This window comes from Python bivittatus, unplaced genomic scaffold (assembly GCF_059951505.1).
Source record: "Python bivittatus isolate LINGU-HERP-01145 unplaced genomic scaffold, Pbiv_v1 ctg000650_np1212, whole genome shotgun sequence".
Lineage (NCBI taxonomy): Eukaryota > Metazoa > Chordata > Lepidosauria > Squamata > Pythonidae > Python > Python bivittatus.
The window spans coordinates 196,825-463,413 of NW_028277093.1; the positions used below are offsets into that span (position 1 = coordinate 196,825).

The 266,589-nt window shown below is 56.8% G+C and overlaps 17 protein-coding genes, 1 long non-coding RNA gene and 1 pseudogene across 37 annotated transcripts in view; 10 read left to right on the top strand and 9 right to left on the bottom strand.

The window, feature by feature from the left end:
* Positions 1-8,035, top strand: part of LOC103053495 (tripartite motif-containing protein 10-like) — an 8,733-nt gene extending 698 nt beyond the window's left edge. The window contains exons 1-9 of one of the 3 annotated variants that reach the window (XM_025175945.2): position 1; positions 573-1,032; positions 1,475-1,570; positions 1,749-1,979; positions 2,094-2,116; positions 2,684-2,799; positions 3,174-3,227; positions 5,221-5,250; positions 6,519-8,035. The exon at position 1 is cut by the window's left edge and continues 690 nt beyond it. In XM_025175945.2, coding sequence (XP_025031713.2) covers positions 610-1,032; positions 1,475-1,570; positions 1,749-1,979; positions 2,094-2,116; positions 2,684-2,799; positions 3,174-3,227; positions 5,221-5,250; positions 6,519-7,087 — 1,542 coding nt within the window. In that variant the 5' untranslated portion in view covers position 1; positions 573-609 and the 3' untranslated portion in view covers positions 7,088-8,035. Of the gene's footprint in view, positions 2-572; positions 1,033-1,474; positions 1,571-1,748; positions 1,980-2,093; positions 2,117-2,683; positions 2,800-3,173; positions 3,228-5,217; positions 5,251-6,518 lie in introns of all 3 variants that reach the window. The other 2 variants (XM_015890756.3, XM_088151422.1) reach the window with 2 other exon arrangements.
* Positions 8,036-15,208: 7,173 nt separating this feature from the next.
* LOC103053728 (H-2 class II histocompatibility antigen, E-S beta chain-like) lies at positions 15,209-22,827 on the bottom strand (annotated as a pseudogene).
* Positions 22,828-37,483: 14,656 nt separating this feature from the next.
* Positions 37,484-48,921, bottom strand: BRD2 (bromodomain containing 2). 7 transcript variants are annotated; one of them, XM_088151295.1, is made up of 13 exons: positions 48,621-48,921; positions 46,648-47,700; positions 45,894-46,194; positions 44,846-44,983; positions 44,145-44,286; positions 43,688-43,905; positions 43,125-43,499; positions 41,983-42,111; positions 41,614-41,871; positions 41,255-41,463; positions 40,640-40,953; positions 38,504-38,626; positions 37,484-38,393 (listed from the first exon to the last, which is right to left on the bottom strand). In XM_088151295.1, exons 2-13 carry the CDS (start codon positions 46,674-46,676, stop codon positions 38,263-38,265), a joined length of 2,367 nt encoding a protein of 788 aa, XP_088007421.1. In that variant the 5' UTR covers positions 46,677-47,700; positions 48,621-48,921; the 3' UTR covers positions 37,484-38,262. The 7 variants fall into 7 exon arrangements, with proteins under 7 accessions (XP_088007421.1, XP_088007420.1, XP_088007422.1 ...); XM_088151294.1 differs by having other exon boundaries at positions 46,648-48,921; XM_088151296.1 differs by lacking the exon at positions 46,648-47,700 and having other exon boundaries at positions 48,621-48,920.
* Positions 48,922-58,006: 9,085 nt separating this feature from the next.
* On the top strand, positions 58,007-65,691 carry LOC103055493 (class II histocompatibility antigen, M alpha chain). The gene is made up of 6 exons (XM_025175949.2): positions 58,007-58,237; positions 58,605-58,743; positions 62,080-62,352; positions 63,877-64,158; positions 64,240-64,368; positions 64,817-65,691. Exons 1-6 carry the CDS (start codon positions 58,007-58,009, stop codon positions 64,819-64,821), a joined length of 1,059 nt encoding a protein of 352 aa, XP_025031717.1. The 3' UTR covers positions 64,822-65,691.
* Positions 65,692-67,492: 1,801 nt separating this feature from the next.
* On the top strand, positions 67,493-72,292 carry LOC103054455 (HLA class II histocompatibility antigen, DM beta chain). Its single transcript, XM_088151447.1, has 6 exons — positions 67,493-67,656; positions 68,676-68,960; positions 69,544-69,825; positions 70,736-70,852; positions 71,388-71,426; positions 71,968-72,292. Exons 1-6 carry the CDS (start codon positions 67,605-67,607, stop codon positions 71,973-71,975), a joined length of 783 nt encoding a protein of 260 aa, XP_088007573.1. The 5' UTR covers positions 67,493-67,604; the 3' UTR covers positions 71,976-72,292.
* A 1,329-nt stretch (positions 72,293-73,621) lies between these two features.
* Positions 73,622-78,249, bottom strand: RING1 (ring finger protein 1). 2 transcript variants are annotated; one of them, XM_088151445.1, is made up of 8 exons: positions 78,120-78,202; positions 77,509-77,701; positions 76,874-76,958; positions 75,895-76,055; positions 75,592-75,807; positions 74,808-75,104; positions 74,409-74,577; positions 73,622-74,066 (listed from the first exon to the last, which is right to left on the bottom strand). In XM_088151445.1, exons 3-8 carry the CDS (start codon positions 76,949-76,951, stop codon positions 73,965-73,967), a joined length of 1,023 nt encoding a protein of 340 aa, XP_088007571.1. In that variant the 5' UTR covers positions 76,952-76,958; positions 77,509-77,701; positions 78,120-78,202; the 3' UTR covers positions 73,622-73,964. The 2 variants fall into 2 exon arrangements, with proteins under 2 accessions (XP_088007571.1, XP_088007570.1); XM_088151444.1 differs by lacking the exon at positions 77,509-77,701 and having other exon boundaries at positions 78,120-78,249.
* An 11,368-nt stretch (positions 78,250-89,617) lies between these two features.
* HSD17B8 (hydroxysteroid 17-beta dehydrogenase 8) lies at positions 89,618-92,930 on the bottom strand. Of its 3 annotated transcripts, XM_088151468.1 has the most exons (9): positions 92,462-92,930; positions 92,140-92,330; positions 91,847-91,963; positions 91,657-91,752; positions 91,445-91,530; positions 90,914-90,998; positions 90,785-90,827; positions 90,082-90,156; positions 89,618-90,000 (listed from the first exon to the last, which is right to left on the bottom strand). In XM_088151468.1, exons 1-9 carry the CDS (start codon positions 92,505-92,507, stop codon positions 89,984-89,986), a joined length of 756 nt encoding a protein of 251 aa, XP_088007594.1. In that variant the 5' UTR covers positions 92,508-92,930; the 3' UTR covers positions 89,618-89,983. The 3 variants fall into 3 exon arrangements, with proteins under 3 accessions (XP_088007594.1, XP_088007596.1, XP_088007595.1); XM_088151470.1 differs by lacking the exon at positions 91,847-91,963; XM_088151469.1 differs by lacking the exon at positions 91,657-91,752.
* A 144-nt stretch (positions 92,931-93,074) lies between these two features.
* SLC39A7 (solute carrier family 39 member 7) lies at positions 93,075-97,465 on the bottom strand. The gene is made up of 8 exons (XM_088151434.1): positions 97,317-97,465; positions 96,623-97,046; positions 96,046-96,214; positions 95,823-95,903; positions 95,258-95,374; positions 94,840-94,944; positions 94,551-94,747; positions 93,075-94,336 (listed from the first exon to the last, which is right to left on the bottom strand). The coding sequence occupies exons 2-8, from the start codon at positions 97,034-97,036 to the stop codon at positions 94,085-94,087; spliced, it is 1,335 nt and encodes a 444-aa protein (XP_088007560.1). The 5' UTR covers positions 97,037-97,046; positions 97,317-97,465; the 3' UTR covers positions 93,075-94,084.
* Positions 97,466-97,712: 247 nt separating this feature from the next.
* Positions 97,713-105,430, top strand: RXRB (retinoid X receptor beta). Of its 4 annotated transcripts, none has more exons than XM_088151430.1 (10): positions 97,713-97,846; positions 100,979-101,211; positions 101,320-101,473; positions 101,642-101,821; positions 102,057-102,289; positions 102,443-102,572; positions 102,665-102,797; positions 102,990-103,081; positions 103,189-103,294; positions 103,852-105,430. In XM_088151430.1, exons 2-10 carry the CDS (start codon positions 101,080-101,082, stop codon positions 103,997-103,999), a joined length of 1,308 nt encoding a protein of 435 aa, XP_088007556.1. In that variant the 5' UTR covers positions 97,713-97,846; positions 100,979-101,079; the 3' UTR covers positions 104,000-105,430. The 4 variants fall into 4 exon arrangements, with proteins under 4 accessions (XP_088007556.1, XP_088007554.1, XP_088007555.1 ...); XM_088151428.1 differs by lacking the exon at positions 97,713-97,846 and adding an exon at positions 97,866-98,017; XM_088151429.1 differs by lacking the exon at positions 97,713-97,846 and adding an exon at positions 97,866-98,017 and having other exon boundaries at positions 102,057-102,223.
* Positions 105,431-111,215: 5,785 nt separating this feature from the next.
* On the top strand, positions 111,216-122,493 carry LOC148214452 (collagen alpha-1(XI) chain-like). The gene is made up of 6 exons (XM_088151185.1): positions 111,216-111,297; positions 117,233-117,400; positions 118,402-118,612; positions 120,016-120,178; positions 120,265-120,402; positions 122,365-122,493. Exons 1-6 carry the CDS (start codon positions 111,216-111,218, stop codon positions 122,491-122,493), a joined length of 891 nt encoding a protein of 296 aa, XP_088007311.1.
* An 897-nt stretch (positions 122,494-123,390) lies between these two features.
* Positions 123,391-160,681, top strand: LOC103050189 (uncharacterized). Its single transcript, XM_088151186.1, has 63 exons — positions 123,391-123,441; positions 124,432-124,743; positions 125,186-125,326; positions 125,628-125,774; positions 128,285-128,344; positions 129,527-129,568; positions 129,646-129,708; positions 130,379-130,453; positions 130,630-130,716; positions 131,353-131,409; positions 131,625-131,678; positions 131,921-131,974; positions 132,101-132,154; positions 132,795-132,848; positions 132,968-133,021; positions 133,279-133,323; positions 133,803-133,856; positions 133,950-133,994; positions 135,043-135,096; positions 135,756-135,800; positions 135,923-135,976; positions 136,297-136,341; positions 137,204-137,257; positions 137,693-137,737; positions 138,268-138,321; positions 138,401-138,508; positions 138,600-138,653; positions 139,081-139,134; positions 139,681-139,725; positions 139,920-139,973; positions 140,587-140,631; positions 141,062-141,115; positions 141,195-141,248; positions 142,813-142,866; positions 143,010-143,117; positions 143,402-143,491; positions 144,791-144,844; positions 147,825-147,932; positions 148,130-148,237; positions 148,339-148,392; positions 148,502-148,555; positions 149,346-149,453; positions 149,531-149,584; positions 149,707-149,760; positions 149,845-149,898; positions 150,383-150,436; positions 150,840-150,947; positions 151,282-151,335; positions 151,431-151,484; positions 151,682-151,735; positions 153,093-153,146; positions 153,778-153,885; positions 154,166-154,219; positions 154,315-154,368; positions 154,476-154,583; positions 154,672-154,725; positions 154,805-154,840; positions 154,940-154,993; positions 157,071-157,338; positions 157,487-157,599; positions 158,404-158,472; positions 159,229-159,468; positions 159,817-160,681. Exons 1-63 carry the CDS (start codon positions 123,391-123,393, stop codon positions 159,961-159,963), a joined length of 4,851 nt encoding a protein of 1,616 aa, XP_088007312.1. The 3' UTR covers positions 159,964-160,681.
* Positions 160,682-162,086: 1,405 nt separating this feature from the next.
* Positions 162,087-172,266, bottom strand: VPS52 (VPS52 subunit of GARP complex). The gene is made up of 20 exons (XM_007443756.4): positions 172,051-172,266; positions 170,722-170,803; positions 170,146-170,198; positions 169,966-170,041; positions 169,752-169,819; positions 167,670-167,845; positions 167,374-167,524; positions 166,737-166,837; positions 166,342-166,474; positions 166,161-166,218; positions 165,822-165,955; positions 165,021-165,176; positions 164,589-164,707; positions 164,336-164,459; positions 163,889-163,984; positions 163,344-163,451; positions 163,192-163,257; positions 162,586-162,697; positions 162,391-162,509; positions 162,087-162,301 (listed from the first exon to the last, which is right to left on the bottom strand). The coding sequence occupies exons 1-20, from the start codon at positions 172,234-172,236 to the stop codon at positions 162,155-162,157; spliced, it is 2,265 nt and encodes a 754-aa protein (XP_007443818.2). The 5' UTR covers positions 172,237-172,266; the 3' UTR covers positions 162,087-162,154.
* A 256-nt stretch (positions 172,267-172,522) lies between these two features.
* Positions 172,523-175,508, top strand: RPS18 (ribosomal protein S18). Its single transcript, XM_088151475.1, has 6 exons — positions 172,523-172,681; positions 173,137-173,235; positions 174,091-174,177; positions 174,811-174,912; positions 175,135-175,226; positions 175,401-175,508. Exons 1-6 carry the CDS (start codon positions 172,679-172,681, stop codon positions 175,474-175,476), a joined length of 459 nt encoding a protein of 152 aa, XP_088007601.1. The 5' UTR covers positions 172,523-172,678; the 3' UTR covers positions 175,477-175,508.
* An 874-nt stretch (positions 175,509-176,382) lies between these two features.
* Positions 176,383-188,278, top strand: RGL2 (ral guanine nucleotide dissociation stimulator like 2). 3 transcript variants are annotated; one of them, XM_088151305.1, is made up of 17 exons: positions 176,383-176,973; positions 177,558-177,653; positions 177,741-177,979; positions 178,245-178,304; positions 178,930-179,209; positions 179,672-179,887; positions 179,963-180,066; positions 180,687-180,771; positions 182,697-182,789; positions 182,866-182,940; positions 183,711-183,746; positions 183,839-183,960; positions 184,040-184,132; positions 184,204-184,324; positions 185,196-185,432; positions 186,009-186,123; positions 186,978-188,271. In XM_088151305.1, exons 1-17 carry the CDS (start codon positions 176,854-176,856, stop codon positions 187,181-187,183), a joined length of 2,298 nt encoding a protein of 765 aa, XP_088007431.1. In that variant the 5' UTR covers positions 176,383-176,853; the 3' UTR covers positions 187,184-188,271. The 3 variants fall into 3 exon arrangements, with proteins under 3 accessions (XP_088007431.1, XP_088007432.1, XP_088007430.1); XM_088151304.1 differs by lacking the exon at positions 176,383-176,973 and adding an exon at positions 176,997-177,485 and having other exon boundaries at positions 186,978-188,274; XM_088151306.1 differs by lacking the exons at positions 176,383-176,973; positions 185,196-185,432 and adding an exon at positions 176,995-177,485 and having other exon boundaries at positions 186,978-188,278.
* A 6,603-nt stretch (positions 188,279-194,881) lies between these two features.
* Positions 194,882-206,020, bottom strand: LOC103057021 (uncharacterized). Its single transcript, XM_088151228.1, has 5 exons — positions 204,415-206,020; positions 204,161-204,287; positions 203,931-203,983; positions 201,247-201,373; positions 194,882-199,918 (listed from the first exon to the last, which is right to left on the bottom strand). Exons 1-5 carry the CDS (start codon positions 205,918-205,920, stop codon positions 197,859-197,861), a joined length of 3,873 nt encoding a protein of 1,290 aa, XP_088007354.1. The 5' UTR covers positions 205,921-206,020; the 3' UTR covers positions 194,882-197,858.
* A 4,365-nt stretch (positions 206,021-210,385) lies between these two features.
* On the bottom strand, positions 210,386-219,583 carry LOC103057019 (uncharacterized). 2 transcript variants are annotated; one of them, XM_007444969.4, is made up of 4 exons: positions 218,731-219,583; positions 218,507-218,595; positions 217,611-217,737; positions 210,386-214,733 (listed from the first exon to the last, which is right to left on the bottom strand). In XM_007444969.4, exons 1-4 carry the CDS (start codon positions 218,825-218,827, stop codon positions 213,592-213,594), a joined length of 1,455 nt encoding a protein of 484 aa, XP_007445031.2. In that variant the 5' UTR covers positions 218,828-219,583; the 3' UTR covers positions 210,386-213,591. The 2 variants fall into 2 exon arrangements, with proteins under 2 accessions (XP_007445031.2, XP_025033156.2); XM_025177388.2 differs by having other exon boundaries at positions 218,507-219,583.
* Positions 219,584-237,508: 17,925 nt separating this feature from the next.
* On the top strand, positions 237,509-250,973 carry LOC148214453 (HLA class II histocompatibility antigen, DR beta 5 chain-like). 2 transcript variants are annotated; one of them, XM_088151466.1, is made up of 6 exons: positions 237,509-237,683; positions 239,196-239,468; positions 248,626-248,907; positions 249,121-249,234; positions 249,499-249,522; positions 250,344-250,973. In XM_088151466.1, the coding sequence occupies exons 1-6, from the start codon at positions 237,599-237,601 to the stop codon at positions 250,355-250,357; spliced, it is 792 nt and encodes a 263-aa protein (XP_088007592.1). In that variant the 5' UTR covers positions 237,509-237,598; the 3' UTR covers positions 250,358-250,973. The 2 variants fall into 2 exon arrangements, with proteins under 2 accessions (XP_088007592.1, XP_088007593.1); XM_088151467.1 differs by lacking the exon at positions 237,509-237,683 and adding an exon at positions 238,510-238,914.
* Positions 250,974-255,650: 4,677 nt separating this feature from the next.
* Positions 255,651-263,157, top strand: LOC103052496 (zinc finger protein 202-like). Its single transcript, XM_088151406.1, has 5 exons — positions 255,651-256,296; positions 256,607-256,724; positions 256,980-257,062; positions 257,843-257,969; positions 261,470-263,157. Exons 1-5 carry the CDS (start codon positions 255,946-255,948, stop codon positions 262,525-262,527), a joined length of 1,737 nt encoding a protein of 578 aa, XP_088007532.1. The 5' UTR covers positions 255,651-255,945; the 3' UTR covers positions 262,528-263,157.
* A 2,432-nt stretch (positions 263,158-265,589) lies between these two features.
* LOC112543075 (uncharacterized) overlaps positions 265,590-266,589 on the bottom strand; it is a 4,757-nt gene continuing 3,757 nt past the window's right edge. Inside the window, exon 3 of one of the 2 annotated variants that reach the window (XR_015798045.1) lies at positions 265,590-266,589. This exon is cut by the window's right edge and continues 1,025 nt beyond it. This is a non-coding gene — a long non-coding RNA (uncharacterized LOC112543075). The other variant, XR_015798044.1, reaches the window with a different exon arrangement.

The following is a 266,589-nucleotide window of genomic DNA, read 5'->3' on the forward strand; positions in this document are numbered from 1 at the left end:
GGTGAGGTCCACTTTCTCTCCCCCGCCCCAAGAAATGCCACCCTGCTTAGACTAGAGGGTGTGAAATCGACCATTGAATGGCACCCCAGCTGGTAAGGGGGGCACCCTCAAAGTGGGAGGATTCAAACCAGATTTTTCTCTTGCTGTCCCCCAATATGTTTGTGGGCTGGGGGGGTAGGTCTTGGCCCGGGAGGACTAGCAGGGAAGGGAGGGGCTCAGGACAACCACTGTGCTGGTGCCGAGTGAAGGCAGAGGGGTCCCCAGAAGCACCAGACTCCAAGGAGGCCTGCTTTTCTCTGTTCCCTGGCTACTGGGCAGCCCACCTAGCCACCCACCCCCGCCACTCCATAGGCGCGTGCAAGAGCCTCTCTGGGGAATTCCTGCAGAGGCTCTCCGTGCAGTGCAGAGGCAGAAGAGGCAAAGGGTTACTGCCTCCGGGTTTTAATTGGGGGAGGGGATTCAGAGCATGTCTCCTTCACCTGCAGGAGGGGAGAAGATGGGAAAAAAAGGGGACACTCCCCCCAAGAGCCCCCACCTGCCCTTGGGAGCTGACAAGCAACTTTTCTTTCCAGGCCCTGCAAGGAAAGGAAACCGAGCTGAAGAAGCTCCATGGCAACCCCGGAGGGTGGGGAGGAGGCGGCCCTGCGGGCCCTGGGGGAAGAGGCCACCTGCCCCCTCTGCCTGGACTACTTCAAGCATCCGATGGGCCTGGCCTGCGGGCACAACTTCTGCCGTGACTGCCTGGCCCAACTGGGCAGCGCTGCTTCCTGCCCCCAGTGCAGAGCAACAGTGGACCCTGGCAGCGCCCGGCCAAACCAGCCCCTGGCCAACGTGGTCTGCCTGGTGAAGAGGCTCCAGCTGTTGCAGGAGGGAACTGAGGAGGAGGAAGGCAGCCGCCAGCTGTGCCGGGAACACCAGCAGCCCCTGCAGTCCTTCTGTTCCACCGAGAAATGCCTCCTCTGCCCTGCCTGCCTGGGGGGGCACCAGAGCCACGCCCTCCTCTCTCTGCCCGAGGCTGCCCAGGTGTACAAGGTAGGGGGCAGGCACCGTGGGGGGTGAGAAGAACTAGCCTCCAGTGAGGCAGGCCTTCTAAAGGGGAGAGCTGGGCAGCCCCCCCCAACCTGCAGAAGGCACTCCATCAACCCTCCCACTCTCGGGGGGCAGGGCAGAGGGGGCCCAGAAGTCACTTTCTGGAAGGGTGGAAAGATCCCGGTGGCACCCAGGAGGCTCCCAAAGGCTGCTGGAAAGGCCAGGTTACGAATGGCGGAGGAGCAGTCCCTGTGTTTTCCGTCAGCGGGAGAGAAGACAGGAGGCCGCCTGCCTTCCGGCTGCTCTCCTGCCAGCAGCAGCCTTGCCAGGGTCCTCCCCCAGGCTGGGTCCTCCCCACACAAAGCCCCAGAGCCTAGCAGGGGGTTCTCCCCACTGGCGGCCAGTGTGGGGGCCGACAACTCCTCGCTGCTTCTCTCCTGCGCAGGGCTTCCTCGATGCCCTCCTGGGGCCGCTGAAGAAGGAGGGGGAGAAGCTGCTGGAGCAGCAGCAGGCAGAAGAGCAGAGCAGGCAGGAGTGCCAGGTGGGCCTGCGGGGGGGGGGGGGCGGGCAGCAGGCAGCCCCAGAGACGCCACCTCCGTGGCAGGCTGGCCCTTCCACTCCCCCGGAGATCGGTCTGCCCCCTGGTGGCGCGCAAGCTCCAAGCCACTTCCGCAGCCGGGAACCTCCTCCCTCTGAGTCCCACCTGTTCTGCCCCCCAGGAACAATTTGCCACCGAGAAGCAGAAGGTCGGCCTGGCCTTGGAGTCCCTCTTGGGGCTCCTCCAGGAGATGCAGCCGGTCTGGGTCGGGTGGCTGGAAGAGCAGGAGAAGAAGATGGAAGCGGAACGGGATGGCACCCTGGCCAAGCTCTCCGGGGAGGCCTCCCGCCTGCAGGAGCTGATTGACGGGACGGAGAGGAAATGCGGCCGGCCGGACTGGGAATTCCTGCAGGTGGGCTTGGCTGTTGCTGGCCTCAGGTCTCTCGGAGCAGAGCAGGCGGGGGACAGAGGGCTCCCCGCCATCTCAAGGACTGGGACCCATTTCTCTGTTCTTTTCCCCCTTCAGGACATCGGGAACACCCTTGGCAGGTAGGCAAGACCCCTTCCCCCTCGGCCTTTGTTCACGTGTTGGTTCATTTACTCTTCTTTTCAGAAACTCTTGTGTTGCCAGCCAATTTAGAACTCCACTGCGAGAGGACGCTAACTTTTTCTGCCGCCCTCACCCTTCGGATCCAGCCCCTGGTTAGGCCAGTTGGGGCTGAGGGAAGCCACTGAAACCCAGCTGTTCCAGGAAACCTGGTTTCTTTGTTTGGGATACATTAGTCCTCGGTGTAATGCGACGAGAGTCGCGTTAACGTTTGTGTTGCGTTTGCGTGTTTTCTCGCTTCTTGACTGAACTCTATACTGATTCAGTGTGCAGAGTCAGTTGCAATCAAAGCCTGCATAACCATTTGTGGCAGGGTTCACAACATCCTAAACCCAGGTTTACAGAGCCCAAGAGCTGTGTTCACACGGCGTGTTATACCCAAGATATGTTGGAAAGGGCCGGCTTGTTTCACAAAACCCAGTAGGCCGCCCAACCCTTCTCTCACCTGGCCGCTGTGTTGTGGGGACGCAGCCGGGTGGCTGTGTGAGCCTGACCTCCTTCTGTCGCAGGTGTGAGAGCTACGTTGTAGGGCACATAGAGAGGGTCTCTCCCAAGCTGCAAGACAGACTCAAGGCCATCTTGGAGAAAAATGGTGCTCTGAGGCAGATGGTGGAAAATTACAAAGGTGCGGGGCCCTTTGAGGAGGGGGTGGGTGGGTCCAGGGCTATCTTGGATCTTGGGAGGAGCCTCAAGAGTCCTGGAGTCGGGGAGGGGTCTGGACCCAACTTCTTTCCACCTTTCTCCTGGGGAAACTCCGGGGAGCCAGCCTGGAGTCCCATCCTGCTCAGGCAGGCCTCTGTTCCCTGGCTGGGTGATGGGGGGCTGCATCCTGCCCCCCACCTGTCACCCCCAGGACCACGGCGCTCGGAGTCACTGCCCGTCCTGGCAGGGACTGGGGCGCTGCTCCAAACGGGCCCTCTGGACAGGAGAAGAAACATCGCCCACAGGTGGCGGCTTCTCACCTCAGTCACGTCTTTCCTTTCCTCCTCCAAATTGCAGCGTCTCTGAGGACGACGCTGACCCCGGAGAACTTGGAGCATCTTCTGGCCACGGGTAACCACCTGGGGTGGGGAAGGGAGGGAGGGAGGGAGGCGGGGAGAGCTTGCAAACCGCCTGCAAGCCCGAGCACCAGGGGAGAACCCCTCTTGCCCACCTACCAGAGTGGATGGGTGCCAGCTGGGAATGACGGGGGCCGCAGTGTGCCACTTTGGACCGCATCAAAGCACTGTGCCTCAGGAGCTGCCTGGGCCAGCAAGAGGATGCCATCTATCAGCCACCTCCCCCACCCTCTGTGTCAGTTGCCCACATTCACGCAACTCAGCAGATCCTCACAAACTTTCCCCACCTTCGGGGGTGCCATGAAAGGGCCTGGGGTTGTCACTCCCTACAAGGTGGTGTTTTTCTACAAGGATCACGGAGAAAAATTTAGGAAGTCCATATGGAGTTGGTGCCACAGCAGGCAGAGGTGGGGGGTCCCCCTCGCCCCTTTTCTGTTCATTTCACCACCATGCTTGTGGGGTGAAAATGTGTGAGAGAGAGTGGGTTTATTGGAAAATCCCAGCTGCCCCACATGTGACCCAGACAGCCCCCTTCGCATTCAGGACTGATGAGGGCTTCTTTGAGACCACATTGTAGTCTCTTCGCAGCCCCCCAGCAGGGCTGACTTCCACTGGCTCCAGGGGTGGTTTTACATGGAGAAAAGCGCTACTTTAACTGGAGAAGATACTAAAAACGTGGTGACAGACAGAGATGAAGATTGCATGGGCTTTCAGTGGGGCAGGGTCCCCCTCTGCTCTGCTCCCTCCTCAAGCCAGAGATGGGCTGCCTGCCCGCCATCCATGCTCCCAGGGTCTTCCTGCCCACCCCAACGAGCTTCAAAGTTGGGGAGTTGCAGGCTGCCCCTGAAGGAGACCGTGACGCAGAGGGTCCGCTCCAGGCTTGGGGCCGCGTGTGGCTGCACTGGACAGCCTGGGACAGATAAGGGGGGACCCCTCCTCTCCCCCTGCACTCTCTCGGGGGTCTGTGTGCATCACTCAGCCAGCCAGCCAGCTGCTTGGGCGGGGGGCATTGCAGGGAAAGAGCTGCTGGGGGGGCTGCAGCCTCCAGGGTCCCCGCCAGCACAAAGAGGCCAGGGGTCCCGGCTCAAGGTCCGGATTGGGGGGGACCTCTGCCTTGTGACCAGGGCGAAGCATGGCTCCCTGGCTCCAGAGGGCAACCAGTGTCTCTCTGCAGGAGTAGAGAGCCCCGGCTGTGACGGCAGGGCCACCTTCATTTGCCTGGGTCACAGTGCCAGGTTTGGGGCCAAGCGCTCCGGCTTACCCGAACCAATGATCTAGACCTCTCCTGATTAGGAGATTAGACTTCTCGTGATCTCAGCACAGACACCCTTCGGTTCCCTGACACTCGGGATGGGCGCGAAGCTGTCTCCTTTGCCCTCCAGAACCTTTCAGTGGCTTCTGGAGGATGCTTTGTGGTAGCCGGCCGCCCCTTCCCGGTGGGCACAGTGTTGGTGCATTGCTGGGGCAGCCCCAACGAGTCCTGGAAGAGCAGGAGGGCCTCCCCCGGGGCTTCCCGGGGAACTTGTGCCCAGCTCCATATCTGGAGTGGGTTTCTTCCCTCGCGGGCTCATTGGCTCCCCGGGACCAGGCCCGCCCCATTTCCCCCAAAAGCGTCTCCAGGCTTGTCCTCTGAATGAGCGGGAGGAGCACGAGGATGCGGGAGACTGAACCGGCAGGTGACACCTCCTGGGGTTGGCTTTCTGTATGGGCTGAAAATCCAAGGGGGGGCCGAGAGTCTTGGGGACCCTAAAGGCAGCAGCTGGTGGGGGCACAGGAGCCCCTCCGCAGCAACAGGGAGCGTGCCCTTCCCTGCCACCCTTTCACCATTCCAGGAAGGAGACAGGCAGTGGCGGGCCGGGCAGGTCTTCCCCTGCATGGAGGCGGCACAGCAGCGGGCTCACTTTTGAGCTGTGCTCCGTGGGAAGTCGGGCGGGGGGGGCTTCTTCAGAAATGCCAGCCTGATTTTAAACTTGTTTCCTCCCCAGTAGAGCCTCCGCAAAAGCCAGCATTGACCAAAGGTAACGCTCTGTGGAAAAGCTCTTGGTGGCGGGATGGGGCCTTTCCACGGGGGGGGTCCGGCAGCAGCGCTCTGCAGTTGGGCTGGCGGCCGAGGTTAAGCGTTGCTTGCCCAGGAAGTGCCGCGCCTGAACCAGCCCTGAGACGGCGGGAAAGGAAGCGGGCTTGCCTTGCGCTGCCTGCAGACGTGAGGTCTTCTGTCAGCAAAGACGGCCGCCCATGTGGTGGGCGGGGCTTGCGGACAGGTGTCCAGGGTGAGGGTTTGGCCGGCTCCCGAGTTGCCTGACTGACGGGTCCCTAATGCAGACCTGCCCCGCCACTCGGGTTGTTCTCCTGGAGGAACACTAAACCCGTGACCAAAATAGCGGGAACACGAGAGAAGCAGAAGCACTATCTCCAGGTGCCCTGGGCAATAAAAACGTAAGGAGGGCCTCGCTGGGTCGGACCCCGGCCCATCTCATCCAGCTGTCTGTTCTCCCAGTGAGCTGCTAACCGCCCTAGGAAGCCGGGGTCCCCCAGGCAATGCCCTTCAGAGGCAGCCCCGCTGTCATCGAGGCTAAGAGCTGCCGATCCCCAGGGCGTTTGGGAGTTGGTCCAACCCTTCTTCGAAGCCAGCCATGCACGTCTCCTGATAGCAGATTCCAGAATTGAATTACGTGTTGTGTCAAACAGTATTTCCTTTGGTCTGTCCTGATTCTTCCAGGACTCAATTTCACTGGGAAACTTCCAGTTCTAGTATTTTGGGGAGGGGAAAAATAGGTCTCCTTGCCCGTGTTATCCACACCATGCATACACCTCAATCACGTCCCCTCTCATTCGCCTCCTCTCTAAACAAAAAGCCCCAAATATTACAACTTTTCCCCAATGCCTTTCCTGCTTCTCCGAGATATCAGCGGGGCTATGGGGACGCAGGCGGAGTCCTGAGAGACTGACAAGTTTGGGAAACGTCTTTGGGGCGGGCTAGTGGAGGGGCTCCTTCTGCCTCGGGGCACTCGGGTGGAGGGACCCTGGCGCTTCCTCACCCTTACCCCTCCTTCGCTCACGGCCCGGTTTCCTCCCTGAGGCGTCCTGCTGCCCCCGGGGCTTCCCAAGGGCGGGCTGCCACCCACTCGCTGAGCAGGCACAGCAGCCCCCGGCCCCTTCTCCAAGCCGGTGAAGCGTGCCGTGGGAACCCACCCAGGCCTTCTCCTTTGGCCTCCGCCTCCCCTCTTCTGGCCCCCCTCGGAGCTCCTGTTCACCTTCCTCCTCCTCCTCCTCCCCTCTCCCGCAGCCTACGTCTGTCTGGACAACAGGACGGCCCACCCCCGGTTCCAGAGCCTGCATTCGAGGGTGATTTGGGCCGACAGCTACCAGGACGTCCCGGATGGGCCAGAGAGGTTCAACCGGGAGTTCTGCGTTTTGGGCTGCGAAGGATTCGCCTCAGGGCAGCACTGGTGGGAAGTGTCCGTGCAGGGCCAGGAGAATGCTCGGGTGTGGGGCAAAGTGTCCTGGGCCGTCGGGGTGGCCAGGGAGTCTGTCCACAGGAAGGCAAGTTTCTGGCTGAGCCCCCGCGAGGGAATCTGGGCCGTGGGGGATAGGACCCAGGCAGAGGAGTTCGCTCTTTCGGCCCCGGCTTGGCAGAGGCTGCAGCTGAAGAAGAAGCTGGCGAAGGTCCGGGTGCAGCTGGATTATGAGGCAGGAAAGGTGGAATTCTTCGATGCGGATATTGACCATTCCATCTACACCTTCAGTCCTTGCTCCTTCCTTGGGGAGAAAATCCGGCCCTTTTTCTATCTGGGGAACGCGAAAATTGCCCTTCAACTAGAGGCGCTTCCCTCACGTTCCCCAAACTTTTGGTAAGGGGTGGAGTGCGGCCCTCCTCCACTGGGGTCCAGATGAAGGCATCTCCCCGATTCCTGCCCCTCTGCTCTTTTCCCTGGGGGGAAACTCTTGTTAAAAGAGCCAACACGACTATAGTCCAGTTCTTGAGGGCAGGGTAAGAGCAGCTTGAAGCAGAAGAGGAGGGGCTGTAGGGGAGACCTCCTGGTCAGCCCCGACTCCTGGTGCCTCCAAGGCTGTGCCTGGGTATTCTTGGCAAGATGGTTTCCAATTGCACTCTTGGGTGTTTTTTTCAACCCTCCCGTCTAGTTTACTGTAGTCTCCTTGTGGTCTCTCCTCCACGTGTTAACCAAGTCCAACCCTGTGTAGTTTCCTCAAGATCAGTCAAGGCTGGTTTGGAACGGCCAGGAGCTTCTTGGCTGCCCATGGCTGGAAGACTTTGATTGGCAGCTGGCGCTGGGCAGAAAAAGGGCCCTTGGTGGGAGGGTTGTGGTCCAACAGGTGGAAATAGCACGGAAGAGGAACTCGCATGTCCCGCTGTCCAGGGGGGCGGGGGGGTGCAGCAGCCCCTCCTGGCGCCCGTTCAAGAGCCGGCCCTTCCCTCAGGCGTGCGGCCCAAGGGACCCCTGGTCGGCCCTCTCCACCCTGGCCGGTTCCCTTGGTGCCGCCTAGTGCCAGCTGTGGGAGCCTTGTTACGCATCAGTAGCTTGCCGCTTAGGGGAGGGGCAGATGGATAAGGGGCTTTTTCATCGATAAAAGTTACCGCTGGACGTCTGCATGTTAGTATTCTAAGTTTCCTATTAAAAAAGGCAACGTTTCTGTTTTATTTGTGCCATTTGTCTACCGCTTCAGTCCTCACAGGCTGTAGGCTATTTACGGGTATTAAATAATGTTTTAAGATTACATTTTAAAGTTTCAGTAACAAAGTTATAAGTTAAAATCAAGTAATAAAAAAATGTAGATGCAAACCCCCAACGGCCCTCTGGAAAAGGTGTATTTTTGGCAGTCCTGGGAGACCCTGAGGTGGGGCCATCCTTCCCTTGGGGAAGTTGTCCTATGGGTGGGGGGAACCCCACAGAGAACCTAACTGCCGGGGCCCCTGAGGGAAGGCCGGGGCCCTTGGTGGGGGTGGACGGACAGAGGCTGTTTGGGAAAGGTGATCTTTTGGATGCCCAGGTGCTGAGCCACATGCGGCTTTAAAGATCGTGACCAGAGCTGCAAATTGCGCTCAGAAACACCGGCAGTGGTACAGCGTGGCGGCACCGAGTCTGGCCAGTGAGCACGAGCGGGGCGGGTTGGGTGCTGCGTTCTGGGCCAGCCAAAATTCTGGAGTGGTCTTCAAGGGCAGCAACCTGTAGAGTGAATTACAGTAGTCTAATCAGGAGATGACAAGGATGGGGGTGGCTGTCCTCAGCATCCTGCTCCAGGTGAGGTCACCACTGGAATGACATAACGGGCCACGAGTCCCCAAAGGCCTCCGGGCCGTGAATCTCTTCTCTCTGGGTGAGTGCAACCTTCTCATACGGCAGAGACCACACAATCCTGGAATAAAACATCTGAATTAAGGTCCACTCCATCCTGCTAGGGTTGAGTCTGAACCTGTTTCTCCCAATCCAGGCGCCTGGGGAGGACTTCCACCACATCTCCCGTGGGCCCAGGTGGAGATTCTCACTGCAGTGTTTCTCAGCCACTCTAAGATGTGTGGACTACAAGTTCACACATCTTAAAGCTGCTGAGGTTGAGAAGCACTGATCCGCCATATTACTGACTCTTCAACTGCTGTGTGGTGCGAACTTGAGGTCTGACACCCAGTGGACAACTGGACAAGTGCAACGTACTCCCCGCACACCCACATTCCCCAAGAGCCCCCGCTGGACGAGGAAGAGGCCAGTCTGAGGGGGGGCCAGGTGGAGGCCGTTTGAGTGCCCAGGGCCCGTCCCAGAGGCAGAGAGCGAGGATGCAGCCGCAGCCGGGCTCCCTCAGATGACCCTGCTTGCTAGAGCGTGTCAGCTCTCTAGGGGTGGGAGAAACCATGGGGGACAGGCGGTTCCTCAAATAACTGGGTCCTGTGTCATAAGGGGCTTTGTAGGCGGCACCCTGCCCCTTGAACTGCACCCAGAAGCCAACTGGCAACCTGCGCAGCTTGCGAGGCAGAGGGGTTGCATAGCCATAGTGTTGTGGGCCAGCAACTGCTCGTGCCGTGGCCCCCACTCCAGCTTCCGAGGGGTCTTAAGGAAAACTTCTTAATCCCCCAAGACATGGAAAGACTGGGCCAGAGTTTCAGTTGGGAAACTCTGAGCATCTTAGGCCGAGCCACATCCAAAAATACTACAGAGTTCCTGGAGGCTTGGCATTCAGACACATCAGCCATCAACAGACACATAGAAATAAACCACCTTTACACCCCATTCTGAAGAGAAAAGCTAGGAAGAAAACAGACCAGAACACATCCCCTCCAGCAGCCAGTATTCAGATAAGCAAGGATCACACCAGACAATCTGGCAGAAAACAATGATCAAGGAACCACAAGGAGGAGAACACACACACATCCACAAACTAGCAGGGCAAGCTACTGTATAAAAAGAGGGAGCAAACCCCACCCTCCCTCGCACTGATGATGTTGCCTAGTTGGGTAAGGAAACGTCTGCAAGCAAACCGCCAAGCTCAGAGAGCACCAAGGACTCCATGGTCCAGATTTAGTCCTGGGTGGGATGGCACAATTTGGCGTCTTCAGTTCCTGCTCAAAGCTGTAGCCAGGAAGATCTTTGCACTGATCCATCTTGCGCACCGGTTGGGCCTGTTCGTGAACCAGGAGGCTCTCCACTCAGGCCTTGCCCACCTTGCACGTAGACTTCTGCAGTGCACGCTTCACGGGGTGGCCCTTGAAGAACCCTAGGCGGCGGCAGCTGGTCCAGAATGCGATCTGACCGTGGGGAAGGGCTGGTGGCAACGTCCTCCACCTCCTGGGTGTGTTGCACCTCCCCAGGAAAAACTGGGGCAAGCGTGTGACTGTTTGTATGCACCGGGCCTGGAATAGTTCAGGTCAGAACTGTGGTAGCTCTGTTGGCCATGAATGCTTTTTTCTTAATATGTATAATTGTATTAAGAACTTTGCTTATAATAGTAAAATCTAATACAAACTAAACTTAAGAAAACAAAACAATAGAAAAAAGGGGTAAAATGTGCAAGGAAAAAGAAAAAGAGAGAGAGGAAAGAGAAAAGAAAGAATATAATAAAAATAAATATATAAAAAGGTGACTTCTAGCTGAACATGCTCTCAAGCACACTGGACACAAAATCCTATTTGAAAACACAGAGATACTGGACAACACCAACAGCCACTATACCAGGCTATACCGGGAAGCCATTGAGATTCACAAACACCAGCACAGCTTCAATAAAAAAGAGGAGAATCTAAAAATCAACAAAACCTGGCTACCAATCCTGAAAAATGCACCCTGCAAAAGGTCAACGAACTCAGCTCAACCACCAGGACATGTGAACAGTTCACACAATGAACATCCTAATCACCCCCAGCAGCCACTCATTAACAACTCAATAGAAGAAAAAACCCTGCCTGACCCCCAGGAAGATACACACAGATTCTGACACCAAAACAAGCAGCCACTCATTAACCCAAACCCCCCACCCCCCCAACCCCCCTAATCCCCCCCCCTTCAGATCTCTATAAATACCCACAAAAGAGTCTCATCACCCTGGGCACAGAGAGAACTGCTCCTGTCTGTGCTTCTGCCCTCTGAAGATGCCGGCCACACAGCCCGGAAGACCCACACCAGCCTAAGTGACTTCTAACCTTCATCACAACAATTATAAACAAATTTAGTGACTCTTCACCTCCTATAAGGTTACCAACATTTATCTCTTCATCCATCCCATATCCCATTTCTTATCTATAAGCAAATTCATAAAACATCATCTTTTCAGTCCTGGTATCAGCAGAAAGTCCATAAAAGGTTGCCAGACGTAACAACGTATCTTGTTTTAACCTTGATCAAATAAACCAACCTTATATTCCTTCATTTTACTTCTAACAGTCTTAATCTTTAGTTCATTCAAATACTGTCATACGATTTGATTTCTCTTAATTTCTTCTTTGTCCCATTGCACAGAGTTCTTCAACGCTTTAACAAGTCTCTTCTGCAAATCCAATAGGAAAAAAAAAATCCAGTCACTCTCTCAGTTTGTCATTTATATTTCCCTTTTAAATTTTAAAACCTCAGCCAGTTTCTTTTGTAGATCCAGCGAAACATCCTTTTCTAAGTCATTCTCTTGGCCTGTCAGTTGTAAATCCACTTTCAATACCACCTCTGCCTTGTCAGCTAAACTTTGTTCTACCTCTGCCATTCCTTCCATAACATCTTACCCACTGAGGCAGACATCAGTATCAGCTTCTCTGCTCAGAGGCCCCTCCTTGGTGCCTTCACGCCCTGGACCTCAGCAGCTGCTCAGGGTGCAGGTTGTGCAAAACATGCAGGGTGCGCGGCCAACGCACCAGAGGGCGCTTCCAGCCCTGCCATCAATCCAGTTTATGGGTTTGCCCCATAAAAGTCAGCAGAAGTAGGCATTTGTAGGGCTTAACAGCTAGAGAGAGAAGGCGGGCAGCCTGCATATAAAAGCCATGGGAAAATATGAAAAATGTGTGGGTGGGCCAGAAGGGAATAAAGAAGGGCAGATACACCCTTTTCCAGGGTAACCCAGTTGGATTCCCACTCTCCTAGGATGCCAAAAAAGACAGGCAAGGAAGGCTGTCTTGGGGGTGGGCCGTTCTGGGGTCTGTGCACACAACACTCTTCTTTCTCTTTAGGGTAGTTCCTTTGGACACTTGCACTGAAACAAAGCTGTCAGGGCAAGAACGGACAAAACAAGATCTTTGGTACTTTATTAAAATCAGCCATTTGTCCATGGTTAGCCTGCTCATTGTCCACAGTGCCTTTCGGTATATCGTAATGAAAAAATGAGCTCAAACGCAGGAGATAAAGAAGAAGGAAACAAATTGTGTAATAGTAATATCCATGTGGCTCAACCCTTTATCATGTTGTTAAATCTGGATCTGTAGAACAGTGTTTGTCATCCTCAGCGACTTTTAAGATGGGTGGACTTCAGCCAGCTGGCTGGCTGGGGAATTCTGGGAGTTGAAGTCCACCCATCTTAAAGTCGGTGAGGTTGAGAAACGCTGCTATGAAAACAACCTGCTTCCTCTTGCCTACCCCAAGTGGGAGCCGAAAAGACAGAGACCTCCCCAGTTGCTGGCTACAGATGGCGGAAGATGTGACCGAGCAGCAGGAGGAGAAAAGGAGATAAAGACTTTTCAAATACTCACTCTTTAACCTCTGGAGCCTCTTTTCTTGCCATCTGCGTAGGATGATTCTCCCCGAACCCCAGGCTGGAGGGAACCAGAGTTCAGATCAGAATGTCAACTTCCTTTGTAATTCAGCGGCTGTGTAATTTGTTGTAATTTGCACCTTTAACTACAATTGTCCCAGAAGGGCTCCGTTAACACATTTAGGGGTTTGAGACCAGAAAGGAGCCATAACGGAGCAGGACCAAATCACATGAGTCAGAAAACTCTCAACGCAAAAAGTGGGATATCCAAGCTTTTTAAAACATTCTTTGGGGAGCCCAACACAGAACAAGAATGTCTGATGAATCAACTCCATCCCTTAGTGATAAGAAGTGTATGTAACGTTTCTTTAACATTTTCCAAGATTAGATATTCCACCTCCTTATTCCACATATCATATAAATTACCAATATTGACTTTCATTGGATTGTACTTTTGTACAGAATTGTTGGTTTAACTTTCAATTCAGCTTTTCTTAAACATTCACATTTTTCAGGTGTCTGTGAAGCTGAGGTACCTGGCCCATATTATTTTAATAATTACTGTTTTAACTGTACATACTGTCATGTGGAATGATTCAGGTAAGTTATGTTCAACACGTAGCCTCTCAAACTTCTCAGGGTTCTTAGGAGGAGCTCCAGACCCCCTGTTCTCGTTTCCCACCATCTGGGAGCCCCTTCAGTCAGGTATCATTCGGCTAAGTCGGGGAAGGGCGGAGGGTCTCTCGCCCCGCAAAAGGGCCTTTTCGCTCTCCTGGCTCCGATATTTCCTACCCAAATGCAGGACTTGCGCTTTCTCTCTCCTCATCCAAGTCGAAACTCGCAGAAGGATCAAGGCCCCGAACAGAGCCCCCTGACCTTCCCCTCGCCACTCCCCCCCCCCCCGGTGGAGATGGAGACGCGGCGTCTATTCGCTGGGCAGACGCCTGGACCGGGAAGCCGAGCCCGGATTTCCAGCGCTGGCTGGAGGCCCAGCGGCCTTGAAGTTCAGTGGACCCGAAGGGGCTGCGATGGGCCCGGATCCTCCTCCTGGCCGGAATCGGCTTTCCTAGTTCGGGGACGGCACCCTCGGCGGACACGCGGAACAGCCGTGATTTCCTACCTCCAGAAAGACTGGGGAGTTGGCAAGGCATGACCGCCTTTGGGCTGACCCCCAGCCCTCAGCCTCCAGTCCCTGACCAAGCCCCCTTTTAGGACTTCAGGCCCAGGGAGGAAGAGGGTCAGATGAAGCTGAGGGGCTCCCCTGGGCAGGCCACAGCAACTCCCCCCAAGGGCTCCTTCTCCAAGGGGGCCGTTCAGTTGGGGGCCTGCAATGGCCTCCATCTGGTGCTTCTCTGACCTCCAGCAAAAAGGGGGCAACTCGGTGGCTCTCCGGCCACTGGATGAGGACTCAGCTCCAGCCTTCTGGGGGCTCCTTCTCAGCTGGCCAAGCAATGGGGGGAGCACTGACTGAAGGACCCCCCCACGGAGCCCCTCAGACTGCAACCCCCTGGCCAGGGAGGGTCCCTGGTGACCCTGCAATCCCTCAGAGTCTCCCCCGTGAGCTTGAGAGAAGCACCCCGATCTTGAGAGAGGAGCAGACGTCTCCCCTTCTGCCAAGAATCAGAAAGTCAGGGATGGAGGGAACTGATTAAATGGGGTCTGACCCGGAGAGAATTTGGAGCTGAGGCCAGACTATTCGGACAGCATCAACTCACATCACTCCAGGATTTTCCTGCAGTCTAAGTTCATTGTTTTATATCAAACAAAACCCAAGGGAAGTGACCCAGAGGAGAATAGCAACGTAGATGAAGCTCCTGTGCATTCAAAGCAGGGAGAGATGGAGAAACGAGGGGGGATCCAAGGAAGGGAAAAGAGGTTTGGGCTCTGCTGGGCAGAGACCAGTTGATCCCTGAGATCATTTCTCAGGAATGGGGGATCCCACGGTGGCTAGTACATGTGGAACATCTGGATCTCTCTGGATCTGGTGGCCTCCAGGTCTGGCTAAGCGCCTGATGGATTTCGGGTTAAGGTGGGTGGGTTGCAGCTGTTGCTCTGAACGGGGGTCTGTGCCGAGCAGGAGAGACTGGGGGGGTCTAGAGCGACCAGCAGGCCAAGAGTTCCTGGGGTCAGACTACATGGTCTCCACCCCCTCCGTGTTTCCCCCTCCCTCAAAAGAAACAGAGGCCGCGAAAGGAAGCTGGTGGGTTTCGGCAGGAGAAGGTCTTTGCTGCAATTCTCCTCTCGCCAGTCTACCACATTGAACCTCCATCCTTGAAGGGTTGCAAAATGGCAGAAATTCATCAGCTATTGAAAAAAATATCCTTTTGCATCAAATAACAGGAAGGGATAGCAGGATTAACTCATGAGTGCTGTGAAAAAAAAGAGATGGGGAAGAAAATTAGAATATATAGTAAAACCTTCAGTGTGAATAAGTTCTTTTTGGAGAGTCTGCAGGAAACACACAGGGTGGGCTTCCCCTCCCCCTCCCTTTCAGCCTCCCTAGACCCACACTGCAGGGGGGTGGTTGATGGGCAGGCCCTGGATGGAGGGAGAATCCACTCCTTTGAGGGAGGAAAAGGATGCAAAGGACCAGGGATTCCTCCCCCATCTTAGCTCCCAGGACTCAAAGGGGGTCCGAGTTCAGCCGAGGGGCTGCACAGGGAGGCTCCAGTGTGAGGTTTTAATGTTGTATGGTGTTTTATTACACTGCATTTTGGTATCCCTGTGAGGAAAAGCTGCCTAAAATCTTAGAAAAAAGACTTGGGGACTTCAGAAGAGAGAATTAGAAAAAACTACTAATTAATGGAGGGGAAATAGAAGAAACTCACCTGCGGGTTGCTGGATGGGAGTTGCTAAAAGGAGAAAAAGATCCAATCAGAACCTAGAATGGGTGGAGCACTTAGGGGGTCCCACTCCCCATCGATAGCCCATATGTTGCACGATATTCCCTTTTTGTTGTTCAGTTGTTAAGTCGTGTCCAATTCTCCGTGACCCCATGAACCATATTGCGCCAGGCCTTCCTGTCCTTCGCTGCCTCCCTGAGTTTGCTCAGTTTCATGCTCATTGCTTCAGTGATGCTATCTAACCATCTCATCCTCTGCCGTCCTCTTCTCCTTTGGCCTTCAATCTTTCCCAGCATCAGGGTCTTCTCCAAAGAGATCTCTCTTCGCATTAGGTGACCAAAGTATCTGAGCTTGAGCTTCATTATCGATCCTTCCAATGAGCAATCGGGGCTGATTTCCTTTAAGATTGACTGGTTTGACCTCCTAGCAGTCCAGGGGACTCTCAAGAGTCTTCTCCAGCACCACAGTTCAAAGGCATCAATTCTTCGGCGCTCGGCCTTCTTTATGGTCCAGCTCTCACAGCCATACATTACTACCGGAAAAACCATAGCTTTGACTATGCGGATCTTTGTCGGCAAGGTGACGTCTCTGCTTTTTAATATGCTATCTAGGCTTGCCATAGCTTTCCTCCCAAGGAGCAAGCGTCTTTTAATTTCATGGCTGCAGTCTCCGTCTGCGGTGATCTTGGAGCCCAAATAAATGAAGTCTGTTACTGCTTCCATTTCTACCCCTTCTATTTGCCAGGAATTGATGGGTCCAGATGCCATGATCTTAGTTTTTTTAATGTTGATTTTCAAGCCAGCTTTCGCACTCTCCTCTTTCACCCTCATCAAGAGGCTCTTTAGTTATTCTTTGCTTTCTGCCATTAGGGTGGTATTGTCTGCATATCTGAGGTTGTTGATAGTTCTCCCTGCCTGCCTCAAAGAACAAAAGTTCCCAAACAAATTTCTCAGGGGGACCATCAGCCTTGGGATTTGGGGGCCTAGGGGACTGTCTTTGCCATTGACTCGCCAAGCTTGATGAGATGCCTTCCCTGGAGGATCCCTCCCCGTATCTTTTTATCCAGCCCCCCCCCAGGAGTCACTTTTCTTGTTCTTCAGGTAGAGGGAGAGCCCCACGGCCAGGAAGACCACCCCCACCACAGCCCCCACAGCCCCCATCCAGAGCTTGCTCTTGGCAGCGTTGGAGGAACGTGGCTCTGGGGAAGGAGAAGGAGCCTCGCGTGAGCAGGAGGATCAGGGCCAGCTTACACCCAGAGAGGATCTTTCCAGCCCCCTCCCAGAGAAGACCCCTTCTCAGTGCAGGATGGTGTCCCCAGACCAGGAGGGAAGGGAAGGAAGGGGCTTACCCCACTGGACAATGATGGGGGCCTCCAGGGTGGCGTGCCCCACCTTGCAAGCGTAGATGTCCCCACGCTGGGGCTGGGTCTCCAGCATCACCTGGAGCTGGTAGATCCAGTCTCCATTCTGGAGCTCCTCCCCGAAGGCGATGCCCTCCTTCTCCGGCCGCCCGTTCTTCAGCCACTGGACGTCGATCTCCAGGGGGTAAAAGCCCGTCGCGGTGCAGAGGAGGACGGTGTTGGGGGAACCGGGGTCCATCTTGGTGGGGGAGATGGTGACGGTGGGCTTGGCTGGAGGGGAGGGAGAAGGAGGGACGTGAGAGACTCAACAGGGCCCAGAATGGAAGAGCAAGTCAGTTGGTTCAGGCCAAGGTCCGTCTTAGTCTCAAAAATGTTCTGTGTTTTAAGTCCCCTTTCCAAGAGTTTTATTTGGAGAGAGGGAGAAAAACGTAACTCTCTTCTTTTGCAGCCTTTCCTGTCCACTGTTGAGTCGGTTAAATTTGATTCTGGACGAGGTGAGAATTAAGCAGATTCGGACCTGGCTCAAAAAGGCCATCGGATGACTAAAAAGTCAGTGATACAAATTCTAGAAACTGAATAAAATCCCACATGATCTGGATGACACAGAGAAAGGAGCAGAAAACAAGCAAGATTTAAGGGGGAAAGAAGTACAAACTGCAATGTGGCTCAAACTGGCACAACTCTTGGATGGATTAATGGAGGGGTCCCCAAAGAGGGTCCTTAAGGGCTCCCTCCAGCTGGGGAGGGGTCTTGGATGGCATCCCGGGGTCTGTCCTGGGTCTTTGTGCCCTTCAACATTTGGATCAGGGAGTTGGGGGGAGATCGATGAAGCTTGTGGCCTTCCAGGAGGACGTCTGTGGGCCAAGACAAGGCTGATTCTCTCTCCCTCGTCAGCTGCAAAAATCAAAATGTTTCTGCATCTTCTGGTATTATGGCTCGTAACAGGGGTGTAGGGAGTAGAAATTACCTTTTAACAAAACTTCTTAGTAACAAGCTAAACTCCTTAGTAACAAACTTCCTAGTAACAAGGCTCTCTGAAACTAAATGGTTAAAGTCATCAGACTTGGAATTTGAATGTGTTTACAGAAAGGAAGCTGTCACACAAACCAAGGTGAGAAATGGGGATGAAAGCTAAGGAAACAAGTGTTGCCTTTTATTGGCAAGAAAGTGCGAATCAGGGAAGGGAGAGAAGATAACCACACACAGGGCAGTTATTTAGGAAAGACAGATGGTCCTGGGCCTTGACACTTATCTCAAGAAAATTATAAACTGTGAACAAGAAAAAAGGGGCTTGGGAATCATTGTATAATGTATTTGTTTTAGGCATCTCGGATAGGTTGTGAACTCAGCTTTACCCCCCCAGGGGTGAAAATGAGGCAGGACCAACGCGACGCACTGTGTGAGGGGATGCATAAAAACCTTGCTGAACTCTCTCATGAGTCAGCCTTTGCAAACGCTTGGAAATAAACTTTGCCTTTTCCAACCCAAGAAGGTTTCTCACAGGGGGCACCCGCCCTGCCTCCTCCCCACAAGAGACGTCTCGGCTGCGTCTTGGCTTCTGGGGGGGCGCAAGGTACGTTTGGATTTTATTTTTATTCGCTTTTTTTTCTTTTAAATAATTGGCTATTTAGTGTCTTGTGTAAGTAGTTTGTTTACAGTCTTTCTTAATGACAAAGTTTTTAAATTATAGTTATGGTGAAGTTTTTAAATTTTTAATTATATAATGTTTAAGTAGATTCAATTTTTAAATTTTGTGGCTTTTTCTTCATGATAAGCACATTTGTATCTTGGAACATTAAAGATCTTTGTGAAATAGCTAAACGAAGGCAGTTTTTGCAAATTGAAATTCATGACACTGCTTTTTTTTTTACTGGAAACTCAAATTCTCCTGAATGGGAAAACACTTTTAACAAGAAAATGGAAGGAGCAGATTTAAATAAGTGAAAATTCAAAATCTGAAATCTGGAAATTTTAGTGAAAACATCTTCAAAATGTATAGATTAATTTTCATAGTTAAATAAGAAGATCATCAGGTGGTATGAATAATTTTTATGGCCCCACCAAAGATGAACCTCATTATTTACAAAACTGCCTTGCGAACATTTTGGGGGAACAATTCCATCAGATGGGAGTTTCTGGGCAGGGACTTTAATTCAGTTTTGGATCCACAATTGGACTGGAACAAGATTTTTTTTTCTTTTTAAAGACCCCCCCAGAGAAACCACATCCTCCATCGATCCATCCAGGAATTTTATTTAATAGACATAAGGAAACCTCTTGATTTAAAACAGCAAGAATATACATTTAACCTCCCCACATCACACATGTTTAAGATTTATTATTTAATATCAAGACTGATGGTTAATATAGTAAAAAAAAAATGAAATGCTGGTTTAATTCTGATCAAGCACCCATAGAATTGGGGTGAAAGTATTGCAATTAGCAACAACAAACGTAAGACATAGACATAATTTTTCCCAAATAAATAAAGGCTCATTTAATTGGGGGATAGTTCAGGAAACATTCAGAGCATCTCTTTGAGGTCAGAGAGGAGCTTTGGCCTCTCGGGGGAAGGAGGTGCCTGAATCCCACAGAGAAAAGTCCACTCAGAAGGAAAAGAAAGAGGGACAGAATATTCCCCAAAACAGGCTCAGGAAACATCTTGTGATTTCAGATCTCCTAAACTGGAGCTGGACCAACGATCTGCTCTGAAAACGCAGAATATTTTTTAAAAAAGAAACAAAGGTATTGGGATTAAGAGAAAGAGGTGGAGAATTATTGGCCTCTCATGTGAAACATTTTCAGTGAAGTAAAAATAATACCTTTGATGAGAGATTCCTCAGGAACAAATTATACTAGTCAGAATTAAATTCATGGTCAGTGTTTTTGAATTTTGCAAAAAAGTATATTCTCTGCATCTGGATATACCGTAGCTAGTGAGCAGATGAAGGCTTTTTAAAAGGTGGCAAATCTTCCAGAAATTTTGGACGTGCTGTCAGGAGACGCGGCTGAGCCCCAAAAGCTACAAAAATCTGTAATTCTGTTGATCTGCTGGAATCCAGGGAGGCCCCTGAGCCAGACGGAGTCATTGCCAGGGATGGAATAAAACATTCAAGGAGAAAGTGCTTTTGGGGGAATTTGGGGCAGCTTGTAAGGCTCCCTTTCCCTGAATGAATGAATGAATGGATGAATTAATTAATTAATTAATTAATTAATAAACCTCTGAAGGAGGAGCCTTTGAGAGGGTGGCTGGAAGCCTGGAGACGCCTCATGAGACAAACTCATGAAACCGAAGCAATTTGCAGATGATCTTGGTGGGGGGGGCTATCAAAAATCATTAGACAAATTAGCAGAAGTGATGAAGTAAATATGGTAAATATTGTGAGAATGTGAATTAATATTATTTAATATTATGCAAGTTGACAAGAATGTTGTGTGGGCTGTAGGGAAAAAATTACATTTTAAATATTGTCCTGAAGTAACTAAATACTTGGGGATTAGTTTCTCCAGGAAAATATCCTCTTTGGTGGATGAGAACATTTCAAACAGCATCTCTCAAATTTAAGAGAATATGATTTTTTTCCCCTAAACTATTATATTACATTACATGGGAGATGAAAATCCTCCTAAGTTTGCAGGGAAGAATTTGTGAGTGAAAATTAGTTTTGCCTCCAGACTGTATTTGTGGAGAGAAATGTCTCTTTTGGGTCCCCTGAAATATTCGATTATTTACGGAAGGAGCAAATGCCCAGGATCTCCTTGTCCAAGGTCTTTCTCTCTTAGGACGGTGGCAGTTTTCCTCTTGTGGAAGAGACATCTTATTTAATTCTGTGGTGACACATTATTTTTGGAAAACTTGGGCTCAAAACTGGGATATCAACAACTCTTGAGGTTTTACCAAAGAAATAGAATTTCCCCGAAAAGGCCGAATGGCAACAGGTGCAGCTAAAACACTTGATTTGCACAATGTTTGGGCTCTGAAACTGATAGAAATAAATAAATGTATTATTATGGAAAGAATTCAAATTCCAAAAACAAATTTCGGTAATTTGCAAGAAACCTGGAACAGAGAATCAGGCCGTCCTACATTAAACCATCGACGGCTTCAGGGTTTAATGAACGTTGGATGAGTTTCTTATGACCTGAATCTCAATTTTCATGTTTTCTTTTTTTTAACTCTGTCCCCCAAACCTTCCCAGCTAGGAAGACGGAAGGGATTTGGCTAAAGGTGCGGCTGAGTCTGTTACGGAAAAGGCGGTTTCGAGGGAGGCTTTTCTCCCAGACTCCAAAAATTGCCCCAACAAAGTTTCTCAGCCTTTGAATCAGCTTTTCCACAAGGCAGCGGAAAAAGCAGATAAATGCCTTGTAGGTGTACACCTCATAGTTGTGCCGGCAGAAGGAATCCACTTCGGCCCTCTGTTGAGAGAGTCGGCCACAAAGTGCCCCAACGGGGTGAGGGCCACGTGTTTCCCAAGGTCGCTGTCGAAGTGGGCGATCTCCTGCCGGTTGTAGATGTCCCTGTCCAGGTAGCGCACCTGCTGCGTCCTGTTGAAAAAGTGGCACTCGAGCTTCGTCTGGTACATGAAATGGGCTGTGAGGAGGAGGAGGAGGAGCAGGAGGAGGAGGGCCGTCAGGAGGGAGTCGCTCCCAGCCGCCAGCAGAGGAGGGACCCACACAGGAAGGGGGAGGGGGAGACCTGCAGAGGGAGACCGATGGATGGCCTTTGGAGGACCCAGCTGCGAGGGGGACCCGGGTGGGCCTTTCTCAGCCTCCCTCCACTTCCTTGCTGGGGCTCCCTGGGGGAGAGGCAGGGGGCTGCTGAAAGACCCCCTGGTACAATCCACTCCATGTCCCACCACTGGGGGTGTGGGGAGGAAGGGCCCCAATTCGGCCCAAGTGGGAGAAGCTCCAACACCTTTTTTGGCAGCAGTGGCCAACCCCACAGGGCTGTCGCTCCCCCAATACGCCCCCTGGAGGAGGGAGGGGGAGGTTTGTCTGGCCCAGTGGGTCTCCCTGGGGGAGATGGAGAGTTGCCAGGGGTCTGGAGTGGGGAGGAAAGAGGGGACGGGGAGGAGCTTCATATTGGGCCCCCTCTATCCTCCCACCCTGAAGATAGCCAGACAGAAGTTCAACTGGTGCAGCAGACCGCTCTACTCTCTGCAGGGAACGTTGCCTCTTTGCCCCCTAAGGTGGCAGGAAATATGTGGGGTGGAGGGTGAAGAGACCACCAGAAACTCTCTGGGCTGGAGTGAAGGTAATATCCACACCTTGGTCTCCCTCTTCCTGGGGGGAGGAACATGGGGAGGGGGTACAATAAGGACATCTGGACTGATCTCCTGGGGTCTCCCAGCCTTTCCTTCCCCTCAACCCCCCACCTTCCCTGGTTACCCCAAACTTCTCTTCTCCCCCCAATATTCAGCCTTTGGATGATTGTAGGGGTTTCAGGCCTCTTTCCTGTCCCCATCCCAAATTAGGGCCCCCTGCAGCCCCCCCCACAAAAGACCACCTCAAAGGAGGGTCTCCAGCCTACTTCACAGAAGAGATAGTTTTGGGGAAGCCAATTTCAGAGGGGCACCTCAGAACCCCCACATCGCCCCCCATGTTTCCCCCCTTCCCCCCAGGCTCTGATTCAGCTAAGGGGAATGATGGGCGGGGGGCTGGGTCTCCTTTCCCAGTTCAGAGGATCCCCCAACAAGGGATCTAAATTCAACTCTTGCCTAACCTTAAAAGCCTCTAACTGGAGATTCATAAGAAAAATTGAAGTTTCTAACAATGCAAACAAGTTTTTTTTTTTCCAAAATGCATATTTTTTTATATGGTTTTTCATTGCATTTGTGGAATTAGGTCTGAAAATGCCGCAGTTTCTCTCTTTCCCTTTCCTTCTCCTTCCTCCTTCAATGCAACAGACTTTGGGGGCTCCGGATCTGGGTCTAATTTGGGGCCCAGAAGGTTGGATTCCGACCCAGCCACGGGTTCGCTGCCTCCCCTCCCCTCCCCCCTCGGCCTCCCCAATCCTGCAGGCTCCCGCCTCTCTTGCCCTTGACCCCCTTCCCCAAAGGCTCTCCTGGGGGTCCCAGCCACTTTATTCCCCCCCACCAGCATCAGGGGGTCCATCCCAGCCCCCCTTCTTACCAGGGCCCCCTCCCCCCTTTTCTTCCAGGGGTCCAGGACAGCGCGCCCACCAGCAGCAGCAGGGGGACCCCAGCAGAGCCCATGGATGCTGCCCCACAAGCAACCCCCAAGAGAGAGGAGAAAGACGCAGATGCTTCCAGCCCCAGAGGCGGAATCGGTGGGTCTGGACTGGGGGCAGGAAGCGCTTTTTCTCTCAAATCTCAGCGTTGGGAGTCCCCTGAAAAACAGAGGGGCCAATGGGAATTCTCCCTTCCGCCGCGTCATCGGTCTCCGGGCAGAGACTCTCTGGATTCCGCCGAGTGGAGGAGATAGTTCGGAGCAGAGAAAGAAGTGGAGAAAGTGGGAGGGGGGATCCTTTCCGTCTTGGGGGGCTGCAGCTCCAGGGGCTCCCCCGCCAGCTCCAGAGGGGCCAACCCCTTCCTTTGCTCTCCCCGGGATTCCCAGCTGGGCTCTCCTTTCCTCTGTGGGCCTGGAGGGGTGGACTAGATGCCCTCTGAGGCTCCCTTGAAGTCTCCCAGGGGGCCTCCAGGGTGGGGCTGCTGGGACTCCGAAGGGGCGCCTGGTCCCTCCCTGGCAAAGACTGAGCAAAGCCAGAGATTTGGGGCTCCTGCTGGGTTCCGGCTGTCAGAACCTCCAGCAACCAATCTCTCAGCTCCGTAGCTGTTTGCTTTGTTCCTGCCATTCTCCATAAGGGGGGCGGGGGGGGATGAGGAAAGGGAAACCATTAGCGCAGATGGGCTGTTATCTGGAGCCAGGAGCGTTGCACCAACGTGAGAACTGGCCAAGGAAGGGGGGCTGGAGAAGTGAGGGTAAAAGTAGACTGGGAATGCGGTTTCAGCAGTGCTGCAGTGAAGCTGTGTGTACATCTCAATAAATGAATTTCTTTTTGAACTTGATTCAAGTTTCAAGAGATTTTTCTTCACTGGGATTTGAACATCGTAGATCTGACATTTTGCTGAAACTCCTTCAATCGGATTTTTCCTGAGGACACGACTCACCGAGGAACATCCCATGAAGCACCATGCCCGAGGAGGAGAAGGAGATCCTGGAGATGGAGGGCGAGACTGAGATTGGGCAACGGGTGGCATTGCGAAAGAGCCGTCCCCTCCACTAGAGATTGAAAAGATCCTGATTCCTTCACAGCCGATTGCAGCTCAGGCGGTGGTGAAAAAGAAGGAGCATCCGCGTGGCCAATTATGGGACACTCGAAGGCCGTGGGAGTTTTGGGAGGCTGCCGAGGAACCACCACCAATGAAGCTGGACCAACCTGGATGGTCCACGGGAATCGGAGATGCAGTGGGGGCTGTGAAAGCTGCCACCGAGTCGCGGGGCCAAGAGCAGCGAGTCTAGGACCTGGAGGCAGAGGTGTACACTCTCCGGGGCGAGGGGCGAGCGATGAGGGAAGAGCTGAGGCCACTGACAGCCATGCTAGGAAGGCTCTTAACAGTGGAAGGGCAGGATCGTCCCCCCTCTCGGTCCAGACCCAGGACAATGACCGACGACCGGGAGTCAGCACGGTGACAGGAGAGCGGGACCCAGAATCCCAGACTGGCCGGGTTGGGGGGCAGGTGGTCGGCCATTGGCCCCAGCCCGCCCGGCTGAGGGGGAAGGTGACCCGCTGAAATGGTGGGGTCTCGAAAAGCCATATGGAGGGGACCCAAACGAGCTGGCCAGTTTCCTGAACCAAGTCAGGATTTGCATGGAGAGTTCTGGACATCTGTTCCCGAGCAATGCCTGGAGGGTCCCCTATGTGTCTCGCTATTTGGTGGGTCAGGCAGCCGAATGGGTGATTGACCTGCAAGAAGCTGATGCACCGGAGATGGAGGATTTCAACGGGTTCATGACGGCGTTGCAGGAGCGGCTTGAGGACCCCTGTGCGCACAAGCGGCTATCACGGAGCTCAAGCAAGGAATATGCCTTGGAGTTTAGGCACCTCGCGGCTAAACTACACGATTGGCCCGAATCCTTCAGAAGGGGCTGAATCCCAAGCTGTGGGAGATGGCACTGGTGAGAGGATGCCCCACAATGCTGCAGGGGTGGGCAGCCCACATCTCAGTGATGGAGTCTCAGTGCTTAGCAGCGCGTGGACCGGGTGCAGCAACCCACCCGAAGTCGACGACGGCTCCACGCCGAGCAACCCAGAAGGGAAGTGGAAAAGCTACAGGGACTGGACCGAGTGCCCGGCCAATGGGAAAGTTGTGCTTCAACTGCGGAGAGGAGGGGCACTTCGCATCCTTCTGCCTGAAAAGGTCAGCCCCGAAGCCTAAACAAACCAGCAAATCGTCAACGCTGGTGAAAACGGAGAAGAAGGGAACTGCCACTTCGGGAGAGGAGGAGCAGTTCCCTGTCCAGCTGATGATCGAAGGTGAACAGGAGGATGAGGAGCAGCCGGTGGAAAACTTCGGCCAACTGCTTTAAAGCATGCCCGAAAGCAGGTGGAGGACCCAAGGCGTGAGGAGCCAAAGACAGATGAAGAGGATGTTCAGGTGAGTCCCATGACGGTTGGGGTGAAAAGGGCTCTGAGGACTACTCGTAAAGCAGAGTTGACAGCTTCAACAGACTCTGGCTGCACTGGTGCTTGATTAGTCCCATCCTGGTAAACGGGCTGGGGCTGAGGGTGCAGAAACTAAAGACACCTGTTGTATTCAGACAATTGGATGGATCGACTGCAGGGGGAGGACCCATGGAATATTACACGGAGGCTTTTGAGTTAAGGATTGGCTCTCATTGAGAGACTTTAAAGTGCTTAGCTGCACGATTGCGGGTCACCCTTTGATCCTGGGGATGTCCTGGCTAGAGCTGTGGAGTCCTCAAGTGGGCTGGGACGCCAGGAGCTTGATTTTCCCGGATGGGGCATGCACTGTAGAAAGGAAGACTGCCGCTGAAACCTCCAGCCCGGTGGTGGCGGCTGCTGGTGCACAAGTCCCAGCCCAGGTGAGCTCGGATGGTGCCAAATCAATTCCTGATCAATACAGTCACTTGGCTAAAGTTTTTAGTGAAACTGAGTCGGATCAACTACTGCCTCATCACACAAGAGACCGTGCGATAGAACTGGAAGCAGGGGCAGATAAAATACCCCATGCCAAAAATGTACTCTATGACTCCGAAAGAAATGGTGGCCCTTAGAGAGTTCATTGACAAAAACTTCCAAAGAGGTTTTATAGAGCCTGCCAAATCCCCTCTAGCAGCGCCCGTGCTGTTCCGGGAAAAGGAGGATGGGGCGTTAAGGCTGCACACTGATTATCGGGGGTTGAATGCCGCTTGTAAGGAAAACAAATACACCCTCCCCCTAATGAAGGATCTATTAGCGAAAGGGAAGATTCTTACAAAGCTGGACTTGCGAGACACTTGCTTTAGGGTGAGGATCACGGAGGGGGCCGAATGGAAGACACGTTCTGCTGCCCTCTGGGTTGCTTTCAATATCGAGTGATGCCGTTCGGACTTTCGGGGGCTCCGGGGGTCTTTATGCAACTGATAAATGAAGTGTTACATGAATATTTGTACAAGGGTGTCTTGGTGTATTTGGATGGTATTCTGATATATACTGAAAATTGGGAGGTGCATGTAAAATTGGTGAGGGAAGTGCTTACGAAACTTTTGGATGAGCGACTGTATGCCAAACTTTCAAAATGTGAGTTTCACCAGGAACAAATTGATTACCTGGGATATCGAATCTCCAGTCGAGGGGTGGAGATGGACCCAAGCAAGGTCTGTGACGCAGAGGGCTGGGAAGCACCAAAAAAGAGGCACCAGTTGCAAAGTTTCTTGGGGTTTGCTAACTTTTACCGCCAGTTCATTCCTAATTTTGCTCAAGTGGCTCTGCCTCTTACTGAGTTGCTAAAAACTAAGGGGAAAGATAAAATCAAAGCCCAAAAGCCAGGGGCGCCCTTGGACTGGACGGAAGAATGCCAAGAGGCAGTTGAGCAGCCAAAACGACTGTTCACTGCGGAACCCATCCGAAAAGATCCGGACCCAGATAAACCGTTTGTAATCCAAGCAGATGCATCCGATGTGGCAATTGGGGCAGTGTAGTTATAAAAAGCTGACAATGGGGTGTTACATCCCTGTGCCTATATCTCCCAGAGGTTTACTGAAACAGAGAGGAGATGGTTAGTGTGGGAGAAGGAAGCCTTCGCTGTAAAATGGGTGCTAATGAACTGGAGGCACCTCTTGGAGGGAGCTGAGTCACCTTTTGAAGTTTGGACTGATCATAAAAACTTAGAGGCTTTGAAACCCCCACGGAAATTGTCTCCAAAACAGGTCCGGTGGGCTCAATTCTTCAGCCGGTTTAAATTCACCTCGAAATACATCCCGGGGGGGAAGAATGGGGTGGGGTCCCTCCAGGGGGAAAGACACCTTAGGGGGAGGCTAGTGAGGGGATTAAGAGGGAAAAGCCCCCTCTTCCGGAGAAGAAGTGCCCAGGAGGAGCACCTGAGTCAATTTGGACCTCTCGCCCCCTATCAACCCTATTATCTCATTATTTGAGTAGTCTGGATTGCTACAAACTTCAGTGTGATTTTAAAGGTCCCCAGTGCAGCCCTTGGGCTTCAGGGACCCAAAGTGAGCGGTGTGGGTGTTACAGGGAGTTTAGGCCTTATTATTAGTGTTTTAATAAAAGTGAGGTTAGCATTTTAGCATGGTAGTCTATGCCTCCTTTTGAAGTTTAGGAAGCCATGTTTTCTTCTTTAGCCAAACCATTTCCTTTGGTGTGCAAAAACTAGCCCTTTCAGGAGCAATCAGACAACAGGGCTGTATTCTGAACTCCTTGATTAAAGTCACAGATGTTAAGAAAGAAGCAAACCTGGGTGGGAAAGGAGGAGATGCAACATATCTTAAGGGTCTTTTCTCACATCTAACAAAACAAAGCCTTTATCGCTCATCAATGTCTTTTATTGTTTGTTGCTTTCTGACGCAATACATATATTGCATGTATGTAATCATTTATTTCTATACCCCATATAAAGACTTGGCCCCCTTAATAAACCTTTGTTGCTTTGCCTGAAGTGATTTGTATTGTCAGGGAGCAAAAAAGCCACTTTGCAAAAGTATTGGGTGTTTTCTCTCAAATTCAGGGACTAGGTTCCTCCCAGCTCCACGCCAGCTCCGGTGCCTGAATTTTGGGGCAACGATTTGGGGGCTTGTCCGGGATAGCAGCGTGGCACCCCTCAGGGCTCGGATCGGCCCACCTCGGTCACAGAGCACGCGGCAGCCAGCACAGGGTGAGTTTGCCCCCGTGTCTTTGGAGGAGGCGGACCCCCAAGGAGCCGGGAGGGGTAAGGCTAGTTGGTAGTCCATTGGGGAGAACACAGAGGTAAGGGTGTGAGACAGGGGGAGCACATCCCTGGGAGCCCGTTGGGGCTGAGGGTCCAGTTGTGGGACCAGGGCACCCTTTCTGTCAAGCCAATGGGGAGCGGTCATACTGTGCGCAGGGGAGTGGACAAGGTACACGGGACGCCTTTCACGAGAGGAGAGGTGGCTGCCGTGGGGCTCCTTTGACCGGAGACTGCTGGGGCAGTCCAAGCGCACGTTGAGCACAACCATCCCTGCCCAATGGACCTTTGGGTCCTGTGGGCCGATGCGGCTGAGCAGCGAGTCGCCCAGATGGTGGCTCAAAAGACCATGCCCTCCACCCCACCCTCGATCCACCACTCCTGTCCTACTTCCGGAGGGACGAGGGTGACCCGACTCCAGTCTTGCCTCCTCCCGGGAGGAGCCGTGGGGAGCAGAGGGGAGTGTGGGAGCGGGGATCATGCGGGCGCTCTCACCTGTACGTGGAGCAGATCAGGCATTAGGGGGGAGCATATGGGCACGGGGGGGAGCCTCAGGGGCCACCCGCTCTGGGAAAGAATCAGCTAGACTGAAAACTCTGGAATCACAGAGGCAACGTGAGAAGCTAAGACAGCGGAAGGCAGCCGACACCACCATGGGGGCAGCTGGGCCGTTCCCTCTCAGAGCCGTACAACAAGCTTATTTAGAAAAGTTCCTGCAGCCCTGGGAGGCTGGAAAGCTCCCAGTTCAAGTGAGAATGACTAAGAAACAAGCTGTTTTTTATTCTAAACAGAAACTGGCAGAGATCTTTGGATAGTTATGGTAAACAAAATTGGCTAGGATGGGGAACTTTTAATTGTTGTCAGCTGAAACTTTTGAAACTATTTTGGCGAGGAGGAGGAGAAAAAAAAAGGGCTACTGGTGTTGTCGGGCACAACTTTCAGATAAAATTTATCCCTGCCATCCAGAAGCCATATATAGACTAGGTCCTTTCCAGCTCCACGCCAACTCGGATGCTTGAGTTTTATGGGCAACAGTTGGGGCACCTGCTTGGGGATGGCAAGGCTTTGACCAAAAACTCTTCTCGGGGAGGGGCTGTAAATCAAGGGGCCATTCTGCCCACTTTGCTTTCTGGAAGTGAAAGTTGGGAAACTCATGAAAAAGAAGTTGATTGCAGGGGGAGCTAGCATTTCCAGTAAGTGTGTGTGTGTGAGAGAGAGAGAGAGAGAAGCAAGAAGGGGTCAGGAATCAGTGGAGGAGGAAAGAATGCGGATGGCATGCAAAAGTGAGTGGCAGACGGGCAGGAGAGAAGGAAAAGTGGTTTGTTCGTCCAGAGAGGATGGAGGAGGACGGAAGAGCCGAAGAAATGCAGGAAGGAGGGAGGCAAGATGGAGAGGATCACGGTTGGCTGGAGTTGGGGAGATCCTGGAGAAGAAGAGGAAGGGGAGGAGAAAGGAAAGGTCACAGAGAAAGGACATGGTGGAGGGATGGGTGGAAGCCAGAAGGGTTTGCAGCAGAGGAAGGTTTGGGGAGGAGTCAGTGGAAACCTCTTTAGCTGTGTTTTTTTCTGACTCCTCTTCTGCACTTGGCATAATACTGGTTATCCTAAAAGGGTGCAACGTGATAGGCATGTCTGTAGAGGTGCCAGGGGATCCTGCTTCTCCTTTGTCTTGTTTATGAAAATCCATTTTGCTGAAGCTCAAGGCAGACATTTAATGACATTGATGATCCTGTTCCCCCAATATCTCTCCTCCTCTCACTTCCTCAGGTGACTCTGAAGGTTCAAAAAGATCTTGATAGGCCTGAATGTTGCAGACCATCCAAGAAAATGCAATTCAATGGTGAGAAATACGGGTTCTGCACTTAAATTAAAAAAACAAACAAACAGATGCAGAGCTATAAGATAGGTGGTACCTGGGTCAGTGGTCATGCCGAGGAGATTTGTACTTTCAGACTTGCAAGATCGATGTTGGCCTTACCAGGTAGACCAGACAGGAAACACGACCAGATAATTCTACTTTATTGTAAAGCTACATTAACAGAATCTTGCAAGTCTGAAGGTACAGTTCAGCTGGGGAAAACATCTTTGGAAGTATTTTGCTAAGGTCACCTGCAGGGCTTTATATGTGGAAGGGAAGGGAGACCATTACTGAGAACATAAGAACGTGTAGGCCGTCTGCCCGTTCTCCCAGCAGCCCACTAACTGCCCAGGAAGCCCAGGGGTCTCCCAGCTGATGCCCTTCAGAGGCAGCCCCACAGCCCTCCAGGGTAAGAGCCACGGTAAGCCATGGTACCCCTCCAGGGTGAGAGCCAACACACCCGGGAATTGGCCCAACTTTTTTTTTAAGCCAGGCAGGCACCACATCTCATATTTTGTGGATGACACAACATTCAGAAGGATCTAGACAGACTTGAGCATGGCAACCTGTCCAAGAAAATGCTGTTCAGTGGCAAGAAACATAAGGGTCTCCGCACAGGTAGGAAAAAACAGATGCACGGGTCCAAATTAGGTGGTACCTGGCCTAGCAGTGGTACTTGTGAGGGCGTCTTGGAAAGACGCGGGTTAAGCCTGAGCCAGCCATGTACTGCAGCTGCCAAAAGAGCCCGTGCAGTTTTGGGCTGCATCCACAGAGGCACAGTGTCAGGATCACGGGAAGGGAGAGTCCGCTCTGTGCTGCGCTGGTCAGACCACGCCTGGAGTACCGTGTCCAGTTTTGGGCACTGCAATACAAAAAGGACACTGAGGAACTGGAAAGAGGGCAGAGCAACAAAGATGGTGAGCGGCTTGGAGGCTAAATCCTACAAAGGGCAGTGAGAGGAAGTTGGCCTCTTTCACCTACCAGAGAGGAGGAGGAGGAGGAGGGAAAACATGGCGGCCGTCTTCCGACACAGGCAGGGATGTCTCAGGGCGGGGGTTGGGTTTATTCTCCAGGGTAAGGCCAGAAGCAACAGGGTGAAGCTCTATGGAGAGAGATCCAGACTCGAACTACGGAGGAATTTCCTGACTGCAAGAAATTTTCTGGAGTCATGGGTACTCCATTGCTGGAGGTTTTAAATAAAAGATTGGGCAGCCATTTGTCTGGGATGGTATGTGGATCCCTGCTCTGGGCAGGGAGTTGGGCTAGGAGGCCTCCAAGGACCCTCTCAAGCCTATGATACTATGAGAACAGAACAGCCTCCTAGTCCTCATGAAGAACAATGGAGTGACAGCTTCCTGGAGGAATATGGTCTGTACCCCCTTTGGCCAAAGGGCTCACTTTCACTGGTGCACAAAATCTTGTTGCTCACACTTTGGAGGCAGGAAAAAAAAAACTTTGCTCTCTGGGAGAATTTTAACTTCTTTAACATATGTCTGGGCTCACTTACTCAAGCCACTCATGGTGCTTAGAGGCAGCTGGTGGCCCTACTCCTGCTGTGGTCCAGGATGATCTCCCCTGCATGGGTGGGTTGGGAGAATCAGAGACGTGTAAAGGAGAACAGTTGGAGGGTGCTTTAGGGTGATAGCCTGCCAGGGTCACGGCACCTGCGGTCTGGAAGACCCTTTCCCCCCCGGGGTTCGTCTGGCTTGCACCCTGGTCCTGTTTCAATCAGCCCTCCGAAGCTGGCTCCATCCTCAGGCCCAGGGCTGGAGGGGTGTGGTGGTCTCGTTCGTAAATCATGGCTGGCGTTTCCTGGAGTTTGGGTGAGTTTTTGGCATATTTTCCCTGCATTTTTCTCACAAGCCACGCAGACCGTACCTGACTGGGGCAGCCTGTATTTTGTGAGTGAATAAAGAAACAAATGAATAAAAGTCCCCCCCCCACTCCAGCCCCTGTGGAGGGACCCCCAGCCGCGGAGAATGTTCAGGGTCAGCCGAAATCTGCCTCCTCGTCCTTTGCAGCTTTGGTGCTTCTGCCGGAACAGTCAGACCCCTTCGGGAAGGGTCGACGTGGGGTGCGTCGGGTGGAGGAGGAGCAGCTCTTTTCCCCGTGTGCAGTTGGGGGGCTGCTGGGAGGGTGCTGGATGGGGCAGGGTGCCTCCCCGCAGGGCACAGTGTGATGGGCAGAGGGAACAGGAGGAAGAGCTGCCCCAAGACAACGGCCAGATAAAGGAAATGTGAGTCTGGCCGGAACCGTAACCTGAGAAGGCGACTCAGACATGACCCTTCCTTGTTCTCACGAAGACAAAGGGAGGGAGGGGGAAGCGCATTCAGACATGCAAGATTCTTTCCCTGTAACCTTATAATAAACATAGTATGGTATTAGCCTGCATGATTTTGTTTTCTAGTCTGGCCTACCTCGAAGGGCTGACTCACGGCTTCTGTTCCTAGGGTGGTCGTGTCTTTTCTCCTCTCAACATCTCCAGGCCCTCCTGCGGTTCCAGGTCTGTTTTTCTTCCCAGGCCCCTGTTCAGAGGGAGCGGCTGTGGGTTCAAAGACCTGCCAGTTCCAGCGACCTTCCACCATTAAATCTGAATGGGGTTGCACTGCTGCAGGTCAAGTGAGTTGCTTTGCAGTTTGGGGGTCCCCTTGGACTTAATGTGCCTTAGTCATTCCTCAACTGGACTACTGCAATGCGCTGTACCTGGGGCTGCCCTTGAAGAGCACTCATCCTCTACCATTCTGCAGAAAGGGCCTGAGACGATGCCTGCAAGCTCCTTCAAGGCTCCTGGATGTAGCTGGTCTGCTCCCAGGGGCTTCAACTCAATCATAGCAACCAGGGACTCCCCAACCATCCCTTGACTGACCCCCATTGTCCCTCCCTCAGGGGAGAAGGCAGGAGCTGAGGAGCCCTTCCCATCCCCAGCTGCCATCTTCTCCCACCCTTCCCTTTTCTTCATTTTCTGCTGGCAAAGCCCCCCAGAGCCCCTGTGGTTGCCAAAAGATTTCCTTGAAAACTCACCTTCCCTTCAGCCTTCCTGACTCCTCTCTGCAGGGATTCCCACTTGCCGGTCCATCTCCTTGGTGATTATGCCCTCCTTCCACCTTCTCTCCTTCAACCCTCAGCTCAGTGGGACACTGCCTTTTAGGGAAGGTTGTCGAGAAGGTGGTCAGGCAACAGCTTCAGAGGACCCTGAAGCAGATTATCTGGACCCCTTTCAGTCAAGTTTCAACTCAACCCTGGCAAAACTGAGTAGCTTTGGGCTTTGGGGGCGCCCGGATCTGGAAATTAGTTCTGGATGGGGTGGCACTGCCCCAAACAGACCTGGTGTGCAATCTGGGGGCCCTTCTGGACTCACAACTCCTGCTCAAAGAGCAGGCGGCAGTCATGGCTAGGAGGGCTTTTGTGCGACCAGTTGCACCCATTTCTGGACTGGGAGGCCCTGCGCTCAGTCACTCACATCCTGGTCACCTCCCGTATGGATTACTGTAATGTGGTCTGCATGGGACTGCCCTTGAAGACCATTCGGAAACTACAATGGTGCAAAGTGCGGTGGTGCAGGCAGTTACATGCGCACCCAGATCTGCACGTTACACCTCTGCTCCGTGACCTGCATTGGCTACCAGTTTGCTCCTGGATTCAATTCAAGGTGCTGGTGATGACCTATAAAGCTCTACCTTGCAGGGGGCCAGGATATTTGAGGGACCCCTCACCCCAATCACATCTAACCGTCCCATCAGATCCGGCAGAAAGGGCAATGTTGCGGGTCCCGTCTACGAAGGAGTGTCATCTGGTGGGACCCAGGAGGGGAGCCTCTTCTGCATGACCCTTGCCCTTTGGGACATCATCCCCCTTGCGATGAACCTGGTCCTGACCTTGATTTTTAACCTTGTAAGCTGCCTAGAGTCACGGCAGCGAGACGAGTGGCCCTACAAATTTTCATCATCATCATCATCATCATCATCATCATCATCAGTAGTAGTAGTATTGGGACTGGCAACTCAGTCATTGAGCGAAGCAGTCGCTAAGTCACTTCTTTAAGTATCTCTTTGTTTTCGTTTTCTTTCCCTTTGCTCTTTATTGCTTTCAACACCTTTTTCTTTATCGTCCTTATTTCTTTTTCTATATTGTTCTGTGTTTCTCTTTAAACTTTGCAGAAAAGTTTCTTCAGCTCCCAGCCAGGGGAGAGGAGCACCTCTTGTCTCCCCTCAGCCAGCCCCAGAGGCACCTGCTCGGCCGGGGAAGCCTCGGCGCAGACCCACGCGGCGTCGCCCCGGGCGCGTTCGCCAGCGTTTCCCTCCTCTCCGCATCAAAGGAAAGGGCACCTCCTGCGGGCAGAGGGGGAAGGCGCTTTCGTGGATGAGCTCCCACTGCAAGGCCACAACACACGGTTGCGGCCTTCGTCTCCTTGTGTTTCATTTCTCTTGGAGTCCCACGGATACAGCCTGTCCGGTCAGCTGGGATTATTGCAAATGCCCCACGTTCCTAGAATGCTTTTTCCTCCCCTTGTTCCCCAGTTGCCAGTTTAACACTTCAACCCTCCCCTCCAAAATCCAATATTGTCTCATGGGATTCATATTACATTACATGTTATGTTATGTTTTATGTTTTATTAGGATTCATATTATATCATAATAGTTGTTGATGCTCCTCTTCTGACTTTGTGGAAAGTTGAAATCTTCCTGCTGCCCTTGCTCCGTTGCACGAGGGCCTGAAAATGAAAATACTCTCTAGGAGGAGAGAGAGGGGCCATCGAGCCAGGCTTGACTCCTGGGCACTTTGCCCACCCGCTGCCTCCCGCAGGCCTCCTGGGGACCAACCCAGCCCCGCTCTGGCCCACCCGCCTTTGGTGTCTTCCTCGCCACCCCTCAGTCTTGCCAGCCACACTCCCTTCTCTAGTCCGCCCCTGCTAGTTCCTCTGGACCAAAACGTGCAAGGATGTGCTTGTGGATCATTCCCTCGAGGGAGCAGTCGCTCCCCTTCTGGTGGATTGCTCCTTTCTGTAACGCTGAGGTTGCTGTTGTTATTGATAATACACCTTTCCACCCAGACGGCATAAAAAACTGTAAACAACAATAAAAAAGAAAATATAAACAGTTACAGATACAACTAAATAGTTAATCTGCCTTCCCGCAACATCAGTCGGTGATCATGTCCAGGGCTCGGGAAGGAGAGAGAGGAGTGATCCGCTGTCTTCTATGGGAGGAACTTTCGGGGATTTGAAAAAGACCATCGTGTCCCCCTTCGGTCGGTCTTCCCTTCCTTCCTGACTTCTGTTAACACACTGAACCAAACATCAACTGAACAAACTGGTTTTCGTAAGAAGGGAACCCACAGGAATTAGCCCAGGCTTGACGCTGCTGGGTCTTCCCCTGCCCTGAGCAGGACTTGCTTTCCTCCAGGGGCTCAAGGGCACTTGGGCATCCCTTTGCAGCAGCACCCTGGACGGGCACGGCCGAGCCCCTTCAGCGTTTCCACCGGAGGCGTCGAAGGGGAATGACGGGGCGGTTCGGGCTGGGGCGGCCCCCTGTCCCCGTGGCCGGGCCGGGGGCTCCCGGAGGCTGGCAGCCCTGCCCCGTCCTGTTGAAGCCGTGGGAAGGGGCAGATCTGGGGAGGTCGGAAAAGGCCACTCATGGACGGAAGAATAATATACCTTCATTTGTGCATCTATACTGAAATACTGGATTGAATTGATTAAGTGAAATTACTAAAGCAATATTTGGACAATATCCTTCTTCACAATAATTAAAGACTCCTACTGGCTGCCCAAGAATCCCTGGATCATATCCACGGCTGGGAAAGGTTGGGGGGGGGGAAATCCTTCAGATTCTCTTATGCGCAGCATAAAGAGATTTTACAAAAGCTCCAAAAATGTTTTTTCAATCTGTTTCAGATAGAGTGTGCTGAACCTATTGTGTATCCTTTTGTGTCTGATTTTTTTTTTTTTTTTGGAGATCTGATAGAGACAAAAATATTAGAAGCAGATATTAGGGCAACAAATTTGGGAAACGAGGGAGGGAAGCTCGTATTGTTTCCAGGTCTCCCTTCTGGGGAGCCACAGAAGGGCAAATTCACCTCCAAATTAATTTCACAGCCAGAGAACGAGGGAAACAGCCGTCCTTTCCACACCCTGCAATATTTGCCTTACCCCCGGAAAGTGGTGAGAGGGCATCTTGTGACCCAGAAATAACAAGAGGAGGTTACTCGTCCAGGCAGCAAAGGAGAGTCTAAAGAGAGCCGTTCATTAGCCTGCAGGGTCAATGGGCTTATATGCTCCTTTTTATTCCTTTTTTTAAAAAAAAATTCCACCCTTTTTTTCTATCTGGCGCGCTGGAGAGAAAGAGAGGGAGGGAGGTCTCGGACTCTCTGGCTCATCCCTCCTGGAAGCCTTGACGTCCAGAGCTGGGTCTGGGGTCCTTTTCGGGGGGGGCATGTTTTGATCCCATTTGTAAGCTGGCGAGGACCCCCCCTTCGCGCCAGCTTTCACCCGCCAGCCCAGAGGCAGAGGCAGGACGGCTCTTCACCCGCAAGGCTTCGCCCTGAATGGCGGAGGTGGCGGCCTTGGCCTGTCGGCCCCTGGAGCCCAGAGACGGGGGCCCCTCTCCACGGCCCCCTCCTGCGGAGCCCCGAGGGGCGGGGCAAAGGGGCGGGAAGCCCTCGGAAGGGGGCGGGGCCCGGAAGGCGGGAAAGCGCGCCCGGGGAGCAGCGGCGGGTTAAGCTCCCCGCCGCCGCCCTCCAGCCGGGAGCCCCCGGAAGGCTGTCCCCGTGCAGCCGCCTGCTCCAGCGGCCGCGGAAGCGAAGCGGGGCGGCGCGCTGCCTCCGCGGCGGCCTGGCACAATCAGTCCGCTCAGCCCCGCGGGGGCTGCGCTGGGCCCCGCCGCCGGGAGCGCCGCGGGCAGTTCTGGCCTCCAGCCCTGCAAAACGGGTGTTTGCAGGGGGGCAGCAGGGCCGGCCCTGCTCAGTCCCAGGCGCGGAAATCGGCGGAGGAAACACCCGCCGGGGTCTCTCCTCCTCCCCCCCGCCCGAGTGCCAGGCCCGAGTCACCCGCTGAAACGAACGCGCGGAGCCAAACGGGGACTCCCCCGCCCGAGGAAGCGGCGGGGCGGCGTCAGTCCAGAGGCCCGGGGAGGTGGAAGCTGGAAGGCGGGCGCCGCCCTCCCGTCTCGGGCGGGAGCTCCGGGCCTCCCTCTGGGCGGCCCGTCGGGCCGGGCCGGGCCGGGCCAGGCCAGGGGGTCTCCTGCTGGGCCGCCCACCCGGAGGCCGAGCTCTGGAGACGACCTCTCGCGGCGACGGGCCCCCCAGCCACAGACCGGCCACCCCGAGGCGGGGCCGGGGCGCCACACCTGCCCTGCAGCCGCGGGCGGTCCGCGGACAGGGCCGTGGCTTCCTTCGCCGCTCCGCCCGCTGCAGGCCTCCCCCAGCAAGGGCCTGCTGGTGAATTTCCTCCGGGGGAGGATGGGGGATGGCAAATGAAAGGCGGGTCTCCCGGGGACCAATGGACCCCCGAGGAGGGATCCGGGAGGAGCGCACAAGTTGAGCAGGCACCCGGCAGAGACCTCTAGGAGCTCAGCCTATCCGCAGGTGTAACTTACACTCCACTGAAGTCCACCACGAGAGTTTGTAACTTTTTTTATTTACATGTTAAAGAACCAGAAGATTTAACATACAGTAAGATGAAACAGAGCCCTAGAAGATGAACAAGTGGGAATAAAAGAAACGGTAGAAAAAATATACAGTCAACGTAAAAAACTCAAGAGGGCTGCCTCCCCTCCTCTTTCAGCAGCCTCCCTCTATGAGGGGCAAAGAACATGCTGTCTCGATTGTGCCAAGGACATACACGGTTGCACTCACTCCGGATCCCAGGAAAGCCAACGATGGGGGAAGGGGGGAATAAATAAAAGAACCTCGAGTGCCAACGGGCAAGTGAGAGGAGGCAACGTCTCCCCCCCCAAGAGAAAAGTCTCGTCTCGGGAGGGGAGGAGGGGAGGGGGGCTCCAAGCTGGAGCGTCAGGGGCGTGTGCCACCCCAGGCAGTCTCTGTCCCTCCAGAGAAGGAGCGTCACGAAACTCTCAAACTTGCTAAATGCTTGATAAAAACTACAAGGCTTTTGGAGTCAACCCCAAGAGTTCAACACAGCCTCCCTTCTAGAGCAAACTGTACAATCAGCACCCCCTCCAACCGAGGCGCACACACAGCTGGGGACCAGCTCTTGCCCCTTCACGGTCCAATGGGGAGAAGAGGGGAGCCAGCTGCTGAGCCTCCCACGCGGCCCAGGGGGGAGCCGCCGCCACTCCTCTCGTCGCTCTTCCTGGTTCCGGTCCTGCAGAACCTTCTTCCGACCTCGCAGGGCCTCCCTCCCCGCCTGCCCGTCTCTCGGTCGCCCCAGTCTGCCTAGCTGGAGTCAGAGTCGCTTGTGTCCGAGGAGGAGGAGGAGGAGCTGGAGCTGCTGGAGTCAGAACTGGAGCTGCTAGCACTCAGGCGGGAGATGGGCACCTGCTGGGCAGACTCCGGCTTCTCACTGGCTGCAGCAGGACGAGAGAGACAGAGAGATCACAGCGAGCCTGAGACCAGAAGGCCCACAGAGGCCACTGCCAGAGAGAGCTGCTGCTGCTGCTGCTGGAGGCTGACTGACCTTTTTTGGGCGGCTTCTTGGCCGAGTTCAGCTGCCCACTGACGTCCTGCAAGCGCTTCTCCAGCTCACGCTTCTTCTCCAGGGTCAGCTCCTCCTTCGTCTTGCCCACCGGCTTCTTCAGGGCTGCAAAGAGGAATTTTGGTCAGGGGACTCCTGCGCAGTTCTTCACACGTGTGCAAACACTGCTTTAGTTTCCAATAGGGCACGCGCGCCAGCCGTCCAACAGCAGAGGAACCAGCTGGTCCTCCTACTAAACCTTACTTCTCTGTGCAAAAGGCGGAGCTCCATCCTCCCAGAGCCCCCTGGCGTCTCCCTTCCACCCCTCTTGCTCCGCAGCAGCCCTGCTTACAAGAGCCGGTCCAGCTGCTAAGCCAAAGCCAGGAGAAGACTAGCAAGGAGGCCCAATTCCCTTCCTTGGGAAGGGCCAGCAAAGGATCTGTCCACTCTCGGGGGCAAGACGAGAACAGCCCCTGTGCAAGGATCACCCCAATCCAGGCACCCTTTCCGGGAAATGCAAGGGTGGAGATGAAAGCAAATGACGAACGAATATGTAGTTCTTGTGACAAATTCCATCCAGCACTGGGAAAGGAGCCCTTTAATTACCAGCTTCAAAACACTCTTTTCTATCACATAACCACATTTCTAGCTCAGTGTGAAGTATGAACCCAGTCAACTCTGGCGTATACATTAAACCACGGTTAAACAAATCACAACAACATCACTGTGAAATGTGAGCCCAGCTCTGTGACATTTAGAATCAGGGTTTCCACACCTAAAAGGATGTTGTAGAAGCTGGACCTTGCGAAGAAACGGGCAACTGATGTAACATTATGTACTGTGGAAGAAGTGGTTTGGAAAGGAACACAACAAATCCCTTCCAAACACAACAAATCAGGACCATCTGAGGTAAGCCAGGTCGGAAGTTCAAGCCAGACAGAAATCCTTATATTTAAATTAAGGCTGTTTGTCTTGCTAGAGAGTATTCCGGCCTCCAGCCTGGATGGCTCCAGTAAAAACCTGGAGCATGAGGCTCTCTCAGTGGGCACCCCAGAAAATTAGGCCCTGCTTCACTAAGACCGTGGTTGGGGAGCCCGGGTGGGAAGGCTTCCCAGACAAATCGAGGCCAGAGCAGGAGCTGAATGACAGACCACGCAGGAGCTGAATGACAGACCACGCAGGAGCACAGGATGAGGTCAAAGGGCACAGGCCCCCTTCCCTTCCTTTCATATGGGCCCCACCTTCCCAGCAGTGCAGTGCAATGCAGTGCAGCGCAGCAGCCTCTGCTTCTTTGCCACTGGAAAGCAGACCCCAGGAACACCGTCCTTCCCACAAGCCAAGCAAAATTCAAGACTGTAAACGCAACCTCTGCAGGGTGAAAAACTGCTGCTTTTTAAAGAATTCTGCAAGAACCCAAGTGCACAGCAGAGGGTCAGTGAAAGGCTCCCCGGCTCACTGCAACTCCCCCCAAACCATGGAGAGAAGCAGACAGACAGGGAAGCCTCACAGCCACATAGCCTGATTTGCCAATCAGGCTGAATCATCATCTGCTGTAGCCATGATTTGCCCAGTCTGGATTTATACCACGCACGGAAAGCCCTAACTTGGAAAGCCGTAACTTGTGATTTCCAAGCCACAATGTCAGGTTCACTTATAAACAAGGCCAATAAAACACTCCACGGGATCAGTGATGAGTGTACCACCAGGGAGACACAATTTCTATGGGGGTGGGAGCTTAGGTGAGCACGGGCAGCCTGGATCTCGCACTGAAACCCTTTCAGAGGCCCCAAGCTCCAGTGTGAAAGGCTGGCCAAGGACTGATCACAGGAATGCGATTTCAGGATTTTTTTCAACATTAAAGATTCCAGAGGAGAAAAATGGGCACGATGAAAATTGGCCGTTTGACACTTGTGGACACCTTGTTCTTTCCCCATTTCGACTGCCGTTTGTAACAAAACATGGCAAGGCAGATTACCACCTAGTCTGGAAGAGCCTGTTTTGCCATGGAGTCTCCAGTCCCCTCTGCAACCTGGGGCCTCCTTGGTCCTTGGCAGAACAGACTTCACCCGGCTCCTCCCGGCTGGGTTCCTGGGAGACACAGCCACCTGTGCGTGAGGACACCCTGTTTCCCACACTCACTCTCACTGTATGGTTTGCGAGGTTTCTTGCGTAGGCAGGACAGGACGTAATGCTCCAGCTCCCGCAGCGTGGACGCCTTGAGCGTTTCAAAGTCAATCTCTATCTCCTCCGGGTTGGAGTCCCGCAGGGACGGCTCTCGCGACTGGATGATGTGAACAACCCGGCCCAGCTTCTCCCCCGGCAGCTTGTTGATGTCCAGGCTGAGCTGGCGCTTCTCGTCGTAGCTCATGGGCTTGCTCTCCTCTTCCTCCTCCGAATCAAACAGGACGGGGACTGGGGGAGCAGCAGCCTTGGAGCTGGACTTCTTTGTGTTCCTAGCAGGAAGGAAGGAAGGAAGGAAGGAAGGAAGGAAGGAAGGGAGGGAGGGAGGGAGGGAGGGAGGGAGGAAGGAAGGAAGGAAGGAAGGAAGGAAGGAAGGAAGGAAGGAAGGAAGGGACGGCAGTCAGATGACCTGCAGCCAACTGGCCCTTGCCCACGGGAGTCTGGCTGGGACCTGCAGCTGTCAGACTGTCTTGGCTTGGTCACACAAAGAATTCGCCATGGTCGATCCGCCGGGGAAAGAGAGTCATCACCCAGCTGTTACCCCTTGGCCCACCTCACACCAGCACCACTCACTTGCTGCCGCTGCCCCCGCCACTGCCCCCACCAGCTTTCTTCGACTTCTTCAGCTGGACTTGGGGAGCACGGCCCTCCTCATCTCCTGCTTTAACTTTGCGCTTCTCTGACTTTTTCTTCTTCTTTTTCTCCTTCTTGTCACGCTTCTTCTTGGGCTTAGAAACAGGTCCCTGGGAGAGGGCTGCAAGCTGCTCGTGCACTGCCCGCAGCTGGAGAAAAAAATGGGAGGTACGGAGATCGCCAATGGCCCCTCTGTCCCACCGCACAAAGGCTGGCGGTGGGGGTGGGCATGACACAGGACCTGCCTCATCCCCTCTTTCACCTCCAACCCGGTAGGGCAGAGTCAGTGGCCCCCTCACCTGTTCCTGCAGCTCAGCTAGCCGATTAGCTCGCTCCTCCTCAGAATCTGAACTCTCCTCCTCAGTGTCTGATGAGCTCTCGCTGCTGCTCTCATCTTCGTCCCCCTCTTCCTCTTCCTCCTCCTCTTCTTCCTCCTCACTAGAGGAGTCATCTGTGGAGGATTTCATCAGAAGCCCTGGCTGTGGGAGTGATGTGGAGGGGGGGTTGATGTCGAGGGGTTCATCAGGCATCTTGGCATAGCTGAACTCAAAGACATCCTGCAGGAGGGTCATGGAGACACTAGCCTTATTACTCTGACACCAGGATTGGGGTGGGGTGGGGTGGGGTGGGGGGGAGAGGAAGCTCCCACTCAAATTCTCTCTGCTCACCTGCAGCTTACGAGCCATAGCCACCACATCGTGGTCAGGAGGGTTGTACTTGTAGCAGTTGGAGAACATCAGCCGCACGTCAGAAGCAAACTCCTGCGCGTCATGATATTCCCGGTTCTCCATCTTGCGCTGAACCCACAGGACAAAGTTAAGGAAAACAAAATGAATAGAATGCCATAAAGGCACAAAATCCAGAGCTTGCAACACACAAAATAGGATAATACAATCTCCGGCAACAACCCCCCTCACGTGACTGATTTAATTCCCAATTTCAGTCTGAGAACATTGCAGAAGACCTCACTAGCCTCCAGCAAGTTACGTGGCAGGCGTGCAAGTACGCCTTCCGCTTCTCCCAGGGAGCCATGCCCTTTTCCCCATTGCCTCCACTTCACAGACACATCATGTCATGCTTACTCATATGTCAGCCTGACCTTTCTATTGCTCCTCCACTGCCCGCAGCTACAGAATCCATCACTTCCATGCCCTAGTGCACCACTGACTGAACTACTTGAAACCGGTGCTATCGACTCAAGTAGTTTTTTCTCAGACGTGGATACATATATATATTTCATATTTGTCAAGGGGCTAAGTACACAAAATCAAACAGAACCGCAGACTTTTCAGAAATGCTTTTTACTGTTGAAGCTGTAACAAGAGAACTTCAGCGGCCTGTTCATTTGTTTACCTCATCAAAACAAAACCATCGTCTGAGCTCCTTTCCTAGGCCTGAATAACCTTTTCCGAACCTCCTCTCTTCATTGTTTGTTTCTCCCTTTCCCATTCCCAGGGCCAGGTTTTACATTCTATCGCAGCGACACAGAAACAAATTAGAATTTTGCCTAAGTGTAGGCTGAAGACAAATGGAGTAAGTAAAAATAGGACGGTTTTATGGGCAGAAAAGCACAACTCCTTTAGAGAGTTTCCTCTCCACCCAACCCAGAGCAGCAAGGTAGAAACACGGAAAAGCCAGCCATCAGGATCTGTACCAGCCCCTCCGCAGATCTGTCACCGCACTCCCCCCCGAGGAGAGATCCACTGTTGCATCCGGAGCCATCGCTGCCTGCCCTGCTGTCGCCTGGGCTCCCCTGCTCTACCTGGTGCGTCAAAGCATTCAGCTTCCCATCCTCCCCACTCCGACCTACCTTAATGCTACTGAGATCCATGGGATGCTTAATGATCTCGTGGTAGTCATGGAGACCCAGCGCAGAGGCATCAACTGGCTTGTAGAAGGGCCAAGCATAGGCTGCGTGCTTCTTGGAGACGAGCTCCTTGAGGATGCCGTTACAGTACTTGAGCTGCTCGGAGAGCTTGCCCCTCTTGGACGTCTGGTGCTGCTGCGAGTCCGGCAGGTCTTTCCGGGGGGGCTTGATGGGGCGCCCGCTCTCCCGCCGGGCAGGAATCTTGGCTGCCTTAGTCTCCAAGATGGCAGCAGAGGGAGAAGACTCCCCCCCGCTGGTGGCAATGATGGCCGTAGGAGTAGGAGTAGTGGTATCTGCTTTCCGCTTTACGCCTTTCTTCTGCGGATGGCAGCAAACAGCTTGCGAGTTCCCAGTTAGCCAGAGCACGCTCCAACTGGAGATACTGGCAGGACCCCACACTGCTCTTCCTAAGGGGAGGGTGCGAAGACCACCCTCCCCTTAGCCACCACAGCCACCCATTGGACTTCCTACCCACCCCCAGCACCCACGTTGCACTCCAAGCTCACCTTGGTCACAGGCTGCGTGGGTGCAGGCACGGCCAGCACCGGCTGGGAGGCAGCAGTGGAGTGCAGCGGCTTCAGGAGAGGGGCGGAGATGACAGATGGGTGGGGGATGCTGATGATCGTAGTGGGTATGTCTGTGCCAGTGGAGAACAACCCAGTGTGGGACACCGAAGAGATGGCTGGAACCTGCTGGGCAGCGGCGCTGGCGGCTGCCAGGAGCGCTGGGGAACAAGATCACCGCAGACTAGCAGGAGCAACCTCAGAAGATTTAACATGGTGGGGGCTCATCACTACGGCCGCTTCCCAAACCAGGAGGGCTGCACCGACAGCAACCCTGCAAAGCCCCCCACCCCCCTGCAAGGCACACAAGGTCCACAATTCCCTTCGGCTGCTCCCCCTGCCGAGCCCAAGGCCTGCATTCTAAGGCACGCCTGGAGCCTGGAATTTTGTGCCGCGTTACCTGCTGCCCGAGATGCTCCCTTCTTGTGGCTATTCTTTGCCACAGTGATGACAATCTCCTGCTCCTCCTGAGGCATCTGGGCCACTTTCTGCAGAAAGATCTTCTCCAGCGTTTGGGCCATCAGCACAATGTCGTCTGTTGGCTACAATGAGCAAGAATCAGCAAAAAACCAGGTGAGACAGATGCCTGAAGCTCTGCAAGCAGATGCCGTTACCAACTCATTTCAATCTCGCTTTCCTACCTAGCCTGTTAAAAACTGAGTTCAAAACACAGAACTCAAGTTAAAAAGAAGTCAACGCTAAACACGCTAAAGCAACTGTACAACTGAACGAAGTCTCCAGGAACAGCAGTGCCGACAGAGGTTTCCTAAAACAGTTTCCCAACTGTGGCAACTCCCAAGTGGGTGGACTTCAAATCCCAGAACTCCACAGCCAGCACAGCCATTTCTGGCAGTCCACGCCCATGAAGCTGTCGTTCTTGTTCTAATGATGGCAGTGGAAGTAAACCCAATTCCCACATTGGTTGAACCAGATCTTTTCCATGTGATAGAAAAACAGACCTCCGTGAATCCATATTTGTAGTAGCTTCATTTGCTTGGATCGTTATCACCCCAGTCACTATTGACTGCTACCATCCTTGGCTTTGAAGGAACTTCAGGAACTCTCCATCCAGCCCAACAGGTGAACCGCATCCAATCTCACCTTGTTGTAGATGTAGCAATTGGTGAACATTGTGTTGAAGTCTTGCATGCATTCAGCAGAACTCCAGTAGTAGCTGTTCTCCAGCCGCCGCTTAATGGTGCCCATGTCCATTGGCTGCTTGATGATCTTGTGGTAGTCCTGGAGACAGAGAGGGGCAAGTAGAGCCAGGGCATCAGGGACACAGAAGCTCACACGGCAAGACACCCATCTCCTCGGGGGCCAGGCCACGCAAGCAGCAGCAGTCCACAGCGTCCAGCCCACTGCCTAAACAACCTTACAATTAAACAGCCCCGCCGCAAGACACAATGTGGATGGGCGCCCCGCCCGGGTCTTTTAAAGCTGATGAGAGTCCGGCAAAACGCAAGGAAAACACAACCATGGAGGAAGCCCGCTCTCCTTGATGACATCTAAGGCCTCTATCTGAAAAAGTTCCCCCAAGGACCACCCTGCTCGAAAGGCCTGTGCTGCCTCCAATACGTAAGCTCAGCGTCCCCGCTGCGCGTAAACAAGCTGACGAGCATAAACCTAGACAGATTTTACCTCTGGGCTTTAACTCCTTAGGTGCCGACCGTTAATTTGGGGGCCGCTTGATGTCTTCTACAAAGTCATGGATGGGAATCTGCAAAATGCATTCAGGTCACAAGAGATTAGATAGGGAATGGTGCAAAAGTAGCTGCATCGTCTCATCCATACCTTTGTAGGGACACAAGGAAGGACTGGCTGCCACCTCTAGGGCCCTTGTAGGGTTTTTAGCGGGGAGACACCACCAAGGCCCCAACGTGGACTGAGCAGAAACCAGCAAGGACCCTGACTAACTGCAGTTCCGCCACAGGCAATTAAATCCAGGCGGAACCCAAGACACAGCCTGAGAGAAAGAGCCCCTGCAGCGCAGCTGGGAAAGCCAGAGGACCACTCCTGCCACCCCCCCGCCTGCCTCAGCCAACAGCCACGAGGGAAGCGGAGCTCCTGGGACGGGACGGGCCAGAAGCCACTCAACAACCAGGACGCGCGCAGCGACGCCCCCCGCAAGGGAAAGAAGGCTGGTTACCGGAAGACCCAGCTTGACTGCGTCCACCGGCTGGCGGAAGGGCCAGGCGAACTGGTGTTTCCAGAGCGCTTTCATCACCACCTTGTGGAGGTACTGCAGCTGGTTGGTCACCCGGCCGGGCTTCTTGGGGTTAGAGACCTCAGGAGGGGGCGGGTTGGCGGGGGCCAGCTGGAGGGCCGGGACAGACGCCATGGTGGGGCTCTCAAACCCCTCGTAGAGCAGCGACGGCTTGCGGATCCGCTTCCCTGGCGTGGACTCCACAGCCAGGCCCACGAGACCGGCATTGCCCTCGCCAAGCAGCCTGCAAAACAGGGGCACAGGCCGCCTAAGACAGGCCCTTGCGGGGGAGGACCGCGGCCGGCGGCCGGGCAGGGGGGGACCGACCAGCAGCCAGGACTGCGGGGAACGCAGCGCCTCCCGGGCAGGCCTCCTCGCCCGACCTGCTGCCCGGCCGGCAGCCCGTCGCGGGCTCCGCATAAAAGAGCCGCGCGGCCCAGGCGCCCGGGGAGCCCCTGCACCAACCGAAGCGGGAGCTGCCTCATCGCGGCAGGCGATGCGCCCGAGGGGCCTCCGTCGGCGCCGGGGCCTGCAGGAGGAGCGCGCCCACGTTGCTAGGCAATCCGCCGCCCAGCCCGACCAAGCAGAGACGTCGGCCGCCCCCGCTCCTCCTCCTCCCTCCCTCCCTCCTTTCCTTCCTTCCTTCCTTCCTCCCTCGCTCGCTCGCTCCGCGCCAGGCCTCGCCGCGGGTACCTACTTGCCGTTGGGGTTCACGTTCTGCAACATGCCCGCCGCCACCGCCGCGCCGCCTCCGACCGGGGCCCCGGCTCTGTCTCGGGAGGGTCCCGCTGCTGCAGCCGCCGGCGCCTCCGTGGCCTCGGGGAAGCCCCCCACCTTGCTGGGCGCGCGGCTCACAGACGCATCGCGGGGGGGCCGGACGGAGGGGCGCGCTCGGCGCGGGGAGGGGCTACTGCATGGCGGGGGGCGGAAGCGCCGGGCCCTCCTCCTCCTCCTCGGTCGGCAAAGCGGCGCAAAGGCTCAGAAAATGGCGGCCTCCGCAGCTGCGCGGCGCTGTAGGCAGGATCCCGCTCTCAAGGCCTCGGGGGACCCCGGCCTGCAACGGGGCGCGAAATACAGGGCGTCGCGGAATCCCGGGAGCCGCCGCGTCCGGAAGCGCCGGGACCCGGGCTTGTCGTCGCGGGCGGAGCCACGGATGGCAGTGGATTGTACGGGAACTACTAGCCGCGCTCCGCCTCGGCTGGCTGGCTGTCCCTGGAGGGTGGGACGGACGGGGGCGGCCACCGCTACGGAAGCCGGGAGGAGGATCCGAACTGGTGGCTACAACGAAGGCTGGCGATTGGGGCCCGCCGGCGAGGATGTCTCCGGATAGAGTCCGCCCCCTCTTCCCCGGACTTGCGGTGGCTCCCTCGCTTGCTCCCTCGCAGCCAGGCCAGGATCCTTCCTCCGCTGTAACGAAATGGCGCCTATCGGCCTGCCCCCGACCGCCCTTATATAGACGCTCACTGCGTTCCGATTGGCCACCAGAGAGGCTGACATCACCATCCCGCCCAGCCACGCCCGTTCGCAGCCTCGACAGAGCACACGGGGCGGAACGCCAGACGACGACGCCCTGCGATTGGGCAATACCCATGTCAATCACTCTTTCACCTTCCGCCCCCTCTGGCGCCTCCGACTCCGCCAGCCGGCTCGCGCATTGGACCTCGCTGCCATTCGTTCGCTCCCGATTGGCCAGCGCATCGTGCGGGGGCGGGGCGGCAGTAGGAGAGCGGCCGTTGGCTGTTGTCATTCTCTGCTCACCGTGGGGGAAGGGAGGAGAGACGGGAGAGGCGCCATTTTGAGCAGCGGAGAATCAGGGCGGCAGGAGGGGAATAAGGCCCCCCCACCCGTCCTCGCCACCCACCCCGCCCGCCTTCCTCGCCTCGAAACCGTCCCTCCCCCGGGAAAGGAAGCGTGAGAATCCCAAGCTGGCGTAAACTCGCCTTAGGGGGCGCTTCCCGCCAAAACCCGAAACGCCCCTTAGCCGCACAAAAGACGCTCAGCTGCGGCCCCGCTGAGGGGCCCCGCCGCCCCGTTAGCACACGCTGGCGCCTGGTAGGAGGCCGCGAAACGAATCCCCAGGCCTGAGGGCTCGGCCGGACGCCTCCCTCACCTAGAGCGCCCACGGGGCCCTCCGGCCTCGGCCTTCGCAACGCAGGCCCGGCGCCCTCCGCGGAGCAGGCGGGGAGGGGTCGCCGGACGGCGCGCGGCTGAGTCATTTCCGGTCGGGAGGTATCCCCGGGGCTGAAGCGCGCGCGGGAGCTCAGCAACCCCCCCCCGCTCAGGCGCAATGACGCAGCGCTTTCACGGGCGCTCCCATCTTGAACGGCGAGGGAGGGAGGGTCCACGCCCTTCCACGGGCCTAGGCGGCGCGCGACGTTACCCCCCCCAGTCGGGGAACGCTCCTTTCGCCTGCCGACCCCCCGTTGGGGGCTCGCGACCCGCGTCACGTGATGGTCAGCGCCCCGGCTTTTGAGGCGGAGGCCGCGGGGGACACCACGTGACCGCGGAGCGCGTCCCCATTGGTCGCCCGCGCCGCCACGAGGAGGGGACGCGAGCCGAAAGGCCCCGATCCTGTATCCCGCGTCCCCCAATCGCCGAACGGCGTCGCTGGAGGGGAAAAGAACAAGACGAAAAAACTCCTTTATGTGGTTATTAAAAAAAAAATCCTACCAAGCGCTGCCGAAGCCGCCATGGGCGGGCGGGAGCCCTCACGTCACCGTACTCCGATTGGATCGCGCCGTCACGTGATGATCTCTCCACCGTCGTTCCGAAAAGCCCGGATGCTGCCGGGGGACCATTCGTTCCGCCTCCCCCACCGAACAGCCGCCCAGCAACTGAAACAAGCCCCGAGAAAGCGGCCGGGCGGGGCGGGCGTCTTCCGGCGGCCCCCTCCCCCGTCCAAGTCCCGCTTTGGGCGTAAAATCAGCATGGCTCCCGCGACGCCCGGAGAAGCCGACTGAGCATGCGTGCCCCCGCTTTACCCGCTCCATGTACGCCCGCGCGCGCGCGCACAAACGCGGTGCGGGAGCGGAGGGGCGCATGCGCAGTTGCGGTCCGCTGCAGCCCGCCGCCGGGGTTCCCGTCCGGGGGCCGCGAAGCGGGGGCGGCTGGAGCTTATCCGGGCGAGCCTGCGGGTGGCGGCGTGGCCGTCGTCGGCTCCCCGGAGGTGACCCGCAGAGCAGCCTTCCTCCCTGCCCGGGACGGGGGGCCGAAACTGCGGGGGGGCGGGGGCTTCCGGCAGCGGCTGGAGGGTCGTCGGGCGGGGGCCTTCGGCTCCCAGAGCTCCCAGCCAGGCTGAGAAGCCTCGGGCCAGGTGACCTCCGACGCCCGCAGGTGGCTTTGCCCGGGCGGCGCAGCGGGAGCCCTGGGGGACCGGAAGGGCAGGAGGACGCGCCTCCGCCCTCCCCAGCTGTCAGCGGGAAGGAGCCCCCCGCCCGCTCCTCCGCGGGCCGGTGGCTTCCTGGCCGGTGCAGCGCCGCTTCTGCGGGGGGAGCAGCCCCGTTGCCGCCGAGCCCCACAGGCGGCCGGCGACGGCTTGCGGCTCGTGCAGCCAGGCACAGCTTCTGCAGCAAGCCACAGCCGAGCGTGGTGTGTCTTCCTTTCTTCGGCTGCTGCCCTTTTTTTCCTGCTGCAAAGACAAGAATAACTGGCTGCTGCTGCTGCTGCTGCTGCTGCTGCTGCTGCTTGACCCCTCTAAGCCCCCATTTCTGCCCCGTCCCCCATTGGGGGCTTTCCCGTTGCCATTTCTTCCCAGAGACCCGGATAAAGGGTGCAGAGTAAATTGCCAAGCACTGCTGGGTCCTGGAGCGAGACCGGAGCTCCCCCTAATTTCTGACCCCGTGGACTGGCAGAAGCGTGGCTGGGGGGCATTTGAGGGTTACGTGTCTGTCAGGCAGCCCAAGCGAAAGTCCTGGAATCTACGTGAGGCTGGTCTTGCGGAAATTAAACCTCGTCTAGATCTTGTCTTAAGAGAGCCGGTTTGGTGTCGTGGTTAAGGCATCAGGCTAGAAACTGGGAGACCTAGGCACAAAGCCAGCTGGGCGACCTTGGGCCAGTCCCTTTCTCTCAGCCCTAGGAAGGAGGCAATGGCAAGGCACTTCTGAAAAACCTTGCCAAGAAAACTGCAGGGACTAGTCCAGGCAGTCTGAGAATCAGACACAGTTGAAAGGATTCTTTAAAAAAAACACGTTTTACTTAATGCGTTTTATGTGTTTTGATTGGCTGGTGTTGAGAATGGTGGGGACATTATTGGAACTGGAAACCACTAAGAGTCTCTGGAGGGGACAGTTTGCATGGTTTTGTACCAACGGAAGAAACTGATCAATTGGCCCTTGGGTGGGAACGTCCCTTCTTGTTACGCTGTGGGCAAGGACAGGGGAGTCCCCCCACTTCTCAGGCCTGTTACTGCTTGGGCTTCAATTTTTTTAAATGTACACTGACTCTTAAGTAAAATAATAAAGTTTATTATTAGCACATTTATATCTACCTTTTTGCTTATGCAAGCACTTGAAGCTACAGTAAAAACAAAACACAAAAGGCAGAACAATAAAATCAATAGAAATAAAACTAAAATGCCCTTAACGTTAATTAATAGTTGCAAACTTTGTGAAAGAGATGTGGCTTTGCCTTGTTTCTAAACACCTGCATGGGGGGGAAGAGAACCAAGCACACCTGCCTGGGGGCCACCCAGCAGAAGACAATGTCTCCCACAGGGCCACTGCAGGAGTGGGTTGTACTCCAGGGCGGACAGTCCTCATTATGTCCCACCGGTAGCCGCGACTCTGCCGAAGCGCTCCTTACCACCTGCAAGTCCAACAGCAGCTGGGGGTCACAGAGCAACCTGGAAAGCTGCAGGGGGAACGTCTCCTCCTCCTGGGAGGGATCACCAGCCCCATCGCAGGTCTCGTTTGCAGGGATTTAATCCCATCCGTCGCATGATTGTGACTGGGCGATATTCAGGGCTGGAGTTGGGAGATTCCAAGCAACAGAGCTGGGCATCGTCAGCACACAGGTGGCCCCCCTGCAGCGCACAGTGACCTCCCCCCCCCATGAAGCTGTTTTGAGTCAGTGTTAAAGGGACGAGCTCGAGCGTTGGGGCTCCTGAGGTCTCTGACCCAAGTGCCGGCAACCTTCCCAGCACGGCCTTCCCTAGCAGGAAAGGAAGGAGCCATCCCAAGCAACGCCCGGTGCCCAACCCCACCGGGTGTATCGAAAGCCCCACAAGGCCTGGCTGCTAGTCCTCTGCCATCCTCATGGGACCTGGCCAAGGCACCCGGGGCCTCACAGTGCCGTATCCTGGGCAAAACCCCGACTGAAAGGGCCAAGAGGTTCATCCTGCTGCAGCAGGAGCTGCGGGGCCACGCTTTCTCAGCCACCCTGGCCAAGGATGGAAGAAGAGACGGCTTTTCCTCTTCCCTGACGCCCCATCCAAACCTGGAGAAAAGGCCATTCAGGAGGGCCACTCTGGAACCTGGAACAAGGTGCCCCTGCGTCGTCCCAAGGGGAGCAAGTGGACCCAAGCAAGTCTGCTGCTTGGATGGCGGTGGCCTTCCCTCCAGCATCCTTCTTTTCATGACACATTGCTGCTTTTGAACACAAAGTGAAGAACCAACATCCACGCGGACCACGAAGGGAAAGTGAAAGTCTAACCCCATGGCAAGCACGTACGTGTATGCGCGCTCTCTCTCCCCCTCTCCATGCTCCTTAAGGTTAATTTCTGCAATAAGAGGTGCTTTCAGGCTTGGTTCCCCTCAACACCTCCTCCTTGCCTTTCTTGATGTGCAATAATTCATGGGCAAATTCACAGAGGAGCCTCCATGTTCAGAGGGAGTCTACAGTCAGGACCAGAAATATTGGAACAAGGGTAACTGTTTTGGCATTTGGCCTCCGTACACCACCACATTGAAGATGAAAGGAAACACACCCAGGTGGGAGCGAAGTCAGGACTTTCAGCTGTAATTCAAGGGGTCTGACAAAAGTGGGGCACTAACCATTCAGGAAGTACAGCCAGTGGCACACACACACACACACCCATCCTTAGTGGCTCATAAGTAATGGAACAAACCAACATCATTACAAACATAAGGATTGCCTTTAATACCTGGATGAAAATCCTTTGCAGTCCCTGACTGCTTGAAGTCTGGAACCCGTGGGCATGACCAAATGCTGAGTTTCCTCCCTCACGATGCTTTGCCAGGCCTTGTTTGTGGGTCTTTCCACCTTCAGTTTTGTCTTCAGTAAGTGAAAAGCATGCTCTATTGGCTTGAGATCAGGTGACTGACTTGGCCATTGAAGAACACCCCACTTCTTTGCCTTGAGAAACTCTTGGGTACCTTTTGCTGTATGTTTTGGGTCATTATCCATCTGCAATATGAAGTGGCGTCCTATTGGTTTGGCAGCATTTGGCTGAATCTGAGCAGAAATATAGCCTTATACACTTCAGAATTCATCCTGCTGCTTTTATCAGCAGTCAGGTCATCAATAAACACCAGTGACCCGGTTCCATTGGCAGCCATACGTGCCCATGCCATAACACTGCCTCCACGTTTGACAGATGATGTGGTATGCTTTGGATCATGAGCTGTTCCTTTCCTTCTCCGTACTTTTCTCTTCCCATCATTCTGGTGCAAGTTAATCTTGGTTTCCTCAGTCCAAAGGATCTTATTCCAGAACTGGGCAGGCTTTTTTAGGTGTTTGCTGGCAAAGTCTAATCTGGCCTTTCTGTTCTTGAGTGTTACCAGTGGTTTGCACCTTGTTGTGAAGCCTCTATATTTACGTTCATAAAGCTGTCTCTTGACTGTAGATGTTGACAAGGACATACCTACCTCCTCAAGAGCGTTCTTGACTTGGCTAGATGTTGTGAAAGGGCTCCTCTTCACCACAAGCCGAATTCTGTGGTCATCCACTGTAGTCGTCTTCTGTGGTCTTCCAGGCCTTTTGCTGTTGCTGAGCTTGCCAGTTAATTCCTTCTTTTTTAGGATGTTCCAAACTGTGGTATTGGCCACTCCCAATGTTTTTGCTATCTCTCTGATGGATTTGTTTTGTTTTCTCAGCCTAATGATGGCCTCCTTCACTCGCATGGACACCTCTTTGGACCTCATGTTGAGAGTCCCAGTGGACAGCTACCAAATACAGATGTAACACCCAGAACCACCTCCAGGCCTTTGATCTGCTTGATTGGTCATGGGATACCCAGGAAACCCCCTTCATGGATCACTGCCTTGTCATGGCGAAGGGGCTTGCGTAACTCAGTGAAGCCATGAGCTATACCGTGCAGGGCCACCCAAGACGGACAGGTCATGACAGAGAGTTCTGACAAAATGTGGTCCACTGGAGAAGGAAATGGCAACCCACTCCAGTATCCTTGCCAAGAAAACCCCATGGACAATGTTAAAAGGCTAAAAGATATGACGCCGGAAGATGAGCCCCTCAGGTCGGAAGGTGTCCAATATGCTACTGGGGAAGAGCGGAGGGCATTTCCAAGTAGCTCCAGAAAGAGTGAAGCGGCTGGGCCAAAGCCGAAAGGACGTTCAGCTGTGGATGTATCTGGAAGCGAAAAGAAGGTCCGATGCTGTAAAGAACAATATTGTATAGGTACCTGGAATGTAAGATCTATGAACCAAGGCAAGCTGGATGTGGTCAGACATGAGATGACAAGACTGAACGTCGACATCTTGGGAATCAGCGAACTGAAATGGACGGGAATGGGTGAATTTAATTCGGGTGACCATTATATCTGGCCACTACTGTGGCCAAGAAACCCTTAGAAGAAATGGAGTTGCACTCATAGTCAATGAGAGAGTGGGAAAGGCAGTAATGGGGTACAACCTCAAAAACGACAGAATGATCTCAGTGCGTATCCAAGGCAAACCATTCAACATCACAGTCATCCAAGTCTATGCCCCAACCACCGATGCCGAAGAAGCTGAAGTTGACCGCTTCTATGAAGACCTACAACACCTTCTAGAACTAGCACCAAAAAAAGATGTCCTTTTCATCATAGGGGATTGGAATGCTAAAGTAGGAAGTCAAGGAGTAATCGGAATAACAGGCAAGTTTGGCCTTGGAGCACAAAATGAAGCAGGGCAAAGGCTCATAGAGTTCTGTCAAGAGAACAAGCTAGTCATAGCAAACACTCTTTTCCAGCAACACAAGAGACGACTCTACACATGGACATCACCAGATGGTCAATACCGAAACCAGATTGATTATATACTTTGCAGCCAAAGATGGAGAAGCTCTATACAGACAGCAAAAACAAGACCAGGAGCTGACTGTGGCTCAGATCATGAGCTTCTTACTGCAAAATTTAGGCTTAAATTGAAGAATGTAGGGAAAACCACTAGACCACTCAGGTATGACTTAGATCATGTTCCTTGTGAGTACACAGTGAAGGTGATGAATAGATTTAGAGGATCAAATTTGGTAGACAGAGTGCCTGAAGAACTATGGACGGAGGTCCGTAACATTGTACAGGAGGCAGCAACTAAAACCATCCCAAGGAAAAAGAAATGCAAGAAAGCAAAATGGCTGTCTGATGAGGCTTTACAAATAGCTGTGGAAAGAAGGAATGTGAAAAGCAAGGGTGAAAGGGAAAGATATAAGCAACTGAATGCAGATTTCCAGAGAATAGCAAGGAGAGATAAGAAGGCCTTCTTAAATGAACAGGGCAAAGAAATTGAGGAAAACAATAGAATGGGGAAGACTAGAGATCTCTTCAAGAAAATTGGAGATATCAAAGGAACGTTTAGTGCAAAGATGGGCATGATAAAGGACAAAAAAGGCAGGGACCTAACAGAAGCAGAAGAGATTAAGAAGAGGTGGCAAGAATACACAGAAGAACTATACAAGAAAGATCTTAATGTCCCTGATGTCCATGCTGGTGTGGTCACTGACCTTGAGCCAGACATCCTAGAGAGTGAAGTCAAGTGGGCCTTAGGAAGCATTGCTAACAACAAAGCTAGTGGAGATGACAGTATTCCAGCTGAGTTATTTAAAATACTAAAAGACGATGGTGTTAAATTGCTGCACTCAATATGCCAGCAAGTTTGGAAAACGCAACAGTGGCCACGGGATTGGAAAAGGTCAGTTTACGTTCCAATTCCAAAGAAGGGCAATGCCAAAGAATGCTCAAACTATCGCACAATTGCACTCATTTCACATGCTAGCAAGGTTATGCTCAAAATCCTACAGGCTGGGCTTCAGCTCTACATGAACCGAGAGCTACCGGATGTACAAGCTGGGTTTCGAAGAGGCAGAGGAACTAGAGATCAAATCGCCAACATTCGCTGGATCATGGAGAAAGCACGAGAGTTCCAGAAAAACATCTACTTCTGCTTCATTGACTATGCAAAAGCCTTCGATTGTGTGGATCACAACAAACTCTGGCAAATTCTTAAAGAGATGGGGGTACCAGACCATCTTACCTTTCTCCTGAGAAATCTGTATGCGGGCCAAGAAGCAACAGTCAGAACCGGTCACGGAACAACCGATTGGTTCAAAATAGGGAAAGGTGTACGACAAGGCTGTATACTGTCACCCTGCTTATTTAACCTATATGCAGAGTACATCATGAGAAATGCCAGGCTGGAAGAATCACAAGCCGGAATTAAGATTGCAGGGAGAATCATCAACAACCTCAGATATGCGGACGATACCACCCTAATGGCAGAAAGTGAAGAAGAACTAAAGAGCCTCTTGATGAGGGTGAAAGAGGAGAGTGCGAAAGCTGGCTTGAAACTCAACATTAAAAAAACTAAGATCATGGCATTTGGACCCATCAATTCCTGGCAAATAGAAGGGGTAGAAATGGAAGCAGTAACAGACTTCATTTATTTGGGCTCCAAGATCACCGCAGACGGAGACTGCAGCCATGAAATTAAAAGACGCTTGCTCCTTGGGAGGAAAGCTATGGCAAGCCTAGATAGCATATTAAAAAGCAGAGACGTCACCTTGCCGACAAAGATCCGCATAGTCAAAGCTATGGTTTTTCCGGTAGTAATGTATGGCTGTGAGAGCTGGACCATAAAGAAGGCTGAGCGCCGAAGAATTGATGCCTTTGAACTGTGGTGCTGGAGAAGACTCTTGAGAGTCCCCTGGACTGCTAGGAGGTCAAACCAGTCAATCTTAAAGGAAATCAACCCTGATTGCTCATTGGAAGGACTGATAATGAAGCTCAAGCTCAGATACTTTGGTCACCTAATGCGAAGAGAGATCTCTTTGGAGAAGACCCTGATGCTGGGAAAGATTGAAGGCAAAAGGAGAAGAGGACGGCAGAGGATGAGATGGTTAGATAGGATCACTGAAGCAATGAGCATGAAACTGAGCAAACTCAGGGAGGCAGTGAAGGACAGGAAGGCCTGGCGCAATATGGTTCATGGGGTCACGAAGAGTTGGACACGACTTAAAGACTGAACAACAACAACCCAGGAAAGAGGCCGCACCTGGCCATGCAGCTGCTTGTCAGCCATTCCTTCCATTACTTATGAGCCACCAATGATGGGGGTGTGTGTACGCCACTGGCTGTACTTCCTGAATGGTTAGTGCCCCACTTTTGTCAGACCTCTTGAATTACAGCTGAAAGTCCTGACTTCGCTCCCATCTGGGTGTGTTTCCTTTCAACTTCAATGTGGTGGTGTACGGAGGCCAAATGCCAAAGCAGTTATCCTTGTTCTAATATTTCTGGTCCTGACTGTATCTGTGACCATCAGTTGCTGGGGAGACCATGAAGATGCTTCTGCCTTCTTCAGCTCACAAGCTTCCCATGTCCGCAGGTTAGCTTTAATTGCATGGATGCGACCACCATGTTGACTTTTTTGACTCCCCCCCTCCTGTAGACACTCCCACAGGCCCCTTATCTGTAACACAGCCAGGGTATAGCTGGGGGGGTCACCTAAGATGGATGTCTCTGGGGGGGGCAAAGTTAGAACACCACCCCTGCAGAGGAGGACATGGAGGTTGCAATGGGGGTCCCAGGGAAAGGTGCTGGTAAGGTCCAGGGGCAACAGCCAGAGGGCAAGATGTCAGCAGGATGCCAGTGGGCACAGACCCCTTTAGGCATCAGAAGGAGGCTGACAGACTAGGGAAAGGACCTCCATTTGAAAGGAAGTCTGAGAAGTCTGGCTGTGGGAGAGACCAGCTGACCCAGGGAGATAAACCCAGTCTACAAACTCCAAAGCCCCAAAAAAAACAGACCCCCCCCCTTGACCAGCCCTCAGCACCTCGGTCAGGAGAACCAAGAAAGGAGGCGGGAACAGTTCAAGGCGAAACAAAATGTCCAACCCGAAACAGGCACCCCAAACTACAATAAACCTGATTGGGGCCGGCGGGCCAAGCTGGCGCACACCAAAAGCTGGGACCCTCCCTCCCCCCCCATGCCCAAGGCCTAGAAGGGTCGGGGGCATTTGCAAGGAAACAACCCAGCTCCCAACAGACAACGCTCTGCCTTGTTCTGCTTCCTGGCAGACACCACATACTCCATCCTCGTTCTAGTGACTCAAAGGACTGAGCGAAATGGGAAGGGGCTCCGAGAAGCGAATGGGCAGGATCGGTGCCTGGGAAATCAGCCCCAAGGAGGTGCTGGGAGTCGGGACCTTCCCTGGGGCAGTGGAAGGGGGCTCGTATTTTAGCCTTTTCCACTTCCAAATGAATGCCACGTCCCATTAACCTGGGGTCTCGACTCTCCCAGACTATTCAGCCCTGCCTCCCTCCTGGCCTGTGTGCATGATGCAGGCTATGGGTTACGTAGTACTTTCCGGCTGTCATCACCCATCTTCCATCCTGGAAGAAGGAGAGGCCTTGAGCAGACTCCTCCTCCTTGCCACTGCCTCATGAAAGAGGTTCGACTCACCCGTAAACTGCCCATCTTGACAGTGGCGATGAGGATGGGGAGAGTAACAGTGGAAAAGGGAAACCGGCTCGGTTGCATTCCTGCTGGTCTGAGTGGCCTGAGGAGTGTGGCCAGAGACCAGCAGCCCGGGCCCCATTTGCACTGCTCCTGTGGTTTAAGAAATTAGCTTTATGCCAAGTCTGAAAACTTCCTTTGAGCTGGGTGCTGAATGACGGCCGGGCGGCTGAAGGGATTCCCACAGAGCATCTCAGACCTCCGTCTTCCTGGGGCACTTTGGCAGCGCAGATCCGCTGGGCCTGATCGGGGCTCCCGGGTCAGGATGGAGCTGCTGTGGACTCACCAGGCTTTACTTACGGCAAAAGGCAACGAACTTCGGATTTCAAAACAGAGGCAGATTCCCCGAGAGGTTTCCCAGGGGCCGGAACCAGAGAGAAAGCGAGTGAGTGAGCGAGCGAGCGAGCAAGCGAGCGTCCCCGAAGATGAGGCATCTGAACACAGACCCCGGCCTGGAGCTTCTCCTTCCCTTCCAAGGGCGCGGGGTGCCTGTGTGCGAGTGGGTGTCCCCCAGCCCTCCTCCAGCCTGACGGCCCCGCCCCCTCCCCGCCTCCCTTCGGCCAGAGCAGCTCCTCTTAGCTCCTGTTGAGTGATTGGCAGCTTCCCCAGCCTTCTGTTTCCTGATGCCCGTCTGAAACCGACTTCCTTTGGATCGAAGCCTGTTTCTGATTTATCTTCTGCCCCTCCTTCTGCGTGAAGCCCTGCAGACGCTGGGGTGGCGATCCTGCCTCCTGTCAGAATCCCTGCAATGAATTAGCCACTTCACTTGCAGCTGGCTGCCGTTAGAAGACACGGAGGGGGAGTACTGGAGGCACCTGGGAACGAATGGCCGTCAGAGGCAGAGGGACTCTTATCAGAGACTGAAGAAGAACGCTCAGGGTCTACCAGCGGGTGAGTGTGAGAAGTCTGGGAGTTGCGGGGGTGCACGGGGGAAGGGAAAAAAAGGTAAATGCAACTTTTGGCACATGCGGGCTCAGTCTTAGCAATGCTTTGGAACTGTACACTTGTTCTCAGTAAATGAACTTTCTTTTGAACCATTATTGGTTGCAAGGAGAGTTACTGAGGCTGCAGGTCGTTACACCTCCCCACAGTCTTCTCTTCTCTGGGCTAAGCACAGGCCATCGTTCCCCTGAGTTTTTCCTTCAAAGCTCTGCATCACATGGCCGCTCCCCGCTGGACGGGCTCCAGGTTGTCAATACCCTTCCTGAGATGTGGTGCCCAGAACTGGATGCAGCATTCTAGGTGTGGCCTGACAATGCTGAGTAGAGACGCACAATGACTTTTCTCCATCCAGCCAAGGATTGCATTGGCTTTTTTTGCAGCTGCATCACACTCCTGGCTCATGTTCATCAAGATTCTTTCCACATCTCCTGTTGCCCTGTACCTTCCCCTGCGCCCCAGCACCCTATAGCCATATTTTCGGTTTTGCCTATCAAAGTTTGTATTCGTACCTGTCAACATTTATCTTGCTGGTTTCTAGCCATGTTCCCACTCGTCAAGAGTCTCCTGAAAGTAGATGCTGCTGTCTAGGGTGTTTGCTACCCCCTCTAACTTTGTGACAACTCCTCTTGTGGTAACCGTGTGGAAGGATTAAGTCTGGGAGGGCACCTTGCTGCAGGCAGCTCTACGACCTCTTGCAGGCTGAGGTCAGCTGCTCCTGGGTGCAGATGCTCGGCCAGCTCTCATCCCTGGCATGCTGGCAGCACGTGCCTTCCTTTGCCCACCTTCCCCACCAGGACCCCCGCGGCCTTTGTCACAGACTCCGTCCCTGCATTGCCCTCCTCAGCCAAACTGGCCCCTCCATCAAAAGAGGAGATCCGGTTGCTCCGGCGTCCTTGACTCGAGGAAAAGCCGCGTGGGCCGTTGGGGGTCCTTAACCAAACTCCCGGTCTCCCTTCCCTGCGGCGGCCGTCAACTCCGCGCCCGCCTCGCCCACCTGCTCGCCGGCTTGCTCGTCCAGGGCCAGCGGCGCCCGGTCGCCGAGTTGTGCTATCTCCACTTCGGAGCCGAAACCCGCGGGCTTCCCCTTGGCAACAGGTGACCGTGGCGCGCAAGGGAAGCGGATTGGCTGGCCGCCCCAGGAGGCGGCCCCGGTGCGGGTGGATCCCCCCGGGGGCCGAGAAAGGCGCTGGGCGAGCGGGCAGGCAGGCAGGCAGGCAGGCAGGCGGGCAAGAAGATGGGTCCCGGGCGCTGCCGCTGGGCGCTGCCGGCCGTGGCTTTGATCTGGGCGGCGACGGCAACAGCAACAGCAACAGCAACAGCTACAGCTGAAGGTAGGGGAAAACGCGGGCTGCAGCGAAGCTGCGAACTGCCTGCCAGAGCGGGAGACGCGCCACCGTGCCGCGTTCACACGAAGGCTCGATGCGGACGGGCACCGAATTCGGCTATTTCTCGGGTTCCCGTCCTTGGCCTGGCACGAGACAGAAGAGGCCGCGTTCGCCCAGCAGGCGAAGCTCCCCGCCACCCTCCAAGGGGAGCTTGCCCGGACACGCTTCGCTGGTTGTGCGAACCCGGCCGCGGAGCGCCGGGCAGGCACCCTGTTGCGCGGAAGGGGGAGCAGCCGGGCAGGCGGCGCTGCGCCCCTCCCGTCGCTCGTGCGGGGCTGTTCTCCCCGGACCCTGGCCGGCAGCAGCCCTTCCGCCCCACCGTGCAACCTCGCCCCAGCTTCCGCGAGCGGCGCCCGGTTGGGCCCGGGCCAGGCTGCCCTTCGGCTCTCCTCCTGCTCCTGCCGCTTCGAGGTTTGCCTTGGAGAGGCCTTCGAGCACCTGGGCCGTGGGGGGAGCAGGACGCCCTCCCGCTGCTGACCTGCCTTCCCCCAGAAGCCCAGAGTCCCCCCTTACGTGCAGGGATCTCGGACGTCGCCTTCGCCCCCCGCTCGCCACTTCTCCTCGGCTGAATTGCGGAGCGACCGAGCTTTCGTTTTCGCTTTAAAGAAAGGAACGGGGAGTTTTCGTCAGGCAAGAAGGTCACGTCGGAAGGCGCTTCGCCATTTCTTTCTCCCGGGGTAGAAAGCCTTCCCCCGGCTTCAGCCATTCTGGGGGTCTCTGGCTGCATCTGGCCCCGGGGTTGGTGAAGACCCAGCAGGGGAAAACTCTGCCTGATGACCAGGGGAGCAACTTGTAGAGGGGCGGGAGGGGAGCAAGTGTAAGTTCCATGTGTTATGCAAAGCCAGAAGGTGGGTTAACTCAGAAAAGGATGCTGTGTAAATGCAGCCTTCCGAGGGAGGTTTTGTCCCACCCGCCAGGCCCTCAGTCGAGAGAGGAAAAATGCCATCGTGGGGGACAGGTGGGTGGAGGCCCAGCTAAATGACAGAAAATGGGGGGTGGATTCCAAGACAATTTACTTGGTCCCAGACAGGCCTTCCCAACCCCACGCCTTTCAGAGGCGTTGGGACTGCAACTGCCAGGAAGCCAAGCCTCCCCCAATCCATTTGGGGGCACCAAGATTGATGCATGCTGGAGCCCCAAATGCCACACCTTAGAAATATGTCTGTCTGTCTGTCTGTCTCCAGGGCCTGGCAGCCCATTGGGGCAGAGAGAATGTGGTGGGGGCTCTGGAGCCACAGAGCCGAATTTTAAGAAAATGTGTGATGAGATATAATAAAGAGACATAAAAATAGTGCTAGAAGATTGGTGCAATCAAACATTACAACTGATCAAGTCAACTAAGACTAAACACTGCTTTTATATTACAGTACTATTCTGTCAATCTCACCCCCCCCCCCGCCACTTTTCTCTTCTCTTGTACTGCATTTATTTGACTTGCATGGGGCTGATCTGCTGCTCCCAGCCGGCACGTCAGGCGGAATCAGTTCCCTCCTGCAGCTGCGACACCTTTTCCCGAACTGTCAGCCCGGTGAAGGTGCTCGCGCTGCACTGAGCCACGGTCCCTCGACCACAGCAGTGGTCAGGAAAGTCAAGATGGCAGCCAAAACGGGACGATCAAAGCCCTGCCTGTTTTTTACACACGCCGTGTCTGTGGCAGAGCTTCGACTGCACCATCGCGACGGCTTTGTCCGCACTCTGCGGGCAGCCCTGAACCACAGTTGGTTAAATGAGCCAGATACGTGGTCGTGCATGGTGACCTGGGCACGGGGGCTGGTTCTTGTAAGCCCCTTGGGCGCCAACCACATGATGGCTCTGGGCGCTGCCTCTGTGGCTGTGCAAATCAGCCAGGGCGAAGGTCCTCAGTCTGCATCTTCCTCTTCCTCCTCTCTGTCATCTCCAGAGCAGCCTTCGCACCTCTTCTCCGAGGTGTTTTTTTGCCAGAAGGACTCCCCGCTTTACGGCCTGGCCCAGACGCTGGACAACAACCTGCTCTTCCAGTTCAACTTCCCGGCCAGCCGCTGGGACTCCCGCCTCCCCGAGCTCCAGCCGGCGGTGCAGAACCGGACAACCGAGCAGCAGATCGCGGCGATGAAGACAATCTGTGACACTGTGCTGCCCGTCCTCACCAAGTTTTCAGACAAATACATCCAGATTCAGATCCCCGAGGCCAGAGGTAGGGCGCTGAGCAGCTGGCCCTTCCTCTGCGGCTGCCCCAATTTCTCTGCCTGGATGGGGGGGCCCTGGCTGAAGCTGAGCGAATGCAACCCTCTGAGCTGCTCAGGGCCAGGCTGCGGTGAGCAGCAACCAGCCGCGTGTCTTGTATGAAGGGAGCTGCTGGGTCCCAGCCTGGCTAGGAGCGTTGTGCGATTGCAGGCAGCGTGGATGGAGGCACCCTTCCGGTGCGACAGGGCCGCAAACTCTGCAGACTCTTTCGAGGGGGCGGTTTCCCCCAGGGACCGTTAGGCTGTCCACCCTCAGCCCCCATTAGCTCTTGACCTCACCTGCTTGCATGAATGCTGCCAAGAGGTGGTTGCCCATTTGCGGGGGGGGCGGGGGGGCTGGCAGCTTTCCATCTAAACCCCAAAGGCGAGACCAGGAGCTGCCTCAGGCCAAAACCACCTCTCTTCATTCCAAGGCCAGCTGAGACTGCCCCCCAGGAAAGCTCCCCCGCTCAGCCTTCTAAGAGCAGCCTCGCCCAGCGGGGACTCCTGGGGCCCCCCCAGATCAGGCAGCCTCGGCCCAACAAGCTGTCTGAATGCACCTCTGTGCAGACAGCGTCAGAGGGAGCCAGTTTCCCTCCCGCAGCTCCTTCCTCTGCCTTTGATTCTGGGCTTGCTTCGGTTCTAGGGAGGAGAAGGGGAAGAGGGGTGTTTTGCCATCCTTGCTGGCCTCTGCCCTGTCCTCTGGAAGCCGCAGCCCTTTCCGGAGCCCGTTCGCGCGCTCGGTCCTGCTGAGCCTCCAGTGCAGATGCCTCCTCCTTGACTCGCACCATATCCCCGGGCCACGCCATCCAGGAAGGACCTCCCCTCCATTACTTAATGTTTCTCCCTTTTATTTATCTGTTTATTAACAATTTGAGACCACCAAAGGTCACTGGGTGATTTACAGTAAAATACACTAGAAAAACACACACACACAATTTGAGTAAAAACAAAAGCGAAAAAATCAAAAGAAATGCAAGATGAAAACACCACATAAACGAAGCAGCAGCAGGGTGTGATTCAGAATCCGTAACAATACAAATTAAAGTGCAATTAAAAGTGCCATTAAACCCTGGGAAATTGAAAGGTGCTTACCTGGTGCCAACAGGATGCCAATGTTTGTTGCATGCCACCCAGAGTCGCTTTTTGAGAGATGGGCGGCCATATAAATGTGATTGATTAATAAATAAATGTGGGTGCCAGTCAAGTGATTCTGGGGAGGAAATTCCATTAATGGGGAGGGGAGCCCCAGAAAAAGTTCTTCCTGTGGTAGAGGCCCAGCTTGCCCCCTAATGCCTTTGGGGGACCTTAGACAGTCCTAAGGCCTGGGTAGGTACCTGTGGGAGGGGGCCTGGCTTGTGGGTTTGAAGGCAGGTCTTTTATGCAGGGAGGAGGCCTCTCCTTCTGTTCGTGATTCTGGCCCTCAGGAAAAACGTTTTAATCCCATGGTGTCCTCCCCAGTCCCTCTGGGGAACTTACTCAGCCTTCTTCCCCAGGAATCCCCCACGTGGAGGTCTTCACCCTTCAGCCCCTCCAGCTGGGCCAGCCCAACATCCTGGTCTGTTCTGTGAGAAACATCTTCCCTCCCGTGGCCAAGATCAGCTGGGCCTTCCACGACCAGGTGCTGACCCCAGGTGTCTCCTCCACCCAAGTCTATCCCATCCAAGGGCTGGACTTCCAGATATTCTCCTACTTGGAGGTGACTCCCCAGGCGGATGACGTCTACAGCTGCACCGTTAAGGGCCCAGGGGACAAGTTCGACAGCATGGCCTACTGGGGTGAGCCACAGTCTCCCACCTCCCCCCAGGCTCCTGAGAGCCCCCTCCCAAACTGACCCCCTCCTTCTGCTTTCTCTGCAGTCCCCAAAGACCCCATCGCCTCGAAGCTCCTGGAGAACTTCCTGTTTGGCTCAGCGATTGCAGTGGGAGGGGTCTTCATGATCCTGGGGCTCACCCTGGGGCTTCTCTCTCTCCAGGCCGTGAGCAGAGGTAGGCAGGAGGGAGGGAGGGAGATCATCCTGGGGGGGATTAGGTGGGATAACCACAGCCCAGAGAGCCCTGTGTCCCTGCCCACCCCCCACCCCCCGTCTGCCTTCCCTGCACTTCAGCTTGTGAGGGCTTAGATTGTCTAAGGTCCTCCGTCTCCCCTTCCTTCTGGCAGGTGAAATGCCCAGTCATCCTTTGGAACTCATCAGCTGCCCCCTCCTGCAGCTTGGCTTGCTGGCAGGGCCTCTCCAAATGAGAAACAAAGCTGAGGCCCAGATTTTGGGGGGGAGGGAGAGGAGGCCAGGCGAGCTGGGATGGGCTGCAAGGAACCACGATCCCTCTGGGATGAGGGAGAAATCAGAAATGGTGGGAGCATGGGGCAGAGCAGGCAGGACCCCCACTGTGTGGGGTTGCTTTGGGGTCACCCTTGGTTCTCTTCCTTTCTCCTCAGACTGAACTTGCCCCCCAACCTGAGGAAGACCCTGGCAAGAAGTTCCCGTTTCCTCCCCCATCCATGGATTGGCAGGAGCCCGGAAGCCCAGCTGGGAAGACCCCCCCCAATCATTGGCGTTCCCCCTCCCCTCCCCAAACTGAGCAGGGAAAGTCATTTTCCCCAGTGGCGGGGCGGGGGGCGAGGAGGCGGCTGTTTCATTCTCTGGTGCTCAGTCCCACGGAGCGGAACAGGATTTGTCCCTGGAAAGGGGAGGGGCTGGAGAGGAGTCCGACCCCTGGCACCCGCTGCCCCTCCTCCCTTCCGGAGGCATCTTCTGCTGGTGCCTCATTGCCACCAGGTGGATTTATTTCACCCCAAGGCACCGCTGGGTGCAACTGCTGGCAGCCCCAGAAGAGAGAGTTCACTCGGTTATTTTAACGTGTAGCCAAAACCCTAACCCTCACCCTGGAGGAACCGCAGCGGTTCCCGCCGTGCTTCAGCACAGAAGCAACCCCGGGTCCGAATCCCACCTCCTTCCCTGGGAGGGGATCCCACCGAAGTCAACGAGCACCTTGGACTTGCTGCCTCTGGTTGCCCAGGGTCCGGCAGAGAAGTGAAACGGGGGGGGAGGGGGGAACAAATCTTTATTGCCAACAACGGGCAGAGTATATGCACTCGTGTAAAGGCGCTTAAAAGGAACTAATATATCCGCGTAAAATGGTAACATAGTAGAAGGAATCTAAGAGACGAATTACTAGGCTGCAAGCAGTGTTAGAGAGATGCCTGTAAAATGGCTTAACTGCAGAGGTTCTCCAAGGTCCTTAATGCTAATTCAATTATTAAAAGTTTAAAGCGCGTACAGGATGTGCCAAAGTAAATGAGTGTGAATTTATTTCCTGCCTCTGGCTTGATGCTGCAAGGCGAGAGAAGGACAAGTTCTAACATCCCGCCCCATAGCGATCAGAGGAGGGTCTGGACGGGGAGGCTCAGGCAGAAGAGCGATGAGGCGAAGCTGAATTTAGCCGGCTTTTGTCTCTGGGGCCTCCACCTGAAAGGGGGAGAGTAAGATCTGACTCTGTTTGGGGGGCCTGGTAGTTAAACGGGGACCAATTAAGTCTTTGTGCCCTTTTGGACAGAAGGACCTGGCAGGGGAACAGGCGCATGGAGCCCGTTTCTCCCGGTGGAATTGGGCGTAGGTGTTCCCGGAAGCGCTGCCCTGCAGAGAAAGGACTCCAGAACCCATCGCTCCTTGACGCCTGAAACGGCTTAGAGCATGGAAACCAAGAGTGACCCCTCCCTCTGTGGTCTCGCCTGCAGAATCCTAGAAGGGCTCTACCACATGGCTGCTGGGGATGATGGAAGAGTAGTTCAGCACCCCAAGGGTGGGGGGTGGGTGTCAGCACCCTGGTCCACAGGCCGGAAAGCGGCAGTGAAACTCTTCTGGAGGGAAGAGGCGGTAATGGGTGGGGCCCACAGGCTGGGAAAGTCTGGGTGGGTGGGAAGTTGTGGGCTTCGAAAGAGGAAGGACTCAGCGGGGGCGGGAGGGGGGGGAGGCTGTTCAAGCAGTGCTGAGAAGAGAAAACAGGCTTTTCCGCCCTCAGGAATCCTGTTGCTGTTCTCAGAATCAGACCCTTTCCTCCTGTCCAAGATCTCCGGGTGGTGTGCAATTCTTGCTCTTGCAGGCCGGCCTCTAATGAAATGACCTTTGGATGAGGATGAAACGAGCAAGGCTTGGACGGCTTTGTTGTTTTCCCGTGTTCCCCACATCATTTCCCACTGGTGCTCCGCTGCTTTCGGTTAAGCCCCTGTGGAGGGGCAGCGGTGGGAAGGCTCCCTTTTCCTCCTGGCAAAGGCCCCCCCCTTCTCTCCTTTCCTCCCCGGGGGTGGAGTGGGGAGGGGCAGAGTTCACTTTCGGACGGGGCCCCCAAAATGGGTCGGCCGTCGCCAGCGAAGGGCCCGGCGGCCTCGATCCGCGGCGCCCGAGCTGCCCCCTCTCCGCCCGAGGGAATTCAGCCGCAGCGCTACTCCGGGTGCCGCGCCGAAGGGACGGACCAGGCTTCTCGGCTTCTTGCCTGGCGTGATTTCTGCAGCTAGCTGTACAAGTCGCAAAACCGTGGCTTGTTTAATACTGGTTTATTTATGAAGGAAGGTATAACCAGCTGGGCTCGGTCGAAGGAGCTTGGAGAGACCCCTTTGGGCCCGGAAAGTCCGCCCGGACGACCTCGGCGCTGCCAACGGGGGGGGAGGGAGGCGCCCTCGGGGCTCAGCTGTCGGGTCGGATCCAGCCTCTCCAGCCCCCGCGCTTGGTTCTTCCCCACAACCCCCGCCCCACCGTCCTCCGCCCGGGCCAGCCAGGCGCCAGCCTCGGCCCGGCCTGGGAGGCGAGAAGGCGAACGCCCCTCCCGCCTCGTTCCCCAGCGACTACAACGCCCATAATCCCCACCTATACGCATACGGGGACCGGGAGGGGCGGGCAAGGGTCCCGTCACTGGGCAGCAGGAGCAACGTCAAGGGAGCGTCTGGAAGGAGACATGGCGGGAGCCCTCGCCCGCGGCCGCTCCTCTCCGGGAGCCCCTGCAAGCGGCTCGGGACGATTTCCCTCTCCGGCGCCCGGACGGCTCGGCCTCCTCGGCGACTGATGACGCGCCGGTGCCCGCCTTCGCCATTGGGTGCCCGCGGGGCGAGGGGCGTTCCGTCGGGGCGGCGGCGGGCTGGGGAGGAGGGAGCGCCAGTCTGCTCGTCCGGGAAGTCCTTCCCACGAGCGCGTCCGGGCCGGCCAGACCTCCCGTCCCCGCGGCCCGCCGGGATGCGACCCCCGTGGCTGCTGCTGGGCCTGGCGCTGAGCGCCCCGCTGGCAGGTAAGGCCGCGCCGAGAGGCGGGCTCTGTCCCGGTTGCGCCACGGGCCAACCACTGGGCCACGGAGCTCGGACCCCCGAGGACTCCCTCCGCCAATCCCCCCCAGACAGCAGCCCCCCGAGGGAGGCTGAGCCACGGCTCCGTGGCGAAGGGCGCCCCCCGCCCAGCTGCAAAGCGGGCGATGCGCCTGCAGTAGGCAGAGCTGTCCAGCAGGCGGAGCTCGCCGTGTGACAACGGTAGAACTTCCATGCCCGGCGGCAGTCTATCTGTGCATTTCAGTCGTTGGGGGAGGTTCCAAGAGAACACCGGGAGTTCCGGGGAACCTTTGGCTGCTCCGCGCGGAGGCGCCATCAGCCACTGGGCTGGGGGTACCAAGGGTTTCGGGTTTGGGTGCTTCTGGCCACGTGAAGAGCGCAGTTCCTGGCCACCGAGTTGCCTCGGCGAGCCTCCCGCTGCCTCGCTTCCATTTTCTCTTTCAACCGCTGGGAGGGAGGGAGCGCCCAGCAGACGAGACTCGCTTCCGCTTCCCTGCCCGGCGGACGCGCTGAGCTACAACTCCCATCATCTCCGGCGCGCTGGCCACACGCGCGGCCCCCCCCCCCCCCCCCCGCGGACAGGGCTTACAGCGGCTTCGCTTTCTAGGCAACGCGCCGGAAGGACGCGGGTCGCCCCGGCCGCTCCGGGCGGCGGGGTTCCTCGTCGGGTGTTCCCGGGCGTCCCAGGGCAGGGCAGGGCAGGGCAGGGCAGGGCAGGGCAGCGGAGGGCGGCGTTTGCCTGGGCCCGGGGGGCTGCTTGAGCCGGGGGGTCCTGGGTCCCCCGCAGGGGCCGTCCGCCCCGACCGCGGAACGGCACCTCCACCTCCGGGGGCGGCCGGCGCTAACTCGAGGGCCACCCTCGGCCTCTTCCTGGGAGCCCGTCACGCCTTCCCAGCACCCCTCCCCCGCTCTCCCGCTGCCCCGGGGTGGGCAGAGGGCGTCCTGGCAGGCAGGCGCCCTGACCTCCGCCCCCCCCCCCCCGCAGGCTGCTTCGTCCTGCACCTGGAGACGGACTGCTACCTCTCGGCAGACAGCCGCGTCCTCCAGCCCGAGTGGACCATGTTCTTCAACAAGATCCCCTTCAGCTGCTTTGACTACGACAACCAGATGTTCGTGCCCTGCGGCCTGGGGGCATCCTTCCCCTGGAACTACACCGGTGTCCCCGTAGCCCACTGGCTCAACCAAGGGGCCGTGCCGGTGGCCCTGGAGGCAGCCCAGGGCTGTGGGCAGCAGCTCCAGCCCCTCTGGGGACAGACAGGGGGCAGGAAGAGTGAGTGAAGGTGGGGCTGGCTGGGGAAGGGGCGGCTGGCCCTGGGCTTTGCCAGCCAAGTGAGCTGAGGGAGGGAGGGAGGGAGGGAGGGAGGGAGGGAGGGAGGGAGGGGGTTCTGCTACAATCCTAGCTGGAAGGGGCCTCAGGCCGCCTGAACTGACTCCCACGACCAGCCAGTCTCTGGACAATGGCGGAGAAATGGATTAGAAAAACTTTCCAAATCGGAAAATTGTTTGGACTGGACCTCCAGACAAAAGCAGGGCAATGTCGGCTTATCCAGAACTCCATCCATATCTCATCCCGCACAGAAGCAGGGCGCTGAGCAGGAGCTGGTCCAGGTGGCCTCGCTCAGCTTCCTTTCTATTTGATTTCAGGAGCATTTTAAATTGGGGAGGACGGGGGGAGGTCAATGGGGGTTGGGGTGCAGCAGCGGCTGAAGGGCGAAAGGCAGCCTCACGTGTTCTCCTTCCTTCCTTCCTTCCTTCCTTCCTTCCTTCCTTCCTTCCTTCCTTCCTTCCTTCCTTCCTTCCTTCCTTCCTTCCTTCCTTCCTTCCTTCCTTCCTTCCTTCCTTCCTCTGTCCAGCTAAGCCGAACATCCGCATTTTCCCTGTGGCTCCTCAGAACACTCCAGATCCCATCATGCTCGCCTGCATGGCATGGGGCTTCTACCCAGGGGATGTCAACATCACCTGGCTGTGGAATGGGGACCCTGTGAAGGATCATCTGGGCCCCCCGCAGGTCACCAGCAACGGCGACTGGAGCTACCAGGCTCAGCTGAGATTGCCGGTCGACCCCCAGCAGGGCGGGACCTACACCTGCTCCGTGGAGCACACCAGCCTCGCTGAGCCCCTCACCCAGGACTGGAGTGAGTGGGGGCTGGGGGACAGCTGGAGGACTAATGGGGGGCACGTTTTCCTGTGAGCTGCCCCAGAAGCAGCAAGGCTGGTCCACAAGGGTACCTCTGTTCATGTGCAGAGGGCCTCCCCTTTTCAGCGAGTTCTCATCTCTCGGGGGTTGGGCAGAAAGGTTCCGTGCAGGGGAGTGGGCAGTAACTGTCTTCCACAAGGACCCACCGTTGTCCCGTCCAAGAATGAGCCCCCCAGATGCGCCCCAAGAAGCCACAGAAACATCCATCTTGCTGGAATTGCAATAGCCTGTGGGATTTTCCTCCTCTGGGGAGCAGAAAGTTCCTCCAGGACAGTGGCAACTTTAACATGTGTGGACTTCAACTCCCAGAATTCCCCAGTCAGTGTGCGTCCACATGTGCTGGCTAGGGAATTCTGGGAGTCAAAGTCCATGCTTCTTAAAGTCAGCATGGTTGAGAAATGCTATTCTAGGACATGGGGCGATTTGTCATGAAGGGTAGGTCTCCCTGCCCCCCAGCAACACTTGCTGCTGGGAGACTCCCGAGGGGCACATTGTCTTTTGGCACTGAAGGGGGCCAGTTTGCATCCGGGAAGTTGGGGTTCCCTGTAAGGCAGGGCAGCCACGTGGGTCTCCGGGCCGCCTTGTCACTGGGATGGCCGCCCTCTCCTAAGGGTGCTCCGAAGCAAACTCTTCCACCCAGACGGGGAGGGGGGCACTCAGGAAGCTTCCTGGCCTTCCGCAAATTGCAGAATGTAAATATCCCAGAAGGGGGGGCAAATAAACCCCCCAAATGTGGGAACAAGAAGCAACTTTGGCAGAAAAAATGGGGGAGTAGGGAGCTGCGTTGGGTAAGAGAGTCCATTTTGGGGTCACCGTTAACAGTCCCACTTTTCTGTCCCGCTGCCCAGCCCCAGGTATCCCCTCAGAGCTCTGGATCAAAATTGGCATCTCGGTTGCCATGCTGGTTGTGGGGATTGTCGTCCTAGTGACCGGCGTGGTCTTCTGGAAGCGGTCCAGGGTCCAAGGTGAGATGGGAGCATGCAGGACTGGGAAAAGGGCTCCTCCTCTGGGGAAGGGCTATATCACTTCTGGTTAGAACCCCCAAACTCCCCAAAGCAAGAACAGAAACCTGTCGAGGAAAAAGCGGGGCCTGACCTGCTAGCTTACTTTGTGCGGGGAACGTAGTTGGTGGAGGAACTGCCAACCCTCCAAGCGGCCCTGATCGGCTCTCTGGGGCGCTGTTGCTCCCCCATCCCCAGGGCAAGGCTTCAGCCGTGGAGGGCACAGAGCCTTCTCCGCAGAAGGGGGGGGGAACTAACCCCAAGGCTTATAGAAACGGCTCGCGGGACAAGCCCTGCTCCTCTGGTTTCTGGCATGTGGACGGGGATGAGAGGAATTGTAGTGCAGCAGCGTGAGAGTTGGTCTGGGCGGGTGAGACAGGCAGAAGAGGTCGGCCGGACCTCTCTTAAGGCGGCCTCTCCCTCCTGGGGACGCCCGCTGCTCTGGCCCACCTGGTTCTCCCCAAGGCCTGACCAACCCATTTCCTTCACTCTCCTGCAGGATACACCCCCCTGGAAGGCGACACCTACCCGCAGGAAGGTAAGCCAGGCAGTAGCCAGGGGGCCGTGGCTGACCGCCCTCTCCCCCGTGCTTGAGCCCGAGGCCTCCTGCCCGTTTGGCAGCTCCAGACGACGGAGAGGCCCCTGCAGCTGCTGGGCCAGGAGATGGCGGGCTGGGGGTGCACACGCTGCTTTCTCTGCAGGACCCAGAGGGGTGGCCGGGCTGATTGGTGGAAGGCAGAAGAAGAGGACTTGGGTGGGGGGTCTCCCCTGGGTTGGAGGGACACCTTTTGGATCCCTGCACTGATCTGGTGGGGGGAGGGAATGGCCTGCACCCCCTCCAACTGCAGTGCTCCTAGGAAGAAAAGCCCCTCCAGGCAGACCTCCCCCATTTATCTTCCCGTCCTCCCCCGTGGAGCCCAGAGGGCAGCCGATGACGCCCTCCCAGCCCCAAAGGCCTGACCAGGCTTTGCTCTTGTGCGAATGCCCCCTCAGATGCCACGGGGGGGGGGGGCTCCCCACCCTGATTTCTCCACTTGCTGTGTCACAACCAAATCTCACCCCCTCCTCTCCCTCCACAGGTCAGTAGCGTTTGGACTCCCCCCAGTGGCCACTACCTGTCCCTCCTGGACGCCGGAGACCCCAAGCCTTTGCCCCAGGGGTCTCAGCCCCTTCCCTCCCTGCAGACCGCCTTTGTGCATACTGAGAGCTGTTGCCGTCGCAGAATAACCCGGGCACCCTCGCCGCCCCCCACTCCTGCTGATGCACATGAAGGTGGAATGCCTGGGGGCCCCACTTGGCTCAGTGTGTCGGCTCTAGCAGAACCCCCTCCCCTCCACACCCATCTTCTCCCCCCAGGCAGGCCACCCTGCAAGTGGGCTCTTGAAATAAACGCTGCTCCCCGACTGCACAGCCTGATGGTGTTGGGGGCCCTCCAGCGGGGGGGAGACGGGGTGCAGAGTGCAAGTGGCAGCCTTTTGGTCTTTAACAGAGGGGCCCTGGACGGGGCCGGGGGAGGCGTCACAGGCAGCGCCTGTTCCCTGCTCTCCCTGACCAGCCTCCCTGGAGATGCCTTAGAGCACAGTGGCCCCGGCAAGCCCCGCGGTGGCCAGACAGCCCAGGCGGGGCTGGGGTGAGCCGGAAGCCAAATGTGCCAGGCCCCCCAAACATTCAGAGCCATCTCAAGTCACTCCTGTGGCTCACCTTTACCCCCTCAGCTCCAAGAGGGCCCTTCGCACCCAACGGGGCTTGTGCTGCCCCTGGGAGGGCAAGTCCTGGCGCTTGTGGCCGCCTTGTCCGTTAGCCAAGCGCCCCAAGGCCTGGGGCTCCCCAGCTGGGCCCCAGGCTGCAGCCCTTGAAAGGTACGGTCTCCTGTTGGGGGGTGGAAGCAGGAATCCCTACAGCCCATGGAAAGCCCCCCCCCCATCAGCCTTTTGGCCCCACAAAGGGAGGAAGCTTTGATTGGGTTCCTTCCCCTTCTCTCAGTTGCGAAAAATGCGCCTGAAAAAGGGGGGAGGGAGCAAGAAAACTCCCAGCAGCAGCAGCAGCAAAGCTCTTGAGGTCCAGCTACATGAATTGTCTTCGGAACCAGAAGTGCCTGGCAAGCGGGGCAGAAGGGCTCCCTGCAGGGGCAAGGCCTGCGCTGCAAGGGCCCCCAGAGGGGGGCTGGGAGTGGGTTGCTTCAGAGAGAAGAAATGGGGCTTGGAAGCGCCATGAACTCTTGGGAAGAATGGTTAAAATGGGAGTGAAAAGTTGCTTCTGGACTAGAGGTGCAACTGCAGGGCCAACGTGGGGTACATGGGAGGAACCCCCAAGTAAGATAGCGAGAGATTCAGCCCCTCACAGGACCCCTCCCTCTGTCAGGGTTCCTCACAAGCAAGGAGGAAGCCTTGGGCAAGCACTTCTGGGTTGAGGAGGGTGGGGCACGGGTGGGGGCACAGAGAGGGCCCTTTGGGGGCAGAAAATGTGGAAAGCCCCCCCCCCCGAGCAGGCTGGGAAAGGGCCGCTCCCATCATCTGGAGCCAAGCTGCCATGTATGGTGACGGGACTGGAGTTCGGCACATTCGGGAGATGCCAGGCAGACTTCGGTTGGGATTCTCGTGGGTACGCCTCCTCTGGCACCGGGCAGCCGAGGGTCCCGTAAGACGGCCTGGCCCACTTCAGGCCCCCGGGAGTCTGTTCCCTTTCGCTGCCCCCAGCAAAATCCCCCCCCAAAAAAGAGGAACTCCAAAGACAGATGTTCAAAGGGGCAAATATTCTGTGATCAATTCAGTTCCACAAAAAACAGCTGTAAAAAGGCAGGAATTGAACCTTAACCCCATCAACCCCCGCACAGGAGACAGAGAAGCGGGGAGAGCAGGAGCCCCCCAGTCCTTCATGGGAGAAGAAGCCAATACAGAAGGGTGTCTCTGCCCTTCCCTGCCAGCCTTGGAAGATTTGGGGTAGGTCACAGTTGGGGATAAAGCGGCACACCCCCCCCCCCCAGCGAAGCATCTTCTTTGGAGAGGCACCTTGAGGGCAAAAATGATGCCGTCCCCTGCCCGCCTAGCTGCTGTCCGTCAGGCGGTCCCCCTCCCCGTTATTTCTGTTCCTTGGTGGGGGCGTAGTACAGCTCCAGTGGTTTGCTCAGCTTCCAGTATTTCTCGTTCACCAGCTCCAGGGTCGCCGACCCGTTCAGCGTCTGAGCCAAGGGAGGACACGGGGTGGAGTGGGGGGGACTCAGTTTGTAGCTGTTCTGCCCCTTTGCCCAAAGCCTCTCCCACGGACCCTGAGCCTCCCTGGGTGGCCACCCAGGGAAACCTTCTCTAGAAGAGGGAGCTGACCTCATTATGGGGAGAACAGGTAACCCGGGCAAGTGAGCCAGGCTGCATGGGCCCAACAGACAGGCTCTGCCCCAACAGGCGGGACCCGAGGATCTGCCCGAGGGGAATCTTAAGCACGACGATCACGATCACAAAGGGACCGTGTCTCTCTGGCTGCCTCTTCCATCAGCCTCTGAGTCTCCCTCTCCACTCCTCCTTACCGTGAAGGCCCCGCCAGCTGTGGTGATGTAGATGGTGTACTGCTTCTCGCTCACATCATCCAGGGCGGGGGCCTCGGGGCCCGGGGCCGGGGCCTCTTCCAGGGCAATGCGCAGAGCCAGGTATTTGGAAAGGTGATCCACCGTTGCGTTGGCCGTGGTCTTCACATACCTGCCAACCAGGGGGGCAGGGGGGAGAAGTGAAGGCAAGAGGAAAGGAGGGGGCCCGGCCCTGCCAGAGCCGGGGGGCAGAGCAGCCACACCCAGGCTGAGTTCATACATGCCGTGTCCAGAGCAGCACCTTATGGAGAGCCCCGAGGACCTCCTGCTCCTGCCCTCCCACCAGACCCCCCAAACTGGCCCTTTGCTGGGGCCCAGCCTGAGGGTCCTCGCCCTGCTCACCTGGTCTGTGAGTAGCCCCCCTTCTCCACCAAGACGGGGTGGGGCCGGAAGACCAGTTCGATCTCGCTGCTGCCGGACTCGGCCCCGGGCTCGGGGCTGCCCCGCCCACCCTCGTGCGAGGTCTCTGGCTCGGCGCACGACTCGTCCGAGGCTCGTGAGCGCTTACAGCTGGGCCCGGCCTCTGGCTGGCTGGGGGCTGAGGCGTTGCTGAGGTGGGAGCGGCTGTCGCAGTTGTCCTCCGCCCCGCTGAAGGTGGTGTTGTCCGACTCCTGGGGGTGCTTCCGAACCCGCTGCCCCCTGGCGGTGGACAGAGGCCCCCGAGCGAGGGGGGGCACTGTTAGGAAGGTGCAGTCTCCCGTTTCAAACCCTGCCCCATCCAAGGGATCCCCCAGACCAAGAGGACCTTGGAGTGAAAATGCAGGGGGCTGGGGGGCTGCTCTTGCACCCCAGGTAAGCTAAACACGCTTCATAAACACGCTTCCCGGTGACTTCTCGGAAGCGGCTCCTCCTAAGCAAGGGGGCATGACACCCTCCCCCAAAAGAATCTATGGGACCAACAGAAGCGATTTCCGGGCACAGCAGTGAAAATCGGATGGGGAATCCAGGAAAGCCCCCCCACAATGTGCTGCAAGGGCGGGGGGGGGGGTCAGGCAGACACCGTTTTTCTTTCTTCGGGTGGGGAAAGGATTCCGGACGGTTGCAGGAAGTGCTCGCCCGGGGCCAGAAGAGGCTCAGGGTGTTGCCGAGGGGCAGGCGCACCCCCTGCAGGCCCCCCGGCACCTACCGGTTCATGGCCTGCATCTTCAGCCCCTCCTCCATGCTGCTGCGGAGGGCCTGCTGGTTGTGGAGGCGGTTGAGCTTGGCCAGCACCCGGTCCTGGTGGGCTTCGTACTCGTCCCGGCTGGGGTAGATCTTGGAGATGAGGGCGTCGAAGTTCGGGTCGGGGCGCAGGGAGCGTTTGGAGACCAGCTTCTTGCGGCAGGTGGGGCACTCCTTGTTCCTGCAGCGGTGGGGACAGAGGGAGAAGGAGGTGCTGGGGCGGCCCCGGCCCCAGAGAGGGCGGCCCCCCTCCGCCCACCCCCCCTACCCGCTGCGCAGGGCGGTGACAATGCAGTCTGAGCAGAAGCGGTGCAGGCACTCCTTGGTGGTCATGGTGTGCTTCAGCATGTCCAGGCAGATGGGGCACATCAGCTCACTGTGCAGGCTGCGCGGGGAGACGGCGATCTCCGTCCCGTCCATGATGGCCTCCTGCAGCGAGAAGGGAGGGGCGTCGGCCCTTCGCTGCCCGGGGCGCTCCATATGGAGAGGAGGGAGCCCGGCCCAACGGGAAAGGGGGAATTCAGCTGCTGGTAGTCCCTCCGGGCTGCACTGCTGCAGCTTGCTCTCTGTGGGGCGGCCAGTGGCCACCACCCTGGAAACATCGGCGGGGACAAAATGCAGCTTGCTGCTGCAGACTGGCAGGACGCCCTGTGGTGTCAGTTCTGCCATGGCTGCCAGGTTGCTTCCAGGTGCAATTCCAGGGCCTGGTCACCGCCCATAAAGCCCTCTGTGGCTTGAGACTCTGGGTCTGCCCTCCTGGGCCGCACCAATGGAGACACCAGGCCACAAGTGCCTGGGGGTGGTTCCCCCAGCTGGTCACCTCCGGGGGAACCTGGCGGGCCGGGCCAACCTTGGAGAAGGGTAGCGCATCCTGGCGGTCTCTCTTGGTCCTGACGGGTCTCCAGTTTTCACTGGGGTGAATGGGCTGACTTGGGGGCCTTTTTGTGGGAAGCCAGGGCCCACGGCTTTTGTAACCCGCTTTGATGTACCTGAGGCGAACAGCCTAAAAGCGCTTCTGACTGACTGATCCCAGCCGGCCTCACGCAGGTGAGGGTGCTCCCCAGGGGAACCCCTCCCTCACCCCGCAGAGGGCTCCTGAGACCCAGCCAGAGGAAAATGCCGCCTCAAGGAGGGTCTCCCCTGACTGGGGTGGGGGGCTTGACCCTCCCTGTCCTTCTGCTCCGCTGGCTGCCCTCCGGCCCGGCCCCGGCTGGCGCTTGCGGGCGCTTCCCCCTCCCGTCCCTCACCTGGGGCGTCCGGTGAAGTTCGTACAGGCTGAGCTCCCAGGTCTTGCTGGCGGTCTGCGCGTTTGCCGGGGCGGCCATGGCAGCGCTGGGGGCCAGAAGGGAAGAAGCGGGGCTGAGCAGAGAACGAAGCCGTGCCCGTGCGCGGCTCACGGGAAGAGCCCCGCCGGGAGCCAGGCGGCTTCCGGACTGCAGTCGAAGAGCGGCTCCAGCAGCGCGGCTGCGAAGCCACGGCCCCAGGCGTGGAGGGGCTGCGGAGCCAGAGGGCGAGGCGAGGCGAGGCGAGGCGAGGCGCGGAGGGGCCCCCGACATCATCTAGTCCAGCCCGGGAGCGGCAGCGGAGCGGGGAGCTCTCCACGGGCTTCGCGGGGCGGGGAACCGCGGCTCGCTGGCCTCGGAGCCCAGGAGGATTCCCTCCAGCGGAGGTCCAACCCCATAGTCCATCAGCCCCAGCAGCACGGTCGGGGGAGTGGGAGACGCGGCCCAGTTCCTGCGGGCGGAGCGCTTGGCCCGGAGACCCTCCGGGTTCTGAGCCCCAAGGACGCAAAGAGGCCTCGCCCGCCAAACCCCGTCCGCCGCCCCCAAATGACAGGGCGGCTTCTCCGGGACGAGAGACCGGAAAAGCGAAGGAAACTGACCGGGCCCCAAACTCCGCGTCTTTGAAAAACCCGACAAAGATGGGGTCGCGTTCATCGACGCAAAAGTCGTTCAGGGGACCCCGAAGACGGGGTTTCGAAGTGTTTACAGGTCTCCTTGCGGTCCTATATTCGCCCCACGCTTTCCCTCTGATTTGCTTTTAGTCCCTGCGTAGCTTCCTTTTTAGCGCCGGCTCTGTTGGGGTCGTAATGCTTTATTTGTTCAATGGAACAAACACAACCAGTTTTTAAGAGAGGCAGGGCGACCCTCTGTGCACGCGCAGAGGATGCCTGCCCCGCCGCCCGTGTTCTGGCGTTCGAGCGGGGCTCGCTTCCGGCGGGAGGCAGCGGTGCAGCTGCCCTCTGCACGTGCTCAGGAGTGACCTCGATCGTCGCCCCGTCGCCCCGATTCTGAGACTCCGAACCGGGCCCGCGGGGTGCACCCTTTGCACATGCTTGCCATCACCCACCGCTTCGCCCGGGCGGCAACAAAAGAGGCTCCGGGGCTCAATCCCTTCTGGGGGAGGGGGCCGCCCCCTGCCCGCGGGCCTCCCTGCTGCCGCCCCGCCCCGCCGCCGCCTGGGGTCCCGGGTCCGCCCCCGCGGCGCCCCTACCTTTCCCCGCGGGACCGGAGGCGCCTCGTTCTTCCTTCCTCCGCCTCCTGCTTCGTCTTTCCCTGCCGGGGAGGCGGGAGAGGGTGGGAACCTCCGAGCGCGTCACTTCCCCTCCCCGCCCCCGTGACGTCACGGGCAGGGGTGTTCCCCGCCCGCCGCCCCGCCCCCCGGCAGCTGCTGCGCGGGGCGCCCGACGGCGCGATCCCGGCGGGCAGAGCCGCGCTCCGGGCGCGCCCCGCTTCGGGCAACCGGGCAGCTCCCTGTCCGAAGGGGTCCCGCGCCCCAGCGGAGGGAGAGGCGCCGGGGCGGCCCCCTGCATCCCCGCGCAGCCCGGAGCCCCTCCGCCCAGGGCTGCCCCCGAGGCCGTTTGCGCCGTCCGAAGGGGCAGCGGAAGGAGGGCGGGACGGTCTGGGGGGGCGCCCCGGGGGCCTCCTCTGGAAGCCGCGGACGGTTCCCCCCTCAGAAAAGTTTGGATTCGGCTTGTCTTCTCCCCACTTGTTTTATGGGGTGGTTTTTCACCCCGAAGAAACAGCAGTGGAAGGAAAAAAGTCCCCTGGGGGGTCCCAACTCACAAAGCAACGGGAGCCCAGGCGGGGGATGCCTGCCTGCCCCAGCTCAGTCCCCGGCGGGGCCTCTCAGTGGGCTGGGCCAGCGTCCCTTGTGGCCTTCCTTTTTTTTTTTTTATTGAATGGGAGGGTGGATTTCAGTAATCATAATATATTTCCCTGGAAAAAAGAAAGAAAAAGGGCTTTTTCCTCAGACAAGTTACTCTGCAAATGAGAATAGAGGAAAATACAGTACTGTGTCTCTTACAGATACCTGCAGAAGCTGCTGAATTTCATTTGAAGGCCACTAGGGCACCTGGCGCATCTCAAAAATCTGAGCAGGGCCTTGGATGGGGGACCACCGGGAGATCCCAGCCTGTGCCCTAGACGTGGCGAGAGCAAGCCTCTTCTGGGCTTCTGCCAAGAAAACAGCGCGGCTGGTCCACGGAGCTCCAGGAATCGGCTGAGCCGCAAGGGCCAAACAGGGACAGTCTCTGGCCATTTTCACCGGAGCAGGAAGGATTCTCCCAAGATCCCTGTGGCCGTTTTTTGGGTAGAAGACCTCCTCCCACCCTCCTTCCTCCCCAAATTCCGGTCACGGTCCCTGGTGAGACCCTGGATTTATTTACTAGAGGAGCAGGAAGACGAGTGCCTCTGGCAGTTCGTACCCACTAAGAGTTACAGTCAAGCGGGCCAGCAACTCCCTTCCGAAGCCTTGAAAGGGAAACGTGTTGGGGACTGGATTGTGTGAATGGGGCCCTGTCCCATGAGGCCCCCGGGCTTCTTGGAGGCCGATTCACGCCTTCTCCTGGCCACCTCGGCCCAAGCAAGCTGCCAGGGAAGGGAGCCACGAGCGGCAAAGGGGGACTGACCCCCGAGGCCCGGCCAAGGCTCTGCTGGGGGGGAGCAGGAAAGGGGACTTTTGGAGGGGGTGTTGGCTGGCGTGCGAAAGACCCACCTCCCTCTGGGGGTGGCTGCCCTCCCAGGGCTTTGAAGAGAGATTAGAGAGGGGGCCCTGGAAGGCCCTTTTCCTTCACCCCCCAGGGACAAATCTGTCTCTTTTGGGGAGGAAGGTGACAAAGAGATCAGTGTGGTTCCAAAGCCTGACCGCTGTCCAAGGTTTTGTTCTGCTCTGCGAAAGAAGAGGGGCTGCAGAGGGAGGGGGCTGCAGAAGAGAGGCCACACTGCTGGGGGTGGCTGGCCGGTGGGCCTGGACGGACGCGGCTGCGCAGGAACGCGAAGGGCCGAGACCACCCAAGTGGAGCCGGACCCATTGTGGCAGAAGAAAGGGGCCCGGAGATTGGGGGAAGGGGGGTGCCAGGTTGTATGAGGCTCGGGGGTGGGGCTCGCTCCCTGCCACCCTCCCTCCCTTCCCAAACCCCTTTCCTTTCCATCAGGAGCCAAGGGGCCCCGTGAAATGCCCCCCACCCTTAAGAAGGGGGCACAGAGCAAAGAGGTGGGAGCCCCCCTTGTCTAAATGGGGAAATGGCCACTTCCTGGCTGGATCAGGGAACGGGGAGCCCGCAGAGAGAATTTGCCGACGCAGCCAATGCATCCCTCCGTGTGGGAGCTGCCCACCTGGCCGAGCCTAAACGCCCCACGGGAAATGGGGCCTGTGGCATCAGATGCTGTTCTGGCCCCCTGAAACTTATGGGGCTGCCGCCCCTCCCCAACTGGTACCTCCAGGGGTGCAGCTCTCTACGGAGAGGGAGGCCAGCTGCAGGCCGGCTCTCACGGGACCCTTTTCCCCTTGTTGGGGAGGAAAAACTTCCCCAGGAGGGGTGGCTGGATTTCAGGCAAGTTGGAGTTCAGGCAACTTGAAGGTCTTGGGCTGCGTGGCACGAAAGCTGGCTCGGAGGCTCTGAGGAAGACCGACCGCCTTGGCCCGCAGATGCACCCACTGACTACTTCTAACACACGTGGGCTATTTCTTTACTTCTTTCTTTTAAAAAACAGGCACAAAGCACCCCCCGCTCCCCAGCTGAGAAATAAATATCCTGCGATGCTTCGCTTCAAGAGGGAGCTGTGCCGGATCCTTTGAAGACCCCAAGGGCCCGGCCCCTCCGGGCCTCCCCTGGCTGCCGACCTCCAACCCCGGCTCATGATGTCCAGACTCAACTCTCGGTGGAGAGACAAGAATTGCGTTTGGACAATCACAGGCCAGGGCTCCGGGTTTTGGGGAGAGCCGGGAGGTGGCCACAGTCCGGCCACAGAAGTCGCTGTGGGAGGCAGCGGAGCTCTGGGCCCCAGCAGGCCCCGAAACCATCCACGGGTGGAGCTGCGGTGTGGAGTCTGTCAGCATGGGGTGCCAGCCGGGTGCCCATCCCGAGACACGCTCGCTTCCGTTCTTGCCCCCGACCTCGTTTTCCTCGTTCCTTTTTGTCGAGCCTTTCCGGGGTCCTCCGGCCTCTTGCAGCTCTTTCTGAAAAATCCCCCCAGGCCTCAGGTTTCTACCTCTGCAGCCCTACAGTGCTGGGCCGTCTAGCCACGTGCCGCCTCTGACCGTCAGCCCAGAAGGAAAACGCTTCCCATAATTCGCAGTTAGACAGCTTCTGTCTTGCCCCCTCGTGAATCTGGGCAGCCATTTGTGTGTGAGCGCGCGGCTCTGTTGACACAACACCTGTCTCAGGTTAGTCGTGGGGCTGCCACGGGTGAAGCTTGGCTAGTTTCTGTGGTGGCTTAGTGTGCTGTGAAGGTTGGTCCGTCTCCGGCTCAGGCTGTTTTCCAAAACCAGAAAATGAGCTAATTAAGCAACAGATTAGGTGTGCTGTGTGAATGCATGCTGTGTGCATTTTTTTAGTGTGCAGAGCAGAAGGTGTGGGATGGACTACAAACTCCACAGTCCCTATCCGAGGTTGACTGAGCTGGGCAGAGAAGCCGGTGGTCTTACCTGGGTCCCTTGGAACTGCCCCTTTCTTTTGTGCATGGGGCTAGATAATGACACCCTTTCAGAACTGGAGGAAAACCTTGAACGGCTCTACAGGTTTCCAGCATTAACTAGATCCCAAACCCGCTTTCTTTATCTTGTAAGCTGCCTTCAGTCTCCTCTGTCAGCCTGGGGAACAAGGGCTGATGGGATACCCAAGCAGAAGAAGCAGTCCCATACACTAGTGGAAACAGCAGCTGTTCCAAAGTTTGCTTTCTTCTACCCTCCTCATGCTTTTTCCTTTTGTGTTATGGTCACGTTCCAAAAACAAGAGCTGAAAACAGAAGGCTGAGGCCTCTTATCTTCAATACATACATAGTGCATCAAACATTTTAGGACTTGGGGTTTCTTTACAAGTGTTAATAGTATTAGCAAGAAGAATAACATGAATCTGACTTCTCTCTCTCCTTCAAACCAAGCATTTTGAGTTGGATGAATGAGGATTTAATTTCGCTTCTATTTTTTTTAGCTTTGCCACATTTTGCTTTTCTCACTCACCACCTTACGTGGTCTGTGGGTCCAAAGGGAGGTTATATCTTTGAAACAATAATGTCCAACCGACCAATCCTCCTCTTCCAGCTTCTGCACGCCAGCTGGACATGTGTGTCCGGAGCTGGACGTCTTTTCTGCAAGACCTTTGCCCTCTCAGAAGGCTGGCAAAGCCTGGAGGCTGGCAGGGTCTCACGGCTCCACTGGCACCCACAGGGCAGTCCTGCTACTGGGCAGACTACGGTGGTAAGGACAGTTCTGCTGGCTGCCAGGAGAGGAACGCGCAGCGCAGAAGGGCGGCTGGGGATGGTCTCCAAGAGCTGGGTGCCCTCCAGCAGCTGGCACCCCCTCCCTCCCCCCCCTCCGAGTGCCAAAGTCCCTCCACTCGCAGGCCCAGACAGCAGCCCTGCCTCTGGAAACAGCCTCGGTTTAATGGGGGGGGGGCAGAAGCAGCCTTGGGAGAAAGAGGGCTTGGCGCTGCCACCCCCTGACTGAGGCGCTGCCCTGGCCTCACCCCCTGGGGCCCCCTTTGCACCACCAGGGCACAGAAAGCTGCGTGTGCAGCGGGGGCACCACGAGGGTGCCGGGAGAACCTGCAGCAGCTGCCGTTCACCACCTCTCCATCCCTTGGCCTCAGGAGGGGGGGCAGGAGTGGCGCTGGGATCCCCAAGGCACTTTGCCCCTGTGGGGTTGGGCCAACGGCTCCCCAGCGGCTCGCTGCTCCTGGCAGCCCTGACCCAGGCTCCGCGGCGGCATCCAGAGCCGGGCCTGTGCGCTTCTCTTGCTGCCGCCCCCGGAGGGAGCTGGCCCCGCCACAGAATTCCCTGGCAGGGGCTGAGTGGCTTTTCCCTCCGGGGTCCAGATGTGCACGGAACAATACCTGAAAGGAAAACTGCGGGGGGCCGGGTAGGGGCGGGCCGAGTGATGTCATCCTCCCCTCGAAGGCCGTCCCCAGAAAGTCGGAGGAGAGGCGCCCAGCTGCCCTGCTTGCAGCTGCTCCGGGGGTCCCGTCCCGCCTGGGGGGACAGAGGGTCCGGGGCACAAGAGCGACCCGGAAGGGCCGCCCAGAAAGCAGCAGGCAGAAAGCTGCGCTCAAACAACACGCCATCACCCAAACCTGGGTCAGCAAGCCACAATGGCTCTGGTCACACAAACAGCTACGTGCTAACGAACAAGCGAGGCTCTGGAGTAACAGCGGGCAGGGCTGGCCCCCCACAACCCTCTGGCCAGAAGCAACCAGCTGCATCTGGGCAGAGACTAGCAAGCCGCGCCAGGACCTGTCCAGCAGTTCATGGCCCCTCTACGGTAGTCCTGGTCCCTTTAACTAGCCAGTGGTGCCTGGCCATTAAACCAGGGTTAAACCAAGCTTAGCAAGACTCGCACCTCAGACCATCTGGTCTCATATTTGCCTCCCTCGCAGGGTGGCTGTGTGGATCAAGGAGGGGAAGTCCAGCAGTGGTGCTGACGAGCCTCCTGGGAGCTGTAGTCCAATGCCAGGTGCTCTTGAACCTAAGAGTGGGAGGGCCCTCAAGGTCATCCAGTCCAAGTACATACGTGTGCCTCTCTGGTGCCTGCTGGAGAACGGCCAGCGAAGGGGGGCCACGCGCTCCTCAGCCAAGGTGCTCTGGGCGTGTTTCCACAGCACCTGGACTGGCAAGCCTGCAGGCTGACTCTGGGCCCCCATCCACTGAAGGCTGGCTTGTGTGAGCCCAACTGGTTATTGTCAGAACTCAGGTTAAGCGTGTTGTGTGAACATACCTCCTCCAAGCTTCCCTCCTTTCTCGCTTGGGCTGCACCTGCGGCTGTGGGGGTCCCAGGGCTTTGATCCACTCCTCATTTCCATGGGGCCAAAGGCAGCGTCTGGTCTCAAGGGGGGGAGTTGGGGCATCCTGTTTCCAAAACCCCCACTGGCATCTTGAATCCCCTCCATGACCCCAGCCCTGCCCCCTTCCTCAGGTCTGCCTTTAAGCCCCTCCAGCAGCCCAAGAGCCAGGAAGGGCTTCAGGCCCCCAGAAGCCACAACTGCGTGGGGCCTCTTCCCTACCCCGGGGGCCCTGAAGGAGGCCAGTCTGGGCCCTTCTGTCCCCAAGGGTGGGAGCAGGGCCCGGGAGTGGAGGGGGCGGGGGGCGGGCTTTCGGCGGTGGCTGAACCTCGGGAAGGAGCCAGCGCTAACCCGCCGTCCAGACGCCCCGAGCCGGCCGAGAAGAGCAGAAGAAGGGCGACTGAGGCCGCAGCAAGGGGACCGCTGGGACTGCCCGGTCCCCAGTCTTGGACGGAGGACGCCCCAACCCCCCACCGGACGCGGCCATCCAGGCCCCTCTTCTTCCAGAGCGCGGGACCCGGCAGAGCGGATTCCGACGAATCCGAGAACAGGAGTGGCGGGACGTGAGCGCAGGCCCAGCAAGCTGTGGGCAGGTTCCCCCGCGGCGCCTTTGCTCCGAATCCGGCGGCAGGGAACCGGAGCTGGGGCAAGCAGAGAGCCCAGGGAAGGCTGTATGGAGCCTCCATGTTCAAAGGCAGTGTATCCCTGAATACCAGATCTAGGCAGCCATATATCAGCTCTGTTAACGCCTTCCGCCGGTATCGAAATTAAAGCGGCCTCCTTGTTTTGGGGGAGGCCAACATGACCTGCAATCCCCGAGCTTAACGAACCCCGGAAAATAAGGCCAGCGGCGGGGAACTGCGGGCGAGAGGGCTTTCACTGACCTGGTTGCAAAGCGGGTCCTGCGAACGCCGCCGCGAAGCTCCGGGCGGCGAGGGCCAGCCGCGCTCCGGCCGCTCATCCTTCCCCGCGCTCGGGGATGCTCAGCCCGCTTGCTCGTCCTCTTCCACCCTTGCAGACCCCTCAGGTCCCGCCCGGGAGCCCTCCTTCGCCCCCACCCCCGCCCGGACTGCAGCGAAGAGCGGCGAGGTCGCGGCGGCTTCTTCGGTCCAAGGTCGTCCTTGCCCGTCCCGGGACTCAAGCGCCCCCGCCCGCCCCAAGCCTTCCTCCCCCGCCTGCGCGGCAGCGCCTTGAGGCCTCTTGCCCCTTCCCCCCTCCCCCGTAGGTGTGGGGGGGGCGGGATTGCGCACCCCAGTTTCTGCCACTCGCGCCCGGGCCTTTTTCTCCAAGTTCCCTGCGCAGTTAATCCCTCGGACAACCCCAAATAAACCTCAGACCCGCCCCGCTCCCCCCAAATTAGAATGGAAAGTTGGAGGTGGAGAAAGTTATTCTCTCTGGCCCAGGATGGGGGAGGGCTGCTCCCCTCCTCTACGGATGCAGATGATTTTTTGGGACACCCCCTCCCCAATTTTCACCCAGTGCTGCTTCCTGGGGGTCCTGCTGCCAGGAAAGCTGCCCCTTTTCTCCGCCCACCTTGGGGAGAACTCCCCGCCTCCCCTTGGCCCGGCTGGGTTGGCCTTCTTTCTCGGGGGCCTGGGCAGCTGTGCCCACAATAGGCCCAAGATCGGGGCGGGGGGGGGGAGGGAAGGCAAGGGGCTGAATAGGGGAGAGGCCGCCTTCGTCCATGTGCAGGAGAAGGGGGGCCGGAGCCACCCAAGGAGACAGGGTCACCCGTTGCCCTGGAGATGGGGAGGATGCCAAGTAAGGCCCTGGGGGCGAGGGAGGCCAAGGACCCCCCTGGGGGTTGGGGAGCACCCACCCAGGGCCATAGCGTATGGGGGGGAGGTGTGCCAGCTCCCGACTCTCATCCCCTTTTATGCCCCATTGGTTGCCCCGGGTGATGAGGCTTTGAATGGGAGGTATGGGGAGCCGGCTGCTTCAAACAGGGGCCAGAGAATAGGGCTGGGGGAGAGACCCCTGGCTAATCCCTCCCGCCTTCCCCACCTCCTAACACCCCCCCCCCGTGCTCTACCCTCCCCCTTCATTCATCCAGGCCAGAAAGAGGGCCTTGCAGGCCTTCCTGAGTTGTGGGGTGGGGGTGGGGAGTGCGGGTCCCAATTCTGGAAGCTCCATTTCCCCCCAACATGCAAGGAGAGCCAACTGACCTTCAAAGGAGGGAGGCATTCTCTTGGCCGGGGTGGGGGTGGGGGTGGCAGCCCCCTGGGGAGACGTCCTGTTCCAGGATAGGCTCTCCCTAACCCGGCTGCCCCCCTTCCTTCTTCAGGCTGCCTGCCCTTATTGTGGCTGGGCTCCTCTACCTTTTTCAGCTTTGTGCCAGACAGAAGTGCTACCGGTGAAGCCTTCCTCAGCACTTCTTGTAATTTTTAAGAAGTGACCAAGAATCGTATTACAAGAATCCCTGGCACATTGCTTTGCAAAGGGTTTGGACTATAATTCCCATTACCCACAAATCTGTGACTGCTGGGGATTATTTTCCACTCTCTCTACAGAGCACCAGGCAGGGGAAGGACAGCTTATATTTTAACAAGAAGCGTTCTGGTCTGGGGGTGACTGCTGTGGTCTTCCTCCACCCTGCAAATGGGTTTTGCAAAATTACCATTTCCTTGACTCACACTCTCGGGGCAGAAAACTGGAAGGGGAATGGATTGTTGGGGTGTCCAGCCAAGCCTTCAGCCTTGGCCTGGCATCTTGTTAGCCTTCCTCTGACCACAGGTGGATCACAGGAACAAGACTTCAAATCTGTCCTCTGGTGAGAGAAAATGGTCGGCCTCCCCCGCCACCCTCCTCCCCAACCTGGGACTGGCCAGGGACATTCCAGTGCTCCTAATCAAGCCCCCCGAGCGGGAAGAAGCTCCCTGGGCCCCACTCTTTACCTCAGAATGGCTGCTCGGCGGCCACTGAAGACCCTGGGGACATTACCACATTTTAACTCCCACCTAGCCACCCCCCCAACTGCCCAGCCTGACTGGTTTCCTGCAGAAAGCACCAGCTATTTCCCAGGGGAGTCACTCCTGCAGTACACCTGCCGTGGGGAGGCTGCACTCGAAGGGGGTTGAAGGAGTTCTCACTGCCTCTTCTGTACATACGGAACTTACACCGATTCTGCGCCTGGAGGGAACTGGAGGTCCCAGGTCAGGGCCTGGCCTCACTGGTGTCAGGCCTAGAGCCCCTGGAAGACCTCTCTCTGCCCCCAGGCTGGTCCCTTCCACTGGGATTGGTGCCTGAGCACTCCCTTAAGAGCCCCCCTTCCTTAGCACCTGTGGTTGGGACTGGCCTCCCTCTGGGGAAGGCCCCCTTCTCCACTTGGGCAGGGCGGGAGGTCAGGAGCAGGGGGCGTGGCGTCCAAGCCTACCCGCTCATGAGAACAAGATCCCCCCCCACAATAAACACAGCTTCAGGAAGGGGTTGGAGTTAGCGGCTTTGGTCACACGACATGGGGCCCGCCCTAGCATAGCCCACTGGGCCTCGCGTGCCATGCCAACCCACATGCCTGCCCCATGGAAGTCCATTCCTGCTGCTGCCCGGAGGGCAGGAAGGAGATTTGGTTAAGCCAAGGCCATGCTGGCTGGGCATGATGGAAGTTGTAATCCAGCACAGGAAGGCTGTTCCAAATCCAGAGGCTCAGTTTGCACAAGAGTCCTGGTGGAAATGGGTTGTGGGAAGCTGGGTATCATGTTCGTGTTTTCTGTGAACAAGTTCTTGCCTGCGGCATCCCGGGGGGGGGGGCAGTTAGGGCCCCATATTACGTGAATGCAGCGACTGGATTTGTTAACCTGGGCAAGCTGACAGGAGGGTGGGGGGCCGTTTCTGCCCTGTCCCCCTGCCCTCGTGGGCTGGGCTGAGCACGACGGCTCCTGCTTGATCCACCACCCTGCGAAGGGTCTTGTGAGGAGACCCTCCCCTCCCCACACTTCCAAGGGTGGAGGGAACAGCCTGCCTCTCTCAACCTCTTCCCGGCTGGCTGCAGGGAAATGGTCTGAAGAGGGCCTGTGAGCCCCCCCGCTAATCCTTCACCCCACACCGTCCTTCCAAACACACCCCGATCACAATCCTTTTGGCAAACGTTTGTTAGTGCACCTGCATCGCCAGCCCAGCTCTCGGTAATCCCCGGGATGAGTGGGAACACTGACCCCCAATTTGCAGATGGCACCTGGCCCCACAAGCCGTTTGGAAAATGAACCACAATTAGAATGTGGATAGCACGGCCCCCACGGTCTCCATGCAGCCACGGAGGGGGAAGGTCACCGTCTGGTTTGGGGTTCGCACCCCCAATACACCGAGGTTGCCCACACACAGGTCTCCAATGATGGGCTGGTCAGAGCCCTGGCAAAGCACCACCCAGGCCCGAAGGGCAAATGAGGAGGTGCAGCAGAGCCTCTGTGGGGGGGAGGGGGGCATCATCCAGAAATTGCCCAGCCTCCAAGCTGTACTAGCAGATCCTCTGGATAGAGGCTGCGGTCCCCCCAAAGAGGCAGGTCCAATCCCTCCAGTGCACATGCCTGGGGGGGGCCCAAGGAGCCCCTCCTGGGAGATTCAGAGAGGGGAACCAGGAAATGCTCCACTGTTTTTTCCAGGATCTGGTGGTGCCTCCCGGAGGCCTACCAGGAAAGCAGCGACAGTGGGATTGCGGTGCAGAGCATCGTCAGAGGGCGCTGCTGGTAGAGGTTCCTCATAAAGGGGCCCTCTTGCCCCTGTACTCTAGTGCTGGGCTGGGTATTGGCGCTCCCCACACCCCTGCCCCCCAGCGGTCCAGCCAGCCACGGGGCCCTCAGCTGACTCTGGAGATGATGAGACTGCGGGGGGCACACCGGCCCTGGCAGACAAGGCACGCCGCAGGTCCCACCGGTCAGGGAGCTAGACTTGGTGTGTCCCAGGAGGAGGCCGCCTCTGCCGTGGTGCCCGCCTTACAAGACCTTCTCCCCCTGGAAGCGAGGTGAGCTCCATTCCTCTGCATCCTCTGGCAGTCCCTCAAGACCTGTCTACACCATCAGGCCTGGGGGGGATCTTGCAACGGTTCCCTTACTGTGACTAATATCATCCTTTCTTGTTCATGCACTTTTCATAGTTTTTATGATGAACGTTTTTATATATTTATCGGTTTTTTAATTAAGTGTTGTATGCCACCCAGAGTCACTTTTTTGTGAGATGGGCACACACAAATTTGACAAATAAACAAATAAGTGAACGGGGGGGGCACTTGTTAGCACCCATTTGAACTTTTGATCAATGGGCTATTTGCACGGGAAAGCACCCTCCAGCAATATTTTGAGCTGGGCTGTTCATCATGAGCTGCAGTCACGAGCAGCATTAGAAAGACCAAGGAGCTTCCTCCAGGGGTGCATGTGGGCATCCCCGTGCATCCCTGCAGGAGCCTCTCGGAGCCCAGAAAGGTCTTTGGTGGACGGCTCCCATTCCTTCCTTGGCCAAAGGTGGCTGCCATTTCCACTGGCACCAGACCTGGGGCAGTCTTCCCTGGTCTGCCCCCTGCCCCAGAGAGACCCATTTGGAAGAGCTGCTGTCCTGTGCCGCTCCCAGTTTAAACCGCAGGTGCCTCAGGGCACGGAGCCATCTTGCTAAGCCTATAGTGCTCTCCCCGTGCAAATCACTCTGCTCGTAGGCTTTACGGCTACCCTGAACTGGCAAACGAACGCCAGATGCCTCCTTCCCTGCACCTTCGATCCAACAGTCTCACATCTTTTTCAGCTTTGTCTTACTAAGGGTGGGGAAGCATCTTTATTTAAATATGATTAACTGCTTGATTAGTCCACAGGGAGGTGGGAGAGTGATCTGTTTAAAAGCGCTCCCAACAGGTGGCAGCCGGAGCCAGCAATTGTACCCCTCGCTGCTGGGGGAGGGCAATGCTTGGCGTGAAAAGGCCTCTCCCTTCCAGAGAAGCCCAGGGCCCATCCTCCATGCCCTTTTGGCATCGACAGGCATCAACCGAGTGCCAGGACTGTCCATGGAGTGCAGCTTCTCCCTGAAAGACACCCGCAGGCCTTCCTGGGGAGCGCAGGGAGTGTGTTGGTGGGGGTCTCCCCAGCAGGGATATGGCGCCAGTGGCTCAGATGAAGAGGCCCCCTGGGGAAGGAAGAGGAGGATGTCAGGGCAGAGAAGATGAACGCCCGACTTGGCTGCACCCCCCCTCATGGCTGCCTGTACCTGTCACTTCCAGGCTGGCCCCGGTGATATACCGGCTCTCCTCCGAAGCGAGGAAGGCACAGACGTCGGCAACATCTGGTGGAAAGAGGTGGTGAGAGCGAGCCCCTGGTTTAGTCCCAAACCTCGAAGCCCCGGAGGGGAAGAGAGCAAAGAGCAGAGTTTGCCCCACGTGTGGGCTGCAGCCCTTAGCTGCTCTCGTAGCTGCCAAACGCTCCTGCGAAGCCCCAGAAGGATTCTGAAACCTCCTTTTCCAACTCACACTTTATTCTAAGGCAGGAGCTTGTGAAAAGCCCGACAGCTGGAAAAGAGGGTTCCAGTCCTTTGATTTTTGGCTCCCGCAATGTCTTTTCCTTGGCCACATCTTGCGAACGCAGCCACTGAGACTCATTCCCTCGGGTTCAGCACCTTGTGCGAACCCAGACCTAGAGTTAGGGCTTCGGTCAGGGTTTACCACCTCAAGCAGAGATGCCCCTTTTCCTCCCCTACCCAATTCTCTTCCTAGGCCTGTAGTCTGGGGCCCTGAGGACGGGCAGAGGATGGTCACATCCAAGGTGGAAAAAGCATTTGCTGAACCTCTCCCCAAGCCCAGATGACACGGGGGGGCTCATTCTGAGTAGCTAGCAAGAAGCGCTCTGCGGGGGACTAGAGGCACCCTTTTCCAGGCCTTGGGTCCCCCAGTGCTCCAGCCAGATGAACACCTCACCTTCAGGCTCCCCCAGGCGTCCCAGGGGCACCATTGCTGCAAACTAGGGAAAAAAAACAAAGGAAGTCAGCAATGCCCTGAAACAGAGCCATGTCTCCCCTCCCTCCAGTTCCGCCAGAGGACACTGACCTTATCCAGGACTTTGGTGGGGACCTTCTCTGTCATGGGGGACCGGATGAATCCTGGCAGAACCGTGTTGCAGCGGATCCCGTACCTGAGCAAAGAAAACAAGAGATGGACGGGAAGTGGGGTGGAGGAAGAGCTTTCATTCAGTAGCTTCTCTCAAGGAGTCTCTGACCAACTATGGTAATGTGATTTGCCAACTTGCTACAACAGTACTGATTTAATTCAAGCATTTACGCTTGCCTTTACCACCGAGGGGCGCTCTCTCAAAGCAAACTGCACGCGATACATAAAAAATAAAAACATTTGCTGCCTCCGATGGGCTTCCTAGCTAGAAAACACAACGTAAGAGAACAAAATAGATGAGGAGGGGAGAGAAAAACTAACAAGCTCAAGCCCCCACCCCCCCGGAGCTTGGCCACAGTTGTCTTTTCCAGTCCCGGGGGCCACCCCCCCCCCTGCTCAGTAAGAGATGCCGGAGTGGGCCTGTCAGGGAGGTGCCCAACCCTCCCAAGCCCGCTCTACCCCGAGGCTCACCTGGCCAGTTCCTTGGCGGCTGTCTTGGACAGGGCCTCCACCCCCGCTTTGGAAGCTGCGTAATTCACCTGGCCGAGATTCCCCACCTGGCCGGAGAAGAGAGAGGAAAGCGTGGGAGGGAGCCACCGAGGCGAAGCCCACGTGGCAGAAAGGGCAGGGCAGGGCAGGGCAGGGCAGGGCAGCCCCCTCCGCGCCCAGCCGAGTCACAGCACCTTCCCTACGACGCTGCCCACGTTGATGATGGAGCCCCCGGGGGCCCCGCTCTCCACCAGCGCCCGGGCCACGGCCTGCGTCACCAGGAAGGTGCCCTGGAAGAGAGGAGAGGAGGAGAGGAGAGGAGAGGAGAGGGAGGCGCGGATGGCACGCAGCCCGGGGCGGGCGGGCGGGCGGGCAGGCCGGTACCTTCAGGTTCACGCGCAGGACGGCGTCGAACGCCGCCTCGCTCTGCTTCAGGAGGAACTCGTCCATCGTGATCCCGGCGCAGTTGACGCAGACGCTGGCAGGGCGGGAGAAGCGCGCCTGGAGGGGGAGCGGCCGCTCAGCCCGGCGTCTCTCAGCCGGGCGCTTTAAGCGGGGAGGCTTCAACCCCCGAATTCCCAGCCAGGCCGGGCGGGGGGTTCTGGGAGTGCCCCCCCCCGCGCCCGGGCTTGGCTCGGTCTCTGCGGGACGGGAGGGGCGGGGAGGCCTCTGCCCACCTGCAGGCGCTCCACCAGCTCGGCCACGCTCTCGGCGCGCCCCACGTCCACCGGCACGGCCTCGTGGTCCCCCGGAGGCAGCGCCCGCAGCGTCTCGGCGGCCCCGGCGTCGTCGCGGTCCGCGATGGCCACCGAGGCCCCTTCCCGGGCCAGGCGGCGACACACGGCCCGCCCGATGCCGCTGCCTCCCCCTGCGCGACAGAGCCGCCGTCAGCGCCGCCCGCAGGCCGCAGCCCCACCGGGCTGGCCCCGGCCCCGGCCCGGGCCCCGGCCCGAGCCCGCCCGCCAACGGGCCCCAGCAGCCCCCGCCCCGGGGACGCACCCGTGACCAGCGCCAGCGCCCCGCACAGCCTGAGGTGCGCCGCCATGGCCGGAAGCCCCTCCCGGAAGCAGCGGGCGGCGGGGCGGGGAGCGGCGCGCTAGGCGGCGCTCTCGGTGGCCTCAGTCCTCCGCGAGGGAGCGAGGCGGCCCTCTCGCGCCACGGCCGGCGCCACGGGCGGACCCGGGGATCCGAAGCCGGCCGGAGACAGCGACCCTCTTCCGCGCAGATCGCCTGCGGCAGCTGCGGCTCCCGCGAGGACGCCTGCCGGGGCCGAGCCGGGCACAGCCACTGCTCGGGGGTCCGGGTCCCGCCGTGAGCAACAGACGGGGCACCACCGTGCTTGCGGGAAGGGCGGCCCCCAGGCCCGCTGCAAAAGCCCACGGGGGCCGCTCGGATTCCTTTCGATGCCGAGGGGGCGACCGCGTTTACGGGCAGGCTGGACCGGCTTACAGGAGCAGCTCGACGCCATCCAGGTGAACCCGGAGTTTGGGTCCCTCCCGCGGCTGGTTGAAAGTGTTGCGTGAACACAGTCGGAGGGGTATCAGGGAGGGCCGCGAAGGGGAGAGCTCGCTCGGCGCCCATCTGGAGCACAAGCACGACACGCCACCACCTCTGAATCTGGATGCGTTTATTGCAGAAGTAATTACTTTTCCCGCTTCTAACTAACCGTCCTCCCAGGAATTCAGGGTCCTCCCCCGAAGCAGCCCCTGAGCAAGAGGGCCAGTGGAGACGGAGGCAGCCGCTGAGCCCAGGCAGGACGCTGGGGGGGCCCTTGCGCAGCTTTCCGGGCTACGGTCCTCTCTCCTGCCTGGTCATCATCTGCGTTTCTTCCTGGTACAAATGTCGCCCCAAATTATACCCCACCACTGTATAAAAATGCAAAACGAGGAGAGATATCTCCAACAAATTTATGCTGGAACATCTCTTCCCACTCATTCCAAATACCACACATCCCTTCCCTATGCTACCCTCACCCCCTGCTGGCCAGACTTGTCCAGAGGGCTAGAGGCCCCCTCCCTCTCTCCCCAGCTAGCATTTCCATGCAGGCCCCCCCCCCCCCCCCCGCCTCTGTGCCCAAGATGGGTCTGCTCTCCTCTCTTTCCTCGGGCCCTCTACCACAGCATGCCAGGCGCAGAGACAGAGAGACAGAGGGGAGGAAATTCAATCTGTGCCCGCACCAACTGGCGGAAAGATGGGCGGCCTGCACAAATTCTCTGCCTGGCCCTCCCCACAGAATTCCAAGGTAGTGCCCAACTGGCTGGCTCCCCCTCCCCCTCCACACACACACACAGGGACCCTGGTTCCCAGGGTACCTGGTGGGACACCCAGAGAAGTTCAAGACAGACAAGTTGGTCCTCCGGATGGCCAGACCCATTTCCTGCTCCCCTTGCTGCCCACAGCACCCTGGAGGCCAGAAGCAGAGCACAGCCGGGCCTCCCTTGGAATCCTCTGGAGCAGGGGTGGCCACGTGGGCAGGGGCAGCTTGAGGAATGGCCGGTCTCCTCCGTCAAGAAAGCAGAGCAAGGTGGTCTGCGCAAACTGCTGAGAGTGCCCACGCTCTCGCAGGAAGGAATGGTCCAGATGCCCTTGCTCCCTGATGCCAGCAGCAGCGCCGCCTCCTCTCTACTCGTACTGCGCGATGAAGACCATCATGACCACGCCACCCAGCAGACTCAGCACCTCTAGCAGGGACTGGACTGGCCCCGACTCCTGCAGGAGCTCCGGGATCACTGAGACCGTGGCCACGTATATGAAGCCCCCAGCTGTGAAGGGCAGGATCCAGGCGGTGGCTGCCTCGCCCACGCCCTCAGCCAGGAGGGAGCACACTGTGCCCGCCAGCGCCCCCAGGGCTGTCAGCAGCTGCAGCTTCATCGCCTGGGCAGAAGAGGAGACGGGTCAGCGGAGGATGAAGTAGAACCCTGCCAGGCCACTGTGCTCTCTTTGTCAAAGGATCAGCCGCCACCCTTGTCCTCTACCCCAGTGGGGCTGGCCTTCCAAGGGCCCTTGCTGAATGAGCCCCTTCCTGCAGCATACGGGAGGAGCCCGGCACGCAAAAAAACAGATCTGGGCGGGAAGGTGGCTCCTGTACCTTGCGCTTCGTGCAGCCGGACTGGACCAGGATGGCGAAGTCGCCCACTTCATGGGGGACCTCGTGGAGCAGCACAGTGAGGGTGGTGACAGCGCCAATGGTGCTGCCTGCCACAAAAGAGGCCCCCAGGGCCAGCCCATCTGTGAAGTTGTGGGCAAAGTCAGCGGCCAGGTTGAGGTACCCTGCCACGCGCATGGCTGGCGGTAGAAAAGGGTAGAGATCAGTTAGGACCCTGTTCCTCCCCCGCAGCAAATCCACATGACCGTCCCACAGCCCAGAGCCCTCTCACCAGACTCTGGGCATGCCCCTCTCTTCCCGGTGGGGGCTGCTTTCCCCGCTGGCCCTCGGACCGCCTCCTTCTCCCCTTCATCGTCGCTGCCCTTGGGTTTGGGCGCTGTAGAAGAGACAGTGTGACACAGGACCGCAGGGGCCTTCCCCGGTCGCCTGGAACAGAGAGACTCTGCGACGCAGGTGGGTCCCTCGTCTGCTTTCCCCACATCTCTCTGTGGCAAAATAAGCCAGAGGCTTCTTCCCCCCAGAAGCGGAGTCGGAGGACAGGACCTGGAGCTGCTACGGGCTGCAGATCCTGGAAGGATCCACCCCCACACCCGGGGTGCCCTCCCCAGCTCCTCCTTCCTCAGCACCAAGAACTTGCCAGGGAAAAGCAGCCAGGCAGCCGGGCTGTGGCCAGGCAGAGCCACACCCACCGTGAGCGTGTCCGTGTCCCCCTTTGACGTGCCTGACAAACTTCTCGACAACCAGGAAGGCCACGATGCCGCTGAGGACCCAGAGGCCAACGGCCATCATGTGTTGATGTGCAGGCCCTGGAAGGAGGAGGAGAGGCAGAGCTCACGTGAGGGAAGCAAATCTCTCCAGGGGCTCAGCAATGGGGGCGGAAACCTGGGTTTATATGCTGTGTGAGCCGGGCCCTTGATGTCAAGAAAGGAAGAGCAAGAACCCGGCTGAAGTCCTGCTGTGCTCCTGGTCTGTGGGGAGGAGGAGGAGGGAGGGACACCATGGGCGGCACTTTCTTGGAACTGCTCAGAGGCCCGGAGAGGTGTTCCTTTTACAGATCCCCCTGTAAGAGCATTCAGAGGCGGAGGAAAGAAGGGAGTCGGGCAAAAAGAGGCAGACCTTTCAATCTGCCCCGTTTGCCCTCCAGTTACGCCATCTGGGAAAAAGGGGACTTGGAGGACTCAAACCCACTTTAATGAATTAATCAATAAATGAGTTTTGCTTATTCAACTTCTAAAACTTTGCATCCCCCCCTACCTTGGTGGGAATGCCCGTGGCCAGAGGGCTTGGTGTGGGAATGGCCATGTCCGGCGGCTTCTCCGTGATGAGCATGCGGCTCTGCAAGGGGGGAAGGTCAGAGGGTCAAGGGAAGGAGACTTCAGCCTGGGGGGCACAACCTTGCCCACAGGTGCCCCCCGAGGCCCCGATCTTGCCACTCAGTTCAACAGGATGGAGCTCCTGCTAAGCCAAGGGGACTCACCCAGGGCGTGAGGGATGAGGTGCAGGAAGGCGTCCCCCAGAAGGCCCCCCGAGGCAAAGCTAAGCAGCAGCTTGAGCAAGGCCTGGTGCTGGGGGCTGTTGGACTCCACAGGGATCAGGAATAGGATGAAGTAGGGAGCAGCGCTGATGAGGAGGGTGGCCCCGAGAGCCTGGAGGGGCAGAGAGCAGGGGAGGAGTCACAGAGGGCAGCCCTGTCCCTGGAGACCCAGGGGCCCATTCTAGCTCAAGACCACCAGCCTGGGGCGGCAGAGTGACGGGCAATCCTCCCACGGCCTTGCAGCCCACGCAGCTCCCCCTTACCCCGCGGGGTCGCTCCCAGGATCCCGCCAGAGCCCTCCTCCTCCTTGTCCTGAGGCAAACGGGAAGGCAGCCCCCAGACCAGGGGCTTTGTGCTGGTGCCCCACGAGGCTTGGCGCTCCTGCACAAACTCAGACCTGGCCCTCGGGATCAGCCCTGCACCCCACTCGCTAGTCTCCCTGCAGGACTCTCCTTCCCAGTGGCAGGGAGTGGGGTGCTGCAAGGCCAGGCCCCTCGCCAGCCCGGAGCCCCGCACTCACGTAGCTCCACAGCCACAGGGGCGCCAGCTTCTCCCTCCGGGGTGGTGCCTCCTTGTGCCCAGGGGAGGGTTTCGCCCGCCTGGCGCCACCGGCGGGATCTTCGTGGCTGTGCAAGTGGTCGTGGTGGTCCTCGTGGAAGTGGGCATGGCTGTGTCCGCTGTGTCCGTGGTCCTCAGGCCCGCGCCAAAGGTGCTCGTGCGTGTGCCCGTGGCCCCCGTGGGCGTGGCTGTGGCCATGGGCAGGCTCTCCGAGGCCAGGCCCGTGCCAAATGTGCTCGTGCGTGTGCCCGTGCCCGTGGTGAACGTCCTCGTGAGCGTGTCCGTGGAAGCCCTCGCGCTGCGCAGAGGCGGTCCACAGCAAGGCCGCGCAGACCGCCATCGCCGCGGCCGCCACCCCGAGCCTGCCGGCAGCCATCGCGGTCGCCCTGCCGGGAAGAAACGCGCCTTAGTGCCTCCCACGGAGCCGCGGGGAGCCAGGGGCCCGCTCTGCCCCTTTCCGAGCCTCGGACGGCGGGCCAAGGAGCCGCGGCGCCGAGGGACGGAAGACCGGCGTGGCGCCCGACAGGCCCCCTCCTCCCCGAGGGCATCGCCCGGGGCCCCCGCCCGCCTCCGCCCTGCCCAGATTCTGCGCCCGGGCGCCCCAGGGGGCCCTCTGCGCCGACACTCTACGGCCCCCGCGGGCCCCCAAGGCTCACCCGGCTCGTTAGATGCTTCGGGCTTAGACCTGACGTGGCAGCCGGGCCCGCCCACTGCGCCACCTCTCGCGGGAAATCCCACGCGACCTGCTCAGGTTCTTCCGCCCGCCTCCGATATGGCGCTGCGGATCGCTTCGCCCGCGACAAGCATGACGAGGACGGCCGCGGCCTCGTAAAGGGAGGAGAGGTTTGCCCTTAACAAAAATGGCCGCCGCCTGCACTACGAGGGGAAGCAAGCCTTTGCCATTCGGCGTTGCCCGCTCCGGCATCTTTCCTCATCGTGGCACCGGAAGACCTGCTCGGAGACCGATATCCTTGACCTTCTTCCTCACACACCCAGCGAGGCCGTCGCCCAGCTAGGCCCGGAAAGAAAGGAGACTCCCTTCCCCGCCCGAAGCCACTCAGGCTGCCGCGGAGCACGCCGGGAACCCCGCCTGCCCCGGCGGCTCGCCCAATCGCTGCCCGCGGCCGCGGCGCACGCTGGGAGTCTGGCCAAGGCCGGAGCCGCGCCGAGAGGCACGCGGTGCATGGTGGGTAGCGAGCGGCGCCCGGCGGCGGCGGCGGCGGGAGGGAGGCTCGGCGCGGAGCGTGGCGGGCCGGGCCGGGCCGGGCCGGGCGGCACGGAGCAGGCGCAGGCCGGGGCGCCGGCGGGCCCGAGCGCAGCGGCGAAGCCATGGGCGACGCGGGCCGCGCCGGCGCAGGTACGGCGGGCGCCTCGCGCGGCCGCCCTCCCCGCGGAGGCAGCGGGGCGGCTGGTCTCGTCGCGGCAGCCGGGTTCGATCGCGGGCGGAGGCGGCCGCCCGGGGTGGCAGGAGCCGCCGGGCCCGTTCCCGGCGTGGTCTCCGAGCCAGAGCCGCCGTTCGGGTGGAGGAGGGCCGGGCCGGGCCGGGCCGGGCCGGGCCGGGCCGGGGGCAGCCAGGAAGAGGCCCCGCGGAGGACCGACAGCAGGCCCGGCTGCGGCCGCCGCTCTCGCCGCGCTGGCGAGCGGCCTCCCCGAGGCCTCCCCGTCGCTCTCCCGGGGCCTCCGTGGGGCTCGACCGGCCTGGCAAAGGCTGCCGCGGCCTCTCCCCTCAAGGAAACCCTTGTCTTCCCGGGCAGCCCCTTGCGGAGCCCCCGCAGCAGTCCGGCCCGGAAGGGGCTGAGCCGTGAGCGGAGCAGGAGCGGCTTTTGTGAGGATGCGGAGAAGGGGCGGCCTTCGGGGCTGCATTCCGGGGTTGGGGTCTCTGGTGCCCCTGCGAAGTCTGGGGGCTTTCGCTCTTCTGAGCGTGAACTTTAAGAGCAAATGTTCGTGGAGCGTTTGGGGGGCCCGTTTCAGCCCCACCGGCCTCGTCCTGCGCCGCCCAAGCCTTGTCTGAGACCCTCCTTCAGAGTTTTCAGCCCCCCCCCCATCATTTCTGATCAAGCTGCATGCGTTGTGCTTCCATGCGTTTTTACGGTCCTTCTGACATGCAGTCTGTCGTTCACTCAGATGACTCAAACGGTGGTCCTGGAAGCCAAATTTCTCCTCCTGCCACCATTTGCAGGCCAATTGCTGACTTGTCATATTTTACTTTCCCTTTCTGGTCATTCTCCGTGGACAGCAGGTGGGTGATTCTGCCTTCTGAGCCCCCAGAGTCTTGAATCTCAGCGATTTTTGGAGTCTCTCGTGATTTAGTGTGTAGCTGTTCTCAGTAGTATCGGTTGGCCCCGTGGCAAGAAGGGGCAATGGCCAGTGGACTTAGGAAGCCTTGAAAGTAGCTCCTGGAGACAGCAGCCTTCGTGAGCCGATGAGCCCGGCAAACGTGTTTCTTTCGACTCATCTGGATTACCAAAGTGTTGTGTCTGCCTTTACGGATGCCACGTCTTTTCTCCTGTTCAGCAGGGTCTTTTCCCTGAATGCTCCGAGCCTGTCCTACCTGGAAGGGACGGTTTCCATGTTGCGGCAGGGAAGTCCGTCTTCTGCGCCTCTGCCGGCCGTTAGGACTCAGGCCTTAGTTTATCTTCCTTGGGAAGAGTCAATTTGGCCGTTTCTGTGGCGGAACCTCCTTTCCCTGAACTGATAAGTGGGGCTGTTCACTGCTCCGATCCTTTGACTTTTTCCTCAAGGGCTCCTGCGAGCAGGTGTTGGCTGGGTTGTTTTGAGGCGGGAAGAGAAACTCCCCGCAAGCGTTGCAGACCTGTGTCCTTTCATCTTCACCTTTCCTTCTTAGAGTATCACCAACATTATCTTATTCCTCCCTCTGACTAAAGACAAAGTCTTAAGTGATGGGAAAAATCGGTTTGGGAGTCTCCCGCTGAGCTCACCTGGGACACTTCTGGCTCACTCCATCTTTGCTCAGGTTGACGGATGGTGCTGATTTCTGACAAACAGAAGAAAAGCTTTCTGAGATATACTATTTTGTACACCTGTGTTGCAACGCTTCAGCTCCAGTAGTCTTTTTTTTCGTGGGGAAGCTCCTCTGGCCCCCTAACCATTTTGATTCCTCCTTTCTGCACCTCTTCCTGATCCACTGTATCCACTTCAAGAGGCTGTGACTGGGAAGCCGATTTCTAGCTTGGCAGTCCCTTGTCCATCTCACTTGCTCTGACTGGCAGCGATCGCTTGCCACAGTTTCTGGCGGGCTTTGCCCAGCTCTTTCTGCAGCAGCTGGGAGCGTAGAACCAAGGCCCCATTGGCACACAAGGAAGGAAATGGTTCCCCGAGTGCCAGTGGAACTCCCCGTCACAAGTTTTTTGCGATGCCCAGCAAGGCTGATCGTCTGGGAAGGGAATGTGGCAAGAGAGAATTAGCCTCCTGTGCCTGCAAGAGGGAGGCCGGGATGCACGGCTGAGCGTTTAGGGCAGAACAGGGTATATGGCTCCTGTGGCAGGAAGTTGCCCAATGCCACGCCTCTCTGGCCGCCTCTTTCCTTCCCTGCCCAGGCTTCCTAGGGAGGGTGGATTCGCCTCTTGTGGGTGGAAGATCCACCCAGCCCTCAGGGAGCTCCCTCCTGGGGGAGGCAGCAAGTCCTGAGCCCTCTGCTCCACGGTCAAGGGGTGCTTCTGCCTTGGGAGGAGCAGGGCTGGGCCTGGCTTCTCCAAGGGCACCGCCAGTGGGGCAACTCTGGGGTGGGCTCTGATCCTCTCTCGCAGAAGGTGGGTTGCTGGTGGGCAAAGCTGGAGGCTGCTGGGCGGCAGGGTTGGCTGCCCCTTCCTTACTCACCCCTGGCCCGCCCAGGGAAGGAGCCGAGGTTTGGGGCTTGCCTTTTGGGGCTCCAGTGGAGGAGGGTCCTGATCCCCCAGGGTCTGTTTTGAGCTGGAACTTAGCTGGAAATGCTGGGGGGATTGATGCACCCTCCAAAGAGGCTTTGCTTGTGGCTAAAGGGATGCGGGGAGGATGTGCACAGTGCTCAAAGCCTATCTGTGCAAGGAAAGGTGGCCTCTGAAGGGGTGTGGGGAGAGAGCAGCCCCCGGGATTCCTTCTGTTCCCCCCCACCTCCCAGGGAGCAGCAGAGCGCCAGCCAGTCATGTGATTGCATGCTGCTTTGCAAAATATCCGGAGAGGAAGCTGTGGGAGTCCGGGTGGGGGCTAATGAGGAAGTCTTTAGGGCGAGACTGTGCAGCCCAGCATCCTGGAATTTGGGGAGTCTGGCTGCCACATTAACCTCCCCTTTCTTCTTTTTCCTGCTTCCCACCCCGTGAAGACTGCAGGAGTCCGGACAGCTCTTCGCTCAGCTCCTCTCCCCCCCTGCGAGGCCCGGGAACCTCCCCCCCGCCTGAGCCTTCCACTCCACTGCACCCTTCCATGATCGGCTCGGCCATGACCACCTCCATCGGTGGGCTGGGGTCTCCCTTCCCAGTCATCAGCTCCTCCATGGGCTCCCCAGGCCTCCCTGCCACCCCCTCCATCGGCTACGGGCCTGTCAGCAGCCCCCAAGTAAGCAGGGGCTGGAGACAGTGGGGGGGGGAGCAGGGACCTTGTCCCCCATAGGCTGAGCTCAGGGGAAGGGTCTCTGGTCAGACAGCTCCTCTGCTGCCCTTCCAGATCAACTCCACGGTGAACCTGTCGGGCCTCCATTCGGTCAGCAGCTCAGACGACGTCAAGCCTCCTGTGGGCATGAGGGTCATGCAGGGCCACCCCCATAGTGGCATGGTGCCCGGGAAGCGGCTGTGTGCCATCTGCGGAGACCGTTCGTCAGGTACGGGGGCTGGAGTTCCTCTCTTGGGGGGGGTCTGAAAAGATCTTTCTGGGGTCTTTGGATTGGCAGAAAGCCTGTTGGGTCAGGCTGCGTGGGATTTGCGGGAGGGCAGAGGAAGGTGGGAGGGGCAGCGCCAGGCACGGGGTCACTCCTGCTGTCCCCCCGCAGGGAAACACTACGGAGTGTACAGCTGCGAGGGCTGCAAGGGGTTCTTCAAGCGCACGATCCGGAAAGACCTGACCTACACGTGCCGAGACAACAAGGACTGCACTGTCGACAAGCGCCAGCGGAACCGGTGCCAGTACTGCCGGTACCAGAAGTGCCTGGCCACTGGCATGAAGCGCGAAGGTAGCGGCGGGGGGCCGGGAGCGGAGGCTGGCAGGCGAAGGACCCAGGGGACCTCCCACAGCAGGGCTGGAGGGCCGTGGGGGTCCAGGCTGGGCAGAAGGGGCTGCTCCGCCGCCTCCTGCTCTGGGCGGGGCCGTCCTGCGACCCCTCCCCAACTTCTCGCTTCGGTTTGGGGGAGGGACGGGTCTGCCTCCTGGTCCTTCCGGCCGCCCTCCAACCCCGTGTGCGCATGCAGCCGTGCAGGAGGAGCGCCAGCGGGGCAAGGACAAGGATGGGGAGGGCGACTTGGCCGGGGGAGGCGTCAACGAGGAAATGCCCGTGGAGAAGATCCTGGAGGCCGAGCTCGCTGTGGAGCAGAAGTCGGACCAAAGCGTCGACGGAGCCGGCACGGGGGGCAGCTCGGTGAGTTGGGGAAGGGGAGCAGCGGGATCAGAGCGGTTCCTCCACCACCCCACCGACACAGACAAGGTAAGGGGGCCGGGTGGGGAGATCCGGGGGGAGGTGGGCCTTTGGGGAGCTGCTTAGAAGGGGCTCCGCCTCCGGCGTGGTGATGGGGGGCCGCCGGTGGAAGCGTCCTCCATCCCACCCTCCGCCTGCCCTGTCGCCCCACCCCTCCTGCAGCCCAACGACCCGGTGACCAACATCTGCCAGGCTGCAGACAAGCAGCTCTTCACCCTGGTGGAGTGGGCCAAGCGCATCCCCCACTTCTCGGAGCTGCCTCTCGACGACCAGGTCATCCTGCTCCGGGCTGGTGAGTGTCGGGCCTGGCTTGGGCTTCAGCCTCCGGGGCGGGAGTCCGGCCTCCCGGAGCTGCCCTCTCACGGGAGTCTCTTTTCCCGACAGGCTGGAACGAGCTGCTGATCGCCTCTTTCTCCCACCGGTCCATTTCAGTGAAAGATGGGATTTTGCTGGCCACAGGGCTCCACGTCCACCGCAACAGCGCCCACAGTGCTGGCGTGGGAGCCATCTTTGATAGGTGCGGGGTGGGCATCTGTGGCCCTGGAACCAAGTGGAGGAGGCTGGGGGGCCTTCCGTGCCATTCCAGAGATGCCGGTTGCACCCCAGGCCCCACATGCCAGGAGGGGAAGGGAATTGGGCACGCCAGCACGGAAGCCTCCGTGCCCAGTCCGAGATGCCCCACCAAGGCCAGGCTGTTCTGCTCTCCCAGGGTGCTGACTGAGCTGGTGTCCAAGATGAGGGACATGCGGATGGACAAGACGGAGCTGGGCTGCCTCCGGGCCATCATCCTCTTCAACCCAGGTAGGTGGAGGCAGCGCTTTTTCTCAACCTCTCACCCCAAGGGCCCCTGGCACCCCGAGGACGAGTTGCCCCCTGCCCCCTGCGATCTCGCTCTTCTTTGCCCCCAGACGCCAAGGGGCTGTCCAACCCCGGGGAGGTGGAGCTGCTGCGCGAGAAGGTCTATGCCTCGCTGGAGTCCTACTGCAAACAGAAGTACCCAGATCAACAGGGCAGGTATGGCTGCCGGGGGGGGTGGATAGCACCTGGGCCAGGGCAGGCAGGGCACGGAGAGCCCGCGGTCTCCCCTTCTTCCCCTGCCGGGGGCTGGGCCCAGGCCTGTGTGGGATTCGGAGGTTTTGGGGGGAGATGAGAGGCTGAAGCATCTGCAGGCCAGAGCGGATGGGGCCGTGCTCGGCCCATCTTTGCCCTGGGAAGCAGAGGCAGAGCGGAGCCCCCCCGAGTCTGGCCTGTTTTAAGAGTCGGTCTTTGTAAACTGCTGCGTTGTGGGCCGCCCCCAAAGCCATCAGGGCTGGAGGTGGCATTGGGACCCAGAGAAGACCCTGCCTGTGTGTAGGCCTGCAGGTGGTTGTGGGGGGTAAAGCTTCAGCCTCCCTGGGTATCAGTGCGCTCAGCCAGGCCTCTCCTTGGCGGAGGGATACCCTGCCATGTTGGCGTTCCTTGCTTGCAGAGGATCCCTGCCCCCCAGGCCTCCTCCAGCCCTTCAGAGCCATCCTGGGGGGGAACAGTCCCCTCACCCACGCCAGGGGCCTTGACGTGCCCCCCTCCCCCAGGTTTGCCAAGCTGCTGCTGCGTCTTCCTGCCCTGCGATCCATCGGCCTGAAGTGCCTGGAGCACCTCTTCTTTTTCAAACTGATCGGAGACACCCCCATCGACACCTTCCTCATGGAGATGCTGGAGGCCCCTCACCAGATGTCCTGACCCCCCCACGGACCAGAGGACTGCTGCGGAGAAGGCTAGGGAGCCCACCTCCACGCACGGCGTTTAGGCAGGCGTGTTGTACTTCTCAGCAACTGCATGGTGGGGGCCAGCCCCCCTCCCCGGCTTTGCATAAATCATGGGCACCCTTCTCTGCCAGCCTCTGTGCCAGGGGGGGCGGTCCTTCTCCCTCGGCCGGAAAGCGGTTCCTGCAGCCGCTGCTCCAAATCAGTTTGCAAGACAAGGTCTTGGGCTCGGGGGGATGGGGGGGATGTGCCGGGGCTCCTTTCCTTCCCGATGCTGGGGTGGGCAGCAAAGGGACCTTTTCCCTCCCTCCTCCCTCCCTGGTTTGCAGACTGGGAGGAACCAGCCCCCTTCATGTTACCCTGCCCCCACCCCCAAGGAGGCTTTTAGGAAGTGGGCTTCTGGTAGCCCAGCTACGGTTCTCAAGTGGTTCCTGTCTCTTGGGGGGCTCCTTTGAGCCTCCCCCCTTCTGGCTTAGCACTTTGACTGTATTGGCCCTTATCTATGCAAGGGGTATGGCGTTTGGGAGGGCAAAGAATGCTCCTGTGCCAGACTCTCCTTGTCCCCCCCGGGTGCAGAGGAACCTCACTGGCCCCACGCTCTTGGTGTGTCCAGTGGCTGGAGTGTCCCCCGCAGACTCTGGAGGGCAGGGGGGCTGTCCTGGATTGAAAGACTCTCTCCCCCGCCTCCAGTTGCAGTCTCCCTCCCCTTCTGCTCCAAGCACCAGCTTTATAAGGGCTGGGGGGGTGGAGAGAAGGGGTGGGGTCCCCTCCCCCCACCACATGCCCGTATGAATCTTGCTGCTTCCTCTTCGCTACTCCATTTATGTGACCTCTGGTAATCCAGTTCCCCAAAGCAGCTTTTGGAACATGTTGGCTTAATAAGCCTGCTTTTTCCAAAGGGTGAATTGTTGGCCCCCCCTTGGCTGCCCTCCCATTTTCTGTTCCTCTTCCTTCCCCCCCATTTATCTTGTCCGGGCATCTGCAGCACTGCTCTTTCCCTGAATCAGGAGTGCAGAACTTCTGAGCGTGTGCAGAGTGCCAGGCTGTGATGTCACCAGAGGATGCCTGGCTATCACAGAACAGATGAACTTCTGGCTTCTCGGGTGGGTCGAAGCCCCGAGATGTCCTTGCGTGTGATGTCACCGTCCCCTCCCTGAGGACCCCCGATGGTGGCCATGTCTGGCTGGAGGTGGGATACGGGGTTCTCCACCCCACTTCAGACTTGCATTCCCACAGCCTGCAAACCGCGTCCTCGAAAGACCGACTGCCACCTCTGCAACCAACTAAGTTTTGTTAGTTTCGAATCATAGTTAGGTTCTTCTGTGGCTTCTGCTCAACCTGGTTAATAAAACACAGCTGTTGTGTTTGCATTACATACCACGCAAATAAACCATATATTGTGGTTTAAGGTGGCAGTCTGGTTTCTCACAGGGTGCAGAGGGCCCCCCCAAGACCGGCTAATTTTTTGCCCAAGGCAGAAGTTCTGGTGAGTTATTTTCCCCCCTGCAGTCCCTTCCTTCCCAGGGAGGGGCGGCCGAACCTCGTTTGAGCAGGGGGAGCAGCGGCTCTCCACGGGGGGGGAATCCCCTCTGCCCCTCCCTCCCTCCCCAGCAAAGCAAACCGGTCAGCTGGCTGGACACCTGGCTTGGCCTTCCTGCCCTCCCAATCCTGCAATGCTGGACTTTTGGGGGGTAGGGGGCTTCTCAGGGAGCGGCGGCAGTTTCAATAGGGAAGTTAAGAGGGCCCCTGAGCACGTGCAGAGCATCTCTGTTGGCCCCGAGCATCCCATGGGCTGGCCCTGGGGATTCGGGCTGGGGCCTGGCTTCTCGCTTACCGTGGTCAAAGAATTCAGGGCACCTCCTCGTCCCATCGCCAGCTGAGAGCAGGTTGGTTTTCTTTTGCGAAACGGCCTCTCCGCCCCCTCCGGAAATTCTCCGCATACCTCTGGCTGGGAAGGGTGGGGCGCCCCCCCATCCGTGGCCTGGACTGACCCCCAGGCCGGCGGTGCTGCGGTCCGTCTCCCCCGGGGCTTCCAGCTGGCTCCGCGTGGCGCTCCGTCCCGCCGCGCCTCCTTTTCGGCCCGGAGGCGCACAAAAGGGCCTTGTCCCCCCTCACCCGGCGCGCCTGGAAGGCCCCGGAGCCCAGGCCGAGCGGCGGCAAGCGAGCCCGGAACGAAGGGCCCGGGCTCCCCGCGAGGATGCGCAGGGCTTGCACGTTTCCCGCCCCGACGCTGACCCCACTGGCCAGCAAGGAGGCGAGCGCGGAGGAACGGGGCTACCAGCACTGGGCTGAGCCCTGGGCCTCCTGAGCACGTGCAAAGTGTTGGCGCTTGGAGACCGAAGCAGGAGAGGCGACGCGGGCGGTGCAGCCCCGCCCCGCCCCGCCCGGGGAGCTGCTGCTATTCCCGGAGCGCTTCTCCGCCCGCCCACCCGTCCGTCGCGAGTCCTCCGTTCCCGGGCGGGCGGCGGCGGCTCTGCGGCCCAGCCCCGCCACACCCGCAGCCCAGAATAGCCGGGCGCTTCGGCCCCATCCCGAAGGCGCGCTCCTGGCCGTCCAGCTGGGACTCTACCCGGGGCGCCAGCGAAGGGGGGCCGCGGGAGCGCAGTCCCCGCGGAAGAAGCAGAGGAAGGGTCGGCGCTGGCGATCTGCCATTGGCCCCTCCTCCCCAGGCTGCCCCCCCGCCTTGGGACGCCCTCTTGCGGGGCACTCCTGGCTCACTGGCGCAGAGGGCGCGCCTGGCGCGTGTTGGGGAGAAAGCGGGGCTTCTCTGCGCGCACTGAGCGGTGCTGGCGCTGAAGCCAAAGGAACGACTGCAGCCTCAGTGCGAGGCTGGACGCAGGAGACGGGCCCAAGGGGGGGTCAGGGCCGCCACGACTCCCTCGGGGGTCGGTGCCGGGCCGCCCGCCCGCGACTGCGCTAGAGTTGACCTCCCGCTGGGCTTTTGGGGGCTCTGGCCACGCCTCTGCCAGCTGACAGGCCCCTCGGCCTTTGCAGGTTGGTGCTCCAAAGAGGGAGCAAAGGAAGAAGGCCTTTTGGGGGGCACCCTGTTTTGTCTCATCCACCTGGGGGGCAAAGCCCCCCTTAAGACAGAGGCAAGCTCTTCATCTGGACAGGCACAAGAGGATTGCTGCGGGCAGGCACTCTCAGCCAGATCCTAGGAAGGAAGGCTGCAATTAGCCAGGGTGGAGTGGGAAGGCCGCAGGCGCCCCACCCACCCCAAAGCTGGTCGCGAGAGCAAGGGCCGCCCTTTGCCTGCAGCCATGCCACCCCAGGCCGGGGCCCCTGTTCACCGGCCTCCTCCCCCTTCACAGTGAGATGTGCAGGACTGGTGCAGGCCTTGCCTGGGGTCCTCTGGATGAACTACTGAGGCGTGTTTGTGTGAACAGTCATGACTTTGGCACCTGTGTTGGCTCCTTTCTCACACCCAGAACACGCGCTGGTCCCTGTGAGCAAGGATGGCCGCCTCTGGCCACCCAGCCTGGCAGGGCTCCACACAGGCACATTGAAGCAGAGGGCTCAAACTGGAGACAGTGGACGGCTCCTTTTACCGAGCCTGGAAAGGGAGGGTTGGAAATGGGTGGGCCGGCTGAGCCGTCTCTGCTTGCTGTGGAGCACTGAATAAGCTTGATGTGGATGGGTGCATTGGAAGGAGTGTGCCAGCTGTTTCTGCAGCTGCGTCACACCTTTGGCTCAGGTTCAGCTTGTGACCCTCCCAGACCCTTTTGTGGGTACTGTGGGCAGTATGCCCCCCCCATCCTAATCACCTGCCTTTGTTTGTCTTTGCTGTGTTTGGGGCTTAAATGTGTTGTCTGCATCCAGCAAATTAATACAGCATATGAGAAGCTCAGAAAACAGTCAAGCATTTTGCAGAAGGCCAGCCTGGTGGCTTAGCTCAGTGGCAGTGGTGGCGGTGGTGCCCCGGGCCGTGTCTGCGGCAGCTGACCAAAGCCCCGGGAGGTGAGGGGCGGGATCGCTTCTCTTCTGGAAAAGTCTGGAAGGGCCCAGAGGTGGGGATCCAGCGCAGGTGGAGGGGGGCTTGGGAGAGCTGTTTCAGGAAAGGGGACCAAGAGGGCAGGTCCCCCAAGGCCACTCCGAAGGGAGAGTTTGGGAAGTGCTATTTCCCCCCGAAGGAAGGGCAGCTGATGCTGGGCTGACCGCAGATCCTTCTACTGTGTCGGGAGGGCGGGGCTGTCCTTCCCCACCAGTTCCACATCATGCCTGGTCCCACATCACGCTGAGCCATGGGGTCAGTTTGCTTGGCTCAGGCCAATTTTATGGCTGGCTTAATGTGTTGTGTGGATCCACCCAGTGGTAGTTTATGGGCCAAAGCACGGTTTAAGCGAGCGCGTTGTGCAAAACCATTGTTTGCCTCCAGACCCCTCCTTCTGCTGGGTCAGGATTTGGCTGGGAAATGTGGCGGAGGCTGGTTCTGGAGAGGCAGGGCCACGACCCGCAACAGAAGGGGGGCTGTTCTGCCCGGCAGACGACTGCTCCTTCCAGGGACCCACCTTGCCTGCCCTGAGGGCTGGCTGGGATTCCCCCACCCAGCACCTGCTATCAAATTTCGGGAAAGCTGGGGGGGGTCACACCTGTAGCCTTCCCTGTGCAAGCAGGACTTTCCCCACAGGACATGCCTCACCCACTCGACGCACAATGCCCTTCAAAACGCCAGTCTGAGATCACTCTTGCATTTGGACTCCACGCTAGTTTCAGCTTCCACAAGCTCTCTGCCCCCCAACTGAGCCCTCCCAATCTTGGAAGGATCCCTTGGCCCGGCACCCGCCCTGCTCATCCAGGCCCTCCTGCGCCCGGCCCGCAGCAAAGAACAGGAAAGTGGCCGGCTAATTATGGCCTCCTAATTACAGTGTCTCTTCTGGACTTCTGGCTCAACCGGAGGGGGAGGGAGGTCGAGTAGGCTGGCGTCGTGGAGCAGGGCCAGATGTGCATCATCTTGTGGCCAGAGCAGGCCTGTGGGGAGGAGGTGCGGCGCCAGGTGCTGCACAGCGCAGAGCAGGCAGCAATAATGCTCTGAAAAATGGGGCCCTCCTGGTGGTGGGGGGATGCTCTTGTGGGGTAGTAGCCATGGTGCATACGCCCACATACAAGCACAGTTGCAGGAAACAGCTGCGAGCAAGTCGGCACATGAGACCTGTGGAACTCGGGGATACAAAACTGGCAGAGACGGCCGACAGCTGGGATGGCTTGAAAAGGGGGCTGAAAACTCCTGCAAAGAAAACTTCCAAAGCGTCTTCCTGCTTGGGGGCAGCCGGGCTGCAAATGCCGATTCCGGGGAAAGAAGCGGGGGGGGGGGGAAGAAGCCTCCAGCGGCCAAGCGGCACCTGCGGGCCCACGGGAGGAGCCACGTGCCGGGATGGGCCAGGCTGCAGCCTGGTCCAGCAGGCCATTCTCATGTGGGGCCACCTGGGGGTCAGCCCAAGGATCCCTCCAGGCAGCTGTTTCACTCACTTGACTCCAGAGGGGACGGGCCTCCCACTCCGTGTCCTCGAGTTAATTGTGTTTGCTGTTCGGGAGCCCTGCCTGCCTGCAACGCTCTCTGGGGCTCTCTGGCCCTTGGGGGTTTCCCCTGAATCCACAGCAGCCTCGCACTAGACCCCAACCCCAGGTCCTTGGGGCAGCAGGCCCACGGTCTCTGGGACAGCCCCCCTTGCGGGTGGGAGACGCACCCCTCCCTCCCCAAGTCCAGGCTGCCCCTGCTCCTCTCTGCCCCCTTCGGGCCTAGAAAAGCCCCCGCCCCCCTTCCCCTCCACTCCTGCTGCAGGACTCGCTTTTGGCGCCTCCGGTCTTGCCCCGCCTGTGCCTTTTCCAGTCTGCTTCTGCTGGGATCAGGACAGAAAGGGAGGAGGGCAAGCCAAAGCCCCTGCCTATCCCTCCCTCCATGCCATTCTGGCACCCAGGGATGGGCCATTGCAAGAGATGTGCCTTCGGCTCTGCAGGGGCTCTCCTGTGCTTCTGCATTCAGCCCAGCTGCACCTGTTTGCATCCTTTCTCCATTTGCCCCAAAACACAAGGGGAGACACTTCTGCCAGCAGCGCCAGCACCACCTGCATCTGGTGTGGGCAAGTGAAAAAAAACCTCTTCCCTGGTTCCCCCTTCTCACACCTGCACAGCTGGGGGTTCTCCTCCCACCAAAACCCAGGGCCCTCCAGCTGGGTTGGACTATAGCTCTCATAATCCCCTGCCGGCATGGCCACTCAGACTAGCAGCCCGGCATGGCTGGGGGAGGCTGGTTGGGCAGGGTGCCATTTGCCGGCGGGTGAAGTGCTGGGCATGGAAAGGCCTCCTGCGGGGTTCTCATGGTCTCTTGGGAGAAAGGGGTCCCAACAACTGCCAGGCTGTGCCCCACAAGAGGGAGGGGGTGAGGCTGGAGAGCCTCCTTGCTCTGAAGTGAGGGGCAGGAAGCTGCCCTCAAATTAATCTTGGAGGCCCCAAGGAACCTGCCCATCTTTATGAGCTTCGGATCTCTGCAGAGGAGGGGGTGGAGGCAGGAGCAAATGTGTGGTGCCTTTTGGGGGGTCTACAGCAGGGGGCCAGTTGGTGCCAACCAGCTCTTGTATCTAGCCTTCCCGTTGGGTGGCTCAGAGAACCGAAGGAAGCGAAGAGATGGCTGCTATGTGAAGGAGAAAGACCTTTTCCATCACCTGGGGGGCAGGACAGGGATGGAGGGGAAGAGGGGCAGGATGGGAGGAGAGGGGCCCAAGCTGGAGGGGGAGGGTCTTCGCCGCATCAGGTGGAGAGTCTGGAGGCTGCGGCTGAGGGCCCCCAAGCGGAGATCTAGCGGGCTCCACGCCTCTCCCCGGCCCTGCATTAAGTAGCGTCGGATATCCAACCGGTGCAGAGCTGCTCAAAAGTCGGCTCTGGAGGGAGAAAGAAGAGATGGCAAGGGCGGAGGGGAGGCGCCCCCGCCCCCGCGAGAAGGGGGCTGGCAGGGCGGCGGCGGCGGTGGCGGCGAGGGGGCGGTCATGCCAGGGGGTTGGGGCGGGGCGGGGCGGGGGCTGTCCAGGCTGGCCGAGAGGCAGGAGGGCTGGACGGCGAGCCAGGCTGCCTGGGGCTGCGCCGGAGCAAGAGAGCGGCCGCTGCTCCTGCGCTCCTCTCCAGACGACGCCCGCTGCCCTGTCCCGACGGGAAGCCGGCCCCGATCGCCCGCTCCGAGGCTCGCTTCGCCGCCCAGGGCCATGGACCTCGCCCAGCGGCCGTTGCTGCTGCTGCTGCCGCTGCTGCTGCTGCCGCTGCCGTCCTGCCCGGGCGCCCAAGCAGGTAAGCGCGGACGCGCCCTCGGAGTGCCCCCTGCTCCCGCTGCCTCGGCGGCTGGGTCCCGGGGCGGCCACGCAGCACTGGAGGCGGCCGGGGCAGGCGGGACGTCAGGCTCTGCCCGCGGGTAAGGCTGGGAGCTTCGCCCGAGAGCCTAGCCCTGCGCGCCCCCCCGTCCCCCAGTCTTCTCCCGGCGAGCCCGGGGACCTGCGACAGGTCTCTCGCCCTGGCCGGACGTGGGCGCTGGGGGGAGCTGCCAGGCTGGAGGGCGGGCTAGGAACGCAACGAAGAGACGCGGGGCGGCGGCCCTTAGTTTGCGGGGGCGAAGCCCGGCTGGACGTGTTCCGCTCTCGGGGGGGGGGCTGAATTGGGGCCGCTGCCTCTCGAGGTCCCACCTCCACCTTCTGCAGCTCGCCCCAAGCCCGGCAGGTGGCGGGTGCGTGTCCGACGGGCGCCGCCACGTGGTGAGGTCCCTCCCGTGGGTCGCTCCCCCTCCCCCCGACGGGGGACCAGGCGGCGGAGCCCGGGAAGAGAGGAGTAGGAGAGGTGGAGGCGCGGACACCGCTGCCGGGCCAGAGTCGGTCCGGTCGAGCGCTTCCCCGCTCCAGGGCGCGAAGACAGGCAGAGTTTGTCCGGCCCCGAAGCTGCTGGCCCTGGAGGGGAAGGGGGAAGGCAGCGCCTCCGCAACTTCTGCCCTTCGGGGGAGCGACGAGGACGATCGCGATCGGCGCGGAGCCGGGCTGTCGGTGCGCCCCCTCCGCCTCGGGCCCCCGCCTCGCCTTCCCTCCCCGCTGCGGCGCGGCGCTACCCAGACAGGGCGGCCTTTGTGCGCTGGGAACAGTGGGCAAGTGTGCGCGGCGCTGCCGTCCGGGCGGAGGTTGTTTGCCTTTGGGCGCGGCCCGAAGAGCCTCCTTGGCAGCCGCGCTCGCCCCCCCCCCCGCCAGGCAGGCAGTGCCCCTTTTCCGAGGGTCTGCGTTGCCCGCACCTAGCCAGCGCCCAGAGGCCCGAACGCCGCTCCCACCTTCCCTCCTCGCTCTTCCCCCTCTTGTGCCTTCCGGGACCCCCCCCCCCACCGCAGCCGTCGACCCGCTCCCCTCCCTGCTCGGAGAGGCCGCTTGCCCCGCTGCTCGGAGCTGCCAAGGAAGTCGGGGGCATCCTCAGGGACACCTGGCAGTCAAGGGAGATTTGGGAGGGAGAGAGCCTCCTTCCCGTGCGCGCCCCGGGGACCCCTCACGGCCACACGACGCTCCCATGGGCCATTCGACGCTCCCATGGGCCATTCGTGCCCCTTCTTTGGGGGAGGATGGGTCAGCCAGGCAGGGGACCCTCCTTGAACTAGCCCGGTGATGCTGGAGGGAGGGGGGAGGGAAGGGGAGGGAGGAGCTCAGAGAAGGTCGGGAAGGTGCCCCCCCCGCCCCCCCGTAGGCCGGAGGGTGACCGGCTCCCGCTGGAGGGCCTGGAGAGGCCGTCTTCTCATCGATGCATGCAGGCTTATCCGTGACCTGAGATGGACTGGGCTGGGGACACGTCCTCATGGAGAAAGTCTTTCTGTGTGGTCCCTGAGCACACAGTCAATTGCTCCAGCCTGCCCTCGGAGAGTGATGGGAGCTGTAGTCCAGCACAGCAGGAAGGCTGCTCAGGCAGAAGGAGGAACAGAAACCCTTTTGTTCCCCATCCACCCTCACGGGGTCCTCCACTTTCTCCCAGGGTCCAGTGAGCTGGCCTGGGCCTGGCAGGGGATGATGGGAATGTGGGTGAGGCAGAACAAGAGGGTGTCTCTGATTTGCTTGTCTGCCAGGCGTCTGAGAGTGGGTGCCGCCAACCCCTGAGCCCCGAGAGCTGTGTCTGTTGGACGTGTCTGTAGGTGCTCTACTGCTGCTGCTTCTGGACTTGCACGGGGGTTCAAATTCCCACAGAGCTCACTGGATGACTTTGGGCCCAGCCAATTTCTCTCAGCTCAGCCTACCTCACAGGATTGTTGTCTGACCACGTGTATTGAGTTCACAGAGAAAGGGGGAGATACGGGCCAAAAGCAGGCAAGGAAGGCTTCCTGAGCTTTAGGGGACCTTACCTGTTGGGATTCTGCCTGTTTTACACTCTGAAAAGGCTCTAGTAGCAATCTTATGAAACCATTTTTGCCCGCTGAGGTGCAGATAACCTATTTCCTTCCTTCCTTCCTTCCTTCCTTCCTTCCTTCCTTCCTTCCTTCCTTCCTTCCTTCCTTCCTTCCTTCCTTCCTTCCTTCCTTCCTTCCTTCCTTCCCCATTTCGTAGCTGCGTTTCTGCTCCGTCCCTCGTGCAAACACAGGAGCTGGGCAGACTCAGTCAGGCCCAGCACATGGTCCAGGGGGGTGAGGACCATCACACCCCCCTAGCAGAAAGGGGGGCTTGGCCCCTCCCTGCCAGCCCCAAAGGACCTTCTCTTGGCAGGATGCTGGAAGAGACGCACTTTTCTGTTTTTGGCTCTTTGGAAGCTCTACAAGACTGGCCCTGTGTGTGAATAGCCGGCCGCCCTCAACGAGTTGGGGGGGGCTGTGATGAGGGGGGGCCCTGAGAAGCTGACCCCCCCCCCAGCTTTTGTGGGGAGCCTTCTTGCATCCTTCCAGACTGGTGGCTGCGCTACCTGGAGTCCCCAGGCTGCACCAGGGATGATAAAAATAGCACGATAAACTATGCAAATATGTGAGAAATGATGCTGCTCAGAGGATCCTTTCTTGCCCTCCGCCACTCTGAGGAGACACGGGCAACTTTGCAGCTAACACCGAGCTCTTTGTCAGCAAGGGCGGGGCGGGGCGGGGCAGGAGGAATGTTTTCCGCCCTCCCTTCCAAGGGGAAACGCGGCCTGAGCCAGCCCAGGATGGCCTTGAAGCTGTCCGGCCAAGGGGTTGAGGGGGGAGGTGCCCTCAGGTGCCTCTGGCAAAGAGTCATCCGAGCAACCCCCAAACCTGTGAGCTCTTCGCTTAACAAAAGTTAGGAACACCTTTGTGTTCAGGGCAATCAAGCCCCAGCGCCCCACTGCAGTTTCCTCCTGAGCCCTGAGCTGAGAGAAGGGTCACCGAGGTCATCTAGCCCACCCTGCTCCCCGCTGGGGCACCTGCTTCTCTGCCCTGGCCAGCGCTGAGGCTTGCCCTGCGGCCAGTTCATGTCCCTCTTTGCTGCCACGTGTGTTAAACTAGTGAAAAAGTGTTTTCCCATGGCAGATGTGACGATATGTAAATTTGGCATCTGGGGAGAAAGGGAGCGAGACAGCTGGAATAAGCAGACAAAATCGATTGGTGAGCAAAAACTTGTCGGTGGGCAAGGAAGGAATGGCACAAGAGCCCACGGCCTGCCCATATGTGCAGACGCTGAGTCACCAGGCTGGTCCGGATCAGGCACCTATTTCTGGTGGGTGGTGGGGTGGGAGGGGCTGCCTGCGCACACACTCAGATGGGCTTGCTCCCCCTCCCCTCGGCATCCTTGAGGACCAAGAGCTATGCCAGGTGGTGCACTTTCCCCCCAAAGAAAAGCGGAGCCTAGGCCAGGCCCCCGTGGCCATGTAGGATGGCAGCACGATCGGGAGGGGGCTCTCCTGCAGCCTGCAAAATCCGGGGAGGGGGGCTGCTCTTGCTCCCCTTCCTCCCATTTACTGCACCCCTGCGGTTTGCAGACCATTTTTTGCTCAGCATGTTGCACACACCCAGCCACTTGAGCCGTTGACAGATTTTGGTGCGAAGCTGCCCTCCTCCTCCTCCTCCTGCCTTTTTTATGTATAACTCAAGGCACAGCATAATACCTACTTCGCAGTTTAGTTTGGGGTCAGTGTGTTACACAGACCTTGTCGTCCTTGTGGCCTGTGAGCCGCGGAGTATATCGCACCAGCCCAATCTCTTGCAAGCAACAGACCTTGGTTAAGCAAGCCATGGCTTAATGCTTAATCGACTATAACACAGCTGCTAAAGAGGCAAGTGCTATTCTGGGGTGCGTTAAGCCCGGATGACAGGAAGCAATTGGCCCCTGCTGCTCCACTCTGGGCAGGCCCCACCTGGAGGCTGGGTCGGGATCCGGCCGCCCCCTCCCCCGGCCCCAAAAAGGCAATGACCAACTGGAGCGAGTTCAGGGGAGGGCGAGGGGTCTGGAAGAGCCCAAGGAGGAAGGGGTCATGGCTCTGGGGACAATGTTGAGGCCCCAGAAAAGACGCCTGGAGGGGGAGACCTCCCGCCTCAGCCAATTCTTTTCTCCCTGAAGAAAAGTGGGGGGCTGTTCCCTCTCCTGCTCGAGAAGGAATCAGGTGGGGGCGCAGAGCAAAGGGATGCCCCAACAAGGGTGGAGAAGCAGGGGGACTTCAGGGCCCTTTATGTAATGTCCCCCTTAACCCTCCCGAAGTTCTGGGCCATGCGGGTGGGAAATGTGGGCTTTGCAGGATGGTCCTCCCCAGAAGCCCCCCACCCCACTGGCCCAAAGGCTTAAACATGGCTTCCGAATGTGGCAGCCCCTCCACCTGGGTGTAGGGGGCATCCGTGCCTGCTGAGGTCTGTCAAGGTCCCTCCCAAGCAGGACAAGTGGGGTACCCCCTCCTCGATTGGTCCCCAGCAGCTGCAGGGCTCTGTGGTGCCCTCTGACCTGGCTGCTTAACTGCCCTCTGCCTGGCCAAGGTTTATTTTTAAGTGGTGGCCCTGGCAGGGCCCTGGGGGTCACTTTGTGGGGCCCCCCTCGCCTGCCTTTGCTCTGGGCCCCAAAGCCCCGGGGGGCAGCTTTAGGCCTCCCACAGCCCCAGCTCTACCCCTACCCAGCCAACGCTCCAGGTGCCATCTCCCCGGGCAGGCACGGAGGGGCCCCCGGAGCAGGCAGACGTGATTGCAGGCAGCCTTGGCCTGCAGCTGCGTCCCAGAGGTGGCGCCTTCCTTCCTCCTTCCCGCTGTGTGTGCGTGTGTCTGTCCATGCGTGTGCTTGTGAGCGTGCAAGCCTCTTGGATCTGCCTCCGGGGTGAACAAAGAGCCTTTTCATGGCAATTAAAACATTTTGCCTGGTGAGAGCAAAGATGGCAATCCTGATGTTTCTGCTCGCACCTGAAAGGGAGACTGCCTCACGTGGAGACCCTCCCCAAGAGGAGGCAGCCCCAATCTGCCTGGGGACCAAGCGTGCCCACCGAGCAGGGCCACCTCCCAGAGCAGTCGGGGAGATGTTGCATCTCCCGCCCTTGGAGGAGCAGCAGTGGGAGGAGGGGGGACAGCCTGAAATCGGGGGCCCCTCCCCACTGCCCTGCCGTGACTCCTCTGCTTCTCTTGGCTTTGCTGGCCCGGCTGGGAAACGGGGCAACACCAGGCCTGGTTTCCTGGGGAGCAGCTGCGGAGGAAGGGACTTTCTATGCAACGGGGCATTAAAACCGCAGGGTTTGGGAGACGGTCTTTGCTGACCCAGCTGCGGGGCTTCAGTGTTGAGCTTTGCTCTTGAGCAATCCTACCTTGTAAACGTGACTGGCAATGGGGGGGCATGTCAAGGCCCTGGTGATTGCCACTCTGCAAACTGGCCTGCTGCCCTGGGCCCTCTACAGCTGTGCCAGGAAGAGCAGCAAAGCTCCTTTGCCTAGGGGGGGAGGGGAGGGGAATGTGGGAGGTGGGAAAGACAGTCGAATCAGAGCTGTGAGGGTCTCAGGGGTGGGCTGGATGACCCTGGCCATCCTGGGATTCCTGTGAGGGCACCCATTGAGTATCTGTGAAGTGGGCATCTTCTGGTGGCACCACAGAAGCAGGTCTGAGAAGAAAGTGGGATTCACCGAGGGGTACAGATGCCCGGCCAAACCAGCCCCGTCAGCTGCTGCCACCAGTGGGCTGTGGAAGGCTGCTGCTTGGGAGAGGCGGAGGGCAGAGGCAGGCAGGCAGTTGCCCTGAAGGAGGGGATTTAGGGAAGGGGTGGAAGGCAGGAGCTCACCCTCAGCTAACCTCGCCCCCCTTTCCTTGCAGCGGAGCTGGTCGACGTCTTGAAAGTGATGCAGCTGCAGAAGCAGCCCGAGGGGGTCCGTAAGACGCCTGGCTTCTGCCCCCAGAAGCACGCAGGATTGGGGCCGGATGCGGCCTTCCGGATATCCAGGCGGGCCCAGATCAGCGCCCCAACGCGGCAGCTCTTTCCAGGTACCCCCAGGCTGCACGCGGGAGGGGAGGGGAGGGGAGGGAGGCAGGGACAGGGTGCGTGTGTCTGGGGGTGGGTTTCTCCCCAGGGGTCCTTTTGCAGAAGCCCAGAAAATGGGTTCAACTGAATAAACCAGGATTCAGTGAACCCCAGTTGGTTGCCACTTTTACTGCTGCATCTGCACACTAAGAAAGGCCGCACCGGGTGAGCTCCGGCCTGCAGCCTTTCCCAACGTGAGTCCCCGGCAGCCCCGTTCCCGAACCAGGTCTCTTCCCCACGTCTGACTACCAGCCCCCAAATCTTGCATTGCAGGAGACGCTTTCTAACCCCCCCGCCCGAGGGCCGGACTGGGAAAGGCTGCTCTGGGGCCCCCAGGCACAGGCACCCGCGCCTCGAGCCCGGCCACCGCAGCTGGGCGGAACCATTGAACGCGCAGTCCCTCGGGCGGGGGCCGGAGCCGCCCTCTCCGCGTCCCTCCGAGCGCTGCGGCAGAGCGGTTTCCGAATCTGCCCGGGACGCCTGGAAGGGCCGCTTTAAGGCCCGCCGCCCTCAAACGCCTGGCCCGGCGCTCGGCAGGCGGCGGGACGGGGTTGCGGGGGGGGGGGGACAGCCGGTCTCCCCAGTTCCCGGCCAGATCCACGCCCCTCAGGACTCCTCCCCGAAGCTCCAGGAAAGCCGGGGATGCTGCGTCCAGGAGAAACCATGAGGACTGGGAAATTGCGGGGGGCGGGGTCTCCCCGGACGTTGGGCGCCTACAACCGCCAGCGGCTGGACGACGTGGTTCAGCGACCCGGGGGGTGGGCCAGGGGGCCCTGCTTAGGGCCCAGAGGCTGGAAGCGGCGGCGGCGGCGGCGCCCCCTCCCCCCCGCCCGAGCACTTGGTCCGGGACTCCCCGTCCATTAATCCCGGCTGCCGGCGAGCTGCCCTTCCGCCGGCGGCTCCCGCCCGGGGCGACCCCGCCGCCCGCCCTGTGCAAGCTCTCCCCGGCTCTGCCTCCGCCCAGGTCAGTTCCCCGAGGACTTCTCCGTCATGGCGCTGCTGAAAGCCAAGCCGGGCCTCCAGGCTTTCCTGCTCTCCGTCTACGACCGGCACGGCGTGCAGCAGCTGGGCGTGGAGCTGGGCCGCGCGCCCCTCTTCCTCTACCGGGACCAGACCGGCCGCCCCGCCCCCGAGGACTACCCCATCTTCCGGGGGGTCAACCTGGCCGACGGCAAGTGAGTGCCCCTCCGCCGTCGGGCGTCGGGTCGCCCGCGATCGGCCCCGTGGCGGCGCCTCCTCCCGGCGGGGGTAGGAGGGGGCATCGGGACCCTTCGGGCAGCCTCGCGGCTTTTCCGCGGGGCTGGAAACGAAGCGGCGGAGACGCGCCGCGCCGGAGCTGGCCACGGCCGGGCGGTGCGTCCGCACCCGCTTTCCCCCGGCTGGGGCCTCCTGCTGCTTCCCGCCGCCCCCCGGGAAGGGAGCCCCCGATGCTTGGGGGGCAGTTTCCCCTGGGGCGCCGGTCCTGGCGAAGGAGGCCGGCAGCGCCTCCGCCCCCGTTCCTCCTGCCGCCCGCGCCGGAGAGGGCGACCGGCGGAGCTCGGCGAGCAGGACGGAGGGAAAGGCCGCCCCGCGGCCACCTGCGAGCCGGCCAGGGAAGCGCCGCCGCATCAGTCCCGGAGGGGAGGAGCCTCTGCGGCGGGGGCGTGGCCTCCGGTGGCGGGCATCGCAGCTGGCGGGCCGGGAGAAAAGCGGGGGGACGGTTGGGGGGGGAGATGATCCTGGGTCCAAGGATCCGGGGTCTTCTGCGGTGGGGCCTTTTTCTTGCCAATCCACCGTCCTTGATCCCCTGGCTGGCTCAGAGATGTGCCGGTGTCTTGCATATTGGCCGGGGGGGGGTGTCCCTCTCCCTTTTGCTAGACGGGTTCAGGCGGAAGGTGGGCAGCGGTCGGCCTGCGAGGCTTGATTCAGCTTTGGGCACAGAGCGGGAGGTGGACTGCTTGGCCTCAAGGACCCCTCCCTGTAGCTTTGGGACTCCCCTTCCATGCTCCTGGGCCTTGAGGCGGCACAGATGCCAGGGGGCCTTCCCGGAGCTGCAGGGAGTGTTGGGTTTCAGGCCCCGGCAGGGCCTCGCTGCCCCCGCTGAGTTTGCCAAAACAGAACTGGAGACGAGGCCGTGAAAGCTGCAGAATGCTGGGTTCTTTGCCATTTTCCTCTTCGGTTTTCTGCAGATACTCTGCCTTCCTGCACTTTTTCTCTCTCGTTCCATGCCAGCCTAGGAACTTTTATTTCTTTATTACGTTTAAACTCTTGGGGTGGCTGCAGTCCGTCAAACAAGGCAGATAAAAGCGAGAGACTGAGTAAAAAGGAAGAGTTCAATTTCTGATCGTAACGCCAACGGAGAGGAACCAAGGCGAGGCAGCTACAGACTGATGTCCCAAACATGAGCACGAAGGGCCAGGTCTTCACCTGGCACCACAGAAAGGCAGAGAAGTTGGTGCCAGGACTGATAGGCAGAGCAGGGTGCCAGGTGCCATTCCGTCCAGCTCTCCCCGCGGGGCTCTGTGGCCGCCTTCTCTGGCCGCACGGCTCGGCCTTCCCGTGTGCAGGGGCTGAGCCGGGCCCTCCTCGTTTCTGGCAGGTGGCATCGGGTGGCGTTCAGCGTCAGCAAGCAGCAGGTGACCCTGGTCCTCGACTGCAAGAAGAAAGCCACCGTGCCGCTGCCTCGGGGGAACAAGCCGGCGGTGGACACAGCAGGCGTCACCATCTTTGGGGCCCAGATCCTGGACGAGGGGATCTTTGAGGTAGCAGCCTCCCGCGCCTCCATCCCGCTGCCTTCCCCCGCCGTGGGTCTGAGGCCAACTCACCCCCGTGTGCCCATTCCCTGCAGGGAGATATCCAGCAGCTGCTGATCTCCTCCAGCGCCCAGGCTGCCTATGACTACTGCGAGCGCTACAGTCCGGACTGCGGGGGCCCCCCCCAAAAGCTCCAAATCCAGCAGGCTCAGCAGAGGCCCCCCAGGGCTGAGGTGAGAGGGGAGGACGAGCTGGGAGGTCTTTATTTGCTGGCATTTGGCGCTGAAGGCTCTGGTTGACAGTAAATTTTGCAGGCAAAAGGAGAGGACATCGTCCTGTGCCCAGATCAAGCCGCAGAAAACTTCAGCCCCAATTTTAATAGCAAAAGGGAAAAGGGGGAACCGGCTTGGCTTTCCTGAATAGGAACGAGGAAAATGCAACTGGATCCCATGCCATATTTGAATGCCAGCAGGAGCCTCATGGGACTTCTGTCAAGACCGACCCAGATGAAACTTCCAGTTGGAGCGCAGAAGAAAGGGAGTTTAGGAGTAGGCCGTCTAGTCTGACCCCCCTCCCAGTGCAAGAATCCCAAAAGCATCTCATTCAGATGGGGTGGCATCCTCGGGGAAGGAGAGCCCTCCCGCCCCCCGCTGTCCCAGTCACGGGTTCCTCTGCCAAAGACCCCTTGGTTGGGATCTGCCTTCCTGTATCTCGTATTTGGGGTCTCAGCCTTTTTCGATGTGACCCCCTTTCAGGAGGCTGTTCAAACTGTGTTTTTTCAAGGTCAAACCTTCCCAACAAATTTCAGCCTCTCTTCTTGGGACTTTTGCTTCCTGATCCTCCCGGTTGCCCTTGTCTGAATCCTTCTTAAAATGGGCTGCCCAGAACTGGACCCAGATGTGAGGGGGCCAAAGCAGAATAATGTGGAGTGATTACTTCCCATGGTTTGGAAACAGCTTTTCTCTTGATGCAGCCTAGAATCGCATTTGCCCTTTTTGCAGCCGCATTATACTGCGGGCTCATATGTTGTTTGCAATCAGCTCTTTTTTTTTCACAAGCACCATGACCAAACCTGATATTTTCCACCTTGTTCCTGCACATTTAATTTCTCAGCGCAGCATCTACAACTTCAGGGGACATGAATCTGGGAGATGTTTTGGCCTTAGAGAAGACAGTTCCATGTTGTTTTGACAACTTACTCAGCGAATTGAAAAACAGTGGCTGTTTCAGCAACAGTTAATCATTTATTCATCTATCTATCAGATTTATATAGCTGCCCATCTCACAAACATGACTCTGGGCAGCATACAATAAACAGTTAAAACAATTAAAACAGTTAAAATCAGCTAAAATTAAAAATAAAGATAAAATAAAAATAAAACTCTGGGAGAACAGACCAGCATCCTACTTACAGTGTAACCATCTCCCCATTTCTCTGGGATCCCCAAGCCTGCTGAAAAAAACACGTTTTCAGAGGTTTCCTAAATGCCAGTAGGGTCGTGGCTAAACACACCTGGGGGGGGGTAATGATATTTGCCTTTTTGTCTTTTACAATTCGTCTTTTTCAACTCGCTGAGTAAACATCACATAACTGAGTCTTCTCAGAGGCTAAAACAACACCCTAATCAAGGGACCACCAAGAAGGAAGCTGCACCCCCCCACCGAAACTGGCGGGGGACCCCACTGCATAGAAAGAGGGATTGAACCCCGCGCGTAATTACTCACACTGGCGATGTTTCCCAGTTAGGTGAGGAGACGTCTGCCAGTGAACAACCAAACTCAGAGAACATCCAGGACTCCACAGTTAATCACCCATTTTTGTTCCTGGAAGTTTTATGAGAAACTGCAATGAATCTTTTTTCCAGCGTTAAAGGTGGTGGGGCTAAATCTCCCCCTTCCCATTGTTAATTGTTCTCATCTTTGGGGCCAGCCTCAGAGCTGAGCGTTTTGAAGTTCAATGAACCCTGAGGCGGCCTGGCCGCTAAAATCGGACTAAGCACGATGCTCCTGAGGGACTGAACCTCCCCGCCCCCCGGGCTCAGAACAGCCACCCCAGGGCTCCCCCCTTCTTTGGTGCTTTGAGAGGGAGGTGCAACTGCAGTCTGAAGAGAGGGCCGGGGGCCCCTCCTGGGTCAGGGAAGAGCAGGGGCCCTTTTCTAGAGTGGGCACCTTTCAATCTCTCCAAAGGTTTTTAGCTGGCAAAGCTCCATGGGGGCTGTCCAGAAAGAGCCTCAGCCCACGCTCGGAGGACCGAGGACTTGGAAAAGGCGGGATTAAGCCAATGGTTGGCCCTCGCAGCCGTCTACGCGGTTGCTCAGAAGTAGGCCTAACTGAATTTTCTCTTGCCTGGAGAAAGTCAGAGAGAGGTCTGGGTTCCCACACCAGTTTCTCAGTTTAGCTGTTTTCTGTGCTTGCCCCCCAAGCCTGTAAGAAAGGAGCACGACGCTGAGCAGAAGGACCGTGACGGAGGGCTTAATGGGAAGGGGATTCCTGCGGCTGGTTTCTCACCTGGTCAACGAAGGTCTCCGCACTGGGGCCGCCCCTGGACAAACCCTTAGGCAGGCTAGGGACTGTTCTCGGCGTTAAGAGGGCTCTTTCTGCAGCACAATGTGGTCATCCTTGGGCCATGCCAGAGGCTGGGGCTGGTCCTGCTTTACATGTGCGAGGGGGGGGCAAGAATTGGCAGAGGGGCACGAGGGGCAGAGTTTGCTGCAGGAGAGGCAAGGGGGAGGGGTGGAAAAGGGCGGGGGAGGGGGGAGAGTTTGCAGCCTTATTACTTTTCCATCACATTCGGTTTTCCTGTTCCTTAAAAGCCTGTTAGTTCTTCCTTAGCCATTAGACTCTCTGGATGCAGGGAGAGCCTGAAGAGTTACGGCCTGGAATGCGATGGGCTCCCCTCTGGGGCCCTGGGGAGGGGCAGGGCCCAAAAGGTCCACAAACTTCTGCCCGCTTTTTAACTTTCCCAGGTGTGGGGTCCTGGGGGATTTTAACCCTGGCTGGAGATGGGCCGGGAGTTCACGGGCATGATCCAGGCTGACTCGCAAGAGGGAGCGGCCACGCCTGTGTCTCGGGGCAGTGGTGATGGCCTCTGGAAGGGGGGGGAGGCTGTCCTCATTCCCTTGTGCAGGCAGACCATTCCCTGCCAGCCTTGGAGCTTTCTGCGGCTGTCGGGAGGGTGGGGTGGGGGAGGACCTGTTTGATTGGTCCAGCCCAGGGGCCTGATGGGCGCTGCCGAGTTTCAGAGGGCGGCTGGCCGGGCCCCCGAGGATCTGGTGCGTGGTTTGCCTGAGGCCTGGGCAAGAGGGTGGCGGAGGCCTCGGACTGGAGTGTGCCGGGGGCCCCTCCTGGCACGTAGGTCCCGGAGGGTCCCCGGTTGTCAGAGGAGCTCCGGGGGATGAGGCGGCAGAAGAGATGCTGCTGTGAACGGCCAGGAGCAAAACTGGCCAAGGCCCCTCTTTGGGACCGTCAGAGTGGCAAGATGTAGTCGTTTTTCTGCCTTTCCTGCATCCGTGGCTTGTGGTCCGGTGGCCCAGTTAAGGGCGCAAGGGATGGGGCAGGGGACCGTTTGAAGGGCGTTGATGGCAGCATCTGCCAGTTGGGCTTTGGCTGTGCTGAACTAGCTGTGGTCTGGCAAGGGTATCTGGGAAGAGTTGGGGCCCCTCGGCCCTCGGGAACCGGGCAGGGTCCTCCAGGCTGCGGGAAGTCAGATCCACGACCCTTGTCCTTGAGCGCCTCAAAGGAGGCGGAGGATTGCCCCGCTGTTGCTGGACCCAGAGGGGCTGGAGAATTTCTGACCATCCCTGACCTTCCCTTTCTGGGGAGGTGGGCTGTCCAGTCGGCCCCTCCACTTCTCGTGCGCAGGTTTAGGTTATCTATGAATACGGCCCATTTGCCCGCTAAAGGGGCTTCCGAGCTGGGGGTCCAGGTGGCCTCCACACACGCTTAGGCCCTTCTGAGGAGCTGTTGAGCACGTCTTTGTCCCGTCGGGGAGGGGCATGGTAAGCTCCCCCCAAACAGCGAGAAGACTTGCTCTTCCGCCAGAAAGGGGTGGCTGGTTGTCCTGGGGGCTGTTGGCCAAGCCACACGATGGCACCCGTTTGCGAGTTGACGCTCAGCCCTCGCTTGGACAAGCCCTTGCTGGAGACTCGGGGCGGCCAGCTGTCTCCCGCTTGGCTGTGGGCGTGGCGTGGGTCTGCCCTGCTGGACTGGCACTGGCTCCAGCGCTGTGTCTCCACTGCTGCCTTTGTGGTCTCCCCTGCTAGACGCCAGCCAAGGCAAAGCCCCTCACCAGCGCCAGGCCAAAGCAGCCCCAGAAGCGCCAGCTGCCCAGCACGTCACTTGCCGCTGTTCAGGCCGGAGCCCCGGAGGGGAGGCATCCTGGCGGTCCCAAGAGCCCCCGCAGTGGGAAAGCACTCGGCAGCGGGAAGGACTCTGGTGGCGGGAAGCCCCCCAGCAGGAGCAGCTCCAGTGCCAAGCCAACGTCGGGTGGCAAGGGCTCTGCGCTGAAAAAGGCCGGGGGCCAGGCACACGCCGGTTCTGGTGCAGCCCGGGGCCCGAGAAGCAGCTACCAGCAGGTAGGGCTGGGATTGATGCGGGGGGGGGGAGTGGGCAGCCATTTCCCTGTGGGGGGTCCTGAGCAAGAGCTCCACCCCCCTTGGGCTGCCTTGGAGGGGGAATCCCAGCTGCTCCAGACCCCATCCAGCTGTGGCTGCATTTTTCTTGAATCCCCTCCCTCCACTGGGCCCTGATCTGCCCCCAAACAGCTGGCTTCCTGCTCCAGCCGGGTGTGTGAGTGAAAGCCTGCTTCCCTGATCAATTTATTCCTTAGGGCTTAAATGATCTGGGTTGTAGAATTGGGCCCCGGAGTCCCAATGGGGACGTTTGTACTAACCAACCGATGCTCACCTGTCTCTTTCGCTTTTTTCCTCCTTAATTCTTTCCCGCTCCTTCGTTTCTCACCCATCCACCCACCCCGATTTTATCTCCATTGGTGGGTGCCCCTCCTTCCCTTCCAAGGACGTGGGTCCTCTTTCCACCGAGCAGCCCCGAGGGACTCATGAACACCCCGGCCATACCCCGCCGCCTGAGGCTGCTTCCCGGAAGAGGGTCCCCCCAGGGGAGGCCTCGCCTCCTGTTCCCTTGTCACCACGGGCGGAGGTAAATGCCCCTTTCCCAGGGTCTCGGCATGCTGGTGCGGAGGAGCTCGGCCCAAGGGGCAGGAGGAGTAGGGCAGGGGGTATCCCTTGAGGCCCCTGTTCGGGGCTGGCCATGAGCAGGGACGGGGCAGCGGCCACCGGTGGGGCCAGGGGAGTCGCTGGGTCCCCAGGAGGAGGCGGGAGACTGGATAGAGCCGGGACCCTTGCCTGGCAGAGGGCTCAGCTGCCGTGGGGCACTGGTGGCAGACACGCTCCTTTTCCTCGGCTAATGTCTCGCTGGGTTCCCGCCCTGCCCGGGCCAGGAGGAGGCACCCGGCCTGCAGGCGACCGAGGAGGAGGTGTTCATGGAGGAGGGCGTGCCAGGCGTGGGTCTGGACCACGGATACGTCGATCCGAACCCCAGCGAGATGGGCCCCGTGCGTTCAGCCCAGACCCCGTACGGCGAAGTTGTAAGTGGGGAGCCACCCCCGTGTCCCGTGTCGCCTCCGTGTCCTGGCAGTCGGTCCATTGCCCGTTGCTGACTGCCCCTCTGTGGTGCCCTGATGGCTGGGCTGCTGGCTGGCTGGCTTCCGGGGTTTCTAAAGGCCCTTCTTTTGCGGGTCTTTCGCTAAAACGTTTGTTGCTGTGGCAGTCCTGTGGCGGTGCATTTCCTGCATGGCGCCTTGTTCCTGTCCTGGCTGCGGATTTCCTTTGTCGGGTTTTGTGTCGCTCCCTGGTTGGCCCCAGCGCTTCCTCCCGCCTTTCCCACCCCTCGCCACCAGGGGGCAGCAGCGCCTCCTTCCCTCTGCCCACTTCCCCCTTGCTCTGAGCCCCCCTGAGCTTCACCATCCTGTTCAACCTCTGCCCGGCTGCCCGCTCCGGCGGTCCGGGCACGCTTCTGCCGTGCGCTTGTTCCTGCGTTCTTCATTCGCATGTCTTCAACGGCTTGGTCAGGTGTTTCTCCTCCCTGTTGTGTCCTGAGACATCACCCTTTGATGATGTCATTTCGTATGACCTGTTGCATCACTTTTTGGATGATGTCATTTCCTATGGGTGCCCCATCTGTCCTGTCGTGTTTTTGATGGCATCATTTTCTATTAGGGTGTGACCGGCCTTTCCTTATGCCTTGATCTTTCTAACCATGAAGCTGGTTTGCATGGAAATGCAAACAGCCCTTTTTCCCGGTACGGCAATTTTCCCAGTCCCAATTTCTGCTGTACTGGGAAAGGCGTTGCCCGCCCACCCCCGATTAGCACACAATAATTGACACTCTGGCTGCCATCCTGGAGGGCAGCCCCATTCCTTCTCCCCCCCGCAATCCGGAGCCTTTGGAGAACATTTTCAGAGTGTTTTTTCCTCAACAGGGCATGGTTCCAAATATCTTCTCTTTAAAATCTGAGCCATCCTGGGTATTCTGGGTGGTTTTTAATTCAAAATAGACTCAAGGCAGGTAAAACGGAAGGTGGAAAGTTTCCAAGAAGTCTTTCTGGCTAGAAACAGAAACTACCCAGGCCCGTGTTCTTAAAAGCAAATAAAAGAGCATTTCAAACTTGGCCCCTTTAAGATGTGTGGACTTCAGCTCCCAGAATTCCCAGCGTGGCTGGCTGGAGAATTCTGGGAGTTGAAGTCCACACATCTTAAAGTGGCCGTGTTTGAGAAATACCCGCCTTGAGTAACTGAATTTTTCTTTGCTGGCTTTACTCAAGCTGGAAATTCCTAGCTACCATTTTTTCTTTTCCTCTTCCCAGTTATGCTCACATCTCTGTTGACAAACATCTTTTTGTTCTGTGCTCCTGTTTGAACTTCAGTCCTTTTTTAACAAATGCGAAATCTTTTTTAAGAAACGCAAAACGCACTACAATTTTGTCATGATGCTGCAGAGATCTCCCTTCACATTTTAATTGCTAATTAACTGTAAGAGGAGAGTCTACGGTAACAGGACATCAGAAGGAGTTTGGTAGCACCTCTTCCGACTATTTATTTATATGTCATGTTTATATAACTCACAGAAAGTGACTCTGGGCAGTGTACAATAGAAAACAAATCACAAAAGCCAACAGTTAAAAAAACATTCTACAATTAAAAACACCATTTTTATTCCAAGGCAGAAGCTTTTGCGAGCTGCAATAAAAATGGGCAGCCGGAAAAGGCGTTGCCCAACTCCTCCTGATTCGTGCTCGGTGTTTCTTCTTTATATTTAAGCAAACGTTAACTGTCCGTTAGCAAGAGTCCTGAACGCGCCTGCTTGGCAGGCCTGTTCGGTCCAGCTGATTTCGTTATGGGAAGCCCACACGCCTGTATGCGCGTAGCGATACCTGTCGCTGTGCGTATGCGCGAGAGCGACTCGCTGATGGATTTCAGTGCTTCGGGTCAACGGGCAGCCGTCTGTAGCTATTCCCAGCCTTGGCAGCCCCGGGGAGCCGTCCGAACGAACGTTTTGCGAGGCCCGCATTCCTTCCCCTGGGGTCAGATGGGTGCAGTCGGGGCGCCCTACTGGTGTTCCCCAAACGGGTGGGGTTAAAATAAAAAGCCTAAATTTAAGCTTAAGTAAGCTGCAGGTTACGCACCTCGCTCCTTACTGAGAACCCCAGGAGCAAGGGCTGGAAGGGCCCTGGAGACCGCGTAGTCCAGACCCCCGCCGGGGACAGGACCCACCATCCGGTGTCGGTTTAAGCCCCACTAGCAAAGAGAGCCCAGGAAACCTGTTCCTGCCTGGTGTCCAGCCGCAGCCCAAATCCTGGTCAACTGAGCCCGTTTTTAGCGCTACCTTTTGCAGCAGCCAGGAGGGGCAGAATCACGGTGGGCATCCTTTCTCCTGCTGGTGCAGCCCATGGCCCCTCTTTGCCGCTGGTACGGCTCTCTGCGCCTGGGGACCGTGGCCGGGGCCCTCGGGCCTCCCTCTCTCAGCGTGTGCACGTGGCGTGTGCGCACCGTTATACTGACAGTCTCCTTCTTGTGCTTACATGCGTGCCACCCGCAGGCAATGCGCGGAGCCCGAGGCTTGAAGGGAGAGAAAGGCGAACCGGCTGTTTTCGAGCCTGTAAGTTCCCGGGGGGTGCATGGGGGGCTTGGCCGTGGGGCAGGTCGGAGCTAAAAGGAGCAAGCGTAATGTGGGGCAGCTGAGAGCCATGCTACGTGGGGCAGAGGAAAGGGGGACGACCTGCAACGTTGGCCTGCAGGGTCTTGGCTCTGCTTCTTTCGGCCTCAACAATTCCAGCTTTGTCCTTTTTTCCTGTCTCCTCCAGTAATTCTGCTTTGTAGGCATTTTGGTCCGGCTCCTTAGATCTGAAAGGGTTCTTTGCATCCCACAAGCCCGTGCAGGGAGCCCGAAGGCCCGGCCCCCGTTTCCCCTCCCCATGTGGGAGGGCGAGATGAAGGCGTCCAGCTGCCCGGGCCCTCGCTGGGCTGGGAATAGGACGGCTGTGGCAACATCTGGCCGGCCTTGGCTGACATGAAAGAAGATAAGGGGGCCTGGGCCTGTCAGGACCTGGATGGGAGGCCAGCTGGAGATCCCAGGGCGAGAGGCCGGGCCAGGAGGGCAGAAAGGGGCCTGGAGAGAAAGGGGCAAACCCGTTCCAGGGCTCCAGATGGGTCCTTCAGGGGGCCAGGAGTTAGGCCTGTGGGAGGGCTGGAAGGGCCAGTTTTGCGGCTGCCGTTTTTTCAGGCAGCTTCCTGATCGAACGCGGGAGGTGTATCGGTTTACACTGGCAGAGCCTTTTCCACGCCGAGTTTTGCCTGGTGAGGGTGCTCTTTCACGTAGCTGGCGAGGCTTGTCGGCCCGCCTGTTTTGGTTCTGACTAGGTTTGCTCCCGCGCACTACGTTATTTCATTTTCATTTACTTATTTATCGTACTTATAACAGCCGCCCATCTCACGCAAAGTGACTCTGGGCAGCGTACAACGTTAAGGCCAACCAACGTGGGTGCGGGAGGAGAGACCACGATCAGCGCCCGGTTCTGGCTCTCCCACCCTTGGCCTCCGTTGCAGGAGAACCTGCATCGGCAGCTCTCTGAGTGGTGGGATCAGGGCCCCCTCAGAATTATTCCTGGGGACCCCAAGCACTCCGTAGCCGCAGGGACTAATCCCCCCCCCCCGATGCCCTGCTTTGTGCCTGCCATTCCAGCCTCGGATGGCGTCGCCAGCGGGGGGGGTCTCTTCGTGAATGTTGCTGGCCAAGGAAAACGGTCTTCTTTGCCCGCCTGACCTCCTTTTTCCTCCGCAGGGGATGATAGTGGCGGGCCCCCCCGGCTCCGAAGGACCCCCGGTAAGGGAGCTGCACAGCGCTGGGGGTGGGAGGCGTGGGCAGGGGGCAGAGATGGAGAGATGTCTTCTCTTCCGCAGGGCATCAGCGGGCCGCCCGGCACCCAGGGAACCCCCGGACCTCCCGGTGACCCCGGGGAGAGGGTGAGTGGGGAGCCTCGCTGGGGCCTGAATCCGGGCCTCAGGAAGAGCGCCACGCCCGGGCAGAAGGGGAGGTGGGATGGCGGGGGCAGGGCTAAGGATGGCCCAGGGGCTGGCCTGGTGCTGTGCGTGTCTGCCAGGCAGGCGGGTCTGCAGCTCCTGAGGTCGCGCAGGTCCGTTGCAGCCCGCCAGGGTTCATCCGAAGGGTCTCTGTCCCTCTGCATCATGGAGACCCCAATCATTCCTGGGCCAAAGAAAAGGGCACTCTGCGCACGGACCAGGGTGCTTTTTCCCTGTTGGCAGTTCAGCTTATGAGATTCAGGAAGCAGGTCAAGGCCCGGTGCCAAGATCCGGAGGGCTTCTTCAGAGTAGGGCGGATGGAAGGACCCTGTTTTCCGCTCCATGGACTTTTCCCTGCGGGTGAATTGCTGCCTGTGAGAAGAGACCGCTCTGCCCTCCTGCCTTCCAGCTGGGCTGGCTTGCAATTCCTGTCCCCAGGGGGACGATGGGGCTTGTAGTCCAGCCGATCCAGAGGGCACCGTGTTGTGGACTCCTTCCCCCATGGGTCGTGGTCAGGGGTGGTGAGCGTGTTTGGGCTCAGAGGGTGTGATGCCTCGTGCATACCTGCGCGTTTCCCAGACGCGATCCTCCGGCCTCTCTGCCTCCTTTGCAGGGTCCCCCCGGACGGCCCGGGTTCCCTGGGTCAGACGGACGCCCGGGTCCCCCCGGCACCTCCATGATGCTTCCGGTGAGTCCGGAGCGGGCCGGGAAATGGTGTGCATGGCCAGAGTTGGGACGTGCTGGTGGACTGGTGGGGGCGTCCGGGTGGAGGCAGGTTCTGCCTGCGAATCGAGGAGGAGCCGGCTCTTCCGGCTTCGCGTTCCTCGTGCGAGACCTCACTCGATTCTCCCATTGTGACTGCAGTTCCGTTTCGGGAGCACCGGGGGCCAGAAGGGACCCGTCGCGATGGCGCAGGAGGCGCAGGCCCAGGCGTTCCTGCAGCAGGCCCGCGTGAGTCGGCTGGGGTGGGGCGGCCCCCTTTCTCAGGCTGTGGGCCCACGTTGAGGGAGTAGCAGCTGAACTGGAGGACTGGGGGGAACCGAAAGGGTTTGGAAGGGGGAAACGGGCCTCTCCATCCCTGGAGCCATCCCTGCCCCCGATCCAGTGCCCTGCTTCTTTTGAGCCTCTGGGTGCCCCTGGAATAAACCTAGGTGGGGTCCCCTTTTGGAGGCCCTGGCGCCTCCAGAGGTGGGCCAGATGATGGGTGCGCAGGGGAGAGGAGCGAGAGGAAGGGTGCCCGAGGAATCTCTGTGGGGAGCAAGGGCAGCGGGGGTGACTGGGGGGGTCATGCAAGCCTTGGGCCTGAGTCCAGAGCAGACCCCTTTTCCCACAGGTTTGAGTCTCACGAAGGGCAAAGCCCCAAACCAGTCAAGGTTCAAACTAGCCCAGATTAGCGAGTGGTACAAATGATCTAGTTAAGGGTGTTGTGTGAATGGGGCCAGAGGTTCTTGTGTTGGGGGGCAGCTAACAGGAACCCTCCAGAATGGGGTGAGAGAAGACCCCCAAGCCCAGCACCTGATGCTCCAAGGTCTCTTGGGGGGTCTCTGCTTGGGGTGCTCGCCTGACCCATTTCCTCCCTCGCCACAGCTGGCCTTGCGTGGCCCTCCAGGACCGATGGGGTACACCGGCCGCCCTGGGCCCATGGTGAGTGGGGGCACGGAGACGGGCAGGCCTCGGGTCCAGACAGGCGTTTCTGCCCCTTCTGTGCTGTTCACTTGGCCGACAGGGCTTCCCTCCAGGGGGGCCTGCCAGGGCTTTGGCCTCTGGCGGGCGCCAGGTTGGGGAGGCTGCATGCTGCGTTCCACCCCCCCTGCGAGGGGCTCGGCTGTGGCGACATCGTGGTGCTTTCTCTCTCACAGGGTCAAGCCGGAGGTCCCGGCGTGAAGGGAGAGCCTGGAGATTTTGGCCCCCAGGTAACATGGACCTGAGCAGCGGGTCCCCCCTGGCCCCTTTGGTCCCTGGGGCAACTGCCGCCCTCCTGCTCCCTGCTCTGGCGAGGAAGAGGGGCCGATGTGCAGCCGGGAATTGGGGCACAGTCTTGGGCCCAGCCACGGAGCTCCTCTGGAGGTGGAGCCCCCCTTGGGAGCCTGGCTGGCTGAGTAGGCCCCCAGGCAGGTTGCCCCCTTTGCCCCACTAAGACTTGGTCTCTCCCCAGGGGCTCCGGGGGCCACAGGGACTGACTGGCCCCCCAGGAAAGCCCGGCCGCCGAGTAAGTACAGTCTTCTTAATTGAGGGAGATCAAAGGTTGTGTGACTGTGATGGAACAGCAGATGGGGGGGAGGCCAAAAGCCTCAGCAGAAGGGGGGCTCCTCCTGACCCCCTCTGTGTCCCACAGGGCCGGGCTGGCGCAGACGGGGCACGTGGGATGCCTGGAGAGGCCGGCCCAAAGGTAAGGGCTCCATCGCCCGAGATGGCTCAATGTGGGGGGGTTGGCTGCCCCCCCCCCAAGGTGGGACTCATAAGTGGCAAGACTGGGGGCATGACCACACACCGCAGTGGCATATCTCTGCACACGCACAGACACACAACACAAATTCCCTCAATACGCAAGCAACAAACTATCTCCCCAGCTATGCAAACGTTGTGCCCCCCAATTCCTCCAGCCCCCACGTGCATCACCTGCAGGATTTCCCTGCGGATAGCACATGTTCGACCAGCTTAACCTGGTTGCCACACGACCTGCAAAGCTAAACAAGGTTAATGTATCTCTGTTGGATTTCGATCTGCCTTTTGCTCCCCCTGCTGGCTGTTTGTGAGATCCCCTCAACAACAGCCCTGTAGGGCAGGTTGGGAGAGACTGGCCCAAAGTCGTCCTGTGTGTTTCTGCAAAGGAGGGCGACTTGAACCCGGCTCTCCCATCCTCACTTGGGCCTCCTACGTGAAGGCGGTTCTCTGCCGCTCTTCCCCACATGAGCAAGGAAGGGCCGCCTGGGGTAGGTGGGCTTGTCGCCCCGGACTGTGGGGGTCCCTTGGGGTGTGTGGCCCCGTTCTGTGCCGGGGCCCCTCTTTCTCACGCTCTTCTCCTGCAGGGCGATCGGGGCTTCGACGGGCTGCCCGGCCTTCCGGGGGACAAAGGTTACAGGGTGAGTGGGGTGGGGGGTGGGGCAGGTGGGGGGCATGTGCCAGGCTCACCCCAAGGGGTCGCAGAGGGCACCCTTCCCTTTGGCGAGCCTGCTTACCGTGCTGCTTCTGTCCTTGGCAGGGTGACCCCGGCGCACAAGGCGTCTCTGGACCCCCAGGAGAAGACGGCGAGAGGGTATGGCCTGCGAGTGGGGGGAGGAGGGTGTAGCCAGCAGGGCACGTAAAATGGACTGCTGAGATGTCCCCTCTAAAAAAAAATCTTCCCCACCTTGAGGACTAGCAGCTTGGGCTTTCATGTGAACCCATTGGAGGTTCTTAGGGGGTGGGGTTCTGCCCGGAGGGTTTCCATCTGCCTCTCTAAACGGGCAAATTGGTAAAAATGCAAGTCCATTTCCCCCCCTTGTGAACGCTCTTCCTTTTCTCTGACTGCAGGGAGACGATGGTGAAATAGGGCCGCGCGGCCTTCCCGGAGAACCGGTGCGTAGCGTCCCCAGCCCGGAGGGCCAGCCAGCCCCAGGCCCCCTTTCTGGGAGTTACATCGCAGGGTCCCTCCTCTCTGGCAGCGGGTCTGCTGCTAGCGCCCCCTAAAACCAGGCCAGGGTCTGCCTGCCGGCAGCCAGGATGACCACGGAGAGCTGGCGGCAGTGTGGAGCTCTTTTTGACCGCCCTGGTTCTGCAAACCTCAGTTGCTTCTGACCTCAGCTGCCCACCTGTGCCCAGCCTCCTCTCGTCCGGAAAGAGCCGCAAGACGATGTATCCCGAGGCCTTGGGGGGCTGCTTTCCTCTCCGAACCAGCATCCTCCCACACTTGCATTGCAAAATGGCATTTTTAAAACCTGTGGCCTTTTCCCCACATCTGTGCCTTGGGGCTCCCTGGAGGGAACAGGTGGGGGGTGTGGTCAACCCCTGGGACTCTGCTTTGACTCTTCTCCCCCCATCATGTCTTTTCTTCGCAGGGACCGCGAGGTTTGCTGGGCCCCAAAGGGCCCCCAGGGATCCTGGGGCCACAGGTAAGTGCTGGGAGGGGAGACGGTCCCTCACCCTCAGGGGTCCCTCTGGCCCTGCTGCTGAGCGCCACCTTGGGCCTGTGTTTCACTTGGCAGGGCGTGCGTGGCGTGGATGGCCCCCACGGGCCGAAGGGCAGTCTGGTAAGTGGCAGAGGCCTTCTCTGGACCAGCTCGGTGGGCTGAAACCAGAGCAACGTCCATGTTTTCTAGTGGTTCAATCCCCAGTGTGTTCCCTCCTGTATTTCATCCGCCCCTCCTGGGGCTCCGGGGCTGACCCAGCCTGGCTGCTTTAACAGACAGTCTGTGCTGGTGCACGTCGAGGAGCTGCCGAGCATGCACAGAGTGCCTTCCTCACAAGCCACCCCAGGGTGTCGGAGCTTGGGGAGAGCAGCTTCCAAGGCCTCGGTGTCCAGAAAAGAGCCTTCTAGGGAAGACGTAGCCCCCTTCCCAAATCAGCAGCTGGAGGACCCGCCACCCGGCGACCACAGAGCAGGGCAGTTACGCAGCTGGGCCCAGGCCGATGTCGATCTAAAGAGACCCGAGTGCGTGTCTGCGCACAGCAGTCCTTAGCGGCTGCGTAGGCGTGAGACCTTCCCTCGCCCCAAGCACTGGTCCAGATTGGGGGGTTCTGACACTTTGCCTCTTGCGGGAATCCGGCCGTTTGGCTGGGCTGGGCAGCCCTCGTGGCGCGACGGAGCCCCACGCGATGCTCGGTTCGGGCCCCTTGGTGCAGATTTCGGGACAGCCTGGCCAGCCCCAGAAGCGAGTCCGTTGAGGGGCCGCCCTTCATCCTGGTGGTGCGATTGCAGGCGTAGTCCTAGTTGCCTGGGGATGATGGGAGCTGCAGTCCAGGGTCCCAGGGAATTGGGGGGTCGTGGTTAAGGGGGGGGCCTCTGTTTCAGAGACAGGGGCCGGGCAGGAGGCGCAGTAGTAGATCCCTGCCCTGGGCAGGGGTTGGGCTGGGCGGTCTCCACGTTCCCTTCCAGCCCTTCCCTTCCAGAATTTCCTTTTTTGGGGCTGATTTGGGAAGGTTGAGTGGGATTACTTCCTGGGAGGCACACCACCTGGAGATCCAAAAACAGGCCAGGGAAGCTGCTTAATTCTGGCTGCCAGGAAAATAACATGGACACGTCCAAAAGGCCCCCGGGGAGCAGCTCGATCTAACGCAAGCCCCGTTTATCTAAACCAGGGTCCGCAAGGGGAACCAGGCCCCCCTGGCCAGCAGGGGACTCCCGGGACTCAGGTAAGTCAGAGGTGGGCGGGGGAGGGAGCTGCCCAGAGTGACTGGCGTGGGCGGCAGGCCGTGCTAAGATCTGGGGCTGCTTCTCAAGCAGCCTGCCCCCGTTGTTGTTGATGTGTAAAGTTAGACTGCTTTTGACGATGGAGGTTTGATGTAGGATTGAGAGGCAGAGGTAGCTCTGCGGCCTTGCCTGTGTCCTGAGAGCTAGAGTGTGCCTCCCGCTGCCAGGTTCCTCGCAGGGCAACTGCAGGCGAGGGGCCAAGGGCAGCCCCACTCGTCTCTCCCCACAACTTTCAGGGCCGGGTGGGGTGGCGGAGAAGCCCCTCCTTGGGTGGCTGGTTTGCTAGATTCCCCTTCCTCCCTCCAGTCTGCCTCCCCAGCAACAGCCCTGCGAGGTAGGCGGGCTGGGGCATGGTCCCTGGGGATCTGAGCTCTGCTCCCTCCACCTGGTTCCAGTCCGGCCGAAGGGCCTCTGCCTCCATTAGCGACCCAAAGTCCCTCCCGAGCTCCCCAAAGCTGCTTTTCTGGGCTGGGGGGGAGGAGGTCTCCAGCCTGGGTGTGTGTTAAGGGGCAGCTGGGGGGGAGGAGGTCTCCAGCCTGGGATGGGGCTGGGGCTCACCCCCGAGACGCCTCTCACTCTGCGTTTCCTGCTCTGCTTCCAGGGCTTGCCGGGACCGCAAGGCGCCATGGGCCCCCCCGGGGAAAAGGTGAGAGGGCGGATGGGCAGGGCGGCCCTCTGATGCCAGAGCCCAGGGTGGGGAAAGACAGCGCCGCCCCCCAGGTGGGCATCCTGGCTTCTGGGTCCAATGTGGTCCCCCGTCTCTTCCAGGGCCCCCGAGGGAAACCCGGCCTTCCAGGGATGCCCGGCTCTGATGGCCCCCCGGTGAGTCTCCCCCATCGCCCTGACTGTGCCTGCCCCATTCGGAGCACAAAGGGAGCCGGCCGCAAGCAGCCTTTCCAGAGGGCGCGAAAGTCCCGGCTGGCCTTCCTGTGGTTTGCCCTGGATGGAGGGAGGAACGGGGACTGCGGGTCCGCTGTGGGGCAGAGCGGCCTGTGTCCGTAGGGGAGCAGCCCTGCCCGTGTTTCCCTGGCAGAGACCAAGGAGCAGGCGGGGTTCGTCCGAGGCCCCACAGCAGCATCTGCCCCCAACTGGGGATTTCCTGAGAGGCTGGGGCTGACTGACTCCCTGCCCTCTTCTTGCAGGGCCATCCGGGCAGAGAAGGCCTTCTGGGCACCAAAGGCAACCCGGTGAGTGGACAGGCGTGGGAGTTGCCCTGTGTTGGCACGGCCTCCCTGGGTGGCACCCTCCCCGCCCTGGCCGAGTCATCCCAAGCTACCCTCCGGTCCTTTGAAGGGAAGGAGAACACCTTGGGTTTGAATGGTGGGGCACTGAAAGGGCGATTCCTTTGCTGCCAGGGCACCATCATGGCACGTGTGGTGGAAGGTGGAAGCCTCCCTGGCAGCCGAAGGGGCCACTGCTTTCCGAGATCTTTGCTGGTGGAGAGAAAGCGGGTGGGGGGGGGGGCTCGTCAGCAGGGAGGGGGAGAGCTTAGAATTGGAGCTTCAGGGCAGGAGATGAGAGGAGGAAGGACCGGGGGGGGGCGGTGAGGGGCCTGTCTCGCCTGGGAGCGTGTAAGAGCTGTAAATCTGCCAGTCTCAGAGCCACCGTGTTCTTTTTACTGGGTCTTTTAATTGTTGGCCAGCTTAAGGCCCTGCGAGTGGGGTGGAGACGGTTAGGGACCCAACAAGCCCATTCCCTGGGACCCTTTTGGAGGTGCAGTTCCCCTTTGAGCCACCAGGTGGAGGAGCATGAAGCAACTGGCATTTCTCCAGTAGGGGGCAGCCTTGCAATGCACCCACACTAATGCCAAGCAGGGCACTGCAGGGTAGGGCCGCTCCATTAAATGCTTTTCCGGCCAAAGTCCTGGGGGGGGGTTACAAGGGAACAGGGAGTCAAGTCATAATTCTTGGCCGGGGGGGGAGAGAATGAGATAGGGAGGCCACAGCTTTGCCCTGGTGTGGCTGCTTTAGGGTTCAGTGCACAGACCAAGTCATGCCAATGTGTGCCGGGCACGGCCCTGATCCATGCCTCTTGCCTCCTCCCTTGCAGGGCCCCTCTGGCCCCCAAGGTCTGGTGGGCTACCCAGGTCCTCGTGGAGCAAAGGTGAGCGGGCATGCAACCCCCCCCCCGGAGTTTTGGGGGGACTTGAGAGGAGAGCAGCGCGAGACTCTCCTGGGTGGGGGTGGGGTCTGTCTGGAGACTGTTTTGGGGCAGGGGCCACCCTGGGGTCACCCGGGGCCTTGAAGGTGAGCAGGAATGCTTCTGTGGGTGCCCAGAAGTCTGGGGGGCTGAGCTCTCAAAAAGGGGGGCTGATGCAGCGAAAGAGCTCCAGGAGGGAGGGGGACCCAGGTGGCTGAAGGGGTCCCGGGAGCCCGCTTTGGTCCTCCCCCGCCCAGAAAAGGGTCCTTTCTCTGCACATCCGGTGCGGCGTGTTGTTCATGCATTCAGGGAGAACTTTATTCCCTGTCCTGGAGTTGCTGCTGGGAAGGATGGGGCTTGTAGTCTGACTCACGCCGATGACTCCGTGTTCCTCTTCAGGGTGCTGACGGTGTCCGTGGGTTGAAAGGGCAAAAAGGCGAGAAGGTGAGGTTCAGTTCCCCTCTGTTTAACGCTTTCCTGTGTCAGTTTCATCCTCACGACAACCCTGTGAGGGGGGCTGAGCAGGGAGAGGGGGAGTCGGGGCCAGTGTTGCCCAGTGATTTGCATGGCGGGGGGACTGGAATTTGGGTCTCCCCCGCCCGACACTCTGATGGCTGCGCTGCGGGGGCTCCCGAGGCTGAACCTGGACCAAGCCCCACATGCACCCCCCGCGCTGCTTGAGGTTGTTCAGTCCACCCCCTTCCCTTCCACCGGGCCCCCGTGAGAGTGGGCAGCAGGTGACTCCGAGCCAAGGAGCATTTTGAGCCACCCTGGAGGTCGCCTTTTCTCTTCTGCTGCGCGATTCTGAGTCTGAGTTGGTGCGCTGGGGCTTGGAGGCGCCTGATGAAAGAGCTGCAGAAGGGGCCGGGGCGCTCTGGTTCTGGGGGGTGGCCCCTGGCTTTGGGGTGGTATTTTTCTTTTCCTTCCTCCATCTCGAAACGGTGCCCTCACACCACCCTTCTTTGTTCTTGCAGGGTGAAGAAGGATTTCCGGGCGTCAAGGGTGACGTGGGGTTGAAAGGCGACCGGGTAGGTCCTCCCTCGGGGGGTGCTGGGCTGCCTGGCCCGGCCCCAGCCCCTTGGACAACGCTCTACCTTCTCTGTGCAGGGCGAGGTGGGCGTCCCGGGGCCCCGCGGGGAAGATGGACCCGAAGGCTCCAAGGGGCGGACTGGCCCACATGGAGATTCCGGCCCTTCTGGACTTGTGGGTGAGAAGGTGAGTGGTGGGACGGGGGGCTTCGGGGCTGGGGCTCCCCCAACCTCACCCCTCCTCACCCCTCTTTTGACCTTCTTTCCTTTTCTGGCAGGGCAAACTGGGGGTGCCGGGTCTCCCCGGATATCCCGGCCGACAAGGCCTCAAGGTGAGTAGGAGCTGGGTGAGCGGGGTCCCTCCCCTGCCCGGGGGCCCCTGGCCTGGAGAGGAAAAGTGGTGGAGGGGAAGCCTGGCGCTCCTGGTTGGGGGCCTGGGCCACTGGAATTGCAGCCCCCAAGCGCAAAGCAGCCAAGTGAGCTGAAGGCGGGCTGGTCTGCCAAAAGACACGCCTGACCCCCCGAGAACATCTGGGGGTCTGTTTCCAAGTGGGTCTGGCTGGGGAGAAGCGGACGGGTTGTCCCTTCGTGACGCGACCCAGGTGAAGCCCTCGTCTGCTTCCCGCGGGCCCTGCAGCTCCTGCGGTCCTTTGCCCAGACGTGCAGTCGGGGACATGGTGCCCACCCAGCCTCTCCGGCTCCCTGCCTTCACGGCACCCCCTCTCCCTTGGGTCTGTGACGTTTTCCTTTCCTCTGCAGGGTTCCCAAGGTTTTCCCGGCTTCCCCGGGGCGAGTGGAGAGAAGGGGGTTCGGGTAAGTAGCGCCCCTTCTCCGGGGCCCTCCTGCCCGCCAGGGGCCCGAAAGGGCCTGCAAGGAAGCCAAGAGGAGGGTCCAGGCTCCTGTGTGAGGTGCTGGTGGATCCCCCAGCCCCGGAATCCCTCGAAGCCCCCCTGCTCAAAGGGGGGGCCACCTGCCCTTTCATCACCGTTATTCGGCCTGATGGCGTTGATGTTGGTTGCCCACGATCGAGGGTTGTTGTTGGTCCCATTCCCAGGAGACGCGCCAGCCTGGAGAACTCTTTCAGTCCCTGCAAAGCAGTCGCTTGGAAGCTCTTCCTAATAACTCTGCACATGCTCAGGGCCCTTACAGTGCACTGAAAGGGGCCTCTGTCCTGGCACTGGGGAGGAAGGCTTTGATTCTTGTCAGTAGAGCTGGGGGTTTCTTCCAGACCTGGATCATCAGTCCGTGCCCCCCCACCCCCGCCTTGGCTGTTCAGCTGCCGAGAGCCAGGAATGGTGTGGGGGCGGCGTTTGCAGGGTGCTGCTTCTCAGATCTGCCTTTGCTCCTTTCCCCCCACAGGGTCTCTCTGGGAAAATTGGCCCCCGAGGCGAACGAGGACCCTCCGTGAGTCAGAGGGAGCTGATGCCTTTCCGGGGAGGGGGCAGGCTGGGGGGTTTACCCGCCTTCCTCCCCCCCTTTCCTTCCAGTGCCAAGTGTGAATGATGGGCAGATTGGTCTGGTGATGGCCCCAAATGGGGTGGGGTAGCACCTGGGTCCGGGTGTGGCCCCTGGACAGACGCAGGCTTTGTGTTTTCCAGGGCCCCAGAGGACAGCGGGGGCCACGAGGAGCCACCGGGAAGCTGGGAGCAAAGGTGAGTCTGATCGGGGGCTCGGAGGAAGCCCAGGCACGCGGGGCTGGGGGGCAGCGGTGCCCAGGCCGAGCCCAACCCTCTCCTGGGTTTGGTGGCCTTGTGCTGGGTGTTGAGCAGCTGCCAGGGAGCAGGTGCCATTTGTGGTGGTGGGAGATTCAGAGGTGGACTGCTCCTGAATCTGGAGGATCCACGTCGCGAGGGAGGGGAAAGTCGACCTGGCTGGCCAGAGGCCTTTGGTGAAAATCTGGAGGAGAAAGGAAGCTGACTGTGCATATCTTTTATGCATTTGTGTGTGGTAGTCTGGCGTGTTTACACAAATAAATCTCTGTGTATGGAAACCGCCCTGTCTGTTGGACTTGTCCTCGGGCAGCAGGCGGGCGTCTTCCCTGGCACTGCGCCCGCATCGGCCACCTTCATGCAACGTGCTTCTCAGCTCAGCGGAGGATCCCTCGGCCTTTACACAGAGCTAGACGTTTTTAAAATGTAGTGCTTGTGCAAATCCCCCCCGGGGGTTGGTTAGTTGTTCTTGCGCGACCCAGGAAACGGTGAAGCCGAGAGGGAGCTCAGGGTGCCAGGCGGGTGACCTGAGCGCCTCTCTCTCCTCCCCTGGCAGGGCACCTCTGGTGGCGAAGGGCCGGCCGGGCCCCCAGGCGAACGGGTAAGCAGCTGCCGGGGAGCAAGCCAGGCGTCTCGATGCAGACTTTGACCGGGTCCGGCTGCCGGGTTGCCCGAACAACGGCAGTGGGAAAAGCCTCGCGAAAGGACGGGTGAACCTCACCCGAGCGAGAAGCGCTGCGCTATGTCGTGGGCCTCCCTGCTTCACCTCTGGGCTGGAGGTTAATGGGGAAGAGGGGAGGGAGGAGGGAGCCAGGCACATGGGGGGGCTCTCTGGAAGAACAGGGGACCAAGCGGGAAGCTCAGTGGGTTTAAGAGCCCCGAGAACCGTAATCAGGAATTCCTTCAAAGTCAGAGGCGCTGAGCTCGGTGGAGATCTGGAGGGGGTGAGTTCCAGCAGTCAGTTTGGGTCTAACTTGGGGGCTCGCTGACACGACCCCTAACGGGCGGGTCTCCTCGTCTTCCTCCTGCAGGGGCACCCAGGACCGCAGGGGCCGAACGGATTCCCCGGACCCAAAGGACCCCCGGTGAGTCACGAACCCCTCTCCTCCCTGTCCCCCCACCTGCCCCCCAGCCACTGACTCTGCCCCCTTTCTCTGTCCCCAGGGCCCCCCCGGGAAGGATGGGATGCCTGGCCACCCGGGACAGCGGGGAGAAGTGGTAAGTGACAGCCCTGTTCTGGCTGCTGGGGACAAACCCATCCAGCACACCCCAGCTTCCTGCAGGGGCCACTGTGCCTGTGGGGCCCTTCTGCGATGCTACCCGTTGGTTTTTCTCACCAGGTCCGAGATCTTGGACGTGACCCCCTGGTTATGCCTCGCGGGGTCCCTCCTCCTCCTCCCCCTCTGCAAAGAGAGGCACACCATGACGTCATTGTGTAGATGACACAAATGGTGTCAGCAGCGTAGTTTGCGTGGTGTTGTCGTGCCTGCTTGTGTGGCGTCGCTGCGGCTTGGACCAGAGGCCCAGGCCAGGCCCCTCTTTCGGACTGACAGCCTGTTGCTGCGCTGCCGGGAAGAGACCCGAGGGGGCGTTTGCCGTGGGCCTCTCCAGTGGCAGCGGGGCCACAGGCGGGGTGGAAGGGAGGGCCCCTCTCTCGTCCTCCGTTTGCTGCCTCACGCTTTTGCAAGGGGCTTTGGGGCTTCTCTGAGCTTGGCGTCTTCCTGGCAGACGTTTTATCACCCCCTCGGGTGGTCATTCGCCTCCGGCAGCCCGTCCATCTGGCTTGCTTGGGGCCACGTGGATAGAACGGGAGGCTCTTCGGGAGTAGCCGATAAAGGGGTTTATTTCTGTCTGTCTGCTGATGGCCGCTGCGTTCTCCTCTGTTCTTGGACCTGCTTGGCGAGTGTCCCCTGCTGGCTGCTCCCCCCGGTGAGACAATGTGGGGTTCGGATTAGCTCCGGGAGCCTTTCCCCAAACTCCAGCCGTGAGAAAGCAGCAGCTCCTTGAGATTTCAGAATTTGCTTTTAAATCTCCAAGTCTAGCTTTAAAAAAATCAGTCTTTATTTTAATTGTTAAATTTTGAAACACAAAGGTTAGCCACCAACTTTTTAGCTTCCATATGTCTGAATCAAAAGGGTTCCCTTCTGCAGAATCGAGTCTTTCAGATTATACGATGCAGACTTGTGTTTTCTTAAAAGGGAATTTCTGAGAACTGTTTTCTGATTAAAGCCCACCTCACAGGGTTGTTTTTTTGGGGGAAATAGGAGGAGGAAGCAGTAAGCAGGCCACCTTCAGGCGTACAGAATAAAAGTGGGATATAAATCAAATAAGGAAATAAATAAAATTCTAGCAGAGTGCTGTACTCAGAAGCCATCTTCAGTGATGTCAGTGGGACTGACTCCAGAGCAAGAGTTGCGTAAGCTTGTCATTTGCCACAGAATATTAGGAGCTGTGAGAGGAAGGTACTCTGCACATGCTTAAGGGATCTTTTCTTCCACATGGCCCACTATGGGCTCCTGGCTTTGGAGACTAGCAGGGAAGACTTGCTTTGCCGTGAGAGGGCTCCAGGTGTGAATTCTAGCCTTTCCGGGCTGGGCTGGGCTGGAGCAAACGCTGCTGACCAGTGACGAACAAGCCCAGTCAGGGTCAGCCTCCTGATTCAGAAGGAAGTGGGGCCGCCTCACCTGTCCCTGTGGGGCTGTTTCTCCTGTCCCTGAGCAGAAGACCCGCAATGACCCAGGCCTGCCACCCACCCCTCGTTTTCTCTCGTTCTGCCTTCCAGGGACTGCAAGGCAAGGCTGGACCCCCAGGCGGCCCGGGCATCGTGGGGCCACAGGTAAGGGACGTGGAGACTTGTCCCCAATGGTCCCAGAAAGGGGGCAGAGGTGGGGTGGGGGACGAGAGACACACCGGAGCTGGGGAGGGGCTGCAGGTGTGGCCCTCCAAGCGCACTCCATCCCTCCTGCTTCCCTCTGACAGGGGCCTGCGGGAGAAACAGGCCAGATGGGGGAGAGGGGCCACTCGGGCCCCCCCGGACCGCCGGGAGAACAAGGCCTGCTAGGGCCCTCCGGGAAAGAAGGTACCAAGGTAACCCACAGTGTCTGGCCGTGCAGACGCTTCCTGCCACCGCTCTGTGTTGTCCGCTGCGGGCCGCCCTCCCGCCTCCTTCCCCACTCCAGAGGGCTGGGGTGGGCATCGCCTTCGCCCCTTTTGCAGCTGCTCCTCCCTGCTGGCCCCGTCCACTACGCCGTCCCTGCGGCCGCTCCCTCTCCTTCTGGGGGACGGTTGGCTGCGCAAGGAGGCGGGGGCTCTGTTCGTCCTCCGCTGTGGGGCTCTGGGGAGGACATCGTGGCCCTCTGTGTGTCTTTCAGGGCGACCCCGGACCTGTCGGGAGCCCAGGGAAGGACGGTCCAGCAGGGCTGCGCGGCTTCCCCGGAGAGCGCGGCCTTCCTGGCACAGCCGTATGTACCTTGCATCCCTCTCAACGGGACAGTTGTGGAGGGAGCGCGCTGCCTCCCTGCAAGAGAACCATATCTGGGGAGGGAGCAGGGCTCTGGCGTTGCCCTCGGAGCCTTTGCGGTTCCCCAGAGAGGCTCCTCCTCTCTCGAAGGGACCTGGCACAACCCCTGCCAGTCCACCGCCTCTCCGCCTGTGGCCCCTCAGGCAGTACAGGGTTTGGTCCGCGCGAAGCGAGATTTCCTCTTTGCTCTGGTCATGAGGGCAGCTGGACATGCCCCTTCTGCCCCCCGCTTTCCCAGACAGAGCTCCGCCCCTTTGTGTGTCCCTGTGGCCAAGGAGGGGCGCCCAGGGAGACCCGACAACTGGTAGAGGGGGATGGGCGTGACTGGGACACGGCTCGGCAAGGAGGTCTCAGGCAGGGAGGGGAGGGGAAAAGCAGAGGCCCACGTGGACACCGCCGTTGCCTCGTCCGGAGCGGCCCTTCGTCCCACTTGAAACGTTCCCGAGACTCTCCATCCTGGACTCCGCAGCCTTGGTTCTTCCGATAAAAGGCCATATCCGAGAATGCAACTTCTTGCTTGTCCCTCTGAATCTGGTTGGGCTCCAGGGCCGCAGGGGGCCTCCTTCTCCCCCAGGCAGGGGGCGCAGAGGATATTTCCGGGCAATAAAGACAGAACAGCAAGTCTTAGGGCAAGTTGAGGAAAAGAGAGCCAGGCGGGCAGGGCCCCCTTTTCAAACAGCGCTGGGCCTTGGCCAAAGGCCGAAATGGCCAGCAGAACGGCCTTGGAGTGTGTCCTCCTGCCCTCCAGTGAGCCAAAGTCCAGGTCTCCGACACGGCCAGCTTCAGTGGCGGTCCACAGCTGTTGGTCAGTCTGGGGAGTGTGTGGCGGGGGCTCAGAAGGGCCCACCATCTGCCAAATGGGTGCCCACCGGCCTTGGCTCTGGGGTCCCTCTTAAAGCCCCCTCTGGAAGTAGTTGCATTATTCCCGCCTCTCTGGGTTGGAGGGGCTCTGCCCCAGGGGCCTGTGGCCCTAATGACAGCATCATGCTGTGGCTCCTGAGGCCATAGGGCTGGTCATGCTTGTAAATGGGCAAAGGGGGTCAGTAATGGGAAGAAAGCCCCCCTGGGGCCAGATCAAAGGGCAAACCAAACGGTGCAAAAATGAGGTTTGGGGGAAAGTGGTGGGAGGAAGAAGCAGGTCTGGGAAGGTTGGGACTTGGGGGGATTTTGCACCCCTTTCTACATCTGGTGCCATGTCATCGGGAGGTGGGCTGGCTAAGCCTGTTCTCTTCCTGCACAGGGGGGCCCCGGACTTAAAGGCAACGAGGGACCTGCTGGCCCCCCTGGACCTGCAGTGAGTATTTCTTTCACGGATTGATTCGATTTCACCCCAGCGCAGCAGTTCACGCTTGATGGGTTACGATCAGAGATCTGCAAGGAAACGTCCATGGTACAATCAGAAACTAAAGTCTCGAGGTACCTCTGGACCTGCGCTGTGGGTACTTCCTTGCCAGACCCCCTCCCTCCCCCATGTCAGGGGCTGTGGTGGCCCTCTCTGCCCCTCTCCAGGGACCCAAGAGGGAAGGTGGGCATGGGGGATCCTTGGAACACCGACGTGCCCAGGTGCAGGCTAGCCCGCAGCTCTCCTTTGGGAGTGCTTCGGCCTGCACACGACAGTTGTCTTTCCTCTGTTCAGGAGACAGTTGTGCAAGGTCCTGAGGGCCTGTGATCCAGGAGGAAACACAATGGAGGGTGGGAGCCGGGTGGGAGAGCAGGAGAGGCGCGAATGGGAACGGAGACCTTTGGGGAGGGATGTTTGGAGGACGTGGATTAAGCAGGAGTCTGCTCAAGCAGGGGGGTGAACAGAAAAGCACCATTTATTGTGTTGCTTATGATGAAACTGATTGATTGATTGATTGATTGATTGATTACGTGGCATCGATCTGGTGCCCCAAAAAGCGGAACTGAAACAAACGCTGTCAGTGCTGAAGTCCAAGAAAAGATTGGTAAAAAGGACTCGCCTCACCCGTCCTGCGAGAATGTTAAAAAACGGTGAGGCGCGGACGGAGAAATGTGAACGAGAGACGGGTTTTCCTGTGGGGAGGCTGTGCCAGGCGTACGTGCGAGAGCCGCCCCCGTGGCTGGCGGGTGGCAGGATGTGCTGCTGAGCAAGGAGCAACGTTTGGGAAGGGCAGGGAGGCTTTGTGGACCTCGTTCCCCAGAATTCTGGGCGTTGGAGTCCACGCATCTTAAAGTGGGCAAGGCTGAGAAACACTGGTTTAGAGCATAAAAGTACGTAATAAAACACCCAACAAAATGATGTAACGTGGTCTTCAGAATTACGCAGCCGTTGGGCATCGCCTAACCAACAAGGTCTAAACGTTAAAGGTTCTTCTGAACAATTATGGTTTCACCGCCTTCTGCAATATCAGGAGGGAGGGTGCCATGCAGATATGCGGGGGGGGGATGTTCAGGGTAGGGGCCACGCCTGAAATCCCTGCTTTCTGGCCCCTCCCCTGAATTTCTCAGCATCCCTGTTGAGTTGAAGGTTATTTGCTGAATGAGGTAAGAGGGGAACATGACGCAAACAAAGTGTGCATGAGGGGAAAAAAATGGAAAGCTTAATGAACAGTTCGGCCTCGGGCAGGGAGTAAGACAAACTTGTGTGATATCCCCTTGCATGAATAGATAAGGATTGTGTCTGTGGATGTTAGAAATGGGTTGGTTGGGGACACAAATGTTTTTGTACCTCTGTATGAAGATGATGCCATGTTGTTGGTTGAGGACCTGGATAATTTGCAGCAAATGTTACCTAGAGTGTATGCTACAACAAGCGGTACAAAATGTCTTGGAGAAGAAGGAAGTTGTGCCTGAGCGGGAAGGTGGGGTGAACACTTGGAAGACATACCTGGACGGTATAAAGGTTGAGCAGGTGGACTCCTTGGGGTTCTCTGCGCTTGGTTCTTTTCTTGCCAACGTTTCTATACTTTGGTAGAACACTTATTAGATGGGGAAATGGAGGGAGAGATGCTGAGATGTGCAAATGCTGCTGGAAGGGAAGTAGATAGGATGGGACCGGTTGCAAGGAAAGAGCGTTTGTTGAAAGAAGCCAGAAAGCCTGTCGACAAGAGCCCGTTTCCGTTTGCTGCGTTTTCTGGAAACAAGAATTGCCTATCTCAGGAGAAGCAGAGAAGTAAATTGAGTGCAGTGGGAATGGGGCACTTCCAGTAAGTGTGTGTGCGCGTAAAGAGGGTCAGGACTGAGGAGGAGAAATGAATGTGGAAGAGTGAGTGGCTGGAAAGAGAAGGAGAAGGAGGGGAGGGGAGGGGAGGGGAGGGGAGGGGACCTTGAGATGATTTCATCTGGAGAGATGAGGCTGGGAGGGAGGGAGGGAGGGAGGGAGGGAGGAAGGAAGGAAGGAAGGAAGGAAGGAAGGAAGGAAGGAAGGAAGGAAGGAAGGAAGGAAGGAAGGAAGGAAGGAAGGAAGGAAGGAAGGAAGGAAAGGCTGTCATAGCTGGAGGGAGTTGGGGAGATCCTGGAAAAGGAGAAAAGGCCTCGGAGGCAGGGGGCGGTGGAGGTCCTGGTGGAAGCCAGGAGGGTTTGCAGGAGAGGAAGGCTTGGGGGGAGTCGCAGAAAGTCCTTTTAGCTGCGCTTCTTTTCTCTTGCCTTGGCCCCCCTCTCCTGCCTTCAGTTTCCTCCGCTCTCCATTTCTGTCTCCTTTTCTGCGCTTTGCCTTACGTTGCTGACCCCAAAAGGAAACAACAAGTTGGGTATATCTGTGTGTTTATTGTGGACTTTTTTTAACACTGATCTTTCTCCTAAACTGGTTTTTAAACCAGCAGACCAGTTCTCAACCCCCCAAAGACAGTCAGAACCCCTTTTCAGATAGCAGAACAGGGATAAATGCCAGAATGCAAGGAGGGCGGAAGGCAGTCCGACCGTCTTCTTCTGCGGGTTCAAAAGAGGCACAGAATGTGCCAGTTCGGGGGTCCCGTGAGGCCACCCAGCCCAACCCAACCCTGGTTCTCGCAGGCGTCCGCAGGGAAGCGTCTTGGAGAGATGCCCCCTCCCTCTGCTTGAACACACCCAGCAAAAGGAGCCCAGTTTCCAGGCCTTTGGTCCCCATCTCTCTGCATGGAACTGCAGGGGGGGCCTGGTCCCAGCCTCCTTTTTCAGGGTGCTGGCTGGGGATGATGGGATCTAGAGCAGCAGGCAGGGGCAGAATGGAAATCTCGCGCCCTCCCCTTTTCTGTTTGTGCCTGTCATGTCTGGGCAGGGCCATCCTTTGGCATTCTCCGGCTGGGGGCTGACCACCCCTTTCCTTCTCCTTCCAGGGATCTCTCGGGGAGAGGGGGCTATCAGGATCAGGAGGCCCTGTTGGGCCCCCAGGCAGACCGGGCCCCCAAGGGCCACCTGGACCAGCTGGAGAGAAGGGCGTGCCTGTGAGTAGGGGCAGGGGCAGAGCCAGACCCCCATGGGTGGGTGGGAGCCGGGGAGGGGATGCCTAAGTGGGAGCTGCAGGGCGGGAAGCCCAGGAGCCGGTGTTGGGTCTACGGGTGAGGAGGAAGGGGAGGCGGAGCAGTGGGCTATTGGAGAGGAGAGTCATCCCCTCAGCCTCACTTTCCCTCTTCTCCCCCAGGGTGAAAAAGGGCCCCTTGGCCCCTCTGGCCGTGATGGTGCCCAGGGCCCCATTGGGCTGCCTGGCCCCGCAGGACCACCTGGGGGCCCAGGCGAGGATGGCGATAAGGTGAGCGGGTGGTGGGTGGCCTCGGGCGGGCGCATCCCTGTCGTGTCCTCTGTCCCCAGGGCCAAGTCTTCCTTCCCTCGTGCCTCTCTTTGTCTCTGCAGGGAGAAGTGGGTGACCCGGGTCGCAAGGGCCCCAAGGGGGGCAAAGGTGAACAGGTGAGCTGAACTGCTGAGCAGGATTCGCAGGGGGAGGGAGAGGGAGCCCGGGGTCTGCGGTGGCGGCCCTGCTCTTTGCGCGGCTGATGGCTTCCTCTTCCTCCTGCAGGGTCCCCCCGGCCCCCCTGGCCCGCTCGGTTCTCTTGGGCAGCCGGGCGCTGCGGTGAGTACCTGGGGAGTTCCACAGGTGGCCCCTGGCGCTCCTCGCTTCCTGGGGGTCTTGCTGCCGCGCCTCTGGTCGCTCGGGTGACTGGTGTAAGGGGAGGGGCTGTTTGGCCTCTGGAGAGACCCTCTTTGAAATGAGCAGGAGAGGGGCAAGGAAGGTGCTTTTCCAGGAGCCCCCCCTGCCCGCCAGCGGGTCATTGCCCATTCAGCTGCCAGACTCCGCTGCGCTTGCAACCCCCCGGACTGATGGGGCGAGAATGCAAACCTTGTTTCTGCCCTGTGAAAGAAGCCACTTTGCTGACTTGCTCATTTGCCGTATTCACACACTGTATGAAACTCCTAGGACCTTTGGTTTAGCCTGGCAGAGGGAGGGTATGCGCGAAGCCACGGAGGTTTGCAGACAGGGTTTACGTGTAGCCTAGCGGGTGACTGCAGCCAAGGCTATTCATTCAGTGAACGGTGCTTCCACAGCCTGTTTGATGGGAACGCAACCCCCCGTGGTTGCCCATGCTGTGGCTGCATTCACACAACTCGCTTGGCCAGGCCAGGTGCCCTCCAGGCAGCAGCACTTTCCTGGCACATTGTGGAGCAGGGCATCACCTTAAGCTGTAGTGTGGCTGGTGAGTTGGATTACGCCGTATTCTGTGAACATGTTGTCTGGCCGTTTTGGTTTGGTGCAAGCCCCGCCAGGATGTGGTGCCGGTGGAGCGGTGTGAGCCAGCCCGAAGCGCTCCGGCTGTCCTTTGGGCACCACTTCTCCAGACGCCCTCTCTCTGCGCTGCCTTTAGGGTGCTGATGGGGAGCCTGGAGCAAGGGGCCCCCAGGGCCATTTTGGGGCAAAGGGGGACGATGGCACGCGAGGATTCAACGGGGCACCAGGACCGATTGGCTTGCAGGTAAGGAATGGCCGCTGCGGGTCCTCCCTGCCATCAGCTGTCGAGCCGGACCCCACTCACTCTCTCTCTCTTGACAGGGGCTGCCCGGACCAGCCGGGGAGAAGGGGGAAACTGGGGACGGGGGCCCCCTGGTAAGTGCCACCCCCCTTTCTCCTGCCAGACCTGACTCTCCATTTGTCAGCTCATTAGACCATCTGCCCAGTTTTGTGGTCAAGAAGAGAGACGTGGGCCCTAATCCATCTTTTCCCTGCAGGGACCTCCGGGGCCCCCAGGACCACGGGGCCCAGCCGGGCCCTCTGGAGCTGATGTGAGTGTACCTCCCCCCTTCTCCACTTGATTTCCCTTTGTGGCTTTCCAGGGCTAAGCCTTGTTGGATCTCCTTTTCCCGCAGGGTCCACAAGGCCCCCCAGGAGGGATCGGAAACTTGGGTCCCTCAGGACAAAAGGTAAGGGGGTTCCCTGGGGATGCTCGGCCGAAGGCAGTCCCAAAGGTGATTGGGGGAGGCTCAGGGGCCAGGGCCTTTCCAGGCTCTTCTGGGAGGAGAGGGGCGGGGGGTGGATTTTGGCCACGGTCCTTGTGGCTCTCCTGCCAGTGACTCGCTCCTCTCCCCGGGGGACGTTGCGCCCTCTTATCACAGGCGGACCAGCTCTCGCAGCCTTTGGGTCGTCCACCTGGGCTGGACCACCCCTCCCATCATCCCAACCAGTGCAGGGATAGTCCCACCCGCCTGGAGGGCTGCAAATTTTCTTTAGTGGCTTGTATCGAGCGCTTCGTTGGGACTGTGGTATACGGGGAACCAAACTGTTGTCCGTAGCCACCCACCTCCTGGGGCCTCTGACGGTCGGGAGGCAGGATGTCACAGAGGACCCAGCGGAGGTTGCGAGGCTCCGTTGGGACCTGATCCGCTAACCTCCCTTCTCCCATCCCAGGGTGAGCCAGGAGAGCAGGGAGGACCCGGAGTCCCCGGAGAGCTGGGCCCGAAGGTGCGTCTCTTTCTTCTGCCCCACGATTGTTCCTCTGTCCTGCTCTGCACCCCTGCCCCTTGGCACAAGAGCACAGCTCACGCTGCAAAACATGGGGGCCCTTGGCCCCATGCGGAGCAGGCTTTACACGCCCTCTTGCACGTCACAGTTGAAGGTCTGCCCCAGAGTGCCCCTTTCCCCAGATGCCAAGAACCCTCCTCAACCACCGCCTGGTTGCCTCCCCCCACTCAAGGACTTAAGGGGAGCTTTGCTGCATCTGAGGCCCCATTTTCTGCTTCCTCTGTTGAAGGCCCCCAAGTCCTTCATGAAATTTGCCCTCCTGAGCATTGAGAGGTATACTTCCCCTGCATCTGGGGGTTCTGTATTGGCACATCAATTCTAATAGCCCTTTCTCTCTTCTCAGGGCCCACGGGGTGAACAAGGAGAGAAAGGGGAAGCCGGAAGCCCTGGTGTGGCTGGCCCCCCTGGAGGAAAAGGCCCCCCTGGAGACGATGGCCCCAAGGGGAACCCTGTAAGCGAGCCCTGCCGGAATGAGAGGGGCGGGGTGGGAGGAAGTCTTGGCTTGGGAGGGGCAGCGTCCCCCACTCTGGGGTCCTGTAGACCACAAGCCCCAGTAACCCCAGAACCGGATCGATGGGATTTGTAGTTTAGGGCTGGGGAAAGCTGGCGTAGCCTGTTTTATTGGAGAATAAAGCTGATGTAGCATGTTTTGGAAAACTACCTCCACAGCCTCTCGGGCTTAGAGAGGCAAAACGGTACTTACAGACTGCGTTAAATATTTGTGGGGTTGGGGGAGAGACGGGAAGCAGGACTCTCCTGATCCTTGACTTTTCTCTCGGTGCCAGGGGCCAGTCGGTTTCCCTGGAGACCCCGGACCCCCTGGGGGAATCGGGCCCCGGGTGAGTATTACCGTCCTCTCTTGGCGGGGCCCCCCTCAGAGCCTGCCCTCCGCCAAGGCCAAAAGGCAACCATACCCATGTGCCTCTCCCCACAGGGCCCAGACGGAGCCAAAGGCGAGCAAGGAGAAGATGGCGAACCTGGAGAGGCGGTGAGCCCCAGGGAGTGATGGAACCGTGCCTGGGGTGTGGCTGGGTGGTGCTGGCCCTGCCCGTTGAAGCCCCCACCCGCTTTCCAGCCGGGGGCAGAAGATGCCTGACCCCGGGGCCACCTGCGTTGCCTTCTGCTTGTGCCCCAAAGCTCCAGGGGGGTTCCGTGCGCCCCTAACTTCCTCTCCTTCCTTTTCAGGGGTCTCCAGGCCCAACTGGCGAGGGTGGTCCTCCTGGGCCACTCGGGAAGAGGGTAAGTTGGGGGCCCCGGACTCTGGGTCCACCTCGTGGGGGAGGCAGGAGGTGTTTCCCCTCTTACACCCGCAGTGGCTTGGGATTGGGGGCCATGGGGCGAGGAGAAGGTGCTCCCCTCTGCCCAGAAGAGGCAGCCGGTCCCAGCCCAGGGTCCGTCCAAGGCACCCAGCGCAAGACAGCCACCAAAATCTGGATTCAGGGGCCACTTCTCCTCCGGGTTCTGAGCACAGTGGCCGACTCAGGGGCCGCTGCAGGGTCTGGTCAAGACGGCAGCCCTGAAAGGGGGAGGTTTGATCGCTCCGTTGGGTCCACCATCTTGACTTTTTTTGACCATACCCTGCAGAGACCCCCGGCTGAGCTCAGTGCAAAGTGGTGTCCAGTCAGACACGGTGCCCAGTGCCATAAGCCCTATGCTCCCTTAAGGTGGCTGCCGGGTTCAAGCCAGAAGCTAGGACCACCTCTGGGTTCCCACAACATGCTGAACCACCAACAATCCAGGCCCACTTGAGACAAGCGTGATGGGTTGTGTGAACGCAGCCACAAAGGCTGCGTCTCCAGATCATCAAGGAATGCAGCCTTTGTGAAATGGGTCGGTTTTTATAGCAGACCTAGAATAAATGCCATTGTCTAAACCCGTGTTTCTAAGCTCAGTGACTTTAAGATGGGTGGACTTCAACTCCCAGAATTCCCCAGCATGGGAGTTGAAATCCACCCATCTTAAAGTCGCTGAGCTTGAGAAACACTGGTCTAAATATAGTTTTCTTTCCTTACTCAAGTAAAAGATTAAAAGCTACTTGGATGGGAGACCACCAGGAAGCCCGGCTGCTGAAGCATAAGTGGGGAAGTTGAGAAAAGGCAAAGGCAGACCCCTTCTGTGTTGTTGCCAAGCGTGCTAGGAGGCTTAAGAGGTCATCGAGTCCCCCCCCCCCCGCTCAAGGCAGGATCCACTAGAGCCTTTCGGGCAGAGCACAGCTGGAAGACAGCCAGCCAGAGGGACTCCGGAGGACCAGCCCGACCTTCCGTCCTTGTAGCTTCAATGCCCTGTCCTGTCCTGTCCTGTCCTGTCCTGTCCTGTCCTGTCCTGTCCTGTCCTGCCTCCCTCCCTCTTCTGCCACCCCCACGCTTCCTGCCCGCCCCCCAGGCCTTCGGCTGCAGGGGTCAAGCCCTTCTTGAGGGAGACTCTAGATTAGAACGACAGACCAGAAGAATGGGTCCCTGGAGGGTGTGGACGCAGCCTGTGAGTGATGGCTGCATCAGGAGCTGCTCCCACCGGCCCCTGTTTCTCCCCAGCCCCACCTCGCCAGAGGGGCAAAGACCCCCCATCTGGCTCAGCCTCTTCTCTTTCCTTTCCACAGGGCCCCGCAGGAGCCCCTGGCCCCGAGGGACGGCAGGGGGAGAAGGGCAAGAAGGTGAGTGGGGCTGCCTCTGAGTGGGGCTGACCGGTCACTGTGCCCCATAGGAGGAGCAGGGCTGGGCCGGGCCTTCCAGATGGACAGCTGAAGCTCCAGACTGCTCCCCCCTCCGTGGCTTCAGTCCCCCGGGAAGGGTTTTTTTCTAGGAAAAAAAGAAGGGGGGGTGAGAGCATGAAGGGGGGCCAGTGCCAACTTCTGCAAAGGGGGCAGTGCGGCTACCGGGCACGAGCGCCGGCTGGTGGCCTCCAGTTGGGTCCGAGCACGGGGCCCTTGCAGAGGCAGCCCACGAGAGCCACTGTCTGGAAGTGGAAAGGGGCTTTCCAGGGGCTGCCCCGGGCACGCCGGCACTCGCCATTGCTGCTCTGTTGGCTGTTCCTACCCTCCCCCGCTGGACCGGGGCTGCAGGGGGCTCTCGCCCCAAGAGTCCAGTTGCACCATCCTGAGTGGGCTTACTCAGGATTCACAGCATCACAGGGTGTGAGACTGGGAAGGGACCCGAGAAGTCATCTAGTCCAACCCCCGAGCTAGAAGAAGAAGCTAAGCCATCCCCTAGCAGGTGCTTCCAGCAGAGAGTGGATAGGCTTCCCTTCCGTCTGAGCGTTATTCCACCTAACTCTCCCCTCTCCAGGGGGAATCAGGCACCCTCGGACCCCCTGGCAAAACTGGGCCCGTGGGACCCCAGGGGACTCCTGGGAAACCCGGAACGGATGGCTTGAGAGGCGTTCCTGGATCGGTGGTAAGGAAGGGGAGCTGGGTTCCTGTGGGGGTGGTCTGGCTCATGATCAGATAGAATTGGGGCTAGGAGACTGGGTGGGTCAAGGGCCTTCACAGGGGTCCCTGGGGCGTCTGGGGGGTGAAATGGAGCCCTTTTCAGAACCATCGGGCCATGGAGTGGGTGTCCGGGTCCCTAAATGGCAGCAGGCAGCCCCAAGTCCTGGCTTGTTGGAAAGGGAGATGGGGGTGCCCTCCCTGCAGAGGGCGCCCACATTCACATCTTGGTCTTTGGTCTCTTCCAGGGGGCCCAAGGCAAACCTGGGGCCACGGGCCAGGCTGGGCCTCCAGGACCTGTGGTGAGTGGTCATCCTTTGGGGGTGAGACCAAATGGGAGGGGGGCCTGATGGCCACAGGAGGCGCTCAGGCTGCCTTGGGATGTCTCTTCCTGCAGGGCCCCCCCGGACTGCCCGGGCTGAAGGGCGAGACCGGACCCAAAGGAGAGAAGGTAGGGGGTGAGGGAGCTGCGTTTCGCGCTCGCCCTGGGTGAGCAGCCTTTGGGGCAGGCGAAGGAGCCTCCCTCCGGCTGCTGACTGCCCCTCCGTCTCTCCGCAGGGACACCCGGGCCTCATCGGCTTGATTGGACCAGCGGGGGAGCAAGGGGAGAAGGGGGACCGGGGGCCCCCAGGCCCCTCAGGCAGCGGGGGATCTAAAGGAGAACCCGTAAGTGCTGGGGGAGGGGGTGGCTAGGCGGGGCGCTGGGGGCGGGGACCAGCCTGGCCTTTTCCTGCCTGTCTCTCTCTCCCTGCAGGGAATCGCTGGACCAACTGGCCCTCTTGGCCCCACAGGGCCCCCTGGACTTCCTGTGAGTAGCACTTGACCCCCCCACCCGGCCTGTTACGCCCTCCTGGACCGGCACCCCAACTCCTCTCCTTCTTTTCCAGGGTCCACCCGGTCCCCAGGGCGCCAAAGGAGCCATGGTGAGTGCTTCAGCCCAGCCCCACATGTGGGGGGCAGCAGGGGGAAGAAAGGGAGGAAGATCTCTCCTTGAGGACTAACCTCTTGGCGCTTGATTCCAGGGTGAAGCGGGACCCAAAGGACAGCGGGGCGTCCCCGGCCCCCCCGGGAACCCGGTAAGACCCGAGTCTCCCTCCGCCCTGCCTCGGTTTCTCCTGTGGCAGAGGGGTTCCGGGAAAGAGTGGGCCTGGTGGGACGAGATTTGGAGACGTACTTCTTCACTTTCAGGCCCTTCCTCCCAATTTTACAAAAGCTGCCTTAAAAATTCAGTTTCCTAAAATGCACCAGGTTTGTAAAATATAAAAGCAGCGATAACCATGCCCGCCATTGGAAGACCTGAGCCTGTCTTACACCCCGGTAGCTCTTCAGAGGCTGAGAATTGATGGTGGCTAAAGATTTTGACTTGGTTCACCCCATATTCCCCACTGGGTTCAGGCAATATATTGAACTGGAGTCTAGCCGAATGTCTGGGTTTGCCCAACCTGCTTTGTGCCCCCAAATACTGTAGGGTTAACCCTAAGCAAGCTTTGCGTGTTGTGTGAATGGGAAAATTAACGTTATAAACTAGAACTTACAGTCCGGATTCCTAAACTCCTGACAGTATAATTCTTGCTGAAACACAGAACGGAGGTAGTCGTCCTTCCCTTTCTCTTCCGGCTAGTTGCCAAATCATTGGCATATAACAAAAAACAGCAGCCTTCAAAATAAATGTGATGTGTGAAATAACTTTTGTCATATTATGTGAGCCAAGGATGCATTTGGATTAGGTGAGCCGTTCTGTTTCTTCCTCAAAAGAGGCAGAGGGACCTCATAGATGCAAAATGAAACCCTTGTTAAATTAATTGCAGTTTCAGGTCTCTAGATCTGGGGCTTAACAGGTGCCCAAATGCTCTTCAATTGCCTTTTCTCTCCCGGGCACGCTGGTTTTTACTCCCTGACATTCTGACAACCAACAAGAACGACAGCAGCCTTTTATTTTGTGAAGACGGTGCTAAACCCTCCAAGAACAGAGGGGGCTCAGATGCCCACAGCAGAGGTCACAGAATCCCAGAACGATGCCCCAGCTGGGCCACTCTGGGACGTAGGGGCTTCAACTCCCAGAATTCCCCAGCCAATATGGCCACTGCTAAGAATTCTGGGAGTTGAAGTCCACGTGGTTGGGCGGATAGACCTTCCGGAGAGGCCGCTGTCTTTAAAGACTCCAGAGCCCGCAACTGCCACAGTCCACCGCTGTAACTGAGGGCGTTGCATTCTGCACTTTGGGGGATGTGGGACGGCCTCTCTTCCCAGAGCAAACCTTGTCCTATTTGATGAAAGTCAGGTGGTAGCACCCGGCCGACCTATCTGGGCTTGGAAGCTAGCCAGAGTTGGTCCTGGTTAGCCTTTGGATGGGAGACCACCGGGGAGCCCCAGGGATATAAGGCACATGGGGGTCTATGAAATTGCCCCAGAAGGAGACCGCCCGTCTTGCTGCCGGGGAACCTCAGGGCCACCGAGGGCCTCTTCCCCCTTTCCTGCTCTCCGGGCGCTGCCCAGGTCCCTCCCCACTTTCTGAGTTTAGGGCCCCCCAAACATTTCTTTCCCAGGGGTGTAAGGACCACGCCTGAGCTGGCGGCTGTGGCTGCAATGCAGGAGGAGGGAGAATCCCCCCCGTGCCGAGGGAGCGGGTCCCTTCTGCAGCTCAGATGCTGCGAAGACAGCCGGGCTCCTGCTGACTCTGCGGTTGTTTGGGGGTGCTAGAGAAGCGGTCGCTGCCTTCTGGGGGATTTTCACTTCCCAGTCCAGCCCCCCTGCCCTGGGATTTGCTGGTGGTCTCCCATCCCTGGAGTTACCAGCCCTGACCCGCCTGGCTTCTGAATGTGCATTCTAGAGCTCTGGGGAGGAGGATGGGGGTGACGCGGTTCACCACCAGCCACTGCTGAGTTTGATTGGCAGCTGCCCTTCAAGGATTCAGGGGGATGTTTCTCCACCTAGAGACCCCCTTTCTGAACTAAAGTAAAAAGGAGATTTGGGGGCCTGACCTTCGGGCCTTCTGTCTGCAAATCGGGTGTTTCAGGGCCCCTTTCTTGGGGGACGTTCCTGGCTGTAGCAGAGTGGCATGGTGGGGTCTGTGGCTCCCTCCAGAGCCCAGCCCCCCTTCCTCGACTGCCGGCCTTCCGCTCCTGAGGCCTGCGCTCTCCCGCTCTCGGCCAGGGTCCCCCAGGCGAAGCGATCCAGCCGCTGCCCATCCAGCATCCCAGGAAGAGCAGGCGCTCGGTGGATGGCAGCCAGCTGGTGCCGGAGGAGGAGATGGCAGCGGACGCGGCAGGGCAGCCAGCTGCCCAACGCATCGAGGAGATCTACGGCTCCCTCGACTCTCTCCGCCAGGAAATCGAGGGCATGCGGAAGCCACTGGGCACCGCCGAGAGCCCCGCCCGCACCTGCCAGGACCTCCAGCTGGGCCAGCCCGGACTGCCGGACGGTGGGTGAAGCCGGGGCCCCCTGCACTGACTTTTTTGTTTTTTGGGGGGGGTGAGTGTGCCAGTGGGCCTTTTGTGCCATTTGAGTTGGGGGGCCCTGATTGGGAGGCTAGGCGGGGAATCACCCCTTTGGCCGTCTCTTTTCCCCAGGTGAATACTGGATTGACCCCAATCAGGGTTGCTCCCGCGACTCCTTCAGGGTCTATTGCAACTTCACGGCAGGGGGCGAGACCTGCGTGTTCCCCAGCCCGGAAGCTCGAGAGGTGAGCGGTTCCCCAGCCAGGAGGCTCTGGACAGAGAGGCTGGCATGGCCCGGGGGTCGCGGGGAGCCTGATGATCCCTGACCCCAACTGGCCACAAATGCTGAACGCGGATGGCACCGTTTCCGCCATTTGGGGTGGGCAATTTATGAAAATCAGGGCGAGCCCTGAAAGAGTGCAGGTTGCTCCACTCAGAATGTTAAGCTGGCCCTTCTGGAGGGGTTGCCTAGCCCTGCCTGGCCCCTCTTCTCGTCCGGCCTGTCTGAGCCCCGCTGCATTGCTCCAAATGGCTGCAGTTGGCACCAGCCGGTCTGTGCTGTGTGCCAGAGCAGATGGGCAGAGCTGCTTTTCAGGGCGAGGCGGCTTTTGCCTTGACCCTCTTCCAGGGTGTGTTTTGGCTTCCCAGTCTAGGCTGCAGCTCTGGGGTTCCCTCTTGGTCTCCCATCCAGGTACTAATCGGTTTAGTTTCCAAGTGCAGACTTTGCCTGATCCTGAACTCAGAGAGAGGGGGATCCCTTTGAATGGGGAATGGCGGTGGTGGGTCGCAGCCCCATGGATCAAGGGCCGTGGGGGCTGGACCCCTTCCGAAAGCCAAGCGGGAGAGTTTGCCTTTGGGACCAGCCGCAGCGAGGCCCCGCTCCTCCCGTGGGCCTGCTCTCTCCTTGGGTGGGAGACCAAGCCACGGGGTGGGGGAGGGCAGCTTGTCCAGACTCCTCCTGGCTCAGGAAAGACCCCCCAGTCCATCTTGGCGTCTTCCCCCGGAAGGCTGGCCCTTCAAGGCGCAGTGCTGAGAGTTTCCGTTTGCAGGTGCCGATGGCCGCGTGGGAGGAGGAGACGCCGCCGAGCTGGTTCAGCCAGTTCCAGCAGGGCCGTCGGGTGAGTCCCCTGGCTGGGGGGCCTTGGGGGGGCCCTCCTCCTCCTCTCCCGCCTCGCTCTTTGGAGAAGGGCAGCTGGGACGAGGGGTGCGTCCTTGTTCTGCACCCGAGTCGTTGCAGGACGGAGGGCGGCCAGGATTCCCTGGGCCGGAGGGGTGGTGACCTTGTTTGTTCTTGGGGGGGGCCTTTTTACTCCGGGGGGAGGAAGAGGGCTCTCCGCCAGGAAATCCTTCTGTGCAGAAGGGAGGGACTGCCAGCCATCGGGGCGAGGCAGCGGTTCAGTCCTTGCGCTGTGGTTGCACAACACCCCGAACTTCACCCTGAAGAACCTCGTGGCAACCTTCGCGAAACTTGCCAGGCCCGGAAGGGGTTAACGTGGGGGGCAGTTTTGCCTTCTTTTGCCTTTCTTGGAACTTGGTGGCTGTGTGAATGCAATCCATTTGGCTAGCTAAGATTCAGGGCAGGGCACCGACCCAGAACATGGTGAATTTGGTTCCCTAGTTCAGGGTCTTGTGCGAAGGCATCCGTGCAGGGAGGAGGGGAGGGGAGGGGGACCCCGAGGGCGGACAACGGAACCCCCGGAATGGACTTCCTGAGTCCATCCGGCCCACCGTCCCGCTCGGGGTCCAGCGTCCAGCCCAACCTCTGCATGAAGGCAGCCCCCGCCCCAGCTCCTTGGCTCCCCCGTTCTGCTTGGCGGAGTTTTCTCGGCAAGGGGGAGGTGGGGTGGCTGCCTTACCCCCCCGTCCCTCCGCAGTTCTCCTACGTGGACGCAGACGGGCGCCCGCTGGGCGTGGTGCAGCTCTCCTTCCTGCGCCTGCTGAGCACCTTCGCCCGGCAGAACTTCACCTACCACTGCGAGCACTCGGCCGCTTGGCACAGGCACGGCTCCCCCGTGGGGGGCTACCAGCATGCCCTGCGCTTCCGGGGGGCCAACGAAGAAGACCTGAGCTATGACAACAGTCCCTACATCAAGGCCCTGGCAGATGGCTGCGCGGTAAGTCCCTGGGGAGGGAGGGAGGGAGGGGGAAGGACCGCCCGGTGCTGGGCGCGGGATCCTCAGCCAGCAAGGGCAGGAAGAAAGAGGGCTTGCCCTGCGCCTTCCCATCCCCACCCGGCTGCATTCTGTGGGAGCCCCAGATGCCTCCGTTTCTTTCCCCCCCCCGCTGCCGGTCCTGCTTCCCCCACCAGCCCTGGGCGGGTGGCGAGGACGGCTGGTCCCGGGCCCCTCCCTGGCGCCCAGGGGCCCCGAGGTTCAGCGGCTGGAAAGCAGGACTCCCGGCTTTTCTTGGGAGGGGCAGCCACCCTCCCCCAGCAGCGGCCCCTTCTCTGCCTCCCGCCCCAGGCACGGAAAGCGGCTGGCCAGACCATTCTCGAGGTCAACACGCCCCAGGTGGAGCACCTGCCCTTGCTGGACGTGCACGTGACGGACTTCGGTGACCCCAGGCAGCGCTTCGGCTTTGAAGTGGGGCCCACCTGCTTCCTTGGCTAGAGCAGGGCCCCAGTGCAGCGGCCAGGCCCCCCGAGAAGGACCTTCCTGGTGCCCACCAAGCGATGGAGGCCACGGGGGGCAGGAGCAGCCAGAGGCCCAGGAGCTGGGGAGAGATCCATCCCATTGAACTGGGCGCAGAGACCGAGGGGACCTCGCCAGCCCCCACGGGGGCAGTTCTCCCTCCAGTGGTGCTGGGCCTCCCTCTGCTGGATTCTCCACAGGACTCTGACCTCCCTCCCCAGATGCGCCCCATCCTGCTTCATTGCTTCCCTCCCTCCACGCTGAGGGAAAGCCCCCCCCCGCCAGCATCTGGATGACCCCCCCATCCCACTAAACTTCTCCTGAGCCCCATCTACTTCAGTGCTTTCCAGCCCCCCTCCCCCGATGCCAGCGTTGTGCTTGCCTCTTCCCCTTGAAATGGGGGCAGGCTTGGAAATGAGCTGGGGGGCAGTTATGTCCTTTCGCACAGCACCCAAGAATGCCCCCCCATTTCTCTCTTCTTCCACTCCATCCTCCCTCCTTTAACCTGCACAAAAGTAACTGGTCTCTTCTTTAAAAAAAAAGTCAAAAGAAGAAGGAGGAAACCGTATATTTTATTTTGTTTTTATAAAAAAAAATAAATTAATTATATTATTTAATGGAATCAGTATTAAAAAAAGGATTTTTTTTCCTGCTGCAAATTTGTAATCTTGGAAAGGGGGAAATGTGAGCTTGAGAGCCCAGTTCTGGTGCGTGGGAAATTAAGAAATACATTTAATTTTCTCTTGGCCTCCTGCACATTCAAACCTTTGGGGGTTCCTAGAAAGCAGTGGGGGGGGCGCCCCGATGCCGAGGCAGATGACCAACCCCCTGGAACGTTTTGCAAGCAAGCGTGGAAACTGTTCAGCAGACAGTCTTTCATTTCGCGGCTCTTTGTGGGCCTGTTATTTTGAGTGCTCCTCTCGCTCCTCCTCTTGCCCTGCTGAAAGGGAGCATCCGCCGCTTGTGGGTTACAGAGACGCTTCCTGCCAACACGGCAAGATTAGCACAGCTGGTAGCTTGTGCCGTTTGGGGGCTGGCAGAAAGTGGCTGCTCCCCCACCCCTTTCAGATGCAAGAGGCACCTTTTCCAGCAGCGATGCCTGGGTGCCATCCCATGGACGGGAAAACCTCCCTCCCGGGAGACAGCCAGGGGTGTATCTGTGCCAAGAGGGCTCTCTGGGCATCCCAGGAGCGCAAGGGAGATGCATCCGCTTTGCTCCTCGCAAGCGATGGCCAGGGCCAGCCAGCTGCACCCAGATCCAGGCTGGCATGGTGTGGAGCATACAACAAATGGGGTCCACCTGTGCACGTGCAAACTGCCTTCCGGAGCCAATCTGGTAGCCGAGTGCGTGCCACCTGGCTGCCTGGAAGAGCAGCCACCGCTGGTCCTTTGCAATGTGCTCCAGGGTTGCGTGACTGCTGAAGCACCAGCTGATGTGCGGAGACCCCCGGGAGGGAAGAGCAACCACAGGGCATCTCACGCCAAGGGCTCCTGCAGGGTAGAGAGGTGGGGGGGCAGAGAGGGCTGGCTATCCGTTGGGGAAGGGGGAGAAGGGCAGGGGCCGCCCTCAGGGGAGGAGGGGGTGCGCTGCAGTGGCCCGCAAGAAGGGGCAGAGGGGCCGAGGCCGGCCAAAGGAGCGGCTGTCGCTGCATCCTGCGGGGGAGTCTGCACCTTGCATGAGATGGTTTTCTCCTTGGGTCCTCTCGTTACCTGTCTGGACTGGAATGGCGTACCTGGCACCCAAAATATCGCCACCCAGAGTCACCTGGATTGAGAAGGCGGCTACATAAATGGAATAAATAATAAATATTGCTACTGGTCACTAATCAATCCTGTGGCTACGCTCACAGAGCACGCTTGGCTGGATCAGTTTTCTCAGCCGCTGCACTCACAAACAAGCCCGTTAACCTCTTTAGGGGACTAGCCCAGCTTCTGGGCTTGTGTGACGCGCTCCCAAGCCAAGCCCTGAGCGAGGCTGGCCCCAGCCAAGCTCCGCACGGGCCGAGGCAGCTCGCAGGGCAGACCTGACCAGGTGCTGCTGAACCCGGCACCCTCTTCCAGCGCCCCCCGCCCCTCTGCCTTGGCTCCAGGGAGGCCGTCAAGAGTTGCAAGAGTTTATTCGGATCGCCGCGCGGATCGCCGTACAGAGCGCGAAGGGCCGAGGGCCGCCTCAGAAGTTCGGTCGGTGCTTCTTCACCTCAACCATCAGGTGGTGGATGTTGATCAGCTCCGACCGGACAGGCAGCGCCTTGAGGGGGGGCAGCGCCAGGACTTTGTGGAAGCGGTGGTAGTACTGGATCAGCTGCGTCAGCGCTCCCTGCAGGCAGGCAGTGCTCGTGAGCAGCATGGGAGGGCTTGGCCACCCCAGGCCCTGCCTCCCCCGCCCACACCGGAGCCCCTCCCCACCTGGATGATGGTCGTGCCATTCTTGAAGTTGGTGAAGGAGCGCATCACGTCCTGGCTGAGGGCCTCCACGGCCGCCTTCCACGTTGCAGCAAAGCCACGCACCAGCTGCGTCACCCGGGCTGCAGGGCAAGGCGGGCGAGTGAGCCAGAGCCGGGGACCCCCTCCTCCTCCCAACAACTGCACCCCCCAACTTACCTTCCTCCCCTCGCAGGCGGTCCAGCTGGCCCCGCTCAGCCAGCCCCTCCACCTCCTTCACAAAGGCTATCATGCCCCCAAACCCGGGGGCCAAAAGCTCCTCGATGAACTCCTGCCAAGGGAGGAAAGGAGGCCGAGCTCAGCCCTGGCAGGGGACCCCCAGCAACGCCCATCTCAGGGCCTGGGGTGCCCTCCCCACCCCCTCAGCTGATTGAGTGCATCTGCCTAGAGGGGCCATCAGGGACCACAGGGGGTGACAGACACTACGCGTTGCCCAGCACTGCTCGTTGTTCAGTCGTTAAGTCGTGTCCGACTTCGTGACCCCATGAACCATATCGCGCCAGGCCTTCCTGTCCTTCACTGCCTCCCTGAGTTTGCTCAGCAAGAACAAGCCACCATTGAATCTAAGCCAGGTCTGCGGGGAACAGCCTGTCCCTGCCCTGGGTCAGCATCTTGTGTGAAGGTGACCCGGCGCACCCGAACTCCTCTTCCCCATTAGCCCCAGGGGAGGGGAGGGAAGGGCAGGTCCTGTGGCCCAGAGACCCCTCTGGCTTCCTGGAGAAGGGGACTCTCAGCATGGAAGCTGCAACAGCCCCCCCAACTGACCTGAGTTCGGGCATTCAGGAGCTGCTGGAAACCTTCCACCTCTTTGCTCTCCTCCACAGCTCGCTCCTGGGAAGGACAAGGGGGGGAGTGAGGAGGAACCTTTGCCCTTCTGCCCCTCCCACCCTGGGCATCACCCTTGGCGGCCTGCACACCATCAGGACGCCCAGCATCATGTCATAGTTGTTGATGAGGAAAATGAGCTGCTCCGTGCGGGAGGAAAATTCGGCTGCCACACGCAAGACAAAGTTCTCCACTTCGGTCTGGGGGGTAGGAAGGAACAGATGGCATCAGAGAACAGGCTCACCCACACCTCTATCTGGGCCTCCCAATACTAGGAGGTGCAAGAGTTCCCCCAAGGGCTGGGCAGAGGCCAGTGAGTAGCGAGACAGACCAAGGACAGGTGGGGGGGAGAATTGGAGGCTGCTCCTGCCTGGCCCCTCAACTCCTCAGGAGACCCCACACTCCAGCCAGTGGCTAGCTGGCGATCTGGCACGCCAAGAACCAGGAAGCCAGACAGTTCAGAAATGGTGGGTGAGCGCGCAACGCAAACAGCTAGATTGCTGACAGGTCACGGCCTGCTTTCCAACCCATCAGGGGAGGGGCAGCCCCCCATCTCTCTGGACCTTCAGCACCACTGTCAAGCTGCTCTTCCTGCAAGGACGGTTTGCTCAGCTCCACGTCCCGTGGAAGGGCCTACCTGGAGCTGCCCCAGCAGGGCCAAAGTCCGCTCGTGGGGGAAGGTCTGGTTGATGCTGACGATGGCCGAGGAAAACTCTGCGTATCGGCGGGTGATCTGCAGGCGGGGGGAGGGGGGAGTGGAGCACAGAAGCAGGATTAGTGGCCTGTGGGCTCCCCAGACTCAGAGGTCCCCCCTTCCTGGCCAGACCGAGCGTCCCTGCCCTCCGCCAGACCCTCCTCCAGTGCTGCTCCAACCCACTACCAGGACCCTCTGCCGATCTCCAGCTGCCAAGGGGCTCCAGCTACTGGGGAGCTTCTCCCACTCTTTGCCACAAGCCCCCCCCCCATTTTCGGCCCTTTGGGCTGCAGGGAAAAAGCTCAGCTTCCCCCCCACCCAGCACAAGGGCCTGTTCACGCCTCCCTTCCAGAGGTGAAGCACCGCTCATGCACTCTTGTGCAGACGTACATAGTGGGGCCGCGTGTCAAGGAAACCCAGCTTCTGGGGATCAGTGCTCTGGATGCTGTGGATGTTCAGCTCCAGAATATACTCAAATCGCGGCCAGAGCAGCTCCAGCAACGTGTCCCAATACCTGGGGGGCAGAGGGGGAAGCATTACCCAGACAGGCTGCCGGACCCCACCGGCCCCTGCTGGCCAAGGAGGCGCCCGCTGCCCAGCAGGAGGGAGATGGGGCGGGGGAAACGGAGTGGGCCGGGCTCACTTGTCGATGGCCGGGACATTACGCTTGGCCACGATGGCCTTGAAGCGCAGGACGATGTGGATGCAGAGGAAGATGGCGATGCTGTCGTAGCAGTCACTCATGTAGGCGTTCATGTGCTTCTGCAGGGGGAGAGAGAGGGGAAGCATGGCTGGGGGTTCCCCACCTGTCGGGCCCCTTCCCTCCCAGAGGTTTTTTTAATGCCTGGGGACCACGGGGCCCCTCTGGAGCAGGACGTAGCTTGGCCAGCAGAAGACCCCGAGGCCAGAAGGATCAGGAAAGGGGGCTGGGTACACCCCTGGATCGGGGGTGTCCACAGGGTGTGATCGAAGGTCTGCCTGTTTTTTAAGTTCCTCATCCACAAAACACAGGCGGAGCTCGATCCCCCCAAGAAAAGGGGGCGTCCTGGTCTAGCCACCCCCCCAAGATGCTTACAAGGAACATGGCCAGGGTCTTGCCCATGACGGCGTGGAAGAGGTCCAGGGCGGGCGTCCCGGCCACCAGGAAGAAGTCGCAGAGGAAGAGGTATTCACGGCAGCTGTTGTCTAGCAGGGCGTAGTGCTGGCTCCGGAAGAGCGACTCGAAGGGGTACTGCACAGAGGGAGGCAATGCTGGCAGGACTGATGGGGCAGGGCCTCGGGACCCCCGTTGCTGTTCCAGGATCCGGCAGCCCTCTCCAGTTTCCACCACAACTCCCTACTCAACCAAAGTCCCTGTTTCTCCATGTGACTTTTGGTCAAACGGGAAAAGCAAGCGAACCCCAAATGGAACAGACACAAGGATCAGGCACTCCCATCCCCTGGGCTACAACTACCCTCATTCCCAGCCAGGCTCTGCTTGTGGGGACCTGCCAGTCTGGAGGGCCTCGTGTGGCATGAGGCTTGCCTATGTAAACTAGAGGGCCCCAAAAGGATGCAGAAACACAGCCGCTGCCACGTAGAAAGGAAAGGAGGTTACAGAGGGAGGGCAGCAGATCCCCCGAGGGCCTCGTGGAAGCCTCCTGTGGTATTCTGGGAAGTGGCTTCCTGTTGCTGTCCCAGGGGACGTATTTAGCCAATGCTCTGGAGTCTCCTGGGAGTCTCCCATCCAGGCTGCAGCCAGGTGTGACTCTGCTCCACTTCTGGGGGTTGGCCAAGGAAGCCCCGTGGGCCGACCTGCAAAGTCCTTGGGTGTCGTGCTCGACTGACAGCGCTCGCGTTACCAGGAGGAGGGCGAGCAGGGCAGGGCCTTGCTTACTCGGATGTCGCTCTTCTGCGCCGAGTGTGGCACAATGATGGGGCCTTCAAGCTCGGCGCTGCTGATCACGTTCCCCCGATTCCCCAGTGTGAAGATGGTGTTGCGGCTGCGGAGGGACGGCTTGGAGAAGAAGCGTGGCCAGCGGGAGTCAAGGGCCACCCGAGAAAGCAGCCCGTCACAGTAAGGGCCACCTCACCTTTCCCCAGATCAGCATCCTTCCTCCCCCTCCCCGCTGGCAATGGGGGGCAGCTCCAGACATGAGCCAAGCTGCCTGCAAAAGTCATTTGAGTGCTGGTCCAACCCCGCTGCCCCCTCGGGTCCCCCAGAAGGAAAGGATATCTTTCTTGCCTGTGTCCTCCACCCCCATGAGGTCGTCCTTCTCAGCCACTTCCTCGTACTGAAGATTTGGGAGACAAAAAACGAGGGTCAGCTTGGCACAGCAGGGCGAGGGGGCAGGAACCCCTGTGCCAAGAACACTGGCCCAGCAGGGGAGACCAGTTCCCCTGCCCAGGTACCTCACCTGGAGCTTCATTAGTCGGTTGGTGTAGGACTTGAAGTAGCTGAGGTAGATCTTGCTCATGGTGTCCACGTACTCGTCGCGGACCTCTTTGGCGATGATCCGCTCGTGGCCCAGAAGGAACTGGTAGAAAAACCTGCTCAAAAGGAGGAGTCGGGAGGAGGTTGACTTGTCCCCACCCCACCCCACGCCAAAGAAGAGGAGAGGCCTTCCCAATTCGCTGTCCCCAAACCCAGCATGAACGTCTGCTAGGAAATGCCATGCAGCTACTCTCTGATCACCCAACGCGAGGGGGGCCGGGATCCTGCACAAAGCAAAGGATTCTGGGAGCCCAAGACTGCTGCCCAGGAGCCCAGGGCATGCTGGGGGGCTTGCAGCTGCTTGGGTCACCCTCCTACCTGTACTTGAGCAGAGCATTCTGGGGAATCTGGTAGTTGGTCATAGGTTTGCGGAAGGAGTAGACCTTCTGCAGGATGGACTCTCGGATCTTGGCCACCGCCTGGTGGAGGGAGAACACCACGTGCTGGGAGAACAGCACCAGGGCCTCGAGCCTGAACCCCTTTCCCCCACTTCCCTGACAATGCTGCAGCGACAGCCTTGCTGCCAAGGGGGAAAAGCACTACTTGTATGCATTGGGAGGCCATCTGCTGTAACGGGTAGAAGGAATAACCGGAAGGAACAAGAGGAAGAGCCGCCACGAGACAATGGTCAGATAAAAGAAATTCGGGTCCGGGCCAGAACAGTAACCTGAGAAAGCACCTCAGACCTGACCCTCCCTAGTTCTCACGAAGATAAAGGGAGGGAGGGGGAAGCGCATTCAGACATGCAAGATTCTTTTCCTGTAACCTTATAAGAAAAGTATCTTTAGTTTGCCTGTCTTTGGTTCCAAGTTTGGTCTACCTTCGAGGGCTGATGTCCACACAGTTGAAGGGCCCACCGCTCTGCGCGCTGCCAAAGGAGGCTGCATCCAGCATCCAAGCCTCGCACCGCAGCCCTTGCTACCTCGTGGCCCTGGCCAGGTGCCCAGCTTCTCACCTTGGTCTTCAGCTTGTCCAAGATGTCAGCCACATCCGTGCATGCCATGGTCTCGCGGAAGGCCTGTTCCTTGACGGCGTTGATCTTGCTATTCAGCTCATGCAGCTGCTCCAGGAAGGCCTGGTCAGTCACTGGCGTCTCCAGGATGGTGCTGTTGACAGAACCAGGGGAACATCCACTGGGCACCCGTCTTTCAGGGCTTCCCCTCCCCCTCCGGACTTGCACGCTCTCCCTTCTCCCAGATCCTGTCCCCTCCTGACCGGCTGGACCCTCTGCCATCCTCTGCCCTGCCAGACCTGATCATGACATTGGGCACCACCAGCTCATCCACCAGCTGGGAGAGGCGCCCGCGGACGGCCTGGCGGTTGCGCAGCCGAACGTTCATGGCGACCGACTGCTCCTGCAGGGTCTGGATCTCACAGCTGATGCTGCTCAGGTCGGACTGGAAGGAGCTCAGCATGGCCTCCATGCGCTGGGAAGAGGAAGAGGAGCCCTCAGTAAGAGAGGGGGGCTGGGCAGGTGCAGCCAGAAAGAGAGAGGACACTGAAGCCCAGGCAACAGAAATAGCTCTGAGTTACGAATTTCTGCACTCGCAGTGGGAGGTTCCCAGACCGAAAAAGAGTCAGGAGACCGATGTGTGAACCACCGCTGCAACCCCCTACAATGCTGGAGAAGAGACCCAACACTTTGCAGGTTTGCCGAGAAACAGGAAGAAGATAAAGAGAGCCCCACCTCCACACCCACGTGCTTTGCGATACACCAGATTGCAGAGGGGAAATAGCGCAATTGACGTACGGTCATGACATCACGTACAGACATGATGTACAGTAAGCACAGCCCAGGTAAAGCTTCTTTTTTAACATATGTGAACATACCAATGTTTTCTGTTCATTCCAGGGTACGTAAATGGTGACTGAACAAAAAACTATGAAAAATCATGGAGGCCTTGGGGATCTCTGAACTTGGTTGTTTTCTTGCAAATGTTTTGTTACCCAGCTAAGTAACATCTCCAGTGCTAGAATGGAATGGGGTTTGCTCTCTGTTTATATACCGTACCATGCAATAAGCACATAGGGATAAGCCACCATTCAAGAGAGAAAATAGGAAAACTAAGAAGGAAACAAAAAGACCAGAACACACCTCCTCCCCAGCAGCCAATACCCAGATAAGCAGGGATTAACACCAGACAAACAATCAGGCAGAAAACAATATCCCAGTCAAGGAACTACCAGGGAGAAAACCCACAACCCCTCCAACACTGGCAGGGCCAGCTACTATATAAAAACACAGAGCAAACCCCACGCTCACTCGCACTGATGATGTTACCTAGTTGGGTAAGGAAACGTCTGTAAGCAAACCACCAAGCTCAGAGAGCACCAAGGGCTCCACAGTTCAACCCCAAGTTACGTATATTCTCTTCTACCGAAATGAACATATTTCATGTTAAAAAACGTGTTAAAAAAGTCAAAGATTTCAATGGGATATGCTTACTTTTTTGCACGACTGCAATTTTTGTAACCCTGTTTTTTTCTTCTCAGTAAATCTTACTGAGAGCTTTCGCGAGAATCGTTCTTGGAAAGAATCACTTTTGGTTTAAACTGACAGACTCAGTGGGGGGACATGGGGGGCAGGGAGTGACGTCGCACGCTTTATGTCATCGGGCAAACGATGATGCTGTGACGGGCGAGACCTCTGGCTTGTAGCAGATGCTGTGGAGGAGGAGTTGTCCTTCATATTTCTATGGCGGGGAGGGGGGAGGAGCCGTCTGTGGCAAAAGACCCCAGGATGGGGGAGCTGGAGTTCTGCTGCCCTTCCTCAGGAGGCTCTCAGGAAAGGGGGTCTCTCGGCTCAGAGAGACATCCCTGCCTTCTGCCCTGGCTTCAACCTCCTGGACTTCCTGGTTGTCTCCCCCGCAAACCCTAATCAGGACCAATCCGGCTTACTTTTTGGAGGTCACCCGCCAAGACAGCTAGGCTGAGGGCGAGCATTCAGTGGGTGTGAGGAAACTGGTCTGGATTTGAGCTCGTGCACAAGACCCCCTCTTTGGATCAGCCTACCCAGCTTCTGCAAAAGTGGGGAAGGAGGCATCCACCCCAGAAGCCCCCTTGCCAGGAGAGCCAAAGGGGACGAAGGGCTCCTCCCACGCTGGCCTTGGAGTCCCCCCCGGTTCTGCTATGTGACCCGGAGCCTTCGTTCGCACCACAGGACAGACTTGGTGAAGGGAGTCCCTGAGTCAAGCCATCCCAGGGAGTGTGGTAAGCCTGGGGTTAGTGCACTAACCTTCAAACGGTACAATCCCACCCCCAAAGGAAGCCCTGTCACTCCCTCCAAACAGGAAAAGGGCCAGGTCCCCAAAGGGAGGAGGAAAAGCAGCTCACCTCCAAGACGGCGTCGCAGGCTGTGATCTGGGTGTGCAGGGAGGCAATGTTCTTGCTCTCCTTAATATCTGGGCTGCCTGCTAAGGACCACAGTGGACCAAGGGGAGAGGGCGATTCAGCCCAGGATCCAGGGGCTCCCCAGCACCAGCTGCCCTCGAGGGGCAAGGGAAGACCCCAGGGCCAGCCTCTTCTCCCCCAACCAAGTGAGGGATACAGTCCTTGATGGAGGCGTTTTCAATCTCCTGCAGTTCCTGTTCCACCTGCTTGGAGTACTGCCGGAGGTCCACCCCCTGCCAAGGCAGAGAGAGAGGAGTGAGAGAAGGAAGGCCCCCCGTTGCCCCCAAGCCCCATCCCGGGCCCAAGTCCTGCCAGGCCGGCTTCTGGCCTCCCCCACCGTCTTCAGGGCCTCCTGCACGAGCGCGTCTTCCAGGTTGGCTTGGATGTGAACTGAAAGAGAGGAAAACAAGCTGGCTGGGGTGGAAGGCCTCTGCCCCTCCAACTGAGCCACCCCAGGCACTGTGGAGGGGCTGGAGTCCCTTCTTCTTTCTCAGCCACACCAGCCAGAATCCCCCCCTTGTCAAGCTGCGGAGGGGGGGGGGGTGTTGGGCCTCAGCAGCTCCTAGCCGGGACAGCTGGGAATGGCTTCTTTCAACAGCAGAACCTTTCTGGGAGAACTGGGACCAGATACTTTTTGCACACGTGTGTTTCCCGGGGGGGAGGGGTACAACACAGCACTGCGATAAATGCAGCGTCACTGCAGCTTCGCCCGGGCACCCACGTTTCCACCCTTCTCTGAAAGTGACCGGGCTGGTGGGAGTCCCCTTTCCCAGCTCTGCCTTTTGGGAGAAAGTTTTCCTTGTTGAAGAACCATTAGCCTGACCCCCCAACCGAAGACCACCACAGTCCAGCTCTAGAGAGGCTGCAGGGGTAGATTGGGGGAGAACGCCCCGCAAAAGTCTGCCCAGCTTACTGTCCACTTCGTCCAGAATGAACTCTTCGGAGGTCAGGTCAAGCTCTCCCAGGTTCAGTGGCAGCGCCTCGTCGCTCTGGCCCTGAGGGACACACCCAAGGACCCCGTTACGCCCTCAGTTGGGGGGTCAAGTAGGGCAGCCCGCTTTGATGGGAAGGGCCTTGGGCCCCCCCTCTCCTGCAGGGCTGGAAGCGAGCGGGGAAGATGGCAGGCGGGGGATTCAAGGTAGACACAATGCCTTTCGCAGCAGCACTCGTTCCTGTGTGTGCGTGACGGCAGGGGCTGGTCTAGAGCAGCGTTTCTCAACCTTGGTAACCTTAAGAGGCCTGGACTTCAACTCCCAGAATTCCCGGCTGGGGTTAGGGTTAGGGTTCTGGCCGGGGAATCCTGAGAGTTGAAGTCCAGACCTCTTAAAGTTACCAAGGTTGAGAAAGGTTTGCGAAGGAGGTCAGAGCACAGAAGCTCTCGGAGGTTCCATTCAGTAGGGAAGGATGGGCCGTGTAGTGCACCGGACCAGAAGGAAAGCCTCCTCCTTCCCGTGCGTTCTTTTTCCTCCTCCGGTCTCCCTCCACCGGTCAGGGCTCTTTCCCGGCCGTCGGATGGGTGGCGGGCCAGGCCCACCACCGGCGCCGGCGTGCAGGATGTCGCGCGAGAACGGGGGGCCCCTTGGCCCTAGGGCACAGGCGCTCGCTGGGGCCCCTTGGCCCTAGGGCACAGGCGCAGCCGCCGCGCGCAGGCGAGTCTCCCTGAGCAGCGCCTTGCGGGACCTTCCAGGCAGGGTCGCGGCTTTGCGGACCGAGGGGCTCCTCCCACGCCCCCCCTCCCAAGGCAAGAAACGCATTTCGCTGCTTCCGGGGCCCCCGACTAGGCAGGCAGCCTCAGTCGCGGGGGGCAAGCAGGGCCTCGGGCCGCTCGCCCCTCGCCGGCCCCGCAGGGAGGGAGACCCGCCCGTGCCGTCCGCCCATCGGCGCCTGGAGCAGCAGGACCCGCCGGGGAACCGGGCAGGAGAAGCCCCGGCGGGCGAGGAGCGTCACTCCGAGACGGGCGGACAGGCGGACACTGCGCCGGTGCATCGCCCCCGTGACCCCCCGAAAGCAGCAGGCAGCCATCCGCCAGGGGCAGCCCGGACCGCTACGGCCGGGGCGGTGGAGCCTGGGGGTCCCGCCAGGGAAGGCTCGGGGTCAAAGGGCCCGGGGGCGCGGCCGCAGCGCGATGGGGCGAGAGGATGAGGATGGGCGGCCTCCACCCCCGCCGCCCAGGCGGGCGAGCGAGACAGAGACAGAGAGCGTCCCCCGCAGGAAGGGGGGCGGGAGACCGGCAGCGCCCCACCTCCTCCTCCTCCATGTCCCCCGGGCCGAGCTGTCCCTGCGGGCGCCGCTGCGCCTCCTCCCGCTCAGCACCGGCCGCGGACGCCATCAGTTCGTCGGCGCCGCAGCCGTCCCCCGACCTGGGCCACTTCCGGGCTGCGGAAGGGAACTTCCGGTCCACTCTAGAGCCGGTCCCGAGGGACTCCATCTCCTAGAAACCCTCGCGGCGACGTTAGCCTCCCCGGCAGAAGTCACTGAGGCTTCCTTCCGGCTGCAATTGGAAAAGGAAAAAAAGCGATCGCGGAGGCGCTTCCCTCTGTTAATCAAGGCGGAACTTTTCTTTCCGGTTTCCCGTTTTCCTCCCGGACATAGTAGGACAGGCACACATCATCCCTCGCCCGTAGAGATAGTACTGAGACTCAAGCCTCCCCATGGTGCCTCTCTACATTTTCTGTCTCTACGATGAAGGCCTAGTGGGAGGAGAATCGCCTTAATCTAAGGCGGCTCTGGCGAGTGCCGCTCACCCGTTTCTATCTCTATGGTCGTCCCACCGGAAACGATCACCTGGCTTCGCTCCGACGTCGGGATTCTCGCGCCGCGCGACTTCCTTTTCCGGCCGAGTCGAGAGTGAGAGGAGCCGGCCCGCAGCCATGGTGGGTCGGGGGAGGTCGGGCATCCGCTGCCATCCGCTGCGGGGGCCGCGCTCGGCGGATCGGGAGGGGGCTCGGCGGGTCGGGGGCCGCCGGGACTCTGCCTGCGGGGGTCATGGGGCGGGGCAGGGCCGGGCAGGGCCGCTCCCCACTTTGCAGCCTGAGTCCCGGCGTACCGGTTGAATTTCTGCCTGGGCGAGTGGGCCCAGCCTGTGCCCCAGGACGATGCTCAGGGCCCACGAGTCCGCCACGATCCTGGACCTGCTGCGCGGCGACGAGTTGGCCCCCGCGGCCTTGGGGGCTGGCAGGGGGACGAGGAGCGGCGCTCTGGGCGCAGAAGTCTCGGGCCAGCGAGCCCGGCTGCGTGCCAGGCGGGGCTCCCGGGGGGAGCAGAGCTCTCCTCCGGCCGCTTCTCACCAGCCGCCTTTCCCTCCCGCCCCTCTTCTCCCCCCCCGAAGTCTCTCGTGATCCCCGAGAAATTTCAGCACATCCTGCGAGTCCTCAACACCAACATCGATGGGCGGCGGAAGATCGCCTTCGCCATCACCGCCATCAAGGTAGGTGGCAGGCGGGGCGGTGGGGGCGGCGTCCTCGGGGGGCGCCTGGGGCTCCGGCGGTGGTCTTCAGCTTCCGTAGCCCTCGCAGGCGGTCCCGGTGGGGCTCTTCTGCAGCTCTCCCCGAGGTCGGCGTGGAGCCCCTCGCAGCTCCCGCGAGGTGAAGAAGATTGAGGAAATCTCTCTCTCTGAGCTCCTTTCCCGCGGATTCCCCCAGAGACAGACCGGTGCCTTCCTTGAGGCGGGTTCCGCTCCGGCCTTGGCGTTCCCAGTTCCCGAGGGCGCCCTCGCCGTCGGGGTCTGCCCTGGCCAGGCCGGCCTCCTTGAGACCAGATCTGAGCTGCGGGCAGCCCAGCGAGCCCTTGGGCCTTCAGGGCCCGTTTGAGTCCGCCCTCGGGGAGCGTCGCTCCAGCTCCACGACCCTCTCCGACCTGAGTGAACGCGGGCGTCCTTGCTGGGTCACGAGCGCTGGCGGCCTCTGAGCGTTTGCTAATCTAGCCGTTGAGCGGATCAGAGAATCGGGCCAGGGTCGCGCAACGCGGACCGCTTATGAATCGGGCGGCCGTATTGGCTGCGTCGGCTCAGCTTTAACTAGGGGTGCGCTGCCCTTCGGATCTGGGGCGGAACAGCTGCTACGGAGCACCCGCTTCCCTTCGAATCTGAAACGCGAAACACCCCTAGTCTACATCTTGGCTTTGACCTCCATCCGAACTCACTAAGTTGTGCAAATCCATAAAACGGGCCCGTTTGGTTGCCCTTGAGGCATGAGCAGCAGGATCAGGTGCCCCAGGAGGGGGGTTGCATCCTCCGGGATTCCCTCTGAGCGGCTAGTGGTTCTCAGACGCCTTCTCTCCGCAGGGCGTGGGCAGGCGCTACGCTCACGTGGTGCTGCGGAAAGCGGACATCGACCTGACCAAGCGGGCAGGGGAGCTCACAGAGGATGAGGTGAGAAGAACCGGGGAGCGACGACAGCGTTGAGGGCAGAAGCCGGCGGGGGCGGGGGGAGTCTCTGGGACGCCCTGGTGTGTCCGGGGAGCAGGGAGACTGAGGACCCTGATGGTGGCCGCTGGAGCTTTCGAAAGAGAGGCGGGATAGTTACCCGTCTGGGATGGTGTAGCAGGAGTCCTGCAGGGTGCAGAAGTTGGGTTTGATGACCTCTCAGTTCCCTGCTGGCCCTGGGATTCTACGGCCTGGCCCCCTCTTGGGCAGCCCATGAAGAGAGGGGCCCTGGAACCCCAAAGCAGGGCCCGTCTTTTCCCTTGAGGCCAAGGCAGAAATCGCTGGAAGCCCAGGCTGTTCCACACATCCTTCGCGGCCTTCTCGTCTGGCCGGTACTCCAGCGTGTGGCGGAAGCAGCTCTGGGAGACCGCTTCCCCGTCTCAGCGGGTGGGCGCAGGGCCTTGTGGCCAGCTGGGGGGCCCTGGCTAGTCAGTGGATTCAAGTGGCGCCATGTCGGTCATCTGGCTGCAGCCCCTTCAGTTCTCCTCGCTAACATTGGCTCTCTCTGGCCGGATCACCCACCAGCCTTGTGCCCAGTACAGTGGGCTGCCCCCTCTGTGACCCTCTTGGCCTTCCCAGGTCGAGCGCGTCATCACCATCATGCAGAACCCCCGGCAGTACAAGATCCCCGACTGGTTCCTCAACAGGCAGAAGGACGTCAAGGACGGGAAATACAGCCAGGTGAGGTCCAGGAGCCGGGTTGGGCGTCTTCTAGGTTGGGGAGCTGGCGAAGAGGAAGCCACGTGTGGTGCTGAAAACCAGAGGGCCCTGGAGACGTCTCTGCCAACATGCAGAGGCTGGGCAGGGGCCCCTGGTTGAGCCGGTTTTAAGTCAACCGCCGAGGCCTGACAGGAGACGTCTCTTGGGGGGGCCCTTTGCTGGCCCTTCCTTCTCCCCTTGCAGGTCTTGGCCAACGGGCTGGACAACAAGCTGCGTGAGGATTTGGAGCGCCTGAAGAAGATCCGAGCCCACCGGGGCCTGCGGCACTTCTGGGGGTGAGTGGGGGAAGGCAGTGTTTCTGGGGGGCCACTGGGTAAGAGGGCGTGCAGCTGTCTGCCCTGGTTGCGCCAGTTTGGGTTCCTGAAGTGAGCAGGGGTGGGGTGGGTGGCCTCAGGGACCCGTTCCTGCTCCCCCATCCTGTGCGCTCATCCGTCCCGTTCCTCCCCCAGCCTCCGCGTACGTGGCCAGCACACCAAGACCACCGGCCGCCGTGGCAGAACTGTGGGCGTCTCAAAGAAGAAGTAAACCTTTTGTGCAAATAAAACATTCTACTCCCAGTTCCCTTGCCGTGTCCTCCTTGCAGCGGGTGGGTGTGGAGCTTGGGGCCTGGTGAGTCCCGTGGGTGCACCCGTGTCGCTCCCTTGGCAGCAGTGCCAAAGGGGTATGCCCTGGGGCTTTGGGTGGTCTCCCACCCAGAGTGGGCAGTGTAGGACTGGACCTTTTCTGATTTTGGCTGGGTGTTCCCAAGAGCAGTTCTGGCTGGGGATGATGGGTGAACTAGTCCAACTCAGGAGGGAGATCCTGGGGGGCTGGTTGCATGACCGGTTTCCGGTTCCTGCTGGGCTGAGCAGCTCCTTGCTCCAAGCCCTTCCCCTCTTGCAACGGTGGCACCAGGCTCCCCAGCGCTGGGGGGCGACTTCTGGGGGAGCTGGACTGCAGCAGCGGGACTCCTGGCTTCAGGGCTCTTGCGGCCCCAACTCTGGAATCAAGCCGTTCATTAGCTGGCTGGGTTGGCACGACAGGCGGTCCGCAGACAGCTAACCAAGGTTAAAATCAGCCTGTAGTAGGGTGCCCTCCTCCTGCTGGGAAGCGAAGGAGGTGAGAAGCCGGAGTTTTAAGCACGGGAAAGAGTGGCTACCAGGAAGCTCCTTGGGCTGGTTGTGCCCTTCCCTCTCCTGGGGAAAGCCAGCTCCAAAGTGGCCCTGAAGGGGCAGAATCCGGTACTACGGCTCCCGTGACTGCCAGCAGCAGCTCCGGGGACTCAGGAAACCGCTGAACCAAGGACGGCTGCCTTCCTCCTGCCTTGCAAAGGCGTCCCTGCGCTGCCTGAACGGGTGGGGCAGGAGAAAGGTCCGAAAGGCCGGCTCCGTTCTGCGACTTCCTCCCCCTTCTGACCAGGGCCCTCTTCCCGGATCCAGCTCCAGGGTTTCGCGCGGCCCGGACTGACCCGGCCTCTGGCCTCCTTCGCACCGACTTCCCGTTATAGGGCCGCCCCCGGGTTTGAACCTGCCCCCGCCCTGTCCCTGCCCGAGGCGCTCGGACGACCTGGCCGGTCCGGCCCCGGGCTCGCTCGCCCGGCTCCAGGGAGGAGTCCGCTCCGGGCTTCCGCTCCTGGCCCCGCTCCCGGCGGTCCGGCTCCTGGGCTCCCGGCTGGCTTCCCAGCTGTCTATTCCCGCCCCCGGGACTCGTCCTGCAGTGCTCCCGCCGCCGGGGGCTCCCCTTTCCGCCCCGGGAGAGCACCGGGGCGCAGCCGGGGGCCCGGAGACGCGTCGGGGCGGCTAGAGCCGGGCTGACGAAGGCGCCGCGCGGCCAGGCGAGCAGGCTCCTTCCTTCGGGGAAGCGCCGCGGCCGCCCGACCCGAGACCCCCTTCCCAGGGCGCTGGGGGGCGCGGCGGGGTCCGGATGCTGACCCGCTCCCTGCGCCTCCTGCTGGACGGGGCCGACGCCGCCGCGGTGACGCTCAGCGCCTTTCGGAGCCGGAGCCCCGATTCCGAGGAGCGGCGCCAGCCCGGCGTTGAGCCGGTGAGCGGCCGAGAGTCCCGGGCGTTCGGGATGCTGCTCGTCCGTTGTCCCCTGCGCGGGGCGTCGTCGGGGCCCGCGGGGCTGGGGTCGCTTGGCTCCGGCAGGGCGGGCGAGGAGCTGCCGGCGGCGGCCCCGGGCGAGCGCTCCGCAGGCGTGCCCTGCCTGCTGCGGGGCGCAAAGGCGGCGGCGGCAGCGGGGCGCTCGGCTGCGGGCGCCGCGGAGCTGGAATGCGGCCGGGCCTGTTTGGGGAAGTCCCGAGGGGCGGGCGGGAGCTGGGCGGGCGGGAGCCGACGAAGCGGAAGGCGCAGCAGGCTGCGGAGGCCAGGCGGGGGGCCCTCCGCCCGACCCCGGCCCCCGCTCCCGAAGGGGGCCCGCGCCGCTCGGACGCGGACCGTGCGTGGGCGCCCGCCCCCATGAAGGTTTTCCTCCGTCTGGGGGGCTGCCTGGAGCCGGGGGGCTCGGCGGAGGGTCCGCTGCTGACGCGCACGCGCTGGTACTGCCTGCCCGCCAAGGTAGGTCATGGGGGCCGGGGGCGCGTTGGGGGCCCCCTGTGGCGGCTGCAGCACCTTCCTGCTCGCCCCCAGGCCCCGGCGACGTCGTGGGAGGAGGCGGAAGAAGGCGTCGTCTACACCGTGAGCGCGCGGGCGCCAGAGGGGCCCCGAGGCAGCTCCGGCAGCGGGGTAAGTGGGGCCGCGGGCCGCCGGCGGGGGAGGGCCGGAGCGGGCGGCGGCCGCTTCCTCCCCGCTCTCTCTCTCCTCCCCCTGCAGGGCGAGGGGGCGGCCGCCGCCCCTCAGCCGTCGGAGGGCGCCGCGGGATCCAGCTGCCCCGCCGCCGCCGCCGCCGCCGACACACAGTGCCGGGCGCTGAAGGCTGGCTCGCTGCCCCGCCTGGTGCGGCACCTGTTGGAGGCGCCGGCCCTCGGGGACGCGGGCTACCGGCCGGCCTTCCTGGCCACCTACCGGACCTTCGCTGAGCCGCCCGTGGTGCTGGGGCTCCTCCTGGAGAGGTTGGCGGGGGCAGAGCGCGCGCAGCGGGGGGCGTTGGGGCGGCAGCGCGGCCTGCAGGGAGTGGCCCTCAGGGAGTCGGCGGGGCAGCCCTGGGGCTCTCCTGGGGACATCTTTCTCTCTCAGCCTGGGCCTCCTCCCAGAGCTGTTGTGGAGATAACTGGGGGACGCTCTCTGTGGGGTCGTTGACCCGGGTCTGGGCGTGGGGGGGACTCTGCCCGTCCTTCTCGCTTCTGAAGCTGCTCCCTGGTTTTTCCCCATCCAAAGGCTCCAGGCGGTGGCTGGGCCAAATGCCCGCAGCCCCCAAGAGACGGAGGAGCTGCAACGGTGAGTCTCCCTCTTCTGGCCCCAACCCCATCCCAAATCCCCCCCTCCGCTTAAAAGCGGGGCTTCTCCTTCTGTCCCGCAGGGTCAGCTGGCATTGCCATGTTTGGGGGGGCGGCCGCTGTGTCTTCTGCCTCTTTCTCGTTTCCAGCCCCCCACGCCCCCCACGCCCCCCACGCCCCCCACACCCCCCACCTGCAGGGGTGTTTCTTGGGTGGGGTTTGCCGGTGGCTGGAGCTGGTCAGAGGAGGGGGAAGCTGGCCTGGGCTTGCCATTTTCCACCGAGGCTGGGGCACGTGGCCTGGGAAGACGTGCAGGAGTCCATCAAACTGCCCTGCTGTGGGCCTGGCGCTGGCGCTTCAAGGCTGGGGCGGCCTTCGAGGGGAAGAGTCAGAGCAGCAGCTGTTTGTCCTGAGGGCTCTGTGGAACCTCTAGCCTCAGGGGCAGTCCGTCTCAAAATATCGGAGCCACGCCCGCTGGGTGGTCTGCGAAGGCTGTTCCTTCCCTGTGGTCATCCCTTCGGGCCCTGTGCTAGAGGGGGGCGGTTTTCCTGTGCCATTGCTCACAGCTGGGGGGGTGTTTGAGTCTAGCAGGGCCCAGCCCTGATCACTGCCCCCCTTTCCCACAGAGCCTTGGCCTCGCTGCTGTGCTCCTGGCTGGACGGGTATTCCCAGGACTTTGTGGGGCTGGAGCCCCGCCTGCGGGAACAGGTGCTGGGCTGGCTGCACTGGGCCTGGGGCAGCAACTCAGGGCCCGAGAAGAGCCTCCCTGACGCCTCCAGGGAGAGAGACCCCGCAGCCCAGGACAGACAGGAGGAGGGCTCCACCCAGGACGGGGACCCCGATCCCCACTACATCCTGGGACTCCAGGCAGAAGATGTCGCGGCTCACCTCACTGCGCAGGATGCTGTGAGTGCGGAGGGCCGCGGTGGGAGGGGCTAGGTCTTGCAGCGCAGCAGAGGGACCCCTGTTCAAGCTGTGGCATCTCCCATGTGGGCCAGCTCCCTTTGCTTCAGAGGCGTGGGGAGGAGGACAACTTTGGGGTGTGCCTTGCCAAAGGGTGAATGGCTTATATGGGGTTCAGGGCAGCCAGGCTCCTAGCCGGGCTTGGAGAGCTAGGAAAGGGCCAAATTTCTCTCCCCACCCCTCATAAGTACAGGGTGTCCTGTTGAGCTCCTCCCCTCTTTTGGACCATTACCATTGGCCGTGTTCTTTCAGGTCCATTTGTTTCCACCATGAGGACTAGAACCTAGGTTGCTCTAAATGAAAGCGAACATTCTTTTCCCTCGTGTATCTGCTGTGCAGTTGCGTGGTCTATTTTGTGGGGGGGAGGAATTTCTGGGTGACTCCCCTCTGGTTGTTCCCATCTAGGACCTCTTCTTGCGCCTCATCCCCCACGAGTGCCTCGGCTCCACGTGGTCTCAGCGCGACAAGAAGGGCCATGAAGGGGCCTGCCCCACCGTCCGGGCCACAGTGGCCCAGTTTAACCTTGTGGCCAATGCGGTGATCTTCTCGTGCCTGTGGGACACAGGGCTGCGTGCCACCCAGCGGGCGCGGCTCCTGGAGAAGTGGATCCGCGTGGCAGAGGTGGGTCCCAATTCCGCCCTCCCCAGAATGCCCTCCTGGAGCAGAACCCAAGAATGCTTCTCTCTCTCCTGGCAGGAATGCCTCCTCCTGCGCAACTTCTCCTCGCTCTACGCTGTGATCTCTGCACTGCAGTCCACACCTTTGCACCGGCTGAAGCGGACCTGGGAGGAGACGTCCAGGTGGGGTGAGAAGGGGGCAGGAAGAAGCTACGAACTGCCCATCGTTCCCTCGCCCCGTGCAGAATGCCAGATCTGGGGGGCGAGAGGAAAACAGGCCCTTGCCCCTTGCGAGCGGCTGACTGAAATCACCGGTCGGCAACTGGAAGCACCCCGGCCATGATGGAGGTGTGGGGGAAATGGGAGATCCCAGCTGGAAATTGGGGAGGGCGTTGCTTCTTTAATGTATTTTTATGTTGCTTGTTGGGCATTATCTCCTTAAAGTAGTTTTGGAATGATTGTCAATATTAAGGTGTTGCGATAACACAGAACCAGTTCATATAGGAAAATGTGCCTTAATCGCTAATCTTGAAAAGGCCGAGTCACTTTTCAAGAGGTGCCTAAAGGCCCCCCATGAATAGGGCTGGCAGAAGAGCATTCTGGGAAGCAGGTTCCATCCCAGGAGGGCCCAGGTCTCCGCCCCTGAGAGCCGCAGAGGAGCAGTGGAGAGCAGGCTCTGTCCCAGGGAGCCCCAGCGGTAGCGCTGAACGTTCCTGTGGGACCAGGCTGGTCCACCTCATCCTGGGGGACTGGGGTGGGGTGCTCCCCTCTTTAAGGGAGTCAGGCGTCTTCTCCACCGGCAGGGATTCTGCCCGTTGCTACGAGGAGCTCAGCGCCATTTGCTCGGAGCAGGATAACTACAGCCAAAGCCGGCAGCTCCTTTTCCAGGTAGGTCCCTGCGGTGCTCTCCTCGCTGCGGTCAAAATGTGAGTTGGGGTGCGATAGCGGGACAGCTGCAGGGGAGGGGTGGAATTTTCCCTGCAAGTGCAGGGAATTGGGAAGGGGGAATAAATCTGCTTTTAATAGAAGAGAATCTCTGTAGCTCAGGGATGAACTGCGGAGTCCTTGGTGCTCTCTGAGCTTGGTGGTTTGCTTGCAGACGTTTCGTTACCCAACTAAGTAACATCATCAGTGCGAGTGAGTGTGGGGTTTGCTCCCTGTCTATGTACCGTAGCTGGCCCTGTCAGTGTTGTTGGAGGGGTTGGGGGTTTTCTCCCTGGTAGTTCCCTGAATAGGGTATTGTTTTCTGCCTGATTGTGTGTCTGGTGTTAATCCCTGCTTATCTGGGTAGTGGCTGTTGGAAAGGATGTGCTCTGGTCTTTTTATTGTTCTGAATTTCCTTTTGAACAGAATATAGATATTGTTTATCTCTATGTGCCTGTTGATGGCCGACTGGTCTGAATACCAAGTAATTCTTCCAGGAATTCCCTCACGTTTTTGGATTTAGCTTGGTCTAAGATGCTGACAGTTTCCCAGTGGAAACTATGGTTGAGTCTGTCCACGTGCGGTGAGATTAAGGAGTTTTCATCGTGTCTTCTGACTGCTGGTTGGTGCTCATGGATGCGCTCTGCCAGCCTTCTGCCTGTCTGTCCTGCATAGTGGCCGTTACGGTCCTTGCACTGTATGTTGTAGATGACTCCTGTTTTTCCTTCTTGGGCTACTGGGTCTTTTGGTCTGCTTAGGATATTTTGGAGTGATTTTGTTGGTTTGTGTGCTGCAGAGATGCTGTGTGGTTGTAATAGTCTGTTGGTGGTTTCTGAGATGTTTCTGATGTATGGCAGTGTGATCCTTTTCCTGGCTTGTGTAGAGTGTGTTGTAGTAGGTTGAGTGGTCAGGCACTTTTTGATAAAGTTGCGCGGGTATCCATTTTGTTGGAAGATGTTGTATTGGTGGTCTGTTTCCTTTTTCTGCTGTTCTGGGTTGCTGCAATGCGTTTGTGCTCGCTTGAATAATGTTCTTACACAGGTCCTCTTGTGGGAGGTTGGGTTGTTACTTTGTGTTGCTTTGTTACACAGTTACTTGGAAACAAACATGGAAACAAAAAGGCCAACCTGGATGGAAACAAAAAGACCAGAACACACATCCTCCCCAGCAGCCAATACCCAGATAAGCAGGGATTAACACCAGACAAACAATCAGGCAGAAAACAATACCCTATTCAGGGAACTACCAGGGAGAAAACCCCCAACAACACTGGCAGGGCCAGCTACGGTACATAGACAGGGAGCAAACCCCACACTCACTCGCACTGATGATGTCAGCTAGTTGGGTAACGAAACGTCTGCAAGCAAACCACCAAGCTCAGAGAGCACCAAGGACTCCACAAATCTGCCTTTGTTGGGGTTTCTTGACAAGAATGGTGGGGTGGAGAGAGGAAAGGCTGAGGCAAGTAGAGAAATCAGCTTTGGATGCTGGTGGGGTTGTCTGCATTTGATCATATGGACTAGAAACTTGGGGGTTTAAAACCTGTGTTGATGTAATGCCTGTTTTCTAGAGGAAAGGGAAATATGAATGCAGTATACCCCCTGGCTTGGAGATCTTGGTTAACCATTTTATGCATCCCTGCCTCCCTCCCAGCCCTCCCCAACCTGGCTGCCTCCCCCTGCTGTTTGCTTTCAGCTCCCATCATCCCCAGCCGCATCCTAGCTGGGGATGATGCGTTGCAAACACCTCCAGCCACTGCTTTATGGCCAGGATTCAAGTGGGAGGCTCGCTGTGGCCCCAATTTCGTTGCTGCATTATACGGGGCTCCTGTAGGCATTGGGGGGCATTGGGGGCCCCTTCCGCCAGAGCTTTCCCTTTTGCCCCCCCAGGAAGGCTGCCTTGCAGGAGGAGGAGGAGGAGGCGGAACAGCCGAGGCCCCCCAGCGCAGGCATCAGCGGAGGCTGCTGGAGCAGCGCCCATCGGTGAGGGGGGCGGGGCTGGCCTCGGGGGGCCGGGGGGCCGGGGACCAGCTGCCTTAACCTGTGGGCATCCCTGCAGGGTGTCATCCCGTACCTGGGCACCTTCCTCAAGGACCTGGTGATGCTGGACGCAGCCACTCCGACCCTGCTGCAGGTGAGTGGGGGGCTCCACGGCTGCCCCGGGCCTGGGGCTCCCGAGGCTCCCACAAAGGGGCGAGTCTCGCGTCTTCGGTCCCCCCGGGCTCCTCTAGAGAAGCTCCCCAGCGAGGGGGCTTGGGTAGTTGGGGGGGCTGCAAGGGAGGGGGCAGTGGCAGCGAGGCGGGCACATTTGCTGGGTTGACCGATCGGGCGGGGGGGGGTGTGCACGCAGCAGCCTCTTCCAAGGGGGCCTGTGGTTGCCTTCCCCTGCCTTGGACGGTGCTGTGGATTGGGGGGGATGAAGGATGGCCGGTTGGGGGAAGAAGGTCCGGACGGCCTTTGGGCCCGTCTGCTTTTGTGTCTCAGCTTGAAGAAGGGTTGCGGTTTGACCCTGCTGTTAACAGCTCTGTGGCAGGTGGGAATTCAACTGGTGAAGCGTGACTTTGACAAAAAGTGATAGGCAAAGTTTGCATTGGGGGAGGCCAGGGGAAGGGGGGGCCAGCCACAAGCCAGGTGCCAGAGGTGGTTCTCGACTTGTGCCATCTTTCCAAACGTGCCCAGAATGCAAAAGAAGGATCTGCTCTGCAACCGCACAGGCGACACAGTTGCAATGAATCTCCTGAGCCTGTGGCTGCCCAGCCCGGATCCTGGGGTTTTGCATGCAGGCAGTGGGGCTCAGCTGGTGGGGTGGCCCCCCAGGGGTCTCGGTTGCGGTTTTGGCTGGGGGGCAGCCTTGGGTCAGGCTGGTTGCTGTGGGTTCACTGGGCACATGCTCTCTCTCTGCAGAACAGTGGATACATCAACTTCGAGAAGCCCCGTAAGGTACATGCGGTGGGAGCGGAGGAGAGGACCCCCTTGCCCCCCCAGGAAGGGCCTCCCAATGCCCCCCAATGCCTTTCTTCTTCTCCCTGCAGGAGTTCGAGATCCTCACCCGGCTGCGCCTCCTGCAGGCCAGGTGCCGCAACTACGCCTTGGCCCCCGACCAGGCCCTCCAGCAGTGGCTGCGGCGCCTGTCCCCCCTCCGTGAGGCCCAGAGGTGGGTGCTGGGGCTCTGGGGGCCCGGGCCTACCCCACTCCTCTCCTGCTTCCCGCTCACCGCTGCCTCTCTCTGCCAGTTACCAGCTGTCCTGTGCCATCGAACCCCCCATGGAGGGAGCGACCCCTGCCAGGCCCAGCAAGCCCACCTTGGTGATCACGCGCTGCACAGAGTAAGGGCCCGGAGGGGAGGGTCTCTGGGGCCTCTGCCCCCTCTTTCCGCTGACCCATGTTTCATTTGCAGCTTGATCGCCTCTCTGGGAGTGAGCGCCCCGCTGCCCTGGGACAGACCTGGGTCCCCCCACATCTCCCCCAACCTGCTGGGGCCATCAGCTGCCTCTCTCACCACCCAGGGAGCTTTCCAGGTGACTCAGGACTGCCCCTCCCTCCGGACTCCTCCGCCTCTGCTCCTGCTAGGGGGAGGCTGAGGGATGATCCCCAAACTGGCCCTGACCTCATGATCGGGACCAGCTGAGCCAACTTGTTCCCCAAGTTTCTAGTCCTCAGTGTTATTTCAGAGCAAAGCCAGGGGGGTGGGATTCTTCCCCTCGCCTGGTCTCGGTTTGGGTCCCCAAAGTTGTTCTCCACGATCTGACTGGTTCGGAAGAGCCCCTGCCCAGCACTTCGTGCCCCTCTGCAGGGAAGGGAGTCCTTCTGCCTGGGACAAAACCCTTGACCGGAACCACTCTGTTGCCCCTTCCCTGGCTGTTTTTCCGCTTCCAACTGGGAGCACACTAAAGCAGCCCTTGGGTGCTCCTTGGGGTACGCAGTGGAGACCGGGATCCCTTTTCCTTTGGTTCTGCTTTTCAGGCTTGGTAAGACTGGAAGGGGCTTGGTCAGGATGCGGTCTTCCTGCCAGAAATGCCAGTAATTTCCTTTCCCCCAACTTTTGCGTCGTTCCGAAGCTGCCACCAGTGGCCCAGCCCAGACCCCCTTTGGCCCTTTAGCTGTGGAGCTGAGCACGTTACACTCTCGCCCCCTGCAAGACCTGGTGCAGCTGGTGAACAGCAGGGGCCCCTTGTGTCCCCAGAGCCAGTTTCCTGCTGGGGACCTCAGCCCTTTTTCTGGGCAGGGAGGACCAGAGGCAGCTTTCGCCTCCCCCACGTGCCCAGTGAATCCCTCTGCCCTCCCCTCTCTGGGCAGTCCAGCTCAGCCCCCCGGGACCAGGCAGGGCTCCTTCCCCGGACACAGTGCTTTTCAGGCTTCCTTGTCCTCACCTCCTTTCTCCTCCTGCAGCACAGCAAGTGGCCCTCCGTCTCAGTCCTAGACGCGTCACCCCTGTCCTCCCCTGGGGATGGCCTGGCCCCCCTCCCTGCCAAGGGGGGTGGCTTCATCCGGGGCCACCGGCGCTCGGCCTCCTGCGGCTCCGTCTATCCCCAGGCCCCTGACCTGGGGGGCGCCTCCCCCTCGGACTGCCGCATCATCCGGGTCAGCCTGGCGCTGCAGAACGGTACCCTGTACAAGAGCATCCTGGTGAGAGGGTGGAGTCGGTCACAGCCCCTCAGGACGGTGGTTAGAAAGAGAGGAATTGGAGCTGATTAGTCCCGGAAAGGTTTTGTTAATAGAGTGAATGGGAGGATCCAGGGGTGCTGCAAAAGTTGAGGACGCCGCCTTCTAAGAGGCATCCTCCCATTCTCACAGGGAATGTCTCTTCTAAATGAGGGTGGTGGAAATGCTTGGGTGTGATGGGCATTTATATCATTGTTAGGGCTTATGCAGATTCAGCTAATTAACAAATTCTTGTAGTTTAGGTCAGTTAAGGCTTCTGTAACAGTGTGCCTGCACTTACAGTAAATTAATCCTGGCTCAGATCCAGGTTTTAGCAAGTGGTGCTGAGCCTGTCCTCCAAACAGCAACACCTCCCTTCCACTTGGAAGTCCCCTGGAAGGTCTGGTGATGTTGAAGAGAGTAGGGGAGGCGTGGAAAGGTGGGAAACCTGGCTTGGCAAGCACTGGATGGCATTTCTGCCTGTCCCTTGGTTCTTTTCTCTGGAATGGCTGGGGGCGTCAGCGGGGCGGGTGGCTGAGCCCCTTTCCCCGTCCTCCACAGGTAACAAGCCAAGATAAGGCTCCCTCGGTGGTGGCAAAAGTGCTGGAGAAGCATAACCAGAACCAGGAACTGGCCACCGACTACAAGCTGGTGCAGCTGTTGCCAGAAGGCCGAGGTGGGTGTGGGGGGTGATGCGCTGGTGGAGAATGGACTGGCTGCCCCAGAGGGCCCTGGAATGCTGTGGCCAGTGGAGACCCGATTCCGGAAAGCAAAATCTCGGCACGCTCCTTCCTCTCCCCAAAACTTTAGCTGTGAGCCTTTGATGGGGGGGGGGGGCGGTCAGAGGATAGTTCTGGTCTGCATTTGCTGCCCTGGTTAAATTCAGAAGTTCTTGTCCAAACAGCTGCTCCTGGACAGATAAAATGTTCTTCCCAGAATGAAGGTGCCCGGCAGGAAATACCCCCCCACCATGCGGCCTTCAGAACATATAAAAATATTGCCAAGAGGAGTCCAAATTGTCTCGGATCCCTCCATCTGCACACTACTTCTTCGTGTAGCGGCTCCGAGACCCCTCCCATTCAACCAATATTTCTCGTGCTTGGCTGGCACTTAATGGTCCTGGGGGGCTCGCCTTCCACTTGTGGGGATGTAGTCACTTGCAGGATGTGAGCCTGGAGCTCTTGGGAGTTCAGGAAGAAGTTCCCAAATCCTCAATGGACAGGAGGCTTTGGGGCCATGGAGTCCGACCAGGAGGAACTCTTTCCCGCACAGTGGGCTTGGGTGCGCTCCAGTTCCCTCTGCCTATCGTGGACTCCAGTTCCTGATCTCTGCTGGGTGGGAATGGGAATGGGAATGGTGGTCTGGTACTCCAGGAGGGAAAGTTCTGCCCTGGCGGATTGAGGTCCTGAGATGCCACGTTAAAACACCCCTATAGGGGCATCCGGGAGTGCCGGGGAGAAGGGAGGGGCCTTGGGGCAGCTCGGCTTCCTCTTGGGGCCACCCCCTCCATCCACCCCCTCTCTCCCGCAGAGCTGGTCTTCCCCCCCACGGCCAACATCTTCTACGCCATGGACAGCTCCAGCGTGGACTTCCTGCTCCGGCCCAAAGGGGCACCAGGGGAGCTGCCCCCACCGCCCCCACCGCCCAGGACCCCCGCGGCCAGGGAGAAGGACCTCAGCGCGACGTTCCCAAAGATCAAAGCCACTGGCCGCAGGATCGCTCGGGCCCTTTTCTGAGAGGGGCTGTCGGAGGAGCTCCCGGCTGGTGCCCACATGCAATGCCTGGATGGGCTTCTCTCCGGCAGGGGCCGGTGGGTCATGCCTGGGTCCTCCACCCAGGACAAAAAGCAGGGAGGCCCCTCAGCGGCACCCCAAACTCTCTGACGAGACTCGAAGCGTGTGTGCGACTGAGGTCACCCAGCCATTGTAGAGAGGGGCAGGACAGCTGCCCGGGAGGCGAGACTTGCAGGGCTGCCAGATTGGGGGTGCTTCCACTCCCCAGTTCTGCTCTGGGGCTGTGAGTGCCAGAAGAGCATCGGCCATGCAACAGGGGACTTCACGGCTCTGCTGGAGCGCTCCTGTCCACCTGCTTGAGGGTCCAGCAGTGACCAACGGGCCTTTCCCTGTTCATGCCCAGGGAGCGCCTGGCATCTGTGGGGCAGCAGGAGGGAGGCCCGAGGGCCCTGGGGGCGTGAAAGGGGTGCTGTCTCTTGGGATCCCAGCTGCCGAGCGGGGAGGGTGTTGTCTGAATGCAGCCATGCTGCCTAGGGATGATGGGAGTTGTAGTCCAAGCCATCTCAGAAGGGACTCCCCGAAGTCTCCCTCTAGCCTTGCAAGACCACACGGCTCAGCAGGGGCACCAAGGGCAGCAGCAAACCAGTGTTTCTGGGGTCTCTGCTGCCCCCTGGAAGTGTTAGGAGAGGGTTGCTTGTGGTTGGGGGACGGACCCTGTTGCAAATGGTTAGTGCTGGGATGGAAGGCCACCAGGATCCCCCTTGGCGCTCTGCTACTGTGAAGTGTCCAGGCGTGAATGATCGTGGACAGGAACGGAAGGCAGGCAGAAGAAATCGAGAGGCCGAAGACGAGTGCTTTGGCAGGGGATCTTAGAAAGGGCGACTCGGCCTCGGGGACAAGGAACCTGGGAAGAAGCCAGAGAGCGCTTGCCGGGCGGGATACCGTGGCTGAGATTCTGCATTTGCCTCCGAGGAGCGTGAAAGAAGCCTTCCTGAGTCTGCACCGTTCTTGGTTCCTTGGTGTCGGGAACTGCAGCTTTCAACCACAATAAAAAGAAACCTCCTCTGGAACTCAGCAAGTCCAAAAGAAAATCAGTTTATTGAGGGCTAACATACAGCCATGGTAGAGATTGCTGGAACTGAAAAGGCCACGTGCGCCAACGCGTTCTTAACCCCTCGTTCCTTGCCCCCCTTCCTCTCCTCAGTCTTCCTGGTGCCTCCTCCTGCTCTCACGCCGCCATGACCTTGGCATTCTTGAACACTAGATAACAGGCCGCCTGCTCTAACTGCTATTCGCCTAGCCCCCCACTCCCCCCTACTACTACTATGGCAGAACTGAGCAAGCCAACTATAATGCTGGTTAATTGATTGCGAGGTTCTGACACTTGGTCTTGCCCAGCTACATGGGACTCGGCACCTCCCTGCTTTGGTGCCACCTGGGGGGCAGTGTGGACTCTCAGCCAGGTCACGTGAATCATGGCCATCCTGGGATCGGCAGACCACAAGCTGAGTGTCAGCCGTGAGGATGCAGTAGCTGTGGAAGGAGCCAGTGCGATCCTCAGCCGCAAGGGCCGAATTCTCGTGTCAAGCCCAGGGAGCTCTGCTCTGCTCTGCTCGGTACCTGACCGGCCGTGGTGTCTTCGGCAGGACATGGACAGGCCCGAGGATGTCCGGAGGAGAGCAGCCGAGAGAATTGGGGCCCTGAAGAGGGAGGGAGGGTGGGAGGTGTGGGGTGCATTTCACCTGGGGAGAAGAGATGGTGGGGAGCCTCTTCCAGGATCTGCAGGGCTCTCCTGTGCAAGACGGGGCAGGGCTGTCCACGGTTGCTTGGAAGGATGGGAATTGGGCTCAAATTTGGGGGAGGTAGATTCCAGCTGGACACCGGGAGAATCTCTTTGTGGTAGGAGCTTCCAGAAATGGAAGAGGCTTTCCTGAGAATTAAGCTGTTCTGCTCTTGTGGAGGGGCTCGTAGCTGCCTGAATGCTGGGTATGCTCCTCGGGTGAGTAGGAGGGATTTAGATCCGCACACGAGGACAGGCACCCTTGGACTCTCCTCTGCTGTTTGAAACTCTCGGGAAAGAGAAGAGAGGTTTGCAGATCAGATGGAACCAAAAAGTCATGCCTGAAACCAATCCAAGGATGGGAGTAAGAAATCTTCAGCCTCTCAGCATGACCAAATTCCAGGTGGTCCAGCCCACCAAATTCCCGTCAGAGATAGACCATGTCTTTAGGGAGAAATGTGAAAATGTTCAAAGACAATTTGAATAATGATCATAGAACCCACACTTAAGGGGAACATCCATGCAGAGCGGATGGAAAAAGTTACAAAGGGACTCTCCTTCCTTCTATCTGCAACAGAATTGACCTGGGGGAGAACCCTGTAAATGCAGGGAGTGTGGGAAGAGCTCCAGAAAGGGTGATTACCTTCCCACAAAAGGATCTACTTGGGAGAATCCCTAGAGAGGAGATTCACTGGGGTCCATCTAGGCAGACTCTGAGTTCCTCCTCTAAGCTCTGAAAGGGACTTTCTCTGGCTCCTGCCTTGGAGCACCTTGAACCAGACATTGCTGACCAAGGAAAAGCCCCAGAAAGAATTTATGGACTGAGGAAGGGATCGATAAGAAAGGAGGAATCTTGATTTATTCAAGACCAGAGCATTTTGTAGGTCCTATATTTGCAATGGAGCAACACGGTTGCCCAACAAGAATGGATGGAGCCCTGGATCTGGGTACTTCTGGAAGAGGGGGCTTTTCCCTTTTAATCCCCCCCCCACTAGCCTCTCCCTAAGGTGTCTTTCTCCCTGGAGGGACCCCCCAATCAAAGGTAGGACCCAGCAGAAGCACCTGCCAACCCTCCTGGCCAGGAGATTGGAGGGTCCGTCCCACTCCCTGGCCCTCTTCCTTCTCAGGAGGGGGAAAAAAGCATGCCTTGAGGGCCCCTGTGAGAGGCTGCAGGAAACCTTCTGAGGAAGCCCTTGCTCAAAATTGTGTGTCTGCACAGACACAAAAGCTGCAGCGCGTGGCCCAGGTGATGCTGGTCCAAGAAAAGGGTCAAAGCAAAGGGGAGACATTGACCCCAGAGCTGGTCTGAGGAGAAAACGGCTTTTGCAGCTCCGTCCCTCTGACCCCCAAGTGCCTTTTTGACACACTTCTGTGCACAGCAGGGGCCCTTCCCAGACAGGCCCCATTCCTCACATTCTCCAGCATGACCTCTTCTTCCTTCACCATAGAAAAACACTTGTTCCCTGTTTAACACCTATCCAAAACTCGCCGGCGAATCAGGTCCCAAGGATTTCCCGCCTGTAAACCCCCAAGTGTATCAGGATCTCTGCCTTTCTCTTGTTCAGGGTCCCTCTTTCTTGGAAAGCAGGCGCCCAGTGATCCTTGCAGTTCTCCTCCTCAGCATTGTGCTCCTTTCTTTGGCAAAAAATTCCACAACAGTTTTGGTGTCAGCAGTGGGATCCAATGATCTGCTCTGGTGAGTTCTGGCTGCAATTGAGATCGGGTTCCCACAGGATCATTTGCGTCCCCTCCTCCCTTGGGCCAGCCCTCCCCAGAGCGGTGTCTGGGTCAGCTCCTGAGGAGAAAACCAAGAGACTCCCAGGACAGCACCAGTAGGTAAGAGTTGTGGACAGTTTAAGTCGCCACCAGGGTCACTTTGTGCTCTGGTAGGTTATGTGCAGGGTTTAGGTGGTGGCCGCTGGGCCTGTCACTCCCTTCCAAGCAGGACTCGGACAGGGCCCAGAGGACGATCCCAGGGGCCCCGGCGGCTCTGCCGGTTCCCCTTCCAAGCAGGGCACGGCAGGAGCAAGAGAGAAGGGTTGGGAAGAAGCAAAAGCTGACCAGCATCGTGAGGGTGAGTCCGGAGTAATTGGATCCAGGTTGTCCGCAGTTTACAACATTACAGCAGTTTACAACATGCGTATATGTTTTTTGTGAGTCTTTGTGCTATTTGCGAGCTCATCTTGGCTCCTTTTTGTTGCTCTGTGCAGCCACACCTAGGAATTCCCAAGTGGACTGCTTAGAAAGCAAGGGGGTGGAGCAGCTCTTTCTCTCTCTTTTTCTCTCTCCCCCCGGAAAAAAGAGAAGAAAAGAGGGGACTATGGGAAAAAGGCAGTCCGAGCTTCCCTAGGTAGCCCCGGAGCCTTTATGCTGCAAAAGTACGGCAAAAAAGGTTGTTAGAAACAGTTGTTTATGGAGTGATCGGACAAAGGAATCTGCTGAGAACCAGTTCCTGGGGTTTCCGCTAAAAAAGATTACTTGTTTAAAATGAGAAAATGTTAAAGAAAAAAAATTAATCTAGCAAACAGATGTGGGAAATCTACTATTGATGGGAAGGAGAATGTCATTTTAAAGATGCCCCACAGCAAGCAAATACTAAAAAAAAAAGAGAAGAAAATCAAACTATCTCCAGGTTGCAAGAGAGTAACAAAAGCCTGAAGCAGCAAAACGAAGAGTTAGAGGAACCAGTTGCTGGGCTGAGGGACCATCTGCCCCACCTGTTCCTTTGTATCCCGCCATTCCCAAGGCTTTGCCAACCCCTCCTTCTGCCCCAAGGGTCCCCTAGAGCCTTTAGACACAATGGCCACCTCCCATATCTTTCCTCCCCATACCAAGAAGCAGAAACCCCCCCGTTTGATCAGGCGGGCACCCTCAGACCTCATGCCCAAGCCCAGGAACACCCAACTACTCTAAAGTTAGAGAACTACTAGACCCCACCACATACAGAAAACTAAAACGGGATCCGACCAGCAAAATCATGAAACAAACCAACACCCTGACGAGGAGCTCCTCCCTTCACCCCAACGTACTTCAACGCATATGCAAGACAGAAGCCCTTACACCCAGACTATACGGACTCCCCAAAATCCACAAAGACTCAATCCCACTCAGACCCATCGTAAGCGCCATTGGCTCCCTGACATATGAATTATCCAAACATCTGGCCATGCTACTACAGACCCATGTTGGACAGACTCCAGCCCACATCAGAGACTCAGGACATTTCATCGACAAAATCAGCACCCTGAAACTCAACCCCACGGACAAACTGGTCAGCTTTGACGTGGTCTCCCTGTTCACCAAGGTACCAGTGAGGGACACCCTGGCACTCATCAAACAGATCTTCCCAGAAGACATCACAGCCTTATTTCAGCACTGCCTAACAACCAGTTACTTCCTATGGGATAATTACTACGAACAGATGGACGGTGTCGCCATGGGAAGCCCCCTGAGCCCAGTCGTAGCAAATTTCTACATGGAACATTTTGAAAAACGGGCTTTAGAAACCGCACCCGTTACCCCAACAGTCTGGTTCCGATTTGTGGATGACACCTTCGCAATTTGGAGTCAGGATGAAGAAGACCTAGAGAAGTTCCTGAACCACCTCAACAGCGTCCACCCCAATATACAATTCACCATGGAAAAAGAAGTGGACGGCCAACTTCCATTTCTAGACACGTTGGTCATACGCAAACCAGACCTCAAATTAGGACACAAAGTCTACAGAAAACCCACCCACACAGACCGGTACCTACACAAAAACTCCAACCACCACCCACGTCAGAAAAGAGGCATTATCAAAACCCTCATGGATCGTGCCAATCGGATCTGCGAAACCCAATTCCTAAACTCTGAACCTAACCACCTTAATTGGGTCCTACAAGCGAATGGCTACTCCAAGAATGAAATAAAAAGAGCCATCAAACCAAGAAAACAACATGCGACTGAAGAAGAAAAACAGCCACCCACCAACAAAATATTTCTGCCCTACATCAAAGGGGTCACAGACCGCATGGGAAAACTGATGGAAAAACACAATTTCCAAACAATCTTCAGACCCACCAGAAAAGTACAAGAAGTGCTAAAATCAGCAAAAGACAAAAGGGATCCCCTCACCACCGCAGGAGTATACCGCATACCATGCAGTTGCAGGCAAGTATACATCGGGACCACAAAACGCAGCATCCATACCAGGAGAAAAGAACACGAAAGACACTGCAGACTACAGCAGCCAGAAAAATCTGCAGTAGCTGAACATGCTCTCAAGCACACTGGACACAAAATCCTTTTTGAAAACACAGAGATACTGGACAACACCGACAGCCACTATACCAGGCTATACCAGGAAGCCATTGAGATTCACAAACACCAGCAGAGTTTCAATAAAAAAGAGGAGAGTCTAAAAATCAACAAAACCTGGCTACCAATCCTGAAAAATACAGCCTGCAAAAGGTCAACAAACTCAGCTCAACCACCAGGACATGTGAACAGTTCACACAATGAACTTGCTAATCACCCCCAGCAGCCCCTCGTTAACAATTCAATAGAAGAAAAAACCCTGCCTAATCCCCAGGAAGATACACACATATGCTGACACCAAAACAAGCAGCCACTCAGTAACCCAACCTCCCCCCTATACACACACACCCTTCAGGCACCCTCACTGATCTCTATAAATACCCACAACAGGGTCACATCATCCTGGGCACAGAGAGAACTGCTCCTGTCTGTGCTCCTGCCCTCTGAAGATGCCGGTCACAGGTGCTGGCGAAACGTTAGGAAACAAAACTTCCAGAACACGGCCACACAGCCTGGAAGACCCACACCAGCCATCGTATGCCGGCCGTGAAAGCCTTCGACAATATAGGGACCGACTCTTCTAAGCCTCTCCCCAAAAGGAGAACCAGAAGGAGAGACCTGTGCTTTTCATGTCCAGACCTGCCTCAACCAACTCTCAACCTGCTCGACCACTTCAATATCTGGACTTCTGCCTCTAGTGCAACTCGGCCTTGTGCCAAGAGGGAGAGTGGTAGACATTTCTAAGTGGACCTCAGGGGGGAATTGAATTGGTTGTCAGAACTATGTCAAACACTTCCCGTTTGCAACTTTTGGGGGGCTGGAGATTGGTTTCTTTTAGCCCAAGACACTGTTCAGGCACTCCTGTCTACATTTTGGGCTCCCTTGCATTCACGGATATTGGGGCAATTGTGAATTCCTCTGACCCATGAACCCCCACTTCACGCACCCCCTTAATACCCCACTCAGCACTGTCTTCTATACTCTCCATTACTATAATACAGAGTCTATTTCAGAAATCTCTTCTCCCACTCTACTTGCATATCCCAGTCAGCCCTTTCCCCAGGGAAACCCTTTTTTCTTCTTTCTGCCCACCCCCCATCACTCCTAATGAGACCAGGCAATCAGCAGCAGACTTACCTCAGAGTGGTTTGCACAATATTTCCTCTATCCCTGCAGTAACCATTCACAAGGAGTTTGCTGGTGCTTAACACATCTTGCTGCTTTTATGTCAACCCACATAATCAGATTGAAAACAATATGCATGTGATCCAGCAGATAACTGGTCTTTTCCACGTCACCCAGGACGCCACCCTGGACTTCAGTTCCTTCACTAACTGGGTTGGTGGCTGGCTCCCCAATATCTCCCTTTTTGCCAAAAAGGCCTTGTTTTTCATTGGCATTTCTCTCCTCTTCCTTTTTACTAATTACCTATTTTTGCTCCCTCTGCACCAAACTTTTGTGCAGGAAACCAAAGACCTTTGGCTATTCCTAAAAAGAGGTGCAGCAAAAGGGGGGAGTTTTAATGGGAAATAATAAAATAAGGCTGCAAACTCTCCCCCTTTCCCCTGCCTCTCTTTCTGCCCCCTCCCCCTTGCCTCTCCTGCAGCAAACTCTGCCCCCATGTCCCTCTGCTGTTTCTTGCCCTCCCCCCCTGCCACTTGCACATGTAGAACAGGGCCAGCCCCAGGCTCTGGCATGACCCAGGGATGACCATGTTCCATGCAGAAAGAGCCCTCTTAACGCCATCACATTGAAAGAATAAGAGGGCCATCACCTGCCCAGGTGAGGAGACCTTTGCTGGCCAGGTGAGAAACCAACCGCAGGAATTCCCTTCCTGTTCAGCTCCAGCGCCTGCTTTTCCTCACCTTCCGCTCTCCTTGGCAGTGCAACCCTTGTCTCCTTGCAAAGCGCGTTTTTGTTTCACCGTAGAAAAACTCTTGTTCCCTGTTTAACGCCTATCCAAAACTCGCCGGCGAATCAGGTCCCGATTTCCCGCCTCTCAACCCCCAAGCGTATCAGGATCTCTGCCTTTCTCTCATTCGGGGCCCCTCTTTCTTGGAATCCTTGCAATGAAGACGGTTCTCCTCTGCAGCGTGCTGCTCTCCTCTCTTCGGCAAAACCCCCGCGACACAGGCAAGGGACTACTGCCGTGGCATCCTCACGCTGCAGGGCCAGGGCAGGCAAGCCATCACTGATACCCGGGCAGAGCTACAGCAGACGTTCCAGCAGGAAGGACATCATTGCTGCCCCCCAACCCAGGTGAGCGTGTTCAGTCTGTGCCAGCAGCCCAGCACCTGGAGCTTAAGGACCTCTCTGGGGTGTAATCCGCCTGAGGGCCAAGCTTCCCCTTCCTCTTCCCTGGCTCTTGCTTACACATAACAAGCGTCACCCACAGCACCACAACGTAACTCCTCGTAGTACTTTGTTTACCTGGGGATTGTTCACTTACAAGGGATAAGAAACAAATTACACTTACAACTCTGAATGTCCTGCCTAATTCTTCTTGCCCTACAAAAGCAGCCATGAAAGACACAGGCCTGTGAAGTCATACATGCCAGGCACAGGTAGAAGAGAGTTCACTCATCTTATCAAGATGAGAGTTAACTGAAAGATACTGAAGATGGGATCCACCGCGGGAAAGACAGAGTCTAGGAGGCAAAGCACGTGCAGATTCTTCTCTCTTGGCCAGTGGGCTTTCAACATCTTCCATTGCCTTGAAAGTCTAGGCTGCTTTCTGGAGGCCTCTTCTTCCTGGGCCCTGGCTGGCTCCAGCCCTTCTTTGCTTCTTCTAGGTCCTCCTTCAGGACTGGATCTCCTGGGCACCTTCAGGCCACGGGGGCTGGCCCCAGAGAGCCTCACTTGCTACCTGACAGAGGTATTTGGCAGAGCAGGAAGTTTCTGCCGCTCCTTTTTCCTATGATTTGTTATCCCTGTTCCTGGTATTCTCTTCCTCCTTCCTCCCATAGCACACAGTGAGGCTTTTGGAACAGGTAGGCAAAGTTAAGAAGAGAGAGAAAAAGCCATAGCTCTGCCCAGCTCAGCAAACGTGTTTTAACTTTGGTAAAAACCTGGGTACTGGTGCACAGTATCAGGAGGGGAAAGAAATGTTTGTAATGTTAACACTATCACATTGAAAGAATAAGAGGGCCATCACCTGCCTAGGTGAGGAGACCTTTGCTGACCAGGTGAGAAACCAACCACAGGAATTCCCTTCCTGTTCAGCTTCAGCGCCTGCTTTTCTTCACCTTCCGCTCTCCTTGGCAGTGCTACCAACAAATGGGAATACCCTAAAATGGTTTATGTATGAGAAACCATTCTTCCATCCCTGGGGCATTACCTGTGTGTTCCTTACAGAGAGGCGAGACTTGTTCCAGACTCTTGTTCTATAGCATGTGCCCTTTTCTACATACAGAAACAACCCCAATTCTTCTGTTCAAAAGGGGGATCTCTCTCCCTCCTTCTTCTTTCCAGTGTTTGTAGAAAGCCCAGTATCTTTCAACGTCTACCGTATTTCCTTCTGGTTGGAATTTTGCTGTTCTGCCTTCGGTACATTGTTACACTTACACAGAATTATACAGAATTTCCTACCCCTCCCCAGGCACTTTCCTCGTTCGTGCCGCTGCATCCGATCTCTTCTGAAACCCAGCATAAAAGTCTGGTTCTCCTCCATTCCTCCTCCCCTTGGTATCATGAACTCAAGGATGATACGGCCACTTTCCCCCAGGATCCGGCTGCCTTCGCCTGTCACTATTTCTCCCTATCGGTAAACGTCAGGTCAAGGAGAGCAGACCCCCTTGTTCCTTCTCCAACCTCCTGCTAAAGTTCTCAGCAAGAAAGGAGGAATTTGCTGGACGTCTGACTCTCGACAGAATTAGAGTTCCAGTAGACGTCAGAGTAGCTGAAATCTCCCGTTCCTGTTACGTGCCTCATAAAGTTTGGTCACCTGACATTGAGAGGCCTCGCCCACCAGTTCTGCCATCCAGGTGGTCTATATGCTATTTGGATCACTTCTGTTTCTCTGATTTTACTCTTACCCAAATGCTCTTAACAGAACTCAGGCTTCGATTAATTAATCTGTCTGCAGCCACGTATTTTTCCATGTGCAGTAAAATGTTCCCCCTTTCGGGTGACACTATTCCCTTTGAGTAAGTTGCTGTCTTCCAACACTATGCACCAACCACGTGTCATTCCAGGTTTTAGCGATGCCAGCGACAAACCTATTTGCCCTCCTGCTTTAGGATATCAAGATCACCCTGTTTCTTTCCCATATTCTGTGTGTTGGTGTAGAAATGTCCGAGATTGTGATGTGAACATCAGAAACACAAAGCATAAACTAAAGGATTTTGTCATTTTTTAAGGTGCAATAGTGTTGGCACATTGAAATGACTAAAGCCCATTCAAAGCCCGTCCATCTTATGTAAAACTGCCTACCCCTATGGTTATAAACCTTCCCCCAGTACATTAATTTCCTCTGTGGCTGTTGGTTTCAGGTTTGGGCAAAAGTCAGCTTAAGGCAGCCAGGAGTCATGGCTTCAAAAGTTTGTTTTACTTCATAACAGGAAGACAAGGTATGTATGAAAAGAACCCAGTAAGGCTAGTCTAGGGAGTCTCCCCAGAGTGGATCCTTGCGTGGGAAGCAAGCTGTCCGCTCCACCTGAAGCTCTCCCCACACTCCCTGCACTTATATGGTTTTTCTCCCGTGTGGACCCTTTTATGGGAAGTGAGGGCACTGCTCTCGCTAAAGCCCTTGCCACAGTCCATGCATTCGTATGGCTTCTCGCCTGTGTGGATCCTTTTATGGGAAGTGAGTTCACTGCTCCTCTTGAAGGTCTTCCCACATTCAATGCATTTATATGGTTTCTCTCCTGTATGAATGTTTTTATGGGAAATGAGGTGGCTGCTTTGACGGAAGCTTTTTCCACACTCCACACACTTATATGGTTTTTCCCCCGAGTGGATCCTTTTATGGGAAGTAAGTTGATAGCTCCCCACGAAACTCTTTCCACATTCCACGCACTTATATGGTTTCTCCCCTTTGTGAATCCTTTTATGGGCAGTCAGTTCACTGCTCCCCCTGAAGCTTTTTCCACACTCTACACATTTATACGGTTTCTCCCCGGTGTGGATCCTTCTATGGGAAGTAAGTTGATAGCTCCACAAGAAGCCCTTTCCACACTCCATGCATTTATATGGTTTCTCCCCTGTGTGGATTCTTTTATGGTACGTAAGCTGACTGTTCCTTCTGAAGGTCTTTCCACATTTCATACATTTATACGGTCTCTCGCCTAAATGGATCTTTTTATGGGAACTTAGTTCGCTGCTTCCCCTGAAGCTCTTCCCACACTCTACACATTTACATGGATTCTCACCTGAATGGATCCTTTTATGGGAAGCAAGCTGAGAACTCCAAGAGAAGCTCTTTCCACACTCCATACATTCGTATGGCCTCTCCCCTGGGTGGGTGTTTCTATGGGACATAAGCTCACTGCTGCTCCTAAAGGTCTTTCCACATTCCAAGCATTTGTGTAGTTCTTCTCCTGTGTGGATCCTTTTATGGGAAGAAAGCTCACGGCTACCCCTGAAGCTCTTCCCACACTCCATGCATTTATACGGTTTCTCTCCTGTGTGGATCATTTTATGGGAAGTAAGCTGATAGCTCCAGAAGAAGTTTTTCCCACACTCCATGCATTTATATGGTTTCTCTCCTGAGTGGAGTCTTTTATGGTAAGCAAGCTGACTGTTCCTTCTGAAATTCCTCCCACACTCCATGCATTTATAAGGTTTTTCTCCTGTGTGGACCCTTCTATGGGAAGTCAGTTCACTGCTCCCCCTGAAACCCTTCCCACACTCCATGCACTTATAAGGTTTTTCCCCTGTGTGGATCCTTCTATGGCAAGTCAGTTCACTGCTCCTCCTGAAGCTCTTCCCACACTCCATGCACTTATACGGCTTCTCCCCTGTGTGGATCATTTTATGGGAAGTAAGCTGATAGCTCCACAAGAAGTTCTTCCCACACTCCATGCATTTGTATGGCTTCTCTCCTGAGTGGAGTCTTTTATGGTAAGCAAGCTGACTGTTCCTCCTGAAGCTCCTCCCACACTCCGTGCACTTATAAAGTTTTTCCCCTGTGTGGATCCGTCTATGGGACGTGAGTTCACTGCTCCAGCTGAAGCTCTTCCCACACTCCATGCATTTATAGGGTTTCTCCCCTGTGTGGATCCTTCTATGGGAAGTAACCTGGCTGCTGCTCCTGAAGTTCTTCCCACACTCTCTGCATTTATATGGTTTCTCCCCCATATTGATTCTATCACGTAATGAAAGAATGAAAGTCCAGTTGTAACTTTTTTCATCTTCCCTGCCCTGATCCTCTTCTTCTTTAGAGTCAGTTCGATAATGTTCATTTAAATCTAAATTTTCTCTGAATATTTTCACACTTTTCCCTAAAGACTTTGTCCTTCTTTTCCCCTTGGGAACTTGCAGGACTGCTCCATCTTGAATTTCATTACATTGAAAAGCACAATGTTTCTTGCTCCAATCCTTTGACTGGTTTCTCTTGTGACTTTTTAGTTCCGTTTGATCTGCAAACATCTCTCTTCCTTCTTTGCGTCTGAGAGCTTCTAATAGTTCCTTGTAATTCACATTCTCCTGCCCAACAGCACCTTCAGAGAAAAAGAAAGAAGTGTGCATTTAAACTAAGAGAAGGAAATAAAACATCAAAATACGGGATGTGATTGTGAATTTCCTCCTGAAATACTGCAAGAACTAAAAATACTAAAGGCTATTCTGACCCATATAAAATAACCTGATTTAAATCTGATCAAATTTGGACTCCTGATGCAGGTTCTTACCAGTTTCATCTGTATAAAATTGCATGGGATGGAAATTTGTATTTTATGGGCAGAAGAAACCATTTTAAAAAGCCATTCATCTAAAATAACACTGCACGTTGGGTTATTATAATTTTTGTCGCTTGCTATCCATGATTTTCTATTTATTCTGGACCACATACCCTTTCCCATTCATTCTCCTCTTACCCTCAAGCTCTTGGTTTCAGATGAAAAAAACCGGCAATATTTTATCTAGTAAGTTAAACTCACATATTTGTATGGAGAAAAACTGCCGCAGTTGGTCCAAAGTTCCTCGCAATTATAGAGGAAGAATGTCAGAGGAAAGGAAGGAGGACCATTAAACAAACAGCCTGCCTGACCAGACACAAAGAGCTCATAGGGCAAAGAAGACTGGCTTAGGGGCCAGGATACTAGTGGTTGTTGAGGTGGGAACCAGTGTTAATCTACAGCCAATGTATCAGATGAGAGTGCAAGAGATCTGGGGGCCAAGTGAAGAGCCAGGACAGACAAAGCACTGGCTCAGTATAGGGTGTCAAATTGGCTTTTACCCCCATTACCAAAAACACTTTCCTAGGGAAACTAAAACTCTCAGCTCACCCATAAAACACCAAGAAGGCCAAAGGATGCTTTATCAGCTGGGAAAAGATCCTGGGAGGCAAGCAGAGCTCTGGGGAGCAGAAGAAAGTAAGCCCCTAGGACAGAACTGCCTCTTTTATCCATTAAAAAAACCTATGGTCTTTGCAGTCTGGCCCCATGACCTCATAGTTACATCCTAACAGCTCTGACCTCACTAGGCACATCACGTGTGCTATATTCTGGTTGCTCTAGCCAAATCACAAGGACACTCTAATTTGCATTAGTCAACAAAGAGGGGCTGTAATCCCGCCCCGTTTTAGGCCTGTCTCTGCCTCCAGCGCTGTCCACGAACCACTTTATGCTTTAGTGTAACACGTCCTAGTCCCCAGCTCAAATGTACCCCCCAACGAACATGAAATATCTGACACCTTCCCTCGTTCGGAGCAGCACCGGAATGGATCTTCTCCTTCTCCCAGGCAGAAGCTCTAGTCGGGCTTATGCCAAGTAGCTGGTTACACCTGACCCCAAAGCGCCTCTTCTAAGTGCAGAGCAGGGGCCCTTACCCAGAGAGGCCACATTCCTCGAGTTCTCCAGCATGACTTCCCCATGCAGGGCTTTTTGGTGGGGATCCAGCTGAGCCCATTCTTCCTGGGAGAAACACACAGCCACATCCTCAAAGGTCACAAGACCCTGAAATAGGAAAAAGAAGTTTTCCCCATTAATAGTCCAGGAAGGATCTGCAAATCCTCTGCTTTGTTCACAAATCCCCAAAGAAAAGATTTGCAATGGATTATTTTCTCATAGAAGAGAATGTACGTAGCTCAGGGTTGAACTGAGGAGCCTGGTGCTCTCCGAGCTTGGCAGTTACCCAGCTGGGCAACACCACCAGTGCAAGTGAGCGTGGGGTTTGCTCCCTGTTCAGTTCCTTGATTAGGCGATTGTTTTCTGCTTGAGTGCTTGTCTGGTGTTAACCCCTGCTGATAAGTTAACTTTCTTTTCCAGATCGATCTGCACTTTGTTCCTGCAGCTACAGGACTTCTCTTTTTATAAAGTTCTCTTCTCTTGGTTACAGAGTTACTTTGTATAACAAAGCAACACAAGTAACAACCCCACCTCCCACAAGAGGAGCTGCGTAAAATGCACTGCAGCAACCCAGAACAGCAGAAAAAGGAAACAGACCACCTACGCAACATCTCCCAACACAATGGATGCCCACGCAACTTTATTTACTTGGTGGGTATTTGGCTAGGCCGGGTGTGAAGCGCAGCACGGCTGCCACGGATTCGTTCGCTAGTTCTGGACAAACCACCGAGCAGAAAACAATGCCCCGGTCAAGGAACTACGGGGGAAACCCCCACCCCCCACCCAAAAACTGGCAGGCAGCCAACCCCACCCTCCCTTGTAGCACTGATGATGTTCCCTAGTTGGGTAACGAAACGTCTGCAAGAAAACCGCCAACTCGGAGAGCACCAGGCACCCCCCCCAGTCATGTGATCGTGATCTGAGTGCTTGCCAACCCTTTTGCACTTACGACCAGTTGCCAACTGCCCCGCAATCACGTGATCACCATTTGCAACCTTCCCTGAGGGTTTCCCCAGAAAGTAAATGGGAAGCCGGTAGGGATGGCTGCAAGTCCATCACTGGGGTACGTCTCCCCCACCCGCGTACCCTCCCCCAGCCCTTCTGCACTCATGCCATCCACCCGTGCATCCCCACACCCCCTCCCTGACCTACACCACAGCCCCGTGCACTCTCCTCAATCTGCACGGCGCCTCTTGTGCACCCTTCCTGACCCGCACGGCACCTCTCACGGATCTCTTCACATCCCTTGACTGGTGCCTCTCTTGCGCCCTCGCGCACCCACCCTGACCCTCCCTCACACACCCTCCCCAACTCCCTTGCTCCATTCCCCACTGGGCAGCAGCCACTTATCTGCCTGTGGGCCTGGGACTTGCAACTTCCTGCTGGTTTCCCCACTGACTTTAGTTGTGGGAAGCCAGCAGGAAGTTGCCTCGCCTAACAACCATGGGATTCAGTTAATGATGGCAACCGGGATTGCAGGGATCGCCGTCAATAAGCAATGCGTTTGTGCTTTATGACTGCATCACTTAGCGATAGAAATTCTGGTCCCAATTGCTGTTGTAAGTCGAGGACTATCTGTGATGGAATGTATCTATGAGGAGGAGAGTGATGTGGGAGATCAAGGCTATCAGGAAGGGGGGGGCATTCCAGGAGCGGGGAGGAGGTAAGAGGCAACACAGTCCGCAGGGGAAGCATGAGAAGAGTTAAGAGATTCAGGATAGCCGCTCCCTAGAATCTCCCAGGGTAGATCCACTAGTTGCTGTGGTATAGATTTAGTCTGGCAAGATTCCATCTATAAGGGGTAAGCAAATAAAGGAACTGGACTCGACTGGACTGTTTCATCATTGTTCTTGGGCTGGGCCTGACACTACCTGTAACCACATATGAACGAGAACTTGATGTCCTTTCTGACCACAGGTTAAGTATGAGCCAGTGCTGTAATTCTGCTGCTAAAAAGGCAAACATTATCTTGGGTTGCATTAAAAGAAGTATCAAGTCCAGATCATAGAAATGATTATTCCCTTCTACTCTGCCCCATTCAGAATCTCACATATCCAGTTTGGGCACCATAGTTCAGAAAGGATGGTGACGAATTGGAGCAAGTTCAGAGGAGGCCTATCACAATGGTGAAGGGCAGGGATGGAAATCGAACCTAATAAGGAATGGGTAAAGGATTTGGGTATATCAAATCTACACAAAAGATAACTAAGAAGAGACAGGACAGCACCAATACCTGAAAGTGATATCTGAGAACTTATTCTTACTCAGGTTATTCTCTATTGCACCGAAGGGCAGGATCAGAACCAATGGATTAAAATTATAAGGAAGGAGGTTCATGCTAGACATCAGGTGGAACTTCTTGACTGTATGAGCTGCCAGCCAGGGAAACAGGCTGTCACATGAAGTGGCAAGGCTTCAAAAACTGGACAGTCATTTGTCAGAGATGCTCTGGTGCAATGTTTCTGAACCTCAGCAACTTTAAGGTGTGTGGACTTCAACTCCCAGAATTCCCCAGGTCATTCAGCATGACCTGAAAGGGACCTTACAACTGATTCTACCATTCTCCATTTCAGGTTGCTTAGGAACAGTAATGCTCTTGAGTCCCAGAATGAAACAGGAGGACACCGAATGATCCCCTGTATCTTCACTAACGTTTCTCTCCTACCTGAACTGGAGGTTCAGCCACTCTTTTAGCTCCACCAGAAAAAAGAGATGATCCTAGAAATAACAAGGGCGCAATGTGATTTCCTGTATGGGAACCAAATACGGTTGAAGCAGAATTTTATAAGCAAAATTAAAAGAACAGCAGACAACATTATAGAAAGGACTCAGACAATCCAAGATCACTGGAATCTTTCTTAAGAACTTCAGGTCCCTTGGAAAGGCTCCCCTTACCTCCTGAGGTGTCCCAACTTGAGTCTTCCTGGGGGATCCTCCTGAAAAGCAGCTCCTGGGAGACATCTGACGGATCTCTCCTTCCTTTGGGATGCTTGGGGATGGCCTCCAGAAAGGGCTGCTGGACCTGACATACCAGGAGAAGGAAAGGAGAAATAAGGGTACACAGAAAAGCCCTCAACTTTGCAGACCCCAATGTCCATTGCATGCAAACATACTCTTAATTCGTAGCTTCTGAGATGATGTTCTCTCACCTGCAACTCTTCCTGCTTCTTCTCTGCCTGGCTCAGGAGAAAGCCTTCCGCCAGAGCCACCGCCTGGGAACTGGTCTCCACTCCACACTCCCGCACCCAGCTCGCCATCTCCGCAGGCAGGACGGCCAGGAACTGCTCCAGGATCACTAAGTCCAGCATCTGAGCCTTGGTGTTTTTTTCTGGCTGCAGCCATTGACGGCAAAGGTGATGGAGGCGGCTGCAAATCTCTCGGGGGGTCTTTTCCCACATGTTAAAGGGCAGAACACTGACTTTCTCCCTTGTGGTTTCCCTCAAGGCATCCCGAAGATCCTCCACCTTCTCCCACAGGGCTTCCTTCAAGGAGGAGTTCTGGAGGGCTGCCCTCAGGGTATCCACCTTCCCCAGAAGGTCATCTGCCCCCTTCAGTGTGTCTGACCAGAAGGATATCGCCTGGGTCTCCAGGGCCGCCGCCCTTTCCCACAGGAGGTGCGCCTCCTTCACTGGAGCCTCTTGCCCAGCCCTCTGCAGGGCCGCCTCTCCCTGCCCCAGGGGGACCTTCCGGAGGGCTTCCCGCAGGGCTCCGGCTTCTCTCCGGGCGGCCTCCGCCTCTCTGAGCGGGCCCGCCCACAGGCCCTTCTCCAGGCAGGCAACCTCCCAGCAGTCCGTCTTCCGCAGCAGAGCCACCGCCTTCTCCAGCAGCGGCTGCAGCCCCTCCAGCAGCGGTTCCTGCAGGCCCATCCTCAGCCCCTCCAGCTCCCTCCGCAGCCCCTCCGCCCTCTCGGCCCAGCCCTCCTCTTCCAGGGCCTCCCGCAGGGCCAGCAGCTGCCTCGCCCGGGCGCGCCCCTCCCGCCGAACGGCCTGTCCCAGTTCTCGGAGGCTCTCCCAGAGCCGGTCGTCCAGAAAGGCGGCCAAGGCGAGCTCCAGGTTGCGGGCCGTGCGCACCGGCCGTCCTCGGCCCTCGGCTTCCTCCAGTTCCGCCACGACCCCGAACAGGGCCTCGCGCAAAGCCGCCACCTTCCCCAGGGACGTTGTCGCTGCCGCGGCGGCCGGCAACGAAGCGCGCGGCGGCTCTTCCTCTCGGCCCCGTCCCGCCGCGGCGCCGCCGGCCGCCTCCCCGCGTGCCAGGGCCGGCGGCCCCGCAGGCCCCGCAGGCCCCGCGCCGCCCGCGGCTGCTCCACCGGCACCGCCGGCGGGCTTCCTGCGGCGGGCCCGCCGGGCCGCCTCCCTCTCGCCGCGCGCCTGGAACCAGCGGAGCAGCGCCATCTCCAGCCGCAGGAAGCCCTGCAGCCGCTGCTGCTCCGCCTCCGACAGCGCCGCGTCCCGGGCCAGGAGGGCGTCCCTGCCGCGCCGGGCCTCGCTCAGCTGCGCGCGGAAGCGCTGCGGGTTGGGCTGGCCCAGGTTCACCGCCCAGCGCCAGCGCGCCCGGACCGGCTCGGAGACGCGCTGGGCCAGCAGCGCCTCCGCCTCGGCCAGCCGCTCCGGGGAGACCTCCGGCGCCGCGGCCGCCGCCGCCGCCGCCGTCGCCATGGCCGCGCGCGCCCCCGTCCGCGCTCCGGCCACGAGGGCGCGCCCGAGCGCCTGCGCGGGCGAAGGAGGCGGAACAGGGCGGCCCCCGCCCCGCCCTGCCCTTCCGTCGCTCGGGCGCGGCTTCCGGCTTCCGGACCCCCGGAGGGACGCTTTGCCCCGCCCAGAGGGAGGGGCGGGGCGGAAGGCGGGGTCTCCACGCTGGGAAGCCGCTTTCCGGACGTGTGGACTTCAACCCCCAGAATTCCCCAGCCAGCCTCCCGCAGGGGCCCCGCCCCGGCCTCCCTTCCGAAAGCGCAGACGGGCGGGCAAGCGGCCTCCCGCGGCCCGCCTCTTCTCGGCGCCTCGGCCTTTTTGTCCCGAATCGAAGCCCCGCCCCCTCCCCGCCATGAAGGCTGCGCAGGAGTCTGCTGCACCTCTCGGGGGTCAAAGAAGTCAGGACGGCGGCGCTCCTGAAATGGCGCCATTGTGGCTCTCTTGATCCCAGCCCAGCCTCAGAGATCGACTGCTATAGCAAAGGGGTAATCTTAAACAACCCCTTACTCCAGGCGGCCCCTGCCTCCCCTCAGCGCCGCCTTCCCGGCTCGGTCTGGGGCGATCTTCTCCACCGGGAAGCCATCGCCTTCCCGCCCTTTTCTTCGTCTGTCCGGCGCTCCGTGACCCCATGAACCATATTGCGCCAGGCCTTCCTGTCCCTCACTGCCTCCCTGAGTTTGCTCAGTTTCATGCTCATTGCTTCAGTGATGCTCTCTAACCATCTCATCCTCTGCCGTCCTCTTCTCCTTTTGCCTTCAATCTTTCCCAGCATCAGGGTCTTCTCCAAAGAGATCTCTCTTCGCATTAGGTGACCAAAGTATCTGAGCTTGAGCTTCATTATCAGTCCTTCCAATGAGCAATCAGGGTTGATTTCCTTTAAGATTGACTGGTTTGACCTCCTAGCAGTCCAGGGGACTCTCAAGAGTCTTCTCCAGCACCACAGTTCAAAGGCATCAATTCTTCGGCGCTCGGCCTTCTTTATGGTCCAGCTCTCACAGCCATACATTACTACTGGAAAAACCATAGCTTTGACTATGCGGATCTTTGTCGGCAAGGTGACGTCTCTGCTTTTTAATATGCTATCTAGGCTTGCCATAGCTTTCCTCCCAAGGAGCAAGCGTCTTTTAATTTCATGGCTGCAGTCTCCGTCTGCGGTGATCTTGGAGCCCAAATAAATGAAGTCTGTTACTGCTTCCATTTCTACCCCTTCTATTTGCCAGGAATTGATGGGTCCAGTGTAATATAAAAATAATTTTTAAAAACTACAATGTTCTAAAAGGCTTATTATAACTAAAACTATCAAAAAAGAAGAAAAGACTGGCTATAATCAACTATTTAAAAATAATGAAGTTTTTAAAAGAGCAGGAGCTTAGGAGGACGTATATTGCTGGGATGGCTCCTCCCCAGGAACTACCAAAGGAAAACAAAAAACAAAACAAAAACCACGCCCCCACCAACACTGACAGGGCAAGCTGCCGTACATAAATAGGGAGCAAACCCCGACCCATTCTAGCACTGAAGATGTCACCTAGCCAGGTAACGAAACGTCTGCAAGAAAACAACCAAGCTCAGAGAGCACCAAGGACTCTGCAGTCTCTTAAAGATTTTTACAGACGTGGAGGGCTACAAAGGGAGGAATCCTGGGGAATCCGATAGGCTGGCCAGTTTGGGGAGCCGGGCAAGTCCCTGTACCCAGGTGGTTTGATTAATAGGCAAAAGGGGCCCTTCCAGGGGGCAGCAGAGCCGGGAGCCCCTCTGTAGGGAGGCAGAAAGTGGAGAGAAGGGGGGGCATGTCCTGGAGGGAGGAGGGGACGCTGGGGCTTCTCAGCTGGTTACTCCATTGCCCCCCCCTTCTTCAGGCTGGGCTGGGAGGGGAGGAGTTATTTTCAGATTCCATATTTGTGAATTTGCCTACTCATTAAAATTTACTTGTACGGTAATGGCAAAATCAATACTTGAGGTGCTTTCAGTCATTCCTGGACATGCAGAGTGGCAAAAAAGTTCCTAGCTGAGGTTCCAGTATTTGCTAATTCAGTGTTTGTGGCAACTTTATAGAATGTTTACTACTGCAAATAACGAGAATTGACTCTAATTATATTTTGTTCACTGGGTTTTTGGGTCCATGCTTTTTACACTTGCCCATATTGTGTGAAGCCGAAACACAGCCAGTGTTGTGAAAAAAAATCTATTCTGCTTGGAAGAATATTAGGAACAAAACTGAAAATTACATTCAGCGTATATAAACTTTTTATTACACAAAATATTGAGACTGGAAAAACTACAAAATACGGCAATCAGAATGATTAGGAGCAACTACAGCTCCGCAGCTTTTTAGCTTAGGCAACGTGATCCTTGATTGCGCAGAATGAGGCAGGAATACCTCCCGTAAGGAAGACTTGAACCCAGGCTCGCCCAGTGAATTCCGAGGTTGAGAAGTTGAGCATGGAAAAATGGAAGAATATTACGGATCTCTGACTCTGCCAATAGACTTCCACTCTGGTGTCCTGGTCTCTCTCCCTGAGCTCATTGGGGCGACTCTGGGTGTGGTGCTGAGTCCCCAAGATGAGAAGCTCTACCGAGCATCAACCCTTGCGTGGAAGCCATCTTGTCAGGAGCAGCTTAGGATGCTGTCCCAAATAACATCTGCCTAATTCACATAGTGGGAGAGAGACACTGGCCTTTTTTGTTCGTGGCCTGAAGATGGTGATCTGGTCTAGAGTGGCAAATACTTTCTCCGTGTCACAGACAAATCACTACCTGGTAGTGCTTAGACCCAGAGGAGCTTGTAACCCCTGCTTTGTTGTTGTTTAGTCGTTAAGTCGTGTCTGACTCTTCGTGACCCCATGAACCATATTGCGCCAGGCCTTCCTGTCCTTCACTGCCTCCCTGAGTTTGCTCAGTTTCATGCTCATTGCTTCAGTGATGCTATCTAACCATCTCATCCTCTGCCGTCCTCTTCTCCTTTTGCCTTCAATCTTTCCCAGCATCAGGGTCTTTTCCAAAGAGATCTCTCTTCGCATTAGGTGACCAAAGTATCTGAGCTTGAGCTTCATTATCAGTCCTTCCAATGAGCAATCAGGGTTGATTTCCTTTAAGATTGACTGGTTTGACCTCCTAGCAGTCCAGGGGACTCTCAAGAGTCTTCTCCAGCACCACAGTTCAAAGGCATCAATTCTTCGGCGCTCGGCCTTCTTTATGGTCCAGCTCTCACAGCCATACATTACTACTGGAAAAACCATAGCTTTGACTATGCGGATCTTTGTCGGCAAGGTGACGTCTCTGCTTTTTAATATGCTATCTAGGCTTGCCATAGCTTTCCTCCCAAGGAGCAAGCGTCTTTTAATTTCATGGCTGCAGTCTCCGTCTGCGGTGATCTTGGAGCCCAAATAAATGAAGTCTGTTACTGCTTCCATTTCTACCCCTTCTATTTGCCAGGAATTGATGGGTCCAGTGTAATATAAAAATAATTTTTAAAAACTACAATGTTCTAAAAGGCTTATTATAACTAAAACTATCAAAAAAGAAGAAAAGACTGGCTATAATCAACTATTTAAAAATAATGAAGTTTTTAAAAGAGCAGGAGCTTAGGAGGACGTATATTGCTGGGATGGCTCCTCCCCAGGAACTACCAAAGGAAAACAAAAAACAAAACAAAAACCACGCCCCCACCAACACTGACAGGGCAAGCTGCCGTACATAAATAGGGAGCAAACCCCGACCCATTCTAGCACTGAAGATGTCACCTAGCCAGGTAACGAAACGTCTGCAAGAAAACAACCAAGCTCAGAGAGCACCAAGGACTCTGCAGTCTCTTAAAGATTTTTACAGACGTGGAGGGCTACAAAGGGAGGAATCCTGGGGAATCCGATAGGCTGGCCAGTTTGGGGAGCCGGGCAAGTCCCTGTACCCAGGTGGTTTGATTAATAGGCAAAAGGGGCCCTTCCAGGGGGCAGCAGAGCCGGGAGCCCCTCTGTAGGGAGGCAGAAAGTGGAGAGAAGGGGGGGCATGTCCTGGAGGGAGGAGGGGCCGCTGGGGCTTCTCAGCTGGTTACTCCATTGCCCCCCCCTTCTTCAGGCTGGGCTGGGAGGGGAGGAGTTATTTTCAGATTCCATATTTGTGAATTTGCCTACTCATTAAAATTTACTTGTACGGTAATGGCAAAATCAATACTTGAGGTGCTTTCAGTCATTCCTGGACATGCAGAGTGGCAAAAAAGTTCCTAGCTGAGGTTCCAGTATTTGCTAATTCAGTGTTTGTGGCAACTTTATAGAATGTTTACTACTGCAAATAACGAGAATTGACTCTAATTATATTTTGTTCACTGGGTTTTTGGGTCCATGCTTTTTACACTTGCCCATATTGTGTGAAGCCGAAACACAGCCAGTGTTGTGAAAAAAAATCTATTCTGCTTGGAAGAATATTAGGAACAAAACTGAAAATTACATTCAGCGTATATAAACTTTTTATTACACAAAATATTGAGACTGGAAAAACTACAAAATACGGCAATCAGAATGATTAGGAGCAACTACAGCTCCGCAGCTTTTAGCTTAGGCAACGTGATCCTTGATTGCGCAGAATGAGGCAGGAATACCTCCCGTAAGGAAGACTTGAACCCAGGCTCGCCCAGTGAATTCCGAGGTTGAGAAGTTGAGCATGGAAAAATGGAAGAATATTACGGATCTCTGACTCTGCCAATAGACTTCCACTCTGGTGTCCTGGTCTCTCTCCCTGAGCTCATTGGGGCGACTCTGGGTGTGGTGCTGAGTCCCCAAGATGAGAAGCTCTACCGAGCATCAACCCTTGCGTGGAAGCCATCTTGTCAGGAGCAGCTTAGGATGCTGTCCCAAATAACATCTGCCTAATTCACATAGTGGGAGAGAGACACTGGCCTTTTTTGTTCGTGGCCTGAAGATGGTGATCTGGTCTAGAGTGGCAAATACTTTCTCCGTGTCACAGACAAATCACTACCTGGTAGTGCTTAGACCCAGAGGAGCTTGTAACCCCTGCTTTGTTGTTGTTTAGTCGTTAAGTCGTGTCTGACTCTTCGTGACCCCATGAACCATATTGCGCCAGGCCTTCCTGTCCTTCACTGCCTCCCTGAGTTGGCTCAGTTTCATGCTCATTGCTTCAGTGATGCTATCTAACCATCTCATCCTCTGCCGTCCTCTTCTCCTTTTGCCTTCAATCTTTCCCAGCATCAGGGTCTTTTCCAAAGAGATCTCTCTTCGCAGTAACCCCTGCAGAGTGGGACATTTATTGGAAAGGTTGAACCTCTCAGCTTTGCAATTTCCTTTCCCTTCAACTGGGGGCTCTGTTGATGTCTCACTTGATCTCTAGGATGGGTATCACCTCTAGCAGCTGACCCAAGTACTTCCAAGCCCCCCTTCCTCTGTTGATGGAGCCGAAAGGCAGTTCAGGGCAACAGCACAGAAGGACCGACAGCAAGCTGAAGGGCAGAAGACGGACCTGGATGAGTTGATCAAACATAGAGCTCCCTCCAGCTCAGGTCTACGCTACGTCCTTTGCTTCTACTGCTGCGACCGCACAAGTACCCTGAGTTGTAAGAGGTCACTGACACCAAGGGCCTGAAAAAGGATAGGAATTCAACTCAGTGGCTTGCTGTACCATGTTTGCTAGATACTTTGTGGATGAAATTGCTGGTATTTCCCACTTGGATTCCAAGATTAGAGAAGATCCAAAAATTGAACCTAAGATGTTAGTTGTCCTTGTTTTAAGACTGTTTCCATTCATTCAGCCTTGGGTGGTGGACTAGATTCATGTTAGTGTGAGACCAACCACCTGCATAGTTGTTTCTTGCCCTTCCTAAGTACAGTAAGGCAACTGGGGAAGGTCTGGTTGAGCAGGTAGTGTGCTCAGGGCTTCAGGGGTCTCATCCAGCCATTTTATGACAACCGTCATACAACATTTATTGAAGAATCCACCTCAGAAACTCATCATGGTGCACAATTTCCAGTTTCACTTTCCTACTCTTCAGCAATTTGCTGAGTGGTAACATCCCAGTTCTGTTAGTACTTGGATGAGATGGACTATCTAGGTCCATTTCAGTCTGGCCCTGGTTGCCCTGAGCTACACTGGAAAACAGAGTACATCCCTGTTGTTTCTGCTGGACACCCCAAGGGCATTTAATTGTCACTGAGGTTCACCACCAGTCAGACATGGGGCTGGAAGGCAGTTTTTGGCAGTTCTAGTACTTCCTTTTATGTCAGTTCCAGAGGGTGATTCCAAGAAGTTGTCTTAAGTGTCCTGGACACCGGTACATGGCATTTCTCCATTTGATCTTATCTAACAGCTACGTGGAACTCCTGGGAAGGATCCTCAGGAGTGCACTGTTTTCTGTAGATGCCATGCAGATGTTTCACATTTCCATGCACTCCTGGGGCCATTGTTGATGTCCTGAATCAGTGACTCCTGACAGTCATGAGCTGGAGGATGAGGCCCAACAAATCAAAACTTACTCCAGGCACGCCAGAGGTGCATCTGGTCAGAAACTAGATGGACTCTGGAGCAGGCTTCAGCGTGTTTGGAAATGTCATTCCCCAAAGACCTTGCCATTTGGAGCACTTCTGGATTCAGCTTTGCAGCTGAAGTGGTGGTGTGTTCCCCACTTTAAGCTGGTTTGCCATCTTTGTTCCTCTGTTGCATCCAGACTGGATGACTTAGCAGTTCTCTGCACAGGGCCACCTTACCTGCCACCGAGAGAATACTGGAAGATACTTGCAGGTACTCAACACACAAAACTCGCTCTAGTTTCTGGGCCCAACTCAAAGTGGGGAGGAAGAGCTCAGGGTCTGCCTCCTTCCTCCCCAAAATCTGCTGGAAAAGGGCCTTCTCCCAGCTGTGAGGGGCACAGGTTTTAGGAGAAAAGAAAGGCCTTCTTAGCCGCCACATGTAAATTTGGGAATCCTCTACCACAGGCAGCCCAGACAGCATTCTCTCTGCTACTGGTTTCCAAGGGGTCAAAACCTTTCTTTTGGCATAGCATCCTTTCCTGACAACGTGCCTTTCAGAAGATTCTGTGTCTTGCTTTTGCTGTTTTACAATTTTTATTGGAAAGTTTGTGTTTTTGGACTTTCCAGCATTTATAATTGAATTGGTACCAATTTTAAGTGTTGTACACTACCCTGCATGATATATACAGTATGTGTTAGAAGGAGAGAGAATTTAAAAATACAGTCAGGACCAGAAATATTTGGAACAAGGATAACTGTTTTGGCATTTGGCCTCTGTACACCACCACACTGAAGTTGAAAGGAAACACACCCAGATGGGAGTGAAGTCAGGACTTTCAGCTGTACATCAAGGGGTTTGACAAAAGTGGGACACTGACCATTCAGGAAGTCCTTTCAACTTCAGTGTGGTGGTGTACAGAGGCCAAATGCCAAAACAGTTATTCTTCCAATATTTCTGGTCCTGACTGTACAAAAGTTCTTCATCTCTCCAGCATGGATGTTCTTATATCTACGGCTGGGTGACCAGCAGAACCATGCTGAATGGTGTTGTTAGCCAAGTGTGCTAGAAATGTAAGCACAGAATTAAGGCACAAAGTGATCAGTCTCTGGCGAGGGATAAAAAAAGTTGTCATATGTTCACAAAGACTAACTGAGCAATACCCTGTCACTCAATCTGAGAAATTATGACATACTGATTTCCCTGTGCGAATTCTCGGCAGGGAAGCAGGACTGGGGCCCCGTCTGATGCCACCTCGACACTCCAAGACATGAAAGTCCCCCCTTCCTCCCCATGAGCAGTTTGGTGCCTCTTCAGCTGTCGCTCGTTATAAAACCTCTTTGCCTGCTGCAAGCACGGATGCGGTTTTGCTCCCCCGTGGAGCTTCTGATGTCTCATCAGGTTCCTCCTCTGGCTGAAGTTCTTCCCGCACTCCACGCACGGGTAGGGCTTCTCCGCCGTGTGCATCCTCTGGTGCCGCAGGAGGTGCTGCTTGTCGTAAAAGCTCTTGCTGCACTCAGAACAGCGGTACGGCTTTTCCCCCGCGTGGATTCGCAAGTGAGAGGTGAGGTTGGAGCTCCGGTGGAAGCTCTTCCCACACTCCGAGCACCGGTACGGCTTCTCCCCCGTGTGGATCCCTTCGTGGGACGTCAGCTGCGAGCGCCGGATGAAAGTCTTGCCGCAGGTTAAGCACTTATGCGGCTTGTCCTTGGAATGAATTAACTGGTGCAGGTTGAACCCTGATTTGTCGCAGAAGCCCTTACTGCAGATGGGGCAGTGGTAAGGCTTCTCCCCTGTGTGCTTCCTTAGATGGCAAGTGAGGTTTGTGCTCCGATTGAAGCTCTTCCCACACTCTGAGCACTGATATGGCTTCTCCCCCGTGTGGATCCTTCGGTGGGAGGTGAGATAGGCGAGCTGCCGGAAGCTCTTCCCACACTCCCAGCACTGGTGTGGCCTCTCTCCCGTGTGGATGCTTTGATGGGAAGCCAGGTGGGAGCTCTGCCGGAAGCTCTTCCCACATTCCCGGCACCGGTGCTGCTTCTGCTCTGCCCGGCTCTGCCGATGGGCACTCCGCTCTGCTGGGTGGCCAAAGCTCCTCCCATCTTCCAGGTTTCCTTGCCGAGCTGGCGTTTTGCGAGGGGCGTCCCCCGGCCGCAGCTGCTCCTTCAGCTTCTCTGTTGGGCCTCCCCTCTGCTCTTTGGCTCCTTCCTGATTTCTCCAGGTCTCCTTCATCCCAAGCAGGCTGGGGCTGGCCAGTGACCTCCTGCCTCTGCTGCTGCTGCTGCTGCTGCTGCTTTCCCCCCCGTCTCCTGCCGGGCGAGAGAGAGAAACCCAGTCAGAAGGCAAAGGTGCCAGACCAGCCTTGCCTCATCGTGTTCCCACAGCCCTCCCCCAATCTGCAGCTCCCCGTATCCATAAATGAGAGGAGCTCAATTTGGAAGTTGGAAATGGGGAGATTATGCTATCAGCCCTTTTCTAGCCTCTGGCATGGTTTTGAATCAAAACAGTTAAAAATGTGTTTTTTCCCTGGAGAACAGAGGTGGGCAATCCACAGCCTGAATGATCCCCCCGCCAAGCAAAGTATGATCTTGCCATAATTCAGCCATAAAAGGCAATTTTCCAGCACTGCAAACATTTTCACATTTGGGGATGAGAATTTAGTGGCTGATCTTACAAAGTTATTTCTCTCCCACGTGTGTCAGCAGGGGCACAAGGGATGACATGTGGCTAGATGTCTCACTCAAATCACACCAATTATATAATTTACAAACAACACACTTCATGTCACTGCTACAATGACACCATTCCTTCTTCTACCAGGCACTTACGAACCCAAAATGGTCCCCCTTGCCTCTTCCAATACAAGTAGTCCTCAGCTTATGACCACAATAAGAACCCGAAAATTCATTGTTAAGTGGCATGATCATTAAGTGAGGAGTTCCAATTTTATGACATTTTTTCGCAGCAGTTGTTAAGCAAATCATAGCAGTTGTTAAATGAATCACATGGTCATTAAGAGAATCACGTCATTAAGTGAATCACTCAGTTCCCCCTTAATTTTGGTTGTTGGAAGCCAGTTGGGAAGGTTAAAAATGATCACATGACCTCAGGACACTGCAACTGTTGTAAACGCATGCCAGTTACCAAGCACCCAAATTTTGATTATGTCACTGCAGGGACACTGCAACACTGGGGACTGATCATGTGACTTTTTTCAGCACTGTTGTAACTTTGAATGGTCACTAAATGAATGTTTGTAAGTCAAGGACTACTTGTAGATCGTCTTGTTACTGGATGGCATCCTGCATCTGTCCATGTTTATGGACAAAACTGGCCCCCTCCCATAGCAAGTCCTCCACCATGCAATTTCTCTCCTCTTGTCCCCCCACCCCCCAGTGGCCTCAAAGACCTGTAACCCTGGTCAAAGGGAGAGTGGCCCTCTCTGTGGAGTCTCAAATAAGGAATAACTTTCTTGGTCTTGTGCAACCAAAACATGGTTGCACAAGACCAATCAACAAATGATGGCATAACAGCCTGTCTCTCTTCAGTCCGCTTCATTCTCTCCAAAACGGAGCAGCTGTAACAAGGCTAAGGGGGCTTCTGACATCCCAACGGCAAAACTCTGATTGCTTGGAAGTTTTGGATAATTCCCTTTATGTGCTATCTACTGGAGAGGAAGCAGCAATGGGACATTTGCTAGGAGCATACAAGATTGTGGAGTCCTTGGTGCTCTCTGAGCTTGGTGGTTGGCTTGCAAACATTTCGTTACCCAACTAGGTAACATCATCAGTGCGAGTGAGTGTGGGGTTTGCACCCTGTCTATGTACAGTAGTTTGCCCTGCCAGTGTTGTTGGGGGCGGTGGTTTTCGCCCTGGTAGTTCCTTGATCAGGATATTGTTTTCTGCCCGATTGTTTGTCTGCTATTAATCCCTGCTTATCTTTGTGTTGGCTGCCGGAGAGGATGTGCTCTGGTATTTTTGTTTCCTTTTTATTGTTTTGAATTTCCTTCTGAATAGTATGTAGATGCTGTTTATCTCTATGTGCCTGTTGATGGCTGCCTTGTCTGAACACCATGCTTCCAAGAACTCCCTTACATTTTTGGATTTAGCTTGGTCTAAGATGCTGACAGTTTCCCAGTTAAAACTATGGTTCAATCAGTCCACGTGCGGTGAGATTAAGGAGTTTTCATCGTGTCTTCTGACTGCTGGTTGGTGCTCATGGATGCGCTCTGCCAGCCTTCTGCCTGTCTGTCCTGCATAGTGGCCGTTACGGTCCTTGCACTGTATGTTGTGCTGTAGTGGGTTGAGTGGTCAGGCACTTTTTGATAAAGTTGCGTGGGTCTCCATTTTGTTGGAAGATGTTGTATAGGCGGCTTGTTTCCTTTTTCTGCTGTTCTGGGTTTCTCTGGATAACACAAAGTAACAACCCCACTTCCCACAAGAGGAGCTGTGTAAGAACATTATTCAGACAAGTACAAACGCACTGCAGCAACCCAGAACACTGGAAAAAGGAAACAGACTGCTACACAACATCTTCCAACAAAATGGATACCCACGCAACTTTATCAAAAAGTGCCTGACCACCACCAACACAAGCTATGAAAAGTTTAACACTACCATACATCAAAAACATCTCAGAAACAACCAACAGACTATTACAACCACATGGCATCACCACAGCACACCAAGGACTGCATAATTTAACCCTGAGCTACACATATTCTCTTCTATTGGAACTTACAAGATTGTTGTGGAAAGTTCCTACAAACGTTGAGGAAAAAATGTGTTCTCCAATATGGAAGGGCAGAGCTAGGACGTGACTGGATCCTTGGTACAAGCAGACATTTTTCAGAGGCCACTATTTCTTGTAGAAGGAGGCATGGTGTCTCATCTTGACCCTCAATCCTCAGCATAAGGAGACACCAAGGAGGCCTCAAAATGTGAGCCAAGATCACTGCCTTGTAGAAGATGGCAGGGCCTTTTGGGACCCCAGATCCACAGGAGAACAGGGCACAACATGGAGGAAGTATCTTGGCAGAAGAGGCATTCCATATCCTCTAGCCAGAGCATTCATTTCCAGCTGGAACATCTGCAGCCTCCCTTGGGGCCCAAACACAACAGGGTCGAAAGACTTGGAATTCACGCTGTCTCCAAAAATTGGCACCCCAAACAAAGAGGCGGCCTTACCCAAGGAAGCCACGTTCCTAGAATTCTCCAGCATGACTTCTCGGTGGAGGGCTTTCTGGCCAGCAGCTAAGAGCGCCCACTCCTCATTGGTGAAATACACGGCCACCTCCTCGAAGGACACGGGGCTCTGGAAGAGGGAGAAGCACTGATTGGCGTCTCTCGGGAATCAGTTTTGTGCCCGTAACATCCGCACAGGAGACGTTGTCCAGGGATTCGGGGGCGAGACCATCCGGGGTGGATGTCCTGCAGTTCTAGTTCTCCTTCTGCCTCGATTCCAGGAAAGTGGCTGATGCTTAGAACCAGCAGCACCTGGAGGGCGGACGTCCCTCTTTTGCGTACACCAGCACTCACCTGTGTCGCTTTTGGAGAAAGCTGGAGCACCACAATTGGATTACGTTTGCGGTGTCTCCAGAAATGCCACCTGTCCCAAAACAATAGCGGAAGAAGGCCAGTGGCCACCTCCCTGCCCCATAACTGTTTGTGGTGAAAGCCAGGCCGGGTGACATCACGATGGGGGGGAGTCACTACAGAGGTTGTGGGCCAGCTCCGACACCATCACCCTAAAAGGCCTGGCCTGGCCTGGCCTTTTCTTTCATCACGGACCATCAGGTACAACATATCTGATGGATACCCCTTTCTGCTTTTATTTTAAGAGATTTTATTTACATAATTATTTAATTTATTCCGTTTATATTGGGGGGGCCCTAAAAAAGCAGGGCAGGAAAAACACAACGCTCTAAATCTGAGGCTGCCCCAAAGCAGCAAGTAGACTGAGAGGGAGATTTTGTAACAGCGGAGAAGTCCAGAAGCCTCCCAGCGAGGAGGAGGCGAGGCTCTGGGGCCCCCAAAGCATGCCAGCAGCCGCTGCGTGCCCCCCCCCCGACCTTTGCTCCTACCTGAGCTGAAGGGGCAGCTGCTGTTCCTGTCCCTCCGCGAGCAGGAAACGTTTCCGCCGATTCCAGCCCCGCGGTTGCGAAAGGGCAGCCTTTGGGGAAGGTCATTATTAAGCCGAGCGGGGGAGATGCGCAGGACTGAGGGAGCCCTGGAGAAACACCCCTGGGGGGAAGGGGAGGGGGGCCCCCCACGGCTCCGCAGCTCTGGCTCAGGAACCCCCCCTTACCCCGCGGCGAGTCCGGGGCCGGACCTTCCCGTTCGGTCCCCGCGGAGGGCGGCTTCCCTCCCTCCTTCCAGGGGTAGGAATCGGCGGCAGCCTGCATGAGCGCCTCCGGCCCCCGAAAAAGCAGCCGGGATCCCCGCAGGAGACCCGAAGAGGCTTCAGAGCAGCGGCCCAAGGAGCGACCCCTGCGGGAGGCCCCAACGGCCGCCCTGGGCTCCCGCCTCGCGCGGCGCTCTCGGCTGGGCTCGGCCTGTCCGGTGCGGCGTTGCGGCTCTTGAACCACACTTCAGGGCGGCCCCGCTCAACCTCGGCCGCTTCAAGAGGTGTGGACTTCAGCTCCCAGAGTTCCCCAACTCGGAGTTGAAGTCCCCACCTCTTAAAGCGGCCGGGCCTGAGAAAGACCCCCTTAGGGCTGCTCTCCGCGCCGCAGCGCCAGGTCCGGCATCAGCGGCGCAGGCGGCTGGACAGCGCGCGCGCCGGCCCGCCCGCCGCCGCCCAGGAGCAGAGCCCGGGAAGGGCTGAGCCGCTCCTTCTCCGCACGGCTCTTCCCAGAGCCCGCCCCCGCCCGCTCCTCGCTGGGGGGCCAATGCCAATGCCAATGCCAGGGCCAGGCCCGCCCTTCCCCCGCACCCGGGCTCCTCGGCCACCGGGGCAGGCCGCCTTCTCAGCAGGGGAAGCGGCGGACCCCCGGCCGACCCTCTGCGGCAACGGGGGGCAACAGGGCCGGGCCGGGCGGATCGGGGGCGCCTCCGGGAGCTCGCCTGCCCGACTGCAGCTGGGGCCGGAAAGCGGGCACGGGCGGCGTCTGCAGGCGGCCCTGGCAGAGCTGGAGCTGCCGGGCCCGGCTTGACTCCGCCTCGGGGCGGCCCTGCGGGAAGCCGGAGGACGGCTGGGCGTCGGGGGCTCCGCTGGGGGGAGGGGCGCCGGGGCGAAGGCTTCCTCCGGGGCGAGGGGCGGAGGTCGGTTGGGGTCTTCCCCACTCCGGGGAAGCGCTGCCGGAACGCGGGGGGCTCCGCTCGGAGCCTGGGAAGGTCGGTCTCCCGGGAACAAGGCGGAGGCCCCGAATGTTTGCGCATCCCGGGCACGGCTGGCCGGGGAGGAAGCGTTTGCACCAGCAGCTGATTGCAAGCCGCGAGCGAGCGAGCGAGCCAGCCGCGCGATGCAGCTGCCGCAAAGGCAAAGGCGATTTTGGGTTGTGCTGAGAAGCGGCGGCGGCGGCGGCTGCGGCGGCTCTTCCACTGTCGGCCAGACTCTGGCAGCTCCCGCTCTGGAAGCCAGCCCGGCCGCTTCGGAAGGAGCAGGCGGAGGAGCGGAAAGCACGTTTAGGGGGCGAGCGGGGTGGGCGCCCCGGCCAGTCATCTCCTCCCGGAGTTCGTGAACTTTCCGGGCAGGGAGAGCAGGGCAGGGCGGCCCCTCCTCGTCGCGACGCCTGGCGCTAGCGCGGCTTGGGGCCCCCGCATCCGGGTGACTTGAGGGGGGCGGCGGAGGACGGGCTTGCGCTGCTGGTCCCCCGCTGGGTGTGTTGCACGGCTGGCTGAGCGTGGAAACACTCCGTGAGCCGCCCGGAGTCCCTGCGTGCGGGGGGGGGGCGGCCATAGAGGCGTGTTAAAGAGACAGATATAAAGCAATAAAAACCAGGCTGCGCTTCTGTCCTTGGCCTTCCCCAGCGCTGCTTCCGGGCTCCTGGGCAGCGATGCTGGCAGACCTCCCGGTCCCCTGGGGCAGCGCCGGGTAAGGAGGAGGCCCTCCGGCCAGCTCGGCTGTCTCAACCCCCGGGAGCCGCACCAGCCCCTGCCCTGCCCGTGCCCACGGGTTTAGGGGCGTCCCTCCCTCCCACCCTGCCTGCAGTCTGAAAAGCAGCCCCGTTCAGTAGGTAAAGGCTGAACTTAGGCTGGGCAGTGCGTTCGATTGCCAAACCCATCATCCTGGCCTCCGGCCACACCGCCCAGGACTGCTCGGAGCTGAACAGCTCTTGAAGGCTGCGTGCTGATTGCCCCCGCTGGAGCCCCCTCCTCCCTCCATGGCTTTTCCCCCGAGCTTTCACCGAAAGGCAACACCTCTGCCTTCAGGGGGGCCCTAGAGAAAATCAAGGGCCACCTGGAGCGCCATCCCTTTGGAGGGGGCAGAGACAATGTGGGTGCCACGGAAGAGGGGAGAGAGCGGGCCTGGGGGGCTTGGCATCCCCCTGTCCAGGCCTGGACAAGAGCGGTCCCCAGCTGCGCTCCCCCTGCAAGGATGTCCGGGCCGGAGAGCCATGGCTTCCCTGGGTACCCCTCCCCCTGGGCTCTCAAGCCTCCAGACCCCTCCCACAACTTACTCCTGAGTTCTGTCAGGGCTGAGATGGGGGAGCCACCAGCAGCCGGCCCTTTGAACCGACTCCCCCAGTGATCCTGGAGTTCCCTTGACTGAGACAGAGTCTCTCTCGCAAGCAAGCTGGTCGTGCCCCCCCTTCCCTCCCTCCCTCCCAGGCCCAGGAATTAGGGCAAAGCTGGCCTGGGCCGCTTTCCCCCACTTTTTCTCGGCGTAAGCGTAGCTGGATATTTCCTCCATGTTCCTCTTCACCTGCAGCTCCGTGGCTCTGGCTTTGTCTGTCTTAGCGGCTCTGCTTTGGGGAAGAAGAATTGTCTCTCCGTGTGGCATAAAACCCACTGTCTCTAGTGGGCATAGCTACAGACAAAAATGCCAGCTTGGTCTAGTGCCTGAGGTGCTGGACTAGGAGCTGGGAGACGTGAGTTCGAGTCCTGCCTGAGGCACCAAGCCAGCTGGGGGACTTGGGGCCAGGCCCTCCGAAGAACGCCAGGGCAAACCCCTTCCGAACACACAGCCAAGGAGACTGCAGGGGCTTGCCTATGTGGGCACCAGGAGTCAGACAGGACCGCAACAACCCCAAGATGGATACAGCGGTGCTGAAAAGTTGGTGAACCCTTTTCAATACTTCTGCATAAATATGACCTAAATTGTGTAAGTCCTAAAACTGGAGAAAGAGAAATCAGTTAAACAAAGGAGTCAAAAACATGCTGTGTGTCATTTTCCTCAGTAAATAAACCCAGCTACCTATTTGTGTATTGTGTTAATATGTAAAACCACAGGGTGATGTCGATAAGGGCCTGGCATTTTCTCTACAAGGAACAGATTTCAAAGAGTTGGTCTTTTGATAAATGGCTGTTTGACGATTGACCTCGCCTGCTGTGGCACCCATTCTGCGAGTCTCTGGGTCTTGCTCTCCAGATGCCAACGGTGCCCACCAGCCCCAAACGATGGGGAACCTCTGCTAGAAATGAGTTTCAATAGAGGCGAATATGTGTAGCTCAGGATTGAACTGTGGAGTCCCTGGGGTGCTACCAGAGGCGCAAAACAAACCCCCCGCCCAGCACTGGCAGGGCAGGCCATAGCACATAAATAGGGAGCAAACCCCATCCTAGCCGGCTAATGAAACATTTGCAAGAAAACAACCAAGCTCAGAGAACCCCAAGGATGCCACAAATGACAGTTTACCCACCATGGTGGCTGAGCCCAGCCCAAACCACTCTGGGTCTCTCTGTGAGAACCCGGTTGGTGTCTCCAGGCAGGAGGTAAAAGGGGTCTCCTCCTCCCCCCCCTCCTCCCTTGACCTTCCCTGACTGGTGGGGAGAGAAGAGCCCCCGTGACTCGGTCCTGGGAAGGACCCAAAGTAGCATCTCTGGACTTCCCCTTGTGAAGGCCTTCTGAGCATCTCAGCTCTGCCCTCGGGTCCAGGCTGGGCAAAGGGGGAGGCCTCTGTGCCAAGGGGGGGCTCCATGGAAGGGGAAGGGTGGGCGCGCTTGCCTGAGGATAGAGGTCTCTGCTGGCAGAAAGGAGGCTATCTGTGTACCTGGCCCTGGGATCCTAGTGCTGCATCTGAACCTGGCCTCTCAATTTGTGGTCCCCTGTTAAGCCTGCAGACTCTGCCAAAAGAGTTTGGCCTTGCTGGCATCTCTGGCACGTGGTCGCTGGAGCAGATGCTGGAGGAACATTTGCGGATGGTGATTCAGTGGCCTCTCCCGAGAGTCAGCCTGGAGGCAGGCGAGGCAGAGGGGTCAGGCGAGACTTGGAGAACTTCTGCATTAGAGCCCCCCACCTCTTTCTGAACATCTTCGATGTGACTTCCTCACATGGCTGCCTCTTCAATGACTTTTCTTTTTTTTTTAAATCAGAATCAGACATTTTCACTTAAAATCTCCTGGATCTGAATCTCCTCCTCTGCGCTTTCCATGACAATTTAGGCCTTTGGAGCGGAACCGCTCAGCTGCGGCTGCGGCTTGAGCTGGAAGGGTTGACTGGATCTTCTCTGCTTCCATCTTCAGAGAACCACTCGACAATTAGATTAATACGACTGAACAGGTCGGCTATGTTGTGACGCCCGCGCGGCAGCCACGCAGACAGCTCCACGCCCTCACGTGGGCGCTGCGGCAGAAGCCTTGGCCGGAGGCTCTTCAGGTTCCCCGTCGACCCTCCAGTCCTGGACTTGCCCGGCAGTCGTTGCCCCTCAAGTGCCAGGCCTGACCTCCTTGTCTTCTGGGGCCCGACGTGGGCCCGGCCCAGGCCCTGCCCCTGGCCAGGAGCTCATGGAGTGGCTGAACCTGAATATCGACTCTCTCGGCAGAAAAACACGGGGGCTCCTGGGCTGGTTACGCCACTGCCCCTCTCTCCTTTGGAACGGGCTGGGAGGGGGGAGGCGCCTCTTCTCTGGCTCGGGAGGGGGTGCCAGGGGGCTTCCACCAGATGGTACAGATCCAGTTCTGTTGCGTTTATTAGCTTCCGCCTCAGACAGAATCTCTCCAGATTGAATCCAACCGGTCCCAGAAAATCTTTTGCATCTGATACAGGAAGGGATTACAGGACTAACTCAGGAGTGCTGTGAAAAAGAGACAGGGAAAGAAAGTTAGAATATAGAGTAAAACCTTCAGTGTGAATAAGTTCTTTTGGGAGAGTCTGCAGGAAACACACAGGGTGGGCTTCCCCTCCCCCTCCCTTTCAGCCCCCCCCAGGCAGGCCCACACTGCAGGGGGATGGTTAATGGGCAGGGACCGGATGGAGGGAGAATCCGCCCCTTTCAGGGACGAAAAGGCTGCGAAGGACCAGGGATTTCTCCCCCATCTCAGCTCCCAGGACTCGAAGGGGGTCTGAGTTCAGCCGAGGGGCTGCAAAGGGAGGCTCCAGGGTGACCTTGACAAGATGGAATTTGTCTCTAATTGCTTCAATTAGGAGATTAATCAAGAGAGGAGGCCTCCCTCCCTGCAGCTATTTCATCTTAACCGAGAAGATGGTGCTCGGATGGTGGGGGCAGGAAAGCGGGGAGCCTGGTGTCCCTTGGCTGGAGCTTATGTGATTATACTAATCACAATGAAATTCATGTTCAGTGTTTTGAATTTTGTAAAAAATTATAAATATATTAACTGGGTCTAACTAGTGAGCAGATAAAGGCTTTTTAAAAGGTGGCAAATCTTCCAGAAATGTTGGACGTGCTGTCAGGAGACGCGGCTGAACCCCGAAAGCTACAAAAATCTGTAATTCTGTTGATCTGCTGGAATCCAGGGAGGCCCCTGAGCCAGACGGTCATTGCGGGATGGAATAAAACATTCAAGGAGAAAGTGCTTTTGGAGGAATTTGGGGCAGCTTTTTAGGCTCCCTTTCACTGAAATAAAAATACAGCGTGTAGCCCCTGAAGGAGGAGCCTTTAGGAGGGCGGCTGGAAGCCGGGAGACGCCTCATGAGACAAACTCATGAAGATGAAACAATTTGCAGATGATCTTTGGGGGCTATCAAGAATCACTAGATAAATTAGCGGAAGTGATGAAGCAAATATGGTAAATATTGTGAGAATGTGAATTATTATTACCAAATATTACATCAGTTGACAAGAAAGTTGAGTTGGGTGTAGAGAAAAAATTCCCTTTTAAATATTGTCCATTTGGTATTAAATACTTGGGGATTATTATCTCCAGGAAAATATCCTCTTTGGTGGATAAGAGCATTTCAAACTGCATCACTCAAATTTAAGAGAATATGAATTATTTATTTTCTAAACATATTATATTATATTATATTATATTATATTATATTATATTATATTATATTATATTATATTATAATATTAATTATATTATATTAATTATATTATATTATTTGGGAGATGAAAATCCTCCTAAGTTTGCAGGGAAGAATTTGTGAGTGAAAATGAGTTTTGCCTCCAGACTGTATTTGTGGAGAGAAATGTCTCTTTTGGGTCCCCTGAAATATTCGATTATTTACGGAAGGAGCAAATGCCCAGGATCTCCCTGTCCAAGGTCTTTCTCTCTTAGGACGGTGGCGGTTTTCCTCTTGTGGAAGAGACATCTTATTTAATTCTGTGGTGACACATTATTTTTGGAAAACTTGGGCTCAAAACTGGGATATTAACAACTCTTGAGGTTTTACCAAAGAAATAGAATTTCCCCGAAAAGGCCGAATGGCAACAGGTGCAGTTAAAACACGTGCTTGGGCTCTGAACCACTATCAGTTGATAGAAATAAACTTATCATTACACAAAAAATTAAAATTACAAGAATAAATTTAAGCAATTTGCACGAAATCTGGAATAGAGAATCAGGCTATCCTACAATAAACAATGTAGGGAATATGTAAATGTAAATGGCTTCATGGTGTGATGAACGTTGGATGTGTTTCTCATGACCTGAAACTCAATTCCTTTGCTAATCCCCTTTTTTCAGACCTTTGGAAATTGATTTTTTTATCCTAAAAGGCCAAACACCCCATTTCTGGGGGCCAGGAGGGAGAGAGGGGGAGAGAAATGGGCTCCTGGACGGACAGAGGGACAGGGAGCCCCTTCGGAGCCTGAATCCGTATTGGGGAGGGGGGAGACGCGGCTGGAACCTTGGATCCAGGTGGGGCCTCTTTGCCCCCCAAGGCGGCAGGAAATACGTGGGGAGGGGGGTGAAGAGACCACCAGAAACTCTCTGGGCTGGAGTGAAAGTAATACCCATACCTCGGTCTCCCTCTTCCTTTGGATGGGGGAGAATATGGGGAGGGGGGCACAATAAGGATGTCTGGACTGATGTTCCTGGGGCCTCCCAGCCCTTCCCTCCCCTCAACCCTCCAGCTTCCCGGGTTACCCCAAACTTCTCTTCTGTGTGGAACGTCAGTTCTTTTGTGGGGAAGAAGTGAAAGAGGAAACAGATCGTGTGGAAAGGACCAATGTGTGTGAATGTGTGTGTTTTGTGATTGTAAGTGTATAACTAATTGTTGTGGTAGTCATTACACAGGAAAACACTAGTGCAAGGTTGTTGTTTCCAGCTAATCATAGAACAGAGGCAGACAGTCAGACAACCAAACCCAAGATCTAAGGTAAGATTAACTAGTGATCCAGTAGGAGTAAGAATAATTGAGGTAACTGATCTGCAAGAAACTATTGAAATAGAGACAGGGTATGGAGATGCCAATGTCTGGGTAGAATGGGTCAAATATACAGTAAAGAATTTAAACAAGAGCCATTGCTATGCATGTGTCTCTGGTGAACCGGTAGCCCAAGTGGTCCCCTTTCCCTTGGGATGGAAAAAGAATTTAAGAGGAAAATGGCACCCTCCTTCTCTGCAGCGTATGGGAACCACACGGCATGCCTTACCAGGCAAGGTGTAGGAATCACCACAGCTGCAGGAGAATTAGAATCCTGCACTATAATTGATGGACATGGGAATTACTCTAACCTGAAAATTCCCAGGGCTGATTTATGGTGGTATTGTGGGGGGGAAGACCTTGAGATCCACACTTCCTCCCTTCTGGACAGGCACTTGTGCAATTGTACAATTGGCTATCCCATTCAACTTGGCATTTGAAAAAGAAGCCATAGCTAAAAGGGCATCCCTAGCAAAATCTTTTGGTGACAGAATTAATATTGACGCTATAGGGGTACCCAGGGGAGTTCCTGATGAGTTCAAGGCTAGGAATCAAATAGCTGCAGGACTTGAATCATTCTTGTTTTGGTGGGTAACCATAAATAGGAATTTGGACTGGATAAACTACATTTATTACAACCAGCAACCACTCCTGATGGAACAATAACTAAAGCCTATTGGGGCTAACCACTTAGGCAGAGGAACTAGCTGAGAATTCAGGGGTAGATACTTCCCTGACAGGATGGCTAGAATCTTGGTTTGGGAAGTGGAAGGATATGGTGGCATCAATACTAGCTTCCCCAATAGTAGTGATAGGGATTTTAACTGCACTGGGATGCTGTATAATTCCCTGTGTTAGGGGCTTAGTCCAGAGGCTGATTGAAACAGCTATATCCAAACAAATGCCTCTCAAACCACCACCTTACAGTGAGAGTATGTTCCTCTTAGAGGATTTAGCAGAGAGCCCCAGAGAAAGGGAATGTGAAAATACATTTTCCCAGTTGGAAGGGTTGGAACCTCATCACCCACTCAGAAGAAATGTCAGGAGCCAAAGGCGACAAGAAGTTGCAATAATGCTACAAGAGCTTGACAGTGTCAGTAATAAAAGAATAAAAAGAAAAAGGGTGGATTGTGAGAGATGGATAAAATATGTTATTATTGACAAAGAAATAGTAGCTTGAGCATGCTAAGAGGGCAGCTGTGTGAGAGAGAAGGAAGTAGTGTTAAGTGTTATGGTTATCAAATAGTGGCAGATGGAGAGGAAGTTGTCTCCTTGTGTGGGACAATGTAAATAAAAACTAATTTAACCTGGGGCAGTCTTTATCCGTATAAATGCAATTAGCTGAAACCCTGAGCAATTACCATAGATGAGGTGGGAGGGACCAGGGAGAAATCCTAGAGCGGCCGGAAAGACTGTACACCCAGAGTACCTTAGCCAATGGGGAAAAGGGGAGGGACTTGCGATGGGGAAGGTATATAATTAGGCCGGAGGGTGTATGTGGGCGTGGCTGCTTATTTGCAACGAAGCCCACCAACCTTTGCAAACGCTTCCAATAAAACTCTACTTCTGACTAACCCAGAGAGAGATTTGTGGTGCTTGTTTCACAAATCTTCTCCCCCCAATATTCAGCCCTCCTACCTGCCTTTGGATGATCGTGGGGGCGGGGTTCAGGCCTCTTTCCTGTCCCCATCCCAAATTAGGCCCCCCTGCAGTCCCCCCAAGACCACCTCAAAAGGAGGGTCTCCAGCCTCCTTCACAAAAGGGATACTTTTGGGGAAGCCAATTTCGGAGGGGCACCTCAGAACCCCCCACATCGCCCCCCGTGCTTCCCCCCTTCCTCCAAGCCCTGATTCAGCTGTGGGGAGTTATGGGGGTCCGGGTCTCCTTTCCCAGTTCAGAGGCTCCCCAACAAGGGATCTAAATTCAGCTCTTGCCTGACCTTAAAAGCCTCTAACTGGAGATTCATAAGAAAAATTGAAGTTTCTAACAATGCAAACAAGTTTTTTTTTCCAAAATCCATCTTCTTATATAGCTTTTCATTGCATTTGTGGATTTAGGTCTGAAAATACTGCAATTTCTCTTTCCCTTTCACTTCTTCCTCTTTGGAGACTTTGGGGGCTCCGGATTTGGGTCTAATTCGGGGCCTGGAAGGTCCAACTCTGACCCAGTCATGAGGGGGGAGTGAGAGGGGCCCCCCACTGCCTTCTCTCCCGTCCTCCGGCTACCACCCCAATCCTGCAGGCTCCTGCCTCTTGCCCTCGACCCCCTTCCCCAAAGGCTCTCCTGGGGGTCCCAGCCCTGTTCTTCCCCCCTTCCCCCACCAGCATCAGGGGGTCCCTCCTAGCCCCCTCCTCCCCCCGTCCAGCCCCCTCCTTACTTGGGGGCTCCTCCCCCCTTCACTTCCAGGGATCTGGGACAGCGCCCCCACCAGCAGCAGCAGGGGGACCCCAGCAGAGCCCATGGATGCTGCCCCACAAGAGGGAGAAGAAAGATGCAGATGCTTCCAGCCCCACAGGCGGAATCGGTGGGTCTGGACTGGGGGCAGGGAGCGTTTTCTCTGTCAAATGTCGGCATTGGGTGAGCCCAATGGGAATTCTCCCTTCTGCGGCGTCATCGGTCTCCGGGCAGAGCCTCTCTGGATTCCACGAATGGAAGGAGATAGTTCGGAGCAGAGAAAGAAGTGGAGAAAGTGGGAGGGGGGATCCTTTCCGTCTTGGGGGGCTGCAGCTCTGGGGGGTCCCCCGCCAGCTCCAGAGGGGCCAACCCCTTCCTTTGCTCTCCCCAGGATTCCCAGCCGGGCTCTCCTTTCCTCTGTGGGCCTGGAGGGGTGGACTAGATGCCCTCTGAGGCTCCCTTGAAGTCTCCCAGGGGGCCTCCAGGGTGGGGCTGCTGGGACTCCGAAGGGGCGCCTGGTCCTTCCCTGGCAAAGACCGGGCAGGGTGAGAGCTTGGGGGCTCCTTCTGGGTTCTGGCTCAGTTTGGGGGGGGGTTTAATTCCAGGGGGAAGGCAACCTTCGGGAGGAGCTCAAGAGGGGGGACTAAGGTCCAGCCTGGAGGGTGATGCAGGGGGTGACGGGTGGAGGGGCAGCCCCACGTGGCAGCAGTCTTCCAATACATGCCGCCGCCCCCCGCCCACCTTCGACTCCTTTGCTCCCCATTTCCGACTCCTAACTTTCCATGACATCCGTCTGGTTCCCCTTCAGAGCAGGAACTCGGGCACGAGACGGTCCCCCCCCCCCCCCCAAAGCCTCTCCTTTTTGTACTTTTGTTTTCTTTCAACTTGGTTGATTTAGTCTATTGACCACATCAAGTATAAAGGAAATAAGATAAAATAAATGCCATTGTAAACATACAAATAAGAATTAATAAAAATATAAGTAAACCTATGATACCAGTTTATGTGAAGCCATCACCCCCGCAGTCAGCACCAATCTGATCTAAATAATCTGACCTCTTTGTAATTGCCTTTCATATAAAGAGTGCGGTCTTGCTGGTCATATGCAGGTTCTTGCCCTGTAAAAAGTAAGAAAGTTTCTGCTGGCTGCTCCAGTGTTTTTTATTTTTTAAACATAAATCTAAATGGCCAGTCCTTTCTACTGAGTATAATTTACAATCAAACAGGACGTGTGCGGTATCTCCCATAGCTGGGGCGCCACGAACACACACCCTTTCTTCATATGGGACTCCTTGAAATCCCCCATATCTTACCATGGTGTCTAATTGGTCAAAATGAGCTCTAGTAAAAGCTCTTCTAAGATATTGGGGTAAAGGAGTTGTTAGATACTGAAGACTGATTGATGTTGGGCCAGCCACTTCAAGGACTTGAGATGTTTAAGGTGTGCTATGTCCCCTTGGCTAGCCACATCCAAAACCCTTTGTTTAAAACTTTTCTTGGCCTTCGAGTCTGATTGAACTGGGAAATGGATTGAGAATCCATATTGGGAGATTGTATTGATGAGTTGAGTCGGCCAAGCACAAGAAGGTTTGTTGTGCATCTGCTCTTCAAAACAAAGCTTGGGCAATCTTTCTGAGTCCATAGATAGGATTTTCAGCCAGTAATTAAATACTTTTGTTACCGAGTGGCTTTGTACTGGGGGTGTGCCTATCTCTGCTCTTACAGCTCGAGTTGGGGTTGACTTATCCATCCCCAAGATACATTTCAGAATGAGGACTGGATCTGTTCAAGCAAAGGGACATTTAAGCTTCCCAACAGTTCTGCACCGTAGGTAAGCACTGGGATGATTTTACTGCTATAAACCTTATAATTAGTTATATTAGAGTTAACGATCCTGGGTAACTGTGGTTAGTTAACTGCCTAAGGGCATTGGCGCAGGCTGTAGCCTTTAGGGAACTTCTTTTGAAACGGGGGAGCCATGAACCTGTTTCAGCAAGAACGAGCCCTAGGTACAGATGGGACTCGACCTGATCTATATGTTCCCCGTCCAGGGTCCAATTAGATCTGATCCTCCTTTTCCCACAGATGACTACCTTGGTTTTAGATTTGTTAAAAGACAGGTAGTTACATGTGCAAAATGTACTAATCTTACGTAGCAGCCTTCTCATTCCTACTTGGGTGTGTGATGTCAATACCATATCATCTGCGTAGAGCAGTATATTTATGTGTTTATTTTTAATTTTGGGCATACGTGTGTCCGTTGAATATAAAAACTTTGGGATGTCACTTATATATAGATTGAACAAAATAGGGGCCAAAATGCATCCTTGTCTGACCCCTTTGTGAGCATTAATGGTCCCTGTTAAGGTCCCATTTGCTCCAGTATGTACCCCTGGGCAGGAGTTTGAATATAATGGCTTGATTAATAAAAGGAGTCTGGATCCCATATTCATATCCATTAGTTTCTTTCCAGAGGAGATCCCTGTTTATTGAGTCAAATGCCGCACTAAGATCGATGAAGGTAGCGTACAGTTGGTTCCCATTAGCTGAGTATTTGTCTATTAAATGGGACAGAATAAAACAGTTATCAATAGTTGATCATGTGCTCTTGTATGTTGGGCCCAAGCCTTGCATTAAAATCTCCCAGAACAATTATAACCGCTTTGGGAGATTTTATGGTTAGTTCTGTCAGGGACTGCTCTAGGGTCGCCCATATATCTGACGGGTAGTACAGTGGAACCTCGGGTTACGAACGCTTCTGTTAACGAACTTTTCGGGTTACAACCAGCTCTGGCCGCAAAATTTTGCTTCAGTTTGCGAACTCCGCCTCGGGGTATGAACAGGATACGCGGCCATTTTCCCTCCCGTGACATGGTCCGCGGCCATTTTTACGCCCCTGACACGTGGTCCGCAGCCATTTTTACGCCCCTGACACGTGGTCGTAGGGAGGGGGACTCTCCCTCCAAGCAATAGCCACCTCCCTGTCCTCCATGCCAGACCGGATTAACAGTAATTACATTGAACCTTATGGGGAAATTTCCTTCGGGCTGCGACCAATTCGGGTTGCAACCAGAGTCACGGAACGAATTAAGTTCATAAACCGAGGTTCCACTGTATATGGAGGACTGTGCAGGTATGTAAATATCATAAGCTCAAGGGCATTATATTGAAACTTGACAGCTGAGCAGAAAGGAGAAGAGGCGTCCGGAGGAGTTTCAGAACCCTCCATCCCGGGTCTTCCTTAATCAAAATGGCCAAGCCCCCGATCGCCCGGCCTTTCTCTTTTATTTTCTGAACTGGAGTGTGAGAGGAAAATTTTAGTAGCCTTTTATATATTTTAATGTTAATTTTGATTGCATTTAATAAAGCCAAGTTAGCTGAAATGTGGCCTGTAGGCCAATAACAGGAAATAAGTAAACTTGCAAGACTAAGCAAACTGGTGATGGGAAAAGATGTGACAAGGGAAGTATGGTAACATATGGTAAAGTATGGTAAAATTAGCATCAAGGGAGTTATGATTCAGTTGCAAATGCTGGGAGTCATGTCTGTGGTTTGTGGTTTTTGAGGATAAAAGGGATTGCAACTAAGGGGTCGGTACCACTTGGTCAAGCTGTCTTACCTGACAGCTCGGTCAAGCTGGTCCGCATTGCAATGTGAATCTAAGTAAATACCTTGTATGCTATTGACTGAATATTACTTGCTTGTTGAACTAACATTTAATAAACTTTCTAGAACTTTGAAGTGACTTGTTTTATGGTGTGTCTGTCTCCTGTGTTTAACGAGATTTTTCCCTGACAGGAGTGAACCAGGATTTGAAGCCAGGAATCGAGATCTGCTCATCAGCAGCTGTTAACCAGGTCTCTTGGGCTGCAATCAAGTCAAAGTTGGACAGAAAATCAGAACACTCGCGTAGTTTGTGCTTCCACGATAATATGTGAACTGCTTGACCCTTAGCAACACCTGTAGGGGGTGGGGTGGAAAAGCTGGTTAAGGGAGGGTTATGGTGTGGCATATTCAGTCATTTCTCCACAGATGCAGGATCAGGGGAGCCAGATGTATTCACGTCTGATTTTTGTGAGGTATGATTAGGGCAATCCACAGAATGTGGAGAGAAGCCATCACACGGAGGGGATCCGGTATCCGCAAGGCGTGGGTCCGCATCTGTCTGTGGTCCCGGGGAATCTGCCTCCTCGGTGGTTTGCATAGACTGGCGCTCTCCAGGGAAGACCCCACTCATCTCATGAAGGCTAGAGCGCTTGTTATTTGGGTATCGATTTCCCTCCAATCTACTATATCCACCAGGTGATAGTAACTGGGGTCAGTGGTTGGGGAGACTAAGTCAGTGAGGGGTTCTGCAATAGCGATAGAGTCCAGTAAGGTTTTCTTTAGGTTTTCCAGCTTAAATATGATGTTACCTTGTTCCTTCCTGGGCAGGGAGCCAAAGGCACAGATAAGGCCTGTTTCAGCTGGATCAGACATGCTGTCTGGTTGAGGAGAAAACTGACTCCCACTGCCTTGCTTTTTCAAGGTCTTGTGGCAGGGGGCGGGGGGAAGCTTGTCAGCTTCTGTCGCAGTTTTGGCATTAGAATAGCGTCTGAGTGCAGCAAAGCCGCATAGGGGATCAACTACCGCCTCGCGGAACACCCTGATAGGAAAAATTGGAAAGGTTGCTAAATATGGTCTCACCTCAAACGACACGGATGGAACGGGAGGCTGCTGGAACGACGGCAAAATCCGCTTTCGATTTTGCACTGTAGGAAGCCATTCGACAGCATCTCAATCAATCGACCCATCAATGGTGACAGTGCAGAGGTTGTCCCAGCGAGCTTTTGATAGCTCTCCTGGAGTCCCAACGTCCTGCCTTGGTTTTATTCAGGCAGATGCACAGAGCGACCTGCTGTGCTTGTAGCACGTGTTCTTGCTTGCAGGGAGGTCCCCCCGCTAAGCCCGAGGAGAGGTTAGCGTGTATGTTACCTCCTTTTATCTTGCCAGGAGGCTGGGATTTATTAGTATCCTCGTTAAGACGTTGCTCGCTTTTATCGGGTTGCTTTCCTTTGACAACCTGCCCTTTACCCGAGAGTCTTGCTTTGCATAGCTTCTGCCTTCGGTTGAGTGAGGCAGGGATCGTGTTTCGGAACAAAATCCCAAAGTCTTTTCTCAGCAAATCTAAGTTGTGTTTTATATCCGAGAGTTGCTCAAACGGTGAAGAGACAGTCTGGGCTGTAGGAAGGCTTTGCTTTGCCATGATCCCGTTCTGTGGTCCCAGGGAACCTCTCCCAGTTCTGCTTTCGCACCCTCTTTTTGGGCTTGTTTTCGCTTCCTTGCATTAGCTGGGCTGGCTAATTGTGCAGGAGACCCTGGTGTGAGTCCCGGAGGGAGGCCGAGTTTTCCTCTGGCTCTTCCCTAAGGGAAAAGGAGATATCTGGCAACTGCTGCTTTTCGGGTTCGGTTGGAAGTCCCATTCGAACGATTCATGGCCGCTGTGGGGGGGTTAGGAGAAAGGTTTCTTTTGCTTACAGTTTCCTTTTGTTTAAGTAGATCTTCTATTTTTGGTCGCTTAGCAGACTTTGAAGAAGGAGGAAGAGAGCTTGGACTATTTCCATGTCGCGTCTTCCTTTTCCCCACAATGTTAGATCCACTCTGGGGCTTTGGCTAACGCTTTTTACCCCGCATTCGTCTCGTCGTAGGAAAATATGAATGAGTTTAAACAAGGAAAAAAGTAATATAAAAATCCAACTTAAAAACTACAATGTTGTAAAAAGCTTATTATAACTATAACTGTAAAAAAGAAAAAAGAAAAACAAGGTTATGAAAAGCTTTTTAAAAAGTAATAACATTTTTAAAAGGGCAGGAGCTTAAAAAGACGCGTATTGCTAAGTTGGTGAGTTGGCTTCACACCCCTCTCCTTTTTGTAGGATATTGTGTGAGTCGGTCGCACCCAAAGTAAAGGCGAACGGCGGGTTTGCTCCCACTTTCCCACTCTTTAGGGAAGGAGACAAGGGTCTCACCCCCACCCCATGGAAACAGCACGCACACACATTCACACACACACGGACACACAGGTTGGCTGTGCCAAGGGAAGAGGGGATGGCCAAAGGGAGGCAGAGCAGCCTCCACGACCCCAAATGCCACTTCCTAAAGACGGAACCAAAGAGAACAGCCTCCTAGTCCTCATGAGGGACAAGAGAATCAGAGCCTCTGGGAGGAATACAGTCGGTACCCCAGTTGGGCAAAGGGTCCCTTCCGTGGATGCTCAAGGTCTTGTCCCTCTTTGTCTGAAGGCAGGGAAACGTTTTCTTCTTGTCTGGGAGAATGTTCTTTAACATGTGGCTGGGCTCACTTGCTCAAGCCACTCGTGGCTCTTGGAGGCAGCTGGTGGCCCTTCTCCTGCTGTGGCTCAGGATGCTCTCCCCTGTGTGGGTGGGCTGGGGGAATCAGAGACGCGTAAAGGAGAACAGTCGGAGGGTGCTTTAGGGTGATCATGCTGCCAACCCTCTGCCAGGGTCATGGCGCCTGCGGTCTGGAAGACCCTTTCCCCCCCGGGGTTCGTCTGGCTTGCACCCTGGCCGTTTCAATCAGCCCTCCGAAGCTGGCTCCATCCTCAGGCCCAGGGCTGGAGGGGTGTGGTGGTCTCGTTCATAAATCATGGCTGGCGTTTCCTGGAGTTTGGGTGAGTTTTTGGCGTGTTTTCCCTGCATTTTTCTTACAAGCCACGCAGACCGTACCTGACTGGGGCAGCCTGTATTTCATGACTGAATAAAGACACAAATGAATAAAAGTCCCCCCCCCCCACTCCAGCCCCTGTGGAGGGACCCCCAGCCGCGGAGAGTGTTCAGGGTCAGCCGAAATCTGCCTCCTCGTCCTTTGCAGCCTTGGTCCTTCTGCCGGAAAAGTCGGACCCCTTCGGGGAGGGTCGACGTGGGGTGCGTCGGGTGGAGGAGGAGCAGCTCTTTTCCCCGTGGGCAGTTGGGGGGCTGCTGGGAGGGCGCTGGATGGGACAGGGTGCCGCCCCGCAGGGCACGGTGTGATGGGAAGAGGAAACAACCCCGAGTAACAGGAGGAAGAGCCGCCCCAAGACAACGGCCAGATAAAGGAAATCTGAGTCTGACCGGAACCGTAACCTGAGAAGGCGACTCAGACATGACCCTTCCTCGTTCTCACGAAGACAAAGGGAGGGAGGGGGAAGCGCATTCAGACATGCAAGATTCTTTCCCTGTAACCTTATAATAAACATAGTATGGTATTAGCCTGCATGATTTTGTTTTCTAGTCTGGCCTACCTCAAAGGGCTGACTCACGGCTTCTGTTCCTAGGGTGGTCGTGTCTTTTCTCCTCTCAACATCTCCAGGCCCTCCTGCGGTTCCAGGTCTGTTTTTCTTCCCAGGGCCCTGTTCAGAGGGAGCGGCTGTGGGTTCAAAGACCTGCCAGTTCCAGCAACCTTCCACCATTAACTCTGAATGGGTTGCGTTACCACAGGTCGAGTGAGTTGCTTCGCAATTTGGGGGTCCCCTTGGACTTAGTTGTAGCTGGTTTTTGGGGAGGTGCTAAAACGTGCTTCTTCCACCAGGTCAGGGAGGCTGGATTGCCGTGATTCCCTCTCGGCCACACGACTGGGTTTCCCTTGATTACTGCAAAGCTTTTCATTGCGAGTCCCAGTTCCACAGGAACGTTCCCAGTTGCTGCTGGTGAACTTACTCTGTGGTCTGAATCCCAGCTAGGAACTGGGGATCAGGCGCTGCTCACAGTGGGCAGAGGGGAGCAGCCTGTCAGCCCTGCAGGCAAGTAAACGAAGATCTAGGCAGCTTTCCGCAGGAGGGTCGTGCCCTTTTCCAGTGATTCTTCCTGGCCGCTTTGTGTTGTATTGTTGTTATTTGGTGTGTGTTTATTGCTGATGCAGGCTGGGTAACTGAGAACGGCAAAGAGCAGCAGAAGAAGCCCGTACGTGCTCCATTGACTGTAGAGAGACCATCGATTGTGGGGAGTGCTGAGAAAAGCAGGGATCCTGGAAGATCCCCTGGTCCCCGTGAGAAGCTTCTCCGCAGGCCAGGAAGGCCGGTCCGGAGGGCACCCGGGCTCCAGGTGGCAGAGGAGGGCAGCCAGGCCGCTTCCTCTCCCCTCCTTTATTCAGCCGGCAACAAGGGGTCATGTGCCACAGTGGCCAGGGGGCCCCCCATGAGAGGCTGGAAAGAAGAGGCTGGGGATGGTGGGCTTGGAGAAAAGCCTTCCACCAGCCTCTCCCAAAGGTAGCCTTCCCCCAGGAGGGACCCCTGTCCCCCCCCAAACTGACCCAGAAGCCAGAAGGAGCCCTGGATCTCTGGCTCTGCCCGGTCTTTGCCAGGGAAGGACCAGGCGCTCCTTCGGAGTCCCAGCAGCTCCACCCTGGAGTCCCCCGTGTGATGGAAAGATTTGATGAAGGCCGCGCTCAGGGACATAAGCACTTCCTTGGCCCTCAACAAGAGTGTGGGAGGTTTAAGAAGATGAGGCTGGCACCACCCTAAGGAATTCACGGAGTTGTGGCTGGCTGGCTTGGGAAGTTTAGATTCAGTCTGGAGAGATTTCTGTCTTGAGGTGGAAGCTAATAAACGCAACAGAACTGTATTTGCACTGTCTCGTGCAGTTCTTTGGGCTGAACCCGACATCACCCTGGGGCCTTCAGAGGGCATCTAGTCCACCCCTCCAGGCCCACAGAGGAAAGGAGAGCCCGGCTGGGAATCCCGGGGACAGCAAAGGAAGGGGTTGGCCCCTCTGGAGCTGGTGGGGGACCCCCCCAGAGCTGCAGCCCCCCAAGACGGAAAGGATCCCCCCTCCCACTTTCTCCGCTTCTTTCTCTGCTCGGAACTATCTCCTCCACTCGGCGAAGTCCAGAGAGGCTCTGCCCGGAGACCGATGACGCGGCGGAAGGGAGAATTCCCATTGGTGCTTTTATTTGTTCGGGGAACTCCCAACGCTGAGATTTGAGAGAAAAGCGCTTCCTGCCCCCAGTCCAGACCCACCGATTCCGCCTCTGGGGCTGGAAGCATCTGCGTCTTTCTCCTCTCTCTTGGGGGGTTGCTTGTGGGGCAGCATCCATGGGCTCTGCTGGGGTCCCCCTGCTGCTGCTGGTGGGCGCGCTGTCCTGGATCCCTGGAAGCGAAGGGGGGGAGGAGCCCCCCGGTAAGGAGGGGGCTAGGAGGGACCCCTTGATGCTGGTGGGGGAGGGGGGAAGAAAGGGGCTGGGACCCCCAGGAGAGTCTTCGGGGAAGGGGGTCGAGGGCAAGAAAGGCGGGAGCCTGCAGGATTGGGGAGGCCGAGGGGGGGAGGGGAGGGGAGGCAGCGGGGGGACCCTCTCTCAGCCCCCCATGGCTGGGTCGGAGTCGGACCTTCCGGGCCCCGAATTAGACCCAGATCCAGAACCCCCAAAGTCTGTGGTGTTGAAAGAGGAAGGAGAAGGAAAGTGAAAGGGAAAGAGAGAAATTGTGGCATTTTGAGACCTAATTCCACAAATGCACCGAAAAACCATATAAGAAGAAGATGCATTTTGGAAAAAAAACTTTTTTGCATTGTTAGAAACTTCAGTTTTTCTTATGAATCTCCAGTTAGAGGCTTTTAAGATCAGGCAAGAGCTGAATTTAGATCCCTTGTTGGGGAGCCTCTGAACTGGGAAAGGAGACCCGGACCCCCATAACTCCCCACAGCTGAATCAGGGCTTGGAGGAAGGGGGGAAGCACGGGGGGCGATGTGGGGGGTTCTGAGGTGCCCCTCCGAAATTGGCTTCCCCAAAAGTATCCCTTTTGTGAAGGAGGGTGGAGACCCTCCCTTTAAGGTGGTCTTTTTTGGGGGGGCTTCAGGGGGCCCTAATTTGGGATGGGGACAGGAAAGAGGCCTGAAACCCCTACAATCATCCAAAGGCTGAATATTGGGGGGAGAAGAGAAGTTTGGGGTAACAAGGGAAGGTCGGGGGTTCAGGGGAGGGAAGGGCTGGGAGACCCCAGGAGATCAATCCAGACACCCTCATTGTGGCCCATCCCCTTTCCCCCTCCCAAGGAAGAGGGAGACCGAGGTGTGGATATTACTTTCACTCCAGCCCAGAGAGTTTTTGGTGGTCTCTTCACCCCCCTCCCCCCATATTTCCTGCCACCTTGAGGGGCAAAGAGGCCCCACCCGGATCCAATCTTCCCTGCAGAGAGTAGAGCAGTCTGCTGCACCAGTTGAGCTTCTGCCTGCCTTTCTCCAGGGTGGGAGGATGGAGGGAGCCCAACGGGAAGGACCTCCCCCTCCCCCTCCTTCCTCCCCACTCCAGACCCCCAGCAACTCTCCATCTCCCACAGGGAGCCCTGCTGGGACTGACAAACCTCCCCCTCCCTCCTCCAGGGGGCGTCTCAGGGGAGCGACAGCCCCATGGTGGGTAAGTGGGGGGGTCTGAGCTGCTCCCCCTGATTGCCATCTAGGGGGCTGGAGAGGGACTCATTTTGGGAGGGCAGGAAAGAAAGAGGCCAGGAGCCTCCCCCGCAAAGACCACCCGCGTCCCCCTTCCACCTGCGCCCTCCAAAGGCCACCCGTGGGTCTCCTGCCCCTCCCCCTTCCCGCGTGGGCCCCTCGTCACTGGCAGCTGGGAGCGATGGGCCCTGAGGTCCCTCCTGACGGCCTCCCTCCTCCTCCTCCTCTTCCTCCTCCTCCTCCTCGCAGCCCATTTCTTGCACCAGGAGAAGCATGAGTGCCACTTCTTCAACGGGACGCAGCGGGTGCGGTTCCTGTTAAGGGACATCTACGACCGAGAGGAGTTTGCCCACTTCGACAGCGACCTCGGGAAGTATGTGCCCGTCACCGAGTTGGGGCAGCTCTGGTCCGACATTTTCAACAGCCAAAAGGACTATCTGCAGTACCAGAGGACTGCCGTGGATCGCTTCTGCCGACACAACTACGAGGTGGCCAAGACGGGGCTTGTGATTGGCTGGAGAAGTGAGTCCAGGAGGGGGGCTTCCCGGGGGCGCAGAGATGCCGGGACCCCCCTTCATTTAATCCGTTAAGGTTTCCCCTTGTAAAGATTTACTCCGTGTTTATTCCGCGCTCTCAGATCCATGAAATCTTCTTCTTCCTTGTCCCAGGATCCCAACTCTTCCCCTGCCCTGAATCGGGGATCCCTTTGATCCCCTCCCAGAGGGGATTCGGGGGCGGAATCCGGCTGCGTCTCCCCCCTCCCCAATACAGATTCAGGGACCGAAGGGGGTCCCCGTCCCTCTGTCCGGCCAGGAGCCCATTTCCCTCCCCCCTTTCCCTCCCTCCCGGGCCCCAGAAATGGGGTGTTTTAGCCTTTTAGGATAAAAAAAATCAATTTCCAAAGGTCTGAAAAAGGGAATTAGCAAAGGAATTGACTTTCCTGTCATAAGAAACACATTAGACCTTCATTAAACCCTGAAGCCAGCAATGGTTTAATGTAGGATGGCCTGATTCTCTGTTCCAGGTTTCTTACAAATTGCCTAAATTTCTTTTTGTAATTTCAAATCTTTGCATAAGAATAAATTTATATCTATCAGCTGATAGGGTTTCAAAGGCCAAGCATTGTGCAAAGGCAAATGAGAGACCAGTAATTCTCCAGCTCTTTCTCTTCGCTTCAATATCTTTGTTTCTTTTGTTTAAAAAAATATTCCGTGTTTTCAGAGCAGGTTGTTGATCCAGTTCCAGTTCAGGAGATCTGAAATCACAAGATTTTTCCTGAGCCTGTTTTGGGGAATATTCTGTCCCTCTTTCTTTTCCTTTTGAGTTGACTTTTCTCTGTGGGGATTCAGACATCTTGTTCCCCCGAGAGACCAAAGCTTTTTCTTATTTGATCACAAAATAGTTTTCCTGAACTATCGGCAAAATTAAATGAGCCCCTATTTGTTTGCACAGAAATCACGTCTATGTCTTAACATTTGTTGTTCAAAGGAGCATCCAGTTCTCATCTCTTGCTATTTGCAATACTTTCATCCAAATTCAGCATTAGTTCTACGGGTGCTTGATCAGAATTAAACCAGCATTTCATTTTTTTTTACTACCTTAACCATCAGTCTTGATATTAAATAATAAATCTTAAACATGTGTGATGTGGGGAGGTTAAATGTGTATTCTTGTTGTTTTAAATCAAGAGGTCTCCATATGTCTATTAAATGAAATTCCTGGATGGATCGATGGAAAATGTTGTGTCTCTGGGAGGGTCTTTAAAAAGAAAAAACAATCTTGTTCCAGTCGAATTGTGAATCCAGAACTGAATTAAAGTCCCTGCCCAGAAACTCCCATCTGATCTAATTGTTCCCCCAAAATGTTTGCAAGGCAGTTTTGTAAATAATTAGGTTTATCTTTGGTGGGGCCATAAAAACATGATTCATGCCATCTGATTATATCCTTATTTAACTACAAAAGTTAATCTATAAATTTTTAAGATGTTTCCACTAAAATTGCCAGATTTTACATTTTGAATTTCCACTGATTTAAATCTGCTTCTTCCATTTTTTGCTTAAAAGTATTTTCACATTGAGAAGAATTTGCATTTCCTGAAAAAAAGGGGGAAAAAAACAGTGTCATGAATTTCAATTTACCAAAACTGCCTTCTTTTAGCTATTTTACAAGGATTTTTAATGTTCCAAAATACAAATGTGCTTATTATGAAGAAAAAGCCACAAGTGTATCATTTATCTGAGTGGCAACCAGACTAGATCCCAGGTCTTCATTACAAATAACCAAATCATTTAAAAATGAATCTTCTTAAATGTTAACTGTTACTAAAAAAACTCATTAGTAAGAAAAACTATTAACAAATTATGTCTCTGAGAGGAACCGTTTTTGAGCCAGGTCCGACTCTGCTTAATTCTCACCTCATCCAGAATCAAATTTAACCAACTCAACAGTGGACAGGAAAGGCTGCAGAAGAGGAAAGTGAAGTTTTTCTCCCTCTCTCCAAACAAAACTCTTGGAAAGGGGACTTAAAACACAGAACATTTTCGAGACTAAGACGGACCTTGGCCTGAACCAACCGACTTGCTCTTCCATTCTGGGCCCTGTTGAGTCTCTCACGTCCCTCGTGAATTAGCGAAGGCTGTTGTGCTCTTTCTCGGGGCGTTTTGCTTCTTTTATTCTTCATTATTGATTCAGAGTCATTTGGAGTCCGGCAGCTTCTAAATCCAACAAATAAAGAAACAAATAAACCAGTAAACAAGCAAGCTAGAATTTATAACCACGATTCAGTGTTTAACTTTAAACCAAGATGTAAACCTCAATCATATGGAAATATTTATCTGCTTTTTCCGCTGCCGTGTGGAAAAGCTGATTCAAAGGCTGAGAAACTTTGTTGGGCCAATTTTTGGAGTCTGGGAGAAAAGCCTCCCTCGAAACTGCCTTTTCCGTAACAGACTCAGCCGCACCTTTAGCCAAATCCCTTCCGTCTTCGTAGCTGGAAAGGTCCCAGTTTGGGGGACGGAGTTAAAAAAAATAAAATAAAATTGAGATTCAGGTCATAAGAAACACATCCAACGTTCATTAAACCCTGAAGCCGTCGATGGTTTAATGTAGGACGGCCTGATTCTCTGTTCCCGGTTTCTTGCGAATTACCTAAATTTGTTTTTGGAATTTTAATTCTTTGCATAATAATACATTTATTTATTTCTGTCAGAGTTCCAGAGCCCAAACATTGTGCAAATGGAGTGTTTTAGCTGCACCTGTTGCCATTCGGCCTTTTCGGGGAAATTCTATTTCTTTGGTAAAACCTCAAGAGTTGTTGATATTCCAGTTCTGAGCCCAAGTTTTCCAAAAATAACGTGTCGCCACAGAATTAAATAAGATGTCTCTTCCACAAGAGGAAAACCGCCACCGTCCTAAGAGAGAAAGACCTTGGACAGGGAGATCCTGGGCATTTGCTCCTTCCGTAAATAATCGAATATTTCAGGGGACCCAAAAGAGACATTTCTCTCCACAAATACAGTCTGGAGGCAAAACTCATTTTCACTCACAAATTCTTCCCTGCAAACTTAGGAGGATTTTCATCTGCCATGTAATGTAATATAATAGTTAAGAAAATAAATAATTCATATTCTCTTAAATTTGAGAGATGCTGTTTGAAATGTTCTCATCCACCAAAGAGGATATTTTTCTGGAGAAACTAATCCCCAAGTATTTAGTTACTTCAGGACAATATTTAAAATGTAATTTTTCCCTACCACCCACACAAGATTCTTATCAGCTGGCATAATATTTGATAATATTAATTCGCATTCCCACAATACTTACCATATTTACTTCATCACTTCCGCTAATTTATCTAGTGATTCTTGATAGCCCCCCAAAGCCCCCAAAGATCATCTGCAAATTGCTTCGGTTTCATGAGTTTGTCTCATGAGGCGTCTCCAGGCTTCCAGCCACCCTCTCAAAGGCTCCTCCTTCAGAGGTTTATTAATTAATTAATTAATTAATTAATTCATCCATTCATTCATTCATTCAGGGAAAGGGAGCCTTACAAGCTGCCCCAAATTCCCCCAAAAGCACTTTCTCCTTGAATGTTTTATTCCATCCCTGGCAATGACTCCGTCTGGCTCAGGGGCCTCCCTGGATTCCAGCAGATCAACAGAATTACAGATTTTTGTAGCTTTCGGGGTTCAGCCGCGTCTTGTGACAGCATGTCCAACATTTCTGGAAGATTTGCCACCTTTTAAAAAGCCTTTATCTGCTCAGTAGCTATATCAAGATGCACAGAATATAATTTTTTGCAAAATTCAAAACACTGAACATGAATTTCATTCTGATTAGTATAATTTGTCCCTGAGGAATCTCTCATCAAAGGTATTATTTTTGCTTCATTGAAAATGTTTCAAAAGAGAGGCCAATAATTCTCCAGCTGTTTCTCTTATCCCCAATACCTTTGTTTCATTTGTTTTAAAAAATATTCCGTGTTTTCAGAGCAGATCGTTGGTCCAGCTCCAGTTTAGGAGATCTGAAATCACAAGATGTTTCCTGAGCCTGTTTTGGAGAATATTCTGTCCCTCTTTCTTTTCCTTCTGAGTGGACTTTTCTCTGTGGGATTCAGGCACCTCCTTCCCCCGAGAGGCCAAAGCTCCTCTCTGACCTCAAAGAGATGCTCTGAATATTTCCTGAACTATCCCCCAATTAAATGAGCCTTTATTTATTTGGAAAAAATCATGTCTATGTCTTACGTTTGTTGTTCAATGAATTGCAACAAAGGAGCAGTTGCTAATTGCAATACTCTTGCTAATTGCAATACTTTCACCCCAATTCTATGGGTGCTTGATCAGAATTAAATCAGCATTTCATTTTTTTTTACTACCTTAACCATCAGTCTTGATATTAAATAATAAATCTTAAACATGTGTGAAGTGGGGAGGTTAAATGTGTATTCTTGCTGTTTTAAATCAAGAGGTCTCCATATGTCTATTAAATGAAATTCCTGGATGGATCGATGGGGGATGCGGTGTCCCTGTTGTTGTTGTTGTTCAGTCGTTAAGTCGTGTCCGACTCTTCGTGACCCCATGAACCATATTGCGCCAGGCCTTCCTGTCCTTCACTGCCTCCCTGAGTTTGCTCAGTTTCATGCTCATTGCTTCAGGGATGCTATCTAACCATCTCATCCTCTGCCGTCCTCTTCTCCTTTTGCCTTCAATCTTTCCCAGCATCAGGGTCTTTTCCAAAGAGATCTCTCTTCGCATTAGGTGACCAAAGTATCTGAGCTTGAGCTTCATTATCAGTCCTTCCAATGAGCAATCAGGGTTGATTTCCTTTAAGATTGACTGGTTTGACCTCCTAGCAGTCCAGGGGACTCTCAAGAGTCTTCTCCAGCACCACAGTTCAAAGGCATCAATTCTTCGGCGCTCAGCCTTCTTTATGGTCCAGCTCTCACAGCCATACATTACTACTGGAAAAACCATAGCTTTGACTTTGCGGATCTTTGTCGGCAAGGTGACGTCTCTGCTTTTTAATATGCTATCTAGGCTTGCCATAGCTTTCCTCCCAAGGAGCAAGCGTCTTTTAATTTCACGGCTGCAGTCTCCGTCTGCGGTGATCTTGGAGCCCAAATAAATGAAGTCTGTTACTGCTTCCATTTCTACCCCTTCTATTTGCCAGGAATTGATGGGTCCAGATGCCATGATCTTAGTTTTTTTAATGTTGAGTTTCAAGCCAGCTTTCGCACTCTCCTCTTTCACCCTCATCAAGAGGCTCTTTAGTTCTTCTTCACTTTCTGCCATTAGGGTGGTATCGTCCGCATATCTGAGGTTGTTGATGATTCTCCCTGCAATCTTAATTCCGGCTTGTGATTCTTCCAGCCTGGCATTTCTCATGATGTACTCTGCATATAGGTTAAATAAGCAGGGTGACAGTATACAGCCTTGTCGTACACCTTTCCCTATTTTGAACCAATCGGTTGTTCCATGACCGGTTCTAACTGTTGCTTCTTGGCCCGCATACAGATTTCTCAGGAGACAGGTAAGGTGGTCTGGTACTCCCATCTCTTTAAGAATTTGCCACAGTTTGTTGTGATCCACACAATTAAAGGCTTTTGCATAGTCAATGAAGCAGAAGTAGATATTTTTCTCGAACTCTCGTGCTTTCTCCATGATCCAGCGAATGTTGGCGACTTGATCTCTAGTTCCTCTGCCTCTTCGAAACCCAGCTTGTACATCCGGTAGTTCTCGGTTCATGTATTGCTGGAGCCTAGCTTGTAGGATTTTGAGCATAACCTTGCTAGCATGTGAAATGAGTGCGATTGTGCGATAGTTTGAGCATTCTTTGGCATTGCCCTTCTTTGGAATTGGAACATAAACTGACCTTTTCCAATCCCATGGCCACTGATGCGTTTTCCAAACTTGCTGGCATATTGAGTGCAGCACTTTAACAGCATCATCTTTTAGTATTTTAAATAACTCAGCTGGAATACTGTCATCTCCACTAGCTTTGTTGTTAGCAATGCTTCCTAAGGCCCACTTGACTTCACTCTCTAGGATGTCTGGCTCAAGGTCAGTGATCACACCAGCGTGGACATCAGGGACATTAAGATCTTTCTTGTATAGTTCTTCTGTGTATTCTTGCCACCTCTTCTTAATCTCTTCTGCTTCTGTTAGGTCCCTGCCTTTTTTGTCCTTTATCATGCCCATCTTTGCACTAAACGTTCCTTTCATATCTCCAATTTTCTTGTAGAGATCTCTAATCTTCCCCATTCTATTGTTTTCCTCAATTTCTTTGCATTGTTCATTTAAGAAGGCCTTCTTATCTCTCCTTGATATTCTCTGGAAATCTGCATTCAGTTGCTTATATCTTTCCCTTTCACCCTTGCTTTTCGCATTCCTTCTTTCCACAGCTATTTGTAATGCCTCATCAGACAGCCATTTTGCTTTCTTGCATTTCTTTTTCTTTGGGATGGTTTTAGTTGCTGCCTCCTGTACAATGTTACAGACCTCCGTCCATAGTTCTTCAGGCACTCTGTCTACCAAATCTGATCCTCTAAATCTATTCATCACCTTCACTGTGTACTCACAAGGAACATGATCTAAGTCATACCTGAGTGGTCTAGTGGTTTTCCCTACATTCTTCAATTTAAGCCTAAATTTTGCAGAAAGAAGCTCATGATCTGACCCACAGTCAGCTCCTGGTCTTGTTTTTGCTGTCTGTATAGAGCTTCTCCATCTTTGGCTGCAAAGTATGTAATCAATCTGGTTTCGGTATTGACCATCTGGTGATGTCCATGTGTAGAGTCGTCTCTTGTGTTGCTGGAAAAGAGTGTTTGCTATGACTAGCTTGTTCTCTTGACAGAACTCTATGAGCCTTTGCCCTGCTTCATTTTGTGCTCCAAGGCCAAACTTGCCTGTTATTCCGATTACTCCTTGACTTCCTACTTTAGCATTCTAATCCCCTATGATGAAAAGGACATCTTTTTTTGGTGCTAGTTCTAGAAGGTGTTGTAGGTCTTCATAGAAGCGGTCAACTTCAGCTTCTTCGGCATCGGTGGTTGGGGCATAGACTTGGATGACTGTGATGTTGAATGGTTTGCCTTGGATACGCACTGAGATCATTCTGTCGTTTTTGAGGTTGTACCCCATTACTGCCTTTCCCACTCTCTCATTGACTATGAGTGCAACTCCATTTCTTCTAAGGGTTTCTTGGCCACAGTAGTGGCCAGATATAATGGTCACCCGAATTAAATTCACCCATTCCCGTCCATTTCAGTTCGCTGATTCCCAAGATGTCGACGTTCAGTCTTGTCATCTCATGTCTGACCACATCCAGCTTGCCTTGGTTCATAGATCTTACATTCCAGGTACCTATACAATATTGTTCTTTACAGCATCGGACCTTCTTTTCGCTTCCAGATACATCCACAGCTGAACGTCCTTTCGGCTTTGGCCCAGCCACTTCACTCTTTCTGGAGCTACTTGGAATTGCCCTCCGCTCTTCCCCAGGAGCATATTGGACACCTTCCGACCTGAGGGGCTCATCTTCCGGCGTCATATCTTTTAGCCTTTTGACATTGTCCATGGGTTTTTCTTGGCAAGGATACTGGATGTGGATTGCCATTTCCTTCTCCAGTGGACCACATTTTGTCAGAACTCTCTGTCATGACCTGTCCGTCTTGGGTGGCCCTGCACGGTATAGCTCACGGCTTCACTGAGTTATGCAAGCCCCTTCGCCACGACAAGGCAGTGATCCATGAAGGGACGGTGTCTCTGGGGGGTCTTTAAAAAGAAAAAACAATCTTGTTCCAGTCGAATTGTGGATCCAGAACTGAATTAAAGTCCCTGCCCAGAAACTCCCATCTGATCAAATTGTTCCCCCAAAATGTTTGCAAGGCAGTTTTGTAAATAATTAGGTTTATCTTTGGTGGGGCCATAAAAATTATTCATGCCAACTGATGATCTCCTTATTTAACTATGAAAATTAATCTATACATTTTGAAGATGCTTTCACTAAAATTTCCAGATTTTAGGTTTTGAATTTCCACCGATTTAAATCAGCTCCTTCCATTTTCCTGTTAAAAGTATTTTCCCATTCAGAAAAATTTGCATTTCTTGTAAAAAAGAAAAGCAGCATCATGAATTTCAATTTGCAAAAACTGCCTTCTTTTAGCTATTTCACAAAGATTTTTGATGTTCCCAGATACAAATGTGCTTATCATGAAGAAAAGCCACAAATGTATTATTTATCTGAGTGGCAACCAGACTGGACCACAGGTCTTAATTACAAATAACCAAAACATTTAAAAATTAAATGTTGTTAACTAACTAAAAAACTTCGTCAGTAAGAAAGACTGTAAACAAACTACATACACAAAACACTAAATAGCCAATTATTAAAAAGGAAAAAAAAGCTAATAAAAATAAGATCCAAACATTCCTTGCAGCACCTCCCCCCCAGAAGCCGAGGCGCAGCTGAGACCTCTCTGGGGGGGAGAAGGCAGGGCGGGAGCCCCCTTTACGAGCCATAATACCAGAAGATGCAGAAACATTTTGATTTTTGCAGCTGACGAGGGAGAGAGAATCAGCCTTGTCTTGGCCCACAGACGTCTTCCTGGAAGGCCACCAGCTTCATCAATCTCCCCCCAACTCCCTGATCCAAACGTTGAAGGACAGAAGGACCCAGGACAGACCCCAGGACGCCACCCAAGACCCCCTTCCCAGCTGGAGGGAGCCCTTAAGGACCCTCTTTGGGGGCCCCTCCGTTAATCCATCCAAGAGTTGTGCCAGTTGGACCCACATTGCAGTTTGTACTTCTTTCCCCCTTAAATCTTGTTTGTTTTCTGCTCCTTTCTCTGTGTCATCCAGATCATGTGAGATTTTATTCAGTTTCTAGAATTTGTATCACTGACTTTTTAGTCATCCGATGGCCTTTTTGAGCCGGGTCCGAATCTGCTTAATTCTCATCTTGTTCAGAATCAAATTTAACCGACTCAACAGTGGACAGGAAAGGCTGCAAAAGAAGAGAGTTAAGTTTTTCTCCCTCTCTCCAAATAAAACTCTTGGAAAGGGGACTTAAAACACAGAACATTTTCGAGACGAAGACGGACCTTGGCCTGAACCAACCGACTTGCTCTTCCATTCTGGGCCCTGTTGAGTCTCTCACGTCCCTCCTTCTCCCTCCCCTCCAGCCAAGCCCACCGTCACCATCTCCCCCACCAAGATGGACCCCGGTTCCCCCAACACCGTCCTCCTCTGCACCGCGACGGGCTTTTACCCCCTGGAGATCGACGTCCAGTGGCTGAAGAACGGGCGGCCGGAGAAGGAGGGCGTCGCCTTCGGGGAGGAGCTCCAGAACGGAGACTGGACCTACCAGCTCCAGGTGATGCTGGAGACCCAGCCCCAGCGTGGGGACGTCTACGCTTGCAAGGTGGGGCACGCCACCCTGGAGGCCCCCGTCACTGTCCAGTGGGGTAAGGCCCTCCCTTCCCTTCCCTTCCCTTCCCTTCCCTTCCCTTCCCTTCCCTTCCCTTCCCTTATGGTCTGGGGACACCATCCTGCACTGAGAAGGGGTCATCGATGGGGGGGCTGGAAAGACCCTCTCTGTGTGTAGAGCCAGAATGGCCCCCCCAGAGGAAGCTGGCCCTGATCCTCCTGCTCACGCGAGGCTCCTTCTCCTTCCACAGAGCCACGTTCCTCCAACGCTGCCAAGAGCAAGCTCTGGACGGGGGCCGTGGGGGCCGTGCTGGGGGTGGTCTTCCTGGCCGTGGGGCTCTCCCTCTACCTGAAGAACAAGAAAGGTGAGTCCTGGGGGGGCTGGATATAAAGATATGGGGAGGGGATCCTCCAGGGAAGGCACCTCATCAAGCTTGGTGAGTCGATGCCAAAGACCATCCCCTTGGCCCCCAAATCCCAAGACTGATTGTCCCCCTGAGAAATTGGTTTCGGAACATTTGTGCTTCGAGGGGCTAGAAGGGGATGTCATGCAATATATCGATGGGGAGTGGGACCCCCTAAGTGCTCCACCTATTCACAGTTCTGATTGCATCTTTTTCTCCTTTTAGCAACTCCCATCCAGCAACCTGCAGGTGAGTTTCTTCTATTCCCCCTCCATTAATTAGGAAGTTCTTCTAATTCTCTCTTCTGGAGCCCCCAAAACTTTTTCTAAGATTTTTGGCAGCTTTTACTTACAGGGATCCCAAAATGTGGTGCAATTAAACACAAAAACACCACATAACACTAAAATCTCACCCAGGATGTTTCCTCATTTTGGGAAACTGCAAAAGGAAAGGCAAGGAGGGGGGCCATTCAGGTCATTGGGGGAAGGGGAGGGAGTACCCCAAGTTTTTGGGCTGGCCTTCCTGACCCCCCTCCCCTTAGACATTTCACACAAGTTCTGGCCAGTGACCCCAGGCTCCCTCCTTTCCTGCCCCCACCATCCGAGCACCATCTTCTCTGTTAAGATGAAATAGCTGCAGGGAGGGAGGCCTCCTCTCTTGATTAATCTCCTAATTAAAGCAATTAGAGACAATTAATTGATTAATTGATTAATTGATTAATCTCCTAATTAAAGCAATTAGAGACAAATTCCATCTTGTCAAGGTCACTCTGGAGCCTCCCTGTGCAGCCCCTCAGCTGAACTCGGACCCCCTTCGAGTCCGGGGAGCTGAGAAGGGGGAGGAATCCCTGGCCCTTCTCAGCCTTTTCCTCCCTGAAAGGGGCAGATTCTCCCTCCATCTGGTCCCTGCCCATCAACCACCCCCCTGCAGTGTGGGCCTGCCTGGGGGGGCTGAAAGGGAGGGGGAGGGGAAGCCCACCCTGTGTTTCCTGCAGACTCTCCAAAAAGAATTTATTCACACCGAAGGTTTTACTCTATATTCTAATTTTCTTTCTTGTCTCTTTTTCACAGCACTCATGAGTTAATCCTGCTATCCCTTCCAGCTATCAGATGGAAAATAGCTGATGAATTTCAATACCTGATTAATTTCTGCCTTTTTTGCGAGAGGAGGAGAATCACAGCCTGGACCTTCTGCTGCTGAGAGCCACCAGCTTCCTTTCACGGCTTCTCTTTCTTTTGAGGGAGGGGGAAATGGGGAGGGTGTGGAGACCATCTAGTCTGTCCCCAGGAACTCTTAGCCTGCCGGTCACTCCAGACCCCCGCCCCCGATGTCGCCTGCTCAACAGAGACCCCCATTCAGAGCAATGGCTGCAACCCACCCACCTTAACCCAAAATCCATCTGGCACTTACCCAAGCCTGGAGGGCACCAGATCCAGAAAGAGCCAGATGCTTCACATGTATCAGCCACCCCGGGATCCCCATTTCCTGAGAACTGATCTCAGGGATCAACTGGTCTCTGCCCAGCAGAGCCCAAATCTCTTTTCCCTTCTCACTCCTTTCCTTCCTTGGATCCCTCCTTGTTTCTCCATCGCTCCCTGCTTTGAATGCACAGGAACTTCATCTTCTTGCTATTCTCCTCTGGCTCCTTTCCCTTGGCTTTTATTTGCTATGAAACAATAAACTTTGGACTGCAGGAAAACCCTGGAATGATGTGAGTGGATCTCAGCTCCAAATTCTCTCCAGGTCAGATGACATTTAATCAGTTCCCTCCATCCCTGAATTTCTGATCCTCAGCAGAAAGGGAGACGTCTGCCCCCCTCCAAGGAGGATGTTGAGGGTCTCTGACTCCCCCCTCCCGGATCAGAGGCTTCTCCCAAACTCAGGGGAGGGGGAATCTGAGGGTTGCAGCCCCAGGGGCTCTGTGGAGAAGGGCCCGTCCTTGGATGGACCGCTTGATGGAGGGAAGGAGAAGAGGAGGGTCCAGGGGCCATTCTGTCTGTCGGGGGGGGTCAGGAAGGGAGCCCCTGAAGGGTTGGGGTTGGGACTGGGCTTTGAACCAGTTTGGGTGGGATCTGGACGGAGGGGTCAGCAGGGAGAGGGGCCAATTTGAGGAGGATCCCAAACTGTTCAGGTTGGTAAAACTGAAAAGTGTTTGTGAAGCGCTGCAAAGATGGCTGGGAATGTTGTGTCCTTCTGGGGAAGTCCATGTGGTGTTTTTTAAATGTGTTTGGGTATGATTTGTGGTTGTGTGTGGTCCCAGGAAATGCTGAAGATGGTTGTGTGTCTGTGTCTTGTTTCTGAAGTCTCAGGTGTGAAAAAATGCTTCAAGGTCCCCACAGCGTTGTGTATTTCATTTCATTTCATTTCATTTCATTTCATTTCATTTCATTTCATTTCATTTCCTTAAAAGACTCAAACGTCTAACACTTTGTGTGGGCTCGGTGGGGCAGAAGGAGGAGCCTCCTTGTCACAGGTTCTCTTCACGAACGCAGAGAGTCTGATTGTGCCAGGCTTAAGGAAGACACGGAAGCCCTGGGACCTGGCGGAGCCGGACGGCTTTTTTCAAGGCTGGGGGAGACGTTTTATTTCACAGAAGAAGGACAGCCCGAGAAAAGGGAACTGTGAAGTATGAAGGCCTCGAACCGCTCTAGGAAGCCGCCCTTGCCTCTGGGCCCGATGCCCGGGACCCTCGTCTCGTCTCAGAGTGGGGTGCATCAAGCCGTCCCAAACCCCAGTTCCTAAATCCATGTTCTCAGTGCAGAAGTCCTCTCCTGTTTCAGCCTCTCTTTTCCTCTTCTTTCCCCACATTTTGAAGTCCTATTTCTCGGAAGCCTTCCGATCCCTCCATGTGATCCCTCCGTTCGATCTCCTTTCAATCTCAGATCCAGTTCTTTCGTGGCTCTTCTGAGTCTGGGTCAGTCTAACTGGGTACAGTTAAAAAAAATTTAAAAAGGAAGCCTGACAATCTCTGCCGCATCTTCCTCTGGAGCTGGTCTCCGTATTTCCTGTGGATCCCACTCCCTCCCCACCCCTGGAGATCCCCTCTCTTTCCCAGTCCAGCCTGTCTTGGCCCTCCTCGGCTCCCCATTTCCACTCTGGGTCCTTCCCGGATGGGCCTCTTCCATGAGGTACCTCTGAAGGGTTCCTTTGCCCCCCAAGAGGTGCTCTGGCCGCTCCCGCTCTGGCCCCAGAAGGACAAACGGCTGCAGCTGAGATCGTGCAGCGATTGCTATTGTTCAAGGACGACACCGGTGAGGCTACGGCGGACGCGGAGAACTGCGTGGTGGGTCCACAGGACACGCTCAGCTTGGGCTGTCAAACCCCAAGGGCTGCGCTCACATGCCTGACCCTCGAGCCAAGGAACCCGTCTTCTGGTCACTGAAAGGCTGCGTTCCCAGGACACGCTGCACCTGAGGCAACTGGCCCCTTCGAGCCAAGCAACTCCCCCTCCCTCCCTCCCTCCCTGCCATGACAGGTTGATTCACACGACCTCCGGATCCCAAGGGCCTCTGCAGCCCCAGCCTGGAGTCCCCCCGGGAGACTTCAAGGGAGCTTCAGAGGGCATCTAGTCCACCCCTCCAGGCCCACAGAGGAAAGGAGAGCCCGGCTGGGAATCCCGAGAGAGCAAAGGAAGGGGTTGGCCCCTCTGGAGCTGGTGGGGGACCCACTAGAGCTGCAGCCCCCCAAGACGGAAAGGATCCCCCCTCCCACTTTCTCCGCTTCTTTCTCTGCTCGGAACTATCTCCTCCACTCGGCGAAGTCCAGAGAGGCTCTGCCCGGAGACCGATGACGCTGCAGAAGGGAGAATTCCCATTGGTCCCTCTGCTTTTCTGGGGACTCCCAACGCTGAGATTTGCTAGAAAAAGCGCTTCCTGCCCCCAGTCCAGACCCACCGATTCTGCCTCTGGGGCTGGAAGCATCTGCGTCTTTCTCCTCTCTCTTGGGGGGTGCTTGTGGGGCATCATCCATGGGCTCTGCTGGGGTCCCCCTGCTGCTGCTGGTGGGGGCGCTGTCCTGGATCCCTGGAAGCGAAGGGGGGGAGGAGCCCCCCGGTAAGGAGGGGGCTGGGAGGGACCCCCTGATGCTGGTGGGAGGGAGGGAAAAAGGGGGCTGGGACCCCCAGGAGTGACTTTGGGGAAAGGAGTCAAGGGCAAGAGCGGTGGGATCCTGCAGCAGCCTCCATCTCCACGTGGTCTCTGCCCCCTCCCTCCCCACATCCCCCCCAGGAGGACTGAGAGGGACCCCCCCTTCCCTGGTTGTGGCCGAGGTGGGGAGGGGAATTGTGGGCAGGCAGCCGACCTGGGACTCTCTCGCCCTCCCGCTTCCCCGTGGCTGGGTCGGAGTCGGATCTTCCGGGCCCCGAATTAGACCCGGATCCGGAGGCCCCAAAGTTTGTCGCGTTGAAGGAGGAAGGAGAAGGAAAGGGGAAGGGAAAAAGAGAAATTGCGGCGTTTTCATTCCTAAATCCACGCAACGAAAACCCATATCAGAAACAGATGCCTTTTGGCAAAAGTATTTTTGCATCATCAGAAACTTCAGTTTTTCTTACGAATCTCCAGTTAGAGACTTTTAAGGTCAGGCAAGAAATGAATTTAGATCCCTTGTAAAGGAGACCCACCCACCCCATAAGTCCCCATAGCGGAATCTTCTTGGACTCTCTTCTTCTTTTTTAGTAATGTTTTATTTAAATTTTTATGTTTTATGTATTTATATGTATTTATGGTTTTAATGTTTTGTGTGAGCCGCCCAGAGTCCCCCACTGAGGGGAGATGGGCAGGGAGAAATTTAATAAATAAATAAATAAATAAATAAATAAATAAAGTAAGTAAGTAAGTAAGTAAGTAAGTAAGTAAGTAAGTAAGTACCTACTGCGGGGGTTTAATGGAGAAGTTTGTTCCCCCAAATTGGATTCCCCCAAAGCGTTCCTTCAGCAAAGGACACGGAACATGCACGGTGGGGGGGGGGGGCTGTGCAGAGACACCCCCCTCAGCTCCTCCCAAGCACCTGAGGAGCAACGAAGTGGGGGGAGGAAGAAAGGGGTTGGAACACCCCCCCCCGCATAGAGACCCACAGCCGGATGGTGGGGCTGAATATTGGGAGGGGAGCAAGGGAAAAGTTTGTGGGGGCGAGGTGAGAAAAAGACCCAGGAGCATAAGACCCCGTATTTTCTGCCCCTTCCCCAGCCGGGGGCCAAACAAGTCCCCCCTGGAGGCACGGAAAGGAGACGGGTCTGCTGCACCGGTCGCCCGGGAGAGTCCCCTCCGGCGCTCCCCACCGGCCCCTTCCTTTCCCCCCCACTTTGCACGGGGGCAGCGAGAGCCCCGCAGGACGGGCCGGGCTGCCCAAGACCAGGGCGGCGGGCGGGCCCTTCCTCTCGGCCCCTCCCGACGGCAGAGGACGGAGAGCCCTGCCGGGTGGCCCCGGGTGCAGAGCACGCCTCCCGCGGGCTCTGAGCAGCCCCCAGCGCCCTCCGCAGCCCCCTGCTCCACCAGCCTCGGGGGAGACCGTGCCCTGCCCTGGCGGCCTTCCTCCTCCTCCTCTTCCTCCTCCTCCTCGCGGCTCCTTCCTGGCCGGGGAAAGCCCCGGAGCGCTTCTTCCACGGGGCCGATGCCTTCCCCGGGAGTGATCCTCTTTTCCTGCAGGCCTTCGCTCCTGCCCCACGGCTTCGCCCCCTCCTCCCCGCTCCTTCCCCTGATCGGGGGCGGCCCCCCATAAACCTCCAGGCCCGGGTCAACTTTCCAAACTCGACCCCGAGATCCCCCCCTTCCTTCCCCTCTGGGCTCCTCCGTTTTGCCGCCTCCGAGGAAGATTTGGGGGCGGGGGGGATAAATGGCTATTCCTGCCCCAGACTTTGTGTGGGGCGAACTGGTCCCCCTCAGGCAGCCCCCGGACCCGGGTCCGCCCGGTCTCGCCAGCCACGATTCACGGCTTCGGGTTGATTGATTGATGGACTGATTGATGGGCGGACGAAGTTCACGTGGCCACCGTCTCCCTGCCGTGACTCTGGGCGCCTCCAAAATCTATTAAACTATTAAATGAAACTATGAAAGCGCCGGAAAACCCGCTCCGCCGGACAGCGCCGTTCAAGCTGCCAGCGAGGCCTCCGCGGCTGCGCAAACGGAGACCGACCGACCCCCCCGACCCCCTCCCCAGTCCCTCCCCCTCGCACTCGCGCTGAGTTGCGGGTAAGGCGCCGATCTGCTTCGGAGGAGGAGGGGGACCGCCGCGCCCCCGGGCCCCTCCCGCCCCTCTGCGGGCCCCCGCTTCCCCTCCCGCTCGCCCCGCCCCCAGGTCCGCCCGCCCCGCCCCTGCAGCCCCCGAGCTCTCCACCGGGGGCGCTTCCCGGAAGCCCGTCCGCAGTGTGGGCGGCCGCTTCGCTTCAGCGCCGAACGGCGCCTGCGCAGGGCCCCTTTGCCAGGACTCGGCCGCGGGGAAGGGGCGTCCCCGCCGGCCGCTGCCCTCGCCGCCTTCAGCCCTCGCGCGCAGCCCGGCGGGGACGGGGCCCTTCCGGCGAGCGGCGGCGGACCGCGCCGGGGCAGGCGGAGCCCGGGCCCCTCGGGGGGCGCTGCGGGGGTAGGGGGCTGCCCCTTCTCGGGCCCAGCTGCGCCCCCGCCCGCGCCGAGGGGCAGCGCCGAGGACCGCCCGGCGGAGGACGCCCGGGGCGCGGAGGCGATGCGCGAGGGGGCGGCCGGGGCGGGGGGCGCGGCGGGGCGGGAGGCGGCGCGGCGGCTCTTCCGCAGCCTGGGCTACCGGGAGGCGGCGGGGCCGCGGGCGCTGTGCAGCCGCCTGCACCGCCTGTGCCGGGCGTGGCTGCAGCCCGAGCGGCGCAGCAAGGCGCAGATGCTGGACCTGGTGCTGCTGGAGCGGCTGCTGGCCGCGCTGCCCGCCGAGGTGGCGCGCTGGGTGCGCGAGTGCGGCGCGGAGAGCAGCGCGCAGGCCGTGGCCCTGGCCGAGGGCTGCCTGCTCGGCCGCGCCCGGGAGCCGCCGCGGGAGCAGAGGGAGCGGCCGCGCGGGGGGCGCCAGGTGAGCGGCCCGGGGCGGGCGGGCGAGCGAGCGCGGGCCGCCCTCTGGGGGCGGGGGGGCGCGCGGCTCCTCGGGGCCCCTGTCCCTGCCGGGGCTAACGACCGGCGGGAGCGGCTGCTCCTCCCCGGGGACGGGCGCCCCCGGCCCCCTCCCGGCCCCAGCAACGAGGCCGGGCGGGTGAAAGCGCGCTCGTTCCGCCTCCAGCGTGCTGAGCAATGCTCCGCGCGGCCGCTGGGCGGCAGCCCGGGGCGCAGGGGGGGCTCTCGCTGCCCCCGAGGCGCCCCCTTCCGTAACTCTGCCGGCGTTGCAGGCGGGGAGCCCGTCGGAGGAGGCGCCCGCTGAGCGCCCCCAGGGGAGCGGGGGCGCGCCTGCTCCGTCCCGGAAGCCCCTCCGCGGGGGGACCCCGCCGGATCCGGACGCCTCGCCAGGTGAGGAGGGGCTCCCCCCGCCCCGGGCCCCGACGGCGGCGCGGCCGAGGCGGGCCCTGGGATGCCTGCGGGTGGAGCAGCGGGCGCGGTTCGGCCCCGAGCTGCGGGGCCCTTTTCCGAGGGGCTCCCTGCTCGGGCGCGGCGCTCCTGGGCGTTCAGCCTGCCGAAGGGCTGGTGCTCTCGGCCCCCCACCGCTTTAGCGGATCGCCTCCTTCTCAGAAGAGCCTCCTGTGATTGCCTCCCTCTCGCTTACAGGTGGCGGGATGGTCTCGATGGCCCCCCCGGGAACTCCCCTGCTTTGTGGTGGGGCAGAAACGGGGGTTGGGCCTCCGACTCAGGTAGGAGAAAGATCCCTCCGCTCTCCCCCACGAGGGAGGGATCCTGTAAACGGGTTGCCTTGTTCTGCGCTGAACCGGTTGAATTCTGGTTCTGGAATCCGTCCCCTTCTTCAGCCGCAGCTCCTCTGCAGTGGCCTTCGCTGCGTTATTTATTCCTTTACTTGAATTGCGTACAGCCCACCCACGGCCTTGAAGGTCTTCCAGCAGGAGATCGCCCCAGAAACAACATGCAGCGAATTCTAGGTGTGCCCCAGGCCCTTGCCCGTAACATCAGCAGCTTCCCCGGAAAAGCAGGATTTGGCCCGTGTCTCACGTGCGTGTGGACGGCATCCCACGCTGATCCCAGGATGGCTCTCCTCGGCCACTCCATCCCTGAACGGAAGGGCGCCAAGGCTTTATTGCCCCCCGGGGGCATCAGAGGTTCACGGGCAAGGGACCCATGAAGACAGCCTTCGGGACGTGCCCAGAGGACAGGAGTGGAGCCAGTAACAGGTGGAAGGAGTTGGCAGCTGCTGGATTTGGAAGGATACTGGGATGGCTGTCGTTAAATGTTAAACGTCATTGAGGGACCAGTTAATTGGCTATCTGGAAAAAGCGCTACCAGACTCCTGAGTTTGGGCCGCATTAGACTAACGCAGCTCTTGTGCAGATGTTTGAATCGTGCAGAAAACGCCCCCTTACTTTGCTGAACATCCCTGCTCTGGGGATTTGTGAGTTCCTGGAGACGGCTCACGTGTCTTTCTTAAGTAAACAGAGGACGCCGTCATCTTTCTCTCACAGGCTCACGTTTCCCTCAAGGAAGTGGCCGTCAGTTTCACGGAGGAGGAGTGGGCGTTGCTGGACGCGAGCCAGAGGGCCCTCCACCAGGAAGTCATGCTGGAGAATTGTAGGAATGTGGCCTCTCTGGGTAAGAGTCGCACTGAGCTGGTGCTTTCCCACGATCCTGGGATAATGCCCCTGTTTACAACCATTTCTACTGCCACTACTACCGTTTTTCGTCCGAGTTAACGTCAGCCTGCACCTGCTCAGGGGCATGGGAGTGGCTAGGGGTTCGGGGTTCGGGGGTTGAAGCCCACGTCACATGGATCCCCCAGGCGGTGAGCGCTGTTCAGTGTGAGGGACCCTCTTGGCAGAAACATTCAAGGTGCGCGCTATGGACATTTTGGCTGGCGCTTACCAGGAGGGGATCCTGGTGCTCAGCAAACACCCCATCCTGTTTTTTTTTTTAATTAACCTTGTGGTTGGAGACTTTAGCCAAGGATTTGGAAAGAGCACCGACATTATAGTAACCGCTGAGTAAATCGGGTGAAACAAATAACATTGAAAAGCTGGAAAAGATACAGAAAGATCTGAGGAGGATGATTAAGGGGCCAGAATAGTTTGGATGCAGGGAAGTGGAGCAGTTTAGTTTGTTGGGGAAGGAGAAACACGAAGGAGGCGTGCAAAAGGATGCACAACAGTATGAATAACGTACAGGGGGAGTTTTCCTCTTTCTTTCGCGATGCCAGAATATCCTGAGCTTCTGTCTGGCTGCTGCAGATACCAGAATAGGCTGCGTTGGCTCTCCAGGGCATCTCAGGTTTAGCGATCCTGGAAGAGCCGTGGCCTCTTTGAATGAAGCTTTAGTGGCCCTTGTGGCACATTGGCCCAACGTTGGCTGGAATTGAGTCTTGACCCTTAGTGGACCGTCCTGGGTAGTATCAAAGCTGCATCTCAGAAAAACTGTTCACAGAAGAAGAGGGAAAAAGTGAAGGAAAGTGGAAGGGGTGCAAGCGATGAAAGTACAAGCCATATGCGAGAAAGGGATTAGAAGATAGATTAATCTCCCAGCGGAGCAGACAGGAAGAGGGCTTGGAAGGTGCTTGGAACGGCGTGCAAAGAATTGTGTTTCAGAGGGCCACCAAAGGGTGTGGAGTTACACTGATGAGAAACGTTAAGGGGGATGCTCAGTGGATGATCAAATGAGGAAGCTGTGTGTTTCTCTAAAGAAACAATATATGCCTCCGCCCCTCTCATTCTCATGACTCCAGGTGGCTAAAAATGCATTCAAAACCAACCCAGAAATCCAAAACTTTTTTTTTAATTGATAACAAAATTGTCTAAACAAAATATATAATGTGCCAGGGCCCATAAAAACGGTGTATCTCATTCCACCGTACAGGCTGGATTCACCCAGCGTTGTGGCTAGAAGGGAGCAGAGTTTTTGAGGCTCACGAGGTTGGGGCCCTCCGGATCTTGGGAGGAAGGCTGCGTGGTTGGTTGAATCCCCAAGTGATAGATTGGAGGCTGGTGATGATAAAAGTGATCGACTGGATTTATAAGGCTGTCAAATCCAATGATTTGAAGTGGCACGATGCAAAGAATAGCTTGCGCCTGAAAATCAGTGTATCAAAGACCAGGACTATTGTGTTTGAGATGGGAAACGGAACGAACACCTACGCGTCCCGTCTAAAGGACAAAGACAACAAAACAAGGAGATGAATTTGTGAACCTTGGTAGAATGTTAAGGCAGATGGCGAAATGGATGGAGGAGTTTTAAGATGTGCAAACGTTGCTGGTAGGTTAGTAGGTTGGCCGTGTTATATGCAACAGACCCTGCAAGGAATGAATGTTGAAAAAGTAAAAAAATTGAGTTGGACCTCAGCAGAAACATGACGGTCAGCTGAATGCAGTGGGACCTGGGGACAAAGAAGTACGTGTGGTCAAACAAGAATAAAATTGAGAATAAATGAAGACTGAAAAAAGGGTAGTGTATGAAACTGCATAGGCAAGAGGAAGCAAGGAAGGTAAGGAGAATAGCTGGAATTGTGGTAGAAACAAGATTTATTTAGATTTCCTTTTCTTTTATCTTCTGCCTCCAGTTTCTCATTTTTTCTGTGCATAAGTTGGAAGGCTTATGTGCACAACGTTTATAAGGTGGTGTGGGTAGAATCTACAAAAAAGGGGAAGCCAAATTCAGCATTCAGATGATGAAGGCCTGATCACGAGTCTACAAAGTGGAGTACTTTCCCCAAGTTTCATCTGCTCAGTCGGGGGGGCGAAAATCCAGCAGGTCTACGGGCACTTCCTGCGGTCCCGCCTGCCCTCCTCTTCCCCCGCCTACTTTGGCTCTGCTTCTCTCCTTGCTTCACGGTCCTTCACCTGATAGCCCAATTCCGTTGTAGGAACAGAAATGCACGTCTCTGCATTGTGAGCCATGCAACAGTCCATTAACGACAACACGTTGTTCTCTGAAACAGTTCCACAGTCAAAACATAACCTCAGTCTCATCAGAGTATGTAAACCCTCAGTTTAATGGATCCCAGTTAGGAAACTTCTAATACAGGTAGTCCTCGACCTACAACCATTCGCAGTGGGGGAGCCGGCAGGGTAGATAGCAAATTGCTGGGGTAAGTCTCCCCGAGCCGCGTACTCTTCCCAGCCCCTCGCAGTGTGCCGGCCACTCACGCAACACCGTGCACACTCCCCAGCCCTTGCCATACCTCTAGTGCAAACCCGCACACCCTCCCTGACCCCTGCCGCCAACCTGCACAATGCCTTTTGTGCACCCCCATGCACCCCCAACCTGCATGACACCTCTCATGCACCCCCACACACCCTTCCTGCCCTGCCCCCTCATGCCCCCTCTCTGACCCGCATGGCTCCTTTTGCACACCTCGTGCAACTTCCCCAACCTGTGCAGCACCTCACACACCCCAGAGCGTCTACCTCCACTGCACCCCCACACACTCCTTGTCCCCGCGTGACACTTCCCTCACATCTACCCACCCTTCCCGACCCATGCTGCACCTCCCTGACTCATGCACCCTCCCTGGCCCCCCCACACGCCCTTGCACCCTCCCCCACCCAGCAGCAGCCACTTACCTGCCTGCTGGTTTGGGGCTTGCAACTTCCTGACGGCTTCCCCACTGATTGTGGTTGTGGGAAGCTGGCAGGAAGTTGCCTCGCTCAACAACTGTGGGATTCAGTTAATGATGGCAACTGGGATTGCAGGGACTGCCATCACTATGCGATGCGGTTGCACTTTACAACCTCATCGCTTAGTGACAGAAATTCTGGTCCCAATTGTCATTGTAAGTCGAGGACTACCTATACGGTGACTCAGATTTATTTCCAGACATCAATGATGGACAAGGTCCGTTGTATCTGAACTAGTCCGGACAAATTTTTGTCAGTTGTGTCAAATGTAAATTCATTTGTGAGAATGCATAGTTATGGAAATTTTAAAAGATGATGCATATGAAAGGAATTTGGATTTAAGAGACTGGCTCCTCTGAATCAGCTCTTAAGTCCTTGTAGACAAAGAAGAAAGGAGATCCTGGAGATGCAGAAAGAAAAGATGTGACGGGTGGGGGGGTGGCCCGGTCACTGTCTGGTAAGACTTCCTACTTTCTGTCTTCACTTCAGCAGGTGATGGGCAAGAGAAGGTGGCCTGGGAGGAGGCAGGGCTGATGCCATCTGGAGTAAACTTGTATCATGTAAAGGAAGAAGAGCTTCAGAATCGGTGGGAACTGCAAAGATTTGAGAAAATCCAGTCAAATGATAGATGGGAGAAATCATCTACTTCTCGCCCTCCAGAACTTTATGGCTTCCTGAGCCAACAAGATCAAAGGGGAAAATGTCTGGGTTATGGGGCGATACGGAGAGATGAACCTGATTTTAGTCAAGATTGCAAAACCCACACTGAAGATCAAGAGCGTGACTACAGAGTGCACGGGAACCGTTTCAGCCAGATCTTTCCCTTTTCTTTACAACCAAGAGTCTACACCGGAGAAAAACGCTACAAATGTTTGGAGTGTGGAAAGAGCTTCAGCATCAGCAGTTATCTAATTTCTCACAGGAGGATCCACACTGGGGAGAAACCGTACAAGTGCAGGGAGTGCGGGAAGAGCTTCAGGGTCAGTGCAACACTCACGCGTCATCAGATAATTCATACCGAAGAAAAACCATACAAATGCACGGAGTGCGGGAAGAACTTCAGTGACTCCAGCACCCTGACTTCCCACAAGAGGATCCACACGGGGGAGAAGCCGTACAAATGCCTGGAGTGTGGGAGGAGCTTCAGCCAGAGCGGCCACCTCACCGCGCATAAGCGGATCCACACCGGGGAGAAGCCCTATCAGTGCCGGGAGTGTGGGAAGAGCTTCCGGTGGAGTTCCCAGCTGTCTTCTCATATAAGTATCCACACTGGGGAGAAACCCTACAAATGTCTGCATTGTGGGAAGAACTTCAGCAAGAGCAGCGACCTTACTCGCCACCAGCGGATCCACACTGGAGAGAAGCCCTACAAATGCCTGGTGTGCGGGAAGAGCTTCAGTATGAGCAGCACCCTCACTTCCCATAAAAGGACCCACACGGGGGAGAAGCCCTACACGTGCCTGCTGTGCGGGAAGAGCTTCTGCCAGAGCGGGCACCTCACTTCCCATAAACGGACCCATGCATTAGGGGTCGCATCGCATGCATAGATCGTGGACGGCGCTTCAGCAGGAGCTGCATTTCTCGAGATGCATAAATTAATCCACAGAGGGGAGAAACAATATAAGTTATCAAATGCAGAAAGATTTGTGATAATGACCTTATTTTGTATAAAAGAATCTATGTAGGTGTGAGACAAAAACTCAGAGAACCCCAATGAAGGGCAGTGCACAAAAACACTAGAACGTGAGAAAAGTTTTAGCAATAGTAATTTCCTTAATATACATATTAAAATATCCAAACCGGGACAACCACATGTATATGTGGAACATGCAAAGAGACTCGAGTTATAGCGAACAGATTTCCAGTAAAAGAATATAGATGGGTGAGAAGCCTTGGCGTGTGGAAAATGGCTCATTGAGGAGACTCAAATTAGTCTGCATCCTTTCCTAGTAGGAAAAAGAGCTCAGTGTGGAAGAGTTGCTAAAAATTAAATGCAGAGTTTAATGACATGTGGAAAATGGTCACCCCGGAATAGTGCAGCTGAGTCACAATGGTGGGAACCGGGTCGAGGAAGAGCGAGGATCAGAACAAACCGAAGGATGGGAAGTCAAGCAGAAGGTCTTCCGCAAAAGGAAGAGAGAAAATGCCAGCTCTTGAGTGAAGGTTAAGGGGAAAAGGCAGGTGTCCTTGGTGGTCATTCGGGCTTAGTCTCCTGAGAATGTACCTCCCACTAGGATGCGGCATTTGGGGGCAGACGCTCAATTTAGGGCAAATATTTCTTTCTGATGTCTGTTTTCAGAAAGAACGAACAGATTGTGTTTCCAAATCTTTATTGTAGAAATCCTGAAGAACTGGCAGATAAGTATGAAGGACAAAGGTAGGGTGTGTGTCAGATTCCCTACCAGATTTTCAGGGGCATTAGACGGGGACTAGAGTGAGCACCCTGGGGCAAAAACACTATTCACGTTACCTGCAATAGACAGAACAACAGCCTGAAAATAAGGCAAACTTAAAGGGCCTGCCTTCCCACAATAGTGGCAGCTCCATTCCCTACAAAGAAAAGCCAGTCTTGTTGCTTTTTTCACCCTGCCCCGCATTCTTTGTGGCTCCGACGAAATGCATTTTTCCCCTTCCATCTCCAGGTGATCCCTTCACCTCTCCCCCTTTCAGCCAGCCAAAGCAGGGGGGGAAGGGGTCTTTCCTCTCCCCCTGGTTCCTCGTCATGGGTAGCCAAACGGGAGAGGAGGGGCAGAGCAGCCCCTTTGCAGTGGAGAATTGGCACTGGGAAGGCCCCTCTCCCCCCCCCCCCGCTCCCAGGGCAAAGGGAAGCCGTATTCAGCTTCATAGCCGAGGCAGAGAAGGGGGAACCTGTTTGGCCAGAATGTGCCTTGCCAAAGGGTTGGAAAGGTCAGGGCTCTACCCCACTGCCTTAAAATTGCAGGTCCCATCCTCCTCGGCCAGCACAGTGATGGTGACCAAAGGGCAGCACCCCTTTCCTGTTGAGGCAATCCAAAAATAAAGACCCCAAGCTGGATATGAGCTGCCAGTCCCCAGCAGCTGTATAGAGAGGCCGACCCCTCCACCGCGGAGATGTATTTGTTTCATTATTTCATGGCTCCCTTTTCTCCCAAACTGCAGCACCTGACAAAAGCCGCCCCGTAAGAACACTCAGCAGAAGAAATAAACTCTTCCTGACCAGTTAAAACAACTCCAGCTCAACTCTCCAAAGCAGCACCTATCAAAGGAGTTCTTTGCCTGCTGATGGGAAGAAAGCTGGGGGAGAGCCCGGCGGGTCTCCTTTGGCAGGGAGCCTGAGCCTCAGGAGTTGTGCCCGAGGCCGTGCTCCCAGCAGACGCCCTATCAAGATCAGCCGGGGAGGAGGCAACAACGATGAGGGGTTAGTAGGTAACAGAATGATTGGACGCTTCCGATTCCATGGTTCTTCCTTATCTACTAGGTGCAGGAACGTCACAGGCCCTGAAGGAAACAGTGGACTTTATCTCTCTGTAAAGTTTTTCACTAGGAAAGGAGAACTAGAAGAACATCAAGGAGTGAAGGAACAACAGTATATATTTTGAATGCATTTAACGGCAGGAGAGGGCCATGGATTGGAAGAGTCGGAAACGTGCAAGAGATGGGGCGAGTGGGCCTCAACCCGGTATATGGCAGCAACTCTTCTGGGGCTGTGCGCAAGCTTTGGGGGATGGCTATATGTAGTCCCTGGACTCGAGGGTGGGGGTGCAAGAAAATAAGAACAAACACAGGTAATCCTCACTTAACGATAATTGGGACCAGGATTTCCATCACTAAGGAATGCGGTTGTAAAGCGCAATGTCGTGTGACTGCCGCTTAGTGACAGCAATCCCAGCAGTCGCTGTTTATGTCGTTAAGCAAGGACCTCACATGACTGCAATTTGCAGCTTCCTGCTGGCTTCCAACAAGCAGTCAGTGGGGAAGCTGGCAGGGGGTTGCACATCCCGGCCACGACAAAGCCCAGGTGGCTCACGTGCAGGGCAGTGGGCAAGCGGGTGCTGTGGCGTGGTGCAAGTGCAGGTGGCACGGGTGGGCGCTGCAGGGGGAGTACAGGCTGGCGTGTGCTATGGAGTATGAGACCCCAGGATCTCATACTCCATAGCATGACTTCTTGGGAGAAAAAGCGGTGGGAGCAGGAATGACTTAAGAGGAGCAACTCGCGACCTTCCCTGCCAGCTGCACCATTGACGTTGCTCGTGGGAAGCCAGCAGGGAAGGTTGCAAATGGCGATCGCGTGACCGTGGGACGCTGCAACCACTGTAAGTGTGAGCCAGTTGCCAAGCCCCCAGTTCACAATCATGTGACTGCAGGGGTGCTGTGACAGCCAGAACTCTGAAGACCAGTCGTAAGTACCGCTCGTTCAGCACCGTTGTAACTTCAAACAGTTCCTGAATGAGTGGTTAAATGAGGACCGCTGGTTAACTGGAACTAAACTGGTTTTGCTCATGATCAGAAATTCTGTTAAAATGGCTTTGGTCTCCCTAGGATTTTCACCCGCAAATAGGAATTGCTTCACCTCTAAGATGCACCTCTATGTTTGATGTGTAAGGTTTTATACACTTTGCTTCAGTGGAAAAAATACATAAACATTTTCTTGGAAATATTTTATAAAAGTGCAGATATGGAACGTAACCACTATAGGAATATAGAATATATATATTCTTTTCGCATATTTAAGCTGCCACCTCTGGCCTCTAGGAGGCCTCCGGATAGAACCGGGAGCACTCTCGGGGGCCGGAGGGAGCTCCCGCTGCCTGAAACTTAAATGATCCGGAGGCTGAACCAGGAGGCAGCCATCCCGTTCACGACACCCCCTTCAAGGGACCCACACGCAGAACTGGAGGGAGATTATGCTGCAGGGGGTTCTTCAGGCATTTAAAGGGAGGCTGCCCACCGCCCTCTGGAGGCCACGCAATTCTCTTCTGATCCTGGGGGATTAATCCTCCTAAGGCGGGTCTCAGCACCTTGGCTTTTCTTCCAGCTTCGGCTGCAGCTGTAACTTTTCCATCAACTCATCCGCTTAGTCCTTGTAGAATGTTACGAGTTTTGTACTTTTGACAGGCAGCAAACCATTCGGCAGGCGCAGTAAGTCGCTGTGGACTCTTGGCAGCGCCCTGATCATTCACAATTCTCCGCTTGGCTCTGACAACGCTTCTGTTGTTTTCATAGCTCCTTTTCTACTCTAAAGAGTCATCGTAATTAAGCACAGATCCACATTCTAGAAAGGGGGAAGCAGAAAGAGTAAGTTTAGGGAACCTTGGGGAGAAAATGGGAAGGACGCTTTATACCAGTATGGCTGAAAAACTGTTTCATGGACTTGGGAGGGGCCCTCGAGGCCCTCGGCCCAGCCCCCTGCTCAGCGCGGGAGTTGAGATTCAGGCATCCCCGGAGAGGAACACGGCCAAAGAAGGGGACCCCCACCCTCCATTGGGTGGCTCTGGTTCCACTGCTGAACCGCTTCTACTGTTCGGGATGGTTTTTTTCCTAGCAGGTAATTAAAATCTGCCTTTCTCTTAACTTCTTAGGCACACTAGACAGGGCAGGTCTGGACCTCCTTTCAGAACAGTGTTTCTCAC

Bases quoted from the DNA above. Each gene is read 5' to 3' on its own strand.
- VPS52 (XM_007443756.4), bottom strand. From the start codon at position 172,236: ATGGAGTCCCTCGGGACCGGCTCTAGAGTGGACCGGAAGTTCCCTTCC. The intron at 167,846-169,751 runs GTGAGCTGCTTT...TCCTCTTCCCAG, and splicing joins CCTGCGACGCCGTCTTGGAG to CGCATGGAGGCCATGCTGAG. The intron at 166,838-167,373 runs GTGAGAAGCTGG...TCCCTCCACCAG, and splicing joins TGGACAAGCTGAAGACCAAG to GCGGTGGCCAAGATCCGAGA.
- HSD17B8 (XM_088151468.1), bottom strand. From the start codon at position 92,507: ATGGCGGCGCACCTCAGGCTGTGCGGGGCGCTGGCGCTGGTCACGG. The intron at 90,828-90,913 runs GTCAGTGTCCTC...TTTTTTCCCTAG, and splicing joins CCACCAAAGTCCTGGATAAG to TTTGCAGCAATGGTGCCCCT. The intron at 90,157-90,784 runs GTGAGGTGTTCA...TCTTTCCACCAG, and splicing joins ACGCCTGGGGGAGCCTGAAG to ATGTTGCCGACGTCTGTGCC.
- RING1 (XM_088151444.1), bottom strand. From the start codon at position 76,951: ATGGCCGCCCCGGCAAACGCGCAGACCGCCAGCAAGACCTGGGAGCTC. The intron at 76,056-76,873 runs GTGAGGGACGGG...TTCTCGCTGCAG, and splicing joins AACTTCACCGGACGCCCCAG to GAGGCCATCATGGACGGGAC. The intron at 75,105-75,591 runs GTAGGTGCCGGG...GTCCACCGCCAG, and splicing joins AAGATGCAGGCCATGAACCG to GGGGCAGCGGGTTCGGAAGC.
- LOC103052496 (XM_088151406.1), top strand. From the start codon at position 255,946: ATGCGCGAGGGGGCGGCCGGGGCGGGGGGCGCGGCGGGGCGGGAGGCG. The intron at 256,725-256,979 runs GTGAGGAGGGGC...TCTCGCTTACAG, and splicing joins GGATCCGGACGCCTCGCCAG to GTGGCGGGATGGTCTCGATG. The intron at 257,970-261,469 runs GTAAGAGTCGCA...TCTTCACTTCAG, and splicing joins TAGGAATGTGGCCTCTCTGG to CAGGTGATGGGCAAGAGAAG.
- RPS18 (XM_088151475.1), top strand. The intron at 174,178-174,810 runs GTGAGAAGAACC...TGGCCTTCCCAG, and splicing joins GGGAGCTCACAGAGGATGAG to GTCGAGCGCGTCATCACCAT. The intron at 175,227-175,400 runs GTGAGTGGGGGA...TTCCTCCCCCAG, and splicing joins GGCCTGCGGCACTTCTGGGG to CCTCCGCGTACGTGGCCAGC.
- LOC103055493 (XM_025175949.2), top strand. From the start codon at position 58,007: ATGACGGCCGGGCGGCTGAAGGGATTCCCACAGAGCATCTCAGACCTC. The intron at 58,238-58,604 runs GTGAGTGAGCGA...TCCCTGCAATGA, and splicing joins CGGAACCAGAGAGAAAGCGA to ATTAGCCACTTCACTTGCAG. The intron at 58,744-62,079 runs GTGAGTGTGAGA...TGTCATCTCCAG, and splicing joins CGCTCAGGGTCTACCAGCGG to AGCAGCCTTCGCACCTCTTC.
- SLC39A7 (XM_088151434.1), bottom strand. From the start codon at position 97,036: ATGGCTGCCGGCAGGCTCGGGGTGGCGGCCGCGGCGATGGCGGTCTGC. The intron at 95,904-96,045 runs GTGAGTCCCCTT...CCCCCCTTGCAG, and splicing joins CCTCATCCCTCACGCCCTGG to AGCCGCATGCTCATCACGGA. The intron at 94,945-95,257 runs GTGGGTGTGGCT...TCTCTTCTACAG, and splicing joins GGGACACGGACACGCTCACG to CGCCCAAACCCAAGGGCAGC.
- LOC103057019 (XM_025177388.2), bottom strand. From the start codon at position 218,827: ATGCAGGCTGCCGCCGATTCCTACCCCTGGAAGGAGGGAGGGAAGCCG. The intron at 217,738-218,506 runs GTAGGAGCAAAG...TCCCTCTTCCAG, and splicing joins CAGCTGCCCCTTCAGCTCAG to AGCCCCGTGTCCTTCGAGGA. The intron at 214,734-217,610 runs GTAAGGCCGCCT...CTCGCCCGGCAG, and splicing joins TAGGAACGTGGCTTCCTTGG to GAGACGGGGGGGAAAGCAGC.
- LOC148214453 (XM_088151466.1), top strand. From the start codon at position 237,599: ATGGGCTCTGCTGGGGTCCCCCTGCTGCTGCTGGTGGGCGCGCTGTCC. The intron at 237,684-239,195 runs GTAAGGAGGGGG...TCCTCCTCGCAG, and splicing joins AGGGGGGGAGGAGCCCCCCG to CCCATTTCTTGCACCAGGAG. The intron at 248,908-249,120 runs GTAAGGCCCTCC...CTCCTTCCACAG, and splicing joins CCCCGTCACTGTCCAGTGGG to AGCCACGTTCCTCCAACGCT.
- RXRB (XM_088151428.1), top strand. From the start codon at position 97,990: ATGGGCGACGCGGGCCGCGCCGGCGCAG. The intron at 101,474-101,641 runs GTACGGGGGCTG...GTCCCCCCGCAG, and splicing joins CTGCGGAGACCGTTCGTCAG to GGAAACACTACGGAGTGTAC. The intron at 103,082-103,188 runs GTAGGTGGAGGC...CTTTGCCCCCAG, and splicing joins CATCATCCTCTTCAACCCAG to ACGCCAAGGGGCTGTCCAAC.
- BRD2 (XM_007442642.4), bottom strand. From the start codon at position 46,370: ATGCGGAGCCCGCGACGGGCTGCCGGCCGGGCAGCAGGTCGGGCGAGG. The intron at 44,287-44,845 runs GTGAGATTGGAT...TGCTCATTGTAG, and splicing joins ATTGCTACATCTACAACAAG to CCAACAGACGACATTGTGCT. The intron at 40,954-41,254 runs GTGAGTGGTGCT...CCTTCCTGCTAG, and splicing joins GGCGGGGGCAGCGGCAGCAA to GAACACAAAGAAGTCCAGCT.
- LOC103050189 (XM_088151186.1), top strand. From the start codon at position 123,391: ATGGGCGCTGCCGAGTTTCAGAGGGCGGCTGGCCGGGCCCCCGAGGAT. The intron at 123,442-124,431 runs GTGCGTGGTTTG...CTCCCCTGCTAG, and splicing joins GCCGGGCCCCCGAGGATCTG to ACGCCAGCCAAGGCAAAGCC. The intron at 131,679-131,920 runs GTAACATGGACC...GTCTCTCCCCAG, and splicing joins CTGGAGATTTTGGCCCCCAG to GGGCTCCGGGGGCCACAGGG.
- RGL2 (XM_088151304.1), top strand. From the start codon at position 177,201: ATGCGGCCGGGCCTGTTTGGGGAAGTCCCGAGGGGCGGGCGGGAGCTG. The intron at 182,790-182,865 runs GTGAGGGGGGCG...GCATCCCTGCAG, and splicing joins TGCTGGAGCAGCGCCCATCG to GGTGTCATCCCGTACCTGGG. The intron at 184,325-185,195 runs GTGACTCAGGAC...CTCCTCCTGCAG, and splicing joins CCACCCAGGGAGCTTTCCAG to CACAGCAAGTGGCCCTCCGT.
- LOC103057021 (XM_088151228.1), bottom strand. From the start codon at position 205,920: ATGGCGACGGCGGCGGCGGCGGCGGCCGCGGCGCCGGAGGTCTCCCCG. The intron at 204,288-204,414 runs GTGAGAGAACAT...CTGGTATGTCAG, and splicing joins AGAAGCAGGAAGAGTTGCAG to GTCCAGCAGCCCTTTCTGGA. The intron at 201,374-203,930 runs GTAGGAGAGAAA...TTCCTATTTCAG, and splicing joins TGGCTGAACCTCCAGTTCAG to GGTCTTGTGACCTTTGAGGA.
- LOC148214452 (XM_088151185.1), top strand. From the start codon at position 111,216: ATGGACCTCGCCCAGCGGCCGTTGCTGCTGCTGCTGCCGCTGCTGCTG. The intron at 111,298-117,232 runs GTAAGCGCGGAC...CTTTCCTTGCAG, and splicing joins CTGCCCGGGCGCCCAAGCAG to CGGAGCTGGTCGACGTCTTG. The intron at 120,179-120,264 runs GTAGCAGCCTCC...CATTCCCTGCAG, and splicing joins TGGACGAGGGGATCTTTGAG to GGAGATATCCAGCAGCTGCT.
- LOC103054455 (XM_088151447.1), top strand. From the start codon at position 67,605: ATGCGACCCCCGTGGCTGCTGCTGGGCCTGGCGCTGAGCGCCCCGCTG. The intron at 69,826-70,735 runs GTGAGTGGGGGC...CCCGCTGCCCAG, and splicing joins GCCCCTCACCCAGGACTGGA to CCCCAGGTATCCCCTCAGAG. The intron at 70,853-71,387 runs GTGAGATGGGAG...ACTCTCCTGCAG, and splicing joins GAAGCGGTCCAGGGTCCAAG to GATACACCCCCCTGGAAGGC.